The 232252-nt window shown below is 35.5% G+C and overlaps 4 protein-coding genes, 1 non-coding gene and 1 pseudogene across 11 annotated transcripts; 4 read left to right on the top strand and 2 right to left on the bottom strand.

The window, feature by feature from the left end:
* Positions 1–4524: 4524 nt before the first annotated feature.
* On the bottom strand, positions 4525–107651 carry Strn (striatin). 2 transcript variants are annotated; one of them, XM_074049506.1, is made up of 19 exons: positions 107310–107651; positions 67058–67161; positions 59292–59365; positions 53207–53285; positions 50629–50796; positions 48707–48842; positions 43808–43943; positions 35755–35865; positions 33601–33687; positions 32996–33139; positions 30162–30298; positions 25657–25832; positions 24163–24210; positions 23059–23180; positions 21957–22124; positions 20024–20164; positions 11183–11290; positions 10237–10323; positions 4525–10145 (listed from the first exon to the last, which is right to left on the bottom strand). In XM_074049506.1, exons 1-19 carry the CDS (start codon positions 107541–107543, stop codon positions 9976–9978), a joined length of 2430 nt encoding a protein of 809 aa, XP_073905607.1. In that variant the 5' UTR covers positions 107544–107651; the 3' UTR covers positions 4525–9975. The 2 variants fall into 2 exon arrangements, with proteins under 2 accessions (XP_073905607.1, XP_073905608.1); XM_074049507.1 differs by lacking the exon at positions 33601–33687 and having other exon boundaries at positions 107310–107650.
* Positions 69438–74106, top strand: LOC109690656 (peptidyl-prolyl cis-trans isomerase A pseudogene; annotated as a pseudogene).
* On the top strand, positions 96507–96612 carry LOC141415199 (U6 spliceosomal RNA). The gene has a single exon (XR_012440212.1). It is a non-coding gene; the product is annotated as a U6 spliceosomal RNA (small nuclear RNA).
* A 5035-nt stretch (positions 107652–112686) lies between the features above and the next one.
* LOC109690659 (uncharacterized protein C3orf38-like) lies at positions 112687–114575 on the top strand. Its single transcript, XM_074049511.1, has one exon. The coding sequence runs from the start codon at positions 112715–112717 to the stop codon at positions 113762–113764; it is 1050 nt and encodes a 349-aa protein (XP_073905612.1). The 5' UTR covers positions 112687–112714; the 3' UTR covers positions 113765–114575.
* A 3581-nt stretch (positions 114576–118156) lies between these two features.
* On the bottom strand, positions 118157–211617 carry Heatr5b (HEAT repeat containing 5B). 3 transcript variants are annotated; one of them, XM_074049509.1, is made up of 37 exons: positions 211529–211617; positions 210644–210791; positions 209436–209532; positions 206738–206798; positions 204090–204198; positions 202227–202376; positions 197940–198111; positions 196215–196372; positions 194732–194981; positions 191363–191518; positions 190140–190390; positions 188480–188591; positions 187223–187375; positions 185469–185568; positions 185017–185126; positions 183913–184076; positions 183068–183243; positions 178862–178967; positions 177249–177439; positions 168847–169006; positions 168043–168232; positions 166575–166744; positions 161983–162127; positions 161553–161792; positions 160835–161086; positions 155812–155993; positions 153686–153754; positions 146521–146700; positions 135326–135566; positions 134151–134405; positions 132852–132979; positions 129429–129573; positions 128700–128966; positions 127080–127304; positions 124480–124631; positions 123053–123266; positions 118157–121724 (listed from the first exon to the last, which is right to left on the bottom strand). In XM_074049509.1, the coding sequence occupies exons 2-37, from the start codon at positions 210767–210769 to the stop codon at positions 121420–121422; spliced, it is 6162 nt and encodes a 2053-aa protein (XP_073905610.1). In that variant the 5' UTR covers positions 210770–210791; positions 211529–211617; the 3' UTR covers positions 118157–121419. The 3 variants fall into 3 exon arrangements, with proteins under 3 accessions (XP_073905610.1, XP_073905609.1, XP_073905611.1); XM_074049508.1 differs by lacking the exon at positions 209436–209532 and having other exon boundaries at positions 206738–206949; XM_074049510.1 differs by lacking the exons at positions 209436–209532; positions 211529–211617 and having other exon boundaries at positions 210644–210773.
* Positions 211618–211698: 81 nt separating this feature from the next.
* Gpatch11 (G-patch domain containing 11) lies at positions 211699–231243 on the top strand. 4 transcript variants are annotated; one of them, XM_074049513.1, is made up of 12 exons: positions 211699–211907; positions 213116–213228; positions 213361–213526; positions 215831–215973; positions 216708–216779; positions 217288–217514; positions 218416–218457; positions 219142–219262; positions 219394–219484; positions 220601–220711; positions 221608–221689; positions 230464–231243. In XM_074049513.1, exons 5-12 carry the CDS (start codon positions 216721–216723, stop codon positions 230517–230519), a joined length of 789 nt encoding a protein of 262 aa, XP_073905614.1. In that variant the 5' UTR covers positions 211699–211907; positions 213116–213228; positions 213361–213526; positions 215831–215973; positions 216708–216720; the 3' UTR covers positions 230520–231243. The 4 variants fall into 4 exon arrangements, with proteins under 4 accessions (XP_073905614.1, XP_073905615.1, XP_020022722.1 ...); XM_074049514.1 differs by lacking the exon at positions 215831–215973; XM_020167133.2 differs by lacking the exon at positions 213361–213526.
* The last annotated feature ends 1009 nt before the right edge of the window (positions 231244–232252 follow it).

A 232252-nucleotide genomic window follows, 5' to 3' on the forward strand; every position in this document is an offset into this window, starting at 1 on the left:
TAAAGACAAAAGCAAATAATTATTAACTTTTATTTTGTTAGTGACAAATGAGCAGTATTTCATATACAAAATCTGCTTTAAGGATGGAGGAGAACCAATGCATTCAGCAAAAAACTCATCACTCCTGTTCCCTATGCTTGAAAAAAAAAACCAAAAGATTTTGAAAGATAACATATAAAACAAACATCATATATTCCTTTCCTTGTCAATATTTGTACTTCCAAATTGATTTCTAAAAGTGACACAAAATAAAATTTTAATATATTTATCAGCAGAGGCAACTGCAAGCTGTGTATCAACTGCATACACGGAGGGTACAAAACTGTCTTGGTCTATAATTAAGTTCAAAAGTAAAACTATTTCTGCTTCCAGAAAGAAATGATGCTTCTCAAGAGGAAGAAATCCACAAGTTTTTAACAAACAAAACAAAAACCCTGTGACAGAAGACATGCACTCCTAAGTAGTCTACAGAAAGAAATGGGCTTGCTGTCTTGCTTGTCAGAAGGCTGACCACGGGTGTACAGGTATCTCTTCAACGTATTTGACTTCATTTCCTTTAGGTATATTCCTACTAATGGAATTGCAGGATCATGAGGTAGTCCTATTTTTAGATTTCTGAGGATCCTCCACAATGTTTCCCATAATGACTGCACTAATTTTCAGTCCCAATGTGTACAGTAGGATACTATTCAACCACACAAAAAAAAAACCATGAAATTCTGTCACAACAGCAAGGATGGTCTGGAGGACAATAAATGAAATGTTAGGCACAGAAAAACACCAAATTGATCTCACCCATTTGAAAAAAGATCTCATAGTTGACTCACCAGACTGGAGAGGGGAGGGGATGGGAAAGTGCTGGTCAAAGGGTTAATGTAAGTAGACAGGAGGAGTAAGTTCTGGTGTGCTATGGCACGGCAGAGCGAATATAATTAACAGTAATGGCAGTATGTATCTCTAAACAGTTAGAAGAAAGGATTTGAAGTGTATTCCCTCTAAAGAAATGTTAGGTTTAAGATGATGGATATACTAATTACTAGGTTGACCATTATTCAATATTCACATGAATCAAAAATATCACATTGCACCTCATAAATATACACAAATATTATATGTCAATTTTAAAAGAGGCTGACCAAAAGTAATGAACGTCTGAATGTTTTAGAGCCAAAAGAAAGCCTGATTCCCTTTGACTTGAGATATAAAGGAAACTGGGCAGGTAACTACTTTATTGGAAAAGTTTCCACTTAAATGAATTTAGATTAAATTCTGTTTTTGCTGAACTTGTGTACTTTCAAAATCTGTAAACAGCAATCAGCAGAACCTAACCTTAACACTATTAGCTATGTGAGAGGACACTGCTATTACAGACTACTCATGTGGTATGCATGCTTAGAACTTCATGTTCCATTCATTTTAACATGCACCAAATGAACAAAGCTCATTTGCCTACAAGCTATGCAGTGAGCAGAAAACAGATATTCACTGCATAAGCATTCAGACATAGCAGTTGAAAACTGGGTAGGAGGTGAAATTATTCTATCAATAGGATACTCTGAAGTACATGGGAAAAGATTTAAGTACATAAACAATGTTTTAAAAGCATAGTTGAAACCACTCCAAACAGAGCTTATCCTGTAAAAAGTACTCTATTTTTTCATGAGATTATCAGTCAGCCACATTTCTTACATGTCTGGTCTTTATTCTGACATACGCAGAAGACACAACATACCTGGGATTATGTTAATACAGCTTCCCTAAAACATAATAAAAACTATGCTGTCTGATACTTTACCAGCCAGGGGAACCTACGATACTTTTGATGTCTTTCATAGCGATCTTTAATTTAGAGTAAATTTGATCAAAGCGCTTTATATATATGTATAGGCATATCACAATGAAAAATCCCTCTGTAGATAGGTAAGACACCTGAAAAACTAGCTAACATTTGTTGCCCTTAACGCAGAGAAACTAAAGCAGATACCTTAAAAGCAACTGAGGCCAATAGGAAAAGGGGACCAGGAACTAGAGAAAAGGTTAGATCAAAAAGAATTAACCTAGAAGGTAACACCCACGCACAGGAAATCAATGTGAGTCAATGCCCTGTATAGCTATCCTTATCTCAACCAGCAAAAACCCTTGTTCCTTCCTATTATTGCTTATACTCTCTCTACAACAAAATTAGAAATAAGGGCAAAATAGTTTCTGCTGGGTATTGAGGAGGTGGGGGGGAGTGGGAGGGGGTGGAGTGGGTGGTAAGGGAGGGGGGTGGGGGCAGGGGGGAGAAATGACCCAAGCCTTGTATGCACATATGAATAATAAAATTAAAAAAAAAAAGAAAAATCCCTCTGTAGAATTCATATAAATTACTATAAAAATCTTTAGATAACAAGGACCAATGACAAACAAGCAAAGATCTGAGCTGCTCACTTTCTGAGGTCAAATAGGATCATCTTTCCAGACCCCTTAAGGAGAAATGGAAGACAATGTGACCTAGCTGTTTTTCCTTGGTATGGTACTTGTTTCCCCCACATCCTTATCCAGTATTCAAAGTAAACTGCTTGTGATAAGACTGCCTTTAAGTTAATATTGTCTGTGTGGAAAATCACTACCTTCGTCCCACTTCCACAGAAAGGAGTACTCAGAAGTCAGTATGCATTTCAGCCCATTATATATAAAACACAAGCTGTTTATTTCTACAACTCATGATTGATGTCAAATTTTGCTTTCTATACACTTTTACCCCTAATTAAAGAAAACTTTCAATTTGAGAGTTATTTGTGGATGATGGGCTTCCCTACCATTATCCTGAATTTGTTAAGCTATCTATATCTATCTATCTATCTATCTATCTATCTATCTATCTATCTATCTATCTATCTATCATTTATCTAAAGCTTTGGTTTGAGGTTACAGATTGGGAAGCTGTGGGCATAAAAGACTATGGCACATGAGTTAACAATACTAACTGTAGTACTTCAAGTGCTATTCAAATGTCTTGCTGTGGGCTCTTCTTTACATCGCTGGGCTAATTAGGTCTCTAAAAATGCACACAGGAAAAGTCAATGTGGAGTTAGCATCTGGACCAGTCTTCATATGAGGTGAATGGCTATATCATCAAGAGCAAGATGATTTTCTGCAAAATAGGTCTTTCCTATTGGCAAGATATTGCAGAACCTCTTCACTCAAATAATCAGATCCTTTTTCAAGTTTGACTAAAGCCACCACCATTAACTGCAATCTAATGCCAATTAAGAATGAGGAAGAGTTTAGGGTTTTGTAGGATCTATGTGATACTTAAAGTGAATTGTTTTCTGTTTGGTGCATTTGGGATTCTGTTGGCTTTGCAAGTATACACAGTATACAAAATGAAAATTTCTGATCTGGAGGGCTGGAGGTGTAGCTTGAGTGTTTAACTAGTATGCACTAGGCCTTATGTTCAATCCCTAGCACTGCAAAAGACAAAACAAACAAAAAACAACAAAAGAAAAAGAGAGAAAAAAATTCCATTCCAGAAAAAAAGGATTCCAATTTTCAGAGTTGAAGAGCTGTGTGTAAGAGTTTCTTTATAGAAATGGAGTGCTCTGGTCATGGTAACTGAGAAGTTAAATAGAGGGATGTTTCATGGTTATGGTGTCAGTTATGCCAGGATTCCATGTGTTTCTGGGAATACTTTAAGTCCAGTACAATGCTGGGACCACTCAAAACCTCAGTGATCTTGGGAAACCCAAGCAGGTCAGACTACTATTCTGACCCTGGACAAATCCCAGAAGGTTCATTAATTCATGAATAACTGCGTTCTCTTGACCTTTTGAGCTATATTATTCAAAAATTAAACCAGCAAATCATGTCTCAGCTCCTATTAAAGAGGACAAAAGCTATCTTTCCAACAACTAGTGAAAAATGTGTACATATACACTAGATAATGAGTACATCACTGCACCAGCATAGAGAAGAACTTCAAACAAGAGTACATAGCTTCAAGAGGTAGAGGAGTACTTTTAGATTCCACACTGTATTGTGGCTCCAGATCGCAACAAAGGCATGAATTCTGGATAGGCAAAGCCCTTGAAAATTAGTGTTGACTTGAAGGAGCAGAGGGTGTGGAAGGCTTATGACTGTTAAGCCAAACAATGAAAAAATAAAAGCATATTAAATTTATTACATATGTGTTACAATTTTTAAAAATTATTTAATTGAACTATTGAAAAATAGGAAATTTGTTAAACATGCATATGTCCCTGAAAATAGCACTGATCCAGTCTTATGAGGTATTTTAATTTTACTGGCTTTCCAAAGGCCCAAATCCTTTGTTGTAATAAACTTTTCTACCTTCTTCACAATCAACATTGTTTCATTACTTTGGACTCATATCCACTTTGTCTAATATCCTTTAGCTTTTCACCCCTCTATTACCCCTCCAACGAAAACCCCAAATAAGTCTGTATTATTTTAGCTGACTTATACTGCAAAGTCACAGCTAGCTTCCAAATCTGACAAATACTGCAATTCATGAGACACCTATAGCACATTATCTATATTTGTATACTTTATTTAAAAACAAATAACACACTTAGAGCCACCAAAATTGGATATCTTAATTAGCTTATCCATACCCTGAATTTACAAAAGAAACTTCTTGCACCACAAAAATTAGCATTCGGATTTACATTAATTGATACAGCTAAAATTTAAATTACCTGAAGATCGAACAATCTGGCACAGGGCTCACCAGCTGGGGGGTGGGGCATGGAGAGAAAGGGTTATTTAGGAATCTGAACTGATGATACCCTGAGAACCGCTCTAGTAAACTGACCTTGAGAGGACATAAAATAACCAGTAAATTTTAGTATTATAAAGTGGTTCCTCCTAAAAACAGGTATAAGATCACATAGTTGGGGGGTGAGTGGATAGGGGATATCTTAATCTGGACTGAGAAAGTATGTGGAGATGGGGTTATATATCTTTTTTTCACAAGAGGCCACCTTCAGCCAAACAATGAAGAGAAAGTACGTGGTAGACCAAAGACTTTCTGATACTGATAATACTAAACTTAGCAGCTCTCTATAAGTCAATTAAAATACCATTCTCTGAGACATTTTCAGAGAGAGCTAATGCACAACAGGGGGGAAAAATCATTCTACATTAACAAGGCACTCACTGGTTCACAGCCTGTTAAAAACCCAGGCAGACATTAGAGTTAATCTAAATTAAAATGAATCTTCTAATTTGCATCAGAGGGATGACAAGTGTGGTCCCAGTTAAATAAAATCTAAAGCCTGACTAGCAAAGATCCAGAAAATTCTGATCCCTAAGTACCACTTCAGAAATACTGGTAGAATAAGTGAGAGTGACCTAAGGATCTCTTTTGGTCTAACATTTGCTTTTTTTCAAATTAAAAATAATAAAAATAAAACTGATATAAAGGACCTTTTAAGTACTTTGTCAGCCTGGAATCCCTTATACTGATAAGAGATCCAGCTGGGTGATGGCATTTAGTGGCAAAAGCAAAATTGAGTCAATTATTTACCATGACCTGGTAAACACAGATATGTTAATTTTCTGGACCTTCCCCTAAAATGGACTTTAAGAATTGGTACATTTCACAAAAATATACATATTTCAGTCAGCTACTACTTTTGTACAACTAGAATCCCAGTGTCAAACACTTAAGTACTACAATTATATAAATAAGTAACATAGTAAGGGAGGCAACTTCTGAACAAGTAAAATGAATGATTATTTACTTAATAGTGTGGAAATAGCTTTCAAAGAAAAAGTAAGCTGAATAAAATTATAATTAGAACTCTTTTTTTTCTGGTAAATTCAGTAACAATTTGTCTTTTGGTTGAAAGCATCACAGATACACATCAACCAGAGATTAACCATTTCCACTCATTAGCAACAATGATGGCTAATTATAAGCCATTCTTTCAAAAGAAAAGTAGAATTAATCCTAAACCTTTCAATCTGATTTGTGACAAAACAAGTTAAATGACAAAGCTTGAGAAAAGCACCAACACAGATTTTTAAATTGCATCCAACTATCACTTCAGATGTTACAAAGATTTGCTTTAGTTAAAATGGCAGCAATGACAACGAGGTAGATATGAGAGATGCCATTTAAATACTTAACTAGCTCAGGTATTTAACCTAGAAATAATTTTTCCTAATTAAATCTTCAGCATATAAGAACTACATGACATGCTCTTGTGTAAAGGGGAAAACATATGAAGTATTAAAATATTACGTTAATGACATCCCACAATTTTGGTGAACCAATAATTTCTCCTTTTATCTGAATTTGGCTATGATTAAAGAATAGGTATTTATTCCCTACTGAAATTTTTAGGAATTCACATTCAAAACTCTTGAAACGTACATGTGGTGCCCTGAAGAGCACAAAATAGAGCATGAAATGCCCCTGAAGTCCTAGAGGTTGAGCAGATACATTAAAAACACATTGATGGCCACAAATCAGGACCTTCACAGATTGGCAACACATACACACACACACATATACATACACACACACACACACACACAAACACACACATTCTCTCTCTCACTATTCTCCCTCCCTCCCCCTTCACAAATTCAATCTTCATCCTCACTGTAAGGCTGCATTTGTATTTTTTTTTTAAAAGGCACCTCTCATTTTCTAGCTATTGCCTTCTGGATGATATCTATTTTGTTACAAAGCCTGAATGTTCAATGGAAATAGTTCAGTACTGAGAATGGAATATTTTTCAATTCACATTTGAATAGCCAGGTTTTCTTACATTCAGATTTTAATAAACTAGAATAACAATCTTTAAAACAAGCATGCTAGCCTATAATGAATATAGTATATACAGTAATTTAAACATTTAGAACTATATATTATTATACTGCAAAAGCAAACAGCACAACATTCATACTCATCTGCTGTGTACACTACCTCCAAAAATGAAAATACAAAACAGTAAAATGCACCGATGGTTTAGATATATATAGTCTATATATTATATATATTCTTGTGATATATATAATATATATTTATAAAATATACATACATTTTAGATATTTTCAAATAAATCTTCATCATTATTTCCAAAACAAATTTATAGCAAGAATACTGAAGGAATGAAAGTTAGATAAACAAAAAATTTCTCACAAAGTTCATTATCAGTGATGCAGCTCAATTTCCCCCTTTTAGTCATAACTAAAATTATTATAAAAGCTAAATATTTTGCATAACTAATTATCTGTTTAATGGCAAAAAGTTGCTAAATTTGTTCAATAGAAAAATACTGAAGGTCATTATATCACTTATGTTAAATATTTGTCTATGGTTTAAGTAGCAAATGAGCTCCGTATGACAGCTGAGTTTTGAAAAGGGTACTGCAAGCTCCAAGAGATATATCCATAGTGCATGAAAATAAGATAGGGACCCTTACCACCTGCTGATTTTCATACTATTCCAATACATTTCATTCCAACTATTTACAAGTCAAGCATTATGAAAGCACTTCAATGACTGCTTGAACCTTCAACTTATTCATTTTGTGTATTTCCAATAGTTTGGGAGAACTTAGATACATGAATACGCTACCATCTTGTTGGAAGACAGCTCTGGCTCATTTCTAGGCTGAGCTCATACAGTGCTAATGTGGAGAGTCTCTCTTTCTATGTATAGTCTTCAATGGCATAGTGCTGGCTTCCTAAGGAACTTTCAACAGTTCCACCATTCTGATTAGAGTTTGCACATCTGAGGGTTATTTCCTATTCAGTGACGGAAAAACTTCAACCATGAGGCATGAAATGAAAGAGAGTGTCTTGGTTTTCAGAATTTCAGTGATATAAGTAAAGCAGGCACTGAAGACCTTGGAACAATAGATATGAGGTCACCTATCATAAATACATCAAGTAAGAGCACCTGACTATAATTTTCCGTATTCTATAAAAATTAAGTTAACAAGTCCCTTTGTTAATTTTGAGAAGAACTGAAAGGAATCTACAAACACAATTTGGAATTTTATATCTGCATAGAAATATAAGAATTCTCCTGGTAGCTTATGCCTAGGTCAATTCAGTCACTTGATTATGCAAAGAAGTCTCTTCAGCCTATTTGTTAACCAAAGCATGGAGATGAAAAAGTAGCTATGTTAAATACAACAGCATGTTTTTATAAAAATCAGGAAAATTTAGGACAGTCTTATAGCTTTAATGAAAATTTGCCTGTGTACTGCAGAATTCTAGAGGCAGATAAGCAGAAATTTTAAAGAAATATTGTCAATTATATCCACCATATCACCATGAGAATAACACTTAAAGGAACAGAAGTACATACCATCAAAAGTGTCATTCCTATGCCAAGGGAATATATTAGTGTAGAAATGTAGGAATTACTTTAATGGCTTAAAATATTTATGGATGCAATATTTAAAGACTGAAAGCCTATGGTACATTTTGTCAAAAAAGTTGGACATTAATTTTAGCTATTTTTAATATCTACATTGGTCTTTATCATTAAGGGCAAAGAAGAGAAAAACACGAAGAGGGGCATGACAGTTGTAGGAAGAGTTCTGCATGATAGGGCTCTAGTTCTGGAGAGTAAGGTTATGAGAATTCCAAATGTCAACTACATAGGGGTCACAGATAAAGTGAAACCTGGCCTTTTAAGACAAGGTTTTCCCCAGAAACAATACTGATTCACTGCCCACTAAAATGTGTATTCAAATTAAACAATGGGGCAGGGGGAGGGAGAAAGGACCTTTTAGCCAATATAAGGTGTTAAACTCTTCCATCCAGATTTCCAGGAGGTTTTTCTTAGAGATACTAATAGAGGACTTCTAAGGAACAAAAAATTTTCTTTATTTAGTACTGCTGCAAAAGCAGTTGCCTGAGGTTAAACATACTCTTTGGACTATTAAAATATAATAATTATTATTTTTGGTAGGTGTCAGATAATATGAATGTGAAAGACAAAGAAGAAAGAGCAGAGATAATCTAAATCATGGTTATGTGGATGTTGATAAACAAGTACCAACAAATACTTCTACCTTTTTTAGTCACTGGAAGGTAAGATTTCATCAATATGAAATAATCCCTCTGATATTATAAAATATCAGATGAATAAGATGAATCTGAAAATAAAAATTAGAGATATGCCGTTTGCCCTTTAAAAAAAAACAAACAGAATCTCAAACCTGAATAAGCTTAAATCTTTTAGAAAAAGTAGACTCTATCAAACTGTTCTTCAGTTTGAAGAGTGCCTGACAGCTAAACTTTAGAACTGTTCCAAATTCATTTTCAAAACAATAATACAATATAGAAATTTGCTTGCGAATTAAGTATGCTTAGCATTTCTGAATAATAATATATTTAACATATTATTGCATCTTTTCCTTCTAATAGGTAAAATGCTTTGCCACGTGCTTTATGCAAACAGCTGAAAGGAGAGTTAAATTAGAACTGATTTTTAACACTGACTGGTTATTATACATAACAGGGTTAGTACAGGAGATATAGTACAGATTACTGTTTGACTACCTAATGTGTTTAACAAGATTTCTCAAGGGAGAAGTAAATCTAAGTTTCTGCTCTTCCTATACTCATTCCCCAGCCATCCAGTTTTTAATTGTCCATTAGAGGATGCCCTGTTCACTCAAGAAGGACAAGACAAACTAAACCAGGGTTCACTCAGACCTGCCTAGGAAATTAGAACAACTTCAGAAATAAAAGCGCCTCTTTGGGGGAAGATTTTAAACAGTTTTTAGGCTCACAGATTCAGCTGAGCTTGCAGCAACCTGAACAAACCTTAATTTTAGAAAACAGTATATGAATTGCAAAACTATACTTTAACAAATGTTCTCTGTGCTCCTTCAGCAGAATAAAAGGGCAAGACGAGATGATTCTTGCCCTGGTCTTCTGAATCTCTTTTGTGCAGTTGGTTATTTATAAAGAGCTAGAAGGTGAAGATGAAGCATCATGTCATACAAAGACTTTAGCCAGAGCATCCGCTCCAGCACTAGCTATGTAGCATTTGGAGGGGTGGAAAGCTACATCATGAATTGATTCTTCAAATTTTTTCCGATGAGCTGTGAACTCCTGGATACATGTCTTACTTTCTAGATTCCACAAACGTATTGAACAGTCATGACCTATACCAAAAGAAAGGAAATTGAAAGAAACAATTACATTAACATTAAAATGATAAAGACAAATAAATAATCTACAGGTGGCGGTACTTACTGCCAGACATCAAGTACAGGCCATTAGGATCAACGGCTAAGCTCGTAACAGCTTCCAGATGGGCTACCATTGAGTGGATCAGCTTACCTTTGGAAAAAGAGATCAATGTTACTCTTTACTACTGATTCTGCTCATCTGGAGCACATGCTGGTTACCAAGTTACTGGTTTTTCCAATCACCCCTGTGTGTATACTCACTGTATCAATAACTTTTTCTATCAGCTAAAGCACACGTCCCCCTCCTACTTCCAGTCATGGCAATGATGAAGAACAAAAGAAGGTATTTTAAACTTCAATATAGAACTCAGTAGTTTTTACATGTGTGTTAATTAGGTTATTAGCCACCTATTTTTGCATCCTTAGCTACAGACAAATTATATGGATTTAAAGGAATGGAGTGTTCAAATTCACAGAGAAAAGAGATTGAGACAAAGGAATAGAAAGGAAACATGGTCACAATTTTGATGGAAACAATATATAGAAAATATTTAAAAATATTAAATTACTAGCAATTAAGCACAGCCAGCAAGCCACCATAATAACAAGGCCAACAGCAGACAGTCAGGGAAATATGGCTGCTAATAGAGTACCTTCCTCCCATGAATTTCCTCTGGACTGATGAAATGCAGTCCAATAAAAACTGGAAAAGCCCCATATTCCAATTCAAATCAAGCAGGACTCAGATTTTATTATGCCACAAAAAAGATACACCCATGGAAAAATGAATAAAACAAACCAAATGATCTGGGGGGGAGGTTCTATTTGCAACGCTGAATAGAGCTACTCAAAAATACATAAAAGTGAATATTAATAAGGCTATTTAATAATCAAACAATTTTAGCAAGGTGCAGTGGTGCAAGCCTGTAATGCTACCTGGAAGCATCCCAGCCTAATTTTAGTAGGGATTTTTTCACTTTAGCAAAAACCTATTCTTAATAAATCCTTACCTGTATTGTTATCATAGAATTTGATGTGCCTGTCTTCATGAGCAGTGATGCTGATAGGAAGGGTGGGATGACTGATGACTCTGTTTATTTGGCAGGAATTACTGGATGCTGAAAAGGTAAAATGGAAGAGCAACACACATTAGTCAAAGCTATTTTTTCACAGAAGGGAGAAGTGAATATTCACCTATGAGGTTGAAAGAGCAAGTTTGTTTATATTTTGTTTATATTTTGTTTATTCTCCAATTATTTCTGTAACTTCAATGTTAGGAAACAAGAAATGCCTGATCTACCTACAAATTAGAATTTCCTTTTCCACCACAGGCTGTCTATTGGCACCACCTACAACTTAGCCAAGAGCCAATGATTTCTCATTTTACAGTGTTCTGTGGTATTTTTGCTACTTTAATAAAGTTCCATCATCACTTGCATGAAGCTAATCCTTAAATTTTAAACTCAGTTTTTTTTTTACACAAAGTGCTCTTTATCATATGGTTGTGATCTAAAGATAAACATGACAAAGAGAGCTTCTTAACACTTAAATCTTTTCTTCTTCACTCTATCTCATTATAGTAGAAACAGTCATCATTTGACAGTTTACCAGGTTTGGAATTTTAAAACAGCATTTAGTATTTTTCACGCACTATTTAAGAAGAGATTTCATTTAAATGCACGAGACAGACAGATCAAATATCATTAAACCCATACCACAGTGAATATACAAGGTAAAGAAATAGTTGTGGCTTCTCCTATGTCAAGTGACAAAACCAGGGCCTATTTTAACTTCTAACTCTATTCCCACCCAACCAGGTGGGTCATATAGATCAAGTAATCACCAAAACTTGGTTCTCAAACTATTACAACTTCCTCTGAAAGCCTTTTTATTAAGAGGGACTCAATAATTAGGAAGAAGCTGGGCATGATGGTGCCCACCTATAATCACAGCACTCAGGAGAAGCTTAACTTTGAGGCCAGACTAAGCTACACAGATCTTGTCTAAATTAATTAATTAATGAAGAACTTAAGTTCAATTAGTGGTTTTTATTAACATATTTTTGTAAGAAAAGAAAAGCCTATATGAAGATAACACTAATTTAAGATAAGTCAAAGTTTTAAAAAAATCATTGTATCATTTTCCAGGGATAGGAAGGAATGTCCTTATAAAATACATTACTGGAGAGAAGGAGCACTGCCAGGAACCCACTGCACCACCAACATCTTTGTTTTGTTGGTGGGTGTTCTTTCTTTTTTCTTTTTTTTTCCCTGGACCACACAGTAGCCTCTAATCCACCAAAGTGCAAAATATTGGCACACAGGGCTGCAAACCTTGCAGAAGCCTCGAGAGTCACGAACTGTGTAGAAAGGGAACAATCACCCATGGCTGACCTAGGGATCCCACTCCATACCAGAGAGAGGAGCCTACAAACTATTCAGGTGAGCTAGCCACTTTCAGTCCTGAGGGCTACTGCACTGAGCAGCTCTGCTTGTGGGAATTGGATTGAACCCTTCCAGGAGAAATCTCTTGGTCTAATAAAGCCCTGTCTGGCAGGGGAGGGGCACTGAGGCTTGTGGCTCAGCCTCTGCATCTCTATACAAAGGAAGCCAGTGAGGTTGCAGGCTAGTCAAGGTTGAGCATAGTATATGGGAAATAATAACTTGTTCAACCAACACCAAGAAGCCTAGTAGCAAGCTGAATTTCCAAAGACTTTCTGGTCAAAAAGTCTGAGCTAAAGCTCCCAGACTGCCATTCCCTGTCCAGCCCTGCTTAAGCACCTCAGAGAAGTCTCCTAGCTAAGCGTGCTGGATCTGACTGCCTCTCTCCAAGAGGAACCTTTGGCTAAATAGCCTGAGTGAAGCCCCCCAAACCTGCCCAGTATATCTGTCCAAAGGAGGGGCAGGAACCGAGAGAAAGCCTCTGCCTATAGGGACCCAGCCTGGCCCAGTGGGGGAGGGGCACCACCCTGAGGGGACACATGAGAACTGCAGACAAAAACCTGAGGACTAGAAGTTAGAGAGGAGCATCCAGTGTGCTCACTGAGCACAGGAGAAACCCACTCTTCTCCACAACAAGGAAGAAATTCAGACTTTTAAAACTTTTTTTTCCCTTCTTGCTAAAGTTTCAATTTGTCTATTCACCTGCAGCAAAGTAGCAGGATACAAAAATCAATATACAAAATTCAATAGCTTTTCTATATACCAATAATGAACAGACTGAGAAAGAATTTAGGAAAAGAATTCCAGTAATAATAATGTCAAAAAATACAAAGGAAGTGAAAGACCTGTACAATGAAAACTATGTAAATCATAGAAGAAATCGAAGAAGGCACCAGAAGATGGAAAGACTTTCATGCTCATGGATTGGCAGAATTAGTATCATGAAAATGGCTATATGAATCTATATGTTCAATGAAATCGCATCAATATTCCAATGACATTTCCCACAGAGATTGAAAAGTCAACCCTAATGTTCATATGAAAGCACAAAAGGCTGTGAATAACCAAGGCAACACTGAGCAAAAAGAGCAATGCTGGAAATATCATGATACTTGACTTCAAAGTATATCACAGAGCCATAACAATAAAACAGCACGACACAGGCACAAAAACAGACCCAAAGACCAATGGAATAGAATGGAAGACCCAGACATAATTCCATGCAGCTAAGCACCTGATTTTTGACAAAGGCACCCAAAACATATGATGGAAAAAACCCAGATTCTTCAACAAATGTGGCTGGGGAAAATTGTCTATCTGCATGTAGAAGACTGAAACTAGATACATGTCTTTCATCCTGTACAAATATCAATTCAAAGTGGATCAAAGACCTTAAAACATGGCCTGGAACTTTAAAACTACTGCAGGAGAGAGCAGGAAATACACTGGAACAGATAGGCATAGGCAATGACTTCCTAAACAGAACTCTAATGGCTCAGTGACTAAGAGAAAGTATTGATAAATGGGACTACATGAAACTGAAAAGTTTCTGTACAGCAAAAGAAATGGCCACCAGACAGAAGAGACGGCCTACAGAATGGGAGAAAAATCTTTGCCAACTGTGTATCTGACAAGGGATTAACAACCAGAATTTAGAGGGAGCTCAAAAAACAAAACTCCTAAAGAATCAGTGATACAATTAAGAAATGGGCATATGACTGAACAGAAAATTTTCAAAGAAATACAAAAGGCCAAAAACAAAATCCACATGAAGAAATGCTCAACATTCCTGGATGTAAAGGAAATGCAAATTAAAATCACAAGATTCCACCTTTTTAGAATGACTATTATCAAGAACACAAATAAGCCAGGTGCTAGTGGCTCACGCCTGTAATCCTAGCTACTCAGGAGGCAGAGATCAGGAGGATCGCTATTTGAAGCCAGCCCTGGGGCAAATAGTTCCAGGAAACCCTATCTCAAAAAAAAAAAAAAAAAAAAAAGACAAAGGACTGATAACCAGAATAAGGGAACTTAAGAAACTAAACTCTCCCAAAATCAATGAACCAATTAAGAAATGGGCAACTGAACTAAACAGAACTTTCTCAAAAGAAGAAATTCAAATGGCTAAAAGACACATGAAAAAATGCTCACCATCTCTGGCCATAAAGGAAATGCAAATCAAAACCACACTAAGATTCCACCTCACCCCTGTTAGAATAGTTATCATCAAAAATACCACCAGCAACATGTGTTTGCGGGGATGTGGGGAAAAAGGAACCTTCTTACACTGCTGGTGGGAATGCAAGCTGGTGCAACCACTCTGGAAAAAAAAATTGGAGACTTCTTAAAAATCTAAACATAGATCTGCCATAAGATCCAGCAATCCCACTCTTGGGGATATATCCAAGGAATGTGACACAGGTTACTCCAGAGGCACCTGCACACCCATGTTTATTGCAGCACTATTCATAATAGCCAAGTTTAGGAAACAATCAACTTGCCCTACTACTGACAAATGGATCAAGAAAATGTGGTATTAATACACAATGGAATTTTACTCAGCCATGAAGAAGAATGAAATCTTATCATTTGCAGGTAAATGGATGGAACTAGAGAACATCATTCTGAGCAAGGTTAGCCAGACACAGAAGACCAAAAATTGTATGTTCTCCCTCCTATGCGGACTTTAGATCTAGGGCAAATGCAGCAATGTGGTTGGACTTGGGTCACATGACAAGGGGAGAGCACATATGGGAGGTACGGGGATAAGCAGAAAACCCAAAACATGAAAGCATTTAATGTCCCCACTCCAGAGGAACTAATACAGAAACCTTAAAGCGACAGAGGTCAACATGAGAAGGGGATCAGGAACCAGTGTAAAGATCAATTAGAGATGAATCAACCTGGGTTGAAACACATTTGTATACGAAAGCAATGCTAGGAATCTCTCTGTATAGCTGTCCTTATCTCAATTAGCAAAAACGCTATGTCTTTCTTATTATTGCTTATTTCTACTCTTCAACAGAACTGGAGAAAAGCACAGAACCGGAGAAAAGCACAGAACCTGTCTGGAAGTGAGGGGGGAGAGAGTGAAGGAGAGGGTGGGGGTGGGGGTAGGGATCAGGGGGGAGAAATGACCCAAACAATGTATGCACATGTGAATAAATGAATAATAATAATAAAAAAAGCCCATCACAAAAAAAGGGCTGGCAGAGTGGCTCAATTAGTAAGAGTGCCTGCCCGGCAAGCATGAGGCCCTGAGTTGAAACCACAGTTCCAAAAAAATAAAAAAAGATACAAACAACAGCAAATGTTGGCAAGGATGCAGGGAAAAAAGGAACCCTCATACACTGTTGGTGAGAATGTAAATTAGTAAATAAACTGCTGTGGTGGCTCCTCAAAGAACTAAAAACAGAACTAAATGATCAGCAATACCACTCTTTGGCATATACCTGAAAGAATGTAAGTCAGGTTACAAAAAAAATACACCTCCACATCCATGTTAATTGCAGTATTATTCATAATAGCCAAACTATGGAAATAGCCTCAATGCCCAGTTGATGAATGCATTAAAACAATGTGTTATATATGCAAGGGAATATTATTCAGCCATAAATAATGAAGTTTTGTCATTTGCAGGTAAATGGATGGAATTGAAGATTATCATCCTAAGTGAGGTAAGTCAGGTTGAGAAAGACAAAGGTCACATTTTTCTTTCATATGTGGAAGACCGATCCAAATACGAATACAAGCATTATCATATATACATATAAATATGCACATGTTCCCAAAAGTGGAGCTATTAGAGGAAACTAAAGGAGGAGGAAAAGACGAAAACATCAATAAAGAGTGGATAATACTGAAATGCATCACCTCTGTGTAGGAACAAGATACAGTGAAATGCACTGAAAATTGCTGAACAATACAGGGTAGGAGAAAAAGGGTTTTTACTCTTTCTTAAGAGTAATAAAGGGGGTTAGACTGATTAAAGTCTATTTACAGTTAAAATACCAAGGCAAAACCCCAATGAACAATGGACAGACAAATAATGAAGTATAGGAGTGTAGAACAGGCCATGTAAAGGGGAGGATACCAGTGTGTGTGGGGGTAAATGAAGAGAGTAAAGGAGGGTAAATATGGTTGATATATTTTCCACACATGTAGAAATATGGAACACTGAAACATGTCAAAGACATTTTAAGAAGGGGGAGGGGAAGAGGAAGAATAATGGAGGGGATGAATCCAACCTGAGTATGTTGCATGCATATATGGAAATGTCACAACAAAACTCTCATACAACTATTATGTATTAATAACATTTAAAAACTAAAATAAAATACATTGTTGGGACAAACTGAATATGAGCAGTAACTCAGACAACAGTATTGTGTGAATATTAAATTTCCTGATTTTGACCACTGATGTGCTATGTCAGAAAATGTACTTGTTCTTGGGAATCACATGCTGAAGGATTCAGGGCAATAGGGGCACAATGTCTCTGAGGTGGCTTAGAATTGAGAATTATACATACAAACAAGAATGGGAAAGCAAAGGTGACAAAACGTTGAAAATTAGTACATGAGTGAAGTGTAGCCAGAAGTCCTTTTACTACTTTTGCAATTTTTCTGCAATTTAAAATTATTTAAAAATTAAGATCCTAGAACAGGTATTATTTTACATTCACACAACAGAAAAGCTAACTAAAAATAATCTTACTAGACTTTCATGTGGTTCTTAGGAATACGACATCTTAAAAATTGAAGATAGTCTAATGGTAGGTGATAACTCAGTCTGCTATTTAAATATAGAGCAAAGGTCACTTGGCCATGAAGAATAGGTTTTTGTTTCTGGCAGTATGGGAGTGGGGGGGGTTTGAACTTAGGGCCTCATGCTTGTTAGGCAGGCACTTGAACTACTCTATCAGCCCTTTATTGTGTTGGGTATTTTTGAGATAGAGTCTCGCTTTTTTGCCCAGGCTGGCCTCCAACAGAGATCCTCCTGACCTCTGCCTTGAGTGGCTAGGATTATAGGCATGAACACTTGGCACTAGGCTAAAAGTAGGTTTTAGTTTTATTATTGTTGTTTTGTTTTGAGACAGGATCTCACTATGTTCCCCAGGCTGGCCTTGAACTTGTGATTCTCCTGTCCAAACCTTCCAAGTAGCTAGGATTATAGATCTGGAGTAAGTTCTTTGTTAGTTATACTTGATTTAAATAATCCTAAACAAAGAGATGCTTAGTTTCAAAATTCAGACTATGAGGTAACAGACCATTGAGCAATATATTTTGTAAGGTTTAGTAGCAGAAAAATAATGAAAAATAGAGAAATAAAATATGTCATGTATTATGAGAGTGAAGTTTGAGAAGAGCTTCAGTTATTTTGAGACCTAGAAAATGAATATGATGGAAATCAAATCATGGAAGCAAGCAAAAGAAAATACTTTTAAGGAAGTATTTATGGTAAATCAGAGAAGTTGGCAAAATACAAAGAACATTAGAAATAAGAAGAAGGCCTAGATTCCATTCTAACAGTGAAACCAAAAGAATTCTCCAAGTATTCAGGTTTAGCTTGTGACTCAGAAATGTTTATCTTCTCACTGGGCTCACAAGTACCCAATTACCTGCTTCAAGGACCTTTGACATTACAGTCCAATCACCCTTGGCACCAATGGGAAGAACAGTGGTTGATTCTTATTCTAGCAGCAAACACCCTCATCACTTGAAACTCTATATGAAATTCACTTTCACTTTGAAAAATGTTTGGAATTTGTGAGACACTTTTTTTTTTTGTCAGTATTGGGGCTAGGCAGGTGCTTAAGCACTTGAGCCATTCCACCAGCACTTCAAAGACATTTGGGTTGCACTTTAATTTAAAAAACAAGCGGTTGAGGGTGTAGCTCAGTAGAGAGCACTTGCTTAGCATGCTCAAGAGTATGCTTAATCCCCAGCATCACACACATATTCAAAATCTGTTAAATTTCAGAGTAGAATGACATAATCAAACATAAATAGCAAAGAGATAGTGCACAGTAGAAAGGAATACAAGATTAAGTTTGCTTTATACATCTCTAAAAATAATAAAACTGATAGTCTATAAAATGTCAAGACATGTTTTTGTAAGTGAAAATAATTGTCACTTTTCTTATAATGTGATCTTTGTTAAAAACATTCTTGGTAGTCTTCTAAAAATGTTTCTGGTCACAGACAAAATGTCTATTACTTTATGGCCACACTTGGGAAAAGAAAATGGGATCACCTAGTTCAGTTTATCTACCTTACCCACCAGATTTTACCAACTTGGAGCAGTCATGAAAAATCAACATTTGTCACTCAGGAAATTCAAAGAACTGGCTACAATCTCTGAAGGTAATTCCAGAAATGCTCATGGTCTCCCTGATTTCACATTGGTTTTTAAAATTTTTACCACTGTGTTTCAAATCATTATTTAAATGTGATTTTAAATTTACTGAGAATCTAAAATCTGTATTTTTTTTGGCAAAATAATTGTCTTTTCTAAATCTATAATCTCACCTTTTATTTTCCTGTTTTTATCTTTTATATTTAAATAACTCAAAGTTCTAGTCATGGCTACTTCTCCAAATAACTGTCACAGCATATGAAAAGAAAACAAAGAATAACCAATTAAGAAGTAAAAATGAAGAAAACCCAAACAGAAAGAATGAAAATTTTCAGAGGGAAAGAGAAGTAGGGAAAGAGACAAGTAAACGAATGCACATGTACATTTTTACATGCATGTAATCACTTTTAAAGCTAGTTTTTAGATTAAAACAAAAGTATATGTGTATGCAGTTTTTTAAATCAACTGCAACCTAAACTGTGTTTGTCTGCATTATGACTAAAGATAGAAAGCGATCATTAACAAAAGCCAACAGCCAAAAGAGTCCCTAATATTTTCTTCAAACCCTAAGAACGCATTTATTTCCTGACTTCCATATCCAATGAGAAGTTTCAGATTTGAGATTCTGAGAGCTATAATGCAATCTACAGTCTAATCAGTATTGAGGTGTATAAGTTTATATTACTAATATAAAATTGGTTAAAAATGAAATTACGAAAAATAAAAAAACAGATTTTATGTTCTATTCAGAATTCTTTTTTTCTTTGAATAGAACTGAAATTAATCATCTGGTATAAAATTTAATTTAACTCACCTGTGGAATAACTCAAATGCCATTTCAAATAGTATAGTTATAAATACACAAAAATGTAACTAACTCATAGAAACCAATTGTAAATCATTATATTCATGTAAGCAAATATGTTCTGAAGTTTAAGAGGCAGGACACTTTATAATGACAAGTATTTTTCACAGTTGAGTCTAGCAGTTACAATTTTGATTATGTAAAAAGCTGATCCAAACATAGACTATTTAAAATTGGTATATACATACTTGAATCTATATTGGATTCTAAAGTGAGAATGCGTTGTTGTGTTTCCATGTTAAAAATGCTTGTGTATCCTTTGCTGAATGATGCTACCATATGGCTCGGGTCACTGCTCACTAGATCCACAGAGGCAGGGATTCCCAATTCTAAGAGTCAAAAGAGAACAGCAATTAGAGGGGTCTACTTGACAATGTGCTTAAAAATACAGCAAAACAAATAATGGCATGATTTCCTTAAGAAGTACATAAAGTCTACCATTAGAATAAGAATTATCTCAACTCATAAGCATTCAATGAAGATTGTAAGTTTCATAACTTTCTGCTGCTGCCTTCTTTTTTTTTTCTTGTGCATGCTAGGAGGGTTCTACCATTTAAGCCATACTTCAAGCCCTTTTATTTGTATTTTATTTTCAAGACAGAGTCCTGCTAAACTTTGTGCAGACTGGAATTTAACTGGTGATCCTCCAGCCTTTGCCTCCTGAGTACCTGGGATTATAGGTGTGCTCTACCATGCTGATGAGAACAAATGTGTGATGATAGTTTGTTGTTGTTGTTTGTTTTTTGTGGTACTGGGGATTAAACCTAGGGCCTTGTACATGCTAGACAAACACTCTACCACTTGAACCACTCCTCTAGCCTCTTAGTTTATTATCCTTTACCTGTTCAGCATATCTGCTACCCAGTATTCTGCTAATACACTCATTTAGAAAGTAAATGGAAAACATGTATGGACTACAAGTTTTGCTGCATTCACTTCAATCTGGGGCTGTAGAGTGACATAGTGGGAAGTTTTCATTAAAAAAAAAAATCCAGCTCAGGCTGGGCACAGGGCTCAGTGGTAGAGTGCTTACCTAGCATTTGTTAGATTTCATTGAAGTCTAAAAATAAGTAACAACAGCTCAAGAATAGAAAAGGTATTTTGTTATACAGGAACTAAACATGGAACTCATTTATATCATAATAGATTGACAACACCAAAGGTGTTGGTAAAGATGTAGAGTACTTGGAACACTTATACATTGTGGTTAGTGGTATAAAATGTTCCAAACACTTTGAAAAAAATGGTGAATTTACATAAAGTTAAAAAAAAAAACCCACGCTGAAACTCAGCAATTCTACTTCTGGATCTCTACCCACTCACAATGAAAATATATGAATGTTCATCATAGCTTACTTTTTAGCAGTCCCAAAGTATCTATCAAGACATAAAGAAAGTATAATCAAAGCATGTTGCATGTACATATGAAAAGGTCAAAATGAAATCCATACAAAAATTTGTAAGAAAGTTTAAAAGAGAAGTTTGAGGGAAGGAGGGGATAGGAAAGAATAATAGAAGGGATGAACATGATCAAAGTACATTATATTCTGTATGGGAAAGTTACAATGAAACCCCTCACTTTGTACAATTAATATATGATAATAAAAGCAGTAAACAGGCAAATTATAGTTTAATAAAATACTCTCAAAAGAATAAAGAGAAATAAAATGACACTGAATTTCAGAAACATAGTGAGTAAAAAGAAAGACACAAAAGAACACATACTGTATTATTACATTTTATGAAGATTTGGGATGGACAAAACTAATCTGTGATGAAAGAAATCACAACAGTGGTACCTCTGATAGGAATGGGGAGAGGGGATTGACTAAGAAGGCTGCAAAGGAGTTCTGGAAAGGTGAAAGTAATGTTCTAAGTCTTGATCTGTGCAAGTTATAACACTGTACTTATTTATCAGGCACTGAAATATACCCTTAAGATCTGCATTTTTCACTGTATTTAAAATGTTTTCACACCAAATACTATGTTTTTAAAACTTACACATAAGTTGAAACTTCAAACAAGTACATTTTTGTTGCTTCAAGAAACCCTCTACATTTAAATAGCAAGGGTTCATGGAATCATTTATTTATTTGCCTGCTGAATTATTTATGTATGTACCTTGATTATCATTAAATATACTTAGTGCTGGAGCAACCTCTGTTGTGTTCCATAAACGAAGAGTGCCATCTGCTGAACAGGACAACAAACGCTGATGTGCTGCACTGTAAGCCAAACCCCAGACTGCATCTGTGTGGCCTAATAGAGGGCCTCTTAAAACTGAAGGATCTATGCAAAACGGAAAAAGTGCAAAATCAGGAGGAAAAAGTCATAAAGGTCTTTAGGTCCCAGAGAAAGCAAACATATTAGTTTAAAAGTATTTGATAACTATGAAATACTTTTCCTTGTTTCTATTATTCTTTTGAAATGCTGCAGAAATCAAAAACAGGCTTGGAAATTTTTTAAATTAAAATTAAAAACCTTGTACTGTCTTTTTTAAAGAAAATGATCCACTTTTGGTGCTTATTAAATGAATACTGGGAAAAATTTTTGTTTACTGAATTTATGTTTACTTAGATTTGATGGTAAAATTAATCTTAAGTGATAGTAAAATTAAAATTTGCTTTTATGACAAATATGACATTTTAATCCATTCTACAACTTAAGAGAAAACCAAAATTGCCAATTCCTGAACAGTTTTTGGAAGCGAATTTATGGTAATATGTAGTGAAGATATAATACGGATTTATGCCTGATGATATTTTTACCAAGCCTAAAGGGCACTTCTTAACTTTTGAGGGAAATATTTCAGTAGCATGGACTTTAAATCTTATTAGTTTCTATATCCCTCTAATAACTGACCAGGGGAATAATGCCAATATTCATTTTCCTTCAAAGCTGTTTGTTAAGAATAGTGAAAAGACATGATCACAGATTAGTAATAAGGTATCAATTACCATACAGATGCCTAAAAGGAAACAATTGTTAAGCAAATCAGTATTTCTAATCAATAAGACTTTGGGGAAGTGGGAATTGTTTTGTTCTTTTAGTATCACATATAAAATTCATTCCTAAATATAGGAATCTTTATTTTTCTTAAAAAAAGAGGCATTCTTATCTTTTACTTATTTTCAAAAATGCCTAATTTTTACCCTTATAGGTGCCACAAACATATATAAAAAGAAAACATCTTATTCTGTCAGGACCTGAGGTAATCACATACCATAGGAGTCATAGGGATCAATGTTAGGATTAGTGGTATTCCAGCCCTGGATCAGTCCGTCAGTACCACCACTATAACACTGCTCACCATTGCTGCTCATCACCACACAAAGTACTGGACCTCTGGAACATTAAATAAATAAATTAGGTAAGTAGATAAACTGCTGTTCTCAAAAATTAATCTTATAATGACTTGTCAAAAATAAGAATGCCTAATTACTAAATGATCGTCTATTTTTCTGCCTTTTGCAATGAATAAAAATACTGTTAAAACATTGTTCATTTTTCACCCTCTCCTAAACCAGAGGTTGGTAAGCTATGTCGTCTCAATCAAATTCAAGCACTAGTCTGTTTCTATACAGTCCTGAAGCTAAGAATGTTTTTTTTATTTTTAAAGGGCTGTAAGACAAAATAAAACACAACAAAACAAAAAAACAATATGCTGTTCCAAGGCCCTGAGTTGGATTCCCAGTAATGCAAAAACAAAAACATTCAAACAAATTAAAAAAAAAAATGCAACAAAGTATATGGCCTGCCAAACTTGGAAAAGTTATTCTCTGACCCTATATATAAAAAGTATACTAATTTCTATGCTAAATTAAACTGACATGTTCCTTACTCTTAAATGAGAACAGGAAAATGTGTCATCACAATTTTAAAAATTCTAAGGAAAAAAAAAGTGTCTGTGTGTGTGTGTGTGTGTGTGTGTGTGTGTGTGTGTTGCTAGGGATCAAACCCAGGGCAAACACTTTACCAAATGAGCTACATCCTCAGCCCTCAAATATTTTTATATAGATTACCTTTAAGAGAAACAAATGCCAGGATTTCTAATATTTAAAGCTAATTGCCTCAACTTCAAGATACACATGCACATACTATTTAAATATCATGCAAACAAAAACTTTCAGCAAGGATTCCTATTTGTTAGTGATAAACTTGATTTTAGCATAATATTAGCTGCCAATTTCTTTTACACTTACAAAAAAACCCGCGACTAAATACAAAAATTACTGAACAAAAATATGTAAGTGAAAGAAAATAAAATACCCAATCAGGCTGCTTTACAATGATATTGGTTTAAAACAAAGGAAAAGCACATACTTACTTATGAGCCCTGAAGGTATAGATAGGCTCTACATCAAGAGAAGTACTCCTAAATCAGAGAAAGAAGACAAGTTTAACCATTCTAAATTTCAATAGTAAACAGTATGACTGAATATATGTTATAACATTGCCTTTAGGAATACAGACATCCTGGTAATAAAACTATTCTCAACTACAGGATACATCAGAAAGCTTACCTAAGTCCACTCACATTGTCATGGTGTCAAGAAACAAGCTCCTTGTTAGTAAAATACCTGTTACAATGCTTTTAGCATTATCATCACCTACTTGACTAAAGGGAGAGACAACTTCACTCAGGAAAAATTGTAGGGGTTTGAAGGAATAAATTTCTGAATTTGATTTTCAGTGCTGTCATTAACTGGGTAGTTAACTTTAGGCAAGTTACTTAGTCTTTCAGAACTTCAGAGTCCTCTATATTAAAAATAAAACAGAAAAATGGGGATAACACCAAATACTCATGTAATTAAATGAGATTTGACAACTTTTATAGGTCATTTCCAAGTTTTAATTTCAAAGGTAGACAAGTTACTGTTATTTGCATGTGAAGGTATTTTTACTAAGCTATCACCAACAACAAACTTATTTCAATTTTTTTCTAAATGAGACATTTGTATCTCTAGCTGCATGTGACTGTGCTGGAATAAGAGCTAGTGCATTGTGACCAAAGAACTAGAAAGGAAAAAGGCATAATGTATAAACAGGAAATAATTTTTCTCTGCTGAAAATATAAGATCAAAATTAGGGTTCATTTAGTTTTCTCAAGATCTGGTGGTGCTATCTGTTACAGACTGATAAATCAAGCATTTTATGTGTCCTGTGTATGGCTTACAGCATGCATGCCACTGAGCAAAAGGGCTCTTGCTGGCAGATGCTAGTTATGGACAATGTAAGGATCCTATCAAGTGGAATCAAGTCTAGCTTCGGGGACTTATAAAAGAGTTTATACTAAATCATGTCTTTTGCTACTTAGAAACCAAGGGGCCCATGGCAAGAACAAACAATTAAGTAAAGGCAATATCAGAGTCTCAGTTTAGACATAACTGGTTGGAATGGAAAGTACCTAAAGACCCAAGGCTAAAAGATAAGACCAAAGACAGGTCCCTCACTGCTCTCCCAACTAGCCCTTCCCCTCCTCTATACTGTCTGCCCAAAATTAATAAATAATGGAACAGGGTCAAGTTAGAGTTTTGATCATTTTAAACATGCCTATTTATATTAACAGTAGGAATCTTCAGTAGAGACAAGGGGCTCCCCAAAGAAGATAGCCATTTAAAACATTGTATGCTTGAAGACTGTACTCAGCATTTGTAAATTCTGGGAAAACCATCAGATAAAGACATTTGTTCTTAAATGCCAGTTTTCCAACCTAACATTAGACTGTATGAAAGGAAAAGCAATCTAATTAAATATATTTTTTTCCTGCTGAGAAGTTTAACTAAAATATTCAAATAAAGTTTAAGCACAATATTCTCACTTTTTGGCTGGGGCTGTTTTCTGCAAATTCCACATTTTCAGTGTATGATCTTCTGACGCTGTTATCAAAACAGGTTCAATGGGGTGGAAAGCAAGTGCTCGGATGCCATCAAAGTGACTTCTTAATGTAAACTTAGGGTTCCAAGTCTTCCTCAATGCATCTTTATTGTTTGCTATCTATTAAAGAAACAAAGCAAAGATATCTATACATTTAGTTCAGGATAGGAAAAAAAAAAACCGTAGTTTTCTCTGAAGAAATATGAAAGCTGTAATTTAAAAAAAGTTAACATGATTCAATATAAAAAGTGAGTCAAATAATAACTCAAGCCAGATCTTTGCTAGTGCTGGTTTGGATCCTGAATGCCTCCCAAAGACCCAAGTGTTGAAGGCTTGGTCACCATACTGTAGTATTATTGGGAGGTGGTGGAACGTTGAAGAGATGGGACCTAGTGGAAGGGGCCACTGGAGGTTTCTCCTTGAAAAAGATATGGGGACCTCAAATCCTCTCTTTTTTTCTCTTTGGTTCCAGCCATGAAGTATGTATGCAGCTTTGTCTGACACTTGCCCCCATGATATATCTCACCACAGGCCTAAAAGCAATAGACCAACTGACAACAAACTGAAACTCTGAAACTGTGAATCAAAATAAACCTTCCTTCCTTATAAGTTGGCTATCTCTAATATTTTGTTACAGTGATATAAAGCTAACTAATACAATGATGATGCTTTTTAAACCAAGTAATTCAATCTAAATTATGGTATAGAAAGTATCATTTTGGGTAAGAGTTGAAAAACTAAATTATTTTTAAACCTGTCAACATTTTAAAATATAATCATACTTTTGAGACTTTTCAATACTTTCTAATAAAGTTTTCTTCATGAAGTTGGAAATAAGGTTTGTAAACAGAAAATATTAAAAATGAAAGAGACAATCAGACATTACAAAAACTACATTGCTGGCAAAAGAAACACATCATTATGTCCTTTATGTCCCTCTCAAAAACACACTATTTTTTCATTCTAACTAACAGGAAAACTGAAGTATAGACATTCGACTTTACATAAGGACTATTAACATCTTCATACACAAAAGTAAACAATCACAGTAGGTTTAAAAAAGAGGCAAGTATTGGTAACACAGTGGAAAAATATTACCACGCAATAATGAGGAAAACAGCAATAATAGTTGCTATTTTGAGTATTATTCATTATTTTGAACACTATTCAAAACTCGATCTTTATAATAACTATGCAGTAAGAATAAACATCATGCCCACTTTTTACCTGCATTAATTCACTAATCCTCATACTTACTCTATAAATCAGGAATTAGCATTATTCTCACTTTAAAGACTTGACTCATCAGGAAAAGAGAAGTTAAGTGACTTGCCCAGGGAACCTCTTAGCAAGTACAGGGGACTGCAATAAAACCTAAGCAGTCTGGTGTCAGAGGTCACAATCAATATAAACTATAATGTAGTACCCAGAAGTTAAAAGATATGCAGAAAAAACTGAATAGGACATGTCATACTTAGCATGGTAAGAACATGAAACACATTATACTGAAACAATTGAGGCTGGTTATCCTGGGGAGGAAAAAACTGAGTTGAGTAATAACTGCTTTTGTTAAACAGCTAAAAGGTTTTCATGCGTAGAAATGACATTCCTTCTGAATGTTTTAATATGACAGGCAGCCATCAAAATGGTTACCAATCAACCCTACCTCCTTATATTTACACCATGCCTCCAAACATCATAAAGGTTGGTTTGTGTGACCAATAGCATATAAAAGAAGTGATAACAAGTTAGTTCCAAACTTAGGTTACAAAACTATTCATCCTAAATACTCTGGAGTTAGTAGGTATAGGTAAGAACTTTCTCAACGAAACCCCAGCAGCACAGCAACTAAGAGATAGCATAGATAAATGGGACCTCATAAAGCTAAAAAGCTTCTGTTCATCAAAAGAAATGGTCTCTAAACTGAAGAGAATACCCACAGAGTGGGAGAAAATATTTGCCAGCTATACATCAGACAAAGGACTGATAACCAGAATATATAGGGAACTTAAAAAACTAAATTCTCCCAAAGCTAATGAACCAATAAAGAAATGGGCAAGTGAACTAAACAGAATTTTCTCAAAAGAAGAAATTCAAATGGCCAAAAAACACACGAAAAAATGCTCACCATCTCTAGCAATAAAGGAAATGCAAATTAAAACCATGCTAAGATTCCATCTCACCCCTGTTAGAATAGCCATCATCAGCAACACCACCAACAACAGGTGTTGGCAAGGATGCGGGGAAAAAGGAACCCTCTTACACTGTTGGTGGGAATGTAGACTAGTACAACCACTCTGGAAAAAAATTTGGAGGCTACTTAAAAAGCTAGACATCGATCTACCATTTGATCCAGCAATACCACTCTTGGGGATATACCCAAAAGACTGTGACACAGGTTACTCCAGAGGCACCTGCACACCCATGTTTATTGTAGCACTATTCACAATAGCCAAGTTATGGAAACAGCCAAGATGCCCCACCACTGACGAATGGATTAAGAAAATGTGGTATCTATACACAATAGAATTTTATGCAGCCATGAAGAAGAACGAAATGTCATCATTCGCTGGTAAATGGATGGAATTGGAGAACATCATTCTGAGTGAGGTTAGCCTGGCCCAAAAGACCAAAAATCGTATGTTCTCCCTCATATGTGGACATTAGATCAAGGGCAAACACAACAAGGGGATTAGACTATGAGCACATGATAAAAGCGAGAGCATACAAGGGAGGGGTGAGGATAGGTAAAAAATTAGCTAGCATTTGTTGCCCTTAATGCAGAGAAACTAAAGCAGATACCTTAAATGCAACTGAGGCCAATAGGAAAAGGGGAACAGGTACTAGAGAAAAGGTTAGATCAAAAAGAATTAACCTAGAAGGTAACACCCACGCACAGGAAATCAATGTGAGTCAATACCCTGTAGAGCTATCCTTATCTCAACCAGAAAAACCCTTGTCCCTTCCTGTTATTGCTTATACTCTCTCTACAACAAAATTAGAAATAAGGGCAAAATAGTTTCTGCTGGGTATTGAGGGGGTGGGGGGGAGAGGGATGGGGTAAGGGAGGGGGTGGGGGCAGGGGGGAGAAATGAACCAAGCCTTGTATGCACATGTGAATAAAAAAAAAAAAAAAAACTATTCATCCTAGGTGTTCTTGCACTCACTTGCCTTCTCTTATTCTCTAGTATTGGGGATCAATACTAGAATACTAGCTTTATGCTTGCTACCACTCTACTACTGAGCTATATCCCCTGACTACTCTTTTTTCCACATGTTCTCATACTGGGAAAGCTAGCTGCTGTGTTGAGAAGACCATGGAGAGGCCCATGTGATGAGAAACTAAAACCTCCAATCAACACTCAGTGAAGACCCAGGGTCTTCCAACAACCACATATAGAGTTTGCGAGTCAAGGCTTCAGGTGAGACTAACAACCACTGCCAACATCCGACTGCAACTACATGAGAAACTTTTAGCCAGAGCTACCCAAATATGCTGCTCCCAGATTCCTGACCCACAGAAATGATGAGATAATATTTTTTGTTTTAATCTGTTATATATTGTCATAATTTGTATACAGCAGCAGATTATTAGCATGTTAAATAAAATTAGGAACATTTTTGGGAACTGGGTGCTGACTTAACACCAAATTTTCTAAGAATTAGAAAGGATGAAAATAACTGGGCACAGTGGTTCATGCCTGTAATCCTAAAGTACTCAGAGGCAAAGATTGGGAGATTGTGTGTCAAGGCAGGCCAGGCAAAAAGTTTGGGAGACTCCATCTTGACCAATAAAAAACCTGGGCATGATGGTGCATACCTGTCACCCTAGCTGTGTGAGAAACATAGGAAGATTACAGTCCAGGCCAGCCATAGAGCTAGACCATATCTCAAAAAAATAATCAAAACAAAAAGGGCTTGGGGCATGACTGAGGTGGTAGAGTACCTGCCTAGCAAGTGCAAGGTCCTGCATTAAAACTCCACTACCTTCTCAAGAGAGGAAGGATGAAAACAGAATACGCTCTCTCTAGAGAGAAGACTAAGTTCCACTGGATACTGGATAAAGTCTTTGTGGGTTAAAAGAGAAAGAACAACAGTATCTAATGGGAAATTCTGCTTCTAGCCATGATAAACTGGGTAATTTGGATTGTCTTTGTTGTAAATACAATTAGAAAAAGCAGAAGTGAACATAAAAAATGGAGAACAAACAAAATAGTGTAGAAAAACCAGGATATTCAGGGAAGGACACAAGAGTAAGGAGATGAGCCCAGTATGTAAGGAGAGTGGAGTTCGACAAGAGTTAAAAGTATTCTAATGCCTTTGCTTATAAAATTAATAAGAATTTTATGATAATCACCAGGGTAGCTGTTAAAAGAGTACCAAATGGTATATAAACTCTAAATAATAAAGGGGTAGAGTAAAAACATGAAAAATAAAGCTACCACTTACATCATAAGCTAGTGAGTCTGCTTCATTGGCCACTGTAAGGCCTGCTAATTCTCCAAGTCCCAGTTCACTTTCAAGGGCTTCATCAGCTCCCATGATGAATGACTTCCCGGAAGAAGGAGGAAATGTCAGTGCTTCCACTGAAGGGGGAAGACAAATCAAACATTAAAAACCTTTTAAAGAGTCAATGGTTGGTATCATTTGCTTGTACTAAATGTTTTTTAAGGAATGTACCCATGTAATTATTTTAAAATGCTTTAAACACAATAAAATTCAGTGAGTAGAAAAACTTGAAAAATTGATTGCCTTCTTCCATATTTTATCCACAGCTAAAGACATCACCTAATTAGCAAAGTAAAACATGAAGCAAATCTAATACCCTACTATCCTTTTCTTTCATTACAGAGAAAAATAGTACTACTAAGGAAAGTAAGCCTTCCCCATTTGATATTTCATGCTAATTATTCAAATAATTTCTATCAATTACTAGGCACACATAACAAGTGATTCTGAATACCAATGGTCATATTCAAAATAAAATTAATTAATTCTGTAATCTGGAAGACTAAATTTTCAAACACAAGTGATTAAAATTGTAAAAATGTGCCTATTTGAGGAAAAAATTAACATGTGGTATTAAAAAACTCAAGACTGGGAAGCAGGGAAGAGAAGTGTATGCTGGACTTTTGAGGGCTTTGGTAATGTTCTACTTCTTGAATTGGTGCAGTGAAACAGATGGATGACAATTCTGACTTGGTGATAATTACTGAGCTGTTTCCTTATTACTTTAGCATTTTTGTAGGAATATTTTATTTCATCTAAAAATGCATATTTCAAAGAGTTTATTGTGGTACTGGGTATTGAACGCAAGGCCTCCCGCATGCTAGGCAGCTAGGCAACCACTCTACCACTTGATCTACACCCATATAGTCACACCTACAGTCCTCAAAGAGATTTTCAAAAGACCATTTGAACACTTCCATTAGCTTCCAACTTGTGCTTCAAGATGCAGCTTCACTTTGTAAGCTCAAATATTCTTACTGAACCCAATAGTGCAATCCTTTCAACAAATATCATGAAGATATTTAAGACAGATTTTATTTGGTCATCAAAATGTCAACACTTTGTGAATGAAAATTATTCTGACAAACTGTCAGAGTAGGTCTTTGAATAGTTTTCTAGAGGTGGTTACTTTACTGATAAATTTTTATGAGTCAATTAGACGAATTTAAAAGTTCAAATTCTATTTGCTGAAGAGGTAAGTTGACTTTTTCTAAAAAAAAAGCCAATCAATTGTATTAATTAGTACATGCAGAAAAACAGATCTACAAGATGTTCTTGATACTAATAGTCAATTATGTCTAATAATAAATACTTGTTGAATAAATGAAATGATTGTTTTTAAAAGTACTAGTGGCAAAAACTCTACTTAAAATCTTTGTCAAAATAAAACTGAATACAGATTATTAAGCCACCATATAATATAGCAGCAATAATAAAATCTTATCTAAAATTCCATAAGTCATTTGAGGGGTTCAAACAATTCTATATACTTAAATATTTACTAATGTGGAGCAGAAATTGTTTAAGTCAGAACAGAAATTTTCAAGCCAAAATTTCAAACGAATGACTCATGTGAGACTATGAGGCTAGGTCTCATTTTGATTTCATTTCTAACATGTCCCAATAACTCTGTTAAAATGTGAAATAAGGACAACTTCAAAACAATACCAAGACACATATAGTATGGCTAATTTTAACTAATGTTTACCAATGGCTCAGTAAAACCTGAAAACAAGTAAGGCAACAACTATCTCCTCACACACAGTGGATAGTCAGAAGACTTCAAGGCTGAAGAGAGAGCAACAGTAGGCATCAAATCAAATCTCTAAGTGGGAATCTTGCTCTCTGAGGTTTTAGAGCTCATGGCTACAGGTCTATTTGGTAACTGAATGTTACTAGCCTTAATCAGCTTTATAAAATCATTTAATTGTGCCTCTTAAATATTGCATTACCTTCTAAATAAAAATAATAAATAAATAGAATTATGGATTACACACACGTTATGGAAGCTCTTTCTGAAAGTGGACCGGACCCAAGAAGTATCAGTCAATGCAATTAAATACACACTCTTTCTTTTCCTTTCCTTTTCCCCTTCCTCATTCTCCCCCTCCTCCTTCTCCTCTCCCTTCATCTCTTTCTCTCTCTCTCTTTCTCTCTCCCTCCCTTCCTCCCTCCCCCAAAATTTGGAGCAACAAAATATTCAAATGGTGAATGGTTTCATTTAAAGTCTAAGTAGTGTGAAGTATTAAAGTTATAAATTTGAAGATTATTTGTATAAATTAAGTATAAAGTAAAATTGAATTATTCTACATGACATCTGTCAAGAAAGCATAGGCATGAACACAAGGACTGAAAGGAAACAAGGAAACCTAAGAAGCAGAAAATGTGACTGCCAAGTGAATTTACTATCTTTTTATTTAAATCAATGATAGGCTGCTTAAATAAATCTCAAAGTAAGCATTTACCACCTGTTTTTAGACTCAATTTTTTCAATGCTGGATGATGTATTTATAGGGCCTACTACTAATCCATAAAGTGTATGCTAAACCAGAATTTAGAGTTGGTTATTAAGTTTATGCATTCTTTGCCAAGTCTTAAAGACTAAAGTTAGAATCGACTCCCACTTAATGTAAGGGAGCCTGTGTTTAGAGAATACTGTGTAGATTAAATATTTGCAGAGCAAAATTCTAAGACAGAAGAGTCTTTTCTAAGGACCGAATTTATAGCTCTATGTCCAAGTGCTTTTTGTGCTCCAGAGTATCTTAAATACTTACCTTCATCTGCCCTATTAATTTCGTGTTCAGGAAGCCTGGAGCTACTGGGTCTGGAAGGTGAACCCACAGATGGCTGCAATGAAGGAAGCTCATCAACATCTCTCAAATTAGCAAGCATATCCTGCAGTTTTGACCTATTGGGCCCTAGCCAAAAAAAAAGGAGGGGGGGGGGAGGAAAAAGAGAAAATAGAATTATCCACTGCATCAAAATTGTGCCATAAACCTTATTTTTACATCATCCAACATTTACCTTTAAAAATATCCTCCTAGATTGATCAATAAGAAGTAATTATCTTCAAAGTTTTCAAGTTATTATAAAAGTTTATTTCTTGAAAAGAATTATGTCTTACTTGCATTTCATTAAGCTAATTAAATCATTCCTGGCATGAAAAAGAATGTTCATGTCCAAGTTGGACCATTAAAAGACATATTGATAATTGAATCAATGAACAGTGCTCTAAATGAAGACAGACACTTTAGATTGTGAACTGTGTACTGAATTAAGCAATAAAACCCCTGCTTGTTTAAATTAAATTGCATTTGCTGCCTTACATCCTAAAGCTATGATACCCAAGGTGAAGTTTTACGCCCTGCCAATGACTTACCTGAGCTTTGATTCTTCATTCTCCCACATCCCTGTTTTGACTGTTTTATATAGGATAGAGGCTGAAACAGATCGTCGGTAGTTTTTCCTGTTATAAGTTTAATTAAGAATGGGAAAATCTTACCCATAGTCCATTATGGTTTTTTCCTATACCAGCAAAGAATACAACTATTCCTAATCAATTTTAACTAATACCTAGAAATATATTTCAAGATAATATGACTGGAGTACACAATTTGACTGGAAATATTTATACTACATCAATTTAAAGACTCCAACTTTTTTTTCCATTTAAAAATATATTTATGGTGGTTTATATATGAATGCTTCATATACCAATTGAAAGTTTTGCTTCATTTTTCTTTTTATCGTAAATCTTAACTTGTTCCCACACTGCTATTTATCAAGATAACAAACTAAAAATGATAAAGAAAATGTGCTGAACTGCAATCCAAATTCCCTCTATCTTCAGTGAAAGACATTAAGATTTCTCTCCCAGGGACTAATTTTTCTTTACCATACTAAAAATATGTAACATGTGCTATATAACACCTGAACATGGATCCTAATCCTCAGATTTAGGAAATCCAATTGCTACTATTGGTTGGAATGCTGTTCCAGTCAAATGGTGTGGTTTTAGCTCTTAAGTGCTAAATTCCAACTACAGTGAAGCCCGGATATTTGACAAGAACTAATAATCTATGTGAGAGTAAATGACCTCTATGTAAGTCCTGGCTATCTTTCAAATCAAAAGATCTTTTACATTTCAAGATATTCATTTTTATGGCACAAATTAAAAGAAATGCATCAAAGTTAAGTTAATTTGAAAATTATTCCTCATGTATGATATATAGATTTTTCTCAAAATTTCATTTTAACTGGCTTGACCATGGCTCCAGAAGCTATTAGAATTCATATCTCAATATATTTGTTAAAATTACATTTTTATCAGTATATTTAAATAAAATATAGGAAATGCTACGTTTTAATATTAATCTTTCTAACTCTGATTTAATCTGTATTGAGATAACACTAAATGATATCTTCCAATAGGTAATGGTTGAAACTATGCTAACAACGACTTTTTATCAAATCAAGCTAAATATTTATATTTAAATAAAGATTTAAATGTTTTTAAGTAACTATTAGTTTGTAAGAGATGTCCTAGCAGGACCAGTCTTGATATGCTTCAGCATCATTTTAAAAAAAGGGGAGTAGGGGAACATATCCTCTAGTCTTTTGCAACTTATAAATACATTTCTCATTAAGTCAAGGTTTTAGTCTTGCCCTACAATATTTTCGTATCTGAAAGGGTGAAATTCCTATTACCATAAAAGGGAGGTTCATGTTTATACTGTCAAAGAGGGTGGAAACACAAGAAAGTAGTTTAACTTTGCTCCCCTAAAAAGATGTTGAAGGTTGTTTTTAGGGATGTTTTCAAAGTTTTTGTACCATTTTACATACTTAATTAGACCTACTGCTAAACTTTTTATTTGTATAATAAGTTATATGATTCACAGGGCTAGAAATTACATTCTGGCTTTTATTTTTTTGATGTGGCACACATTTTATTGAAAATAAAGAACATAATTTATAATATTGCTATAAATTAAATTAGTCAAAACTTATCAATTAGAAAACAAACACTTTAAAGTTACATTTTTGACTCCATGCTCTGAATAGCATATACTGGTTGTGAGTAAATAAACTGTGTATTGAGAACATGTAGCATATTCAGGGGTAGAAATTAACTTCCTTATGTTTCCAAGATCTTAAATGCTAAGCAATAACTTGGTGGATTGTCAGAGGGTCAAGCTAGATGAGATTTATAAATTGCCATTGGAAATAAATATCATTGAAACTAAGCATATGTACTTTCAAAACATTAACTTATCACTATGTTTAAATACACAGTCCAACATTCTCATGAGGTTCTAAATTTGTCATGATTTTATATTTGTATGTGGTTTTTGTTTAAGTTCACAATCAAATGGCTAGCCATTTAATTTCAACCCCTGAGAGCAAGTGAAAAGGAATGAGGTCAGGAGTAGAAATGAAAAAGAGTAAGTAATTTTAGGAAAACATTGAAAAAAAAACTTGGGAGATGTAAAAGAGGAAAGATTTATGATTTACAGATACAATGTTTTCCACTTACTCTTCACCCCTTTTTTCCCCTTTCTCTCCTTTTTGTATTGTTCCTTGAGTTTGGTAATTACTCCCTGGTCCACATTCCAGGCTTCAGGCATGAGACACTGTTCTTCCTTTTCTAAACAGAGTGAAACAAATGAAACAGCCTTTTTCAATAAGATATTGAACACCTTCTAAGTCAATATGTCTGAAAGACACAACAATGATTTTCTACACAGCATCACTAACTAAAAATAAGCATTATTTATTTATCAGGTATGTAAGTCACACAAAATATAATAGATAAGAAACAATCATCAATTCAACTTCCTAATTAACAATAGACAGAAAAAATAAACCTAGAAATGTAAGTGACTTTTAATAAATTAAGTCCAAACACTTTACAGTCAAGAACCTCTCATTTTCATTCCATTGTATGAGTTCTACCAGGAATAGAATCACACAAAAACTATTTACATTTATTTATGTGATAAGAGATTTACAAAATCATCTTCAACAATCTTGCCATTTCAAGAGTTTTATGCTTTTGGCTTGTGTTCAACAACACATAATTTTTATTTTACTGGCTTGCTAAATAGCATTTTGTAAAACTTATTAATCAAGTTCAAAATCTAAAATAATTTAAGTGATGTGTTAGTTGATAAATTCTCAAAATAGGAAATAGCTTCTAGTAGAAAATAACATTTAATAATCACAATTTCAGAAGACATTTTGAAGAATAAATGTTAAGTTGTATAGTTTACATTTATTATAAAACAATTTACATGCTACATGCTGCTATGGAAGTGTTAGCTTAGAACTCTACTTTGAGTTCAAGACCTATCTATCCAACTGCTCACTCTACATGTCCATTGGGAAGTCTAAGATGTCACAAATTAAACATGCAAAAACAAACTCTCAGTTTCCTTCCCCATTCTGTTCCATTCACACAGTCTCTATCTCATTTGATAGCAATTCTATACTACTAATTGTTCAGACCAAAAACTTTTCTCTCCCACTTCACATAAAATATTTCAGGAAATACTGTTTTCTCCATGTTCAAAACACATCCAGAATCTGACTTCTTAGCACATCTACTACTTCTCTGACTACTGTTAGCTCTTGCTAGAAATGCTGCAATAATTAATCCCACTCCTTTCACAAGTCCACCATCAATAGTTGTCTGGGTAATCTATTCTGAGCATAGCAGCCAGAGCAATGCTTTAAAAGCTAGATCATGTCACCCTTCTGATCAAATCCATTCAATGGTTCCCCATCTCACCAATGATAGATATGGCCCTACATAATTTGACCAATTCTCATTACAATTCCCCTGTAGTCACTCTGCCCAAACTACTCTGGCCTCCTTGAATTCCTTAAGCACATCAGGAATGCTGCTATCTCAGGGCACTTGCTCTGGCTTTCTTTTTCCTGTACATCTTTTTTTTTTTTTTCAGATATCATATTGCTAACTCCCTCATCAACTTCAAGTCATTTTTCAAATGTCATCCTATCCACACTATCAATGGATTTTACCATGGCCACCATATTTTAACCTGCCCTTTCTATCCCACCCAACCCCCAGATCTCCTTATTTCCCTTACCCTATTCCTTTTCTATTTTCTATAGCATTTATCACATTCTGACACCCTGTATCATTTATTATGTTTATTACTCATCATCTAGATCTTTTAAGTAGACTGTGAACACCACAGGAGTAGGAATTTTCACCCAGAAGACCTGGCTCATAGAAAGTACAATATCAATCAATCAATATTTGTTGAACAAAGATTAGAATTATCTGAAATGAATCAGAATAAAAAGAAATCTATTTTTAACAATTATGTTGTAACTCAACTTGGAAAACTGTTTATTGAATTCTGAATACAACACTATTAAAAACAATTTTTAAGCTAGGTATAGTGGTGCATGCCTGTAGACCAGTACTAAGTAGGTTGAGACAGGAGGATTATGTGTTCAAGGCCAGCCTGGGCTACTGAGAAAGACCCTATGTCAAACTAAACCAAACCAAAACAAAATATCCAACTTTTAAAACTTATCATTTTTATGTACTTACCAACTACTACTAATAAAAACAGTCTGTTTTTCCAGAAGGATCTTACAATTTAAAATGTTAATTTTCACTAATCGAATCTTAATAATAAATTAAACCTGGGGGGAGGATTTTGAATCCTGGAATATCTTCAAGTTGTTTGAAGCAAAAATTTAGCTTTACAGTAATCTTAAGAGACTCTTGAATAACAGCAATGGCATGTCAAAGAAGGTACCTACTTCCTTGCCAAAAACTAACCAGATTCTTAACCTCAGCATCATTCCTTTTTGAGAGATAGAAGGAACACTTAAAATGGTTTAAATGCCCAATCAACTAGACAAGTTTGCAATTTAGTTATGCTACTTTGTTCAAAGTTCAGTGCTTTGAATTTGAATTTCAAAATTCTTAAAACACACAAGGCCAAACTACTGGTAAAGAAGTCTCCAGTCCATGAGCTTCTATTCATTCATACCTATAAATATATCTAGCCTTCTACTAAAGAGTGTGACAATTCAGATATAAGAACAACCACTCGTATTTTCACCAGTTACTTCATAGCATGCTAAGTTAAAATGTACACACATGTACTATGTACACTGGACCATGACTCACACATTGAAGTGAAGGACATTAAACAAGGAAAAGTAGTCTTTGCAGAAAAACCAGTCCCAAGTACTCCTGCAATAAGACCGTCAATGACAGTCTATGCAGATGTGTGACTTCTCAGTCAAAGACTTCAGTTTGTGCCTAATTTTATCACATAAGTAATGTGATAAATAAGTTCAGTAGAGAATAAGACAAAAGAGAGATGTATTTGACTTTAACTTCTCCTTGGATTCCACACTTTGCTTGAAGGAAAAGTTAGTCACTAGATAGCTGTCATATTCTTCAGACTCCTTGAAGGTAAGATCTTTTATTTATTTATTTATTTATTTTCATTTTTCTTTTATTATTCATATGTGCATACAAGGCTTGGTTCATTTCTCCCCCCTGCCCCCACCCCCTCCCTTACCACCCACTCCACCCCCTCCCGCTACCCCCCTCAATACCCAGCAGAAACTATTTTGCCCTTATCTCTAATTTTGTTGTAGAGAGAGTATAAGCAATAATAGGAAGGAACAAGGGGTTTTGCTGGTTGAGATAAGGATAGCTATACAGGGCATTGACTCACATTGATTTCCTGTGCGTGGGTGTTACCTTCTAGGTTAATTCTTTTTGATCTAACCTTTTCTCTAGTTCCTGGTCCCCTTTTCCTATTGGCCTCAGTTGCTTTAAGGTGTCTGCTTTAGTTTCTCTGCATTAAGGGCAACAAATGCTAGCTAGTTTTTTAGGTGTCTTACCTATCCTCACCCCTCCCTTGTGTGCTCTCGCTTTTATCATGTGCTTATAGTCCAATCCCATTGTTGTGTTTGCCCTTGATCTAATGTCCACATATGAGGGAGAACATACGATTTTTGGTCTTTTGGGCCAGGCTAACCTCACTCAGAATGATGTTCTCCAATTCCATCCATTTACCAGCGAATGATAACATTTCGTTCTTCTTCATGGCTGCATAAAATTCCATTGTGTATAGATACCACATTTTCTTAATCCATTCGTCAGTGGTGGGGCATCTTGGCTGTTTCCATAACTTGGCTATTGTGAATAGTGCCGCAATAAACATGGATGTGCAGGTGCCTCTGGAGTAACAGTCTTTTGGGTATATCCCCAAGAGTGGTATTGCTGGATCAAATGGTAGATCGATGTCTAGCTTTTTAAGTAGCCTCCAAATTTTTTTCCAGAGTGGTTGTACTAGTCTACATTCCCACCAACAGTGTAAGAGGGTTCCTTTTTCCCTGCATCCTCGCCAACATCTGTTGTTGGTGGTGTTGCTGATGATGGCTATTCTAACAGGGGTGAGGTGGAATCTTAGTGTGGTTTTAATTTGCATTTCCTTTATTGCTAGAGATGGTGAGCATTTTTTCATGTGTTTTCTGGCCATTTGAATTTCTTCTTTTGAGAAAGTTCTGTTTAGTTCACATGCCCATTTCTTTATTGGTTCATTAGTTTTGGGAGAATTTAGTTTTTTAAGTTCCCTGTATATTCTGGTTATCAGTCCTTTGTCTGATGTATAATTGGCAAATATTTTCTCCCACTCTGTGGGTGTTCTCTTCAGTTTAGAGACCATTTCTTTTGATGAACAGAAGCTTTTTAGTTTTATGAGGTCCCATTTATCTATGCTATCTCTTAGTTGCTGTGCTGCTGGGGTTTCATTGAGAAAGTTCTTACCTATACCTACTAACTCCAGAGTATTTCCTACTCTTTCTTGTATCAACTTAAGAGTTTGGGGTCTGATATTAAGATCCTTGATCCATTTTGAGTTAATCTTGGTATAGGGTGATATACATGGATCTAGTTTCAGTTTTTTGCAGACTGCTAACCAGTTTTCCCAGCAGTTTTTGTTGAAGAGGCTGCTATTTCTCCATCGTATATTTTTAGCTCCTTTATCAAAGATAAGTTGCTCATAGTTGTGTGGCTTCATATCTGGATCCTCTATTCTGTTCCACTGGTCTTCATGTCTGTTTTTGTGCCAGTACCATGCTGTTTTTATTGTTATTGCTTTGTAATATAGTTTGAAGTCAGGTATTGTGATACCTCCTGCATTGTTCTTTTGACTGAGTATTGCCTTGGCTATTCGTGGCCTCTTGTGTTTCCATATAAATTTCACAGTAGATTTTTCGATCTCTTTAATGAATGTCATTGGAATTTTGATGGGAATTGCATTAAACATGTAGATTACTTTGGGGAGTATCGACATTTTTACTATGTTGATTCTACCAATCCATGAGCATGGGAGATCTCTCCACTTTCTATAGTCTTCCTCAATCTCTTTCTTCAGAAGTGTATAGTTTTCCTTGTAGAGGTCTTTCACCTCTTTTGTTAGGTTTACACCTAGGTATTTGATTTTTTTTGAGGCTATTGTAAATGGAATTGTTTTCATACATTCTTTTTCCGTTTGCTCATTGTTAGTGTATAGAAATGCTAATGATTTTTCTATGTTGATTTTATATCCTGCTACTTTGCTATAGCTATTGATGATGTCTAGAAGCTTCTGAGTACAGTTTTTTGGGTCTTTAAGGTATAGGATCATGTCGTCTGCAAATAGGGATATTTTGACAGTTTCTTTACCTATTTGTATTCCTTTTATTCCTTCTTCTTGCCTAATTGCTCTGGCTAGGAATTCCAGTACTATGTTGAATAGGAGTGGAGATAGTGGGCATCCTTGTCTGGTTCCTGATTTTAGAGGGAACGGTTTTAATTTTTCTCCGTTAAGTATAATGCTGGCTGTAGGTTTGTCATATATAGCTTTTATAATGTTGAGGAACTTTCCTTCTATTCCTAGTTTTCTTAGAGCTTTTATCATGAAATGATGTTGGATCTTATCAAAGGCTTTTTCTGCATCTATTGAGATGATCAAGTGGTTTTTGTCTTTGCTTCTGTTAATGTGGTTTATTACGTTTATTGATTTTCGTATGTTGAACCACCCCTGCATCCCTGGGATGAAGCCTACCTGGTCGTGGTGAATAATCTTTTTGATGTGTTGCTGAATTCGATTTGCCATTATTTTGTTGAGGATTTTTGCATCAATGTTCATTAAGGAGATTGGCCTATAGTTCTCCTTTTTGGAGGTGTCTTTGCCTGGTTTGGGGATAAGTGTAATACTGGCTTCATAAAATGTGTTTGGCAGTTTTCCTTCCCTTTCTATTTCATGGAACAGTTTAAGGAGGGTTGGTATCAGTTCTTCTTTAAAGGTCTGATAGAATTCAGCAGAGAATCCATCAGGTCCTGGACTTTTCTTTTGGGGGAGACTCTTGATTGCTGCTTCAATTTCATTTTGTGTTATAGGTCTATTCAGGTGATTAATTTCCTCTTGGTTCAGTTTTGGATGATCATATGTATCTAGAAATCTGTCCATTTCTTTTAGATTTTCAAATTTATTTGAATATAGGTTCTCAAAGTAGTCTCTGATGATTTCCTGGACTTCCATGGTGTTTGTTGTTATCTCCCCTTTTGCATTCCTGATTCTACTAATTTGGGTTTTTTCTCTCCTCATTTTAGTCAGGTTTGCCAGGGGTCTATCGATCTTGTTTATTTTTTCAAAGAACCAACTTTTTGTTTCATTAATTCTTTGTATGGTTTTTTTGGTTTCTATTTCGTTGATTTCAGCTCTTATTTTTAATATTTCTCTCTGAAGGTAAGATCTTAAAGGGTCAAGTATACTGATGGAAAATTTACATAATTTAAGGAAAAATAAAGGCAGATGAAAAAAATCTACTGTGTGCCATAGTTATAAGTTACTACTGTCAATATTATCACTGTACCAGAATATTAGTTTTTAATGATTCTGGGGCAAATGAACCTTTCAAACAGCCAAGAAAGCATTTTCAAATGAGTTCAGGGGATAGTAAAAACCTGGATTTAGTATAATTACTTCCATCCTCTCATGAGAAGTTCCAATAAAGCAAAAAATAGTAACTTGTACCAGCAGCATGCTTAACACTTCCATAGGAAAAGTCACTGTAAGATTCAACAAATACCTCTAACATCATAATGGATTCTGGTAAAGAAGAGGAGTTGAAATCTACCTTGAATACAGAAAAGAAAAAGCAGTCTTATGTACCTCTTCCAGATATTTCATTCCTTGAGATGATCACAAATAAGTTTCATTGTAGAGTGTTTCAGATAAAAAATAAAGATAAAAAACCATATTTTTTGTTTACTAAAATTATTAGGCAACCTTCTTCCTGAATTTACCGAAGAGTGACTTTCTTATCAACCACTATATGATGATCAAACAAGTGTGAAGGAGGGAAAATTTAAATACAAGTGAGAGAAGGAAAACATATCTTATTTTTTTACTTTTAGCCTTAGAATTCTTTTGTATTTCCTACAGAGAATACATATCTTAAAAATAAGGGTTTAAATTAGTATTTCTAATGCTTTTAGCTAAAAATGTAAAAATGTTTTTCATGATTACTAAGTGATACCTGTGTTTTAGTAACACAACCTGTGTTCTAGTTCTTGAAGGTATACTGAAATCAATACTTCAAGTAACTGCTTGAATAAGAACAAATGAAATGTTCATAATATGACACATGCACATCTAGATAACAATAATTCTATAAAAATAATCTCAAATCGTGTTTATAGCTACTTTTATCTTTATGGACAAAATGTTAACTTAAAGGAACATCTAATTTCAAATAAGAAGACATTGGGTCATCTTTTAAGAACATTGTAGTGGAGGTTTTTATAAAGATAAACTTAAAATAATACTAAAATTATTAGTAACACTACATTTTTCTCAATAAATACTTGTCCAAATACTAAGCACTCCTTCTATCTCTCTCTTCTTCACTCACATACTTATATACACACACAGCTATAGAATTTTTCACTATTGAGGAATTTATAACAATCCTTTCTTATTGATAGCAAAAATGCACTTTCAACTATTAGAATGATCTATGCTATGGAAGTTTCCCCAAAATATTTGTTTCACTCTTGTTAGAAGTTAAAAATATTAGATCCATTTAGAGTAATCTGGGCAAAAACAAAAAAACCAAACCTATGCCTTCAAAAACTGTCAAAATCTAAATAAGAATGAGTAACTGTAATTCTTAACATCGTCTTTTTTGCACAGAAGATGCCAGAGATACATCTCCAAAATCCTCTATTACATTCTTTCATTCAAGTTTACATAAAATCTAGACTTGCAGGTTCTACTGTCTAAGCCAAAAACAGAATACAACAGACTTTAAACCAAATTCTTTTCCTCCTGTACTGTGTGTATACACAATATGTGTATGAGATAGACAGTTAGATAAGCTTCCTTAAACATAAATACACCCTGTGGATAAAAAGAGACAGGAGTAAAAATTTCATTGGTTTTCAACATTTCAACATCATAGTTCTTCAAGACATTGCCCTCCTGATAAATGTTAACTTCAGTTCTAAATCTTTGGTCAGCTTCAGTATGGTTGCTTACCCCAGTCTGTTCCATCACCTGTGCTTCTAGATTCACTGTCTCCTTCTTCTGATGTGACCAAGAAATCAAACTCCTTTAGAGCTTCTTTTGTATCTCGATCTTCACTGGTATCAGGCAATACTTTTTTCCTAACAATCTAATGAAAAACATGCTAAATTAAAATATTAGGATATATATTTAATGATGAATAAGAAACACGATTTGCTTTCTTCAGAAAATATATCTTTGCTGTATTAAAAAACTCTATTAACTGGCATCGGTGGCTCATGCCTGTAATCCTAGCTACTCAGGAGGCAGAGATCAGGAGGATCATGATTTGAAGACAGCCCAGGCAAATAGTTCGTGAGACCCTATCATCTCAAAAAAAAACCCATCACAAGAAAGGACTGGCAGAATAGCTCAAACTTCAAGAGCATCTGACTGGCAAACATGAGGCCCTAAGTTCAAACCTCTGTGCTATAAAAAACAAAAACAAAAAACCTGCACTATTTAACTCAGTGAAAACCATACATACCATTTTTTAAAAAACATATGTTATACATTTTAAAGCGGCAATTTAAACTTTAATGCTTTGATGGCTTGTTTGTTTTAAATAAACTAAAAAACTATATAATGAAATCACTGGAATGTAAGACATGCACTTAAATTATACATAGATGAAAAATGTCCCTGACACCCCACATATTATGAGAACAAGAATCAAATCTTACATTTTTTGGATGCAATCTATGTAGTTTGCAGATATTCAAATCTAACCCAAAGATAATATACTTCATAAAACAATACAAGAATATTTCAGAATATACCATAATAACATTTTAATACTCCATTACTCCTTCACAAAATCACAAATCACAAAAACTACCAACTCAGAAATGCATGCCTTAAGATCGCAAGGTCCTGTTAGGTTACCACTATTATTTCTACTGTCCTAACCTTGCATCAGTTTCTCCAATGGCAGTTTACTTTATTTTACCTTTTGAGACAGGATCTAGCTTTATAATCCCAGGTCTTGAACCTGGGATTATAAGCATGAGCCCAACAGTTCTTTAGGTATTCAATTTCACCCTAAAATGTTGATCTTTCAGAGTGTAATGTAGCTTAAATTTAATAGAAAATATAAAGGTTGTTACATCTCATTTTAACATATTTAGAATTATTTCTAGAACCACAAATCCAGTCAGAAAGTTAAAACTTAAGCTTTATTATAAGTTTTGAGATCAATGTGTCTATGCTCTTTATGAATTACCTCCTTTTTTGGCCACCTGAAACAACATCGGACCAAAGAAACTGGGATGATTGGTTTGCAATTTTTTTCAAAATCTCAACTTCTCTAGACTTTGACTTCCTCAGTTGGTATAAAACAAAAATAGCATGATCAGATCAGACTTTATCTCTGAACTTTGCTGAGCAATTTAAAATTATAAAGGCTTAAGCCTAAATAAATGGGCCCTAAGAAATAACACCTGACTTGATGACCCTGTTCTCAAGCTCATTATCAAGTATCACTTATCAATTATAGGACTTTTCATCAAAATGAGATAGATACAGTCTCACAAATCTTTCTCAACACAGCATTCCAAGTGCTACTACTAATGGAATGAAATTGGCAATATAGATGAAATCTGCTTACCTGTCCTCATATACATAAACACTGAACAAGAAAAATCAAGGATTATTTAAGAATTCTAGAGCACTTGGTTTAACAATTTGGAGCATTTCCTTAAAATCAGGAAATACTTCTATCCTCATAGCACTCTCTAGTCTAACATCTAGCAAAACCTATTAAACAAAACAAACAACAGTAACAACAAAAACCAAGCTTAGTGTAGCAGGTTGTAAATAGAGAACCCATACTGATTGTACATTCTTTTGTAAGTACTCACAAACCATACACTAATCATCTCTTATAGTTTTCCCTAAGCAGCCAGACTAAGGTAGAAAATTGTAACTGATGAGTTATACCAATAAGCCACCCTAATCCTCACAGTTCAACATATAAACATATTGCCTTCTTCTATCCTAGAGACTTGATCCACTGCCCCAACCCTGATGAAATGCCAGCTTTAATTTAGAGGGGCCATCACTATCATCTTGTAGGAGAGTCCTTATTCTGAATGCCTGACAAAAAGGGCAGGGAAAATCCAGAAGTATCTGGAACCTCAAACTTAACTCAATTTATTTTCAATATTCTTTATTACTATGTAAGGTATTAAGTCACAAAGACAATATCTTGTTTCTTGGTAACCTTATACAAAATGAAATAAACGGCAAATTTATCACTCTCATTGCAGATCACTACCTATCAATTATCCTATTTTAAATAAACCATAAGTCCTGTGAGTTTAGCGTTTAGGTATAGAAGAAAAATGAACTGTAGCTGTGCAAACGAATATAGGATCAGTAAATGGGAAGGGATATGTAATACTAAGCAGGCATTAGTTTTCTTCCTTACATAAGTGGTACAGTTCATTCCCACCTTCAGTAAGATCATGCATCAATTTAAAAAATTAAGACAAAAACAAATATAAGTTATAGGACAAGAACAAATGTAGGTTACAGGCTGCATAGAGTGTCAAACAGATTAAGAAAAAGACAGACTATTACTTTGAAAATCATTAGAAGAAGCATAGCACAAAGGGGATTAGGATACTTTTTACTGTTACTAAAATAGTAATAATTCTTAATTCCACTACTTTTTTCCTTCTGATGTTTCTAAATGTAGAAACTAAAGATTGTTGCAGAAGTTATCCTTTATACAGTTTGAAACTGATCACTTTTTATATGCATTTATAATTTCAAGATTCTTATTATACTGACTCAATGATGATGAGAATGATGATAATAGTAAAGAAAAGTATGGTAAAGAGGTTGATCATAAGGAAAGTGAAGGTGCAAAGGAAGAAAATCATCCACACTAACATAAGGAACAACCAAACTCCAAAGAAAGCTAAGAGAAAGAAGGGAGAGAACATGTGGCTTTGAAGACACCAAATCATATAGTAGCCTAAATATAACCGGCATTTTCCAAGAGCCTTGTTTCTCTATTTCCTTAGTTAAATCTACGGAACTTTTTAACTAAAGAAATAAAACAATGTTTCTGAAAAACGTTTAATAAGATAGATTTTAGCCATTTTTTCTGTCTATATGAAATGCATTGAATTTTCCAAGCCATGCTCAATCCACTGAGGTTAGATTTTTAAAATTCTTTTAGCAAGTATCTATTAAACTGTAGCTGTGAAAATTAAAAATTAGCAAAACTATTAAAACACAACTAATTATTTTAGAAATACTTTGTTTTTCCTGGGTTGGGGTTATGTAGTTCAGTGATAAAGCACTTTTCGATCAGATGTGAGGCCCTGGATTACACGTCCAGCACTACAAAAGAAAATCAAAACAAAAACCTAAGAAGTATTTTTTTTCTCAAAAAATAAGATGTTTGGGGGCAGGGGCTGTAGGTCAGTGGTAGAGTGCTGCTTAGCTTGTGTGAGACTCTGGGTTCAATCCTTAGCACCACAAAAAAAAAAAATTGAGTCCAGTATTTGAATGGGGGTAAGTCTGTTTACATTAGAGGTGTCTTCATTGCTTGTTCTGAACTAATTGGAAGACAGACTTTTTATGAATTCAGTTACTTAAAAAGACACCAGCCGGTTGTGGTGGCGCACACCAGTAATCAGTAAGGTGAAGAGGATGAGGCAGGAGGATCAAGAGTTTGAGGCCAGTCTGGGCTACACTTTTGGAGGGAGAAATGACCCAAACATTGTATGCACATATGAATAAAAGAAAAAAAAATAAAATTAAAAAAAAAAAAGACACCAAATGGTTAGAAATTAAGACATCAAATGGTTAGGGCTGTTATGAGCAGAGTATTACTGGCTTAGGGAAACAATAATCTGGCAGTAATAATTTAAAATTCTTTAATGGAGTCCAGGAAATAGAAGGCATAAAAAGACAGAAATTACACCTATAAAGTATCTATAGTTAAATGTATTATTTTCATACATAGTGTCTCTTTTGATCATCACAAAATTCTCTGGGTATTTATCATAACCCTCATTTTACAAACTAAAAAAAATGAGCCTGAAGCACTAAGAAGCACAAACAGTTGCAGATGTGGACCTTAAACTCAAAACTTTTAATCTTAGGTTCAGTCTGCTTTATATTATATTACTTTCCTCCTTCCTATTCTTAAACAAATACGAAGAGGAAATGCAAACATTTTGCTAAACAAAGCAAAGTATGTTCTCATCTCTTACTTAAAAAAAGAGAAGAGCAAAGGGGGGAAAATGAAAACACTAAGAGGATAGAGAAAAAGGTAAAAGAGAAAAAAAACAAGGGAGAAAAATGAAGAGGTATAGAGAAGGAAGAAACAGCAACTTAGACATCTCTTATGCCAGGAAAATGCCATGGGAAAGTCAATAAACTTATAAAAATCTGAACAAATATACAGAATAATCCTAAATAATTTTGAAAATCTAAGGGAAGAGTTCTGAAAGTCTATAGAATGTGTCCACCAAAGCAACTCTCCTCACAAGAAAGACAAAAACTGCATGGACCACAACTGATGCTAGTTGTCATAGGAACCACCATGTCTCTGTTGGTTCTATTGTCCCACAACAGCCAACAACACTGCATTGTTAAAACACACAATGCTTATCATATTCACCACCTCTACCAACATGCCATCATGGTTAATGAATTAATAAAAAGCCAGACTAAAGACTTTCATGAGAAAGGTGCTATAGTAAAAACATTCTTGAATTTGCAATCAATACTAAAAACTTTTCAATTTCCCAAATTCATGGGGAAAAAAAGCTACAGAATGAGATTTAAGGACACTTTAAAGATACATATTAAAGTTCCTAAAAGTGTTTATATTGTCTGAGATATTAAACTCACCGTTGAAGTATCGATGACACTTTTCTCTCTTCCCTCAATATCATCTTCTTCATCTTCATCACTGAAATCAGCAGCTGCATTTTCAAGGAATTTGAAATTATCCAGCACCGAGGCAGAATCTGTTAACTCGGATTTTCTAGTTTAAAACACGTACAACCTACTCAGTTAATCTTTTTAAGCTTGACATAAAAATTAACTCATAATATGTTTCACTAACTTCTGTTATACTATAAGATCCTCAAATTATATTATGACTGGCATTGATTGTCATTGATTAAAATTCTGTGGATTCACTGAAAAAGTAAGATAGGAATACTACTCTTTTAACAGTGCCTTACAATCATATCTATTTACATTAGTGGTAATCAAAGAACTCCCCTCCTCCAGATTCAGTATTGTTTTGATTCCTAATGTTTTCTTTTTAAAGTAAAAATTTTTCTTATTAACTCTATTTTCACAATTCTCTGTTCTTTCCCTCTCAACTTTTTCTTTGACCTCTTATACAAGTTTCGACAATGAAAAAAAAAAAAGTTGTAAATATGTCATTTTTTTATGAGGTAATGTTATATTTCTGCTAAACCAAGCTAACAAGGTAAAAAGAGCAAACTACAAGTAAAGTTATCAAAAACAACATACTAGACAAATTACATTACTAAGAGACTTGGTTGTGTTGAATAAACACTCACCTTTTAGAAATGATTGTATTTTCAAATAAGACAAATACATTTGGCTCAAAATAAATGCAGTAAACAGTTTCTTAATGACCAGAAAGATTTCTCTCCAGTTCATTAGGAATGTCTTAGATAAAGACATTTTCCTAAAAAAACATCATCACACCCATAGACAAATGTTCAAAACAGATAATCTTAAATTTCAAATCTACTAAAAGGTATTTTTTGTTTTGTATTTTGTCTGTAGTACCCCAATTCTCCATTCCTACAGAAATCTGACAGATTTAGAGTAATATCCTTGTCAGTTTTGAAAGATAGGTCAATGTCACACACAATGGAGTGGTCTTTGCTGAAAACCATAACTGAAAGTTTTTCAAAAAGCATGTTATTACAGTCCCTCCAAATATTTATATTATGTAAGTTAGCTTAAGTCATAAGGTAAAAATGCAACCAGGTATAATGCTCACATGGTCTATGTCTATAAAGAGAAAGATCAACAATTTGTATTTGTAAATACAAATTAATACATTCTTAATTATTAATGAATACTTTTAAGAAGATTCTAGTGACATATTTATAAAATTCCTGCCTTGAACCTTTACCTCATCCTATAGTTTTTAATTTATGTTCCAAATAACAGGAACTATGTTCTTACTAGGAAATTTATAGAATTCAATTGAAATCACTCTTTCAGCCTAAATATGGGTTAAAACAAAGTAACATTGTATTTAGACTTCAGAGAATCTTTGGCTTTTTATTCAATTTGTTGAACTGTTCATGCTCATTTAAGAAGAATTATATATAATTGCATGATATATGGTCCAAAAAGGAAAATAACATATTTTGAACTATTGAATTTTTCACATTTAGTCTATATATTAAAATATATAGACTTAAAATAGACATTTTAATCAAAGAAAAGATGAGTTACAGAATTATGACATAAAAGTGATACAGAAAAGGTTTACGTCTAAAGAATTTTGAGGTGCTTTTTTGATTTGATTCACTAATAATGAAATTTCATTCTTACAAATTTGTACTGAATTTCAATATAATCTTTTATGAGATTCTAATAGTAGTTGACTGAGCTTCAAGATATTAAAATTTGTATTAAATAAGAAATTATATTCTTTAATTAAAATAATCATAAGAACTGCATTCCATGCGATGTATTCCAACCCAATGACACTTGAAAATTATATTTAATTAACTATAATTATTTCTAAATCACCATCTACACCAAATACTTACCCAATCATTGCCGTCTCTTTAACTTCAGCCTCCGTGCCATTTATAACTGAGTCCTGATTTTTGTCATCTTCTCTGTCAGTGACATCACTTGAAAAGCCCAACAAAGCTCGCACTCGTTTAGATTTCACATCTAGAATAGTATCTGTGTAACCCACCTCCTGGAGATACCTGTGTAAAGAAGATCATTACCGATCAGTCATATGGCAATCAATATTCTAAAATTTAATATGTAATTAAAAATATTTCTTCAAATTCACTGCCTACATGATTTAACAGTACATTACTATACTAGTAAGACTTGTTAATAATCTTCCAGCTGCAGATGGAGCTGTCTCTTGCAGTGCCAGCCTCTATAGTCACTGAGAAAAGTCAAAGAACTATACAATACACCATTCATTACATTTATTCTAAGAAGATACTGTTCCTTGATATATTTCATAGCACATTCTTTTCTTTAGGCAGGACTAGAGCAAACGCTACCAAATTACTACTTTTCAATAGTGATTCCAGTAGCTGTTTTACATTTCTAATGCAGAGTCATGGATAAACTGTTTGAGATCTAGAGAGAATGCTTCTAGTATATATGGTTTCCCCATGACGTATAAGAAGACAATATTTTCCCCAAGAGTCATCTCTCAGAAGAAAAGCTTCTATCCTAAGACAATTCTGAAATAAAAACCCAAAAGAAGAAAAAATAAAGTAAAAATACATTTCAATTAAACTGTGGGAGGTGGGTGTGCATGTACACATGTGTTTGAGTTTGCCAGGGAGGTAGCAGCACAAAAAGGAGAGCATAGGCTTCATATTGAGAGTTACATCTGGTTCTTAAGCCTATCTCTGCCATTTACTAGCAGTGTAACTTTAATTATCCTACACTTCAGTTTTCTTTCCCTGACAACAGATATGCCTAATACTGTACTAGGTACCCAATGCCTATTAACATGAAAAAATAAAAAAGCAAAAACTAAAAACAAATGTGGCAGTGATAGGACCATAGAAAAGGCAAATAAACATGATAGCACTTTAACTTAAATGTAGGCATAGATCTAGAGTTCTTGGGAGCTGGGGATGGAATTCAAGGCCTTGCACATGCTAGGAAGCACCCTAAAACTAACATATATCCATAGCCCAATAATTAGTTTAAATTCAGTTTATTTTAAGATTTGGCTTTAATAGCTATTTAGAGCTGAAAGATATCTTGCAAAGATCTATGATCAAACAGAATAAGTGTCTTATCAAATCAAGATGCTCATTTTTTCCAATCCCATCAAATATCTATAGATCAGCTTTAAAACTTGAAATAATAAATTTCCAACTTTCCTCAGTTTATTCAGTTGTTCTTGCAAACTTCTGTTTTTCTATTTTTAACAATTTAACATTTGATATGCACCTCACTTTGGAAACATAACATATTACAAATATTTGTTTCAAAACTGCCTTTACCACTGATAAGTTGATTTTACTAAATAGTTACTTCATCATGCACTAATAAAATGTAACCTTTTCTTGGATAATTATGAGTCTTCTGAAGATTTTGAAAATATCTCTTGAATAGTTCATTATGCAATTACTTTTCTTTTATAAACCAGCATTTTAAGAATACTTACCTATTTAAAAAAGTAAAATGCACTAGGCATGGTAATACAGGCCTGCAATCCCAGTTACAGGAGGCTAAGACAGGAGGATTACAAGTTTGAGGTCAGCATGGGCAACTTAATGAGACCCTGTCTCAAAGTAAAAAAATAAATGAAAAGGAGTATGGCTGTAACTCAGTGGTAGAGCACTTGCCTGGCATATGCAAGCTCCTGGGGCTCAATCCTCAGTACCACTAAAAAAAAATTCTTAAGTCACATTTAAGATCACAATAAGAAACATTAGTGAAAATCCACTCAATTGTTAGTACTATTTCCCCCTTAACTTTGTCTAGATAAAAAAATGGATATGAAGAAATATTATAATATTCCATTGTTATGGTCATAAGAAATGGATTTGACCTACTTTGAAAACCTTAGGTCTAAACTACTTATAAGTAATCCCAAAAGTCCAAAAGAGCAAGTTTCATCTTACTCTGGCATAAATTTGAATACCAGTTAGAGAGGTGGCGTGCAAGGACCAGGATCTGAGTTGGTAAGTCTAGTCTACTCTTCGACATCAGAACCTCAATCAAGCTTTTTATCCTTTGTATAGTGTCAAATGCACATTTTAGGCAGTATTTACAAAATTTGGGAATTCAAGTTCTTCAAGGTATTTAAAATTAAAAATGTTAAAAATTACATGCAAATAAAACATGTAATTTTACATTAATGTTTACATTAAAACATATGCATATGTTTACACAGGTGATGTATGAGAAGAACTTTAAAGATAAAGAATTCTTTTAACTACATAAATTCCACCACAGAGGGAAAAATGTTTAATATGAAAAAGGAATAGTAATTCAGTTAAGCTTTTTTACACAGCAGTAACATAATAAAAGAGAAACTCATTCTATTTATTTTAAAATTCAAACAAAAAATAATGTCATGAAAAAAATTTTTCTACCTTCAACTATTCATAAGTTTGACTGTGGTATACTTACTGTCTGAGAAGTTGTCGACCTTGTTTCCACATTAACTGGCTGTTTTGTTGTGGTTGCACCTCTGTTTCATTACCTTCATCTGGAAAACATGAAATCCTAATAAAACTGATTGTTTCACATATTTGAGGGATCTCAATCCATAAAAAATTTCCAATAAACATTTCTGAGATTAAGAATATGATGAACTGCAATTCTGTAAGAGATATGTTTTAGGACAATGTAAATGGTTTTTAGCTATAATTTCTGTAATTAAACTAATATAAAATAATTATTACTTATGGAATCCCCCTTGTAGTAGTAGAACTAAAATAAAGACATTTTTTTCTATTGTTTTTTAGCTAGCCTGAGAATTTTCCTCTAGGACAAAGACCTATCAAATCAAGTCACATAGTGAGAGCCAAATAAAAGTATTATGAAGTATAACTAAGAACAACAGCAACAAAAAGTCTAAAAGTGATAGTAAAGAACAAACAAATAAACAACAACAACAAAACCTAGTTGGGTAAAAAACAATATAAGAAATAATCTCAATGTAAGTCTGTTTCCATCACTAACTATTAAATGAAAGCTTCAAGTATTCTTTCAGTGACTTTTTTGGGAGGTGATGGTGCTAGGGATCAAACTCAGGACCTCACACATAGTAGGCAAGTGCTATATTACTGAACTACACCTCCAGCCTTCAGTGAAGTTCTCTGAATGAAAACTTTTTACAACTTTTCAAGTTAAACATCACTAGGTAAAAGCTGAACCCTTCCAAGAAGAATTACTGAACAGCTTTCTCTATGGTAAATCTGAAGAACTTCCAAACTATACTATGGCTGAACTTTAAAAAGGTCATATTTTGTATATGCCCTTGATCAAACTAAGAGAAATTGCTGGTCTTTATGGAAACTTTTTCCAAGTGGAGATAAAAAGGAACTGAGAAATTTTGTTTTGTGATATTGAAATTAAGCATTTACTGTGTGCTTACTGTGCTCCCGACACTGTGTTAAACATATATACATTATCTCTTCTGATCCTTCTATCACAAAATAGTTGCTTATCTCCATTTTAAAGATAAGAAGACTCAATTTTAGAGGATAATTTTCAATATTCTTAGGAACACTGTTATAACTGCTGAACTCCTGCCTGCTTCACTTTAAAGTCAGCATTTTTCTCCACACACTATCACTACAATAATAGGAAATTAGACAATTATGTGAATAAAAGTAAGAATTAGATCTTGCATTTTTTTTCTCCTAAAATTGGCAGGCTAAGTCCTTAATATACTAAAGAAATAATAGTACAGTAGAAGAGGGTGAAGGAAAGAAAATAAGGCAAATTAAATTAACTCCAAAAGGAAGATTACTTTGGAATAACTTCAAAGACAAAATTCTTAGAAAGAAAGAAAACAACAATGTTCAAATACTAAGGAAAAATGATACATCTGGTATGATGCTAATATTGTTTATCAGCCTGATTGGATTGAGAAGGACTTGAGAGACTAGTAAAGCACACCTCTGTGTATGTCTGTGAGGACATTGCCAGAGAGGGTTAACTAGGCTGAGAAAGACCCATGGGAAATGGGGGTAGCACTATCCCAAAGGCTGGAATAAAAGGGGAAAAGGAGAAAGTCTGCTAGTGTAGGCGTTCTGTCTCTGCTTCCTGGCTGCCACGAGGGGAGCAGCTCTGCATACTATACCCTCTCTACCATGAAGCTCTGTCTCACCACAGGCCCACAGCAATGGAGACGAGTGACCATGGACTGAAACCTCTGAAACCGTGAGCCAAAATAAGTCTTTCCTCCCTAAGTTGTTTTGCTCATATATTTTGTCACAGCAACAAAAAGTTAACATCTTGTTTTCACTAACCCAGAAGGTGTTTTTATAAGAAAAAATGTCCCAATATTGCCCCTTCAGTTAACTGAGTAAACATGTACTTGCCAAATAAGGACATTTATACTGATATTTCAAGACTTTAAAATTTTCAGACACAAAAAAGTTGTGAGATCATTAATCTCCCATAAGAATGGGCCTAAGTCCTTTCTATACTGTCTTCAGATACACTCAACTGCCTTTGCCTAGTGATGTTTCAAAACTGTGGCATACCAATTCACTAAACAAGAATAAGGAATGAACTAGACATCAACATAGATGGATCTCAAACATATTATGTGAGATAAACCAGATCAAAAGGCTACATTCTGTAACTGAAATGACTTTCTAGAAAAGTCAAAATTGTAAAAATGAAAAATAGACGTGGTTGTCAACAGATTAGCATGGGAAAGACGGGGTTGATTACCAAGGATAGTAATTACAACATTGCATGTGTTTGATACACTCAAACTCAAAATGGTAATATTTGCTGTACATAAGTAGCACCTTAATAAAGAATAAGTTAAGTTGGGTATTGTAGCACATTCGTGTAACACCAGCTACCCAGGAGGCATAGGTAGGAGGATCATGGTCTGAGGCTGGCCCTAGGCAGAAGGTCAAGATACTATATGAAAAAATAACTAAAGCAAAAAGGGGCTAAAGGTATGGCTCAAGTGGTAGAGCACCTGCCTATCAAGAGCAAGGGCCTGAGTTCAAGCCCTAGTACCAAATGAACAAAGAATAAATTAAAACAAGTAAGAATGTGTACCCATTCTCTTAATTTAAGTATAAGAGTCAAATTGAACTTATATTTTCATATCCAGGCTAAGTTAACAGTCTTTCCAAGGTTACTATGTGGTAATCAAGTATCAGCAATTCTTGTCTTATCAAGTTCAAAGAGGAGCATTACATAAAAGTGAGGATTTTAAAAGCAGATTTTTTCAGTTGTTGAAAATTTTTGACTGCCACATCTAGTCAAGTTGGATTTACCGTCCTGCCTGAAACACTGTACAACAAAATTGATGAAACTGCGGTGTTCAAGTCACTGAACACTAGGCAGCCAAAGACAGTGATCCCTGAGAGAAGGGAAGCACAAAGGTGAACCTTATGACTGTCCTAGCTACTGCCTTGATGGAGTTTTTACATCAAACACAGAAGTGGAAAGGAACAAAAACAGTATCTGAAGAAGAATATGGCTAAAAAGTTCCAAATGTCATAAAAACTACAGATTCAAGAAACTCCACAAACCCCAAACTTAAGAAACATAGTAGAAAGAGGTACATAAAATTGTTTAGAACCAAGAGAAAAATCTTAAAAGTAGATAGATTAAAAGGTCACACTATATATAGAAGAACAAAGATGAGGACAATAACAGGAACCTCATAGAAACAATGTCAGTAAGAATAATAGACTTTTCCAGATGTACAATAGCTGAAAGAATTCATCACCAGAGTCTTTACTCCCATTTCCTGTGGGGGGGGGGGCAGAAGATATTTCTCCCTTCCCCCCCCATTTCTCCCCACTTTTATTCTGCTATTCTAAATACCTTTCCTAGTAAACTTTACTATTATTTTTACTATAAAAAAATAATAATTTGTTGGCTTCCATACTATCTGGCATAGGCCCACTACTTCTCTGGCAGTGCTTCTCCCTGTCTTTCTTTCCTTTACTTTCAATAAAGTTTTACCAAAAAAAAAAGAGAGAGAGAGAGAGAGAGAAGAGGAAGAGGAAGAGGAAGAAGGAAGAAGAAAGAAGAAGGAGGAAGAGGAAGAGGAAGAGGAGGAGTAGTTATTCATTACCAGTGGCCTATATTACAAGATATGCTAAGAGAAATCTTTTAAGGCAGAAAGAAAAATGACACCAGATGGAACTATAAATCTACACAAAGAAATGATGAGCACTGGAAATTTTTTTATTATTTGAATCTTTTTTAAAAAGAGAAGTAATTATTGAAACAAATACTCAATTAAACACTTGGCTGTCAATCCTACAAATCTCTAGGGAGTTTGTCTTCCTGATCACCATCAGTATCATAGACCTCTGCTTTTTTTAAATGTCTCTCCCACTCTTAGCAGTTAATCCTGTCTCACACATAAAGCTAGATATATACATTTCCTTCAATAGCCACCACCAAGCTGAAACTCAGCCCTATAAATCTGGTACCTGACTTCCTATATTCTCTCCAGGTAACAATAAGACATCCAGCTGTCCAAAGCTATGTTTAAATCTAAACCCTATCACTCTTCAGATACCTTCATATTCTGAGTATCTCTACTCTCTCTCTCTTTTATTGGCTCCTCCTCTAAGACACATCATACACACACACACACACACACACACACACACACACACACTCCCTGACCCCAGGTATCCTTTTAGCAATTTCCCTCTAATTGCTCTCCTTTACTTTCACAACCTAAACTTCATGAACCTTTATTACACTCAGTCTTTCTTTTATGCTCATCTCTTTCTTTCTGCCCTTACTCTCCCCTAAAACTGATTGTAATTACATTCCCAGTGACCTGTGTGCTGGTAAATACTAGAGATACTCTTCAGCCCTCTAAAATTAGTAGTGCTGAACAGTCCTTCCCTTAGTGTTAAACTCTTTCTTCTCTTGGTTTCTACTCTCCTGGTTTTCCTTCTACCATTAAAGTAGTCCTTATCAGTTTCCTTTTCAGGTTTCTTTCTACCAGTCTTTTAAACGTTATCATTCTTCAGACAGCCACTTTAGTTCCCCTTCTCACTTTGTATAAGGTGCTCTACTCCTCTGGCTTCATGTGCCATCAGTACTACATGCTGATGCCTCTCAAATCTATGTATCTAATCCACAGTCTGGTTTGAGGACCTGACCATATACCAATGGACTATTAGTCATCTTCAATTGGTTGTCTAAGAAATAAATCCAAAAGAGAACCCATTGTTTTCTAAATCTATTTCTGGTCTACTTATTTAAGCTACAAATGTGGGAATCATCTCTGACTGAAATTTTAGGAATTACTCTTAGAATATTTCCCAAATTACAGATTAGGAATGGAGGAAACCTTAGGGAAATTAATGTTACAGGGATTTAAAGTGTTAGGGCAGAGTTAAACTTGTATCTACCTGATTTCAAAGCCCAAGCTTTTTCTACTGAGGCACAGTATTTAATTATAAACTTTAAAAAAGTACTGCAACTACATCTTTATACTCCTAAATAGCTATCTAAAAATTATGAGAGAAAATTAAATAAAAACAAATAATGAAAATTGTCTAATAAAAAATTTGAATATAGTATTGTAAATTTCACACATATAAAATAACTTTTTTTTGTGGTATTTGGGTTTGAACTCAGGGCCTCACACTTGCCAGGCAGGAAGTCTATTACTTGAGACACTCCACCAACCCCCAAGAATATTATATTTATTGAAAAAACATTTTAAGACTTACATAAAGGCTCTAGCATAGGTAGGCATTTCAATAAATAATATAAATGATTAATACCTTCAGCCACTTGAGTGAAGAATTTAATTGGAAATTATGCCAAAACTCACCCAACTGAAATACTGGGATAATTTTGAAACAATTGTTCTCACTTTTCCCTTTACACTGACTAATAAGTGAATTATGCCTATAATCCTTAGTAGTTTACAAATCCTATTTTATATTATTTGTGGTTGAAAATTTTGTATTATTTTGTCATTGAAGAGGAAGGTTCAGGAAAGAAGAAGTGACACAAAAAGATGAATGTCAATTGTTAAAACATGTTCTGTTTATTGAAATTCCTATGGCTCAGAAAGTCCAAAATAGTCTGAAACAGAGGATCAAGTTTAAGGGATTAGCCAATTTCCCTGTGCTTTAAGAAGAAATCGCCTCTCCCCATAGTTCTTTTACACTCTCTCAAGATTTTAAGGGCATCATGCACTTTGTACTGCCTATCTCAAAGTTCCCATTAATGCTAGGAAGACCCAGCAAAAAAACATTATGTTTGTGAAGGATAGCCCACTAAATATGAACCTTCTAGCAAGTGCAGAACCTAAGCAGAAAATGGTGAATTTTTAAAAAGGGGAAAAGAGAGAAAAAGAAGGTGGTGGAAAATGATGCACACAACACTAAGTGATTAGTGACAGAAAATAAGCAGGTCAGGAAAAAAATAACTAATATGCAAATAATCAGAAATTAAACTTATACCTATAAATATAAAAAATTCAATATTAACTTTTTAATCTCTTAAGCTTCCTTTAAAATTAGCTTACCAGAATCATAGCTTGGAGGCTTCGTATCTCCCTGATTCAACTCTGTCCCATATTTCAACTTGTGGTACTTGGCTCTAACAAAGAAATGAAAAAAATGCAAAGCATCTTAAAACATGTTTAGATGAACTTTAAGATACATAATAGCAGTTATAAGCACACACTGTCCTGGCTAAACACACATAAAACTTTCAAAGGCTCATATTCTTCCATGGTGCCAAAACCCTAACACAAAAGAACTTGCTCTTTTTGTTCCTGTACCATCCAGTATCATCTTGATAAAATAAAAAAAAAAATACTAGGAATCATAGATTTTCTTTCTATAATTACAAATGAACCATATAACATTCTAGTTTATATCTTATACAAATTATCTTGGTGATTAACTATCCTCAAAATTGAGGGTTGCTTTGTTTTGTTTTTGTACTATGAACTGAACCCAGGGCCTCAAGCATACTAGGTAAAGGTTCTCCCACTTGACTCCAGCCCCTTGGCACTTTTGTTTTTGAGACAGGGTCTTGTTAACTTTTGTTCAGGCTGGCCTCAAACTTGAGATTCCTGCCTTCACCCCCCGAGTAGCTGGGATTAAAGGCATGCACCACCACATTTGGGCTCAAAATTCAGCTTTTCTTAGAAAAGTCACCTATAGTATATGTACCTTGCTGGATAATGAATATTCACCAACTGTGAGCTATCCAAGAGAAACAAAAACTCACTCTAAATCATCAATGTTGAATAAGATATTCTAGTAATCATGAATAACTTTTTTCTTTTGCTAATACGGATATCTTTTGTCTTTTACTCAGCAAGAACTATGAATAGTAAGACTGCCTTTTTTTAAAAGTTAACAAAATGTTATTATTTCTGGTTAATTAGACTTATCCATCTCAGATCTAACTATAAGACTAGAAAAATAATCCAGATAAGAAGAATATTTTAAAACAGGTTAGTTAAAATTGTCAATACCCACTACTATATTTGCACATTTTGACTTATTTTCTCCCCCAAAGAATGAGGCCATTTATAAATAAATATTCAATGTGTTCAGAGATAATAATAAAAACAATTTAAAAAAATAGATAAAGTAGTAAGAAGGAAATAGCTAGTTCTGAAAGTTTCTTTCTCCTTTATAAAAAACTAATTGAGTATTTGCCACAAGGTTGTTTATATTCAGAAAAAGTATAAAGGAAATGAAAGTTATTTGTTCAGATATGTAAATTATTGGAATCCCTCATGACTAGTCTATAATAATAATCACTTTGTAGTTACAATAGAAAAATCAAAGTTTTTTTTAATTTATCAAAGTCTTATAAAGGGGATATCTTAAGAAAATCTATGAAAAATCACAGGAAGTTGATACCCTATGTCTTTTTTTTTTTCTTTTGTACTGGGGTTTGAACTCAAGACCTTTCCCTTGCTGGGCAGGCAATCTACCACTTTAGCCACACCACCAGCTGAATGTTCTGTTTTCTAAAGTAGATGAGAGGGGTACATGAGTATTTTTTTACACTGGTCGTTATACTTTGTGTATGTGTGTGCAGATAGATAGGCAGATAGACAGACACAGACAAGACGGATAGACAGATGAAAGGTAGATGAAATGTTTTGAAATAAATAAGTTGTACAGTTAAGAATGAAAAGTGGTTATGTGCTAATATGGATTGATCTTTAAGCTTAAGCAAAACATCAAGGTAAAAAAAGGTGCAAACCCCCCCATAAGTGTTTCTAGATATTCATTTCATATGCATAAATGTCTCAGGAGGGATACATAATGCATAAGACATTGGTTAATATTTCTTTGAGAAGGAAGTCAGTGAACTGAAGTGGAAGGGAGATAATTTTTGTTGTTGTTTGGTTAACTAACTATATGTATCTATTTCTTTTTTTAAATTCTAATGGTGTTGGGTCCAAGTTATCTAAAATATGTTTTTATGTATGCACAATGTGTCCCTTAATCACAAAGATTTCATCACCAGACTAAATTTTTTCTGTTTAAATATAGTTGTAATAATGTCAATTATCAGAAGATTTATAAATATTGAGTTAGAGTAACCAGAAAGAAAACAAAAGTCTAAATGCAATTGTCATTTTTTAGATTTTCTAGAAATATATTTCATCTACCTTAAGACAAAGAACAGTATCTCCTTAGAAGTCAACATAGCAACTGAATATAACTGGCCTAGACACAGATTATACTAAAGTTTGTAAAATAAAAATGGCAGGGAGAGGAGGAAGAGGGAGAATAATGGAGGGAATGAACCAAACCCAGGTACATCGCATGTATATGTGGAAATGACACAACAAAACCCCCTTGCAACTATTATATTCTAATAAAAACATTTAAAAAATAGAGAAAAAGTGGTAATAAAATTTTAAGAAATTTAGGTTTTTATATTTACATAAAAAAGAAAAACATTTTCAAATACTGCATTATAGTGCATTTTAGTGGTCTTAGTAAAAACTGCAATAATTTATCTTAAGGAATAAAAAGTATTGTATACAATATTCTATAAAATAGTAATATTTTATGAACTAATATTTCATTAAAAATTAGGCCAACACAAAATATGTAAAGAACTACTGTGCTAGTCTGGCTCCAGTGGCTCATGCCTATATTTCTAGCTACTTTGGACAGAGATCCGTACTATCACAGTTTGAAGCCAGCAGGGGCAAAATAGTTCAGGAGACCCTATCTCGAAAAAACCCATCACAAAAAAAGGGTTGGCAGAGTGGCTCAAGTAGTAGAACACCTGCCTAGCAAGTGTTGAGGTCCTGACTTCAAACCCCTGTATTTTCACAGCTCCTATGACATAATTTCTCATCTTAGACTATTATAATCTCTGGCCTGTATTAACAGATCTTTATAGTACAGCACCAGCACTGAGGTAGGATGACCTTTCCAAATTTATTTCAAACTATTTTAGGCATTGAACCGTTCAATATCATAATATTACCAGAACAGATCCTAGAATGAATTTTGGACCGGGGGAGGGGCAGGAATGCAATGAAGATCATTATTAGAACATCTAAACATAGATAGTAGAATTGTATCAATATTAAATGTATTTAATTTGATGAGGTTTTTTTTTGAATTTTCAAAAGACGTTTATACGAATGAAAAATGGAACATTTTGCCCAAAAAGCATGCTACAGAAATTCTTTTTTGTTAAACTTTATAAAATAATGTTTCTTATTTTCTGATTATTAGCCTATATCAATTGTACAAAACAATGGGTTTCATCAAGACATTTTCACACATGTATACAATGCACTTTGATCATATTCACTCCCATTACCCTCACTTGTTTTCCATCATCCCTTCTGCTCACTCTTTCCCTCTTCCCAAAAACTGTCCTTTCTACTTTCTTGTCTTAATATTTTGCTATACTTCATATACAAGAGAAAACGTGATATATATCTTCCCGAGTCTAGCTTATTTCACTTAATATCGTAATCTCCAGTTCCATCCATTTTCCTGCAAACATGTTTTCATCCATCTTGAAGGCCAAATAATATTCCATATTGTGTTAGTACATTTTCTTTATTTATTTATTCACTGATGGGCACTCAGACTGATTATATAACTTGGCCTTTGTGAATAGTGCTGCAACATGGATGTGCAGATAACTCTACTTGACTTCTTCGGGCATAAATATAGAGGTGGTGTAGCAGGATTATGTTGTAGTTCTTTTTTCAGTTTTTTGGAGTCCCTCCATATGGATTTCCATAATAGATGGAATAAGTTACATCCCATCAATAGTACATAAGAGTTGCTTTACCTCCACATCCTCATCAACATTTGTTGGTTTTTTTTGTTTTCTTGATGATAGCTTTTCTGACTGGAGTGGCGTGGAATTTCAATGTATTTTGATTTGCATATCCCTGATGGTTAAAGATGTTGAATATTTTTTGTACATTTATTGGCCCCTCTTTTGACAACTGTTCACTCATTTGTCCATTTGTTAACTGAATTATTTGTGTTTTTAGTGTTTATTGTTTTCAGCTGATATATTCTGGATATTAATCCCCTAGCAAATAGCTAACAAAGATTATGTCCCATTCTGTAGGTTGTTGCCTCACTCTGCTAACTGTTTTCTTCATGTGCAGAAACTTTTAAATTTTATTTATTCCATTTTTCATTCTTGTGATTATATCCTGAGCTATTGGTATCCTATTCAGAAATTCATTGCTTATACCTGTATCTTGAACTATTTTGCCTTAGTTTTCTTCTGGTAATTTCGTGATCAAAGAAGGGAAGGTCCTAGCTCTTAGAAAATATACAGTAAGGGAAAAAAAATATAGTCTGAGTTATTTAGGAGGGAGTTAAGCAAATAATTTAGCAGAGGAAAAAACCCAGTAATAGTACAGACAGCAACCATGATAAAGCAAATGTATAAACTGGTGAAGCTGAGTACAGGGTATAAAAGAGTTCTTGTAACTCTTCTCCTAATAGTTCAAGATCATTCTAGAATATATTTAAAAAAAAATTTCCATGTTCAATATCATGAGTAAGACAAAAATGTGAACTTCTTAGGTAGACGCTCCATGACCTGACTCTTACTCTTCTTTACAGTTTTCAGTCATCAAATCACAGCTAACATTCTGTTCTCCACACACAATGATTACAAATTTATGAAAACATAAATTGCTTTGTTCCAGGTCAAACATATTCTACTTCCTTCGCCTTTCTTGATTGGCAAGGTTATGCTGCTGTTCAAGATGTCAATATCCACTTCTTTCACTTTTGATTGTATACTCTGTATATACCTCCACCCTATCACTGCACTTCTGAGTTTTACAAGACTGGATACACACACACACACACACACACACACACACACACACACACACACACACACACACACACTATTCTTGGCTACTTTAGTTCTCCTGTCTTATAAGACAACATAATATTCTGGTAAACAGTACAGGCTTCAGAATCAGACATTCCTGAGGAATTTGACCCACGGCTCTACTACAGTTCTGCTCCTCTATGCAACTTACTTAGTTTTAAGTCTCAGGCCTTGTATACAACACTTATTCCATAAATAGCTGCCATTATTAACATATTGTTCTTTCTCTTTTGGTTAAGCCTACAACTGAGAAAGCTTAAGATATGAAGTATTCCCAAAAACATTTTAAAATGTTTTTCTTTCCAACTCCCCAATACAGCTTTCAATCAACTTTTTAAGGAATGAGAAGAAATACCTATTTGTCACCCAGAGGTGAAATCTCTTATGCCATTTAAAGACCTTATATGGAGGTGAATTCAAGTTCTAATAAAATTTTATCTATCTCTGACTATTCGTAAGTATAATATTTTATGGTAGTTTCACAAATAGCTTGTATGTCAACTTCCAAAAAAAACAAGAAAAATTCAGGAGGCTGAGGCAGGAGGATTGTGAGTTCAAGGCCAGCCTGGGCTCCATAACAAGACCCTATCTCCATAATCTCTAAAGAAGAAGAGAGAAGAAAGAAAGGCAGAAGAAGGAAGAAGGAAGAAGAAAGGAAGAAAGAAGAAGAAAAGACAGAAAGAAAGAAAGAAAGAAAGAAAGGGAGGAGGAGGAGGGGGAGGAAGAGGAGGAGAAGAAGAAAAGAAGGAAGAAGAAGAAAGAAGAAAAAGAGGAGGAGGAGGAGAAGAAAGAAGAAAGGAAGAAGAAGGAGAAGGAGGAAGAGGGAGGAAGAGGGAGGAGGAGGGGGGGAGGAGGAGGAGGAGGAAGAAGAAGAAGAATCAATTGTCAAAAACAAAGCAAAGGTAGCAAAACAGAGAACTCCAATATCAACTACCAAATGCTCAGATTTCTGAAAACAATGCTTTGCCTCAGGTTGCCAACCAAAAAATTTCAAAGACCATCCATTAAAGTAAATAAACTTAATGCATATGATAATTTCCAAAACTCTCATTCATAACCTATTTTCCTTTACTTGTGAGCCAAATGTAATAGCTGATAGCAAAGGAACAAAATACTCCCCCAAAAAATGTATAAAAAGATTCTCAATGGTCCCAGCTAATACATCAGATGTGGTTTCACTGCTTCCTTACATTCTTTGGATATGGTTATGATGTTTGTAGGCCTGGAGGTGAACTAGTGCTAGACTGAGGAGCCTTATTTTTATTATGGCAGCTTGCTATTGTTGTAGCATGGTGGTTGGGTTGAACACAATCAAAGTACAGTAGTAATTGCTCTCCCCTCCTTCATGAGTGAGCAGGTGATTAAATATTAACATCAGCATCCTTGAACATACCAAAATGAGCAGTGTTTTGCTACTGCTGCTGTCTGAAATGATGCTATATTTTGATTGTGGTCTGAAGCTTTGAAGCGCTTTTTAGCATCTTTCTTCCACAGAGCTCTCACCATTCAAACATGACAGATTTGGTAAAATTACTAGTTAGGTTGAGTCATGCTTGCCTTTATTGGTCATTTTTATATGAATCCAATAACTATGGCTTTTTGGGGGGAGGAATTCCTTGGTTTTTGTTTTTAAGGTTTTTTTAGGTGATGTTCATGAAGAGAGTAGTTAGAACTGTTCTGCTAATGAAAGACAACTGTACCTAAGAAAGTACATTTCTTTAAAGAGCTATGTCATGCCATCCTTCAGGCTCTCTGCTAGAAAAGTAGAATCATGTCTCATACAATGTCTTTTTAACTGCATCCTCTACTATTAAATAGATGTAGGCCAGTGCTGTATCATACCTCTGTAAGTATAAAATATCTTCTATCTGCTTTATGATATGTAGACAAGACTGTGCTTTATCAGAGCTGTTTTTAATCATGATCCTCTAGAATGTTTTTTTCCAGGTGAGGGTTGAGAAGTTAATAAAAAAAATGATACCATTTATAATAACAGAACTTTGCTATTTCCCAGGTTTTTTTTTTTACTTTTTCTTTCATTTTTTTTTTTAATGGACTGTGGTGAATGTCTCTATAAAATTTTGTTGAGATGACTATAGAACCTGGAAAAGCTGTTGCTGCTATTGGTGCATACATAACATACTGCTATTAGTGGTCTTTTTATATAAATATAAACATATATATAGTATAATTTGAAGATTTTGGAATCTTTAAGCTGTGCTTTCAAGTTTGGAGAAAAAAAGTATCCCAGTTTACTGTGTTGAGTTGGTATTATACAGAAATTAATAGCTATATTGGTCTAGAAAACTAATTCTTTAAACTTAATTTTTTTCCCATTTGTACAGGGGTAACACTGTATTAAATATGTAAGGTCTTATCTACTAATAAAGTATTCTCTACATAATGAAAACAAAGATTCTCAGCATAGTCTGCTAGAGTAATTTTTTCCTAAGATACTACATCAAACTGAATATTAGATGACAGAAAAAGAGAGAAGCATTATACACACTTCCTTTACAATTCAAAAACCACTTCTAGCCTTATAAAGAAATGTATATTGATAGTTTAGGAAGGACATAAGTTTCTTAAGAAAAGACTGAGTAAGAAAAAATGTGGCTAAAGGTGCTGGCAGAGTGGCTCAAGTGGTAGAGCGCCTGCCTAGCAAGTGTGAGGCCCTGAGTTCAAATCCCAGTACTACCAAAAAAAGTGGCTTAAGTGTTTTAAATCATATAACCAGTTTATTGAACAGTATAAACTACACATAGTAAAATTAACATATTACAACCATACATAAAATGGTTATTACTGATACTTTTCAATTCAAGAGCATACACTATTAAAATACAAATTTATTTTAGGAATGGTGGAAAAATTTAGATATTTAAGAGAATATGACCTTCCATTTTACTGAATTACCTTTCCTGTTTAAGAGCATATTCCAACATTTTGATCCTCCTCACAAGATCCTTCTTCAAATTTTCTTGACCTTTCCTTTCCCCCTGAAGGAAGGCAATCTGAGCCTGTGTAAGGGAGAGAAAGAAAAAACTCAGTTTAGATCAAATACATTTCTAAAAAATTGGTTGGGGAAAGAGCCTTTGGAATATAGGACAATTAGGCACAACATTTTCTTCTCCTATCTCTCATAAAGTATGTAGAAATACAGAAAAGTAGTAACTACAAGGGGTAGAGATCTAATTATAAGTGCAGTTTACTTCAGACTAGGGATGTTAACTCTATTTCTTCTTAGAGCCTATAAAACAACCAATATAACCACAAACATAGAAGATTATATACGGTAGTTTGCTCAAGTGTTTGTCTTGTCGGCCTTTGAAAAAAGTTTCTTTTTTATGAAGAGTGAAGAGGGTTGTATAAAATCAGGAGAATTCTTATGATCTTCTAAATTAAGAGTTTCAGAGTTTCAATATTTATATATACATATATAATTCCTTGTTTTGAGTGACTATATCCTAGACTTCCCCCACAAACAATAAATAGCTCCTCTTTAAGGAAATGTAATATGCAAGGGAAAATAAAGTGAAAGTTGGAAAAAGGAAAAATCAAAGGCAATGGATTTCTGCTCATTCTTGCCCCTACCCCAAGAATTACTAAAACTCTGCTTTTTAGTGAGGCAAACTATAAATAACTGATATTCAGTAAGAAAAAAAGGCTGAAAAAGAGCTGCTCTCTAGAATGATTAAAAGACATTCAGGATTGAAATAATACCTTCCATTTAAGGAAGTGAAACTATGTTGCAAATATTAATCCATCATACCTACAGAAGTCAGGTAGGAGCTCTATTGAAGGCCTGGGGGATAGCTTTCAATTTTACTTTCTTACATACTCCTCTACCCCTAATTTCTATATTAACCCACTAAGACAGATAATAATGTTATTTGTATATCCATAATGCTTTTCATTTTTAAGTAAGCAAGACTTTACTGCATCTCTAAGGAATGATGAGGATTATCCAAATAGGGGTTGGAGAGTAAACCATTAAACATAATTCTACTTAATTTGAGTAAGATTGAGGTGTACTTATTCAGTACTATTAACCTTTAAGATAAAGATACTGTACTGTATTTATTTTCATTTCAGTGACCTCTTAAAATATGACTTCCAATTAATGGGATATTTATCTTACTTAAATAATTAAAAGTAGATGGAAAACAACTTAATTACACATACAGAGAAGGTACCAAGTATCCAAATTATCTATTCATGCTGCAATGATCATAAAATGTTTTGAAATTATATATTCTGCAATGAGATTATTATTTTACTTAAGTAAAATAATGATACATGCATTTAATGCTGATAAAATGAAAGTCTTAGCAAAAGAAAATGACAGTCCAACTCATTTGGCAAAGCAATTCTTTGGCATAGAATTTATACATTCTTTAAAATGGCTTTAATAAAAGCAATAATCCAATCTGTGTTGTGGTGGTATAAATCAGTTTAACTTTATAGTGGACAATATTTATTAAGTCTTTAAATTTGTATACTCTTAAACAAGCAATTTTAGAATGTTTTCCTTCAAATATATTCCAAATTTGGCAATATATATTGTAGTCTGAATTAGATTATTTAATTGAAAAGGCAAGGTCAGAATTGGAAGCAGAAGGGAAGAAAAGACAGGAGTGGGAAAATATTAAAAGGAAGAAAATAGAAGAAAGTAGAAAACATCCATCTCAAGTAATACTATGCAGTTGTTACAAAGAAAATAGCTCTAAATATACTGACATAGAATTATATCCCAGATAGAGTAAATGGAAAAAAGCAACACAAAACAACGTGTGTAGTTTGCAGCCATTTGGTTTTCTAAAAAGAAAAAAATGTAAATATGTCAATATGACTCTATGTAGATCTTATCTCCAGAATAATTCACACACGTGTAGTAACTATAAATGTTTCCACAGGTAATGGGGTGACTAAGAAACTGGAGCTAATCCTACCCTTAATAGCACCTGTCCCCTCTACTTTTGAAGGTTGAACCACTGGCATGTTACTATGCTTGAGTATTTTAATTGAAAAGTTTGAGAAATGGATGACAAAAGTCATCCATCACATCCAGGCCCACAAGTCATCAAATTGTGAACAGACAGTTTTGATGTTCCAGTCTAAACTCATTATTTTTAGAGAGGAATAAAATGAAGCACCAAGAGATTAAGTCGTTTGTATTCTAAATAGAGACAGCATTCTCACAAATGAACTAAAGTAACAGTCAAGATCATGAATGCACTACTACTTGAGAAGCTCAAAGTGCACAGTTGAGGTAGGGGCTATCAGAAATGAGGATATGACAGAAAATGCAACAGCTGAAGAAGCCTTAAAATTCCTCCCTACACACCGCCACAACAGAATTTCTTCTGAAATGAGAGCTTTCCAGTTCGAGAGCAAATATATTCCTGCTCTCCAAACTTACCAGTTGTATGGAGATGAGGATTTTAACTATTTACTTTACTATTTTATAGGGATACTTCTCTGCATACCATTAACTTAAATTTTGACTACTTTTTGTTTGTTGGTTTTAGAAATCTTCCCTCTTCCTGCACTAATGTCACCTCAATACTCTTAACAGTAATTCTCCTGAACTTTACAGAGTCACAGAAATAAAAGTGAGATGGACATGCAATCGATATCTTAAGAAAAAAAAATCAGGAAAACTAGAGAAATTCAACCTCATCAAATAAATAAGGTGTAAAAATATCTCTTAAGTGTTACAAATGTTTTTAAAACCACAAGTCAGCATACTGCCATTCATCTGCACGAGTAAATCTAATGATAATGGCACCTATTTTTAAAAGAAAACTTTGGAATCATCTTTAAAGAACAAAATGTGAAATTTCCATGATGCTTTATAAATTTTTTACATAGCATATCTAAGAGTAGATCTTCCAATTCCTATTCACTTGAAACAAAAGAAGATAGAAACAGTATTAGGTGGGTATTTTAACATTTAGTCTCCAAGGTAAATTTATTTTTATATTGTATTTAATGTCAAAAGGATGTATTCAGGTTGAGCATCTCTAATCCAAAACTTTGAAATCCAAAACACTCTGAAATCTGAAACTTTTTGAGCACCATGGTGCACTCACAGATCTTAGATGTTCAGACAAGTGATGCTCAACCAGTGAAATACAATACACAAATACTCCAAAATCCTCCCCCCCAAACTCTGAACTTTTTAATACTTTTAGTACCAAGCATTTCAGATAAAGGATTCTCAGCTCGTATAAGAAATCTATATCTTCTATATCTAAGAAGTTTATCTGCCTGCATGGTATGTAATAAATATTAAAATACTTGGAAGGAGTCAATTAACTGAATCCATTTTAAACTACCTGTACTCTAAAATTAAAAAGGGTTAGATTTCAAAATTGAAACCACTGAAAGGAAAAATACACAAAATGTCAGTTGAATTAGATACTTTTCAATTGTTTCTGGTCATCTACTACAGAGGAAAAGGCCATTTACTTTTTTTTTTTTTTGGTGGTACTAGGGTTTGAACTCAGGGTTTCACACTTGTTAGACAAGCACTCTACCACTTGAGTCACCCCTCCAGCCCTTTTTTATGTTGGGTATTTTTGAGATAGGGTCTCACAAACTATTTGCTCAATCCTCCTGATCTCTGCCTCCTGAGTAACTAGGATTACAGGCGAGAGCCACTGGTGCCCAGCGGGCATTCACTTTTATAAAAGTTTGAAATAAAATATTAGAAATTTTGACTAATTTAACCCTATCATATTTCAATTGAAACAGAAATTCACAAAAAAATACTTGAAAAGTCAGTAATAAGGCTTAAGTTAATACTATACAATAAAGTTTCAATAATATGCCTTATATCTTAATGTCTTGTTATAAACTACACCTACTTCCTCTGTAAAGCTTTGGATTATTTATCATCTTCAGTCTAGGTTGTAGTTGGTTTTCTCTAGCACACAATCATGCCTGTAGCCCTCTCTTTTAAAATAGAGTCATGGCTTGTTGACATCTAGAGGACTTGTTAAAACAGATTACTTGGAATCGCTCCCACTTTCTAATTCAGAAAGTTTGGAGTGTGGCCTGAGAATCTACATTTCTAGCAAGAACCCAGATAATGCTGATACTGCTTGCTGATGAGACACATTTGGAAAACCAGACTTACATATCTGTGACACAGTTAGAAAGCCAAAAATAAAGCAAATAGGCCCCGAAGCAAATAACAGAACTGTCCCAGAATTCCAGTTCTTTACTACACACAAGTATGGAGTCTTATACAAGCCCACAACCTGACAGATTAGTACATACTAGCCTTTTGAATTTCTTCCAAATTCCTTACTTATGACTGTATTTTTAGCAGTCTCCTGATAAATAAATAAAATCCACCAACATGTTTTGGTTCAATCATGTGTTTGGGAATACCTACTACCTGCCACAGTTTAAATTGCTGGAAAGGACAGGAGAGGAAAGACAAATAATACCAAGTTCCTCCTGGGCATGGTGGCTCACACCTATAATCCCAGCACTTGGGAGGCTCAGGCAGGAGGATCACAAGTTCAAGTCACATTGGCCTACATGAGACTATGTTTCAAAAATACAAAAACACCAGAAAACCTCAACAACAAAAACTAAGTTCCTATTTACAATGCACTTCTAATCTAGTTAGGGTGTAAGACACATTCCTATCCACAAGAAAACTAAGACAAGGTAGTACAGCCTTATAAAAAATGAGGGTTCAAGCAAGACACACACATACATACTATGTTAGCTCAGCAGCTGCTGAGAAAGAAAGCAAAGTTCACAATCCAGTGAGTGATATATAAATTGCATAAAACATACAAATGCCAATAGCATAGGGTATATGCACCCCAGAAATAGAAACAGAGTTACAGGTAAAAGCAGTAAAATTATAAAAATAAACAAAATATGCTAGGATGTCTATTTAACGCTGGAGACACATATAGAATTGATGTTCGACTCAAAAATTGATTTTGTAATCTGGTATTTATTCTACAGCAAGTTTTTTTTCTTTTTTGGTGGTACCAAGGTTTGAACTCAGGGCCTCTCGCTTGCTAGGCAGGCACTCTACTACTTGAGCCATGCCTTCAACACTAGTTTACTTTTTTTTAAATGAGTTAAGTTTCTGAAATTTTTCTCATAAAAAATTCTGTACTTTATTCATTTATCTATCACTTCCTCTAAAAAAAATAAGGAAAATTTTTAGACAACACATTACCTCTGAAATGCCATTTAGAAAATACTGGTGCATGTTTTCACAAAGCAATCTCTGCATCTCTAGACTTTCCAATACAGGAAACCCTCAACTGCCCAACTCTAATTTAAAGCACTAAATCTCAGATCATCATCTTATGAAGCATATAAACAATCATACATCAGATTTCTTAGGATGTCACAAAGGTTCCCTCAGGCTCTCAACCAGTCAGTTCCCGCAGCACATCCTCTCTCAAATTGACAAATGTTCCTGTGTTTGTGCAAGGGGCTGGAAAGAAAGTTCAGTTACAAAATATGTGTATGCCAATAGCCAAGTTATGGAAACAGCCAAGATACCCCACCACTGACGAATGGATTAAGAAAATGTGGTATCTATACACAATGGAATTTTATGCAGCCATGAAGAAGAACGAAATGTTATCATTCGCTGGAAAATGGATAGAATTGGAGAACATCATTCTGAGTGAGGTTAGCCTGGCCCAAAAGACCAAAAATCCTATGTTCTCCCTCATATGTGGACATTAGATCAAGGGCAAACACAAGGGGATTGGACTTTGAGCACATGGTAAAAGCGAGAGCACACAAGGGAGGGGTGAGGATAGGTAAGACACCTAAAAAATTAGTTAGCATTTGTTGCCCTTAACGCAGAGAAACTAAAGCAGATACCTTAAAAGCAACTGAGGCCAATAGGAAAAGGGACCAGGAACTAGAGAAAAGGTTAGATCAAAAAGAATTAACCTAGAAGGTAACACACACGCACAGGAAATTAATGTGAGTCAACTCCCTGTATAGCTATCCTTATCTCAACCAGCAAAAACACTTGTTCCTTCCTATTATTGCTTATATTCTCTCTTCAACAAAATTAGAGATAAAGGCAAAATAGTTTCTGCTGGGTATTGAGGGAGTGTGGTGGAGAGGAAGGGCGTGGAGTGGGTGGTAAGGGAGGGGGTGGGGGCAGGGGGGAGAAATGAACCAAGCCTTGTATGCACATATGAATAATAAAACAATAAAAAAAATGTGTATGCAAACTGTGCAGATGCCACTGTACTCAGGAGCCACCTGCTGTCAACCATGGTCAACCCCACTATGTTCTTCTGACATAGCTGTTGATGGTGAATCCATGAGCCATCCCTCCTTCAGGCATGTTGAAACTAGCCACACAGCAGTCCTATTCTGACCAAGGCGGATTACCAATACTGTGTGCAGATGAAGTTCTAAAGACAGCCAGAAAACTTTCATCCTTCGAGCACTGGAGAGAAAGATTTGGTTATAAGGGCTCCTGTTTCACGGAATTATTCCAGGATAGGTGGTGACTTCACACATCATAATGGCACTGGTGGCAAGACTGTCTATGGGGAGAAATTTGATGATGAGAACCTCATACTGAAGCACACAACTCCTGGCATCTTGTCCATGGCAAATGCTGGACAAAACACAAAGGGGTCTCAATTTTTCATCTGTATATCCAGGACTGAGGGTTGTATGGTAAGCATGTGGTCTTTTGAAAAAAGAAAGATGGAATGAACATGGGGGAAGCCATGAAGGGGTCTGCATCCAAGAATGGCAAAATTAGCAGGATCACCATTGCTGCCTGTGGACAACTCTTAATACATTTGATCTATGTTTATCATAACCACTGGATCATTCCTGCTGTAGCTCAGGAAAGTACTCTTCTACACATCTGCTCACAGTATCCTATAATCTTTGTGCTCTCACAGTAGTTCTTTGGGTTCCATATTTTCTTTATTCCCCTTCAAGACTAGCCAGAATACAAAGTTTATAATTATGAGCAAAAATTTTAAAAATATAGATATATGTGTATACACAAACACATACACACACTTATGGAAGGATAAAAGAATAACACAGCAATTGAGGAAGTAATTCTTCAGAATATATACATTATAATAGACTACAACATTCAAAAGTTTGATATTTATAGTTATCACCGTTTGCTGTTGTTTGGCTGGATTTTTGAGATAGGATTTCTCTACGTAGTGCAAGATGGCCTTGAACTTGCAATTCTCTTGCCTTAGCTCCCAAAGTGCTGGGATTATAAGAGTAAACAACCATGCCCAATGTTAACACTATTTTGAAAGCCATGCAAACAAACTTTATTAACGCAATGGAGAGGCTAAGACCTAATCAAAAGACTAAAAATGCATGAATTAGGTAACACCATGCCTTTGTATCTCAAAGTTCAAAGACAATTTTTTCAACTAAAATTTTTATTTAAAAAAAAAAAACCTGAGTTTCCTTATGAAAACATTTCTCACCTCACCACCAAAGAAAGTCAAACTGCTGGCAATGGTATTGAAAGAAGGAAAAATGTAAGAACTAAGAAAATGACATCTTTTAACCGGGGGGGTGGGGGGGAAGGAACACAGAATGTCAAATTTGGTAGCAATGAATGTGAGTGCACATGTTCTGTGTACACCCCTCCCCCAAATCATTAAACCTGATTCCTGATTCAGAAAGTGCCCCAATCTAAACAAAAAGAATTATTCAACATTCACTAAAGTTGAAGAGTATCAACTTGTAGAAGAAGAGTATATATAAGAAATATATGGCTCTCCATGGAAATGTAATTCAAAAGAAGGATCCACTAACAAAGATCTCTGAATTTTAAAATTTAGGATTTGCAAAGGTCTCAGAAAATACCTCTTGCAAATGACAAGTCTTCTTTAGTGTACAATTTTTCTTATGGTTAGAAAACTCCAAAGAAGTTCCAAACATGTTTTTAAACAATGAAATTACCTTTTGATAGGTTAAAAAAAAATCTCTAAAGAAATATTCTCCACAGACTAACTTTTCATATTTAAAGCATTCATTCTCTATGCATAAAGTATGAACCTATAATCTAAGGTGATATACAGAGAGATCCCAAAACTCTTCCCAATGGAGTAGGTTTTATCACAACCTGTTCCCAGCACCTGTTTCTAGCTGTCTTCCACATTCAAGCTCCAACTGAAGCAATCAGTCTTCAGATGCAGCCTGAATTTTTACCAGTCCATGCCTGGGCCTTTGCTCTGCTCTTTTCCCACTTACCTCCCCAAACACCCTTTCATTTTCAGGTTGTACCAATCAATGTCCAAGTAGAGGCATACTCAGCTCACAGTAATCTCTTCTCTGAAACCCAAGAACACATTATTTTCTATCTGAAAACAAAACAAAAAATCTACTATACTTTATTGTTTTGCTACTTTATGGAACTTATATTAATTTCAGTCAAAAGACAAAAAAGTAAGTACTTTGGAGTACTTAATATGTATTAGGCACTCTGCTAAATGCTACATAATTAATCTCACGTAACTGGGACAACTCCATAGTTATTTTCTTTATGTAATTTAATTTTCCAAGCGTTATGGTTTATCTCATCTCCAAACAGATTGACTAAGTGCCTACTAAGTACTTCCTACCTGATTTGTATTAAGGATATGGAAACAGAATCTTTACTTGGGGCATGCCTCAAGTGGTAGAGTACTTGTCTAGGAAGCACAAAGCCCTGAGTTCAAACTCCAGTCCTGCCAAAACAAAAACAGAATCTTTGAATTGTATGTTCTAAATTATAAATCTGTTGAAGACAATAGCTATAAAACAGTCTAAACTATTCTATCCAAAAGTATAATCTTGCTATAATTAGCCAATAGTATTTTGTTTAGAAGTTAAAATATCAATTATATTAAAATTAAATTATACTAAAACTAAGACAAGAATATCCAAATCAAAAGTATAAAAAATAATTACCATAAGCTAGAAAGTTCTTTTTTTCCTTAGAGCTTTAAGAATTTTTGAAATTCTGTTATAAAGTAACTGCTATGTCAGATACATCAAAATTTTGCAATATATTGAATAGGACTTAATAGAAACTACGCATATGGGAGTGATTAATATAATAAAAGCTTTAATATGAAGTCAACAGAAAATTATATTTGAGAAAAAGGGAAGGTGCTGATACAGAGGAGCAAATGTTCTCCACTTCTAAATTATAGGAAAAATAACCAATTATCAAGTTATCTAACATTTGATTATTTTTGTTTGATGTTACCAGCCCTAGAAATTCAGATTATAGGCTTTCTTCTTGCTTTCTGTAATACACCAGCTATAACAAGCTACTTTTGATTTTATAAGCAAATTTTCAATGTGTTTTAAATTTTTCCTGAAATAATGTGTTCTTACATATTTAGGTTTAGAACATAGTTTACAATCGCAGGATTTTCCAGGTCAACATACCAAAATACTCTGATCAAGACAGCAGAACTCAGAACAAGTTGGGGAAGAGAAAAATAAGTTTGGTTAAGAAGGAAAAAAAGGGGGTGAGTTATGGCTCAAGTCACAGAACACCTGACTAAACAAGTGCAAGGACCTGAGTTCAAACTCCATTACTGGAGAGGAAAAAAAAATTTGCTGAATAGAAATGACAATATTCATTTGTAAATAAGTTTATATATATACCCTGAAAAGACAGTTCAGGAAAGAAACAGGCTACGACCAGACTGGTTACAAAATATTCACTCCTTTTTTTTTTTTTTTTTTTTGGCAGTCCTGGGGTTTGACTACTGGTAGCAGGCAAGCGGTCTACCACTTGAGTCACACCCCTAGTCCTTTTTGGTTTCCTTGTTTTTCAAATAGGGTCTTGCTTTTATGCCTGGCCTGCCTGGACCACAATCCTGCTATTTATGCTTTCTGCCTGGATGGAATAGCAGGCAACCACCACCATGCCCAGCTTTTTCAGTTGAGATGGAGTCTGGCTGGCCTTGAACACAATACTCCAATCTCCTCCTCCCAAGTAACTGGAATGTAGCCATTGCACCTGGTTAAAACATTCACTCTTGATAGCAGGAACAGGAATAAAGTCTTTTAAAGATTAGTCTTTTAAAAGATTAATTTCCAAAGGAAAGAAAACAACTGTTATCACTCAAAGGAACATATTTTGTATAATCAAATCTAAAAATTAAGGAAAGCAGATTGCAAGAAATCTTTTCAAAGGTAGCACAGATAGATACAGATAGGCCTAGTTTGAATTTCAACCTCTTCTGGTATTTCCAATTTGCATTTATTTTCATAAGTAAAAGTAGCCTCTAATCTTTCTTCCAGTGTTATCAAATTTCAAAGTTATTAAATTATTGTGTTTTAAATCTACTTTTAATGTTATAGAACATATAATTAGTGGGTATATTTTTTAATTGGGTATCAAAATTATTGTCTGGCCTTTATGGACTTTTATTGATAATTTTTATGATTTTTTCATACAATCATCCTTTATCCCTTGCTTATCAAGTACAGTGGACTTGATAAATGTTTGCTGTCTCAAATATCTTTGCACATCTATTAAACTATATTTGTTCTTACAATTAACATTTGAACAATGCTTTATTTTTCTAAAAGAAAACCAATAGCACAAATGCTCATTTATTTTCTAAGTGTGTCTTTTAAGTTTTTTTTTTTTTTAAATAATACAAAATAGCATAGGGGTACATAGTACTATAATTCTTTTTCCAAAGCCATTCGGGGATCTCCTTTTGTTTTTGCAGACCAAATACCTAATATTTCATGCCCCATATCTTATACCAGCTTTGCTAATTAGAAGCAATGATAATACCTAGCTTTTCCACTGTGACTTACAAAGCACTTTCATATATCATTCTTATTAGTATTATAAATCTTCTTAGTGCTTCACTGTAGTAATGAGGTAGGAATCAAATAGATTCCAAAAAAGGTATTCAACAAAGCTCAACAAGTAACAATTTAAAGCTTATTTTGCCACTTAATAATGACAAATTATTTAACCTTGCTGAACTTTTCTTATTAGTAAATACACAAAGATCCTCAAACTCACAATGTAACAAAGATCAAACTACACAGTGTATACAAAAGGGCGTAGCACATAATGCACTAAAAGCATCAGTTCATGTCCTAAAGACTTGGGACATAATCCTGAAAAGACACAAACTGGAATACTATAACCCCAAATGTTGAAATTCTGAAAGATAAAACCCCAAAAATATAATTCTAAAAAAAACAAAAACAAAACCAGCTTAAAATTCTTAGCAAAATATGTAAATGAGTATCACTATAATTGGTAATTCAGTTTATTCAGCTTTATAATGTCAGTCATCTGAAATGTCAAGATGGACAATCTAAATCTTTTGATTAAATCAATGAAAAACCACCAGAAGTCACTATGAGAGTTGAAATCATGATAAAATTTACCTTTCACAAATGCAGATGTACAAAAAGGACATCTTTTCATTTACTGAAGAAGTTTAAACTTTTCTGTCTGTTTTTTTAAAGACACAGCCCAGCCTGACAAAGCCCAGACCAGTCCAGCTTACAACACATGATCCTTCTGCCTTACCCTCCTGAGTTCTGGGATAACAGGTTTGTGACATCACATCCACCTGAGTTTCAACATTTTTATATATACACACAATGTTTACAAAGTCAACTTGTGATAACAAACTTGCTTGGAATCAAATCTGAAAAAAAAAGGCATAAAACAAATTAGAACTCTCTAAAAGTCATTATGTAATTTATATGTCTAGTATTAGAAATGATGAAAGATGAAATACATAGCACAGCAAGTTGTAAAAAGAAAAAACAACTAGAGCTGAGCACCAGCGGCTCATGTCTGTGATTACGGCTACTTGGGAGGTCTGGAAGATTGGGGTTTGAGGCCAGCCCAGGCAAACAGTTCTTGAGATCCCATTTCCAAAATAAGCAAGGCAAAATGGGCTGGAGGTGTGGCTCGAGCAGTACTGTGCCTGTTTTGTAAGCACCAAGTCCTGAGTTCAAACCCCAGTCCCACCAAAAAATAAGTAATAATGCTGACAAAAAAGAAAAAAAAAAAAAAAGAATGCATCTCAACTCAAATATGTCTTGACTTGGATCAGATCTAATATATCTGTTTCTGTGAAGGTAAGAACCATCCTCCCTGCCTCTGTTTGGTTTGAGGACATGCCCTTTGGCTCTGCTGCAAAAGTTTTTCTACTGTTTGGGATCTGACTGCTTTCTTTTTCTTACCCAGTGTTATCTTCAGGTGGTTTAGAGGTTTCTTCCAGGTGATGTTTCTGCCATTCCTACTGGGTTACTAAGTGCCAGCTTCTTCTTTTACCTACCAGATGCTCACTTAGATCTCTGGAGTGTTCTTTCTGACCTTGAAGTTTTATTTTCCCATTACACACCCCTTTCTTTCTCTCTCTGCTCCATTGCTCCAATCTTTGGATGGGACTGGGCTTCTCTCTTTTAGACCACAGCCTCAGAGAAAAGCTTATTCCAAGTGTGGTCTGCTCCTGTTTTTAAGGCATTTCCTTTGTGACTGGCCTACTGCCCAATCTTTTCAAAGGCTCCCCTTTGTGCTGTCTCAGACACAATTAAGATGGAAACCACCATGCATTAAGAGACTATTATAGATAAAGCAGGGTTGTTCCTTGAGACAAGGAAACACAGAAGCTGGAAGGAAAAGAGGTGCCAATGGGAAGAAATGAGAAAGTGTGCATGACACCAATTTCCTGGTTACTAGAAGAATGCATCGAAAGTGACCCCAAAGGTTTACCTAGCTCATAGATCAGAAGGATACTCCTCCCTCGACCTAGACTCAAGATTGTGACCTAGGCTCAAGGTTTTTATCACTTTGGGGACAGGAAGGGGCGGGGGAGGGAGAAGGGGGGCAGGCTGCCTGGATGACAACGGCTCTCTTCCTTTCTTCCAGTAGGAGGAACATGTCTTTTATTACTGCAGACTAACCCCTGGGTTAGTAATGTGGCATGGCTGACTTACAACAGACTATCAGATCAAAAAGTCTGGTTTCAACACAGCACTCTTACTTGATCTTCTACTGTAACTTCTCTAAATAGTCTGAGGTTCCTTATATCCAGGCCTTCAGATTCCTCTTACAGAAACGGGACCTGTGAGAAGGATGCCAGATGAGTCTGACTCTCCAAGACTTTATAGATGATCCCTAGCTCTCTTCTGTCCCACTCTGCTGCCCTATAGAGTGCCTTGGTCTTCCCCTTCTTCAAGTACTGTCCATATGGGGTGGTTTCTCCCATCTACCTTACAAAACTAGTTCATATGGAGCTAGTCAGAAAATGGCTCATCTGTTTCTATGGAGACCTTTTCCAGGTTTAAAATTTTGCAAACTTGTAATGAATCCCCTCCTATCTCTGATGTTTCCTAAGGAATGAAAGTTCTCTCCTTGTCTCCTGAACTTTGCTGCTCTGCCTTCTGCCCTGACAGAAAGCTTTTGACTTTCCTCAGACGTTTTTTTTCCTTTTTGTGATGCTGGTGAAAGTCCACATCAATTCACAGATCTTCCATTTGACTTATTTTGCTCCCTGGGCTATCCTTTAGTTTGGGAGAGCCTCTTAAATTGGTTCCACCCCCTTTAGCCTCTGGGGGCCCAAACAAAAGAAAAAAGGCAATTCCCTCTTCTGTTTGCTCTGTGTTTGGTGTTTGTCCTGTGCTTATATGTTGTATGTGACATGGCTTTATGTTCCTTCTGAAAATTCTTCGGAAAAACCTTGTAGTAGCAGGGAAATGCAATGTAACTCCTGTGGCAGCTCAGTTCCACAGAGGACATCTCTGTCATGAAGATACTGGAACAGCATACAGAAGGTCTATGTCATCTCAGTGTCCTCTAGGCAGGACTGTAATTAACCTGTGGCTAAAAGGTCTAAGAGTGTTCTAAATTAAGATAATTGTGTATATGTGTGTATTAGCCTATCAAGCACTGGGCAAAAATTTCTCTTGCCCCTGGAATTCTAGAAAATTCACACATTTTTTATGCCTGCTTCAGTCTTGGCATGTCTAATTTAAAACTTTGAAGCTCAGTGTCTGTGGCTCATGCCTATAATCCTAGCAAGTCAGGAGGCAGATTTCAGAAGGATCATGGTTTGAGGCCAATCTAGGCAAATAGTTCACAAGAACCTATACTGAAAATATCCAACATGAAAAAAGGCTGGCGGAGATTCTCAAATGGTAGAGTCCTTACTTAGCAAGAATGAGGACCTGAGTTCAGACCCCAGTACCATCAAAACAAATAAACAACAACAAAAAAATCCTTTGCATATGCATATGTGTGTATAAACATCTGTAGGTGATTCTTAAAACTCCTATGATAAAGCTAATATGTAAAAACAGTTATCACACTTAAAAAATTGGTTGTCATATCTCAATCAACTCTACCTAAAATGCAAACACATAGGAATTAACTCTCAGGTGCAGACTAAAGGAAGTGGTAGTTTTAAAACTCAAAGCAGCAAAAGGGATCCTGATATTTGGTTGTTTGGATAAATTTTCAATCTATTTCTTACAATATATGGGCCTATTAACAAATATATTTTGTAAACTGTTATTGTATAAAAAGTTTAAGATTGCTTTCTTCCTGTTTCTTCACTGAAATACAAGGGTACTAAGAGTTTTATTTAGTGAGAAAAGAAACAATTTTGTCTAATTTTATGATGAAAATTTAAAAAAGAGAAAAAGAAAGGAATCAGCAAATAATAAGATTAGAAGAAGGATGAGGATGTATTTTGAAAAAGAAAATTAAAAGAACAGAGAAATGCTTTTGGGTAAGAAAGGATTTTGTAAAGTAAACTTTGTACTAAAGGACTGTTCCAAAGTAGAAAAGTACGACAAAACAAACCAGAAGGCTCAAAAACAGTTGCAAAAGGTAGAATGGGTCTTAAGTACATAAAATATGGAACTTATAAAAAGTTTGTGTGTGTGTGATTAAGATGGCTATAATTTAAGGGCTATCTAAGGATTTTCTAAAAAATCAAGATTTAATATACTGATGTGGAACTAACATTGTCAATAAGAATGAGGCTATCTTAAAAATACTGTCCTGTTCTTGGCAATATCTGCAAGAAACTGGCTTATAGGAAAGATTTTTTTATTTTATACTCCAAAGGAAAACACTAAATTAATGTGTATATGATATCTATGTACCTGTGATGCTAATTGTTGCTAGATTCCTTGTATGTTGTATTGAATGAATTTCTGTTCCACAAGTATAAAAGCCTTCTAAAATATAAAGCTTAGGAGCACTTTATAAAGCTGATGTCCTCTAAATTAAGATTTAATAATGCTAGCCCCTTTAGCAAATGTTTCTAATTACAAAGAAAACTTACCATTCCAGGTATGCCCAGCCTAGGAGCCACTCCTTCTAAACTTAAACTTTGTTGCTTAAATTTGTCCAAAATTTTCTTATTGGCACTGACTCCTACCTGACCTATCAGGCCTTTCCTTCAGGCCTCCCTGAACACAAACTACTGCTCGTTACAATCTCCAAGGGATTCCAGCTATGTCCATCAGTAACAGCAAGGACAGGAGATTCCTGACCTAGGTCTAAGCCCTATACCAGCAGGAAGTAGTCAAAGACTGACTATAATGTCCCATTCCTTAACAGATTTCAGGATCTCTAGGCCTTGAATGGGGAATGTTAGGTAGCAGTTAGCCATGAGCAATGGGAATATGCAAAGAAAACCAAAAATAGAGGATTCTTCAAGGTCTCTGAGAGGAAAAAAACATTTAACAGCCCTTGCTAGGATCAAAATAGCTCACAAGGTCATGGGATGTAACAAGACTTATTTTTCCCCCCGGGACTGTGGTATGAACTTACAGCTTTGCACTTGCAAAGCAGAGGCTCTACCACTTAGGCCTCCAGTCCATTTTCCTCAGGTTAATTTGGAGATGGGATATTGAGAACTAATTGCCAGGGCTGGCCTTAAACTGTGATCCTCCCAAACAGCTAGGATTATAGGTGTGAGCCACCAGTGCCCAGCAAAATACTGTTACTGCTTAATTAATTCAAAAAAATTGGCAATACTGGCTTGAATTCAGTATTGACTCCATGATCTGGGGTCACACAGTAGTATACAGTATGGAAAAAATAGTTCATCAGGATTTTCCAAATGAACTTTTCAAGATGAACTCAATGCTTTGCTTCCTTTGCTTTTATCTAAGTTCACCAATCCAATTTGTGATTATTATTTTGATTTCTCAAGTTCTCTACAACAAGTATTTAGATAGAAGTTATAAATATTGCAGTCACTAGAATGGCAATACTCTCATAAATTTTTTAAATCATCACTTAACCTCTCATGGGCTTGGTTAATAAAGCTCATTTCTCCCTGAGAATATAAAATATTTAAGATGTTAAATATTGTTAACATATTTAACATTCTCCCTGAGAATATAAAATATTTAAGATGTTAAATATTGTTAATATTGTTAACCTTATGAAGCAGAGGAATGTTACTCTTCATCTCATCTATAATACTTCTTTCATGAAATACCATTTATTAGTAGTAGACAACTTAAAAGATTTTATTTATAATAGTGACAAATAACAAATGAACACATTGGTATTAATTTCATTAAGGACAGATGACATATACCTGAAGAAAATTGTAAATTTTATTTAACAAAGATAACACTACTAAGTTAAGTTAACATACAGATTTCAGATAAGATATAATAAAGTATTTTTAAAAATTCCTCAAGATAATAAATGTATGGCAAAATTGTTACAAGAATATGAAAACGGCTGGAGGCATGGCTCAAGTGGTAGGGCATCTGCCTAGCAAGTTCAAGGCCCAGAAGTTCAAACCTTGGTACTGACAAAAATTTTAAAAAAGAAGGAAGGAAATAAATCTTCAATGTAGTAAAAAAGATGATGTATACTAGATTTTAAAGCACAAGAATAGCTCCATTCCCCAAAACCCACAAAAATAACATTAAATCTGTAAAAGATATAAACCCACAAGATCAAAAAGAACATGAAGAAAGGGCAACTGGTGTCAAGAGATATTAAATTCTTAGAAGTAAAAAACACACTAAGAAGGAGCTACTAACTCACTAGCTTAGAAACCTAAGTTCCTATAGAGGGAGTTCCAAAAGAAGCTAGTAGAATTCCTCAAAACTGCCTTAAAAAGCTTAGAAATTATAGAGGTATGAGATGCATAGGACTGGTGTGTCACAGAGATTAAAACAAGAAGGCTTAACGCTTTTAGAAAAGGGCTGGAGATGAAGTTCAGTGGCAAGAGTTTTAGCCTAGCATGTGCAACTCCCTGAGTTCAATCCCTTGCACTGCAAACAGGTACTGTTGGCTCACACCTGAAATCCTAACTACTTGGGAGGCTGAGATCTGAAGGATTGATGTGAGGCCAGTCCTTGAAAATAGTTCTTGAGACCTCATCTCCAAAATAACCAGAACAAAATAGGTTGCAGGTATGGCTCAAGTAATCAAGTTCTTACTTTGCAAGCACAAAGACCTGAGTTCAAACCCTAGTTCCACCAAATAAAAACTAAAAATAAGAACAAAAAGCAAAACAAAAAATTCAAGCCTTTTTACATAAAAATATGTAGATTCCTCCAAGGAACCTACCTTTACTCTTTGTATTAAAAGGACTACTGCTCTACTTATACAAGACATTGCTGAAGAAATTAAAACAGACCCTGATGCCCTAAGAACATCAGGTATAGTAGAGGACAAGGATGAGGCACTGAACAACAGCAACAACAAAAGAATGACTAAATGAAAGGTTTTAAAGGTGGGACCTGTAACTCACTTCCCCAGATAGGTTCCAACAACACCTATCATGTAGGCTCCTTCTCCCAAGGAAAGTAATTGGAAAATCATTTTCTGGAAAACTGAATAAATCCAGGAGAAAAAAACCATTTAAATTAGACATCTGAGGCTCTTTCAACAGAACACCCAATTTACCTAAATCACATTGCCCAACAGCGAAGGCTTGAACATCCTTTAGGTAAGCCTCACATTAATATTTCTTGACCATAAATAGAGTAACTTCCATAACTTTCTTAATACCACACTTTTTTTTTTTTTTTACTTTTTTCTTGCAGTGTTCCAAGATTTTTTTTTCCTTTTTCTTTTATTATTCATATGTGCATACAAGGCTTGGTTCATTTCTCCCCCCTGCCCCCACCCCCTCCCTTACCACCCACTCCACCCCCTCCCTCTCCCCCCCACCCCCTCAATACCCAGCAGAAACTATTTTGCCCTTATTTCTAATTTTGTTGTAGAGAGAGTATAAGCAATAACAGGAAGGCACAAGGGTTTTTGCTGGTTGAGATAAGGATAGCTATACAGGGCATTGACTCACATTGAATTCCTGTGCGTGGGTGTTACCTTCTAGGTTAATTCTTTTTGATCTAACCTTTTCTCTAGTACCTGTTCCCCTTTTCCTATTGGCCTCAGTTGCTTTTAAGGTATCTGCTTTAGTTTCTCTGTGTTAAGGGCAACAAATGCTAGCTAATTTTTTAGGTGTCTTACCTATCCTCACCCCTCCCTTGTGTGCTCTTGCTTTTATCATGTGCTCATAGTCTAATCCCATTGTTGTGTTTGCCCTTGATCTAATGTCCACATATGAGGGAGAACATACGATTTTTGGTCTTTTGGGCCAGGCTAACCTCACTCAGAATGATGTTCTACAATTCCATCCATTTACCAGAATACCACACTCTTAAAAATGGTCCAATACTGATCCCTTAGACACTTGAGAAAAGGCTCTAGGCTGGTAAGAGAGAGAGATAAAAACAAAGAGAATACAAAGAACATAAAGGAAACAAATACAGACACAGAACAAAACTTCAAAAGATTTTTATATTTTCAGAGAAAAAAAAGTGACTTTCCTATATGCTAGGGACCTTTCTGAGTAACATACAGGTATTCATTACTATACACAGTTTTCATACAACTCTACAAAACAACTGCTCCTATTATCCCCAATGCTGAAATAAGATACCAAAAACATGAAACAGGATGTTGTGAAAATGTTTAGAAAATAAAACACTGACATTGAAATGACAAACTAGGGAGAAAAAATAAAGAGAAAATGGATTCTCCCCCCCCCCTAAAAAATAGGACAAAATATAAAGAACTGGAAAATAGGAGGCAAATATTTTTAAAAAGTAAGACAGTAAGTTCAAGGTTAATGAAAAGGCTCAACATCCAGTTATAATAATTCCAGAAAGGAAACCAGTGAAAGTAAAAAGGGAGAATGTCAAATAAATAATGTCAAAAATGTTCCCAGAATGGAAGGAACAGAATCAAATCCACCACTATGTAACAAAATAAGTGAAAGTTTAAAAAAAAAAAACCAAAAACTTACCATCGTGAAACTTTAGAACACCAAAGATAAAAACCTTCCAAGAGAGGAAAATATAGGACAAATATAAATACTCAGGAAACAAAAATAAGGAAAATTAAAAGAATACTGAAGCTACAATAAGATGAAGCAATGTATTCAGATTATATTCAACCTGGAAGGTCACCAATTAATCATTTTCAGACACATAAATTTGTCATATACCCTTTCTTAAGAGACTAGTAATATCATTAAAAATGAAAGGTCAAACTAACAAGAAAAATATGGGATTCAAGAAACAGGAGTTTGAGGAAGGGAGAGGCAAAAGAAAGTTCCAATATAACAGCCAGACCACAGGCCTAAATAATAAGTGGCCCATAACAGAGCATGGCAGGAAGCACTAGGAATAAGATATAGAATTTTAAGGGAAGGTGGGGACTGAGAAATTATTTGATAGGTTTCCCCACACAAATAATATGTGAGGGTGATAGGGTCATAGTAAAAAGAACTTGTAGGGAAGGAAGGTAAGACTGAGTTGCAAGCTTATCTGTTGCTGATTTGACCATCAGGGTGAACATGCAGAAATATCTTGTTGGAGTTTCAGAAGAGTTTTCAAGAGATCTTGTATCAGTTATCATACACACAAATATACAACATTTCCCAAAACAATGCAGCTACAACTGCACATATCCATACATATATATCTTTTATTAATATATGAGAATAACATCTAAATATATACCTTTAAAAAATTAAGTCCATTACATAAAACAATATCTGTTATTTTAAGTAATGTTTCTAATGTAAATACAACTCTAATGACTTCATCTTAACCTATTTGGCAAATAGTAGATTATCCAGTATAAATAAAAGTCATTTTGTTTTCTGTTGAAGCTGTAATCTAAAAAAAAATACCAAAAATGAATTATAGAATGAATAAAGAAAACTACCCTTACTTGTGAGAACAGATAAAAGATGAACTCAACAAGCAGACATTCCATGCTCTTAAATGGAACAAAAAAGGCTATGAACAATTAAGAGCAGAGGAAACCCAAAAGGCTAAGAAGTTTAGGAAGAAATGCTTAAACTCAGCGTTAATTGGGAAGTGCAAATTAATATAAGTAGGAGATGTGCCTTTACATTTAGAGTAGCAAGAAGTAGAATGATAGATCATATCAAGTATTGACAGCAATATGGGAATGCAGACCAGAGTAGCCATTCTAGAAAGCCATCTGCAGTACCTGAATGAAAAGTTTACATATAACCAACAAACCAGCAACTCTGCTACTTAGTGATATGTCAAATTTCCAAATAGTTAAATGTAATGGAGTTAAATGCACATAAAACATAACAAGTAGATCTTAAAGTAAAAGAGAAAATGACACAATTTTATTTTAGTAAATAAAAAAATACATATGCAGGAAACCCAGTAATGTTTATGAGATATTTTTATAAACAGAAACTGAATATAAGAGAAATGGAGGCCAGGCGCTGGTGGCTCACACCTATAATCCTAGCTACTCAGGAGGCAAAGATCAGGAGGATTGTGGTTCAAAATCAGCCTGGGTAAGTAGTTCACAAGACCCTATCTTGAAAAAAAACCCATCACAAAAAAGGGCTAGTGTAGTAGCTCAAGATGTAAGCCCTGAGTTCGAGCCCCAGTACTGCAAAAAAAAAAAAAAAAAAAGAAAGAAAGAAAAATGGAGATAAAAATGAATGAAGACAATAGAAAAGCTGTGTGTAGACCAATGATGATAATATGCCATAAACTGAACAATATGAAAACTCAATTCTCTGTGGCCTTGTTCAAAATAAGATTATCAACAATGCTTTTAATAATACAGCAACAAAAATCCTAAATAAAATATTAACAAATTAAATACAGCAGTACATCAAAAGAAGATCAAGTTTATTTTATTAGTAAGTTAAATGAGAAAACCAAAATATTTTAGATTAAAAAATTAACAAAATTCAATAACTATAACTATTAAAACGTTTTAGAAAACTAGAAAGAAATTTTCTCCATATGCTGCATAGTAATTCTTAGAGAACAACAATACTGTACTTAAGTTATAGTTTCTATATAATTTTAAAATTATTGTTTAAGGAGAAAAGGAAACCTATTAGAACAACCACTATAATAGAGCTTTTGAGGTTGATAGCCAGTAGTAAAAAACAAAAGAGGAATACTAGAAGTATTTGCAATTAAATTTTTTTACCTAAAATATATAAACATGATAAAGTATTTCTTTAAGATGACCAAATGTCTGTGCACACTTGTAAGCATAACTTTAACCAGGCATTGGAAATAAAGTCAGAAATGCAATGAAAACTAAATCTCACTCATACTAGAAATAAAATCTACAAATTCTTAAGTTTATTCCTAGGTATTTAAGTACAGATTGTCTCAATTTATAGAAATAACAGAAACCTTGGTTGCAAAGAATTGAAACATAAAAATCCCAGTTATCATGAAGGTAAATGTAACCTTAATAAAAATCCTGTGTATGTGTTTATGTGTGTATAAACATAAAACCCGGAAAGGTATACACTAGATTGGTGGTGGAATTTGTCTCTAAACAGCTTTATGAGAAGGTCTGAAGAGAGATAGGGGTGTTTTCTACTTTGTACATTTCTGTACATCTTGTTTTTGAATATGTACCCACTCTTATTTTACATGTTAAATCATTTATTCCAAATGTAAAATTTAGACCATTTCAAAAAATAAAACCTAAATGTACTCTTGAATTCTCAATAAAAGCTAAAACTGTTTCTTTTTTGTACAAAATTGATGGTTTCTAATCAATGACTCACGTTCCAGCTCTTTCTGTAATTAAGGTTATAGCAAAAGTACAAAAGCATTTTTTAAACATCAGTATAGATGCCTTAACTAGGGAAGGCAAATTTTATTAAACCAAACTTTTATTTATAAAATTACCTGACTTTCAATTACTATAATACTCATTTCCTGCTAAAACTTAACATACAAAATTAAATCAAAATGTCACAGCAATCACTTATGTTCAAATGGTCTGAAAAGACGATACTCGGATAACCTGGTTCAAGGCCAAGCAAAAAAGTCAGACAGACTGTCTCAAAAGCAAGCTGGAGCCTGCTTTGGTGGTTCACAACCATAATACCAGCTACTAGGGAGGCAAAGGTAGGAGGATCCTTGGTCCAAGGCCAGCCTGGGCAAAAAGGTGAGATCTGGGCTGGCAGAGTGGCTCAAGTGGTAGAGCACCTCCCTAGCAAGTATGAGGCCCTGGGTCTATCCCCTTTCCACCACCCCCCCCCCAAAAAAAAACACTAGAAGCAAAAAGACTGGAGATGTGGCTAAAATGATAGAGTATTTACATAGCATTTGTGAAGTGCCAGTAATGCCCTTCCTCAAAAAAAATGAAAGCACACAGTAGAGAAAACTTATTAGATATATATAAATATTTAAGATAAATAGAATCATTTAAACACTAAGTATATTAATCTTAAAAATCCAAATTCCTAGCTTCATTACAAAGTCAGTGAACATATTTTAATTTTCCTTGACAACTCCAGACTGTAACAACTATATATCAATTTTGAACTGTGTTAAACAAAAATTCAATGTTCTCTGGCAGAGAAAGAACCAAAGTAGGAGTTGGGAGAGTCCTACTCCTGGATCTCTAATCTGTGCAGTATTAGAGTTACTATACATTTCTAAGCAGCCTCACTTCCCTCAATATAAAATGAAAGCATTTATGCTGAGCACAGTGGCTCATGCCTATAATTTCAGTCACTTCAAAGGAAGGGATAGGAAGGTTGAGATTCAAGGCCAGCCAGGGCAAAAATGTTTAGCAACACTTTATCTCAAAGAACAAGCCAGGGGTGGTGGCACATGCCTATAATCTTAGTTACAGAGAAGGCATAGGTAGGAGGATGGCATCTGACACTGGTCCATCAAAAAGTGTAAAGCCCTAACTGAAAAACAGTAAAGAAAATAGGGCTTGGGTGTGGTTCAAGTGGTAGAACACTGGTACAGCCTGAATGCTGTCTAGCTTGTAAGGGCCTCAATTCAAACCCCAGTACTGCTACTCCCCCCGACCCCACCCAAAAAAAAAAAAAAAGGCAGGAGAGAGTTTCACATAACATTCTCTGATTACATGGAACTAAACAAGGAATATGGAAAACAGAGGTAAATAAGACTCCAAGACATTGAGGTTTGGCTTGGTTTGTTTATTTGTTTTTAAGATTTCTATTTATTTGTACTCTGCTTGTGTCCTTGTAAACGGAAACTAACGGTTTATGGTTGAACTAATACCCCACAAGAGAGTATTGGCTTAATTTTTTTTAATTTTTCGTTGAATCAAAGACAAAAACAAAGCCACCTTCCAAAAGATTTCCTCATTCTCCAAATGACCACCCTCTTCTCTACAGTTACAATGTGTTATGTCAGCAGCAAGGGGGTGCCTTTTTATTTGTTCCTCTCTGTTTTATTAACCAGGAGATGCTTCTTGCAAATTGGAGTCAATTTTAACATTATTTCTTAATATTACTTTTCATTATTTAACTCTACTTTCTAATTGATGCATAAAAACGCAGTAACTGTTATGTATTTGTGGGGCACCATGTGGTGTTTCAATATATGTGTACATAGCGTAGTAACATCATTAACACATTCTGTGATAGGCACTGGAGATAACTTTTTACAAGTGCGGAGGAAGCCGCTAAAGTTCCAAGAGGGCGAGAATTTTCTATGCTGTTGATTGCTACATGTCCAATGCCTAGAGCAGTCACTTGTATATGGCAGATACTCAACAAGTATTTGTAACTAACTGAACAGATTTATAAGTAAACAGTGCAAGGTAGTACACCCTACATACCAAATGACAAAACAAGTGCTTAAAAAATGAACAATTTTTAAAAGCTAAGAGTATCTAAAAAGTCTTACTATTGGAACAGATTTCAGTTAAATTTGAATAAGGAATATACATATTTAAAAGAGTAATACAAACTACAAGGTGTTAGAAGCACATTCCAGAAGGAGGAAACATTTCAGCAACAACAAAAAAAGTATGTGTGCTTTATGTATAAAGCAATATTATATATTTTGGATTGGAACTAGTACTCTAATGAGTGGAAAATAAAACAGTGCAACCACGGAGAAATCTGAAACCTCCACCAGGCCAAAAAAATATTAAAGAAGGCCTTGAACAAATCAGTATATTTTTTTTTTTGTGGACCTTGTGAATGGTAGAAGCACTCTACTACTTGAGTTATTCCCCCTGCTCTTTCATTTATATTTTGAGACAGAGCTCATTACCTTTGCCCAGGAAGGCCTTGAACTTAGGTTCCTCCTGCTTTCACCTCCTGAGTAGCTTGGATTATGGACATGTGCCATCATGCCTAGCAAAATCAGTATTTCTTCAGTCTGAGAGGCAGTACTATGTAGACTATGTTAGCCAAGAGAGAAACCAGAAATGAAAAATTAGAAAAGTCTCTACTTCAGTCATCCATATATGAAGCACTATGGGTTTGAACCTAAGTAACAGTAGTAGTAGGAATTAAATATTAAAAACGTTTTAAAAACTACAGAGTTTAAAAAACCAATGAATGGCTGAGAGAGTGAGGGTAAGAAGCTAAAGGGTGAGTGAAACCTAACTTGTGTTATAGAAAGAGTAAGTTAGGGGCTGGGTATGGGGAGGAAAGAGGGTTAACTTGATCTGGGAGAAGGATTTTAGAAAGTATGACTAAATGTCAAGGAATAGCAGGTTATCCAGGTGAAGCATTTGCAAGAATTGGACATGTCAGATTTTTAATTAAGGAAAAGTATCAGCACAGAGACTCAACTGTGTAAGTCATCTAAAGAAAAGGGATTAATTAGAGTGGAGAATCTACTGAAAAAAACAGTATAATCTGGTAGTCAACAATCTAAATGGAGAAATGGATACAAGATCACAAGAGACTGAAAAATGAGTATCTCCAAAAAGAGAAGGGAAAAGAGAATAAAGAAACAGAGAAAGGCGAAAAATCTGCAGGTAATAAATGTGGTCTATTCAGAGAAATTTAGACGGGAATAAAATAAAATGGGAGACAGGATGATTAATGGATAGGAAGAGCTGAGAAAGGGATTTCTTTTGTTGTTACAGGTTGGCTGGTTTTAAATGGGGAAAACTAAAATGGCTTGGCCAAAGTGGATATTACCTCAGCATTATGGACTATCTGCAGTTAAGAATTACTGCTTGATTATAAGCTCCATGTGAGTTGGGATGATATCTGACTCTTCTCTACTGTTTCCCCATTGCTAGAATTCAGTACATACTCAATGCCCAAACAAAAGCCTTGAAGCAGAAGTACAGAATTTTGTTTTGGGTTTTTTTTTGTTTGTATGTTTGTTTGTTTTGGTGGGACTGGGATTTGAACTCAAGAGCTTCACGCTTGCAGAGCAGGCACTCTATGGCTTAAGCCACACCTCTAGTCCAGAAGCATAGAATTTTGCATGAGGTCCTGAGTTCAAACACCAGTATTGCCAAAAAACAATGAAAAAAAAAAAGTACAGAATTAAAAAATTTTCATGATGATACATTTTTGTTTATGCAACAGCCGGTCTTAAACTCCTGGACTCAAGAGATCCTCCTGCCTCAGCTTCTTCATTAGACAGGACTACAGATGCCCACCACTGAGCCTGACTTGATAACATACTTTGTAGGAGGCTTTAGAAGCTTTGTTTTTTCCATATTTTAATCTTTTTGCATTTAGCCTTACTACTTGACTAAGTAGACAAATCTGGAACATTAACCCTTAAATTCTGATGAAAAGATGCAGGCTCAGAGATAAGAATTTCATCCTACATTCTGCATAATTGAAGCATTTCTATTACTTATTTAAAGAAGCAGAGTTCAAAAAAGCTTAAATATCAAAACATATTGGTAATGTAACATATAAACAAAATCAGAAAAGTGAATGCAAAATATTGACAAATTGGTATTTGTTTGACCCAGCATCTCGCTATGTAGCCTAGGATGGCCTTAAACTCGTAATACTGCTCCCTCAGCCACCTGAATCCTGGGATTACAGGATGTGCCACAATGTCAGTCTTAAGTATTTTTATTTAAAATATGATTTACATTCAAGGAATAAAAAATTCAATTAGTTATCTCTTTAGACGGAATAACAAACTTACATAAAATCTGAAGGCACAGGCTTTGGAAAAGAAAAAAAAAAAGTTACAAGACTATTGATGATGAAGATTTTTCAGAACAAAGGCATTTCCTGGTGGTCAGCATTCAACACACAAGAGGGAGATGTGGGAGACAATTTGCAAGTACCAAAATTCAAGTGCTATTTGCGACAGCGGGCATCCAACAGCAATTTTAATGCCAGTAGTATCCCTGAAATAAACTCTGTCAAAATGATCTGGCAGGGGCCCATGCTTGGTAAGATACAATATGCTTAAAAAGGCTCTTTCCAATGGAAGTCATAAGGTAGAACTAATTAGCAGCAAAGGGGACAGATATAATGTTGCCCTGATACCAACATTTGTTGTAGATTTACAACTTTGATATTCACATAAATATCAAATATATTTGAGACACAGATCTGTCTTTAAGAACACAATTTTGCTAGGAGATAGGAATGTATATTTTAATATATATTCAGTAATGCTGTATATGATTCATTTACTTAAGAGCCATTTATTAAGCAACTACTATGTGGTAGTCACTCTGCTGAACCTTAGAAAAATAAAAACGCCCTTCAGTGACTCAGAGTCTAGTGAGGAAACAAACATTAAAAGTATGAGACGGGTGTTAAAATAGATACACAGTAAATGTTCTCACTGCTAACCCCTGTTAACCAACACTATGGACTGGCCAGTATTCTCTAGTGCCTTTGTGAAACACTGCCCCAAAACCTAGAACACACTAGTCACAGGTAGTAGGCATTCTTTATGGCTCATTGATATACTTCAATAGTACACATCCATAAACTTTACTTAGTAGTACTGTGTAAGTTCACCAAGAGTCAACTGGTTCTCCTCCCCAAACTATTTATGCCAGTTGTATTCATTATCTTGTTTAAACAACTCAATTCAATATTACATAAACCAGTAAAATTTGATATGAAAAGAAAGAATGGAACTGGGTGGTGGTATAGCTTAGTGATTAAATGCCTGCCCAGAATACCCAAGGCTCTGAGTTCAATCTCCAGCACCACAGCCTTCCACTCACTCTCACAAAACAAGCAAGAAGAAAAGGGACAGGACTAGGGGAGTGGTTCAAGTGGTAAGAACACCTGCTTAGCAAGCATGAGGCCCTGAGTTCAAACGCTAGTGCTGCCAAAAAAACCCCAAAAGCCAAAAGAAAGGAAAAACAAAAAAATATTGTAGAGGGACAAGACAATAAAGATTCATTAAAAGCAAGTCAAACTAGGTATAGGGAAAACAACTATATGAGGCTGAGGGAAAAGTCCTAAAAACAACAACAACAACTAGAATTCTGCATTCAGTATGCGTTACTTAATGATAACCAAAGCCAGATCCCATCATCAAAAAATAATCAAAGCAAAACGGATTGGAGGTGGTGTGGCTCAAGAGGTAGAGCACCACCAGGTGCTGGTAGCTCACACCTATAATCCTAGCTACTCAGAAGCAGAGATCAGGAGAATCATGGTTCAAAGGAAGCCCCAGGCAAATAGTTCCTGAGACCCTACCTTGAAAAAAATCCACACAACAAAGGGATGGTGGAGTGACTCAAGATGTAGGCCCTGAGTTCAAGCCTGAGTACCACCAGAAAAAAAAAAAGAATGACCACACAGAGTTCTAATCAGTATTCTTAAAAAGTGACAGGTGGACTTGGTCTTACATTGGCAAATGACTATGCATTTATATATTTTAACTCATATTATTTAAGGTATCATTTTAACCATCTTTCCTGATTAAAAGATCATCTACCAGACTGTTAGGTATTGGGCTATAATGCTTCTGCATTATGTACATATTGAAGGAGCATGAACCTTCCTTGTATCTGGAAGTCAGACAGGCATTCCAGAAAAAGCAAACTTGATCTTCAAAGATGATTAGAAATTTAGTAGGCAGACAAAAGGAAGGAAAACATTCAGCCCTATATACATTGACCCAGAAGCATGAAAGAAAATGAAAATGCCAAAATATTTCCTTCTACTTACTATGCCCAGATCCATGATTCAACTTTCTGTAGCATATTATTTATCCTTTCTCCTCAAATTCTTTAATATGAATTAGGGAATGATTAATACCTACCACATAATAGCTTTACAAAAATTAAAAGATATTTTACATTGTAAAGTGCTTAGCATTAAGCTAAACTACTATTGTTTTTGGAGGAAGAAGAAAGAAAAGAAAATGCATAAAGTTAAATTACTGAGACCACGAATACCTCTTCCCTGACAAATTCTACTTTTTCAAGTTCACTGAGAGTGCCGACCCAGATCCCCAAGCTCCTCCCTGTTTCCTCTTTCAGCTTTATAGGAATCCACATTCCTCAAACAGGTTTGGGTTGTGCCTATAATTTAAACTCCTTTGCTCACTGCTTAACCTTCTTATTTAGGAAGCATAAACAAACAAAAATTGAGAGCAAGTCCCAAACGGCTGTAATTTTCCATCAGGTGAAACTGGTATCACTCTTGTGGAATTTGACATCGTGTTTATTTCTCCAAAGTAGATCAACTGGTATTGGATCCAATTTCTATTACATGTAAATGAGCGCTAATGGAAACTGTGATCAGTAATGAAACATTCCCTCAGGCCCTTTCCTTGGAAAGGATCTCTTCAGTACTTTATGCCAAGAACCTATTTGCCACACCCAAAATACCTATTCCATCCAACCTTATTCAATACTTCCCAAAGTTCACCTTGATTCCGGTGCTGCTATTCCCTTGCTTTTCTCCCCATCTCATTTCCAAAACAAAATATCTACTCCTTTTTTCTTCCTCCATGCTGCTTCCAGCTAACTTTACAATACAATTTCTTTATTACATACCAATATTTTCTAATATTCCATCAATCGATTCAAATAAAGTATTTTCATAACATGCACAGTTCAGCAGCACGTATACTAAAATTGGAACGATACACAGAGATTATTATGTCCCCTGTGCAAGAATGACACGCAAATTCGTGAGGCTTCCATATTTTATACAAGAATGAATACAGAATTTTTAAACCTGTTGAAACCACCATAAGGAGAGTAAGTTAGAAAGATGAAAAATAGAGGAGATGAACCAAGTCAGGTTATAATACATATACATGGAAATGTCAGAAGGAAACTCCTTGTGTGTCACTTTTTTTCTTTTATAAAATCGGAAAACAAGAAGGCAAAACAGGTCCTACCTGAGGAGGATGGTACCAGTGGGAGCAGGGAGGAGGTAAGGAAAGGGGTACAGGGTGAATATAGTGCAAATACTGTGTATAGATGTATGTAAATGGAAAAATGATGCCTGTTGAAACTGTTGCAGAGATGGGGGAAGGAGGGAAAAAGGAGAATGGTGGAGGGGTGAATTCAAGTATGATATATTTGATATATTGTAAGAACTTTTGTAAATGCCACAATGTGCCCCCACCCAGTACAACAAAATAATATTTTTATAACAAAAGTTAAACAGCATTAAGGGTGCCAAAGAAAGTGATTCTATTTCCTCAAATATCCTTCTAATAAAAGCAAACACACAGTTGGCATACTTATTATTTTGTCTTAGCATAACAGATAGATCGAGAAAAACCTAATAACCAAAGAAGTACACAAAATGTGATATGTGATTAATAAACACAAACTATATTAAAATATATATACTGAACTTAGGCTATTATCCTCAGAGCAAGCTGAAAAAGTTCCAAATTTGGAGATTTTTTTTCAAAGAAAGCGAATTTTATTTCAGTATTCCCTACATAAGAAATAAAACTACCAAAAGAAATTAGGGCCAGGCACTGGTGGCTCATGCTTGTAAACCTAGCTACCTGGGAGCCTGAGATCGGGAAGATCACAGTTTGAGGGAAAATAGTTCACAAATTCCTGTCTCCATAATAACCACAGCAAAAATGGACTGGAGGTGTGGCTCAAGTGGTAGAGTGCCTGCTTTACAAGTGCAAAATCCTGAGTTCAAACCTCAGTCCCACAAAAAAGAAAAAGAAAAAAAAAAAGAAACAAAGAAACTAGGATAGTGTATTGTTAAACACTTACGGGAAACACAAATTGTTACTTTCCTCAGCCCTTAGCTATACCATTGTTCTATTTGAAAAAAACTTGAAATAAGTGATAAGAAGAATTTAAATTATAACTCCACTCAAAGTATACTTAATCATCTAAATATTACAATTTACTTGGCTCTTACAGGTTGGAAGCAGCTACACAGAGTAATGAACCAATAAGAAAGGATGTAGTATAGAAAACAAGCCCTGGGATGAGTACTAAGATACCTCAGTTCTAAACTAAGTGTACACCAACTCACAGAGTGATCTGTGACAAGTCAGTTCATCTCTCTGGCTCTAACTGATAAAATAAAGATGAGATTACTTAAATTCTAAGATTTCTCCAGAAGCAAAATATTCTTACTCTCAAGAGGACAGAAAATTGAGAGTAGAGAAGGAGCAAGGGAAGGAGGATCTAGAACTCTACAATTATAAGTGCTGAAATAAAGAAACATGGAGTACTTTATTAACATCTTTTAAGAGTTAAAAATGTGTGCAATTTCTTCCTACTGCCTGTCTTGTCTCCCTCCATCTCTCTGTTCTCCTATACCTTGTCTAATTTCTCTCTCTTGTCTCAAGTTTCTTTCTGAACTCTAAATTTTCCTCTCTTATTATCTGGAACCTTCAATGCTTATAATAGTGGGTATTACACCCACTACTGCCATCTCTAGTCTGTCCTCTAATTTCAAAACAATTTATTGTCCTCAAACCACTACTTACAGGGCCAAGGAAATATGTCATATGCCAATGGATCACTTAAACTGTTTATGGCTTCTAAAGTACAATTTAAATAAATAATACAGTCAAATACATTCTGTCCACAGACATCTCAACCAACATAAGCAAACCACATACTGAGTAATCATTATGCACCTCAAATTTTACACCATGTTATTTAAGCCTTATATGTATTATCACCAACATTTTACAAATAAAAATGAGGCCTAGAAAAATTAAAAATTGGAAATGACAGAGCTGTCTGACTCTAATGTCCACATTTTCCAATGCTAAATTATGGTGGTCAAAAGATTTTGTCAAACTGGCCACCCAGGCAAGAAGCTCCAAAGATCCCAAGGGCAATTTTATTTCTAATGGCTCAGAATTGAAACCTGGATACTATTAACAACATTCATAAATCAAAAATGTATAGCTGACATCTAGAAGATAGTAGCCTGGCTAAGAGAAATCTATCCAGATTATATGGATTTTCAAACACTTATCAAAGGCTGCATAGTAAATGTCTTTGTTTTAAATTCTGCATAAATTATCAAGATTTTATAGAAAAACTGTAGGTATCCTAATTTTGAATTTTTAAAAAAAAAACTGCAGACATAGAAATAAATTTAGAGCCATTTGTGGTAGCACACTCCTATAATACCAGCACAGAGGAAGTAGAGGCAGGAGGATCATGAGTTTAAGGTCAGCTTGGGCTAAAGGCCAGCCTGGGCTATACAGTGAGTTCATGTCTCAAAACAGTCCCCTCAAAAAGAAAAAGAAACAAAGTTTAGGACTAAATATGCATCTGTCTATCTGTCTATCTACCACTCTCTCTGTTCATTTGAGGTACTAAGGATTGCATTCAGAGTCCCAAAGCACTCTTCCACTTGAGTCACATCCCTAGTCCTTTTGCTTTTAGTGTGTTTCCAGAGTGGATCTTGTGCTTTTGCCCAGGCTAGCCTTGGACTGCAATCTTTCTATCTGCACCTCCTCAGTAACTGGAATTACAGAAGCTCACTTCCATATCAGGCTTATTTTTTGAGATAGGGTCTCCCAAACTTTGCTGGGCTGTCCTCAAACTGCAATCTTCCTTCCAGTAGGCACATCTCTTGATAAGGAAGCACTACCAGCGTTATTGTTCTCAGATAATTACTAGGGACAGTCTTATTCATTAAGATTTTGAAAGCAACATCAGAGAATTGTTTCCAGTAATGGTGCCCTATAGTGGTTCTTCTACTGAAAAAGGCTAAAAATTCTGAACAAAATATTTTTACAACTTTTTTTAAAATTTTTATTTTATTCATATGTGCATACATTGTTTGGGACATTTCTCCCCCCTTACCCCCACTCCCTCCCTACCCCCCCCCCTTACCCCTCACTACCAGGCAGAAACTATTCTGCTCTTATCTCTAATTTTGTTGAAGAGAGAGTATAAGCAATAATAGGAAGGACCAAGGGTTTTTGCTAGTTGAGATAAGGATAGCTATACAGGGAGTTGACATGGCATTGATTTCCTGTGCATGTGTTTTTTACAACTTTCTTAAAAGCAACTCAAAGCTAACAAAACAGGAAGGAATTATCTGGTCAAAAGTATAGGAAAAGTGGGAAACCCATGAAGTAAGAGAACAAAAGCCCACTTCTTGCCCTTTGGGTATTTCTCAGTCAGAAAAATCTGAACTTTAGTTTGAACACCCTTGCAGAGCTGAACGGGCAAAAAAATCAAAGACCAAACCATCCAGAGTGGAGAATCTCATAGATGAAATACCTCACATTTAGCTAAGACACTAAGGACTTGTAACTTCAAGGCAAAGTATATTGGCCCTCAAATGTATTTACAGGCAAAATTTGCATCATCTGGGTAGTCCAAACACCTTAAGGGATGAATTTTCTTTAAAGTAATTTGGGACTGGTAATGTCTCCCAATGTTTACCAGAAGCAAATGCAAAACCTTAGTAAATTTAGATTACTCTTATATTTTTCCCAAGATAGTGAGCAGCACACAAAGATAAACCAAAAAAACAAAGGAACAAAGTTGGGTCCAGGGGCATGGCTCAAGTGGTATAGTGCCTGCTTATCAAATGCACAGCACCAGGTTCAAACTCCAGTCCTGCCAAAACAAAACAAAAAATAAAAACAAAGAAACAAAAAACCAAAGGAACAAATCATCATGAGCAAAAACCAACAGAAACAAACGACCACACACAAAGGCACCTAGGACCTCAAATATCCGAACTGCTGAGACATTAACTATAAAATAACTACTTAACTAAGTTTAAAGAACAAAAGATCATCCTGAAAATATCTGCAGAATAGCAGGACACAATTAAAAGGAAAAAAAGGTCCAGCAGATTTGAAAAGAACCAAAAAAAAAGTCAATAATAACCCAAACTACAATTCACTGCATAGCTATGACAACTGCAAAGAAAACTAATGGACTGCAAAATAAGTCAGAATAAATTGTCCACAATAAAGGAGAGAAAGTTAAAAAGATGCAAAGTATACAGAAGAAAAAGGAGAAGGTCTAAGACATTTGTATAAACCAAGACCCAAATGGAAAAGAAAAGGAAATGCAATAGAGAATATATCTAAAGAGATTATACTGAGAATTTCCAAGAACTAATGAGATGTCAACCCTCTGACTTAAGGTGCTTGTTTAGGAGTCCTAAATAAAATAAATCCATACTTTGACAAATCAATGAAACTACCGAACATTAAAGACAGAAAAAAATTTAAATGTAGCTAGAAATGTAGGCTAGAAAGCAGTAAAATCTCTGTCTGATATTTCAAATAAAAACAATAACCATCAATGTGGCTCTGATTACTTCAGAAGGTTATAGGGATAAAACAAGATGAGGTTGAGCAGTGAACTGAAATGACAAACAATGGGACATGTTCTAAACTGTAAAACCTCTACAACCTTTCAAAAATATAATTAAAAGCCTTAAGAAATAATGGGTTTGGGTTTAGCTTAGTGGTACAGGGTGAGCTTAGCATGTGCTAGGCCCTGGGTTCAATCCCTAGGACTAAAAAAGAAGAAAGTTGAAGGAAGGAGAGAAGAGGAAGAGAGGGAGGCGGGAGCAGAGAGGGGGAGGAAGAGAAGAATCAAGGAAGGAAGACAGGGAAAGAAGAGGAGGGGAGGGGGGAAAGAGGAAGAAGAAAGATAATGTTTCTCAAAAGTTTTTTTTAAAAGTAATGATGAGGCCAGGCACAGTGATTCCCACCTATAACTGTAGCTACACAGGACCCAGAGATCAGAATATTGTGGTTTCAGGTCAGCCTGGGCAAAAAGTTAGCTAGACTCCATCTCAATCAAGATGGGCATGGTGGAATGCACCTGTAATCCTAGCTATGCTTGGAGGAATAGGTAGGAGGATCATGGTTTGAGGCCAACTCTGGCAAAAACACAAGACCCTACCTGATAAGTAACTAAAGCAAAAAAAAAAAGGCTTGAGTTGTGGCTCCAGTGGTAGTTGCCTGTGTAGCAACTGTGAGGCCTTGAGTTCAAACCCCAATACCACCAAAAAATAGGTAGATAAAGTAATAACGAGCAAAACAAAACCAGACATGGTTGTGTGCGCCTGTAATCCTAGTGCTTGGGAAGTTGAAGCAGAAAGATGGCAAGTCTGAGGCCAGCCTGGGCTACATACTAAGACTGTGGACAGAGGAGAAGGAGGAAGGGAAGGGGGAGGAGAGAAGGAGGAAGAAGGAGGAGGAGGAGAAGGAGGAAGAGGAAAACTAGATATTCCCACAGCATGGCGTATTACCACTGGGGGTGTGACTCAGTGGTAAAGCACTATGCCTAATATGGAGGAGGCTCAGCATAACCAGAAAAAAAAAAATTACTCCACAGGTAACTCACTAGTAGGAAAGATTAACTTTATAACAGAATGATCTAGATTACAGGGAAGAAGTGTGGAAGACTTTGAAATGGACCAGTGATTCCATTCTTCACTGGAATTGAAGAGTGTCAAGGTTATCTAATTCTATTGGGTCTCTGGGCTCTCCATTGCCTTTCACTTACATTACAGCCCTTTAAGATGCAGAATAATGGCACTGATTCTTGCAAATAGAAATGGAAATTGGTACAGATACAGTTGACTATTGCTTTAGGCTATTGACCAAGTGCCTGCTATTTGGATATCCCTTTGAATCAGCTATAACATTTTAGTGATTCCCTCAGTAATTAATGAGTTAAACAAAATCTTGACACATGTTCACTTTGAAAAAAACAGGTAAAAAATAAGAAGTTTTTTTTTTTTTAATAAATAAATAAAAACACACATCTGGAGACCTAAGTGACAGAGCTTATATAAAACCTATTGCATTCTTGCTCATTTAACCTCTCTCTGGCTTCACTTATACAAAAGTTTGGCGTTGATTATTTCCAAAGTTTGTTCCAGCTTAAAGATTAACTGTCATTATGTATTTCAGTCAGTGGGAGGTAATTCAAATTATAATATTCTACTGCCTAAAAATAAAATGCTAGCTATCATTAGAAGGAACAATGGAAATATAACAGAGAATATATCCCATTGTCTATAAAAAGCCATCCATATATGAATACCAACATAAGTGTTAAAAATTGCCAAACTTTTTCATACACTCTGTATGTGTGCACACACATATAAAGCCAGAAAAAAAAAGTTAACCAAAGCATTGGTTCCCAATCTTTGTTGCATATTAGAGCCACAAAGGAGCTCAAAAAGTACTAACACCAGGCCCTAATTCCTATGATTGTGATTTAGCTGGTCTGGGGTACAGCCCAGAGAACTTTATCTTTAAATGTTCCCCCAGATTATTCTTACATTACAGCTAGGGTTGAAACACTGAACCAAAGTGATAAATAACAGACTATGCTTTAAGAGAGTAAAATCTCTATAGACTCTCAAAATATTAAGATCATGAAATTATCAAGGATATGAACAAAATGAAAAATAACCATACCACAGTTGGGGTCACTTGTTCCAATTATATTCAGAAAAGTTTATAAGAATCCCAAAATAGCCCAGGTACCTGAATTTACAGCCTAAATAGTCTGTTTCTTTTACCCTCCAAGTTTATTTTGAATCCTTATAGAGGGTTCCTCTTATCTGCTTATTTTTTGGCAATTGAACTCAGGGCCTTGGTGCTCTACCACTTGAGCCACACCTGCAACCCTTTCTGCTTTGGTTATTTTTGAGATAGGATCTCGCTTTTCTGAACAGGCCAGCCTGGACTGCTATACTTCTTATTTTGGCTTCCTGGGTAAGGTGCCCAGCTTATACTGGTTGAGATGGGTCTCATGAACTATTTGCCTGGGCTAGCCTCAAACCTTTATCTTCCCAATCTCTACCTCCAAGTAGCCAGGATTACAGATTTGAGCAATAGCTACTGCCAAAGAGGTTCTTTTAAAGATGCTCTCTGCTCAAAACATTCCAAAGGCTGACCACCCTGCTGTGGTAAAAATCCAAAGTCTTTACAATGGACAGTATCTCTGTCATCATTTCTCCCATTCTCTTCCTCTATTTTAGACACAACTGCCTTCTTGTTATTCCTCAGGTATTCCAAGCATTCTCCCTTCCCCTAGCTGTTATCCTACCTAGAATACTTTCCTCATGTCAGGTATTACCTTTTTCAGCTTTTAGCGCAAATAACACTTTATCAGCCAAGCCTCCCTCCTATCCTCCTTACCTTAGCAGGGCATTTATTACCTTCAAAAATAAGCTTCATGAGAACAAGATCTGCTTTTTGGTATTTTTTTTCAATATTCTCTCTTCTCTGAGGATCTGACATGAGGTATGTGTTTGAAAAAGATTTGCTTAATGAAAAATACAAATCATTAATGCCAAAATCCAGATTCATTAATACTCCAGAATACAGCCCCGAATTGGGGCTACATTACTCAAGCTTATGATCTTTTCCACATAATTCTAGCATTTCTAAGTAAGTATCAGAGTCTCCCCCCACTTCACAGAAATATGTCATCAAAATCTAGAGCCATTAATTTTTTTTTATTTACATGCTTACTTTCCCATAAATCAGTAACTTCCAAATACTAAACCTTAGCTCCTCATTACCTCATCAACCTCTTTTCTCCTGCTCTTTTCCCTGTTCACTGCTAACTCTTCTCTTATGCTATTCTAAGAAAATTAATTCCCCCAAATGATAAGCACTCCAAATCTTCTACATGTTGTTTATGGTCTATCATTCTTACTAGGCTGAATATTTTGGGGAGAGTCTCTAGAATAAGGTCTCACATACAGAAAATATTCTCAAGTATTATTAGTATTCTTTCTTTAATTTCTTTCACAAATGGGAATCTCAGTAATATCTCCCTCTCCCCCTTAAATTACCTATTCTCCTCTTGGGGGAGATGAGGCATTGCCAAAAGTAAAAAGAGAGTCTTTTATCTAAGATTGGGAAGTGGTAAAGACAGTCTAGGTAGATGAGAACTTGGATTGCCTTTCACAATTCTGCCCTGGCAACTTGAAAGAGCAGGACTGACAGGTTCCTGAAGGGACAAATGAGACTGAATCTTAAAGGCATTTTGTTGACTTTGGTGTTGCTGACTTGAAAAACGATTTAAAAATTAAAAGGAGGGTACCAACTGATGCATAGTTCATCATCACTCATTAACTCTTTTACATCCTATTTTTGGGGAAATTCCAATGGCAAATGAAAACTGAAGGGAAAGATTCAAATTTAATAGTGATCTAATATAAAGATATTTTTAAATTTTTTTAAATTATGCTAGCAAGTAGGACAAAGACCACAAATTATTGCAAACTCTCTCCCCAAAAAATACGTAGTATTATTACAATCAGAAAACATGACACAAGCTTTACGTTTCTCTATGGAAGCTTAACTTGATTTTAGTACAAACCAAAAGATGCTGCAAAAAAAATATAGTGTCCATCATATGATGAACACCAGTGGAAAACTTACTTGAAACTTAAGGGGTGCATGTTTATGTGTGTAAAAGTTAAAGACAGACTATATCTATGGATAAATTGATAAAGTTTAAACATGAGCAAGAGGGTGAACCTTACCATTAACACTTCCTTGAATCCTGAAATCCACAAGCTCATTTATAGAATGAACGCATTGCTGAAAAAAGGTGAATGTATAAGCATTTATATTTGTTGGGTACTACATAAACATGATGATATTCATTTTGAGAAAACTTACAAATATCAAATAGACTAGATATTAAAGCAACATTACAGCAAGGATGAAAAAGTCACCAATGAACATAAACTGTAGAAATACAGACTTAGAAGAAATCATAGCATCTATGTCACTCTTTCACTTCATTCAACTGGCTCACATGTCATCTCCCAGAGGCATTCTCTGACCACCCTATCTAAAATAGCTGCCCCTACCACACTCTATTCCTGTACCCTCATTTATCTTTTCCTCACAGCAATAGACACTATAGACCATTCTCTTATATATTAGCATTTACTGATTGCCTTCCGACTAAAACATAAACTCCATGAGGGCAGAAGCTTTCTCAGTTTTGTTAATCTCACAGCTTGGACACACATGGCTGGCACTTAATAAGCATGCACTGAATAAATGATAAAATTGAAGCCTAGAGAGGTTACAGGCTTTCCTCAAGGTCACAGAGCTAGCAGAAGCATGGGCCCTTACTATAGCCATATCTTCTATAACCTCATCTATTTGCACTTGCCATAGCCACTTCCACTCCACCAAAGTAGTCTGTTTCAGCATGTGATTCTAATTAGCAGATTTCGATTTTTCTCTCTCTCTCTCCCCCTCTCTCCCTCTTTCCTCTTGCTTTCTCTCTTTATCTCTCAGTGCCAAAAAAAAAAAAAAAAAGACATGTTACAAAAAAAAAAAAAAAGTGGCACACTGGGTAGCATTTTAACTTAAAAGTGCTTCACAAACCAAAACCTTACTCAAATTTCATAAGCATACAGGATTAACCCACAAAGCAGAAAGACACAACTACTGGGAGTTCTTATAAGTTCCTTTTGAAATTAGTCTATGCTTTAAAAGATTTAAGAACAACTGAAAACTTACTTATCAACTCAGAATGACCTGTAAAGTATCAAACTCCTGTAAAGTATCAACCTCGCTTTCACTCTTCTCAAATCCACAATAGCTCCTCTCTGAAAATGCTTTATCTTGCAGATTATGCAAGCAATGTAACTAACACTGAAGCCCTTTTAGTTACTTTTAAAGTACATGTCAATCTCACAAAGCACTGAACATCAAATTAGCTCTTGAGAAGTTTTAGATTCTGAGAAAAGGAACCATTCTCAGAACCATCCTCTGACTGTGATCATTTAGGTCCTTCATTCAAAATCCATGGATCTAAGAGAGACACTAGAGGGAGTGAAGGGGAAGGAAAAGGATGGAAAGGAAACATTTACATACATAATAAAAAGGGAGCTGATATTGCTAGTAACACTTTTGCCCGACGTCAGCTTCACACGGAAAGCCAGGGCCTCGCTGACACAACTTGTGTTGTCTTTGATCACCTTCCTTGCAGAAACAGAAGCTAACTGCCAATACCCTTCTGCGGGGAACGTCTCTAGACCTAGGACGGGACACGATAAGGCAGGATGACTTGCTCAGCGTCTCTCAAAACTCCTGTCAACCCAGTTCACAGCTGAAAGGGACGCCCTAGGATGTGGCATGGCAAGAGAGTTGAAATGAGTCTGGGAGTGAAGAGTGGGAAACAGCAGATGAAAAGGCGCGGGGAAGGTAAACAACGCATCAGGAGTGGGAGTGAGAAGCGGGGTCGCAGAAGTCGGGACAGCAAAAGCCAAAGATAAACAGAGGAAGGGGATGAGGTTCTAGATGGGATGGGCGCGCGCAAAGCGGGAGGGGACGTGAGCAGCCTGGAGGGGGGGGTAAGGGTCGGGGCGGGGCAGAAGGGGGCGAAGAGGCGGGATGAAGAGGGCCTGGCCGGGAGGGTCTTTACCTGCAGCTCCGCCCGTTCCACCTCCCACTGGGCTCTCTCCACCTCGAAGCGGGCCCACTCGTGCTGCAGGAAGTGCAGGATCCCGGGGAGGCTGTACTGAGCTCGGGCCGCCCCCGCCGCAGCCGCCCCGTCGCCGGCCGCGGCAGCCTCGGCCAGAGGCCCGAGCCCCTTAGCACCGCCGGTTCCCGGGTGGTTGTTGCTGAAGAAGACGCCGGGACCCGCCTGCTCATCCATGGCGGCCGCAGAAACCCGGGGAGCTGCCCAGGCGCCCAGCAGCAGAGGCAACGGCGGCAGCCAGCAGCTCCTCCTCCTCCCTCCGCCGCTCCCCGCCCACACCCCAGTCAGCAGGGTGCAGTCGCCTGGGCGCGGGGGCCGGGCGAGCCCGTGACGGGCCGGGAAGTGGGTCAACTGCGGCGCGCGGCGGCAGGGGCTTGCCGGGAAATGTAGTCGCGGGGCGGGCCGCGGCCTGTGTGGCTGCGCCTGGCTAGGGCGTGGCTGAGGCCACACCCTCTCGGTTCGCCCCTCCCCTCCCGCCGCGGTTGGGGCTCCCGGGCCGCAGAGCTCAGGTTTCCGCTTAGGGCTGGGCTGTACCCGGAGCTGGCGCGCAGCTGCAGGTTCCCTCGCACGCGGAAGTTCTCGGTCGTGCGCCTTGTTGCACACAGACTCGCGCACACACACGGAAGTTATCACGACGAAATGCCAGCTCGAACTGCAAATCTAACAGGGCTGCCTGGTCGTTTTGTTAAGAAACGCTCCAAACGAGCTATCTGGTCCGGCCACGGAATGGGAATTCTCCAGCTAGGGGCACGTGGTTCTCTCTCCCTTTCTTCCAACACCGGAGTTTGTCCTACCCAGGCTACTCCACTCTGACACCCGCGTATCGCGTTCGCGCCTGCTGTTCTCTTTTAATCAAGGGTTCAAACCTATTGCCTGATCAGTTTTCACTCACAAGGAATTCTGATCGCCCCTCTTCTATGGCTCGATGCAGCCTTCAGGTGCTTGCCAAATTCCGGTTTGTTGACATACTATGAAAATATCTCTCCAGTTGAAGTCCCTTTCTCTTCGTAGTAATCCTGCAGTAAATTCTGTAAAAGTTTCAGATATCTAATAGGAGATGCTCTGTTTTTTCGGTCTCATTTTTCCTATCCTTCCCACGCACTTTGTACCCAATTTGATCAGATATTTTGATTGATTACATCCCGCGCCTGGGACATGCACAGAGCCTGTCACCAAAGGGAGACTGGCATATATTCATACACATAGTATACATAATCTCAGTGCCCTCCTTACACCTTCTGAAAGGACAAAGTCCCTTTCTTCTGGAGAGCCCTCTTGGGTATCCAGCAACTTCTTTCTCAAGTGTCCAGGTCTGAGTTTCTTCCACAGTTTACCTGCATACTGGCAACATTAACCTAGTAAAGGTACAACAAAATCCTTTTAAGTGACTCTTCATAAATGATTTCCTTCTCTGAATTCCCTGATATGTCACTACAAAATTACGATATGACCATGGAAAAAGGAAGGCGCCTGAAAAACAAAATTTCACAAAATTTCATTTTGTGAAAATGAAATTAAATACTTTTTTGCTTAATTGTTCTCGCCCTAACAATTTATTTGTAATCCTTCCGTTTTGTGGGATAATTTCTGGATTATCAGTCCTAATGGCCTTGAAAAAAAAAAAGTAAAAATATAAGGCAATGAAGTATATGGAAGGGAAGGACATCCTGTCCCTGTCCCCGTCCCCCTCCCCCAACCATGGCTAGGGGAAAAGACAGGAAAAACATTGTATCTGCTCTGGTTGCAAGTAAAGATGGCAAGCTCTCTTCCCCCAGTTATTCAGTGCTTCTGCTTTGTGAATTCATTCTTTATTATCATAAAAAGTTGATCCAGGTCTGGCCAAATTCCCGGTGTCTTAAATTGTTGGGGCTGACAAGGCCAATCTTCTCATTTACAGTTGAAAAACTAAAGTCTGAAGAAATTGAGACTTGTCCACAATGAGGCATTGAGTAAGTGATAGAGTGAAAACTAGTACCCAAAGCTCCTGATTGCTGGTTCAGTTAGCTTTTCATAAACAGGTTGACACCTCTTACTAATGCACCAAAGTACCAAGGAGATAATAATGCAACAGTGGCATATTTTTTTCATCTGAGGGATTTAAGTAATATTACAAATTTGAATGTTAACAGCTATTTTTTCTAAAAGAAGACCTGTCAGATAACTCCTTTTAATCCATTCAGGTCAGATTATAAAACATATACATTAACTGGGAAATACCATACATATACAGAAGCATTGTTTTAATTCATAGTTCAACTTTATTACTTAATATTTTTTGCTTTTCAAGAACTTCTTTGAACCCAAAATAGTATAATTACCTATGTCGTATCATTCAATAAACTACAATATTAACAATGGTTATAGTAAGAAAAATTATGAAGAAATTTACTTGTCACTTTAAAAAAACCAAAACTTTTAAAATAGGTGTTCTCTTAGAGTTCTTTTGCCCTAAATTGCTCTAAAAGAACAAGGTCTATGAGTCCCATAATTCCCGCCTGTATGAACAAGTTCTGAAACTGTTAAGTTTTTGAGTAGTGATCTAACTGACTGATGATTTTCCCTTTGTGCTTGTCTGCTTCTCACACTTTATATATTTAACATGAATTTTTAATTTTATTGAATATAACATATATACAGAAAGACTTAATGAACTTTCACAATTTTCATGTAACTACCAAATTATGAAACAGACCATCACAAGTTTCCTGTCGATGTACATTCTCAATCACAATAGCAAAAGTGTCTTTTGAATTTGAAAATTTCTGTAAAAAATAACTAAAGAAGTCATGACATTTGTAATAAGTTAAACCTACACATTACTTCTCACTCTATAATTTTCCAAATTTGGAAATCTTGCACAAATACTTTAATTTTTTCACTTTCAGTTTTCTCATTTATAATTTGGGAATAACGTTTGCCTTATAAAGTGACTGAGATTTCATGAGAGAAAAATATAACCCCCCTGGTATGGTGTATAGTTCATGGTATGTACTGAATAATAGCTATTATCATAATACAGTTCATAAGACTAACTGAACGTATACAGATACACATACATACATATTTATATGTACATATATATGTGTCATATATATGCATAAATACTAGAGGCTCAATAATTGGATTTTTTTCATACCTCACCCCTATTCAGGACTTATTTAGTAGAATTAAATTAATCTTAAAACAACCAAAAAAATTAATGGCTAAGCTAAACTTTAAGCCTCAGACCTCAAGGTGGTATTGATTTGCTGATATTTTCATTATATAATTTATAAAACCAAAGTGACATAGAAATAGGGTGTCCCTTCTGAGCACACAGAGCAATTGTGGACGTGTTGCTTTATGTATCAATCAGTATAACCAGTTTAAAGTGAAAAATATAAAATGCTAAAAGATTATTTACATCAGAAGTGTTTGCTTTTTGTTTTATATATGTACGCTTTGAGGGAACAGAATTATATTTCTGTAAAATGAAAATTCATCTGCTTTTTTTGTACTTTTCATTAAAATGAGTGTTTTTCCTAAACTGTTCAAAATGCCCAATTATTTGGGTCTGAATCTTTACTCAAAGAAAAGTCTTCAAATTGAACTTCATGGCTCCTTCCGAATTCTGAACAGAAAATAAAAGAAAACTGCGTGAGTGGAGAGTGTCCTCCCAAACAGGAATATACAAGAACCCATTGTTTATCCACCTCTGCTCCCATATGCCCTCCCCCTCATCTCCCTCCACCTCCTCTGCCTACCTGCATCTACTTTTCCCTGGACTCCAGCAAAACTTATAATTGCAAGTCTGAAAATGGGTTGGGGAAATAGCCAATACTATGTTAAGAATGAAGGAATTGTATCATCTGAAATCTTCCTTGGAGTCCAAGAATCAACTCTATGTCATAGGCTTGTGATAAGATGAGAAAATAGCCTCCATTAGTGGTTGTTATTATTACTATTATTTTTCTTTTGGAAGCATATGGTTGAAGTTAGGGAGTTACCTAATTGTAATTTCAAATTTAAAGTTTAGGCCAGGCATGCTGTATACCTGTAATCCTAACACTCAAGAGGATGAGACCAGGAGAATCCAGAGTTTGATGCCAGCCTGTTCTACATAGTGAGACCCTGCCTCCCCCAAATAATAATTAAAATAATAATTTAATTAAAAAATCATTTTAGCTAATAAAATCTAACTTTATTTAAACAAAAATTCATTTTTAATTAAAATTAATTTTATCATGGCTGATAGAGAAAAATACTTCACAGATAAAATCAAGGTTGCTTTACTATATGTAAAACAGGATAGATTATTTCAATGTATATTACACTAAATGACTATTTTAGACTGTACAGCCTTGAAGCTGTAGGAAGACTTCTCCTGGAATATTAATGGTGATCAACTCCTGAGTCTATGTCTCTTAGAAAGCAGATTAGGTTTTGAACACATTCTTTTCCTTTCTTCCCATCAACTTCATTCCTTGCTTCTCTACCCCTTTTCTTTTTAAAAATTTTCAATGAATAAATGCTCTACTAAGGAAATTATTTTGTTTTAAAGTTGGTTTCCCCATTTGTAACCAGGAACTGAATTTCAAATAATTAGCATATAATCTTTGTTATATAAAAGTAACTCTGTGTGTGTGTGTGTGTGTGTGTGTGTGTAAGAGCATTTTTGTAAACTGGCTATTCCTGTCAACTATACACTGCTTCCAGGTATAGCCATTTCTCAGCAGAAGACACCTGGTCTGAATTACACAGAACAGTGTCATGTCCCCAAACTCCCACCTGGAATTCCTTAGACATACATTAAGCTGATTCTTAAAAGAATACAAATGTAGAACATTTTTCTTTTGCACAATATTTGTATCACAACTATGATTGAGAAAAAAAAATCTGTGCCAGAAAAACAAGAAAAATGAATGAAGTTGAAGGAGTCCAGTACATTTTGTTTTAATTTTTGAAGATTCATGTTTTTCTTATATGTCTTAAAACAGGATCAACCTATTTTACATGTACTATGTCTCTCTCCCTCTGCTTTGCAATCTCTCAGTATACTACTATTGTTCAATAAGTGTTAATTATAGTATTTGCAGTTATTCTCTATAATGGAAAATTCTACCATTATCGAGGTTATCCCTTTTCCCAGATCTTCCCTCAATAGCAGAACAAAAGTAGAAGAGGAGTAGGTTGAAACAGATCACATATACTTCCTATGAACATGACCAATGAGCTGATTGTATTCAAACTTAAGGAGTCAATAAATACAAATTCATTACAGGGAAAAGAGACAATTTAAATATGCTTCTCAGTATATGGCAAAAAGCAAACTGAGGGCGTCGTCCTCTCCCCCCTTCCCGGGGGTCGAGATGTCGGGGCTCAGTCCCTTAGAGAAGGAGGGCTGTCGTAACCTGCTCGGCCTACTGGACAACGACGAGATCATGGCCCTGTGTGACACCGTCACCAACTGCCTAGTGCAGCCTAAGGACCGCCAAAATGCTATTCATGCAATATTAGAGTATAGTCAAAGTGTAGAAGAACTTCTGAAGCGCAAAAAAGTCCGCAGAGAAGTCATATTTAAGTACTTAGCAACACAGGGAGTAATTATACCTCCAGCTACCGAAAAACATAGTATTATTCAGCATGCAAAAGTTTATTGGAAAAAGCAGTCTCAACTGAAACTGAAGGAAACAGCAGAGCCAGTTACAAAGACAGAAGACATCCAACTCTTTCAACAGCAGGCAAAAGAAGATAAAAAAGCTGAAAAAGTTGATTTTCGTCGTTTAGGAGAAGAATTATGCCACTGGTTCTTTGAACTTCTTAATTCTCAGAATCCATTTCTGGGACCGCCTCAAGATGAATGGGGGCCACAGCACTTCTGGCATGATGTCAAGCTTAGGTTTTTTTACAATACCTCAGAGCAAAATGTGATAGACTACCATGGAGCAGAAATTGTGAGCCTTCGTCTGCTGTCGCTAGTGAAAGAAGAATTTCTTTTTCTCAGCCCCAACCTGGATTCCCGAGGACTGAAATGTGCTTCATCTCCCCATGGGTTAGTTATGGTTGGAGTTGCAGGGACTGTCCACAGAGAAAACAGTTGTTTGGGAATTTTTGAACAAATTTTTGGACTTATTCGCTGTCCTTTTGTGGAGAATACTTGGAAAATCAAATTTATTAACCTAAGAATTGTTGGGGAAAGTTCCCTTGCTCCTGAAGCATCAATGAAACCAGCTGTTACATTTGAACAGAGTGATCTCGAGGCCTTTTATAATGTAATTACTTTGTGTGGCAACAGTGGAGTAAGACTTAATGTAATGCAGGCATTGGATAGTGGGACTGGAGACCAGGTTTTATGTAGTGGAAATGAGACATTGTTGAACAAAAGAGAACCGAGTTTGTCTAACACTGTAAAGCATTGAGCACTGTATATCAGCCTAAAATTTCTCTATAGAAACTTCCAAGCATGACAGCAGTAATTTCTAAGTGATTACAGATGTGACAATTGACATATTTTAGTTGAAATACCTTTCTGGACTACAAACGAATATATTATGTGAATACTTGCCTATTTCGACCTGAGTACAGCAAATGTTCTGAGAGCTTATTGCAGTGCATCAAATAAATCACACTTTACATGCTGTAGCTAATCGTGTGCCTTAGAAACCAGGTAATATTTTCATTTTACTTAGTGAATATTCCAGTAATATCTATACCTTCTATGTGGCAAACGATTGACAGTGTTCAGGCTTAATGAATATTTTACAAATGCATCTCACTGCCATACCTTTAAAAAAATTCAAATATTTTAGAGACATTAAATGTAGACTCAGAGTTTTCATTTTAGAAAATTCAAATGACATTGCTATCCAGAAAGGCCAATATTTTATCAAGGAGAGAAAAATTTGCTGCCCTTTTAACATATTTGAGGAACACTTTTTAAACTACTCTAGTTCAAACGAACATCTCTTACAATCTGTAACATTTAACTATCTTGGGCAATGATAAATACTGTCCTCAAAACAGATGTTATTCTTATCTAGGCTTCAGCTAGCAGTTTTATGGAACATTTATCTTAACACCATATAAATAATACATACTTTTGAAATTTTAAAGGTATGCCCAGTTCCTAACCTTTCAGTGAATTTCTATTCTTTCTCTTGATTGATGTGGCAGAACTGACTACCTCCAAACCCAAAGCAAAAAAAAAAAAACCCATACAAAACCCATATACATACACACACACATACACTTCATCATAACTTATTAGGAGTTTTCCTTATCCAATTTGAATTATTAGGTTTCAGTTACAAAGTCAAGTTCCCAAATTAATTAAATAGTTGTTTTAAAGTGCCTCACCACCCAGCAGCCATTTCTGATCCTAGATTTAATTAGGAATTTCTGTTTGTAAAAGTACTATTTGTACAAAAAAATTCAACTGGAAAATATGATGACATTGTACATGTTGATTTTTACATTTAACTGTGCTTATGACCATCTAAGGAGACTGATAAGGATCTTGGAAGTAGAAGACATAAACATTCATCTTTTTTTTTTTAATGACATGCCTCCTACTAAAAGTATAGATTATCAATTATCCTAAAAAACTTAATAAAAGAGGGATGTCAAAAAAAAAAAAGCAAACTGATATTGCAGTCTTTCTGTAAGAAGTGTAACCATATTAAAATGTGAAAGAAGCCCCAGTACTGCTAAAAATAATAAATAATAATAATAATAACAGCTAGAACAGAGTAGATGGACCTTAAATTTTTGCTTAAGGCAAAGTTCAAATACCTTAAAGAAGAAAAAGTATACAGTGTATTTTATATTTGGAAGAAGTCCAATATGGCTAATATAAAGCTTAGGATGAAAGTAATAATTATTTTATAGCTAATACTTATTGAGCATTTACTCAATAGAAACAGTGCATTTTACAAGCGTGAATTCAGTCCTTATAAAGTCCGTACGAGGTTAAAAGATCATGCTCACTTGACAGCTAAGAACACTCCCATATGGCCATAGACATCAGCATGAAATATAATAAAGTCAGAGGCCAGATTATTCAGAGCCTTGAGGATTACATTAAAGAAGTGGTCTTTATGCTAAGGTAACCAACTGAAGAGCTTTCAGCAGGGTATCAGAATTTGCCAAAGTTGTAATGTTTTCTTTTTGGAAAATGCTATATTGTTGGCATTGTTTTCTCAGGGCCAGACACTATTTTAAGGTCCGTTTCAAGTATTAATAATTTAGTCCAGTGCTACTCTATAAGATAGATGCTATTATTATTTTCATTTTACAGTTGCAGAAACTGAGCAAAAAGAGGACACGTGACTTGTCCAAGATTGTACAGATTGTAACCCAGGCAAACTGAGCCTACCATCCACTTACCTACACAGATAATCCTTGATTTACCATGGGAATACATCCTTAAAAACCTCTCTTAAGTTTAAAATATTGTAAGTTGAAGATGCGCTAATGCACCTAATTTACCAAACATTGTAGCTTATTAACACAGTGTACCACAGAGTACTGGTTGGTAGTCCTTGTGACAGAATGTCTGACTGGGAGCTGTGGTTTGCTCCCACTGCCTGACATGGGGAGAGAGCATTGTATGGCATGTTGCCAGCCTTGGAAAAGATTGGAATTTGAAGTATAGTTTCTACTGAATGTATATCACTTTACACCACAATAAAGTTTAAAACTTGTAAATTGAACCATCTATAAGGCAAATGAGCATGATGAGTTGGACTACAATAGTAACAATAGTAGCAAAGACACATGGAGGGATTTGATAAGATATTGGGGAGACTTGATAATGAACTAAATATAGTGAGGGAGAGAGTGGGAAGTATCAGTGATAATATGAATATCTATGCTTTAAAGCAACAGGATAGTTGAGCCGTTTACTAGAAGATCATAGGCTGGAATGCACGTTTTAGATAGGAGGTGAAGAGTTTAATTTTAAATTAACTGTGTTTGAGGAGTCTCTGAGCCAACCAGCAGGTATGTGGTTAGGTATGTAAATCTGAAGAGCAGAAGAGAGGTGAGGGCTTTTGACAACCCTAAGAATCCCTGCCTATTATCTCTTTCCTGCCATATACCATTCATTCCTAATCCTTACCACAATCAGTGATCATTTTATTATGTCCGTTCCCAGGCAGAATGTAAGCCTTTTATGGCAGATGAATAAAAGACAGCATTAGTGAATCATATCACAAAAATCTTTTGGAAATAGAAATTCAAGTTTGTTGTACATGTCCAGTATCAAGGAATACACTATCATAAGGCAAACTTTAAAAAAAAATAGCTTTCTTAGAAAAAAAAATTTTTGGTGGGACTGGGGTTTGAACTCTGGCTTCGCACTTATAAATCTTAGGAAATTCTTCTGTTCAATTGCAAACAACTAATTTTAAATAACAACATGTTGGTTTGGATAGGCTATTCCATTCTCCTAACTGAAAATTAATGTTCACGTTGCTCCTTTTTAACTTCAATTTCTTTACCTAACCTGGCTTAGATGTACACCAGCATCCAAAGCTGATCCTCCAACCCTTCTCCTACCCCATATTCACACACCCTGGAGGTCTCAGTGTGCAGAAGAGGATTATCAACAATTGTACTTTCACTAAGAACAGCCCAAACTCCACTAAGCTTTCCTACTAACTTCTTAATGATATACAGTCAACTAAAATGCCTTTAGCAAAATAATGTTTGAGTATATCAAAATATTCATGGCAATTTCAGGGATCTCTCAGCCCTTTTTTTTTGAATTTGGATAACAACGACCCATTTTCATGTCTGTTCATTCCAAAAAAATATTGTTTTCAACAATCTGGGGTTGGGGATATAGCTCAGTAGTAGAGACCTTGCCTAGCACACACAAGGCCCTGTGTTTGAGCTCCAGCACCACAAAAAACTACAATACAAAACAAGATTCAACAGTCTGTACCAAAATTCAAACCTGTCATATTTTTATAGAGTCTAGGAAATATATGTCAAGGAAATAATCTACAGATATTTTATTTTTAAAGTACCAAATGCAGTATTATTTATTAAAATGTAAAAAGTAGAAACAAAGTACCCAAGTAAAGGACAACAGTTGTCAATAATGGTACATCAAAATGATCATTATTAAATCCATACCATATTGTTTGAGTAACAATATGGGGAAATTCTTACAAAATAAATGCAGAAGATAGGCTTCAACATCAATATATAGGATGATTATAACTATGAAAAGAAATAGACTTACTATAAACATTAATTTGTTCTGGGTGGTGAGGTGTGGGAACTTTCCCAAAATTTTAATGCATTCATTAAAATTTTATGCTTAAAGCTCACTAGTTTAGAACAAGATATAAAATTGATTTTCTTTTTAACTCTGACTCTACTTTTATACTCATTGTATAAGAAAAACTGTACATTTTGTTTTACAAATGAAATAAAGGTATTTCCTTTGTAACTAGAAGTTAGAAAGAAGGAAGAGATTTAAAGAGAAGATCAATATTCAAAAGTTATAAAAGCCAAACTAGTCCAATTAAATTTCCATGGAGTCTTTGACCATGACTGAAAGTAAAGAGAGAAAGAGCAAAGACAAGCATACATGTATGAGGAAACAAAGCCTGAAGTGGAAACCTGTGAGTTCCAATGACAAAAAGAGACAGAATTGTGAATAGGATACAAAGGCTGTGAACAAATTCTCCCTTAGGAAAAGAAAAACAGTTGCACTGGTCACTTAAACATGCATGATTTTCAATAGTGCCAGCACCAAAAACTTAGCTTGATATTTTTGTAAATTATGATTAAGATATGCCTTTTTGGGTTTTCTTTTTTTTTTTTTTTGGCGGGACTGGGGTTTGAACTTGGAGTTTTGTGCTTGTAAGACAGACGCTCTGCCAGTTGAGCCACACCTCCAGCCCAAAACATGATATTCTTTTTTAAGTAAAATTCCGTAAGTAGTAACTCTATAAACTTTTTATTTTGGGGGGTCGGTACTAGGATTTGAACTTACAGCTTCATACTTGCAAGGCAGTTACTCTACTGCTTGAGCCACACCACCAGCCCCCATAAACTATTTAGATGTGAAAGAACTAGAAATGGGTTTGTAATGATTGAGTCAGGGTTTTTTTTTTTTTTTTGTGGTACTGGGGTTTGCATTCAGGGCCTCATGCTTGCTAAGTAGGTGCTCTATCACCTGAGTTACACCTCCAGCCCTTTTTGCCTTAAGCAATTTTTCAAATAGGGATCTCCTGGAATGGGATCCTCCTATTACACTTCCCAGGCATGATAGGTGCATGCCACCATGCCCAGCTTTTATTGGTCAAAATGGTGTCTTATCAACTTTTTACTCAGGCTGGCTGCAAACCACAATCTTTCCAATCTCCACGTCCAGAATAGCTGGAATTACACAAGCGTGAGCCACTGCACCTGGCTTCCAATATTTTAACCTCTGTGCCTGCACTGTAATATTTACTGTATTTTATACTGTCATACTGAGATAGCAATTTTATCTACAGTAAAGACTACTTACCATACTCAATAATATACTATGCTATAATACTACATTAAAGGATTGGCTAATGATTCACTCTTGATAAAAAATAAGTGGATAAATATACAGACAAATGTACTTTTAGATATGTAAAAGATCACAGAGAGAATATCTATTAAATTTTCCTTTTAGTTCACAGATGAGAAAACTGAAGACCCAAAGGGTTAGCTCATCCAAGGTTTTATCCCTAGTCCTTAGAACCTATGAAGAACAGGAACACCTGACTTCAGGGTTTATTTTTCTCAGTTAAATTGAGAACTCAAATGTATAGAATTGATTAATGAGAACTTAGAAAGCAAACAGAAGATACTTTGTTTCTTATCCTATTAGTACTGCTCAGATTATCCTTCAGAATCTACTGGCTATAATGAAGCTTCTCCTTTGAACTTCATGATACTGAAAGTTCATAAAAAGATAATTATACAAGTTGAAAATTTCTCATGGGCTAAGCAATGAAAGAAATTAATAAAAATAAATCTTCAGTGAGATTTTTCATAGAGAACTAGAAATGGTCAGTGGCTTAAAAGCGCTTACAGAAAGTATAAAGATGCAAGAGAGAAAAGGAGAGGGGAAGACAGGCAGAGGAACACTGCTGCTACATGAGGCAGTTTTCCCTAAAGAGGGAAATGATGGGAAAGCCAGGGAGGTACTAAGAACAGTAAAAAATAGCCAAGGCAGAAATAAATATACTTATAAATAGAACAGTGAAAAGAGGTTATGTGAATACATGCATGTGTGCAAAAATAAATAAATTAGAAGACAATCTGGCAGTTACTTAAAAAGTCAAACAGTTACTATTTGAGTCAGCAATTCCACTTCTAGGTATATACTGAAGAGCTATTACAACTTACGTAATGTTGCTCAAATATTATTCAGAGCATCATTTTCATAATAGGAAAAAGGTAGACACAACCTGAATGGCTTTCAATTGATGAATGGATAAATAAAATGTGGTGCACATTCAATGGAATATTATTTAGCCATAAAAAGGAATGATATGATTCATGCAAAAATATGGTTGAACATTGACAACATTACATTCAGTCAAGAATCTAGTTCAAAGGACCACATACAATATGATTTCATTAACATAATATCCACTGTAGAAAACCTACAGAGACAGAAATGAAATTAATGGCAGCCTCTGGCTGGAGGCAGATGAGGACACAGTGAGACAACTAGTAAAGGATATGGTTTTCTTTCTGGAGTGACGACAACGTTCAATGACTGTGGTGAAGGCAGCACTATCCTGAATTTTATATACTCTATAGGGAATGAGAATAGAATTCTACCAAAAATAAAAACAAAAACAAAAACCCAAGTCTGAAATGAAAATCAACCCTGTAGAAATAAAAGTCAGTTAGAAAATAGGGGTGAGAAAGTGCTTCTCAGAAGTATCTGAAAGACTGAGGAAGAAAGGCAAGGATGTGCGAGCTGCCAAGGGGCATGCGTATGAGGAGAGTAAGTAGCAGGTAACAAGTGATAAGTAATTATATATTTTGAAATGTTCAGAAAAGTTACTTGCTTTTGATGACACAGTCTATGTTACACTGTCTCGTAAAACCTGGTGTTTAAAACTTGCTAAATGCTATGTAGCAAACATTCACCCCCATCAGTTATCTGTGCTACATGGTAAAATTCCTATCGCATGAGAGAATGGCATACCTAACAATTATGACTAATTCATTTTTGTATGTCCTGAAGCATTCAGATTGATGCTTTACACACCCTAGGTATCAATAAATATTTGATGAATGAAACCAACCACAGTCAGAACCTGAGACTTTTTAATTACAAAATAACTTAGGCTAAATTTTAGCCATCAAAATATGTAGAACATTATACCACATTTGAAACATTTTAATGGGCCTTTAAATGAGAATTTTTGTTTGATTAACAACTGAAATATACACAAGCATAACTTAGTAATTTAATATGAAAGTTAAAAAAATCCATCAGAAAGATAAAGATATTTTGGAAAGTGCTTAGAAAATGTGACTTTATTCATAATATATACACCATGAAACAGAGACTTTCTATTATTTGGGTTACTTTTAAAATTTAAAGTCTTTGTTTTTAATTAATTTTTTCCATGACAAATGCTGAATTTTGACTTATTTTTCCCTGATAGTAACGTTAAGCTTCCAAACTACATGATACAATTATGTTTTTAGCATTTAAATTTAAAAGATCATGGCTCAATATTTAAAAAATTAATTAGGGCCTAGGGGTATAGCTCATTCACTTAGCAAGGCCCTTGGTTTAATCCCTATCACCAAAAAAAAATAAAAACAACAAAAAAGTAATTAATAAAAGAGAACCATTATTAGAGAAAAACGAAAATACAGTCACATGATTAAAAAAATCACTCCTTAAAAATCAGTAAGTGGTGCAAACATTATTTCACTTAACCTACCTGGAAGCATTGGGATACTGATATACGAATAAACAGAACCCACAACCTGGGATAATACACTGTCACTAATTAGGATGGAATATAAATAAAACATGTAAAGAAGAACACATTTAAAAAAAACTTGTTTTTAGCTTAATTGTTGGTGCAGAATGTATGGTAGGGGCTGGTTGCCTGGCAGCTGCTTTAGCTTTGCTCGCTTGGCTTGCTCGAACAGCAGTTTCTAGACGTACTTTCAACTCAGGAGCAGCCCCCATTACCGTCTTGAAAGCATGTGGATATAGAGGTCCAATATGCATTAAATTCTGGAGTGCAAACTCATGAAGGTCTTTGGAAGCTGAACTTGCTGAGACAAAAGAATTTTCATCCAGCAGGTAAGAGATCAAAGTGGGAACTAAAAGAGCAAGTAGCTGGACTCCTGTAAATAACAAAGACAACAACAAAAATTGGTCTGATTTGAGAGTATGTATTGTTTGATATTTTTAATAGTAAGAATCTGCTTACATATTATTTGTGTAATTGTAGTTTAATAGCAAGTAGGCTCCAGCAATATCCCCAAAATAAATGACTTCCTTTCAAATAAAAATTAACAGTACAAAATAATCAAAGCACTATAATTTCAACTCTCAAATCAGACCAATTTGTGGTATTATTAGTGAGATGTATCAATAATAAGCACTATCATTTTTAAAATTTTTTAATGGACTGTTTTATTCAGATTACAAATGTTATGTACTATGCCAAAACTTTTAAGAGATAGAATAAGCAGTTGGCTTTTTTTTTTTGTTAGTACTGAGAGTTGAATTCAGGGCCTCATGCTTCATAAGCAGGTACTCTACCACTTGAGGCACTCTGCCAGCCCTGTTTTGTGTTGGGTTTTTTTGAGATAGGGTCTCCTGAACTATTTCCTCAAGTTGTCTTCAAACCTTGATCCTTCTGATTTGTGCCTCCTGAGCAGCTAGGATTATAGGTGTGAGCCACCAAGGCCAAGCTAAGTAGTTGGCTTTTTTAAAAAAATTAAAACCTAAGGCTAAATGCTATAAAAAAAACAAAGGAAGGGCTGGAGTATAGCTCAGTAGTACAGTGCTTGCCAAATATGTGCAAGACGTTTGATCTTCAGCACAATGAACAAAAAAAGGTAAATGTGTCCTGTTAATGAACATGATGACATTCATTAGGAGGATACCAGCAAACAAATAAATAAATGAATGAGCATATGATATTAACTTGATGGCAACATTTTTTTATACTTACCTCTATATTCTATATAAGTTACATAATTCCTAAGAGTAAAATTTAAATGTTTGAATTTATCACACTTTTTTCAGCTTTTTGCAAATATTACAGGAAAATTTTCCAGGAAACTGGAAAGGTAGTAGAGAATTCTGAATAGCTATTGCAGGACAGGAGGTATAACTCAGTGGGTAGAATGTGTGTTTAGCATGAACAACAACATGGGTGGAAGGAAGGAAGGAAGGAAGGAGAGAGGGAGGGAGGGAGGGAGGGAGGGAGGGAGGAAGAAAGGGAGGAAGGGAGGGAGGAATTCATATGACTTCCTATTCATTAAAAAGAAATATAAATCAATTCAAGACATTATATTAGTAACATGAGGAAATATACTTTCAGACAGTAATTGCTCTTTAGTAAACTTACTGCAGCAAAAACCTGTGTCTAATATTAAATAAGATTTATATATGATAGAGATCTTCATTTTGGACTAATCACTTTTTATAAGAAAGTACTTACTGTTCTGTTCTTCACCAAGAGCAACCAATGTTTCAAGAACTTTAATTCCTTCTTGAACAGCTAAAAGTTCTGTGTTACTGGCTGGTTTGTTTCTTTCAACAGCTTTTAGCTTTTCAACCACAATTGGAGCTAATGAATGGATATAGGGAGTTGAAAGGGCACGGTTGGAATGTTGAAAAACTGATAGAAGAAGCTGGTAACATTTGGCTTGGACCTATATAAGAAAATCATTTTAACATTAAAATGTGTGACAGCTCTTATATGCTCTGCAATCACATTGCATCTTAATATTCACAGAAAAAAAGTGATACTGCAGGATGAAAACACAAATGCCATTTTTGACTTAGAAAAATGGAGGAGAATAACAGGACTTTAAATAAGCAACTAAATAAAGCTGAAAAGAAATTAATAAAAATTCCTTTTATGATAATCACCATGTTTATGTAACTCATATATTTCTATAGTATACAGTGGCAGAAATCAGGAATTCCAATTTGTTTTTAATTCTTCCTTTAACGTATAATTGTCTCTCCCACTTCAACCTAATACTCTAAGGCAGGCTAATACAGAAATGATTTGAAACAAAGCTATAAGTTCACATTGTTTTCTATATCTGAAATCCATTTGATTCTCTGGAAACAAATGGTTATACCAATTTAAGTTTCCTAGGCCTAGAATTTAAAGTCTCACTGGCTCTATTTTAGGTTAGAAAAACTTCATATTAATAATTTTTCTTTTAAAAGGGAAGAAAAATTCATCAATATATGTGACAAAAAGGGAGGAATAAAAATTTTTCAGTGCTGTAGTAGAACATGAATTGTTAAACTTCACTAGACATCAAAAATATCTAGAGAACATTTGAAAAATACAGATCCCTGGGCCACAATCTGCAGACTAGTTCAGAAGCTAGTGGTAAAGTCAAGAAATATTCCAAAACGGGTTTTCCCCCATGTGCGGCATGTTTGAGAATCATTAGTTTAGAATTTGATATTGTAAAACACTAAAACACATTTTCCTGTTTTTTTTTCTTTGTCAGTAATTAGGGTTTGAACTCAGGGCCTCGCCTAAAACACATTTTCTAGACAAACTAGAGCTTTCCATAGGTTCATTGAAACATCTAATGATGTAAATTTATCCTTTAACATCCTTGGTATCATTGAAATAAATACTGAAAAACACAATGAACTCATGTAGTCTCCACCTATATAGCCCAGAGCTAATCAAGTATTTCAGATACCAGAGAATTTCTGCATATGTGAATATATATATTCATGTGTGTCACTCCTAGCTCTTAAGCACAGTGGTCTTTCCAGTTTTTCCACTTAAAATTCATACTGCAAACACTTAGATTTTTATTATATGTACTATATTTTAATGAATCAATCTGAAAATTTCCTGATAAAGTAGAATGTTTAAGTGTAACTTACCCATGGGTCACATGAATTTAATGCATTTTTAAATCTGTTCACACAGCCATTCTGTAATGACTGGACTCCTATTATTTCACTACTAGCAGACCACAGGAAGAGTGCAATTGCTGTTAGCATGCTTACTTCATCAGGAGTAGGCACAGAATCTTCTGAAAATGAAAAATTAGAGCAATGTGCTATTTCTAAAACATTTCAAATTTCAATCTTGAACAGTAACATTCTTCCCCCAACATTTATAGCATTGTATGTGTCAATCAAAAAAATAAACATTAAAAAATTGTGATTTTTAAACTATGGTAATAATAAATGATTTGGGCATACTGGATGCTAAAACTGTGTAAAAGTTTGATGGGAAGCAGACAACTGAGATAATCTCAAAGTATCTCTCTACAGATCACTTGTTAATTATAAAGGGAAAAATGGCAACATTGAGGTAGAAAAACACGGCAGACATTATTTTAACAAAGATATTAAAGTTTTCTAATAATGGGGAAAAGCAATTTTAAATGTCTCCTTATATGACATTCTGCAAAAGATAACATTCCTTATGTAGTATTCTGGCCAAAAATGCATAAGCCAAATTTAAGCTAAACTGAGGAAAAATGAGACAATTCTAAATCAAGGAACATTCTAAAAAACAGATGACCTGTACTCTTCAAAAACATTAATGTCATAAAAGATAAAGGCTGAGAAACTATCCCAAATTAAAGAAGACTAAAGCAATATGACAGCTAGATTTTTTAAAAAGTTATATGAAGGTCATTATTAGGGCAACTTTTGAAATTTGCACAAGAATAATACAGTATCATTGTATTAATGTTAAACTTCCTAAATTTGATAATTCTTCTGACTGTGTAAGGGACCTTGCTGTTAAGATATCCATGAAGTGTTCAAGAGTAAAGTGTCATGATGACTTCAATGAAGTCACAAATGTTTTGGCAAAATTAATAATGGTATTAACAATGATGATGTATGTGTGGATTACACAGAGAAATAAACCATGGTGACAAAATATGAACTAGTGAATCTAAGACAAGGGAATACTGGATTTCACTATTCTATTCTTGTACCTTTTAATAAATTTTTAATTTGTTTCAAAAGCAAAGATTTTAAAAATAAAAAAGTGCTGCAGCAATCTTTAGATGATTCATTATATCCACAGAGATTTACATGTGTGTTTGTGTGCTCTCATGTAAATACACACATTTTTTCAGTGGAAGATCTCAGCTCTTATAATAAGAAAGAGGATTTCCAGAATGGAAATTCTCTATTGTAACACTTTTTTGTTAAGCAAGGGATCTGCATGCCTTACTACACAGATCCTATACAAATACTGCCACAGCCTAGATCCCTATACTTCACAACTGAGAGGTCTCCTGAGAACTCAATTCTAAACTGAGTATTAGATAATTTTATTACCAGACCTCTAAATTCAATTTATATGAATGAACTAGTTAGATAAAATACCAACACCTCACCTTAAAATTGAATATTGATTCTGGATCCCCCCAACAAAATTAAAGTAATATTTGTATTTTTAAACAATTTCTTTTTGTTATTCCTACTTAACAGCCCATCTATCAATCTCCATATATGTGTATAAGTATGGTACTTAATGTTTCTTTAGTTTGTTAAAATCTATATTAAGAAGCAAAATATTGCCAAGTGCTGGTGGCTCATGCCTGTAATCCTAGCTACTTCAGAGGCTGAGATCAGGAGGATCATGATATGAGGCCAGCCAGGGCAAGCAGTTCAAGAGTTTCCATCTTCAAAACAAACAGAGAAAAATGGACTGGAGGTATGGCTCAAGTGGTAAAGCAAGTGCAAAGCCCTGAGTTCAAACCCTGTCCCACCAAAAAGTAATAATAAAATAAAATATACCATCAATTCCATTTATTGGTGTATTCCCTAAAAAATTTCTCACAGCACACATGTATGAGGAATTTATAAGGATGTTCACTGAAGCAATGTTTTTAATTGGGAAAAATTAGATACAGCAAAAATATCCACTGACAGGAGAATGAATAATAATTAATAAAGATGTGATTAAAAGCTACGTAAGAGTTTAAAAGAGTGAATGTGTTTTACACACCCACATTAATAAACCTAAAATAACTGAGTGAGGGAACAAAGGTAGAATGAGATGTTATATTACTTACATAAATTGAAAAATAAAAATACTGTATGTCGCTCATGGTTAATTACCTCATGATAAATAACACTGTAATACATATACATATTAGTGGATACATATTATTAATATGACTGATGCATATTAATATAGGAAATAAACTGTCTATTTACATGGACAGTTCTAGAATAAAATATTTTAATATCAGGATTGTGGTTCCATTTGGAGGTATGGTGGGATAATGATAGGTATTTTAACTTCTTTCCTACTTTATTATTTTTATTGAACAAAACATATAACACACACACACACACACACACACACACACACACACACATATATATATATATATATATATATATATATATATATGTATCAGTTTTCTGACAAGGTTTATTCAAATAATCAATGTATTAGGGAACAGGTATCTTAATACATTAAAGCTTTTAAAAGTATAACAGGTTACCTGGTTGAGAATATTCAAGGATACATGCAAGAGTGCTACGGATTAGAGCTGTCCATTGTTTCTGAGTTTCCTCATTTTTGGCCATAGAAAGTGTCACAATACTTTTAATCCCCTGAAGAGCTGCACTGACTGGTGGAGGAACCTGATTATCTGCAGACTTTATTGCTGTGTCTTTTAATATTCTTGCAATTAAGAACAGAATTGTGGGCAGGACTGTCATACATCCTGAAATAAAAACAAATCAGATTACTGCACAGCTATTTTGGTTCCCATATAAATATCCATTGCTTACATTTTTTACAATTGATTGTGCCTGCCTCACACAGGTTCTTGTATGGTACCTAAATCAGCCCCAAATTCCTGGGCTCAAGCAATCCTCAGCCTGCAGAATAGCTAATACACAGACACATACAACCATACCTGGCAGACTGTGATTTAATATTACTTATTTTCCTTGTTTTTACACAAAATTCACTACTTTCTATCACTATAATTCAATATTGAAAAAGAACATAAATGTCACATTATTTTAAAGAAGACAGAATTGACATTTCTTTCTTTTCACAAGCTAGCCTTATTTTTATTACTTTTGGTAGTACTTTATCTATTTAATATTTTATGCCTCTCATAATGAAAATACGAAAAGACAAAAACAAAAACAAAAACAAAATGAAAACACTACCATAGACTTGAAAAGCATCTGAGTAACTTGGTGAATCTTACAGCAATTCTAAGACATGTAACCAAACTTCAGGGTAATACAGTCAGCCAATTAAGGCAGGAGAATGAAAAGACTAATTGGAGTAAGTAAATCAGAAATGAAAGGATGCTAAAATTTGTAGCTGAAAGAACTTTAAGGTCATCAATTCAACTATCCACTTAAGGAATGAATCCCTTCACTACCCTCACCTGCATCCATTGTAGCCTGTTTACGAAGCTCCAATTACAGATAAGTCATCACTTTCACACATGTAGGGTAACGCTAAGAGTTCGAAAGGTCTCCCTTATGTTGGACTGAAATTTATCTGTATACCTACTGATACATCTTTACCTACCAGATAAAACAGAGGGAAAGTCTACTTCCACACAACAGTTATTTGTTATGTGCAGACAGTGAGTCTGCAGGCTAACTCCTTAGAGGGCTGGTGGAGCGGCTCAGGTGGCAGAGTGCTTGCCCAGCAAGCATGAGGCCCTGAATTCAAACCCCATATGGCTAAAAAATAGTACACAAGGAAGAAAAAGTGTCAGATACTCCTTAGAGTTGGTTGTCACTCTCCTCTGACACTTTTTACTCAGTGTTGCTCATGAATGGTAACCAGATTAGAAAATAAAAAATTTATAATTCCAAATTATGTATACGTGCTGATATTCAGTGTCTTCCCCAAGTTTGCAATTCTATGTCTTGTTTGAAACATATCTGAAAGACCATTTTAGGTTTTTTCAATCTTTAATCTTTACAATCTTTAATCTTAATGGTAAACAAAATCTTGAAAAAGACCAACCTGTCATTTCACACTTAAGATTTAAAAGAAAAATAAATTAAAATTGTTTAAGTCCAAGACAAGTTCATCTTTGTCTACTGTATTATAATGCATTTCCAAATACTAATCAATACTGTACCGGCAGGTGAACAAAGGGACGGTAAATCAGAGAGAATAGAGACCGTGGCTGCCACCAAACGAGCACTTTCTTCTGACAGTCGAGTTTTAGTGGCTATGTGACTTGGAGAGTCTGACATCTTGGTACTCAGATGTGGCATATGCCGTACTAAAATGAACATCAATAGCTCCATGGTCGCAAACACAAGCGATTTTCCAGGGATGAGGCCACCACTATCACCTCCTTCTCCTAATACATGACAGGACTCTTTTTCCATGTCATCTTCATCTTAGGTAAAAGATAATTAGGAAAATTTCCAGTTAAAAAAAATATGGAAACAATACAATAAGCATATTTAGGAAGTACTTTCAAAAGGATTTCTAAGTAAATGTCTAAATGATACTACACGTCTTTCTCAGCATAATCCTCTGCCTTACTAGAATTCTGTGCATTGATTTCTTTTTCAAAGCAATGGACAATTCATTTTCTACTTGGCAAATGTTTATTAGGCATTTTATTAGGTATGTAGTTCATAAGAGAAATAACATATGCTAGGATGAACTAGGTGAAACTGATACCTTCAAAAGAGAAAAATACTTGACTCACCAATTTCCATTAGTCCTTTCTAATGAAAGCAAAATCAATTTCAAGGCTTCTAAATATATGATTATGTTTTTTACTAAAAACTTCCTGGCATTAATATTTTTTAAATTAGAGTAAAAATAAGATTTGCTTCACGTTAGTGCTTACTCAGAGTGTTTCTTTTTTCCTGCAAATAATCCTGAGCAGCTCTTACTATCTGTTGTACAACTCCAGTAACCAACAACTGAATGGATGATGGGTTCCAGGTCAGTAGGAGGCGGTGCAAGACACTCAGCAACTCAACACCAATCAGCTATTATAAATTAGTATAAACACACATAATTATTTTTAATTTTAAAAGGATAAAGATATATTATTAAAAAATGAGAAAATACACATGTGAAAATGTACATTTTATAATTAAAATTAACATATAGGAACATGTAACAAATGAAGAACATTATAACAAACTTGAGAAATGGTTATATTTTATCCTAACAGATTTTCAAGCAACAGATGACTTTGTAGCATTTATGAATTTAAATTAGCTTTATATTCAAAGATGATCATTTTCCCATTAGAAAGAAATAACTGAGCTAAATGATCTTGCTAGAGTTGAGCGGCACTAAAATTTGTAATTTCCAAATCTAAGCTCAGTAGCTGAGAGCTGTCTATCAAAGATGACAGGAATTTCTGGCAAGTCCTTCTCTCCTCCACAACCATTACAAACTCTTATTTTAAGACTCTCATACACAGTCTTCCACATCTGCTCTAACCAATGAGCTTATCTCAAATTTAAAAGAAGGTAATAAAACTTAACTGCAAATAAAGCCATCTTTACCTCTTCCTTTAAGGTCAAGTGTCCAGCCTCTTATCCAAGGCTGGTTTATCTTTTCTCAGGTTCTCCCTCTCCATCCCAGGGATTCTTCAAGGACCTCAATCATGCCCCATTTATCTTTAGCCCCTTTCTAGTTAGGCTACTCTTACAGTATAAGGAAAATGCTCAAAACTTTCGCATCTAACACCCCCACAATAGTTTCTTACTTCTTTTTTTCTACCACCATGTTACTCCTTCCTTTCCAAGCCTATGTGCTTCCACTTCTCTTCCTCATTCACTCTCTGATCTTCTAAAGTCTGTCTTCTACCCATCCAAGAAAATCCTCCAGAGGAAGTCACTAAAAACCTCCTTTGGATTCCTTTTGTCCTTATTTACCGCGTTGTTTCTTTTTTATTTTATTTTATTTTTTTTTGCCACACTGGAGTTTGAACTCAGGGCTTCATGCTTGCTAGGCAGGCACTCTACCACTTGAGCCGTGCCTCCAGCCCTGCACTGTCTTTCAATGCTCTTATCTACCTTTCTTGAAACATCTCCCTTGTCTTTGACAACACTGTTCTCTTTTGGTTCTCCTCCTACCTTTCTAATAGTCTCCATTGCTGATGTGGTTCCCTCTTCTCAATCCTTAAATGCTATTTGTCCTCAAAGCTCCAATCTTGGCACTCTCCTTTCTTTATTCAATTTTTCTAAGCTAGCATACTCATTATTTCCCTGGAATTAGGAAAAGAATCTCACAACTGGCCTCTACAAGGCTAATAGTGTGATCCTTGCGGATCTATTTTTATTTATTTTTCTAAATATTTGTTTGTTTATTGTGGTGCTAAGGATCAAACCTAGGGCCTTGAGCATGTTATAAAAGTACTCTACCACTGAGCTACATCCTCAACCCTGGTGTGATTTTTCTGAATCATGTGATTCTTCTATTTAAACATTTTAAAAATAATTTCTTATAAGTTTCAGGATAGAGTTCAAATTCCTTTACATGCTGAAAGAAATCTTTATGATATGGCCTTCGCCCAGTCATCTAGCCTCATCTAATAACCAATACCTGTTCCTTATCAGCAATAGTAAATGACTGCAGTGTCCATGAATTGCTGATGTTCTCTCATATATCCTAGTTTTTGTGTCTATTGTTCTTTCTAAGATTTTTTCTTTAAGATTGATTCAACTGTGTCCTCTCTGATAAATCATCCTTTACAATCATAATATTGGTGGCTCCCCATCTCTATTGTCAGTTTATGCTTATATATTAACATAGCATATATCACACTCTCTCCTAAGACAGAGAGTGGAAAGTAATTATATATATTATATTATATTATATTATATTATATTATATTATATTATATTATATTATGTGTCTAAAGCAGAAGACACATATTGTGTCTCAAAATGTCTGAAGCAAAGAAACAAAGAGTAAAAGTAAGTGGGTGAATGACTACATATGAGTCATGCACCCCAACAATGTTGAAATGATAGGATCCAACTCAGAAAAAAAGTACATCCATTTTTCCCATTATAAAACAATACTTGAATATTACTAAGTCCAAAATATAGCTAGCCTAGTAAGATACTATGTTAAAACCCAAATAATTGAGTTTATATGTAGTAGTCTCTTTTTATTCATATTAAATCTTATATATTTAACTACATGAAAACATTTCTGAAGATTCTTGTATCCATTTATAGTTTAGCTGAGGCACAGCTTCAGGCCATAAGGTTGGGTAAAAACAAGAGTTAATTAGTGAGTGAGTCTTATAATTATAGCATATGTTTTGTTTTATTTTGCTTCTGGGTAGTATCATATGCCATACTAATTTTATATAATAAAATTATATCCACCTAGTATTTTATCTGTTTGTGTTTTATGAAAATACCCCCAAGTGATACCATGTGGTAGTGGTGGTGTCAAAAGAGAGAAAAATAAAATTCCTAATTAAAAACAGTATCAAACCAGTGGTAGCTTGTTTCTGTAACATGAATAAACATTCTATACAGAAATTAGAAAAAGTAATTCATTAAACTTTATATGAGTAATTGATCTCATGAAAATTTTTCATTAAATGGTAAATAATATTTTATCAAATATTTGAAAATGGCATAATTTCTTTAATAGTCTTTCAAGTTACTTTAATACTTTATTAGTAGTACTATTGACTACTACTGAAGGTCTCTTAAATTTTTAGTTTTATTTGATTGCCGATAAACAAATCAAAGGTATAAAGACTATTTGTAATCTAGCTCTGCCTGGTCATCTATGAGTCAACAGAGAGGCCAAGTGGGCTTAGTGGCACAGGCATATCCCAGCTATGCAGGAGGCTGAGATGGAAGAATCATGGTTTCAGGCCAGCCTCATAAATTAGTTAGTGAGACCCCTATCCCAACAAAATAAGCCATGTGTGGTGGCACTCACCTGTGGTCCCAGCTACACGGGAAGCATAGATAGGACTGTAGGGTAAGGCTGGCCACAGGCAGAAGCATGAAACCCTACCTAAAAAATAAACTAAAAGCAAAAAGGGCTGGGGTTTGGAACATGGCTCAAGTGGAAGAGCACCTGCTTAGCAAGTATGAGGTCTTGAATTCAAACCCAAGTAATGCCCCCCCCCCCTAAAAAAAGGCAATAGAGACAAAATAATGGAATACATAATATTGTTAGAAATTATTATACAACATTTGTTTCCTATGTGAGGCAACCATCCTAAGGTAATATGACTAGGACAAAGCATACAATTATCTATTATAGAAATACACTGTACCTGATCTTCTGCAATATGGATTCGTGCATAAGGAGACTCTAACAAGGTATGCAAGGCCTGCAGGCATGCTGTAACATGCTCAACAGGTTCCTCAGGTCTAGGGGAGCAAAGAAACTGTATACTGACACCTGAAATGCATAAAATAAGACCATGGGTTTTCAACATAAGACAGTTTATGTTGTTTGATACCATATTTTTCTCTATTTTTTCAGATTCCTTTAACATGTATTTTTTAATTACTTAAAAGTTCAAAATTGTTTCTAAGCTAAACAGCCAAACTCAACATAAGGTTGTAACTTTGAAATTAAGTTAATATTCAAATTAAGTATGGGAGGGGCAGAAGGGAAAGATTTCCAATGCCATTAGGCTGATTATGAAGATATTAACTTTTCTATTTCTAGGACTTCAAAAAATTATAGTACATTAAGAATAAATTAGCCATGTGCCAGTGGCTCATGTCTGCAATCTTAGCTTCTTGGGAGGCTGAGATCAGGAGGATCTCAGTTTGAGGCCAGCATGGGGCCAATAGCTCACTAGACCCCATCTCCAAAAGAACCAGAGTAAAATGGACTGGAGATGTGGCAAAGCAGTAGGGCACATGCTTTGAAGTGGGAAACCCTAAGTTCAAACCCCAGTGCCAATAAAAAAAAAAGAATAAATTAATGAACACTATAATATTACTTTACATTAAATGGCTGCCAGTTTTCTACAAATACAAAGTTTTTGTAATGTCAAGCTATAGAAGTACAATGGATATCATGGGTAACAGCTGCTCTTAATATGTATAAGGCTAAGGTTTTAGAAGTTTTTTATATTTCACATTGTTATATTTATGATGACTGCAGATTAATTTTATAATTACACCTTACCAATTATGTTGCTTTTCACGCCCAGAAAATATGAAATCATTAAAAATTTCTTTAGACTATATTAATTCTTAAATGTTAGAAGAACATCAGCATTTAGAAAGCAAATAAATTAGGATTCAAGCTTCATTAAACTTGTTTTCTTCATGGGACAATTTGTAAAGTGCCAAGTAAAAAGTAAACCTAATGTTGAATAAAAAGCATAGATTTTTTCCTTGAAAACTATTCATCATTGCTCTGTAAATGAACATGACAGAGTAGTTTTAAATAATTTAACTTTTACATAAAAAATTCAGTTATAAGTAGAGCTGAAGAATCCTTTTATTATTCTTCCTCTGAATTGAGCTATACAAAATTTTTCCATAGCATTAAAATGAAGGATAAGAGCTCTCAGAAGTGATACATCTTGAAATACATTAGTATAACATCTTACCTAAAATAAGATGCATTCTGTCTTTGTTAATTTCTGGCAATGATTTAGCACTTCCCATTGCTCCTGATGCTTGGTTTAAACTGACAGCTGCAGAACGTTTCTGTAAACCAGATGCTGCAGCTGCTTCTGTGGACTCTGAGCAGGTAAATCCTGTACTGTTTAACCAAAGTGCCACTGCATGGAGAACTGGGGCCCACGAATTCCGATAGTGAAGTCTAGCTGTATCAATAGTCTCAGGAGTATAAAATGCTCCACCTATAAAACAATCAAATCAATAAAAACATTACGTTTCTGTTACAGGTGCTCACTCATTTATAAACAACTAACTTAAAACTACCTTTCTCATACAAAAGAGCAATCTGGCCAATAAGCTCCTTCCCAAACCAACCAGTTTCAGCAGCTGCGGTCTCTCTCTCACTGATGCTAACTTTGCACCTTTCCTCTTCAGTGCTGGTGTCACTAAGTATCGTTACCTTTTCCTACTCTGTAGTCACAGGATTTACCTCCTCATTGTTACCTCTCTTTTTATCACAACCAGGGAGTCTGTCTCTTCTTTCTGTTTTTCTCTTCTGCTATTCCTCCCCACCTCCTGTTTTCACTACCAACACTAGGATTTCCTCCTTTCTCCTTGCTGTCATGTTGGATTAATGAAGAATAAGAAAGAACTCCATTATTGTTATCATTATTATATGGGAAAAGAGTAAGTTAAGTACAAACTACAACACGTATTCCAAACAGGAACAATGTTCACGAAGATGTCTATATTGATTTCAATAGGAAAACTAAAGTACAAACAATTTGTAAAGGACTTTAGGAACACAATTCATTTGAAGACTAGGATTTCTATGAAAAGATATACAATGACCAGTATAGCAGTATAATTCATTATGGTTATGCATATTGACTTGTTATTCATACTTACTTAGAGTACCCTCACTCACAGAGCTATTACTATAATGATACTAACATTTTTGCTTCTGCTAACAAAAAGCTTTCTTCTGTAGTATCTTGAATCCACAAATTCAATATATAGTACAGGCTCTAAATGAAACAATGTCAAGTCTAACTCTAAAAAAATTTTAATGTCATTACTGTTATTGTGGGTGCCAAGCCCATTTTTGTTTCAATTACTACTATGAACTCCAAGAAAGAAAAGTTATGAGTGTAATACTTACCATCTGGAGGGAGCTGACTAGAAAACTCAGCTGGTAAAGTCAAAAGTGCATAGTCTTTCAATGCTGCCAACCATAGGCGGCTAAGTGTTGGCAGTTCAGGTTGTACCAGTGTTATTAGACTATCTGGCGGTAGCTCATCTGTAGTACCACCCTCGTCGTCGTCGTCCTCATCAGTATTTTTAACTGCTCTTTTTGGTTTTGACTCTGCTTCCTTTTTAATATTCATAGCAACTACATATACCTAGTAAGACATTCAGGAGGTGAAAATAACAAGGCATAAGATAAAAAACTGAGTTATTTTAAAATATACCAATTATACAGTTGAATTCTCAAAGGTATAGATATTAGAAAGTATAGAATTTCATGAATTCCTGAGAACCACATTTTTTTTTTTTTTTTTGCAATACTGTTTGAATTCAAGGCTTGCTAGGCAGGTACTCAACCACTTGACACTCCCCTCAACCCCAGTTCTTCTTGCTTTAGTTATTTTTTTAGGTGTGGTCTTGTGGGGTTTTTTGTTGTTGCTGTTGTTGTTTTTTTGGGTCAGGGCTGCCTGGACAGTAGTCTTTCTACCTATGTCTTCCATGTAGCTGAGATGACTTTACAAAACCTCCTGTTTTTCCTCCCATGGGGTATAACTTCCCATCCACTGCCTCCACCTTCCTAGATTTATTAGACACACACAGCATTCAAAGAAAAAGGCTGAGAAGAGGTAGGGAACTGAGAAAAAATTTCCATAAGTATCTTCCATAGTCCATAAGTGATATTTAGCAATCTAGCAATTACAACAGATAGCAGAGTTATGAATATAATTTACTAGTCACATATATTATCTATAAACTTTTCTCTTGTTTGTGAACCAAAAAGACATATAATAGCAACTTTCTTAAAACATAAGTTTTTTTTTGAGACAGGGTCTCACCATGTAGCCCAGTCTACCCTTGAACTGTCTATGTAGTCTAGGTTGGCCTCAAACTCACAATCCTCCTGCCTTAGCCACCTAAGTGCTATTATGTATCACTATACCTGGCCCTTTAAAATACAATTTTAAACATTCTTCTTTGTTGAGTTTGTTTTTGTACATATATTTAGGGTTTTAGTAACAGCACATACACAGCTGAATAACACATTAATGAAAAGGCAAAAACCAAAGGAAGAGCAAGAAAGAAAAAAATTGTACTATATAAAAATCTTGAAAAACTATTTTCCCACTACAATTTTATTCCCTCATTGTTCCTACTCAGGAAGGTACAATGTCTGTATCTTCCTGATACACTACATATCTGTATAGTGTAAGCTTCTTGATAGGAGAGACTATGCCTTATCTCTACTCTCCTCTAGCTAGTAGGTAGCTAGAGCACAGAAAAAACATAGTAATGGACTAAATTCTAAAGTGGGGAGTTTGGGTCTCAGGTTATAAATATGTCACATTCATATTTCACACTGGTTTTAAGATTTTTCCCACCCTAAATTTGATATAATACTGACATTTTAAGAAAATGTCTCAATAGGTACTACGAGTATATTCAGACACTCATTTGAATCTTACCAGGTACCCTTTGCCTTGCATTTGGTATTGTGTAGGACCTGCGACAACAAAGGCAAATGATACAGTTTTTGTTGTCCATAAGCTTACAGACTAATACAATAATAGGGGAGTAAGAAAAGAATTATTTAAATTTGTTTTCAAGCTGGGCATGGTGGTGCATGCCTGTAACACTAGCACTCAGGAGGATCATGAGTTCAAAGCAAGCCTGGGCTATATGGCCAGACTCTGTCTTAAAACAACAATAACAACAACAAAAAACAAAACGAACTTTGCTTTTAATGATCTTCCCTACACTTTCCACCCAGTGACTGGCACCCAATGAACACATGATGGTTTCTGTTTTGAATGAATGAATCTCAGGGAGCAGCAAGAACGAATGGATTTTACCCTTGGGAGTATGAGAAAGGCATGGCAGAGTTTTCAAGGGTAGAAGTTCACTTGTTCACAGGCAAAGATGGAAAGGGAATTACAGGCAAAGGGAATGGCAAGAACAAGAGCATAGGGCTGGTGGAGTAGCTCAAGTGGTGGAGTGCCTGCCTAGCAAGTGTGAAGCCCCAGTACTACCTAAAAAAAAATAAATAAATAAACCCAATAGCATAGAATAGGATAAGCCGCAAGTTTTCACTATGGCCTGAGCCAGGATGTGAGGTAGAAATTATTAAAGATTTTACTTGGTGATAATGGGGGAAAGAGAGTATCATTAAAGGATTTTAAAGTCATGTAAATATTTTTCCTCAATTTTTATTTTTAATAATTGTTATTAAAAATTTAGAAAATAAGACTCAAAAATGACTCACAATCTAAATTTCCATGTTCATACCTGTTTATATTGTAATTTTGTTGTACAGGAAATTTTATATTTAATTTTATCAGTTAACATGAGGTTTTCCTTACGTAAATTCTAAACTTTATAACTATTATTCTTATTACTGTAGTGTATGACCCATAAACTATCTATTAATTTCCCTACAGTTGAAATTTTATATTTACCTCATATTCTTTTTTTTAGTAGATTTTCTGTTTGTTGAGCTGCTGTGGTTTGCAAATAATTCCTCTCCTAACAAAAGCTCCCTATCCTTTTTTAAAAACAAATTATTAGGATATATATTCATTGTACAGGGGGTATTCTTGTGACAATTCCAAATAGGTTTATATTGTACATTGGTTAGATCACCCCCACTGTCTCACCCCCTTGATCCCCTCCCCACCCCACTTCAGCAATTGTAAGAGGTCTCATTGTTATTTAGCCTTGGAAATCTTTGAAGATTAAGACATAGAACATTCCAAGTAAGGATTTTATAAATTTATTTCTTCCATATACATGGCCCAGAAATGGAATTACTGGGTCAGTGATTATAATATTTTATGGCTCTGAATAGATACTGCCAAATGCTTTCCTATAATTTTTGTTATTATTATTGTTTTACTGGGCTGGGGAATCAAACCCAGGGCCTTGCACATGCTAGGCAAGTACTCTGTCACTGAGCTATTTCCCCAGCCTTTGACAAATGCATTCTAAAACGATTCCATATTTTACATTGTTACTTGAGATACATGAGAATATATTTCAGACTTGTTTTTAAACAAATTTTAGACTTATTTTTCTTATTAGATATGAGGTAAGAAAATCTGAAGTAGCAGCAAAATGATGAAAAAAAGCTATACACAATCTTACCCCTGATGTATTATACTATTAACATTCTAGGCATGTTGTATATATACACTCACAAACACATAAACTTGTGTCTGTTCACAACAGCCAAGTTATGGAAACAACCCAAATCCCTACAACTGATAAATGGATTAATACACACATACACACACATACAAAATGGTGTTTTATTTAGCCATAAGGAAGAATGAAATTATCGTTTGCAGGTAAATAGATGGAATCGGAGACATCATGTTAAGTGAGGCAAGCAAGGTTCAGAAAGACAAAGGTCACATGTTTTCTCTCATATGTGGAACATAGAGCCAAAAGGTAAATGTATACACAAAAATATACATGATCATATACATACTTATATGCAGAACATGCTTGTAATAGTGGAAATACTCTGTGGAACTTGGGAGAAGGAGAGAAAGGAAAAAAGGATAGAGAATCAACAATCCATATACATTACATCTGTGCAGGTAGAGGACATGGCCATATGTACTGAAAGCTGTTGAATAAAAGGGAGTAGGAGGGAAAGGGTAAGGGAAAGTAACACGGGGCTGAACTGACCAAAGTAAAGTATATTCACAGATGGGATACACTGAGAAACCCCTTTGAACACTGACTTTGGAATTAAAGATGAAAGGCAGGACTGTAAAATAGGTATAGCGGGGGAGTACTTGTGGGAGGGGGAGGGGGAATGGAGGAGATGAAGGTGAGGGGATATGCTTTAACTGGGGTGGGGAGGGGGTTGAGGGGGGAGATGATGGGGGGGTCTATAGGTTATTCTGAATTGTCACAATGAATATATGCTAATGAAAATGTGTGTGTATAATTTCTAACCCAATTTTATGTTCACTTAATGCCATCAAGGTTCATGAACAAAAAGTGCATTTAGGTTATCTCAACACGTTTTTTGAGAATAATAAACAAATGCTACAATAAAATCCTTATGGCAAAATTTTTACCCATATCTTTAAGGATAAAATATTCCTTATATCAGTCAACTAATGTGCAGTTTTTAAAAGTATTTTGAAATATACCACTCCTTAAAAAAGTTTTACTACCATTCAAAAAGTCATGTTAATTTAGTTGGGAAATATTTTATATTTCTTCTTCCCTTATGTTTATTTATAGCTTTTGTTTCCTCAGAGTTGTGAGTTCATACACTTTGCCAAAAATTTCATTTTAGAATGACTATTCTGAGAGTCTATACAGGAATGACTGGGGGTAAAAAGACTAATAGTAGAAAAAAATGAGAATCAATAGCACAGACTGGGTGTCAGATAATGAGGACTGAAACTAAAGCAGTGTGAAAGAGGGGAGCATTTACTGAGAGACATGAAAAGGTATACATGATCTATTTCTAAGTTTTAAAAAATTACTATTACAGAAAAAAAAGTGCTATGTTAAACAGGATTCCACTTTTATTTTAAAAATAAAAACAGTGAGACATATACAGATACATACATATATACATTATATAGATCTATAAACAGATTTGCATATATACATATGCATAGTTAATATGCATAAAAATATTAACAATAGTTATCTTTGGGTGATATTATAGATGAGCATTTTTATACTCTTTCTCTATATTTTGAATTTGTGTGGTAAGCATGGATTTTTTTGTTTTTTAAGGACACAAGGTCTCCCCATGTTGCCTAGGCTGGCCTTGAACTCCTGGGTTCCAGTGATCTTCTGTGTCACATCCTCCCAAGTAGCTGGGACTAAAGTTGATGCCATGATGCCCAGCTCAAGCACAGAACTGTTTTGGGTTGTTTGTTTCTGGAGTTTGAACTCAAGGCCATGTGCTGTACCACTTGAGTCATGTCCAAGCCCTGTTGCTTTAGCTATTTTTTAAAATAGGGTCTCATAGTTATCTCTGGGCCAACCTGAGCTGCAATCCTCCTATTTACACTTATTTTGTATCCAGAATGACAGGTGTGTACCACCATGCCCAGCTTTTATTGATTAAGATGGGGTCTTAGGAACTTTTTTGACCTGGACTGGCTTCTAACCACAGTCCTCCTGATCTTTGCCTCCACAGTATCTAGGATTAAAGTTGTGAGCCACCATGCCTGGCCAAGCACAGATATTTTTATCATCAGAACATTACTGTATTCTTTCAAAGATAATGATGAAGTAAAATACATAACATTTCCTTACTTAATTTGAGAGTGTTTAGGGAAGAAGAACTAGTTAAGAATGATACTGAACGCAGGCTCTGAAGACAGGAGTAGGACCATTCATTAGGGAAAGGGGGAACAGTCATATTTAGACGAATAGTACCTATAGATTACCAAGTGGTGATGTCTAATAAACAACTAAAAATACAACATTGGAATTTGGGGGAGATATCTGGATGGAAAAGTAGATTTGGAATCTGTAATAAATAAGTAAAAGCTATAGGCCTAAGTGTGGATGAGGCTGCCCACAGAGTATGAAGAGTAGGAAAAAAGAGTAACATGTAAAGAGCAAGAAGGAGAGAAAAAGACAGCAAGTGGTACTGAGAATGAGTGATAAAAAGGGAAGAGTACCCAACATTATAAAAGCTATGTATGACAAACCTACCGCCAGCATTATACTTAACGGAGAAAAACTGAAACCATTCCCTCTAAAATCAGGAACCAGACAAGGATGCCCACTATCTCCACTCCTATTCAACATTCTACTGGAATTCCTAGCCAGAGCAATTAGGCAAGAAGAAGGAATAAAAGGAATACAAATAGGTAAAGAAACTGTCAAACTATCCCTATTTGCAGATGACATGATCCTATACCTTAAAGACCCAAAAAACTCTACTCAAAAGCTCCTAGACACCATCAATAGCTACAGCAAGGTAGCAGGATATAAGATCAAGATAGAAAAATCATTAGCATTTCTATACACTAACAATGAGCAAACTGAAAAAGAATGTATGAAAACAATTCCATTTACAATAGCCTCAAAAGAATCAAATACCTAGGTGTAAACCTAAAAAGAGATGTGAACGACCTCTACAAGGAAAACTATAAACTTCTGAAGAAAGAGATTGAGGAAGAGTATAGAAAGTGGAGAGATCTCCCATGCTCATGGATTGGTAGAATCAACATAGTAAAAATGTCGATACTCCCAAAAGTAATCTACATGTTTAATGCAATTCCCATCAAAATTCCAATGACATTCATTAAAGAGATTGAAAAATCTACTGTTAAATTTATATGGAAACACAAGAGGCCACGAATAGCCAAAGCAATACTCAGTCAAAAGAACAATGCTGGAGGTATCATGATACCCGACTTCAAACTATATTACAAAGCAATAACAATAAAAACAGAATGGTACTGGCACAAAAACAGGCATGAAGACCAGTGGAGCAGAATATAGGACCCAGATATGAAGCCACACAACTACATCCAACTTGTCTTTGACAGGCGCTAAAAATATATGATGGAGAAAAAGCAGCCTCTTCAACAAAAACTGCTGGGAAAACTGGTTAGCAGTCTGCAAAAATCTGAAACTAGATCCATGTATATCACCCTATACCAACATTAACTCAAAATGGATCAAGGATCTTAATATCAGACCACAAACTCTAAAGTTGATACAGGAAAGAGTAGGAAGTACTCTGGAGTTAATAGGTATAGGTAAGAACTTTCTAAATAGAACCCCAGCAGCACATCAACTAAGAGATAGCATGATAAATGGGACCTCATGAAGCAAAAAGCTTCTGTTCATCAAAAGAAATGGTCTCTAAACTGAAGAGAACACCCACAGAGTGGGAGAAAATATTTACCAGCTACACATCAGACAAAGGACTGATAACCAGAATATATAGGGAACTTAAAAAACTAAATTCTCCCAAAACTAATGAACCAATAAAGAAATGGGCAAGTGAACTAAACAGAACTTTCTCAAAAGAACAAATTCAAATGGCCAAAAAACATGAAAAATGCTCACCATCTCTAGCAATAAAGGAAATACAAATTAAAACCACACTAAGATTCCACCTCACCCCTGTTAGAATAGCCATCATTAGCAACACCACCAACAACAGGTGTTGGTGAGGATGCGGGGAAAAAGGAACCCTCTTACACTGTTGGTAGGAATGTAAACTAGTAAAACCTCTCTGGAAAAAAATTTGGAGGCTACTTAAAAAGCTAAACATTGATCTACCATTTGATCCAGCAATACCACTCTTGGGGATATACCCAAAAGACTGTGACACAGGTTACTCCAGAGGCACCTGCACACCCATGTTTATTGTGGCACTATTCACAATAGCCAGGTTATGGAAACAGCCAAGGTGCCCCACTACTGACAAATGGATCAAGAAAACGTGGTATCTATACACAATGGAATTTTATGCAGCCATGAAAAAGAACGAAATGTTATCATTCGCTGGTAAATGGATGGAACTGGAAAACATCATTCTGAGTGAGGTTAGCCTGGCCCAAAAGACCAAAAATCGTATGTTCTCTCTCATATGTGGACATTAGATCAAGGACAAACACAACAAGGGGATTGGACATTGAGGACATGATAAAAGCGAGAGCACACAAGGAAGATAAGAAGATAGGTAAGACACCTAAAAAATTAGCTAGCATTTGTTGCCCTCAATGCAGAGAAACTAAAGCAGATACCCTAAAAGCAACTGAGGCCAATAGGAGAAGGGGACCAGGAACTAGAGAAAAGGTTAGATCAAAAAGAATTAACCTAGAAGGTAACACACATACACAGGAAATCAATGTGAGTCAACTCCCTGTAGAGCTATCCTTATCTCAACCAGCAAAAACCCTTGTTCCTTTCTATTATGGCTTATACTCTCTCTACAACAAAGTTAGAAATAAGGGCAAAATAGTTTCTGCTGGGTATTGAGGGGTATTGGGAGAGGGAGGGGGCAGAGTGGGTGGTAAAGGAGGTGGTGGGGGCAGGGGGGAGAAGTGACCCAAGCATTGTATGCACATATGAATAATAAAACAATAAAAATCATGAAAAAAAAGGGAAGAGTACCAAAAGTAGAGTTACAGAAGTTAAAGCAAGCAAAGCGGTTCTAGAGGAGACAGAATCAAATGCTGAGTAGGGTCAGGTAAGACAGGCATTGAAAGGTGTTCAGTGATTTGGAAAACTATGTTATTAGTGACTTTAGTGAAAGTAATCTCAGTGGAATGGTGAGAGTAAACCCAGACTCCAGGAGACTGAGAAGTGAGTAATTGATTGAATAACGGGAACTAAAGATAATGAAATTCCTTCAATAAATTGAGATGTGAAAAGAAGAGAGAGAGAAAGCAGTAAGCAGAAGGAGATGTTGACTCAGGGAAGAGTACAGGAAAAGACAGAGCATGCTGCCAGGTGCCAGTGGCTCACCCCCATAATCCTAGCTAATCAGGAGGTAGAGATCAGGAAGAACACAGTTCAAAGCCAGCCCAGGCAAATAGTTTGCAAGACCCTATCACGAAAAGACTCATCAGAAAAGGGCTGGTAGAGTGGCTCAAGGTATAGACCCTGAGTTCAAGTTCCAGTATTGACAAAAAAAAAAAAGAGCACATAGAAGAAGATGCTGAAGATCCAGCAGGGAAGACAACTGATAGCAATGAGTTTGAACAGTCTCCTCTTAACACTCATGCCTCACTAATATCTACTCTTGTCTTCGATACTTCAACTAAAATGTCATTTTCTCCAAGAAGCCCACGCTGAGCCCCCAACCTAGTTTAATGTGCCTCTGCACTGTTTTAAAACACTTTGTATTTCTTTTATGATCACTCTCTTTACACTTTGTTGCATCTACGTGTTTTGAGTTTGTCCTGTTCAGTATATCAGCCTTGTTCATCACTGTACCCTCAACTGCTAACCTGGCACTGAGTTGATGCTCAGTGTTATTATACTTTGCCAAATGAATCAGAGTGGGAGGTGAGGGAAAGAAAAGCATTAGCCTTAGACTACAGAAAAATATTAAATTAATAATAATTACATAATAATAGTTATAATATTGATAATAATATATAGTATATACTATATAATAGTATATAATTGATAAAAGTGACATTTTGTGGTATTACACAAAATCTTTTACATTGATTATCTCATTGAATTCATACCATAATCCTATGTGTACAATTATCCATACTTTCAGGTTGAGAAAAAGACTTTTAAATAACATACCCAATGTTATACCAGTAAAAGAACAGTTATAAATTCACATAAATCAAAAGATTTGAAGGAAACAATCTAAGGAATTGGAAAATTAGTACTTTCTACTCTTCTAACTGAAAAAGCAGAACTCTAGATAGGTCTTAAGTAGTCAGAGCTACAATATGCTAGGCATTGTAGAAAAATGATGAAGGAAAGGAAGATAAGCAGGAAAAGAATTCCTAGGCAACATTAAAGGCTAAGTGATTTGTACAAATCACTAAATTATAGTTCCAAGTCACCCCCTAATAAAAGAATTTCAAATAAAAATGCATATTATTAATTTAGTCACATGACATTCTCAACTAATTTTTTAAGCAACTGTTATTTTCTGTTCAGTGCCAGGCACAATGCTTGGCACTTGTATGTAATGCTTCAGAAGAAGATAAAAGTTCCACTTTGTAATGGAAAATGGAGGCACTGAGAGATCAAATCACTTGACCGTGTCATACGGATGATAAACTCTAGTGACACACTTGTTCTAAGACTTCTTACTCAAAATTTAATGCCTTTTACACTTAATTATTCCAAGCCTCCCAGTAGGTAAATCAATTACATTATAGAAGTGACCAAAGAAACAGCTAACTGAAAAATGATTTCATAACATATCATGGTCTCTACATTTCGAAAAACTAATAAGGAGGTTGAAGAATTAAGTACAATTTTAAAGTATTTTTAAAGTAAAACCTGGTAAATCAGTTGGAACATAACTGCCACAAAGAAAAGTAGGAATTTTTTCAGTTAAAAGTGTAGGTATGTGGATCTGAACAAAGAATTTTAGTTAATTTCAAAGTGAGATAACACAAAATAGTCATATTATAGTACTTTTTTCTACTTTCCAGCTAAAATTAGAGATTTGCATTAATTTGAAAAAGACTAAAATTTTATAAATAAGAACAATCATTTTATCAACCTGAGCAAAAAATACTTATCCATTTGTCTAAGCCCAAAATGGCAGCAAGGTAAAATAAAGGAAACCTTTGAAAGACAGCTTGATCAAAAAATCAGGGAAAATGAATTTCCATGATATCTTATTAGGAGCTCTATATTTCATTCTTTTCCTGCTGTGAAAGAAAGAAAGAAAAAAAAAAGACCTGCCCCTTTAAACTACAGCAGTCTTTATCTAAATTATGTCACCTGACTGCTGCATGTTTGAGCCAGAAATTGCTATTCAGTGGTCACAGGCTGCTGATATTAGGGAAACAGGGAAGTGAGAATGGGCTGGGCTGGTAAAGGAATGAATCAGTTTACTTGAAATACAGGAGAACAGATGATAAGAATTCAAAGCAACTGGCAGAAGGAATTTATAAGAGTGAGTTTAAAACAATATAATTATATACATATAACTGTGAGAATGAAAGAGATAAAATCAACTATTAAAAAAAAAACAAAAAACGTTGGCACCTGCCTTTAATTCTACCACTTGGGAGGTAGAGGCCAGCCTGGGCTAGGGAGACCCTGAGATAGGGAGACCCTATTTCAAAAAACAGAGCAAAAACAACAACAGAAAAACTAAACTAAACTAAACCCCTGCAACCTAGATATCAAGGTGGCAAGTCTCCTGAAATTTAATCAAGTGAAAGATTATTGGTATAACATATTTTCTATGATTCATTTTTTGGGGTTTTCTCTGCCTTATTTCTCCATTGAGGAGAGCTCTTCCTCAATACAGAAGTTTCCCAAAAACTGGTCAACATATTTTCAAAAAGCATTCTATAACAAAGGTAGGCTTTCAAAAAACAGAAATGTTTTTACCAATGGGAGTAGGGAGAACTTTCTCATCGGAGGAGAAACTGTTCGACAATAGACCATGTTTACCTCTGCCCATGCTTTAAGAACAGCCAGCTTTTCCATGGTTGTGGCACTTTCTCGGTACAGTTGGCTGGAAGATCCTTTTCCGGCCTGAACTTTATCCAGAGAAGAAACAAGCAGATTGTGTACTCGACGGAGATCATTGAGATCACTGACAACTCCACTTCCAATCCATGTGCTACATACCTAGCCAAGGAAAAAAAATTTTTAATTTATATACAAAATAAAATTAACATTGTATATAAGCAAAAGGAGTAAATCTGATTTTCTTTCTTAAGGGAAAATCACAAAACAGAACAAATCAAAAACAACAAAAAAACTATCCAATGCTAGGCCTTATTTTATTTATTGTAATAAATCAAGGGCAAGTATAGATTTTTACAATACACCTACATAGAAAATAAGACAATATTTACTTATGGTGTTTCTATCGTCTAATAAAAATTTTAGGAGAATTCCAAGATGGCAGCTAGAGGGAGGAAGCAGAAAGCATGCCTCCTAAAGTAAAATCTTGGAGAGACGCTGGAGATACACCTTACAGATAAAACCACCAAGAAGAGGCAAAACTTTGACTTCTCCACACCTCCAGCCTGCGCAGAGCATCTACACTTCACCTTAAAGGGAGAAAACAAGAGGGCTCCTGTGCTGCCGCCAGAGCCAGTGCCCAGAGAGCTTGGGAAGACACAACCACAAGGTGAGCTAAGTGGTACACGGTACCCCCACAGACAACCCTGGGCCAGACCAGCTTAGCCCCCTGGACAGACTGACCCCCACGCAGGGAAAAAAGAAAAACTGAATAATAAGCAATAACAAAAAAAAAAAGACACATAGAAAAGAGGGTGGGGCACCCTGAGCACCAAAGGGGGGGGAGGGGAATCCCTCACGGAACTGTAAGTAAACAATCTGGGCCGGAGAGGGCAGGAGCGGTGGCACACGCCCAGCAACCAGGAGCAGGAAAGCTTGTAAAAGTGGAGGTGGGAGGAAAACTCCACAGGAGAGGGGAGAAGGCCCACTTCCCATGTGAGCTATAAATAAACACGCAGGTCTGAGAAAGAGGGTGCAGTGTCACCTCCCCCAGTGTGCTTGGAAAGGGGAAAGCTTGTAGCAGCGGCTCACACACCGGAGAACTCTGAGTAAAAAAAGCCTGCAGGGCCAGGTGAGTGCTAAGCTCACCCTGAGATCTGCATAAACAAAGCCTCCAGCAACAGCAAGCTGACAGCAGCAGAAAGGCAGCCACAGATAGACATTCACAGACCTGTCTCCAGACTCTTTTTTTTTTTTTCCTTTATTCTCTTCCTACCTTTGATGAGACAACAACCGAACTATGCCTGCATGCTGAAAAACTTACTGAAATTGTATTGCATTTGAACTTGGGACACTTTGTGGGGTTTTTTTTTGTTGTTGTTTTGTGCAGTTTTGTTTTATTTTGATTTTTCCAGTCTTTTTCCCCTTTGATGAGACAACCACAGAACTACTTCTGAGGCACCATCTCCAGGATTGGAGGCTGAGGGACGAACACCAAAATTATTAAGACTGAAACTTTATTGCATTTGAACTTGGAGATTTTAAATATATATATATTTTTTTTTATTTTTTAATTTATTTTATTTTTTATTTTCAATCCTCTTTGTCTCTCTAATGCCTGTTCAGCTTACGGTTGATTAGTATACTCTCTCTCCCTGTTTATATCTTTGAAACTTTTTTTGTTTCTTTCTTTGTTTTGTTTTTTTCTACTTGTTTGTTTTTCCCTTTTCCTTTAACTTCTTTGCTTTCCATCTCCTCTCACCCTTCCACTCTAAATATCACCAGTGCTATTATTACAAGCTAGAAAATACTTAATTGCACACAGTACAGGGACAGTAACACCACCAAGGATAATGACGGGAAGACAGAAAAAACAGGGAAATCAGTTTCCCCACAGCAAAAAATTAGTACAGGAACCAGAGGGAAATGAAGAAAACAGATACTCAGACCCAGACTCCAACAAAATGAAGATAAACTATGCCAAAGAACCCAATGAAGCACACAAGAATAATCTAAAAGAAGAAATACTACAGGTACTCAATGAGAATTTCATGGAGATGATACTGAATATGGTCAACCAAAATGTACAGGAGACACTCAAGAAATTCCAAGACAACAAAAACAGAGAATTTGAAAAAGCAAAAGAAGAAATAAAGGAAACCATAGAAGCACTGTATAAACACCAAGTGAAACAAACATACCCTGAAGGACCTAAAAGCATATATTAACTCCATCAGTGGTTGTGGGAGACTTTAACATCCCATTATCATCAATAGATAGGTCATCCAAACAAAAAATCCATAAAGAAATCCAAGATCTAAAATATACAATAGATCAAATGGACCTACTTGATGTCTACAGAACATTTCATTCAACTTCTACACACTATACATTCTTCTCAGCAGCCCACAGAACCTTCTCCAAAATAGATCATATCCTAGGGCACAGAGCGAGCCTCAGCAAATATACGAAAACAGAAATTATACCATGCATACTATCTGATCACAATGCAATAAAACTAGAACTCAACAACAAAAATAAAGACAAAAAACATGCAAACAGCTGGAAACTGAATAACTCATTACTTAACGAACAATGGGTCACTGATTAAATAAAAGAGGAAATTAAAAAGTTCCTGGAAGTCAATGAAAATGAAAACACAACCTACCGGAACCTATGGGACACAGCAAAGGCAGTCCTGAGAGGAAGGTTATAGACATGAGTGTATATATTAAAAATTTTAACAGAAGTGACTTTTTCATCCAAAGTAGTTCACTCTTGAATAATTTTTCAACAAAATTTCTGCCTTACCATAGGAAAGAGTTACGCTAGCTGCTGTGAAAGATTTAAAAAGAAGAATGAAGAGAACGAGAAGGAATGGAAGAAGAAAGGAAAAATACTGACTCCCTGCCCTCAAGTAAGAAAGCACAGATTTAATGAATACATAAGAACATTCTATGACTGTGATACTACTACACTTAAAAAGACAAGGAAGCCAGGCACCAGTGGCTCATGCCTGTAAACCCTAGCTACTTTGGAGGATTGCAGTATGTGGCCAGTCTGGACAAATAGTTCATGATACCCCATCTCAAAAATAACCACAGCAAAATGGACAGAAGAGTGGCTTCAGTACTTATGTATAGGAAAGAACATATGTGAACAATAAATTACATATCCAGTTAATAGACATATCCATATCTATTATAATACGATACAACATAAATGATATAGATTGAACTGGAAACAGAATAAAAAAGGAGTCATCCAAGAGAAAGTTGGAGGCAGAAATCACAGGATCTGGAAATCAACTGGATATATTTAGGGGGTGGGGCAATGTGATGCGAAAAGAGTGAGGAATCAAAGATTGCCAAATTTTTATTGTTACAGCTTCTAATTTGGATGAATGGAAAGAATGCGACACCACTGTTTAAGAGGGCTAACAAAGGGAAATTGGAAAGTTTGCTGGAGACGAGAAGTTGGCATGATTTTGGTTCCAAACATGTTTACATGCTGAGCTCTCAATGCCACTAAAAAACCTGTGGGAAGATATACAGTGGCTCCCACTGCTAATCCTAGCTACTCAGGAGGCAGAAATCAGAGGACCACTGTTTGAAGCCAGCCCGGGGAAACAGTTTGCAAGACGCTTACCTCAAAAAAACCAATCACATGATAACTAAAGTAGTATTTACTAGGCAAGTTTAATTTTTTTTGTTTGTGTTTTTTTAAAGCCTTAAGGCCAGATCACAGAGAAAATAAGTGAAAAACCACCAAGGGGGAGGGTGTGTGTGGAAAGGAAACCTGTAGTCCTAGCTACTTGGGAGGCTGAGATGAGGGGGATCATGGTTCCAGCCCAATGAGACCCATCTCAATGGAAAAAAGCTGGGCATGGTGACATGCGCCTCTCATTTCAGCTACCACATAAGTATAAAATAAGAGGATTGCAGTCAAGGCCTGCCTGTGCAAAAAAGCAAGACCCTATCTCCAAAATAAGTGGAGTAAAAATGGCTGAAGGCATGGCTCAAGCTGTAGAGCATCTGCGAAACTCACAGTTTAAACCCCAATACTGCCAAAAAGAACAAAACAGGAAAACCAGCCAAGAATGGTGATACTGGAACTTAGGGGAAAATTTCAAGGAGGAAGAGGTAGTACTAGATCAACAGTGATTACAAGTCCTCACTTTCTCATCTGAAATCCTTCAGCCAAGATGTGACTCAAAATTCACCACTTGGCTATAAGGTAACAAGGCAGATGAACCACAATAGGGAATTCACTGAGAAAGGCATGTGGCAGCACTCCACAGTTAACACATAAGATATTTTTGCAATGAAACATATTAGGAATCATTCTCACAGACATTAATTGAAAGAAAAACATTATTCAGCTTCAGGCCAAATAAATACAAGTTGGCTCCCATCTTGCTGCCAAATCAAGTATAAAAAAAGCTTTTGTTTTCAGAGCATTTGGGTTTCAAATCATTGCTATTGGACTTGTGTTTCAGTATTTAAAACTTTTTAAAAGTTGAGAATAAGTATTCATGCCAATAATCTTATTATCTTAAAATCTTATTCTCAAAGAATTCAAAACAAAATTTAAGAAAGGTATTTAAGGGCTAGAGGTGTGGCTCAAGTGATAGAGCACCTACCTACCAAATGTGAAGCCCTGAGTTCAAACTCCAGTACCTCCAAAAAAAAAAAAAAGTGTCAACAATAAAGGCATTTTAAAACTGTTTTTAATTAAGGACATGCTGATACTGATGGCAAAATAAAATGTAAGGTAAAATAGGCTGAAGATATAATGAATTCAAGGGGAAATGAGATCAAATAGTATGGAAAGAGTTGTAATTCCTTAGGAAACTGAACATACTGGATATATTTGATAAACTTTTGTGAAATTTGTTAGAAGTATAACTAAAAGTTGGGGAAACTTGTAAAGATTGAGAACTTGGCACTGCACTTTCCTTAAAAAAACCTAAGTACTTTTTCTACTCTCAAAAACCTATTAACTAGAAATACAGAGAAAGCATTATGTGGTGTGTGAGTATAGACAATGCAGCCTAAATCAGCAAAATCATATTCAGAGTAAAAACTGTTGCCTCAAATCAGATGATTGGTGAGTAAAGAATGTGAATATGGTTGATGTACTTTCTATACAAGAATGAATACAGAAGTTTTAAACCTGGTGAACTCACTATGAGATGAAAATAAAAAGAAAAAAGGAGGGAATGAATCAATTTGGGATATAATACATACACACATGGAAATGTAATGATGAAACACTCTATATAGATATCTTAAACAAAATGTGTTTTTTCAAAAACGGGAAACAGGGAGGTAAAAACAGGTCCTGTCTGGAGGCGGGTGCCACTGAGAGGGGGGAGGATATAAGGAAAGGGTGTACAAGGGTGAATATGGTAGAAATATTATGTGCTCATGTATGAACATGGAAAAATGAGACCTGCTGAAACTATCCTAAGAATAGGGAGGAGGGGGGGTAAAGGAGAATAATGGAGGGGGTAAATTTAACTAAGATATATTGGAAGCACTTTTGTAAATGTCACAATGTACCCCAGTACAACAATAATATGATAATAAAAAATAAGTTAATTAATTTAAATGAAAAAAAGATTGGTGAATGCACATTTATAAATTTTAACTTGAAATGCAATATTTAAGGATGCATTATTTGGATTCTGATCCTGTTTTAAATGACTTTTTACTACCCCATCAATTAATGTCCCAAATTGCCTTACAATTGAAGGTCTCTCCTCTAATATTTAAGTATTATCCTGATTTTGTTTCTTAAAATGGTGTTATTCCAGCCAACAAGCTGAAACAACTTGTAAATCAAATCCTTCCTTTCCTTAAAGGAAAGGAAATTGTAACCACAGCCCCAGCTGTTTCAAAACTAGGCTCCCTGGTGCAACAGGAAAGGAGGTCATAAATTTTAACCTACCACTAGGAAACAAGAAATTTCTTGTAGAAAAGGCAGCTGATGCCAGTGCCACAAAATAAGAAGTGTAAAGCAAATTTAATAACAGGAAAATTTCATACTACCCATTTACAAGGTGAAATTCTAGTAGCCTTTGATTTTCTAATGATCAGGAGCTTTGTAGGAGATTCTGTCTGCTTAAATACAATGTTCTGAAACATCACCATGATGTACTTATTTATAAAGGGCTGTGATTTCTGATGATTTATGTGTACATATTTATAAAGGGCTGTGATTTCTGATGATTTATGTGTACATATCCCCCTAATACTTGTACCCATTCCTTATGACAACAGTCCCTCTTCTATGGCCTGCTGTCTGTGTAAGGAGTTAATTCCTCTGAAAGCCACCATTGACGCAGCAGGTTTCAGAAAAGCACATCTTTAGAAAGAAGAGACAAACCCAGTCAGGCAGAGAGAGAACAAAGTCAGGACTTCAAACCTATCATTACAGAGAGCAGTCTTTTCTGCATAGAAGTCACATGAATTCTTAGCAAAAGTGATGGAGCACAGCTCTGTACTCCAGAAAACTGAGGAGACAGTTGCTCCTCTCTTGTCTATAGGTAAGCCAGTAAAGAATCTGGTTTTCTGAAAGGTTAGAATTTAATCATGAATACATTTTCAGGATGAGGCATACGAAAAAGAACTTAGTAAAGGTATAGGAATCTATGTGTTTTGGGTGGTTCTATAAATCTCTGAAGATACAACAATATGAGAATGGTGCCTGGGAATTAATTTTGCAATGCAACTTACATACTGTGAGACTCTTTTTAGGATAATTCAACTCACAGAAATTTCTACATTTTCATGACCTATGGTCAAAAATGTTAATAATTATACAATTGTCATTACTATACATCCTTTAACTATTATAGATTTTGATATCTTACTTATTATTTTAGTCCCTCTTACAATTTTCATGTCTGTTTACTTCTGGATAATATAAGAACTATGTATCATAGTTATGTGCTGAATTATGACAAAAAAGGATCTGATTAACATTTACTACTTCAGCATTTCATAAAGAATAAAAAATTGCCACCACTGTATTTCCAAGACAAAAATAATTTGGTTTTTCTCTCTTCTTCCTTAAAGTGAGATTCTAAGATATTTAAGAACTTACAGAAAACAACTACAGTAAGACTTATTTTTCTTCTTACCTGGCAAGCTTTTGCAATTATGTCTGATGGTGTATCTTGTGAAAAAGCTGGCCTAAGAGCAGCTCCCACCTGGAAAAAATGAATAAAGTATTTTCTTTGCAGAGATTAAGTAGTAAACATAAAGGCTCTAGTGTCATTGGGGATCAAAACACACAAAACACATCTTTGTCCTTTTCCATTATATCGCCTGTCTCTTATCTTTTTTCAGTTGTAATAAACTGAACCATACCATTTTTCTTTGCTTTCCAGGAAGCTATCATTATCAAAGCTATATGAATCCTACACCAAAGAGGCAACCATGTGTCTTTTTCCTTTGTTTTTGTTTAATAATAAACAGTATTGTCTGAAAGTTGCATGTGCTAAGCTGTTGGGGGTTTCCCACATCTACATTTTTCTAAAAACATTTCTTTTTGTTTGTTTTTGATGAGTACTGTGATATTTCCATACATATACACATTCTACCTTGATCAAATTCACCCCCTCTATTACTCTTCCTTATGCTCTTTCCCCTTTTATTTTATAATTTTTAATGGGTTTCATTATTCTATTTGCATACTTACATATAAAGTACTGTATCAAAAATATTTTGAACACCATTTATATGCCTCATGGGTAAATCACATATAGCTACATGAATTTCTTTAAATAACTATATATTACTAAAAATTCACAGTCACTAATTGACCTCAGAGATCATTTCACCTCAAAAACAGATGCTTTAAAAAGCTGCTTCAAAATATTATCTTACGTATTATTAGGTAAAGGATACAAACTTTAGTTTTAAATAACCCAATGTCAGTCATAGATTCTTAGCTATATTAGTAACTTCAATATGTATGAGCTGAATAATGGAATTAGATGTAACCAGCTTGTAAACTGAGATTTCTTTTCTTACAACAGAGATCCTGTCACTAAGGCATATCAACAGTAGTTTGGGAATGGTTCAAGAGTCCTTGTCTGTGAATAAAGACACATGACCACTAATCACAACAGCTGAGCTTATACTGAAGGATAAGGAATATTATTAAAGAGATTATTGGGTCCACTGACAAAACTGGAATATGACAGATTTAATAAGAGTGGTAGATCAATGTTGAGTTTTCTGAGGTTAGTAATAGTTCTGTGCTTACATCAGACAATGTTCCAGTGTTCTTGTCCTTTGGAAATACAGAACAAAGTGTTCAACAAGGGTAAAAATACATGATTTAAATAACTTACTTTTAAATGGTTTAGGAAAAATTGTATGTATGTATGTGTGTGGAAAGAGAGATGGAGTAAGGAGAGAAAAACGGAGTCAAAATTAGCAATTGGCAAATATGAGTAAAGGGTATAAAACACTTTTTTGGACTGCTCTTATAACTTTTCTGTAAATTTCTAATTATTTCTAAATAAAAGGATGTTTTTAAGACCCTGATTTTGTGTGGGAATAAATTATATACAGATTATCTAAAGCTCATCGGGTAGAAGTTATAACTTCCTCACCTGTACTTATAAAGGGAAAACAATGAATTACACATTACTAACATACAACCTTCACCCCACCCCACCCCTGCACTAACTGTGAGAACTAGTTTATTGTGCCTCATTTGAAAAACATAAAGGTATAAATCTCAGGAAAAAATAAGTTTAGCTTCATTTAGAATGCAGTAAAAATCTTTGGAAGTATCTAATTCTTTCAGTAATACTTTTAGCTGCTGTTATTTTAAGAGTCAGCTTATCCTTCAGTACATAGGTGGAAACTGCTTTTTATTTCTAAAACCTCTTATCAAGTCTTGGCATATAAAAGTAATGGCAGAAAATCTACAACATGCCTTTGAATGCTCCTTTTATCTTTTAAATGGCATAACTAAGTATCTAAACATGAGACTGGGAAGCTAGGCTGGAATTTCTATTCTAGTTTTATCACTAATATGCTATCACAACTTAAAAATAGTGTCAGCAGTTTTACACTATTACTTCTTCAATTGTAGATTAACAAATTACAAAACAAACCATGGAAGGAAAGGTATGAATTCCACATGAAAAATAGATTGCAGTTCCAAATACAATTTTCCAGGGAGTCTTCACTCCTTCAATGGTCCCTCAAAATAACAATTTCAGGTTTCTAAATAAATAGAAAAGCTCACATTAGCTTGATACTGCTCCAGAATCACATGACCTGGAAATTCTGGCTCAGGCACAGATGCAAATTTCTTGATAATGTCTTCAAGGGCCTGCAGTCCAGCCATTCGCAGCTGGTTGCTATGATCAGTCGCAGCCATGAATGCCATGCGAATCAGGTCAGAGAGATGGAGTACTAAGAGATCATCTAAAAATAAAAGTAGAAGGCAAAAAGGAAGACTTCCAAAAATCATTGTAGTAACATAAAAATATGAAATGAATGAATTTCTGAAAAAGCACTTACGGCCCACATATTTCATAATGTTAAAAAAAAAGAGATTATTTCAAGAAAACTTCCATATCAATATTCCCAGAACAGGTGGTAAAGCTTTACACCATATTTTAGCATAGATGACCCTAGGATGTACAACCACAGTTGAAGCCAAATACTTGATTAACATAACTTTCCCAAATGAGTTTGTAATTCTTTAAGAACAGGGGTTGGCAGAATTTTTCTATAAAGGAACACATAGTAAATATTTTTGGCTTTGTATGCCATATCATTTCTAATGCAACTACTCATCTCTGCTATTATAATACAAAAGCAGCCACAGATGACATATAAAGAAGTGAATGGGCTGAGCTCCAATAAACTTTATTTACAAAAACAGACTATGAGCTGAATTTGGACTGCAGGCCAATCTCAACTTCAGAAAAGCTCAGATTTGTACTCAGGAAACTTAAATTCACAAAATGAGAAGGAAAAGACTTCAAGAAAATTGATGTGGAAAAGGGAAAGATTTTTCTTTTAGCCCTAGAGTCAGGCTACACTGGAGCTTGCTTAAAAGCAAGAATTAGGATGATACAAAGTATAATAATTTAGTTATAACACAGAACAAAGTTCACCGATAAAGAACACAGCAAGAGCCATCACTAACCAGTCCTAAAATTTGCAATGTCTTGCATCTAAAAAAAAGTTACTAACTTTGCAAAAATGTCTCCTAATATACAGGAAAAAAAATCAATTTCAAAAACAGGTTAAAAATGTAAGAGTTAATAGAACTAGCATACAAGAACTTTAAAACATCTGTTATAAATATGCTCCCTATATTCAAAATGGAAAAGGAAAGCATGAACATGATATGGAAATGAAAGAAACAAGCCACAAAGGGTATGTATGCAGACATAAAGTGACTGAAATGAAAAATATACTGGATAACATTAATAGAGATTAGATACTAAAGATCAACAAACTTAAAATACATAGCAACAGAAATTGTCTAAAGAATTTATGAGTTAAGTACAGCTCTTCAGTAAGCTACAAGACTCTCAACGTCTTTTTTGAAGCAGTGGCGATTCTGCGACTCAACCCGATGCCCAAATATCTACTTAAATATGTTTGCGTTGTTATTAATGTTGTATCTTCAGATTTTTTTCAGGTGCTTTTGTAAAATATCAATTTTGGAATATGAAATTTAAAATCTCTCAGTTTGGGGGTACAAAAAAGGTTAGAGGAAAACATCTGGCTAAAGGCCCCAATGCTTCCTCAACTAAGAGAAGCAAAAAAATACAACCAATAAAAATGAGGTATGATATACCATTGCCAGAATTTGGAAGAAAATTTCTGAGGTAGAAGGAACTGTATTTAAATTGGCCTACGCATATTATGCCAATCTAAAAGTATATAAAAAGACTTATTATTCCTCCTGCTCTCTCAGTCACTAATTGACAAAGCCTAGAACTATATTAATGTTCCAACTGCCAAAAACTAGGCAACTGTCTCTGGAATGAGAGCTGCTTTCCCCAACAATCTCTCTATATATCTCTTCCTCCAACCTTTCTCAAGTTGATACTTCTTTTTTTGTAAAATCCACCATGAACTCCCGAAGGGTGGGAATGGGGACAGAACAGAAACTTCAAAATGGAGAGAGAATTTTAGGCTGTTAAGGCCTAAGAAGATGGGTAGGTGAGGATGCTACCAGAGGATAGCATATACAATGGGTCTTCACTTTTTCATAGATTCTGCTGTGACTGCAGAATTAGAATGGATCCTGTTTCAGTCCACTGTAAGAAATCAGGCCAGATATCAGAATCTAGTGGGGCAATCATTAGATCCGATTACCATCAGCTACAGCTGTGAAGTACCCAGTACGCAAATACAGAAAACATGGGCAATCCACCCCACACAGTACCACACTGTGAGCAAATTCCAATTATGGAGAGTACTCTCTTCTTTCAAAAAACACATTAACAAGGAAGCCTATGAAGAAAACAACCAGAGAAAAGAAAGATTCTGAAGATTCAGAGAAAGAGCTAAACTCTGAAAACAATTTTCTATAAAAGCAGAATAAAATTTTAAAAAATATTTAGCATCCTAAATAAGAACAAACTTTTTTTTTTTTTTTTGTGGTACTGGGGCTTGAACTTAGGGCCTATACCTTGAGCCAGTCCAACAGCCCTTTTATTGTTAAGGGTCTTTTTTCAAGATAGGGTCTTGTGAACTATTTGCCTCACATTGGCTTCCAACTGTGATCCTCCTGAGTAGCTAGGATTACAGGTGTGAGTCATGAACTCAGGACTTCACGCTTACAAAGCAGATGCTTTACTTCTTAAGCTGTACTTCTAGTCCATTTTGCTTTGGATATTTGGGAGATGGGGTCTCACAAACTATTTGCCTGGGCTGGCCTTTAACCTTGATTTTCCCAATCTCAGCCTCCCAAGTTGCTAGGATTATTTATGGGTATGAGTCACAGGCACCTGGCCTGGATGATATAACGAAGATGGGGGAAATGCAGGAAAACTAAAAGCATAAAATCAGACTTAAGATCTACTATGGAAGTAGAAGAGAATAAAATATTATCAAAGTCTAAAGGTAAAACCTGTGAAAATCATTAAGAATGCAGGTAAAGAGATAAGACACCAACAATGAGAAAGGAAAGCAGTTAAGAACTATAAAGAAAAGAAAACCATGCTAAGGATTTTCTCTAGTCCTTAAAAGTATGTATACTTATGAATTCACACCTGTACAAATATTCTCTATTCCCTCTGCTTATAATGAACCAGTTCATTAAGCAGAATAATGGTTCCCAAAGAGGTCCATGCCCTAATCCCTAGAACCTGTGAATATATTACCTTTATGTGGTAAAAGGGACTTTGCAAATGCGATCAAGGATAGAGACCCCAAAACAGGGAGATTTTCCTAAATTATACAGTTTGTTCCAATCTAATCACATGCATACTTAAAAGCAGAGAATCTGGATTGGAGACATAGTTCAGTGGTACTTGCCTAGAATGCAGCAAGGCCCCAGGTTCAATTAAAAAAGAACAAAACAAAACCAACCACAAAATAAAAAACAGGGCATGCCTCTTGCCTATGGTCAGAGAAAGAATTGTGACAACTGAAGAAGCAGCCCAGAGAGACTCAACACAGCTAGCTGTGAGGATAAAGGAGGCCACAAAATAAACAAAAGGAATATTTATGTTTTATGAACATAAAAGCTGGGAAAGAAAAGGGAATGGATTCCCTTAAAGCCTCCAGAAAGGAATACAACCATGCTGCTGACTTTTTTTTTTCCCCCCCACTTGGGATACTATGGATTAAGCCTGAGGCTTTGAGGAGTAGCTAGGGTTATAGGCATGCATTACCATACCTAGCTAAATATGAAGGAACTTTTTGGGGTTTTTTGCAGTATGGGGATTAAACCCAGGGCCTTGCACATGCCAGGCAAGCACTCTACAACTGAGCCACATCCCCAGTCTATGTTGATGCCTTGATTTTAACCCAGTGAGACTTATGATGGGCTTCTTACCTAGAGAGCTGTAAGGCAATGAACTTAAATCATTTTAAAGTTAAATTTATACTCATTTGTTACAGAAGCAATAGAAAACCAATACAACCAGCTGTTCTACCTGTAAAACTTTTCTCTGCCCTTAAAGTCCAGCTTCAAAATAATCTCTTCTGAGAGATCTTCCCTGGGTCTTTTGGGAAGTGAATGTCACCTTTTTTTTAATGGTCCCAAAGCACTCTTGTACCACTATGGGGGCATACCATAATTATTGGACTCATAAGTCTGTCTGTCTTCTAGACTAGAAGTTGTTGCAGAGTATAGACTATGATTTTTCCTCCTTTTATCTCCAATGTATAGGAAAGAACAGAACTCAGTAAATATGTGTTAAATAATGGCACGGATTGTGCTTTGCTGGTATCCTATGTTCGGATTCACATTTTATACACTGTGTACTACTATTTACTTTTTTGTATTTTTTAAATTTATTCATGAGTTCTGAGGCTTCTTATACATAATAAAATAACATGAAAGGGATTTTTAATTTACAGACTTCAATATTATCAATACCTACAATTTGTCTTCAGATATTTAAAATATGACAGGTTGATGGAGAGACAAACAAGTATAGGATAGGAAGTCTCTTACTAGACCACTTCTTTCAGCTTCTCTGGGTCTCCTCAACTGTAAAATGATGATATTTATTGGGTCTGATGATTTCTTTGTAATTCCCAATAATATCTGATCCAGGAGGATATGTGGTATAGAAAGTGTACAAAAGATAAAAAGCAATGAGGCATTTTTAGTAATAAATAACAAAAATACCTAAAAGCATTTCTGGAATCTGAGAACTTGAAATGTGCCATTGTACTCATGAATTCTGACAGTTTTCATGGTTAGGGACTGCCATGGCATCATTTTATTGATATATCTTAAAAGTTTTATTTTCACTTTTATAATGAATGCTAAAACAAGGACAATATTCTGAGGAAACCTAAGTTACTACCATTGTTATTCTTAGGACAAATGCTTAAAATATATATAGACAAGTTATCTGTCTGTCTGTCTGTCTGTCTTTGAACTACCTTCTTCAACTTATCTTCCAAACAGGAATGGATGGTATGACAGGGTACAGAAAATTAAGGCAAAAGGCAAGGCAACTTACAATAAATGAAAGGCTAGCCTAAAGCATACATACATAGAGGTAAAATGTCTCAAACCTACAAAATACTTTGGGGAAAAGAAGTACTGATTTTAAGTTTACTTTTAGGGTTCCGTAGTTTAGCAGAGCGTGCCAGGGCAAGATCAAAGTGAGCCTGGTCTGCATTCTCACACAAATTGATGATCCGACACAGGCAATCAGCAGCAAATACCCGAGTGGCCCAGCGAGGTGCCACAAAAGGTTTTGATTTGTCTTCTTCACCTAGTGTGGTAAACATGGTATCATCATCCATCTCATCTTTCTTTTCAGATTCTTCATCTTTTCCACTACTTAACAGAGTTGCAGTACTCATATCTATAACAAAAATAAAGATCATAATACTTCACATACAGCAAAACTGATGTTTTAGAATAGCATTAATTCTTACTCTCTGGAAAACAGAACTGGCAAGCAATTTTTTTTAAAACAATCAAAAACCAAGGAAAGATTATGAATTACTTTTAGGTAAGTTACGTTTGCATATTTGAATAGTTTTATACACTATGTTGTACTACAGGATAACGTGGAATTTTTAGATATGAAAATTTAGCTTGAACTTTCAAAGAATTTACAATGCATTTTCACAAAGCTATAGAAAACTCATTCATTTATAATATAATTTAACCTTCAACATTTTTACAGGGATTTATAGATGAAAAATTATCAGTAGTTTTAAATGTAAGTTCAAACTTATATAGATGTGTTTGTGTATATCTGTATATCTACAGACCAGAAGTAAAACAGTTTTCGTTATTTTAAGAACATGTATTTAAATACATACCACTAGAAGCTGCCAGGACATCTTTACAAAGCATCAACCAATGGGAAAGTTTATCAACTGCCAGCGATGAAAGCATATGTCCCAGTGTATCATGAATATCAGAACATAATTTTCGATCTGTCTCCCGATCTAGCATTCCAAACAGAAGTCCCTCAAGACCAGTTTCTGTTATATTAACACCTTGGTGCCGGCAATGCATATCACTTCGAGAACTAACCCCAGGTGCAAAAGGATTGACATCTGAAAAGTAAGTTTTACAAATGAGTTTATATGATTTTTGTTGTGTGTGATAACTAACAATGTTAAAGGCCAAGTCTTACATGTAAATTCACAACAGCAACAAAACCATAGTTACATAGTTTAAGATTGAGCTATTCAAAATGTGAAAGTATTTAAACAAAAAAGAATGTTAACCAATAAGAGAACTTACTGGCACCACTGGTCTCTTTGTCCCCCACATTTTTTGCTAGGCTCATGGCGTATTCACACACTTCGGCTGCTTCTCTTTGGGCAAGTTGCCGGAGACATGCCACAGCTGCTCGTCGAAGTAACAAATGGGAACTACATAAGTGAACCTGTAAACCAGAACAATTTCAGGTGATTTTTTTAAACTGTAATGCTTTAAACTTATTTACTTAATGAATACATGTAAGAACACCCTATCTGTGAAAAGGCACCTTATTTAATAAGCTTTGTTGTTTAAAACGCAGTCAAATAATGGTATTTTGGCACAATAACAATGCCAATGAGATATACAAAAATATGTTAGTATTCAAAATAATTACGCCAAGATCTATGTATAAAGCTCATACAATATACTTAGATGAAAATTCAGAAAGCTCTTTCACACATCTTATTTTATACATGGTCTCACTTGGTTGTCATCTAAACTTTTTCAATATATAGAAATAAAATGTAGGAAGCAGAGAATATAGTAAGAACTGAAGGCAAAGGAGTATCTTTATTAAAATGAAAAACAAAATCAAGCAAACATAAACAAACCTGAAAAGAATTGCAAATGGGGCCTTTGGTACAGACTATATGAAACAGCATAACACAATGGTTAAGAACTCAGACTCAGATGCCAGGCTGGGTTTGAATCCTGCTTGTGTCACTCATTTCTGTATGGCCTTAGATTTTTCCCTATGTAAAATGGGAGTAGTAATTCTTCACAGCAATGTAGTGAAAATAAAAATGAATTAATAAAAGTAAAATGCTTACAACAGTGGTTGACACATGGTAATTGCAAAATGAGTGCTAAGTATCATTGCTATCCTATAAGTCTAACTCATCAAGAAAACATTAAATTATTTTTCATGTTTTGCTTTTTTTAACAACAACATGGGTAATTCACTTTAGTAAGAATCCAAGCCATAAATGATGGAGGTGAAGAGGAATATTATCTGCAATACACATATTCCCTTCACAATGCTAGATAGTGTATTTTATGCTCTTAATATAGCATTTGTGACTCAAAATACACTTGCATAAAAATCATAGTCCATGTTGGCTATGGTAGTGCTCACCTGTAATCCCAGCTACTCAGGAAGTGAAGGCAAGAGGATGATGAGTTCAAAGCCAGTTTGGAAAAAAGTAGTGAAACCCTATTTCAAAAACAACAACAAAAAAAAAACCCAAAAGGGCTAGGCACATGGTTCAAGTAATAGAGTGCTTGCCTGTCATGTATGAGGCCATGGATTTACTCCCCCAGTACAATGAAGACAAACAAACAAACAAACAAAAAACATAGTCCATGAAATCTATACCAAAAACCACAATCCATGAAAACAAATAAAACACAACTGGGGAGAAAACCTGACAGATTTTTATTGACAAAATATGTCATCCACTTCCACTTCGCTTCCTAAAAAGAAAACCATTTTCAAACTTCCAAATAGCTACAATTAGAAAGCTGGAGCATGGTCACTTCAAGTGGGAAGAACACATCCCTGTGTCTCTGTTTCTGCTTTATTATCTGCACAATAGGGACAATGTCCACCCTGTGTATCTTACACAATTGTTTTAAGAATCAAAAGACAAAACATATATGAAGCAAAACACCATAAATTTAATTACATAATAATTAGAGAATTCTAAGAAACATACTCAACAAATGTTAATTAGCAAACCCAAAGCAAAAGGATACAACATTTTACAGTTTACAATGTGTTTCAAAACTCCCTTTCATTGATTCTGAAGTGTACTTTTCTTTTTCATTTTAACATCTGTAATACTGAGATGCAAAGTACAATTAATGGCATCTTAAAGTCCCTGCTTTTAAATTTCACAACGAATTGTAATGGTACCACAGTCATAAATTAGAAGACCTGTAAGACTGTCTATATGTATGAATTCAATTTGGATGGTCAGTTGAATTTCAATTGTCTACTTCTCTGTACAGTAGGTCCCTTGCTTACGTTGGTTTGACTTACAATTTTTTTACTTGACGATGGTGTGAAGATGATATATTCTGCAGAAACCACACTTTGAATTTTGATCTTTCCCTAAGCTAGCAATAGCTGATGTGATATGCTCTCACAATGCTGAGCAACAGCAAGCTTTACCTCCCATGAGGTGATCTCCCATGAGATCACCAGGATAAGCAACTGGTACTAAACAGTGTGTTGTGTGGCTAAGCTCTGATGTTCAGTAGTTTAGGTGTTATAAACTTCTGATATTTTCAACTTTAATGGATTTATCTGGACATAGCCCCTTCAGAAGTTAAGGAGCATCTGCACTTACAATACTACACTGTCTTTCTTACTGTAGCTTATGGTAAATCTTGGTAGTAAGTATAATAATTCCATATTATTAGGTCAGCCTCCATAGTATAATATTTAAGGAATTAAAAATGGAGAGAGGAACCAGATAGCTCACAAGTGTATGTCTGTGTCTTCATCACCTTGGTCAGTTGCCTGTCTGAGTGATATCAAAACAAGTCCATCTTGCTCAAGAGATACCAGGTATGCCCTCACAGATTTTATCAACAATGACTTTCGGCAGGATCTTAGTGTCTTGTTACAAGTACAAACCAATGCATACTAGTAGCAGATCATTTTCCTTGTAAATGTCTTTTGTAAACATGTCACATGCATTTGGTATTGCTCTAGGTTATTCAAACTCGATGTTCTGGGACTGATTGAATCCCCCCTAGTCTAAAGTAAAACAGGAGCAAAGCTTGTTGAGTAAAGCTAAATAAACCACAACTGACCTGGTATATAATGTCTTGAGCTTTCTATTATCCTGAACAGTCTTTTTCCTTCTCACTTCAACAATATCCTTCCACTGTTACATCTACAGTGCCTTTCTCTCTCCCATATCAGTCTTCTCCTATCTTTATACTCCTCCCTTTCCAAATGAAATATCACAGTCCATCATTTCACCACTGTCTTCTTAGCATCTTTCCTTCCCTCATCCTACTGTCATTTAAACTATTCAGATTGGCCAAAGTCCAACTATGAATATATATCAAAGTTTCTGGTTTCTTTTTCTTTTCCCTTTTTGTTTTGGTGGAACTGTCTAAAACTGAATTAATGATATCTTCCCAACCTACTCTTCCAATATTGCCAAAAATCTCAGGAAATTCCATTACTATGGTCAAGTCAGAAACCTAAACCATATCCTCCTTCCTTTTCCATGAGAGCCAATTAATCAACAAATTCTGTCAATTCTACCTCCTAAATACCATTCAAATCCAGCTATTTTTCCCCATTTTTATTACTATCAACTTAAGAGCAAGTAACTATCATCTTCCTACTAGAACACCATAATAATTCTTACCCTGTAGAATCCATTCTCCATCATGTAGAAAAAATAAAATGGAAAAAGTGCAAATCTTATGATGTTACTCCCCTGTAAAAAACCTTGTAATGGTTTCCCATTGCTTGCAGAATAAGACCCAAAGTTATAATATACATCAAAAGTCTGCATGACCTACCATCTGCTAATTGTCCAGCTTTATCTCACATTCTGCTGCCCCACATCCCCCTCCTCTCTCAGGTTTAACTACATTGGCTAATTGGTTCTTTAAATGTATCACACTCCTTCTCACTTGGGAGCCTTTCATTATTTTTCCCTCTGACTAAAAATAAATGCTGTGTACTCTAATATTGTGCCCTTCTGCAAACTAACTCCTATTTATCCTATAAATTAGTCTGTAAGTATTGTTTTTCAGGAAAATATTTATTTGCCTGGATTAGAATTGGACCTGTAGTATATGCCTTCTTTGGCTCTCCAATAGCTCCTTCTAGCTTTTATCTTGATTGTAAATAGCTATTGCTCTCCAATTTTCCATGTAAACTAAAAACTTCATTATGACAGGGGCTTAATCTTATCTCACCCACAAATGTACTTTCAGTACTTTGCCTAGTATCTGACATATAACATGCTATAATATTTGTTGAATGAATAAATTGATGATGGCAATGACAGCAACAGATCCTCAGAAATTATCAATCAAGTTTTAAGAAATAAAACTATAAGAGGGAAAGACTACATGTGGCACATTCTTAGCCAAGAAAAAAAAATCATCAAATATTTCTTTTGTTTTGCTCATTTGCTTGGTGGTATTGGGATTTGGGTTTGAACACAGGGCTTTACGTTTACTAGGCCAGGATGCTATAGCTTGAACCATGCTTCCATTCCTTTTTTCTCTGGTTATATATGGTCTCCATTTTTGCCCAGGTCAGCCTACACTGCAATTCTCCTATTTTAAGCTCCCACCATAACTGGGATGATAATAGGTGTGCCCCACTATGCCTAGCTTTTTTCTGTTGAGATAGGGTATCACGAACTTTTTGTCCAGACTGGCCTTGAACCATAATCCTCCCAAGTAACAAAATATTTCTTACAAGGCAAAAAAGAAAACTTATGGATAACGTGATTAGTCATAAAATAGTTATTGACACTGAAACCCTAGAACTCCCAGCCCAGGAAACTCACATCTTTTGTTTTGATACACTTTTTGAAAGAAATTTAGAGGCTCCAAAAATAAATCAGTGAATGAAACAGCCTTATACTTACACAAAGGCTGGGAACAAGACTAGATAGGTTGACATGACGTGGTGCAAACATGTGAAGCTGCTGAAGGCAGGAGATGGCAGCTGCCTGAACCAGAGAGTCTGAATGGTCCTGAGTGATTGCACAGCCCACTAAGCAAGAGGAGCGAATTGTGGAAATTGTTGCTCCATTTCCTAGGAGCAAAATAAAAGTAAAGTAAAATACAATCATTGTTTAATATCACAAAAATATTCCTAGAAATTTAGATTTAGATCTTTAGAAGATAATAATCTAGTAACATGATTATCATTAATTATTCGGATTGTTCAAAAAAAAATGGTCTACAAAGTCAAGAGAAATTATTGCAAAACACAACTGTGTTGGATAGCAATAATACACCTGTCTGAGATTTAGATAGATATATATTTATTCCCTGATAAATTATACTCTCTTCTACAACCACTGTTGTTTTACTTGAAAGAGCCAAAGCATTCTCATTCTCTGGTTCTCTGTTCAATACTATCATTTTCAATATATACTAACTTCAAATACTGTTTTCCTAATAAGATGGGCAGAAATTTTTATAGAGATAATTAGGGAAAATAAATTACAATATTACACACTACATATGTATATATATATATATACACATATATATATATATAATTTAAGTGCCAAATACTAGTATAATTGACAACTGTTTTATAATGCAAAATAAAATAATATTAAATAAAGACCAGACAAGGAAATCAAAGAATCATATACATATAACTTTGGAAAAGTCTTTAACCTCTCTCAGCCTTTGAGTTTCATTTGTAAAATAGAGATAATATGCATCTCTGAATTAATTAACTGTCAGAATTAAATGATGTAACTGGAGATAAAAAGTTTGACCCATTGAAAGCATGTAGTAAATGGTAGAGGAGGAAAGTGAAAATTCTGAATGCAGCTTATATATTTAGGATACATTCACAAAAAATTACTGACTTCAGTGTTTAGACATTAATAGAATTAGTTCTGAGTAGTAAGAACACAAGCTTTAAGATTATAAATATGCCCTCATAAGTTGAGGAACTCTAGATGAATTATCTTCTCTGAGCTTACTTCCTCATAGAAAAATATGGTAATATTATCTACTTCATAAAACACTGATTTTTTTTAAACTATGTTCCTGACTTGAGAGTTTAAAAAAAGTGAAGCAAACTCCATAAAGACACATAGAAACTTGTTTTACCTTTATTTTCATGGGGCCCCAAACTAAATTTGATTTTAAAATATTTTCTCTGCTCAAAACTTTAAAAAAGACTGTCATGTCATAGGATTTTAAAAAATAGCAGATGCAAAATGTTGAGTGCCAAGCCTTTGGAAAACACAAATGTTCAGTGATAAAAAAAATTATTATTATAAAATTTCTTCAAGCAATGTGATGATGACATTCAGGATACTGAAAGGTAGTAAAATTAACTAGTTTCTTTAAGATGAACTTACTTACCTTGCAGTTCAGGACCAACAGTTGTTATAATAGCACCCAAACATCTACCCAAACATTGATGAACTTCTGTATGTGAAGGTGGAACTGTCAACAGCAAGGTAAGAACTAGAGATAATGTTGGCTCCACATATCCACGATACATTGGGCCGCTAGAATCCACTATCAAAGCAAGTGAATGAAGAGACCAAGTCTAAAACAAAATTTAACTACTTCAGTTATAAGGAATGAAAGAGTATAATGAATCAACTATACTGAATTTTTACATGCATATACTCTTAATATTTTCAGACACACCAATGTGAACTGGCAAATCAAGTCTACTTTTATACATGCTTTGGCCCTCACTACAGTTATATTTATTTTATGTATAAAATGCTTGGGGAGAAACAACAAAGACGAAAAACATTCAAAGAGTAAACATGAAGATCCAACTATTCACTCAGAACATGGGCTTGGGTAATACAGAAAGAAAGAGAAAAAAGGAAACAAAACTTGACCAATCTTACCATGTAAGGAAATTCAAAAAAGAAACAAATTCAAGAGATAATAAATAATAACAATAAAATATGCTTGAAAGAGAATATATGAGTGTGCTTAATTCCCAGAATAAGGCAGATTTTAAGATTAGGTTGAAAAGAAATCTTATTAATGCAAACAAAATAACAAAATAAAAAAAAAACTAAAACAAGTAACAAGATCATTTTCCCTAACAACTTAGCAGTCAGTATTGTTTTACAGAGCAAATAATTTTCCTAAAAACATTATTTAAAATTTTGATAATAAAAAAAATCACTACTACTGTACCTGAACTTCAGAAGATGTCCCATCTTGTGCTAGAGCTAGTAAAATGCTAACGCTGGTCTTTAGGTGTTGTCCTGAGCCTATTCCACCAACATAACGATGCAAACAACCAAGGGCCAATGAATGACCAGTCCTAGAAACAACATCTCGAGCTGATTTCAACCTAAGAAAAAGATTACGTTTCAGAGACTGATTTCTCTATGTTCCTCTAGTAATAAACAGCTCACAAATCATATAAAAAAGGGGAAAATATTCTGGAAATCAACAAAGATTACAATCTTTTTCTATTCCCACCACACAATCTCAATATAGAACAGAGATGTCCAATAGGAATATAATGTAAGTCACATACATAATTTTAAATATTCTGGTCACCTCATTAGAGAAGAGAAAAAAGAAATAGGTAAAATTAATACAATTTACTTAATACAATATATATGTAATCTTAAGTAACATGATCCAATCAAAATGAAATATTGAGATATTTTACATTCTTTTTTCCAGAATGCCTTCAAAATCCAATGTGTATTATATACTTACAGTACTCATCAATTTGTGGAACACACATTCTGTTGCCCAATAGCCATATGAGACTAGTAGCTACCACACTGATAACACAAATGTAGCATATCTTCATCACCCCAAAAAGTTTTCTCATATCCAATGACAGTCATATTATCTCCAAACACTGCTCTATCTTCTATTACTATAGCTTCAGCTTTACATATTTAGCATCTTTTTATATGTATTCCATAAGAAATGAAGCAGGGGCTAGGGTATAGCTCTGTGGTAGAAGGTTTTCCTAGTATACATTAAGTCCTTAAAGTTTGATCTCTAGCAGCATGGGGGAAAAACAGTCAGACATTAATAGTTCATGCCTGTGCCTGTAGTCCCAGCTACTCTGGAGATTGAGAGTTTGAACTCAGTGGGGGCAAAGTTAGCAAGACTCTACCTCAAAAATGAAATAAAACAAAAACAAAAGGGTTAGGAGCGTGGCTCAAGTGGGGAGTGCTTGCCTAGTAAGCATGAGTTCAATCCCCAGTATCAAAATAAACAAACAAAACAAAAAGCAGAAAGAAAGAAAAGGAAGGAAGGAAGGAAGGAAGGAAGGGAGGGAGGGAGGAAGGGAGGGAAAGAGGAAGGGAGGGAAGGTGAAAGCATATCATTGGGTATTCTGGAGACAATATAATGACAAGGAAATATTGGCAACAACTTTTTGTCAACATATTTGACAACTTGGATGATATGGACTAATCCCTTGAAAGCAGCAAACCAACAAAGCTCACTCAAGAAACAGATCTAAATAGGTTATATGTCAAAATATAGATTTATACTAATTTTTTATATGCCAGTACTGGGGTTTGAATTCAGGGCTTTGTATTTACAAGGGAAGAACTGTACTGCGTGAGCCATACCTCTAGCCCTTTTTGCTCTAGTTATTTTGGAAACAGGGTCTTGCTTTTTGCCCAGGCTGCCTTGTACCGCAATCCTTTTACTTTATACTCTATACCACAGTTGGGATGACAGGTACATACCACTATGCCCAGCTATTGTTTGAGATGGGAAATCTCGTGAACTTTTTTTTTTTTTGCAGTGCTGGGGTTTGAACTCAGGGCCTACATCTTGAGCCATTCCACCAGCCCTGTTTTGTGGTGGGTTTTTTTCAAGATAGGGTTTGTGAACTATTTGCCTGGGCTGGCTTCGAACCACGACCCTCCAGATCTCTGCCTCCTGAGTAGCTAGGATTACAGACATGAGACACTGGTCCCTGGCTCTCATGAAGTTTTTGTTTGGGCTGACCTCTCCTCCCAATTTCAGCCTCCCAAATAGCTATGATTACAGGTGTGAGCCAGTTAGTTCTGGCTGATTCATACTAATTTTAGACTATTTGTTCTATAAATTATTTAGAGAGAAATGTTGATGTTTCCTTTGGGTTGTTTTTGTGAATTCTATTTCTCTTTTCATCATGCTTGAGTCTTCCTGTACTTCCTTAAAAATATAATGCATAATTATAATAGTTCTTTTAATGTTCTTATGTTTTCATTTCTAGGCCTATTTTTATTGATTGATATATTCTCTTAGTCAAAGGTCATATCTGTCTGCCTCTTTGCATGTCTCACAATTCTTTGACTACTTTTTTATTACTATATATTAACTGAACAAAATAATGGGTTTCATTGTTACATCTTCATAATGAACATAATGTACTTTGACTATATTCATGCATCCTAATACCATCTCTTATTCCCTCTCCCACTTTCCCCCATCCCCTACTCATTCCCAATAGTCCCTCTTCTGCTTTCATGTCTTTTCCTTTTTAATCTAGATTCTGCATATGAGAGAAAACACATATTTGTCTTTCTGAGTCTGTTTTATTTTGGTTGACATGATGCTCCTCAGTTCCATCCATTTTCCTGCAAGTGACTTAATCCTTTCTTTTTTTATAGCTAAAAAAAATTCCATTGCATATGTATATTTCATTTATTCAATAATCTGTTGAAGGGCACCTAGGCTGATTCCATAACTTGGCTACTGTGAGTGGTGCCATTATAAACATGGGTATACAGGTACTTCTATTGTATGCTGACTTTGATTTCTTCAGGTATATACAAAGGAGCAGTATAGCTAGATCATTTGGCAGTTCTATTTTTAGTTTTTTGAAAAACATTGATACTGATTTCCATATTGATTGCATTAATTTTATATTATGACCACCACCTACAACCATTCCTTTTTCCCCACATCCTCATCAGAATTTGTTTTGTTGATAACCACTCAGTTGAGTGATAGTTGACTCAGTTAAGATGGTATCTCAATGTGGTTTTCATTTGCATTTCCCCAATAGCTAAGGATGTTGAACATTTTTACATATATTTACTGGCTATTTGTATTTCTTTTGAGAACTGCCTGTCTATTTCAGTTGTCCATGTATTGATTATTTATTATTTTGGTGTCTATGATTTTTTTGAGTTCTTTATATACTCTGGGTATGAGTCCCTATCAGATGACTTTCTGACAGATTTTCTGTCATTTTGTAGGGTGTCTCTTCACTGGGGTAATTGTTTCCTTTGCTGTGCAGAAGCTTTTGAATTTCATACAATGACATTTTTAAATTCTTGCAACTATTTCCTGAGGAGTTGGAGTCCTATTCAGAAGGTCACTGTCTATGTCTATGTCTTCACAAGTGGTTCCCCCATGTTTTCCTCTAGCACTTTCAATGTTTCAAGTCTTACATTAAAGTCTTTGGTCCATTTTTAAATTGATTTTTGAGGAGGCTGAGAGGTGGGGAATATAGGTGCAGTCTTCTACATGTACATGTCCTGTTTTCCCAGCACCATTTGTTAAAGAATGATGCTGTTTTTTCCCCCTAATGTATGTTTTTCGTGCCTTTGTCAAGATTAAGATGGCTGTAGCTGTGTGGGTTTATTTCTCTGGATAAGTAATCTTTATTTCTTAGCCTCAGTTTCTCTCTATATAAAATAGACATTAACATTACTCCTACAAAGCAGTCATTTTGAGAAATAAAAGAAAAATGAATGCACTCTGTGAATTCTAAAACATCATACAGATCAAAAACTGCCTGCATATTGTTATTCCTCAAAAAGGGCCAGTTTAGGAGCTGGAAACGCAAGGTTCATTTTTCTCAGCTATGATTATATATTTAGCAAGTAACTTAAGATACAACAATCTAAATTTCCCAGTGGTTTCAAAGTGATTTTTAAATTGAATGGAAACAAATTTGATCAGCAAAGATGCTTATTATTTTTTTTCTGAACTAGGTCAAGGTTCAGTTACTCCTTGTTAACCTAGAATGGCTTATAGGAATGATACCTGTCCTAATTTCTATGAAACTCATTCTTAATGCTAGTTTGGAACAGTATTTCAATGTACAAATATAGCTGATTGATCTCTGAGTATAGGTGATTTTGGCTTTTCATGGTCAGTTATATCAGCAAGAGACATTGGTGATGAAGGCCATCTGATACAATAAGGCCGTAAGAGACTGAAATTTTTCAAAAATAAAACCATGTTTTGTCAAATCTAAGCTACTATACATTTTTAATGTACTATTATTATGTATAGCAGTATAAAAGAAAAAGATACTGCCAAATGAGAGTGAACAGAGAAAAATCCCAATTTCAGATAAATTAACATGGGAAAGAAATGTATAAGTTAAAATCTACATACTAATTAATTTCAGATCATAATTATTTGAAAAAGCTAATGAAAATAAGCACTGATAATAAACCATTAACCAGACAGGTATAAATGAATGAACTGTCTTGTGTTTCACCAGAGTAAGTACAAAAAAAATACAATTTCTATAGCTATTGAGGACATTTATAAACTGAAACCCTGTGTAATTAAAAAAATTACATTCAAGAGCTTTCCAGAGAAACACACTCATATTTTAACTTGTTACAAACAGTGCAAACCATTAAATGGATAGCTAAGATTGTTTGTATCTTTTCAAAAGTCTTTAACAAAAGGTGATTTCAGAATCCATCACAATATTTGAAATGAGCAAAACTAATATATGGCTAGAAAATAGCAGATGGCATCCTTCAGAAGATTAAGTGTCTAGGGATGTTTTACTTTTTGTCTGCTGATATTGCCATCAGTAATTCAAACGATACTGAATACTGGGACATTATCCTATAACCAGCCAGACTGACATTTGTGTATAAAGATAAGGAAAGCAATTCTCAAATATGTAGGAGTTCAAAAACTCCTTTGGCTCAAAATACTACTGCTTCACAATTGTTGCTTCCCATTCTTCTCTCATCAATGATTATGATGTTGTTTGGTAATGTTACTACTCAAAATAAATGATAATTCACATAACTCAAATGTTAGTTCAAGATTACCCTGATTTTTAACGTTTTCTACATAAGTATGGATTAACAACTACACAAACACTAATAACTACATTTTATTGGATTTTGAGTGGCTTTTTAATTTTGTTTTGTTTCTTGTGTGATATTGGGATTTGAACTCAAAGCCTCATGCTTGCCAGGCAAGCACTATACCTCTTGACCCATGCCTGCAGTCCTTATTGGGTTTTTTGTTTGTTTGATTGTTTGCATTACTGGGGTTTCAACTCAGGGCTTAGAGTGCTTGCTACACAGGCACTCTACCACTAGAACTATACCTCCAGGCTTTTTTGCTTTAATTATTTTTAGGCAGAATCTTGCATTTTTGCCTGAGGCAGGCCTCAGAGGGTGATGCACCTACTCACTGCCTCCCCTGTACCTGTGATCACTGGATACACCAATGTCTTGCTAACTTTTTATCCAGGTTGGTCTCTGTGAACCTCCCTATTTCTGCCTCCCAAGTAGCTGGGATTACACATGTGTACTGCTGCACCCAGCCCATTTTATCATCTTAATCATACTTACTTGAATTTCTGAGATCATTCTTTATGATTAACATGCAAAGAAATCCTTAAAGCATAATGCTTAATTTTATCTACCATTTCAAAGCTAATATAAGAGATGATAGCGTTGGGACATAGCTTAAGTGGTAGAGTGCCTGTTTAACAAGCACAAGGCCCTGAGGTCAAACCCCACTATTGAGAGAGAGAGAGAGAGAGAGAGAGAGAGAGAGAGAGAGAGAGAGAGGGAGGGAGAGAGACAGAGAGGGAAGAAAGAGAAAGAAGAGAAGAAAGAAAGAAAAGAGGGAAGGAAGGGAGGGAGGGAGGGAGCAAGCTTGGTAGCAGTTAAAAAAGAATGACTTATTCCAAAAAGTGAAGAAGTGAATACTTAACAGGAAGAGTTAAGTATTTATAAGTCCTTTGTAAGTGGTAAAGGAAGGCAGAAAATGAGTGCTGAGTCTCTTTTAAGTGAGTGCATATAACTGAGAGACCTAACGTTCTCCTTGATTCCAAGAGCTGGATAAGAACTCCTCTCCAGTATAAAACAAATACAAATAGGTAAAGAAACTGTCAAAATATCCCTATTTGCAGACGACATGATCCTATACCTTAAAGACCCAAAAAACTCTACCCAGAGGCTCCTAGACACCATCAATAGCTATAGCAAGGTAGCAGGATATAAAATCAACATAGAAAAATCATTAGAATTTCTATACACTAATAATGAACAAACTGAGAAAGAATATATAAAAACAATTCCATTTACAATAGCCTCAAAAAAAATCAAATATCTAGGTGTAAACCTAACAAAGGATGAGAATGACCTCTACAAGGAAAACTATAAACTTCTGAAGAAAGAGTGATTGAGAGAGACTGTAGAAAGTGGAGAGATCTCCCATGCTCGTGGATTGGTAGAATCAACATAGTAAAAATGGCTATACTCCCAAAAGTAATCTACATGTCTAATGCAATTCCCATCAAAATTCCAATGACATTCATTAAAGAGATCGAAAAATCTACCGTGAAATTTATATGGAAACACAAGAGGCCACAAATAGCCAAGGCAATACTCAGTCAAAAGAACAATGCTGGAGGTGTCACGATACCTGACTTCAAACTATATTGCAAAGCAATAACAATAAAAACAGCATAGTACTGGCACAAAAACAGACATGAAGACCAGAGAAACAGAATCGAGGACCCAGATATGAAGCCACACAGCTATAACCAACTTGTCTTTGACAAAGGTGCTAAATATACGATGGAGAAAAGACAGCCTCTTCAACAAAAACTGCTAGGAAAACTGGTTAGCAGTCTGCAAAAAACTGAAACTAGATCCATGTATATCACCCTACACCAATATTAACTCAAAATGGATCAAGGATCTTAATATCAGACCACAAACTCTAAAGTTGATACAGGAAAGTAGGAAATACTCTGGAGTTAGTAGGTATAGGTAAGAACTTTCTCAATGGAACCCCAGCAGCACAGCAACTAAGAGATAGCATAGATAAATGGGACTTCATAAAACTAAAAAGTTTCTGCTCAACAAAAGAAATGGTCTCTAAACTGAAGAGAACACCCACAGAGTGGGAGAAAATATTTGCCAGCTACACAACAGACAAAGGACTGATAACCAGAATATATAGGGAACTTAAAAAACTAAATTCTCCCAAAACTAATGAACCAATAAAGAAATGGGCATGTGAACTAAACAGAACTTTCTCAAAAGAAGAAATTCAAATGGCCAAAAAACACATGAAAAATGCTCACCATCTCTAGCAATAAAGGAAATGCAAATTAAAACCACACTAAGATTCCACCTCACCCCTGTTAGAATAGCCATCATTAGCAACACCACCAACAACAGGTGTTGGTGAGGATGTGGGTGAAAAAAGGAACCCTCTTACACTGTTGGTGGGAATGTAAACTAGTACAACCTCTCTGGAAAAAAATTTGCAGGCTACTTAAAAAGCTAAACATTGATCTACCATTTGATCTAGCAATACCACTCTTGGGGACATACCGAAAAGACTGTGACACAGGTTAATCCAGAGGCACCTGCACACCCATGTTTATTGCGGCACTATTCACAATAGCCAAATTATGGAAACAGCCAAGATGCCCCACTACTGACGAATGGATCAAGAAAATGTGGTATCTATAAACAATGGAATTTTATGCAGCCATGAAGAAGAACGAAATGTTAGCATTTGCTGGTAAATGGATAGAATTGGAGAACATCATTCTGAATGAGGTTAGCCTGGCCCAAAAGACCAAAAATAGTATGTTCTCCCTCATATGCGGACATTAGATCAAGGACAAAAACAACAAGGGGATTGGACTTTGAGCACATGATAAAAGCGAGAGCACACAAGGGAGGGGTGAGGATAGGTAAGACACCTAAAAAATTAGCTAGCATTTGTTGCCCTCAATGCAGAGAAACTAAAGCAGATACCCTAAAAGCAACTGAGGCCAATAGAAGAATGGGACCAGGAACTAGAGAAAAGGTTAGATCAAAAAGAATTAACCTAGAAGGTAACACACATGCACAGGAAATTAATGTGAGTCAACTCCCTGTATAGCTATCTTTATCTCAACTAGCAAAAACCCTTGTTCCTTCCTATTACTGTTTATACTCTCTCTTTAACAAAATTAGAGATAAGGGTAAAATAGTTTCTGCCGGGTATCGAGGGGGTGGGGGAGAGAGGGAGGGGGCGGGGTGGGTGGTAAGGGAGGGGGTGGGGGGAGGGATGGAGAAATCACCCAAGCATTGTATGCACATATGAATAATTAAAAAAAAAAAAACAGAACTCCTCTCCAAACCAAAGAACCAGTACGTGACACCATTCACCGATTCTAGAGTTTAATCAATCACTGAGTTAAACATTGAGATCATTGTGAAAAAACACACAATACTGTCACAAGCTACACCATATGGAAAACACATTGTCCAGTTAACAATTATTGATTACTTAAAAGAGAATTTTGCCTAGTTGAGAAACTTACTTGTTATTAAAGACTCACTTACTTGTCAAAGCTATATTGAGCCATTCTAGCAATAAAAGTTGCTTCTCCCACAACCTGAGCCATTCTTCCAAGAGCTTCCCCTGCTGCACACCGTAATATGGGGTTTGGGTTGTCAAGAGCACCCATAACCAGTGTCAGAGCAGATTTACGAACTTCTTCAGGTCCTAAAGTACTTTTGTTTTCAGCTAAGCCCTGCATTGATTTAAAAAATAATAATTATGACAGTTCATAATTCACTTCAAAGGAAAAATGTGTTGCACTCTTTGTAAATATATATATATGTCTTCATACATTATTTTCTTCATTCAATTCTCACATGTCACAATTTAACAGTACCTGTTAAACTGACGGTAATCACTTTCCTGAATATGATTTCAGAACACAATAAGTAACATAGTCAATAGAATCTGGCAGAGTTTCTTCCAAAGACTAATACTTAAAGATTGCTTTTGTATATGAAGGATTCTGTATTATTAAATTGATCATTATTTATCTGAAATTTATCACTATAAGGGAAGAAGAGCCCTGATGAATATGAAACTTATTCATCTGTACAAAAATTTGACAAAAGAATTATGTATTGAGTATAATCAATATACAAAGAGAAAATTCAGAAAAAAACAACCAGTAACTGAATGTTGATAGCTTGTTCATCATACCAAATGGTAATATCTCTGCTCTAGGTACACTTACAGTTGTGAAATTTAATTCACTTACTTGACATTAAAAATCCAAGTCGTGGTATCAGAGGGAAAGTTAACTACAGCACAGTCATTAGTATATCTATGAAGAAAAGTAAAATCTGCACAGCAATATTATAGTTCACTATTCTCCCAACCAGTAGGGCAGACCATGACCACCTCATTTCTTTTCTTAAAAGCTCAGCTGGTGTCTAAAGAGGGCAAATACTAATGGTTACATAAGTAGTACAAATCTTTATTTCTGTAACCAATGCATAATTTCCTTTTCCCTGATGCTTGCAAAAAAATAACTTAAAATATGCTTATTTAAACACTTGTATTTGCTACCACTTTGTTTTAGAGCAATATCTGATAATAATTTTACTTCTGAATAATATAATAAGCTTTCGAATACTTTATGAAAGGATGCATAGTATGATACATGAACTCTGTGAGCCAGGCAAAAAGCCTGCTATTCTACTCCACAGTATTAAAAACTGCAGTTCAAAAAAAGTTAAAGGAATAAACAATAAACATAAGCCTACTGAGTAGCTAAACTAGAAAACAATCTCTATAAGCAATAGTCTTTCAATCATAGAACCAAGTCTCAAACTTAAGCTTTGTTTAGTTAACCTTTATTAGAAAATCAGATTAATTAATCAGATACCTTTGAAAATTCCAAAAGAAGTTACTGGTACTTGTAAAATTTGAGGATCAAGTGGAAATATGAACTTTAGCTTTAAGAAAATATAAAATACTTATTTAATTACAATGAGTCTTATTAAAGTTTCTAGTAATCTTATTAAGCTAATATAAAAGCAATGTTATCGAGTGCATATACATATAAATGTAAACATAGTAATTTTAAGATACGTTGTATATTAAAATGCATTAACATCTTATTTCAGCATTTTTATATTTTAAAAGCAAATACCTTTAGTGCACTAAGAACAGCAGTAAATATATTAAGCTGCACAGCCTGCTGGCGGACACCTTTGGCTTGTTTAACACATTCAGCAAAGTGATCCAACATCTGTAATCTACAATAAAAGGATAAAGATCACACTGGTGATATTTTTATTCAACTATGACTCAAAAAACAAAGGTAAGACTATAAACCAATTGTTTAGCAAATAATGCCCCATGCTATCTCTGGTTCATTCCTATTGATCCAAACCATGTTTCCTCCTCCTGAATATATAATCATGTAGCTAATTAAGTGGAACAATTAGCAAAGGTAGGTTATAACTACAGTGGTGTTTAATATTAAAACCAGTGTCCAACAAAATGCCTGGCATATAGAAGGTGTGCTATAGTTTGCATATTGAATGTCTCCAAAAGGCCTATGTGTTAAAGGCTTAATCCCCAGGGTGGTAGTATTGGTACATAGTAGAACTTTAACAGGCAGGGCCACATGAGAGTTTTTCCAGTCATTAGAGGCATGCCCTCAAAAGGGACAGAGGGACCCTAGCCCTCTCCTCTCCCTCTTTGCTTCCCAGCCACAAGGAAAGCATTTTTTACTCTGCCATGCACTTTTACCAGGTGGTGTTACCTCACCAATGAACAAAAACAATGGTGCCAATAAATCATGCACTGGAATCTCTAAAACTGTAAACCAAAATAAGTTGGCTCTTTTTAAGTTAATTATACCAGGTATTTTGTTATAGTAATAGAAAGGTGACTAAAACAAGATGCTCAAAATTGCTTTTCTCGGGTTTTTTTTTTATTGTTAATACATTTATTCATATGTGTATACATTGTTTGGGTCACCTCTCTGGGGGGGGTCTATTTTTTAAGACAGATTATCTCTATGTTGCTCAGACTGGCCTCAAACTTGCAATCCTCCTGCCCTGGCCTCTTGAGTAGCTGGAATTACAGCCATGCACCACCACATCCAGTTTCTTCAAGACTTCTTAAATGGAATAATAACCATTAATTTTGTATCTCTATGAATGATTTCTTTGGTGGTACTGAGATTTGAACTCAGGCCTCAACTGTGCTTGGCAAGCACTCTACCACTTAAGCCTATATCCCTTTTTGCTTTAGTTACCCATCGAGTAGGGTCTCATACTTTTTTGCTAGGGCCAGCGTGGACCTCAATTCTCCACATTTACATAGGGTCTTGCTAACTTTCTTTTTGCCTAAGCTGGCCTTGAACCACAATCCTACCAATCTCTACCTCCTGATTACAGGAGTGAGTCACAGTCCCTGGAACTGTGGGTGATTTCTAGGTTAGAAACAAAAATGTTGCATAACTTTTTTTTAATACTCTTACCTAGAAACTATTTAATACTCTTACCTCAGAAACTATTAGATTTCAAATAAAGATTTAGCTTTGGTCAGTGTTTTAAATATAAAAACCTAGAAGTGAGGTTTTTTGTTTGTTTTTGCTGGGACTGGAGCTCAAACCTAGAGCCTTGCACATGCTAGGCAAGCACTTTACCACTGAGCTATAGCCTAGACCTTTTTAAATCTTGAGACAAAGTTTCACAAAATCGTTCAGACTGGCCTCAAACTTCTGATCCTCCTGCCTCAGACTCCCTAATGCTGAGATTACAAGTGTGTGCCACTACTTTTGAAGAACTTAGTTCTGTATTTCTTTAAAGAGAGTTGAGAGAGACAGAAGAAAGAAAGAAAGAGAGGGAGAGAGAGAGAGGGAGGGAGGGAGCAAGAGAGGAAGGAAGGAAGGAAGGAAAGAAGAAGGAAGGAAAGAAGGAAAGAAAGAAAAAGATAGCATGGCAATTTTAGACCATTCAGCTAAAAAAGTGAATGAAACCATTATTCTAAAAACAAATGAGTAGAGCAAAGGAATCCAGAAAAGCTGGACTTAGTACTGTTCTAAAATAACTATGACCTAAAGTAGGAAATCAAAACCTCTCAAGAGTCACTATTAAGACTTAAGCTCCATTTATAATAGGCCACAGGTCTCAAGACAAATCATTTTTTTTAGAACCTCACAAAAAGACATAACCTAGCCTTTACTGAGAACTCCAGTTATTTGGGTGGTTAAAGGACTACATTTGTCTCATGTAGACCCATATATGCTATGCCTGAGAAAGCAGGCGTTACATACATGTACATACATAGAGTATCCATAAAGTCTGCAATATGACCAGTGACTATCATTTGCCAGCATCTAACCTTAAATATGTAACTTTTTTTAAAAAAGCTTATTTAAAAACAAGACTCCTGGCCAGGCACCAGTGGCTCACATCTGTAGTCCTAGCTACTCAGGAGGCAGAGATCAAGAGGATCATGGTTTGAAGCCAGCCTGGGCAAACAGTTCACAAGACCCAATCTCAAATAAACCCACCACAAAACAGGGCTGGTAGAGTAGCAAAGAACAAAGAAAAACCACTTTTCCTTATTAAAACTATTTATTCCATTTAATTTTCAAAACATTAACAAGAAGTTACTACTGAGGGAGTAAGTCACTACCTTGAAAAAAAACCCATTTCCCTCTGGTACACTTCCTTTTAAGGGCTTAATCTTATCTATATACATATACATATGTATTTGTGTATAGCTGTACATTCTTCTAAGTACTTTAGTCAATTTATTTTACTTTTTAATATTGTATCATGAACATTCTCGGCTTCTGCCAAGAAGCGATCATGAACATTTCTGATATTAAAACATCGTATCTATTTAAAAAAAAGTATCCTAGCCTATCAACTTTGTGTATTTATTCACTCATTCCTTCAATGTTGGAATTTATGTCAATTTTAATAGTTTATTTATTTATGCTTCACCTTGTTCCACAAAAATGATCACAGAGAGTTAAGACAATACTGGATTTCCGTTATAGCTCTCACAACTAGCTGTATGACTTTGGGAAAACCACAAACTCTTAGATTTACATTTCCTTAGATTTTAAACAAGGATATTAAATAGATGCTTTATAAGTTCTTTTTACCTTTAATGTTCTTTAACATTTATGTGGTAATCAAATGTTAAACATATCTATTAAGGTAAAATTTCATATTTAAATCTAAATATCAAAAGCAAACTAAAAGCAATTAATAAACTAACCTACGTATTTAAAGACATTATCTTTTACATACTAACACAGTATTTTTATTTATTTATTTAGGTGGCACTGGAGTTTGAACTTAGAGCCTCACACTTCTTAGAGGCCACACTTCCAGCCCCCTTTTTATTGCTTTAGTTATTTCTCAGGTATGGTCTGGTTTTTGCCTGGGCTAGCTTTGACCAAGATCATCCTACTTAATACCTCCCACATAGCTGAGACCACAGGCATGTGCCAATAACCCCTGGCTTACTGACTGAAATGAGGGTCTCACTAACTTTTGCCCATGCTGGCTGTAAACCACTGTCCTCTCTAGAGCTTCCTTCTGAGTAACTAGGATTACAGATCTGAGCACTACGCCCAGTCTAAAACTTCTAAGTTATCTGCAAAGGTCTTGCATGAATTCATTTTTCCTTTCCCTTTTAGAAGATTACAAATATGCAGAATGATGTTAATGGTAACTGTGGATATAAAATATAACCAAAATACTTCTGTTACAAAAAGGAACCTGGTATCTTGGTTTCCCAAGTTCCAGATTTGAACCATCTCACAGACAATAACCTTCTCATCCATACCATTGCCCAATAACAGAATTAGTAAACTGATATACCTAATTGAAGACATAGCTTGCAAACTATCAAACAAACCATTATAATAAAAATTTTGTGGTGCAAGACATAGGCCATGGAGGGAGACAGGATTAAGAAGAATGATGGATGGGGTGAATTTAAGTATGATATACTGTAAGCACTTTTATAAATGTCACAATGTACCCCCAGTACAACAATAAGAGTAAAGGCTTACAAAATAAATAAAACAATAATATAATAAAAATAAAATTTTTTAAAATTAAATTACAAAAGAAAGAGAAAAAATGGTCACAAAACAAAGGCTACCAGATGCTAAGTAAAAAAGGTCAAATCTTAAATAAAACTCTGTGAAATTTGCATGCAATTTTTTTATCATGTAGATATCAATTATGCTAATAAATATTTGATAGTGTTGTTTAAATAGTAGCTCATTTTTTTGTGGCATTAACTAGGATGGGAAAATCTACCGTAGAATGAAATTTGTATTTGACTAAAATTACTCCATTGACTTCATACTAACCGGTGTTTATAAGAAACATGGGGAAACACTACACCAAAAAGAGCCACTGAGGCATCGATGACTGAAACTCCAAGAGGGAGAGGACCAGGCACAGCTTCTCCAGCAGGTATTCGTAAATAAATGGAGGAAGGGTCATGCTCCAGAGCCCCACTACCAGAGGCGCTGTTTGGCTGGAGCTGCAAGTATGAAACAAAAATTATTAAAAATCAACTTTAGAAAATTCACTTACTTAGATATAAAGAATAGAGCAGGGCAGAAGTAAAGGCAATTTTAAAAAGAATGATTGTATCTAAATTTTAGACAGACAGACAAAAATCTGGCCAATTAAAAAAAAGTCACCATCAGTAACATCTAATAGGATTTTAAGAAAAGACTTCTTCTAAAACATTTTATATAATATACCTTAATGTGTAAGCAAGACATTATTAGCAATAACTAAGCCCACAAAAATTATTCAAAAGGGATTTTAATCTCTCTTTTTAAAAAGTACATAGAAAAAAAATGTAATCAGTGGGCAAAGAGGTATTAAATCCTCAACCCCTAACTCTCATTCCTTTCCAACCTATTACAAAACACCAGAAACCTAAACAGCTGATTTTTGCTACAGCCTCTACAGAATATCTAAATGTAAAGAATACTGAATAAAGAAAATTTGCCAAATTCTAACTACTGCTGTTTACCTTGTTTCATCATTTATCTACAGCCTAGATGCAATTTTTAAGTGGCTAAAAAAGCTTAATGACAATTAAATCTTAGACACAATATTGTTTTTTAAAATGACAATATATAATAGGGTCATTGCTTTAGATTAAGCTAGCATTACTTTCCCTTGGATGGTTTACTACCTGGTCTTCAATTGATTTATGGTCAGTTTCTTGAAGCCATGAACCAAGAAGAACACTATCATCATAGTGACAGAGAGATCGGAGGAGGGAAGTAGTTGTGTTGGCTGAGTTGTCAGTCAAAGTAAATTCTGCTACCAGTTCTCTAAGAAGTGCATTGAAAGATCCTAAAACACAGAACTTCAGATCAGATTAAAAAAAATAATTTTTATGAAAGTTACAATCCTTGCTCACAAAGAGCAGCAACATGGTCAACAGGAATAAAATAAGTCCCTATTCCCTTTTCTTAAAAATCTGTGTTAATTAAAAAAGAAAAAATGGGGTCTCACTAAGTTGCTCAAGCTGGCCCCAAACTCTTGGGGCTCAAGGATCCTTTTGCCTCAGCTTCACGAGTAACTGGGACTTCATGTACATACCACCACCCCCATTAAAAAATTACATTAAATATTTAATGCTGGTTTTATATACAATATTGGTACTTTCTTTTTTATTATTGTACCATGCCTTCAGCTGAAACTGAAGTAACCAAAACATTCAGAAGACAGCTCTTATATGTATTGTTACATGATATTTATTGTTCATTGCCCAATAAAGTGAAACACTAAACCAGAAACATACGCAAATTCTTGGGTGTAGTTGTATTAGAGAGAAATTAATGGTTTAATACTTTAGACAATATTTGATTTCTGCAAAGTACATTACTATTCTCCCTTCAAATCCCTAAATTTTTGGCTATATTATTATATGTGTGAAGCAGTTTAGTATGGTAATTAAAAGTATAGACACTGAACATAAACCAAGCTCTAACACTCAGGCAAATTACTTTTTTTTTTCATATCTGAGATTCTTCATCTATAAAATGGGGATAACTACTTCATAAGTTGAATTAGGGTCACAGAAACTCATATACATTAAAGGCTTAGCATGGGAACTGGAACACAGTAAATCCTTAACAAATGTGAGCTTCTACTACATGAAGGAAAGGATATGGTGGCTTTCTTTTGCAAAGTGAGTCAATGGGAGAGCCTGATCAGAACTCCTTAAGTACTGTGAGAAACCAGAAAGGCATATTGAAGAATTTTTATCACATACTGAAATTTTATTTACCTTCATAAGTTTTTGGAGGTAATAAAGCCAATATATCATAAAGTCTTAAACGGACCATTGCTGCACTAGCTTTCAGATGTGCTCCGTGGGCTTTGATTACAGATGGAATGCTAAAATATCAAAAACACAGATGCGAATCAGCTTACTTAATGAGCATTATTTATAAACATTTAGCAATATATCTTTTGGTGACATATTGATGTATTGTCAAAGTACAATGGTCAGTATCACACATTTTCAGTTTATTTTGTGATCTTTAATGTTAGTAGCAGAAATACTTTACAATTGTATTTTAATTCCCATAATTAGCACAATTTTTAAAGTCCTCTGCAAAAATAAAGTTTCATACATTTCCGATACAACTCTAGAAGGAAGCATAAAATATTCTAAATAAAATTTTTATTTATTAATATATAAAATAGGATGTTAACTTATAAAAATTGTTTACTTACTGTGACATCATAGTCATGGCACATTCAATAGGGGTCATTAATTTTCTAATCACATCTTCAGTTAGGAGCTCAGGACAGTGTGCAACAAAACTCCTCATAGCTGCACATGATAAAAGCGAGAGCACACAAGGGAGGGGTGAGGATAGGTAAGACACCTAAAAAACTAGCTAGCATTTGTTGCCCTTAACGCAGAGAAACTAAAGCAGATACCTTAAAGCAACTGAGGCCAATAGGAAAAGGGGACCAGGAACTAGAGAAAAGGTGAGATCAAAAAGAATTAACCTAGAAGGTAACACACAACGCACAGGAAATCAATGTGAGTCAATGCCCTGTATAGCTATCCTTATCTCAACCAGCAAAAACCCTTGTTCCTTCCTATTATTGCTTATACTCTCTCTACAACAAAATTAGAAATAAGGGCAAAATAGTTTCTGCTGGGTATTGAGGGGGGAGGAGAGGGAGGGGGCGGAGTGGGTGGTAAGGGAGGGGGTGGGGGCAGGGGGGAGAAATGAACCAAGCCTTGTATGCACATATGAATAATAAAAGAAAAATGAAAAAAAAAAAAATCAGTGTGAGACATCTTACCAGGCTGGGCAATGACTGAATACTAAAGCCCAAACTGGTGCTCAAAAAAAAAAAAAAAAAAAAAAAAACTCCTCATAGCTAAACAAAAATTTTTTTTAGAAAAAAAGTCAGATTTAGAGCAGATTTTATGAGACTGAATAGACATAAAATTACAAAAGGCACCTACAATTTTTGACCATTATAAAATGGTTTGGAACCATGTCAAAACAAAAGAAAAACCAGCAACAACTCCAGAGAAAAATCATTCCAAAAGGCCAGAAAGATAGACAATAGAAATGGAAGGAGTGAAGATATGTGTGAGGGAGATTTTTGTGAATGTGTATTCAGAAGACTATAATCCCACAGAAATTCAGATGACTACAAGGAGTGCAGGTTTCAGAGAGAACCAGAAGTGAACAGAATGGTCTGGTGGAAGGAAATATCTTTACTGGACCATTAACAATAGAGCTAAGACCAAAACACCTTTCATATGTGTTCAAGTTTAACTGCCACCCTGCCCTGCCACCCTGATTATACATAAACCAAGCTCTGCCACTTGGTTAGCGGCATCTACCAATTTGGGGGAAGCATTTTTACCCTGAGATAACATGGACACAGTGAAATTCTAGCTCCCAGATGAAATAAGACTTGAGCTTCTTCTGTAATTTGCTACCTCCCAGGCAAAAACAACTGTATCCAACATTATAATGTTGATGACAGCAATGCATCAACCTTTGCAGATTTGATAACAATGGAGGAAAAAGAGGTGTTTTTTCATTCCGAAAAGACTACCTGCAAACTCAGTAACCTTGGCAATCCTGAGCTTCTTTTTCCCGAAAATACTCATGGGATTTTTTTTTACATGGTGACTTGGTGTTTTCTTGACCGATGAAGACTGCAACTACTGGGAATAAAAAGGCCTACCCTAACTCCTGTCTAACCACCACACTAACTATTTTCTCAGAGTCTCAGTTTCATTTTTATTACAAAATAGCAATCCTGAGCTATCGCTGTGGTGGTAGCTTACTACTACTAGGAAATCGGAGTTAATTTATAAGGTTTCTTTCTAAATCTAAGTCTATAAATTTATCATTAGGTATTAAAATAAAAAGTTGAAATAGCAATTTTCTCTCACTTGCAAATATTTTAGTAATATAATATTCTGAAAATGCAATTCTTTCAAATCTTACCACATAAAGCTCCAGCACGACCTTCCAAAGTTACCTGCCAGGTAAAAGAATCACCCCGGGCTTTCTCGGCCTCCAACTCCTTTAAAGAACGAGGGAAAACATTTCGCCATAATAACAACATCTTTGGCAGATGATACCGAACAACAGATGGTCCTAAACAAGAAAATACACAAAACCATATGTATATAACATACATTACAAACAAAAGAAAGTGAGCTCCACACAGCTTTACAATATTGCTGACATTTCACTCTATTTTTTCATCTCTAAAATTAATGTTTCAAAATGCTTTTATCCAGTAAGTATTTAGTAAAGCATAATAAAAACACCTTATTTTTTAACAATATATCAAAAATATTATACTTGAAAAAAATCACATTAAAAGTACCAAAATTTTTAGTACCAAATATAAACAAACAAAGAAGCAATTAAAATTATCCAAAATATATTTAGAACAGCTGACTGCATATTGTCAATAATAAACTCTACATAGGATACATTCTGTTAGGTCTTTTTCATAGATATATTTGTACATAAACATACACCTATTTAAGTATATTCTCCTCCATTTTGGGGACATTGTATGTGGTTAATTGACTATACAAACAATATATTCAGCACTAAGAACCTGTGTTTACATTGCCAAATAATTCATTTGATGTACCACTTACATGCTTGACATGAACTTTTCGAAGAGTTACTTTTCTTTAGAGAACCAGGCCAAAATATAATTCACCATAGATAGATGCTTATTAACAGTGAATAATTTTGTAGCACATGCACACTTTGTAGTAGAAACTAAACATGTAAAGTAAATAGTGGACATGTCTCATCACAATGACACAATGTGTTTCTAAACTTTACCCATATCTAACATTTATCACAGCACTTAGGAAAGTGAAGCACACAAAGGTAACCCCCTAGAAGCAACACCAGCAATACTGCTTAAACATTGACTTTCTCACTCTTAAAATGGGGACTTCATTAGAGAATGGGATTTGCCCCATACTCTCAATATTTTTTGATTAGCCCTAAGCTCATCAAGGAGGCAATGGCTATTTAGATAAAGATGAAACTTTGGTACAAACTTGGTCATTAAAAGTACTTATGTAGAAATTACTGTAAGAGATCTGCCACCAAATGAGGGGGAAACATCTTTATCATTTCATAACCCCTTTTAAAGTCTAGAATGTGAGATTTAATATTTTTAAATTATATTTCCTTTATAGTCCACTGATAGTTATAGAGTAATTGTACCTAAAGTCATGAGTGCTCCAAGTAAAAGCCATCCAGCTTGAGTGCGCTGTAGAGACAGCCTGCTATTTTGGGCAGCAGTTCGTAAGAGATCTTCAGCAATACTAACTACCATCTGCAAAAGAAGTTTAGATTTTAAGCTAAACAAGTTGAAAAAAATCAAATAAGAAAACGGATAATTAGCAGTTTTATTTCAAAAAAGTTGTCTTTTTCTGTTGTTACTATTAAACTGTTTTCAAAGAGATAACACTGAAATATCCAGAATGGTACAGGCTAAAGTAAACTCTACAGCCAGGATGCCTGGGTTCTGAAACTGACTAGCTTTCTGACCCAGGGAAACCTAACCTCCTTGCCTTAGTTGTGTCTGTAATAGGAACAATAAGAGTATCTACTTCACTCTTGTTAGGATTAATTAGCACACTTGTCTTTTAGCTAATTTTATGAAAATTACAGTTTAGACAGAGAAAACACAGGAAGGCAACATATGATTAAATGACAAAACAGTAGTACAGATGTATTAATGGTCAACAAAGGAAAGGCTAATAAAGAGAAAGTTTTTATTGCTGTTTTTGTTTTTGTTGATACCAGGACTATGTAGCTCAGGTTGGCTTTGAACTTGCAATCTTCCTGCCTCACCTCCTGAGTGCTGGGATTACAGGCATGTACCACCATTCCATGCAAGTAAGTAGTTTTGAAGGAAGGAGACTGAACTTGAATTGGGTCTCTAAACAAAGAGATTTAAGTTTGGTACAGGTAAACAATAAATTCTCATGTAAGAAAGGCCTAGGAGCTGAAAAAGTATGGGAAAAAGCAAGAGGACTAATTTGAGTAAAGAATTGGAAAATCAGAGCAAATGTGAAATATAAAAATAGTGTGAAGACGACAGGAGAAAAATGACTTCAAAAAAGATAATCAATAAGGAAGCAACCATAATGAAAAAGGACATGAAATCCTAGATTCCTCAAGTAGTAACTATGGAACTCATAAAAATTAATGGACCGGGGGCTCAAAAAAAAGAAAGATTTTGAAAATCTAGTCCCAGTCTGATGACAGAAAGTTTTAGGTGTATTTATATAAATACTTATCCTAAAAAGAAAACCATGATTGTAGTATAAAGTATAGCTGAAACAAAGGGAAAAAAACTAATTCAAACCATTTAATTTTTAAATATTGTCAAAATGCTAAGTATGGCAATAGAATATTCTACCATCTTTGAACATAGCAGTGGGAATTTTTATTTCTGAAAACTAAAAGAACACCAGGCAAAGTAGTGTCTACCTGAAGACCCAGCTACTCAGGAGGTTAATACAGGAGGATTGCTTGAATGTAGGAGTTCAGACCAGACTAGACAAACCAGTCACAAAAATGGAAAAAAAAAAAAAACTGAAAGAAAAGTTCTGAGATTTAAATAACTGCTATAAGGTTATTTTCCCTCTAAAATAAATTATAACACAATACTATACCCAGACAAAACCTACTACTCCTATAACAGAATTAAATATCCAATTTTAATTAGGACCTACTAACATTATATTCTACATTACCGTAATAAAATTATTGTCATTTGATCACCCAGTTGAACATTAAACACAGCAGTGCTCCAATAAAGAATACTCACTAAGAGCATTCACAAAACTAGGATAGGACCTCTACTCTGCCTTACCTTTCCTTTGGCATGGGGAATGCCCAAAGGACACTGATGAACTCCACCTAACAAAGCAGCCATGGCAAAACTGTATCCACTAACAGCTTCTGGGGAAGTCTTCAAGTTGTTGAGCCGTTCTGCACACCTATCTAGAAATGGTGTCAACTGGAAAGGTAAAGCCACAGCCACACAGCGCAAACACCACGCAGCAGCAAGTCGAGCAGCCATGCTTGGATGAAGAAGCACTGAGGTCACAATCTCCAAAAGTCCTAAAAAAGAAATTCTCAAAAAATTACTCTTTACTGAAATAAAATGGTTTCAGAAATCAAAAGACTATGTATAGGTACCACTTTTGGCTCAAGTGGTAGAGTTCCTGCCTAGCAAGGGTGAGGCTTTAAGTTCAAACTCCAGTACCTCAGAGAAAAAAACAAAACAAAACAAAACTATGTGTAACATAGTAATTAAAATAATAATCACCAGGATTTCACACAGATGGTTTCACAGCTTTGTCAAGAAAAACCACATACATGATTTATAAACAGTAGAGGAATTTAAAGGAATATATTCTACAAAGAACATAGTACAATTATATCCAATAAAATATAAGAATTGATGTAAAATTAAATGAAAATCTTCCAACAAATTTTCCCTTTTTTGTGGTACTGAGTTTGAACTTAGGGCCTTTTGCTTGTTAGGCAGATACTTTACCAATTGAGGTGCATGTCCAGTCCAAAAATCTAATACATTATTTTAGTGGTTATCTTTTTTCTTCTTCTCCTTCACTCTTTCTCTCTTTCTTCTTTCCTTTCTTTCTTGTGGTACTGGGATGAAACCCAGGACCTTAAATGTGCAAGGCAGGTGTTGTACTACTAAGCTATACCCCAGCTCTTTCTTCAACAAATTTTAATCAATTATTACAAACAATTCCCCTAACAGTTTTTGGTTTATCTCCCAAAACTTTATTTCACTATTTAATTCAATATTCCCTATTGCAATGAAAATTAACTTAAATAAAACCCAGTGAATCTAAACTACTAATTACAGGCTGGCAGAGTAGTGCAAATAGTAGAGTGCCTGCCTAGCAAGCTCAAGGCCCTGAGTTCAAACTCCAGTAACACCAAATAAAAAAATAAAATAATATACTACTAATTACAAAAAAAAATCAGGAGTTAAGTATCAATCATACCTATTACTTTAAAAAACAGTGAAAAAATATTTCAGCAAGTAACTGAATGTCTTACCTATAGATGCTTCCTGAATAAGAGGAGAAGCAGTGGCATTTAGGCTCTGTACCAGACTCCCAAGCTCCTGCAGAGCACAGACCATCACATGCTGGCTTGCTGCAATATCTGCTGCCCCTGACTTGTTTTCACTACTAGTATCATTCACTACTGCTTCTGGAAACACAAAATGAGGATATGGACAAATTGAATTGTGAATTTTTTTAGTCTGTACAATTTGTACTTTTATTTGTAACACTTGATATCTAAATGATAAAAACTATGCAAATTATTACTTATTAGAAAACTTATATAACTAAGTACTGAACTGACATTACAACACTGTTTAATAACTTCATGACAATACCAAAATATATACATTTGACTGTTTCTAGGAATATGACTTTAAACAACAACAATCCACAGTATTACAAATTATAGAGCTGGGGATGTAGTTCAGTGATAAAAGTGCTTGCCTGCTGTGCATGAGGTCCTGGGTTTGATCCATTGTTTGTTTGACCACAAACAAAGCACCACCACCAACAAAAAAAACTGAAGAGCAAAAAGACTTGAATTTAAATACCAATTCCACCAGTCACTATGTAGCACTGGCAAGAAAGACACTCAACTTTTCTGTCTCAAGTTCATCATCTGTGAAAGGGCTATGTGCCTATCTTAAAAGGAATTATGATATCTTAAAAGTCAACATATATAAAGAATCAAACATATCTTGCCTCTAGTACACATTCAACAAATGTAAGCAGCTATCATTGTTGCTTTATTATTTTGTTGTTATTATTGCTATTTCAATTCTTCGAATATTCCAATATCTTGAGGCATCATTATCAAATTAATGACCAAAAAGTGGATCAATAAGGAAAGTAGCTTTAGAACTTCTTATCAAATATTCCTTCAAGTTCCTATTTGCCTTGCTGTCACCTCCCACAAGTTTTTAACATCCACAAGAATTGACATGTATTAAATACATAATTAAAATGTATTTAATATACTTAATATGAACTAAAGATTTCACTTTTTTTTTGGTGGTGGTACTGGGGTTTGAACTCAGGGCCTCATGCTTGCTGGGCAGGCGCTCTATCACTTCGGCCATTCCACCAGCCCTGAACTATAGATCTCTTATCAAATTACTAATCGAGAATATATTCTGGCCTATAAATCACTGACTTAATCATTGTACTTAATTCTGCTTTTAGGATTTTTTTTAAGCCAAACAGCTAATCTATAACTGTAAGATTAAATCATATTATTATGTTTTCTTTCTTATTTTTTGCATTCACTGTAAATCAACGGATAATAAAAATAAATAATACAGAATGATAGAATATAACATAATAATAAATTATGGACTATAATTAAATACCTCTTTTCTTCTTAGGCATTTCTGGACTTGAAAATGCATGAACTCTGCATTTTGATTACTAAACTGTAAGTGCCCTATTACAGAGCACTTGGCTTGTTATTTTACACATTAACAATATGCTTCTAATATTCGAAAGATTTTGTACAAATTCTTTCCAAGTTGTAAACATAGGGCAGATTACTACATAAACATATCTAAAGATCAACATCTTATTAAAAACACCCTCTAATTCATACTTCATAATTTTCAGTTTACCCTATATATTTCAAAACTAGTTGCTAAGTATTACAAAAATAACAACCACAAGTTTATTTTGGTTAATGTTATTAAATACTTAATTTGTATATTATCTAAATATAAATTACTGATTATATCTATTTATTAAATCCTTTTTTTTTTTTTTTTTTTTGGTGGTGGTACTGGGGTTTGAACTCAGGGCTTCACACCAGGCAGGAGCTCTACTGCTTGAGCCATGCCTCTAGCCCTTTGTGCTCTGGTTATTTTGGAATAAGACTCTCACTTTTGCCCAGGTCATGACCCTCATATTTTATGAATCCCACCATAGCTAGGATGTCAGACACACACTACCATACCCAGCTTTTTTCCTGTTGAGATTGGTGGTCTCTTGACCTTTTTATCCCCAGGCTGGCCTGGAACAATGATCTTCCCATCTCAGACTCCCAAGTACTTAGGATTATTACAGGTGGGAGCCACCAGTACCTGGCTCTAAATCCTTACTTTTAAAGACGTCTTTTAAGGGATATAATTTGCCTTATTAAAACTAATGTTTATTTCCAACAGTGATAAAACTAAATTGTCTTATAAATTTTTTATTTGTCTTGCTTTAGTCCACAAGTTGTATTATAGAGTCCATGACAGCAGACACTTAATCTCACTCATTTAAACCTTGAACTATTGCTCTGAAAATGTCAGATATGCAATCACTATTGAATTTACAATATTGACATCTGACCTCGTCAAACAGTTTTTTTTTTCTTTTTTACAATACTGGGGTTTGAACTGATGCTTACTAGGCAGATACTCTACCACTTGAGCCATACCTCCAGCCCTGAAAAAGATTTCTTTACAGGGGTGCAGTCAGATAAAAGGAATAACTCCTAATGTCCTATAGCACAGTAGCCTAACAATGGTTGAAAGCAATTAAATGTATACTTCAAAATAGCTAGTAGAGAGGATGTTCAATGTTCCCAATACTATGAAATGATCAATACTTGGATTAGTAAATATGCCAATTGCCCTGATCTGAGCTTTATACATTGTGTAATATGTTTTAAAATGTCATGTTGTACCTCAATTTTTATGTCTATTGAAAATTTAAAATGTCCTTAAAAAAAAAAAAAAGGAGTTTTTGTAACTATAAATTACTGAGATTTCACAGTATGTCCTATGGGGGCTGATACTCATCTATAATTGTTCCTCTCTAAATCTTCATATTAAGCCTACTAGGTGAGGAAAAAATATGTGTTTATAAAATAACAGGCTCCAAGCAGAAAAATCACAATACATTATTTCCTGAAGACAGAAACCAACGTGCTGCTGCATTTTAGGAGAATTATAAAATCAATATAGGTACTAGAAATAAAACAGAAAACTTATTTTACATACATACCACCCAAATCTTTAAAACTCCAATATAATTATATGTTGTTTTAATATTAAATAAAGTCCTCAACAAAATTACTATGAAAACAGCCAAGAGTTGGTGGCTCACACCTGCCTAGCAAGCACAAAGCTATGAGTTCAAATCCCAGTATCATCAAAAAAAAAAAATTACTATGAAAACAGTCCAGAGAGATATAAACTTAACAGGTCTACTTGTATTTATTAAGAAGAATAATAGCAATCCCAATACTCTGGAGGCTGATAAAAGAAGATCATGAGTTCAAGGCCAAATTGAATTACATATCAAGCCCCTATGTCCAAAAAAAAAAAAAAAACACCTAAAGGACTGAGGTCATCAACAACATACACTGTGAGTCAGTTCTTACCCACTGCTTTCATTTGTTTTCCAATAGCTTGACAGATCTCCTTAGCAGCTGCTATCTGGGCTTTCTCACCCAACAAACTGCCCACAGTGGCTCTCAGGATGAAGGAGACACATCGTCGTGAGTACACAGCTTCCACATGTGTTTGTGTTGCCCGAGGATGAGAAACCAGATCAAGTACATGGGACAAGAATGTAGCAAAGCTACGCTCCAGCCACTGACCACCCAACGTTGTAACAAAAACAACATATGCCTAAAAACACATTAAGATACAACTTCAGATACCTGTATATAAATGAAATCACACAAAGCAACTACAAAAATAAGTGAGTACAGCACACAAAATTAATTATATTGAAGATTAAAGCAGAGAAAATTGAGTTGGGTATGGTGGCTCACATTTGTAATCCCAGCTACTCAGGAGTCAGAGGTAGGATCAAAAGTTTGAGGCCAGCTAGGTTAAAGTTAGCAAGACCCTATGTCAAAAACAAAAAATACAAATAAAAGACCTAGGGTATGGATCAAGTGGTAGAGTGCTTGCCTAGCATGCCTGAGACCTAAGGTTCAACCCCTAGTATGCAAAAAGAGAGAGAGAAACAGAAAAACAGAGAGAGAGGGAGAAAGGGAGGGAGGGAATTTAACTGTCACATCTTTTTAGTACTTCTAACATAGGAATTACTGGCAGAGCCTTTAACTAAAAAAGTTCTTAAGACAATAGCTTCATGAAGAATACAGAGCAGTGAAGGAAAGAAGGAAAGCTGAATTCACCCGAGATCAGCAAGGTAACAAGATATAGGAATAAGAAAATCTTAACATCCTAAATAAACACTGGCACAGAGATATAGTACAATTGCTTAGCCTTTCTCTGAAGATAAAAATGGTTTACTTCCATTTTATGCTTGTTTCAGGGACAAGATACAGACACAGTTGTGGTAGATACAGTTGTAGTGACTTTGACTAAGATCAACAAGAACCATTTCATCTTGTTATGTGCTAATTAATATTATATCATAAACCATAAAATTCTATTTGACATTAATTAGTTTAAAACTATAATTCCAAGTCAGACTTAATCTTATAATTTCATTAGAGATTAATCATTGATACCAAATCAAAGCATAGACATTAGTTTTAGCTATAGCATCATTAAAGAATATTAAAAATATAAATGCCTCAAGCTACCAACATCTGAATACAGTTTCAATTACTTTATATCTCATTTGTTGCCAAGTAAAGTTGGGAAACATTTTTTAGATATTTACATAAATATAGTAGACATAGACTTATTTACACATCATTAAGAATCTTCCTTTCCATATAAATATACAATTTGGAATTTGAATGTAATTCACTTATTCATTCAGTAAAAGAAACTTTTGGAGAGAAACGAGATTTTAAAAATTATGTGGTGTTATTTAGCAAGAGTCCTCCATGAAATTTCACAAATGATACAAACAGAATTCTTTTATACGTGTATACCACAAACCTGTGTAACTCCAACTCTCACTTCACGATTAACAGACCCTCCAACTTTTAACATTTCTCCACCGCTCTTTAAGAAACCTGAGCCTCCACGTAGAAATCCTGTGGCCATGAGTTCTAAGACTTCATCAAATGTTGCTCGTTTCACATTTTGACGCATTACTTTAAGGAAGAAATGTAAATTTATAAGCAAATGTATCTGAAGCAGATTTTTTTTTGCTATTAATTAAATCATATTTCAGTACTCTAGCTTAAAAATTCAAGCAATTATTTTCAAGAATACTATAATGAGCTTATGGTCACTACATTTTCTTATAATCTTAAAATTCACAATGTGCTAAGAAAAAATGGAAGGAGTTAGAAAAGAAAGAATTTCAATAAATCTATGTCAAACAGTCTGATACTAATGATAAATTTAATATTTGTAATACAGAACAAAGCATACCCAAAGAAGACACTACTAATTTAGCAGTTACCGATGGATTAAAATGCAACTGAGAGTGCAAATGATTTGCCATCTCTGGTATCCACTTTCACATTTTATGAAGTTCTTTCCCATAAAGTAGCAAACACAAGACTCACAAAAATTCTGTAGAGGGGGTATAAAGATAACTGTTAAGTGGATAGGCTTTGAAATTTGACTGCCTGGGTTTCAGTTTCAGTGCTGATACTTAATAGATTACTTTTTACAACAAAAGTTACACAATCTCCCTAAGCCTCAATTTCCTCATCTATAAAATGGAAATGACAGCTGGGTGCCAATGGCTCACACCTATAATCCTAGCAACTTTGGAAGCTAAAATCAGGAAGATTAAGGTTCAAGGCCAGTCTGGGCAAATAGTTCAAGAGACCCCCATCTCTAAAATAACCACAACAAAATGGACTGGAGGTGTGGCTCAAGCACAAAGCCCTGAGTTCAAACCCCAGCCACACCAAAAAAAAAGAAATAACAATAATTCTTATGGTACTTAAACTTCATACAGCTGTTGTAAGAATTAAACAAAGCAATCCCATAATATGCTTAATTCAGCATCTGTCATATAGCACTTAAAATGTTACATTATCATCACCATCTAATGAAATAATTATCAATAAAGGTGAAGAAGCCAAAGCTCAAAGAAGTTAAATAGGGTCTCACAGCTAATAAATATAAGGGCCAGCACTAAACCTATGACATCTGATTCTTTTTCCACCATGCATAGGTGGGATAAGGGTGGGTACAATAGCAGAGCTGGAGTCACCCTTCATCTGCTATGGGTGTTTTGTTCTTGTTGTGTTATACATATTACTCACAACCAGCCTGAGACATCTTTGTGGAACTGTGAGGCAAAGAAAGTCACTTGAATAATCAATTCTGCCTCTGATGCTGCTTACAATGGCCCATGAAAAACAGAAAACTAAAACTGTAGTAAAAATGGGGATCTAACCAGCAGAGATTAAAAGTGCCAGAATTTAACTCCTGAAACATTATATGAAATCACTTCATAAATTTTACTTGCTCTATATCCAACAAAATTGCTAAATACTATCTCATACATTATCATCACAAAAACTTTCTTGACTACATCAAGGAAAATTCCATTTCAGTTCTTTCATTTGATGGTAAACTATATAATAAGTTAAATACATGAAAGTGACCTGCCTAAATATAACAACTAATTTAGAAGGAAGAACTCTATAAACTTTCAAATATCTGCTATAGTACAAATCAGGGGTTGGCACACAATACCTGTTGCTTGTTTTGGCATCAATGCTGTAGCCATAACTGTTCCTAAGAGTTTAGACACTGCTACCCGTACCCCATAATTTGAGTTTTCCAAAGCCTTAAAGCAGAGAGTGGCTACATTTTCCAATTCAGCAGTCCACATGAAAACAGCTTCATTTTGTAGTTCCAGTAGACACTGGAATTAAAAACAAAATGTAAATAGAACTTTTACAGAATTTAACAGAAGCAGAGTCACACTCTCCTGAAATAACTAAAACAATGAATAAAATTATGATACAATAGTTTTCAAGACAACGGACATAAGGCAGTGAAGGACAGTTATACTTAAAAGAGCTAATTCATTGCCAGGCTTGGTGACACATGCCTGTAATTCCTCGCACATGAGAGGCACAGGCAGGAAAATCAAGAGTTCAAGACTAACTGGGCTACATAGTGAGGCCATATCTCAAGGGTAAAAGGAGAAAATTCAACACGAAGTAAGCAGAAAAAGAAAATAATAAAGGCAAGGAAGAAAAGCAATGCATTAGAAAACCGAAAAATACTAGAAAAGAAATCAAAGCTGCTTCTTTGGAAAGAATAATCAACTTGGTAATTCTCTATTCACATTGATCTGGGATGAAAAAAATATATAAATTACCAAAACTAAGAATGAGAAAAGTCAAATCACTACAGACTCAGCATATATTAAAATCTGAAAGAGCAGGCAGAGTGGCTCAAGTGGTAGAGTGCTTGCCTAGCAAGTGCAAAGCCCTGATTCAAAACCCAGTACCACCAAAAACAAACAAAAAACATATAAAAAAAGAAAAAATTAAAGAGAATTCATGAACATCTTTCTGCCAATAAATTTTACAACTTAAATGAAATAGAAGGCAATTCACTCAAGAAGAAATAGAGTGACTAGCCTAATACCTATTTTAAAAATTGATCTTTTTAGTTCAAAATCTGCACTGAAGAATTCCACCAAATGTTTAAATTAAAAAAATACTAATTCTGTATAAATTCTTCCAGGAAAATTAAAGAGGACTTTCTCATTTATCCTATGGGGCAAATACTGAAATCTGACAAAGATACTACAAGAGAAGGAAACTACACACCAATATCCTCATGAACAGAGATATACAAATGCTAAACAAACTTTTACTAACTCTAATATAACAATACACAAAAAGGATAACACATTATCACCAAGTGGAGTTTTTCATAGGAATTAAAAATTGGTTAAAATTCTAAAACAAATCAATGTAATTAACCACATTAGCAAGCAGAAAACAAAACTCTTATAATCATTTCTATAGATGCTAAAAAAGTATTTGAGAGGGTAGAGGCATGGCTCAAGTGGTAGAGCACTTGCCTACTAAGTGCAAAGCCTTGAGTTCAAACCCTAGTACCACCAAAAAGAAAAAAAAAATATTTGAGAGAATATAAGTAAAACTGGGGAAATTTAAACAAGATTGGTGGATTATGTCAATGTCAATGTCCTGGTTGTTACACTGTACTTCAAAAAATTACAATTGCGGGAATCTGGTAAAGATTCAGTATTATTTCTTATAAATGTGGCATGGATCTATAATTATCTCAAAGAAAAAAGTTTAAATAGCCGGGCATCAGTGGCTCATGCCTGTAATCCTAGCTATTTACAAGGTAGAAATCAGGAGGATCATGGTTTGAGTTTAGCCTGGCAAATAGTTCAAGAGACCCTATGTGGAAAATATCCCAACAGAAAAAAGGGCTGGTGGAGTGGTGCAAGTGGTAGAGCACCTGCCTAACAAACATAAGGCCCTGAGTTCAAATCCCACTACAAAAAAAAAATAACAAAACAAAAACAACACAAGAAACCAAATTTAAAACAAAATCTAATATTTATTCCCAATAACACCTCTTGGTAAACTAGGAATAGAAGGGTACTTCATCAACCCAATAAAGGGCATCTATAAAAACCTACTATTAATATTACATGTAATGGTGAAGGACTGCATGTTTTTCACCATGGTGAAGGAAAGCATAAAAACTTTTGATGGAAGACTTAATATTATCCAAATATCAATTTGATCTCTAAATTCAATGTACCCTGAATCAAAACCCAGACTGCTATTTTTGTAGACATCAACAAACTAATTCTAAAGTTCATATGAAAATGCAAGTTACCTAAAATAAGTAAAACAATTTTGAAAAAGAACAAAGTTGGAAGATCAACACTACCCTTTTTCAAGACTTATTATAAAGACACATTAATCTAAGCTGTGTGTGGCCACACATGCCCATAATTCTAATACTCAAGAAAGGTGAGGCAGGAGGATCCTGAGTTTAAGGCCAGTGCCTAGGCTACAAAGTGAGACTTTAATCTCAAAAAAAATGTATTAATCTAGAAAAATGCTGTTGGCATCAAGACAGACAAATAGATCAAACAGGATAGAGTATAAAAATAAACATACACATATGTGGACAACCAGTTTTTAACACAGGTACAAAGGCAACTTAGTGAAGAAAAGGTATACTTTTCAACATGGTGCCAGAAGAAGTGGATGTCTACATGGGAAACAAAAAAGAACTTTGATTCATTCCTTGTACCATGTACAAAAAATTAACTCAAAATGTATCATATGTCTAAATGTAACACTATCAAATTTACAGAAGGAAATAAAAGAAAAACCTTAAGTTAGGGAATTTTCTCTTACATACAACACTGAAAGCATAATCCATATAAGAAAAATTAGTAAACTGAACTTTAACAAAATTCAAAATTTCTATTCCTTTTTTCTTCTTCTTTTGGTGGCACTGGAGTTTGAACTCGGGGCTTTGTACTTGCTAGGCAGGTGCTCTTCCACTTGAGCTATACCTCCATCCCATCCAAATTTCTATTCTTAAAAAGGAAGTATTTTTAAAAAGGAAAAAAAAACGTCACTATTTCTATGATGGGGAAGAGACAGAAAGATGTCAAATCAGAGGCCAGCCTGGGCAAAGTTAGAATCTATATCAAAAACAAAATACAAACAAAAGGCTAGGGCTGGGAGTCATGTGGTAGAGCACTGGCTTAGCAAGCTCCAGACAATGGATTCAATCCCAAGTACTACAAACAATAGCAACAAACAAACAAACACCAAAACTCACAAAACAAAAGACACTATTTAGAGAATGAAAAGATAGCATATAGACTGGGAGAAAATATTTTAAGTCATATAATTGGTAAAGAATATATAAAGAACCTATAAAAGACTCTCCAAACTCAAAAATAAAAACATAAAGCAATGGGCAAAAGATCTGAACAGGTCTTCAAAGTAGATATGATATGGCAATGAACAATGATATGGAAAACATCCATACCATTGGTCATTAGGAAATGCAAATTAAAACCACAATGAGATACCTGTATGTATTTACTAGAATGATTTAAATTAAAGACTCTCAGAAATGAATGATGGTACAGATGTAGAGGAAATAGAATTGTCTTACACTGATGAAATGTAAAAGGGTGGAAAAGTAAAATGGCACAAATACTGTGGAAAAAAGGTACACAGTTTTTTGTAAAAAATAAATATAAATCTTAACATGTGATTTAACTATTCCAACCCCAAATATTTACCCAAATGAAATGAAAACACATGTCCATGCAAAAACTTGCATATGGATGTTCATGGAAGTTTTGGTTTGGTTTGTTTTTGGTTTTTTGTTTTGTGTGTGTGAGTGGGTATGTGTGTGTGTGTGTGTGAGAGAGAGAGAGAGGGAGAGAGAGACAGCCCAAACTAGAAGTAGCCAGAACATTTATAAAAGGTAAAGGAACAAATTAGCTGGGCACCAGTGGCTCACACCTATAATTCTAGCTACTCAGGAAGCAGAGATCAGGAGGACCACAGTTCAAAGCCAGCCCGAACAAATAGTTCACGAGACCATATCTCGAAAATACCCATCATGAAAAGCACTGACAGAGTGGCTCCAGGTGAAGGCCCTGAGTTCAAGCCCCAGTTCCACAGGAAAAAAAAAAAAAAAGAAGAAATTAATGTGGTACATCCATGCAATGAAGCAGTACTGAACAACAAAAATATATGAACAACTGATACATACAACAGCACAGATGAAGCTCAAAACAATTGTGCTGTGTGAAAGAATTCAAAACACATATGCACACAAAAGTACATACCACATGACTCCATTTATAAATAATTCTAGAAAATAAAACTAATGCATGAAAACAAAAATACATACTCACAATTTAAAATGAAAAATATAAAAGCCATTAATTATTTAAAAGCAAGTAGGATAAGGAGCAACATTAAAAACTAGTCAAGCACTAACCTTGGCCACTGTACATCTAACAGCCATGGATCTGTCAGTCAAGAGAGACCTAGCATTCTTGTAAATATCACGATGAGAGGAAGCTGCTGCACCACCCAATCCATTCAGAACTTTCTGCAGGCTCATTAAGATTTCACTTCGCCCTTGAGACTACACATGTACATAAAGTAAATCATTAAAACTACATAGTAAAACACATTTCTCTTAGCCTAATAATCTTATCTTCAAATTGTAACAATAAGTAATGAAAAGTAATATTAAGTATTCTATAGAAGGTACCTAAAAGGTAAGAATAATTATTAGCTTCAATGAAATATTATCTAAGAAATTAGGTGAAAAGTAAACATATTCCAATATTCGATGACATTGACATACAATATAACTGTGAATGGGAAAGATAGATTGAAAAGTTTCAATATCGTATCTCAAGGGCCTAAACTTTCAGAATGTAAAATATTAAGTAAAAAATAATTAAGAAATAATATAAGTCATCCAAAAGAGGAAGAAAACATCCAACATATTTTTTAAAATTTGTCACAAGCTAGGCACTGGTGACTCACACCTGTAATCCTAGCTATTTGGGAAGCTGAGATGAGGAGGATCAAGGTTCAAGGCCAGCCTGAGGAAATAGTTTACAAGACCCCATCTCCAAAATAACTAGAGCAAAATGGACTGGAAGACTGGAAGTGTGGTTCAAGCAGTAGAGCACCTGCTTTGCAAGCACTTGCTTTGCAAGTGTAGAGCCCTGAGTTCAAAAAAAAAAAGAAAGGAAAAAAAAAACCTTGTCACAAAAATATAGCAAAGCCTCACTTTCTTATAACTAACTCAACCTCTTGATTCTATACTCTCATAGTGCTTATTCTTATTTCTAAACTATAATTAATATGATACAGCATACTGTTCACACATAAACCTCTTCCACTAGACTGTAAGATTTCTAGAGTCAGGGACCATGTTTTATTCATATGTGTATGCCTAATGCCTGAAAAGTAATATATCCTCAATTCTTCCTCAATAAATAAATAGATAAATGGTTCCTAAAAGAGATATCATCTGAAAAATCTTACTTTTCCTGAACAAAAGAATTAGACTGAAGAGAGTCTCTAGCTTAGTCCATTTGTGGGTAGCATAAAATTGACAAGGAATTTATAGAAGTAACACCAAATTGACAGAAAAAAACAGAACTATTTTTACTTGATATTATCTGCTAGGGGTTAAACTGTGATCCCCTCAAAGATAAGTTCAAGTCCTAAACCCTGCTATGCCATATGAATATGACTTTATTTGGAAACAGTGTTTGTAGATGAAATCAAATAAACATGAGGTCATACTGGATTAGAATTGGCCTTAATCCAATTACTGATATACTTGTAAAAAGAGAAGAATTTATATATGACAAAGGAGACAGAGATTATAGAGGTATCTACAAACGAAGAAGGCCAGGGATTTCTAGCAACCATTAGAAGGTAGGAAAGAAAGGATTCTTTCCATAACCTTCAGAGGAAAGCATGGCCCTGCTAACACTTGATTTCAGGAAATAAATTTCTGTTATTTTAAACCATTCTGTCTGTGGTAATTTATTATGTCAATCAGATGAAACTGATACATTAGGAATGGCACAAAAAATAAAATGCCAATCGAAAAATAAGCCAAATAAAAAATAATGGGCAAAACTACACTTTGTCAAGGAAAAGCATTCTTTTCCTTCTCCCTTAAGAAGAGAGGGGACATGAAAGTCTAAAATTACTTTCTCGGATAACCACTACGAATGCCACAAAGACACAAAGAAAGCAAACATGTTTAACTGACATCTAACTATTGTCACAAGCAAAGCATTCAAATAGTATTTGTTATAAAACTTACCTCTGCACTTTTCAGAGATTTCAAAAGATTATTTACTGTTTCTGGAAATGCACTGCCTAATATTCTCCCCATTTTTTCATAAAATGCTCCAACACAAGCCACTGCAGCCCTGTAACAATAATTTCACTGGTCATTGTTCAGGTTAGTAACAGAATTTGATTACACTTTGCTCATTTCCAGAAATCAGTGTATATTTGTCTAGGATATTTTGCCTGTAATCCTTAATTTTCAACTCTCAAAAGCACCTCATTTATCCTTTTTAATTGCAACAAATGCTATAGTTAACCAAATTACATTCTTGTTAGGAATACAAAATAGTATACAAAATAAAACATACTCACCCTTTGGAAAAAAAACCTAAGCTTCCTTTTAAGAAGACTTTCCAAATTATATCGACCCACAATGATCCCTTTCTTTTCTCATTATATCTAATAGTCAATGTCAAGCACTGATTTGACGGAATTATATTGCTTACTGTGTCATGACTTGGCCATTTGATTGTCTCTGTCTTATCCTGTCAGTGGAAATGTAAACTCTAGAAACAGACTATATCTTACACATACCTATCAACTTATGAATAATAATATACTATTATTTCTAAATCTGTAAAATTTAATCTATATTGCCTTAATGGAACACTCAGCTGTATATAGGAGGAAATGTAGTAACACATCTCTTCAGGAGAAGTGACCCCACCATCACTCATGTCAAGTAAGTGAATAGCTGGGAGTTTAGCTTAGAGGCAGGAGTAAAACAATGCCTAAAAACATATTCTTTGAAGTCTGGCAGACCTATGTCTAAATCCTAAAACCTGCCACCTAATAGCTATGTGACCTGAGCAAGTTAATTTACATCTGAAAAAGGTTAAATAAGTTTAAATCACATTTGTATACGTAATAGTAGAATTAAGAAATCAATCTTCACTTTTTTAATTCCAAATGCCATGGTTTTTTTTTTTGCAATATTCTACAAGCTGATAATAAAGTTAAAAATGACTAAAGTCACCTGTCAGAATAAATTGGGGAATTCCTAATTCACTAAAAGATACATAAAATTTATTTAGTGGGAACTATAAAATTAGGTGTTTATTTGCTAAGTGGAGAGAATTAAATCATCAAACTATTAACATAGCTTTTTAAAATTGTTTTTACATTTACTTATATGTGTATACATTGTTTGGGCCACCTATCCCCCCCGCCCATTAATATAGCTTTAAACTTCAAAATAACTTAAAAAGCAGAACCCTCTAACCTCCTCAAAAAGTTTTGAGAGCTACCTCTATTCCAAAAAACATAAAACCTAACCACAGTGTATCCCAGCAGTTCAAAATGGACACAAAAATCAGCATCCAGAATGGAATAATTTCTGCATTTCCTCTGCAAGCTATTATACTTACAGGCCCTGGGCCCTTGAATGTTGGTGATCTAGAGCTTATCTTTGGCCACGCTCTCTTTTCAAAGAATATACTCTTCTGAAGTAGCTTTATTCATATTAAAGGGTTCAGTGTACTCCTAAATCTCCATTCTCTACTCACCAAAGCTAGACTCTCAAGTCAGATCTCTGATATCCAGACCAGGATTTCCAACTGCATACTAAAAACACTGTCACTTAGATATTCCCGTTTGAACTTCAAAATTAGCATGCCCAAAATCAAACTCATAATTCTCCCCTCATTACCTGTTCCTTCCTTCTCTATTTTGTATCTGTCTAAAAAGCACCATAAATAAGCCATTTTTGTTTCCAATTAGTTTACTTTATCTAGAAAACAGGTTGTCAAATTATAGCAAGTAGCCAAATTTGACCTACCACCTGTTTTTGTAAATAAAATTTTATTGCATAGCAGCCATTCTCATTCATTTATGTACTGTCTATGCCAGAGATAAATAGCTGCTACAGAAATGTTTAGTCTACAAAGCCAAATATACTTACTATTGGACCCTTTCCAAAAAGCATACTGACTCCAGATCAATCACATTCACCCTACCTCCTCCCAACTTAGCCCCTCACCTAACTAATTTCCACACATCCTTCTTTGAAAGTTGATCTTCCTTGAGAAGGCTTTCTTGACAGTGCTCTCCCCTCTTACCTCCTACAGGACTCTTCATCATAATATAACTGTGATTTCCTGATTGGACTCATTCATAGGCTTCCCTTTGTCAGTCTTTGACCCAAACCACAACTATGTGCTAGGACTTGGGTTAACTTAATGTAGGGGTCAACAAATTTATAGGCGAAATAGTCTGTCTCAGCTATTGAAATCTGCCATTCTACTGTGAAAGCAGATACCACACAGATGAGCAGGCAGGTCTGTATTCCAATAAAACTCTATTTGTAAAACTGGCTAGATTTGGCCAGTGGACTATGCTTTGCCTATTTTTTCCTTGATTCTGTCACCTAGAAATTCTTTTCTTTAACCTCAGACAAGAATATTATCTCCATCAAAATTTACCAGAAGACCCATGACACCATACCAATTCTCTCTAGTGTGTTCAAGGACCCAATGGTGATAGATAAGTGGAAGCAGAGCTTCCCCTACCCTTTGGTCTATTTAGAACTTTCACTGTCAGCAACATGCCTCAGGTTCCACTCTAAGTTACCCTGAAAAAATAAGTAAAACCCCAAGGGTCTCTTTCAAAATAAGTACTTACAATTTTGTTGGTAAGTAGGCTGCAGTGTCATCTTTATTTCTGATAATGTCATTACATTTATCTAGTGTTTGAAAAACAGTAAAAGAATCACCAATGCTATAAAGGGCTGCAAGATTTTTAGCTAATAATTTTCGTGTAGGTGGTCCAGGTGAACTACTTATTAATCCAGTTAATTGTTCAACAAGTTTTTTCTGTTTTTCCTTTACATCAGTCTGTTATAAAAGAAAAAAAGCACATCACCATGTTTACTACTCATTAATCCAGTTAATTGTTCAACAAGTTTTTTCTGTTTGTCCTTCATATTGGTCTGTTATTAAAAAAAAAAAAAGAACATCACCATTTGTATACCTTTTATTACCTTTTAGCCAAAATAAATACTTAACTTTTAAAGTACTCTAATAATTAAAAATCTGTATCATATCAAGCATAAACCATAAATGAAAACTTTTAAGTTAAGAAAGTTCAGTAAGAATAGTCTACTCCTAGCCAGGCATGGTGGCTCACACCTGTACTCCTAGCTACTTAGGAGGTTGAGATCAGTAGGCTCACAGATTGAGGCCCGCCTGAACCAAAAATTCACAAGACTTCCCCCATCCCCCAAAAAAAAGCTGGGTTTGGTGGCATGTGCCTGTCATCCCAGCTACAGCAGAAACAGTAAAAAGGAAGATTGTGGTCCAGAATGGCCCATCAAAAAGTGAAACCCTATCTCAAAAATAAACAAACCAATAAGAGATGGAAGCATAGCTCAAGTGGTAGAGCCTCTGCCTAGCAAGCACAAGGCCCTGAGTTCAAACCCCAGAACACCTCCAAAAAAAGTCAGCTTTTTTTTTTGAAAACACTAGGCTTGAACTCAGGATCTCCCATTTGCCAGACAGGCACGCTACCACTTGAGCCATGCCCCCAATCTAAAAGTCTACTCTTTGCTAGTTAGCCTCATAAAAAAGTGACTACTCTGATCCAAAAATTTCTAGACAAACTGATTAATAAACCAGTAGTTCAAGGATGTGAGATGGTGAATGTACAGACAACTGATATCTTAGAATGCTGATGGGTTTCCCCTATAAAAGAAGAGTCAGTACTTTATAAAGTTACAGGGCAGTAAAGGAACCAAAAGAAACTCTGAAGAGATCTAGGCAACAGAACATAATACCTAGATCTACCCTTAATTCAATACCTAAAATTAATTCATTCATTGAAGAAACACTTACTGTATATATGTAAATATCAAAGGAACCCCTCTGTACAATTAATTTACACTATTTAAAAAAAGAAAAAGAAGCACTGTGCACTCATTGCATGCCATGCATTTATTCTTGGCCTTCGGGTGTAACAATGAACAAAACAGATTCTGTGCCCTTGTGACATTTACATTCTAGCAAGGAGGTTCAGAGCTTAACAAATAAACAGATAAATACTATGCGTGCTTACTGTTTTACATAGATTGGTTAGAAACGGCTTCTCTGAAAAGTGAAGGGGTGAGTTATAGAGATACCTGGGGGAAGAACATTCCAAGCAAAAGGAACAAGAAGTGCCAAAGCTTTGAGATTAGAGCATGCTTAGCATACCTGAGGACCACAAGAAGGCCAGTTTAGCTGGAGTGGTGTAGGAGAGAGAAAGTAGCAGGAGACAAAGTCAGAAAGAACCAGAATGTAGTGTCATATACACCAAAGAACTTTGCATTTTATTCTGAGTAAGAGTTTTAAGCAAAGGAGGGCCATAATCTAAATGTTTTAACAAACTCACTCTGACTGGTAAACTGAAAATACCCTAGATAGAAGCATGATAAGTAAACAGGAAGCTGTGGCAATAATCTGGAGATGGTGATGAGAAGTAAATGAATTCTGAATATATTTGTGAGTAATACCATAAGATTTGCTGGTAGATATGATACTAAGTTTGAAAAATCACAGAAGTAAAGAATGACTCTAAGGTTTTTGACCTGAGCAACTATAAGAATTAAGTGGTCATTTTCTAAAATACAGAACACTTGGGAAAGGGCAGGCATGGTAGGGAAATCAAGAATTTGGTTTAGTCATGTACTGGTGGCTCATGCCTCCAATCCCAGCTACTTAAAAGGCAGAGATCAGGAGGATCAAGGCTTGAAGCCAGCCTGGGAAAATAGTTTGAGAGATCCAATCTCGAAAATACCCAACACAAAAAAAGGCTGGTGGAGTGGCTCAAGCAGAAGAGCCCCTGCTGAGCAAGTGTGAGGCTCTGAGTTCAAACACCAGCACAACCACAACAACAACAAAAAAGAATTTGGTTTAGATATGTTAACTTTGAGATGCCATTTAGATAAGAAAGAGGTAATTTGTATATCTGTTATCTTTATTATTGAGGTGGTAATAGAAATCATAAGATAAGATGCTATATTGCAAGATTAAATATAGATAAGAAACAAAAAAGAATGCCCAGTAGGAAGGAAGAGCCAGCAAAAGTAAATGAGAAGTGGTAGCTAGTGAAGTAGGAGGAACTAAAAGCAGATGTTATCTTGGAAGCCACTAATAGGAAGCAATTTATACAAAGTGTGCCAAGTAACAATAACCTATTTTTCGTTTGAGCAGAAGGTATAATTTAGCTATGTCCTATAAACTCTTGCATTTATCAGTATCACAATAAAAAATGTGTTAGGTATTTCAAGGCAGAGGATCAGCTATATCAAAAGATAGAGATGAATCAAATAAGACAGAATACTGACCATTGTTTTGGGGAATGTAAGATCCACGGTGGCTGCACAAAAGCTTTTTCAGTGGAAGGGAGGCAACAAATATCCAGTTGCAGAGACTGAAGAGGAACTATAAATTCCTAGTTAAAGATTTCAAGTGAATCCATGCATCAATCCTCTCTAAAACCTCTATTAAAGCCATATGGGGGAAACACACACAAATCCACAAGAGCAGAGAAAACAGGAAAAGAATGATCATAAAATTTGAAAGCCAAGTACTCCCAACAGGAAAAGTTGAGGAGAGACCTAATTTAAGACACAGAGTACACTAACACCTCACTTTTTATTTTGAAGTCTTGTATACCTCTGTAGGTGGGAGTAAGTTTACATCTAGAAATGGAGGGACTAGTTGAGAGTTATTTAAGAAGCTGTAAGATTTCTAGATCTCTCTCCTACATTCTGGAAGATGATTAGAGATTTATTTTCTGAAAACACTAACACACTGTATGTCTGGACTAGGGGAGCCCAGAAACAGCTGTGGGCTGGGACAACTGCACTGAAAACAGGAGAGTTGAGTGAAAATTTACATACTGAATGCTGGCATCCTCAAGCTTGTCACCCAATTTCTCCAGCCTGGACAACTATATTCTTCAGGCACTAGAGTAGAAAAGTCCCTTTGGTGAACAACTGACCTAGAGGAACCTAAGATACTAAAGTCAGGAACAGGACTAGCCTATAGTAAAGTTCAATTAACAAAATTCACCCTGTTCAGAAGACCTTTTAGGAAGTACTCCTAACTTTGAGCAAACATTCAAGATCATCAGTCATTTGAAGAAAGTACCTAATTTTAAGGAAAGAAAATAAAACATGCAAGATAAACTTGAATCAGAGACTGCATAGGAAGAGAAAGAATGAGGGGGGAGCCTATTAATTCCTCAGAGAAAAGAGAAGATACTGGGATTGCTAGATAGCATTGAGGCCTTGCATTTATTGATGACAACTTTAAAATGACACCAGTCATAGGTCATGTTTTTCTCCAGTCATGCTGAGCTGCCTAGCTGAAGACATGAAGTGGGAAATAAGTGGAATTTAACCAAGGCTTGAGTCTTGCCACAGAATAGAAAAAGGACTAGAAATTCCCAACTAATATTCTCAACTTCCATATGTGACTCACAACATTTCCAAAACATAATTTTTAAAATCCATGTTAATCCAGTTAAGAAAAAAAAGCAATACCATACCTTGTTGGCAGCAACCAAGACTTTATCAAGAAATCGCAACCACTCAAAGATAAAAACAGGTCTCTTTGCTTCAGTGATTTGAGCCAAAGCTTCTTCATTTAGTAATAAACTGTGAGCTAACTCCATCGCTGCAGTTTTAAATTCACACCTTAAATTAACAGATTTAAAAATGTGTGTAAGGATTTTTAATATTAAAAGTCAAATTTAATGAATGTAACCACTAAGAAAAAAAAAAGTATCTCTTTACTTCTCGTTTCATTTGCGGAAACCTAACTTTCTTGAGGCACACCGAGAAGCAAGTTGGGAAAGAGGAAGGTACAAACAAAAAATAAAACTCTGCTTGCTGAGGAAGAATGCATAACGGGATGAAAGGAAAATTAAATAAATATTGCAAAAAACAAATATGCCTAGCAAACATAGGTCATGATCCCACCCTGTAAATGAGAACAGGCACTAAGATCAAGCATCGCGGTGCGCCGACCACCCGGTTCTCCCTTTCTCCCGGTCCCCCGCCCCCGCTGCACCCGACCCAGCACAGAGACCCACAGGGACCGGGCGGCACGGCGGGGTGTCCGCGGCCGCAGCATCCCTGACGACATCGTGGTCCAGGAACGCGCCGGCGACGCCCGGTGCGCTCAGGGTCTGGGTTCACCCGGCTGCTCCGAGGACCACAGCGCCGGGCCCGGGAAAAATGCAAAACACTGTCGCAGGCCATCTCGGGCTGTCAACCCCGCGAGGCAGCTCGGAACCGAGGCCGGGCCCAGAAAAGAAAATATTCATTGCGAACTCGCCTTTTCCTCCCCACCCCTCGGAAAACGTCCAGGGGACACAGTAGTATTGTGCGTGTTAACGTGCATGCTTTGACAGCACGGGGGACGGCCTCACCTCCTAGTCTGGCAGGGGCCGATCAGCTGAGCTCCAGAGGCTGAGGCAGCCGCCAAGACACCCGGATGCCCCTCCTCCCGAACGCCTGCCCGCAGGAAACGAGAGGAGTACGCGTGCGCAGAACACTGGTCCTACGCATGCGCACTCGCCATGTCCTCCTCGCCCCGCCTGCCGCAAGTTTCAGATCAAGCCTGCACTGGAAAACAGGTAGTGCACCGCCTGCGCTAACTGATGGGCGCATGCGCGGCGCGCGCTCTCCGGAGCTGGGCCCGGGCTGGTAGAGCTGCCAGGTCAGGGGGTTTCCGGCGCCGGGAGAGTGACCAAAGGCGGTGCGTGTTGGCTGTGACTTCCCACCCCACCATCAGCCGTGTTTCCATCCGTAAGTGCTCTCGTCCGTGGGACACTGTAGCCAAGAGGAGCGCGGGAGGGACCTTCGATTCCCGAAGGACCTTTGTGCGAATGAGGAGTTTCGGGATGTATAGTGGGACTCTCAGAATGTAGGAAAACAGGACTCTTGTTGCCACTCCTCCGCCCCGTCTCTGCAAAAAGGAAAAAAGAACAAAAACAAACCTGCTCTAACAGTCTTCCTACTTAAAAAAAAAAAAAAGGGTTACTCTATTCTGTTAGGTGTTCAGGCCAAAAAAGCTTGACATAATCTTGACATTGTTCTGTCACATACCACCTCCAACCCTTGAACAAATTCTGTACTGTCTGCTTTCCAATATACCCTCAATCCCACCAGGTCCACTGCTGTCACTCCAAATGGTTCAGGTCCAGCCACTAGCATCTCTGCCAGGATTATTGGCTCATGATGAGCTTTGTGCTTATGTTTAAAGGAAGTGGATAGTGCTAGAGTATATTATCCCAACAGAAAGGGAACTTTAAAAAGAACCTGGAAAGCGGGTATGATGGTACACACCTGTAATCCTAACAGCGCTGGAGAGGCTGAGGCAGGAGAATCAGAGTTTGAGGCCAGCCTGTGCTACATAGGAAGACTGTCTGTATAAATAAATAAACAGAGTAGCCCTCATTCAGCTCTGCCTTGAACTTTAAAGCTAAATGGGCCTCTTAAAGGTAATATAATTCTAACCCAGGAGCACCAGTGGCTCATGCCTGTAATCCTAGCTATTTGGAAGGCTGAGATCAGGAGGATCCCTGTTGGAGGCCAGCCCTTATCTCCAAAAATAACTAGATCCAAATGGACTCAAGGTGGAGCACAAGCAGTAGAGCACCTATGTGAAGCCCTGAATTTAAACCTCAGTCCTGGTAAGAGGGGGGTAACAGAATGATGGAGGAGGTGAGTTTAATGGATATATTGTAAGCATTTGTAAATGTCACAATATACCCCAGTACAGCTATAATATAATAAAAAAAATTTTTTAAAGCCCAGTCCCACCAAAATAATAATACTAATGATCTCTTTTAAAAAAAAAAAGTCTAATTCTGGGCTGGGGAAGTAGCTCAGTGATAGAGCATTTACCTAGCATGTGTGAAGCTGAGTTCAATCCTCAGCACAGCAACAACAAAAAAAAAAGCATAGTAATAATGACGATAATAATAATAACAATAATCTACTTCTCTTTTCAGTAGCAAGACCAGAGATCTGTATTCCTTGAGATTGTGAACAAATCCTTTAGCCATATTGAGCCTTAATTTTTCTAACTGGAAAGTTCTACATTATTGAGTTACTCATAAACTGGGTAAGTACTGACCATTATATGTAAAAATACTATTATTACAAATGAAGAATACAAAGTTTAGAGACAGTAGATGAATTACTGCAAGTTCTATGTATAATCATACATCTTTTAAACTTATAATTTAAAAAATAGGCAACTGAACTGTTGTTTAAGGATGTACATGTGGAAAATGAAATTATAAAGGAAGAAAGTGATTGCCATAAGACACAATAGTGACTGCTGCTCAAACCAAAAGAGGAATATAATTAGGTTTGTGACAAAGAAGGCTCGAAGGTGGCTGCTAAGGTTATCTCCTGATGTGGGTAATAATTTATATTACCTTTTGCTGTAGAACAAATTATTCCAATATAGCAGCTTCAAATCACTGTAGTCATTTATTGTCTCAGAGTTTCTGTGGGTCAAGAATTTGTTACCCCAAAGTACATTCCTCTCCCATCCCAGATGGCTTATGATGCGGAAAGAGCTTGATTAAACCATTTTATAACCAAAATAAAAGAATTTGTTAGCAAGCCAGGTACAGTGACTTATGTCTATAATTTCAGCTACTTGGAAGGTAGAGACAGGAAGAACTTGGTTTGAGGCCACCCTGGGTAAAAAGTTAGACCTTCTCTCAAAAAAAAGCTGGTTGTGGTGGAACACATCTGTAGTCCCAGGTACACAGGAGGCATAGGTAGGAGGATAACCTCCTGAGGCCGGCACTGTGCAAAAAAGCACCATACTCTATCTGAAAAATAGCCTGAAGCAAAAAGGGCAGGAGGGATATGGCTCAAGCGGTAAAGTACTTATCCAGCAAGGGCAAGGTCCTCAGTTCAAACCCCGTAACACCAAAACAAAGCACAGTTTGTTAGCAGCTTAGCTTAGCATGGACGTTCTTAAGAAGTTGTACTGCAGATGCCAGCCCAGTGTGATCCATCTCGGGACTTGTCTGGGACTTGAGGATCCATTTCCAAAGCAGCTCACTCATGTGGCTTACAAGTTTGTGCTGGCTGTTAATCAAAGGCCTCAGTTCCTCCTATGTGGGCTTTTCCTTAGAACTTCTTAAGTGCCCTTATGTGACAGCTGACTTCCTTCAAAAAAATCATGTAACCAGATCGCAGAATGATCTTCCCCAAGAGCTGCAATGTCTGTTGTCACCAAAAAGTCAGATTACATCATTCCCACAAAGTCCTCTTGACTACACAAGTCCATCCTGTTCACTGTGGGAGGAGACTACACAAAGATGTCAAAAACCTAAGAGACATGAATCGCTAGGGGCAGCCCATCTGGGAGCATACCACATGGTTATAAGAGAATTTGCCTCATACTATATTTTTTGTGGCTTTCTTTACTTATGATATACTTATAAATGGTTTTTAAAAGATGTTGACAGAGCTGGAGGCATGGCTCAAGCAATAGAGTGCCTGCCTAGCAACACAAAGCCCTGAGTTCAAACCCTAGTGCCACCAAAAATAATAATAAAAAGATGTTGACATCAGAATAAATTAAGGACCTTTTGTATCCTCATTGTAGCTAAAACTTATTAAGAAATGGGACATAGCAGTAGGTAGGAAGGATATAAGGGACTTGTCTGTATTTTCCAGCCTAGTTGGGAAGATTTACATTAAAAATACCAAAAACCTGTACAGTAATAATTTTTGAACCTATGGTAATTGTCCTGACTCTTAGTTACAATTGATGGAACCCCTACTCTAACAAGCTTAAGTAATGCAGAAATTTATTAGGCCATGTAGCTGGAAGAATGCAAAGTCACAGCATCTAAGAAGTGATGGCCTTGGAAGCTAAGATTGGAGGCTCGTTGCTTGTAGGCCTTTGTCTAGTTTCTCTGTCAGGCTTTATTCTGCAGACAGATTCTCTTTGTATGGCTGAAGAGATGGTCATTCACAGTCCAGCTTCACATATTCCAGTTCAGGAAACCCAATGAAAAGAATATCACTCCCCACAGCCCATATATTCATATGAAGGGGAGAGATACTTATTTGCCCTTGTTGGGTTATTCCTTCTCTCTGCCTCCTGCCTCCATTGCTGGCACATTGGCCATCTTTGCACACAAGGGATTATAGGATATTGACAATGCTCCCCCTCCACTGGAACCACATAGAAGGCAAGGAGTGGGTTCCCACAAGAAAGAATGATACTCAGGGAAATACAGCATATATGCACTGCAACAAGCATCTACAGTTTTATATCCAGCAACTGGACCATAGCACTGACATTGCCTGGAAACCGAAATGCAGAGCTTTCTATTCCCTGCACAGAATAAAATTCTGCATTTGAAGAAGAACTGGGGGCAATTCATATACACAAAAAGTTTAAGAATTACTTTTCTACTTTGAATGGGAATTGTCTCCCAAATTTTTTCCATATAAATGAGGTGTTAATATATCAAGTTCCAGATAAGCAACTTTAACATAGAGGCCTAAAACAGTCAAAACAGGTTTTTGAGGAGGATAGCCTTGGCATAAAAGTAAAGAAATTTTTGTGGGATGTTAAGAAGATAATGAGAAGCCCATATGAATTGAGTAATAAGTCATAAAATGGGAGTTGGATTAGAACATGGAAGTGATGTCTCCTTTGCTAATGTCTGGTCATCCACTGCCTACAGGGTCATGTTTACTGAAGGATTTGAAACAGAAGTAACCTTATCTGATGTATTTAAAAGGCCAAAACCAAAAAACATTCTGGAGGAGGTATAGAAGAGAGACCAAAGACAATAAGGCCAGTTGAGAAGCTGAAGTAATAGTTCAGGTGAGAAAAAGGGACCTAAACTAAAGTAGTAGTTACGATTGTAGGAAAAAAAATGTCTGTGAAGAATATCTATCTTCCTATCTATATATCTATATCCACTTATATCTATATCTGTCTGTCTGTATATATTGGTGAGGGCAGTGGTAGAGTTTGAACTCAAGACCTTGTACTTGCTAGGTGAGTACTTTACCACTTAAACCACACCTCCAGCCCTTTTTGCTTTAGGTTATTTTGCAGATAGGGATTTTTTTTTTCTGCCTGAACTGGCCTTAGACCACAGTCTTCCTACCTATATCTCTGTGTAGCTGGGATTAATAGATATGCACCCAGCTTGTTTGTTGAGATGGGATCTTACCAACTTTTTGTCCAGATTGGCACTGAACCTCCTGATCTCAGCCTCCCAAGTAGACGGTAGCTGGGGTTACAGTCATGTGCCTCTTTAGCTGGCCTTGTGAAGAATAGTATGGAGGAAGAACTGGCAGAGATTTTTTTTTTTTTAAGAGATCAGGAAGGAGGAAGATAGCGATGACATTAGTGAGGAAGTATAGAGGGTGTAAGAAATTTGGGGAGAAAAATGAGTTGACTGTTGAGTTTGAGCGATCACAAAGATGTCCAAAGGACACTTGAGTGTGTAGTAGAACTCTAGAGAAAGCTCATGGCTGTGGATATCTACAGGTTTATTTCCATTTTGGTAAATAAAAAAATGCTTTTCCTTTATCCTATTTGGCTTGTAGATAGTGTTGTCATATGAAGTTGAAAATGGCAGAAGAAGAGGATTATATGTCTGATTCTTTCATCAATGTCCAGTAAGTAAATGCACACTAATGTAATGATGCATATAAGACATGTATAGTTGAAGAAACAAAGTCTTTGTTTTTTAGATGTGAAATTGGAAACACTTCTCTGTGTCCTGCAAAGGTATTAGGAACCCTTTCCTTTCTTTTAGTGCTAATCATTTTTCTTCTGCTCTTGATCTTCTTTGTGCTCTTCCAAGGAAATATACTCCTCCTTTATTTCATCTTACTATTTTCTAGCTTCTATTCAATGTTGATCTTTATTGCCGACCTGCTAGAAAAATTAGTCTAAACTTACTATTTCTAATTTCAGTTCTAGGCAATCTATAAGCAGCCTTCATCATTTCTACTAAAACAGTCATTCCTGGAGATCACTGATTATGCCTAATGCCAGTGGTAACAAACATCATACAGCCAGTGCTGAGAAACTGAAATATTAACTCGTGTCAGCTGAGTAAGCTGCAGAATTATGAGAAACTTGATGTACTCATCTAAAATAATCATTTCCTTTCTTGTTCAGAGAAGATGTCAGACCAGGATTGCCAATGCTGAGGCAAATCAGAGAAGCCCGTCGAAAAGAGGAAAAGAAACAGGAAGCTAATATGAAAAATAGGCAGAAGAGTTTAAAAGAACAAGAACAAGAAAGACGTGAAATTGGATTAAAGAATGCACTAGGCTGTGAAAACAAAGGGTTTGCTTTGCTCCAAAAGATGGGATATAAAAGTGGTCAGGCTCTTGGCAAGAGTGGTAAGTCACACTTGGAAATATTGAATTTGCTTTTGTTTTTGGTGGTTCTGGGGTTTGAACTCAGGGCCTCATGCTTGCTAGGCAGGCATTCGACCACTTGAGCCACTCCACCAGCACACATTTGGAAATAGGCAGGAATTCCTCACCATTCCATTGTGATGTCTTGGTGAGAACCAAAGATGATGCTTTAATCTTTATCCATCTACAAAAAATTAAAACAACTGAAGCTTAATCTCCTTTGGGCTAACAAGCCAGATTGAGAACTCTCTTCGTCCACATCCATTTTAAATACCACATATGCCATCAAGAGCAGCCCAGCCTTGAAGGCACTAATAACTGGAATGAACTTGGTTTACGATGGAGGCAGAAAAGAGTGGTCACAGTGATGGGTCGAGAAGCCAAAGGGCAGTGAAACAGCAATGAGAATAATGACAGGGCTCTTGCTCTTGCCCTCTTTCTCTGTGCCATGACAGCTGAGTGACTCCCTAGTTGGAGAAGCTCCATTCTTCCTCCTTTTAGGAAGTGAAACTGCTTATTTAGATGCAGAGGCTATATGTATTTATGGTAGCTTCTGTATGCTATTTTTCTTTTCTTCTTGCCTTTATTGTAAATGCTTTGGTTTTCACATAGGAAGACTTTGCTTTCTCTTAAGGTTGTCATCCTCTTGGACCTGTTACGTCATCAGTATTGTCACTTCTTAAAGTGGCATAAGAGGCTGTGAGTCAGCCTTATCAAGGACTATTTATTTGAAGGCAAGGGATTATATAGAGATTATTGATTCTTATATTTCAGTTTAGAATATTAACGAAACCGAGGAAATAGAGCATTATAAAGTTGCATTCTGTATTTACCTGAAGTTTGAGGTAGAATTTCTAATTTGTTTTGTTCTCTTCTTTTTTAGGAGATGGTATTGTTGAACCAATTCCTCTCAATGTCAAGACAGGTATGTAAATTTTTTAGCATATTTATCTATAATAATAACTTATGCTTAGATCAACCACAAATATTTCCTTAATAGTTTCTTATGATAGTACTTTTATAATCCTTATCATAAGAAGCCTTTAGTAAAATTTGAAACCTTTAGAAGGTTTTATTTTGTAGAAACTTTATAGAAGTTTTAGTGAGTATAAAGTAATATTTAAATCATAAAAATATGGGGGAGTCAGTCATAATCCCTGCACTCAGGAAGCTGAGGCAGGAAGATCAAGTTTGAGGCCAGACTGGGCTACATAATGAGTCCCTGTCTCAGAAAAACCAAGAGCTGGGGATGTAGCTCAGTGGTAGAGTGCTTGCCTAATATGTACAAAGCCCTCGGCTGATCCCCAGCATGACAAAAAAAAAAGTAGGTGGTAATCATTATACCCATCATTATAACTACAGTGTTATTTTTGTCCTTTGAAATGTCCTAAAAACATTCTAAGACAGATTTATCCATGCATTTTTTGTAAAACTTAGATCATGCATTTAAGCTTTTAAAAAAATCCTTTGTGTTTCCATCTTGTCATTCTAGAAAAATGAGTTTGCATGATTATTCTCAAGTAAGAGTTACATTTAATTTGTATTTAAATTGTTATGTTTTAAAGTAAACAATCAGTAAGTTCCTTATCAGGATTTTGTCTTTGATCAGGGAAAAGTGGCATAGGTCATGAGGCATTATTAAAACGGAAAGCAGAGGAAAAATTAGAAAACTACAGAAGAAAGATTCATATGAAAAACCAAGTTGAAGAAAAAGCTGCAGAACAGTTTCGGTAAAACTTTGTATTTGAACTGGTTTTGGTTCCAAATCCTCATTAGTGTGGTATGTTTTCTGGTACTTGTGTATATAAAATAGTTAAAGAGAATATAGACTTCACTGTACAATTTTTTTTCTTTCAAATAGGATGCGACTTAAAAATAAACAAGAAGAAATGAAGCTAGAAGGAGATCTTAAAAGAAGCCAGAGAGCCTGTCAACAATTGGATACCCAGAAGGTAGGCCACTACTTGCTTTCAGTTTCATAGTGTTTTGATAGCCAGTACGATTTACCATATATTTTTACTTAAGAAAGAAGAACTTCAACCCTGGGTTATTTAGCTTTTTCTCCATTGAAGCTTTCATTTAACAGACACTATTGAGCTTTGATAATTGATGCAATAATTACTTGCTCACTATAAGAACTTGAGTATCCAGTAAGAGTTGAATAACTTCTCTGCTGATTTTAAGTTTACCTTATTTTATTTTATTTTTTCAGTACTGGGGATTGAACCTAGGATCTCATGCATGCCAGGCAAACACTCTAGCACTGAGCTACATCCCTAGCCTCTTGTGATTTTAATTACTCAGGATGAGAATGTGTAGAAATGCTGTTCTTCATAATATTCGATGAACAAGAATAACCTATTTTCAATCATATTTAGAACTGTATATGACTCTAGTGAAATTAAAGTAGAATATGGTCTATTTCAGATGTGAATGGTTTTAAAAATTCTATCTTTGCTTTTATCTGTGTGGTTCAAGTGCCATCAAAATAAAAAGACTTCAACCGGGTGCTGGTGGCTTATGCCTGGAACCCTAGCTACTTGTGAGGCTAAGATCTGGAGGATCACAGTTTGAGGCCAGCCCATGCAAAAAGTTCTTGAGACTTCCTCTAAAATAACCAGAGCAACATGGACTGGAGGCATGGCTTCAGCAGAAGAGCACCTGCTTTACAAGCACAAAGTCCTGAGTTCAAACCCCAGTCCTACCAAAAAAATAAATGAATAAAAAAATAATTAAAATGACTTTATGTAAAATCTCAATCATATTGGTAAAATGCCTCTCATATATGAATAGTGTGCAGTCTCTCACTCTGCTGTGTTGCTATAGGACTTTATTTTGAATGTATTTCCTGACACTTATAATTTCCTAGTTATCTTCAAGATCATCACCAGCACCTGGGAGACAGAATTCTAATTGGACTCTGTATCCCCACAGTTCAGAGTACAGTGCTTTCCTCTTACAAAGCACTCAGTATGTATTTATTGGAAAAATGAACTTATATTGATGTGAACATTCTTGTGATAGTCTATGCTTAGCTATGTTTCATAAGAATAATTCTACACTTTCAGAATATTCAAGTTCCCAGGGAAGCATGGTACTGGTTGAGGACTGAAGAGGAAACCAAAGAAGACGAAGAAGAAGAGCAGGATGAAGATGAATATAAGAGTGAAGGTTTAAGTGTATGTTTTGGCACCATTTCTTTCCTTCATAGCAGAGTCTCAGCCTTACCACTATTAGCACTTTAAGCTGGGTAATGCTTTCTTGCAGGCAGCTACCAAGTGCATTGTAAGATATGTAGCAGCATCCCTGGCCTCTGCCCTCCAGCAGCCAGCTGCACCTCCCTGTTGACAACCAAAAACATGTCTAGGCATTGCAGAATACCCCTGAGGAGAAAGATTACCCATAGTGGGAAACTGCTTTACTAAATTGTTTTATTAACCCCAAATCAAAAATTGTGTAATATTTCTATTTAGCTTCAGTTTGCCCCCTCACCTTAGCTTCAGTTGGATGCTAAATTAGCAAATTTACACCTTGTTTTCTGTTGAACTTCTGGAAGTAATTCTAATGTGTACCTCCCCACCCATATTCAAAATAAGACAGAAAAATCCATCAAAAGGAAGGAAGATTATTCGGGAAAGGAAGATACACTCCTGTGGTTAATTTGTATATAAGAATTTTGTAGAAAATATTCACAGTTTGAAAAACCTATGTACCATGGATGAGAACTTTTATGGCAAAAGGAAGCAGTACCCACTTTCAGCCCATAGGGGTGAGGGGTAGGCATACTGAGTGTAAATGGGGCCTTTAAGAATGCTGATTATCATAAAACTAACCAAAACTGTTTGCTAAGTATTAACCAGTGGTCTCTATTGTGTCTGGCAGACTTGTGAAAAATCTCAGGGTGGCTAATCAGCCAGAACACTTTCAAATACATTATTTCAGTCCTTAACATCTCTAATAACTGGAAATACAGCAGGAGATTTACATTGTGAGGCTAGTTTACCATGATCTATGAGCCAAAACAATAAGTTTCTGTTCAGTGTGAACTACTAATGTGTTTATGTCCTGTATCTAGGTGCTGGAAAAATTACAAACACTGACTAGTTATTTAAGAGAAGAACATCTGTATTGTATTTGGTGTGGAACAGCCTATGAAGGTAATAGTGAATATGAATGTTCTTTGATTTTTAATAAAATTCACATTTCCCATAGGCAGTAGAAATGTCTTACTCCATTTAAATGGCAGTGTGGGACTAATTTCCTACAGAAATAATGACTAGAAGTCACTGAAGTCTTATGAGAATTCTTTCTAACTTTTTAGTAACTGAATGTGCACAAGGGAATTTTTCAGTGTTTCATTTAAAAAAAAAGAGAATAACTTGAGAATGATGAATTGTTTATGCTTTATTTTTTTTTCTTTTATTATTCATATGTGCATACAAGGCTTGGGTCATTTCTTCCCCCTGTCCCCATCCCATCCCTTACGACCCACTCTACCCCCTCCCTCTCCCCCCCACCCCCACAATACCCAGCAGAAACTATTTTGCCCTTATTTCTAATTTTGTTGTAGAGAGAGTATAAGCAATAATAGGAAGGAACAAGGGTTTTTGCTGGTTGAGAAAAGGATAGCTATACAGGGCATTGACTCACATTGATTTCCTGTGCATGTGTGTTACCTTCTAGGTTAATTCTTTTTGATCTAACCTTTTCTCTAGTTCCTGGTCCCCTTTTCCTATTGGCCTCAGTTGCTTTTAAGGTATCTGCTTTAGTTTCTCTGCGTTGAGGGCAACAAATGCTAGCTAATTTTTTAGGTGTCTTACCTATCCTCACCCCTCCGTTGTGTGCTCTCGCTTTTATCATGTGCTCAAAGTCCAATCTCCTTGTTGTGTTTGCCCTTGATCTAATGTCCACATACGAGGGAGAACATACGATTTTTGGTCTTTTGGGCCAGGCTAACCTCACTCAGAATGATGTTCTCCAATTCTATCCATTTTCCAGCGAATGATAACATTTCGTTCTTCTTCATGGCTGCATAAAATTCCATTGTGTATAGATACCACATTTTCTTAATCCATTCGTCAGTGGTGGGGCATCTTGGCTGTTTCCATAACTTGGCTATTGTGAATGGTGCCACAATAAACATGGGTGTGCAGGTGCCTCTGGAGTAACCTGTGTCACAGTCTTTTGGGTATATCTCCAAGAGTGGTATTGCTGGATCAAATGGTAGATCAATGTTTAGCTTTTTAAGTAGCCTCCAAATTTTTTTCCAGAGTGGTTGTACTAGAATACATTCTCACCAACAGTGTATGAGGGTTCCTTTTTCCCCGCATCCTCGCCAACACCTGTTGGTGGTGGTGTTGCTGATGATGGCTATTCTAAGAGGGGTGAGGTGGAATCTTAGTGTGGTTTTAATTTCCATTTCCTTTATAGCTAGAGATGGTGAGCATTTTTTCATGTGTTTTTTGGCCATTTGAATTTCTTCTTTTGAGAAAGTTCTGTTTCGTTCACTTGCCCATTTCTTTATTGGTTCATTAGTTTTGGGAGAATTTAGTTTTTTTTTTTGTTTGTTTTTTTGTTTTTTTCCAATTCCAATTCCATCATTTATTAGTGAAACCAATTTAAGTAAATTATTATTTAACAAATACCAGGTACTTTTTAAGTATTTTACAATATTATCTGATTTAATCTTCTTATCATTTTGATGAAGTACATACCTGCACTATTCCTTTTTTTTTTTTTTTTTCATTTTTCTTTTATTATTCATATGTGCATACAAGGCTTGGTTTATTTCTCCCCCCTGCCCCCACCCCCTCCCTTACCACCCACTCCACCCCCTCCCGCTCCCCCCTCAATACCCAGCAGAAACTATTTTGCCCTTGTCTCTCATTTTGTTGTAGAGAGAGTATAAGCAATAATAGGAAGGAACAAGGGGTTTTGCTGGTTGAGATAAGGATAGCTATACAGGGCATTTTTAAGTTCCCTATATATTCTGGTTATCAGTCCTTTGTCTGATGTATAGTTGGCAAATATTTTCTCCCACTCTGTGAGTGTTCTCTTCAGTTTAGAGACCATTTCTTTTGATGAACAGAAGCTTTTTAGCTTTATGAGGTCCCATTTATCTATGCTATCTCTTAGTTGCTGTGCTGCTGGGGTTTCGTTAAGAAAGTTCTTACCAATACCTACTAACTCCAGAGTATTTCCTACTCTTTCCTGTATCAACTTTAGAGTTTGTGGTCTGATATTAAGATCCTTGATCCATTTTGAGTTAATCTTGGTATAGGGTGATATACATGGATCTAGTTTCAGTTTTTTGCAGACTGCTAACCAGTTTTCCCAGCAGTTTTTGTTGAAGAGGCTGCTTTTTCTCCATCGTATATTTTTAGCTCCTTTGTCAAAGACAAGTTGGTTATAGTTGTGTGGCTTCATATCTGGGTCCTCTGTTCTGTTCCACTGGTTTTCATGCCCGTTTTTGTGCCAGTACCATTCTGTTTTTATTGTTATTGCTTTGTAATATAGTTTGAAGTCAGGTATCGTGATACCTCCAGCATTGTTCTTTTGACTGAGTATTGCTTTGGCTATTCGTGGCCTCTTATGTTTCCATATAAATTTCACGGTAGATTTTTCAATCTCTTTAATGAATGTCATTGGAATTTTGATGGGAATTGCATTAAACATGTAGATTACTTTTGGGAGTATAGCCATTTTTACTGTTGATTCTACCAATCCATGAGCATGGGAGATCTCTCCACTTTCTATAGTCTTCCTCAGTCTCTTTCTTCAGAAGTTTATAGTTTTCCTTGTAGAGGTCGTTCACATCTTTTGTTAGGTTTACACCTAGGTATTTGATTTTTTTTAGGCTATTGTAAATGGAATTGTTTTCATATATTCTTTTTCAGTTTGTTCATTATTGGTGTATAGAAATGCTAATGATTTTTCTATGTTGATCTTATATCCTGTTACCTTGCTGTAGCTATTGATGATGTCTAGAAGCTTCTGAATAGAGTTTTTTGGGACTTTAAGGTATAGGATCATGTCATCTGCAAATAGGGATATTTTGACAGTTTCTTTACCTTTTTGTATTCCTTTTATTCCTTCTTCTTGCCTAATTGGTCTGGCTAGGAATTCCAGTACTATGTTGAATAGGAGTGGAGATAATGGGCATCCTTGTCTGGTTCCTGATTTTAGAGGGAATGGTTTCATTTTTTCTCCATTAAGTATAATGCTGGCTGTAGGTTTGTCATATATAGCTTTTATAATGTTGAGATACTTTCCTTCTATTCCTAGTTTTCTTAGAGCTTTTATCATGGATCTTATCAAAGGCTTTTTCTGCATCTATTGAGATGATCAAGTGGTTTTTGTCTTTGCTACTGTTAATGTGGTTTATTACATTTACTGATTTTTGTATGTTGAACCACCCCTGTATCCCTGGGATGAAGCCTGCTTGGTCATGGTGAATAATCTTTTTGATGTGTTGTTGAATTCGGTTTGCCATTATTTTGTTGAGGATTTTTGCGTCAGTGTTCATTAAGGAGATTGGCCTATAGTTCTCCTTTTTGGAGGTGTCTTTGCCTGGTTTTGGGATAAGTGTAATACTGGCTTCATAAAATGAGTTTGGCAGTTTTCCTTCCCTTTCTACTTCGTGGAACAATTTAAGGAGGGTTGGTATCAGTTCTTCTTTAAAGGTCTGATAGAATTCAGCAGAGAATCCATCAGGTCCTGGACATTTCTTTTTAGGGAGACTCTTGATTGCTGCTTCAATTTCATTTTGTGTTATAGGTCTATTCAGGTGATTAATTTCCTCTTGGTTCAGTTTTGGATGATCATATGTATCTAGAAATCTGTCCATTTCTTTTAAGATTTTCAAATTTATTTGAATATAGGTTCTCAAAGTAGTCTCTGATGATTTCCTGGACTTCCATGGTGTTTGTTGTTATCTCCCCTTTTGCATTCCTGATTCTACCAATTTGGGTTTTTTCTCTCCTCATTTTAGTCAGGTTTGCCAGGGGACTATCGATCTTGTTTATTTTTTCACAGAACCAACCTTTTGTTTCATTAATTCTTTGTATGGTTTTTTTGGTTTGTATTTCGTTGATTTCAGCTCTTATTTTTATTATTTCTCTCCTTCTATTTGTTTTGGGATTTGCTTGTTCTTGTTTTTCTAGGAGTGTGAGATGTATCATTAGGTCATTGATTTGGGATCTTTCAATCTTTTTAATATATGCACTCATGGCTATAAACTTTCCTCTCAGGACTGCCTTTGCTGTGTCCCATAGGTTCCGGTAGGTTGTGTTTTCATTTTCATTGACTTCCAGGAACTTTTTAATTTCCTCTTTTATTTCATCGATGATCCATTCTTCATTAAGTAATGAGTTATTTAGTTTCCAGTTGTTTGCATGTTTTTTGTCTTTACTTTTCTTGTTGAGTTCTACTTTTACTGCATTGTGATCAGATAGTATGCACGGTATTATTTCTATTTTCTTATATTTGCTGAGACTTGCTTTGTGCCCTAGGATATGATCTATTTTGGAGAAGGTTCCATGGGCTGCTGAGAAGAATGTATATTGTGTAGAGGTTGGATGAAATGTTCTGTAGACATCTACTAGGTCCATTTGATCTATTGCATATTTTAGATCTTGGATTTCTTTATTGATTTTTTTGTTTGGATGACCTATCTATTGATGATAATGGGGTGTTAAAGTCTCCCACAACCACTGTGTTGGCATTTATATATGCTTTTTAGTCTTTCAGGGTATGTTTGATGAAATTGAGTGCGTTGACATTGGGTGCATACAGATTGATGATTATTATTTCCTTTTGGTCTATTTCCCCTTTTATTAGTATGGAATGTCCTTCTTTATCTCGTTTGATCAATGTAGGTTTGAAGTCTACTTTGTCAGAGATAAGTATTGCTACTCCTTCCTGTTTTTGGGGGCCATTGGCTTGGTAAATCTTCCAGCCTTTCATCCTTAGCCTATGCATATTTCTGTCAGTGAGGTGGGTCTCCTGTAAGCAACAAATTGTTGGATCTTCCTTTTTAATCCATTTCTTCAAGCGGTGCCTTTTGATGGGTGAATTAAGTCCGTTAACATTAAGCGTTAGTACTGATAGGTATGGGTGATTCCTGTCATTTAGTTGTCTTAGTTGTTTGAAGGTTTGATTGTGTGTACCTAAGTTGAGGTTACTCTGTACTGTCTTGTTTTTTCTTTTCCTGTGGTTTGGTGCTGCCTGTCTTTTCATGGTTAAGTTGGGTTTCACTTTCTGTGTGCAGAATCCCTTGCAGAATCTTTTGTAGTGGTGGCTTTGTGGTTACATATTGTTTTAGTTTCTGCATATCATGGAAGACTTTTATAGCTCCATCTATTTTGAGTGATAGTTTTGCTGGGTAGAGTATCCTGGGGTTGAAGTTATTTTCATTCAGTGCCCGGAAGATCTCACCCCACACTCTTCTTGCTTTTAATGTTTCTGTTGAGAAGTCTGCTGTGATTTTGATGGGTTTACCTTTGTATGTTACTTGTTTTTTCTCTCTTACAGCCTTCAATATTCTTTCCTTAGTTTCTGAACTTGTTATTTTAATGATGATATGTCGTGGGGTAGTTCTATTTTGATCTGGTCTGTTTAGTGTCCTGGAGGCCTCTTGCATCTGTATGGGAATATCTTTCTCTAGATTTGGGAAATTTTCCGTTATTATTTTGTTGAATAGTTTATGCATTTCCTTCGCTTGCACCTCTTCTCCTTCTTCGATGCCCATGATTCTCAAGTTTGGTCTTTTGATGGAGTCGGTGAGCTCTTGCATTTTCTTTTCACAGGTCTTGAGTTGTTTAATTAATAGTTCTTCAGTTTTTCCTTTAATTACCATTTCATCTTCAAGTTCTGAGATTCTGTCTTCTGTTTGTTCTATTCTGCTGGATTGGCCTTCCATTTTGTTTTGCAGTTCTGTTTTGTTCTTTTTTCTGAGGTTTTCCATATCCTGGGTGGTTTCCTCTTTAATGTTGTCTGTTTTTGTTCTGAATTCATTTATCCATTTATTCATCGTGTTCTCTCTTTCACTTTGGTGTTTATACAGTGCTTCTATGGTTTCCTTTATTTCTTCTTTTGCTTTTTCAAATTCTCTATTTTTGTTGTCTTGGAATTTCTTGTGTGTCTAGTGTACATTTTGGTTGACCCTATCCAGTATCATCTCTATAAAATTCTCATTGAGTACTTGTAGTATGTCTTCTTTTAAATTATTCTTGTGGGCTTCATTGAGTTCTTTGGCATAGTTTATCTTCATTTTGTTGGAGTCTGGATCTGAGTTTCTGTTTTCTTTTTTTTTTTTTTTTTCATTTTTCTTTTATTATTCATATGTGCATACAAGGCTTGGTTCATTTCTCCCCCCTCCCCCCACCCCCTCCCTTACCACCCACTCCCTCCCCTCCCTCTCTCCCCCCCCCTCAATACCCAGCAGAAACTATTTTGCCCTTATTTCATTCCCCTCTGGTTCCTGTACTAATTTTTTGCTGTGGGGAAACTGGTTTCCCTGTTTTTTCTGTCTTCCTGTCATTGTCTTTGGTGTTGTTACTGTCCTGTACTGTGTGCAGTTAAGTATTTTCTAGCTTGTAATAATATCAATGGTAATATTTAGAATGGAAGGGTGAGCTGAGATGGAAAGCAAGAAGTTAAAGAAAAGGGGAAAAGAAATACACAGACAAGAGGGAGAAAGCAGAACAAGGTTTCAGACAAGAAAGTTTCAAAGGTATAAACAGGGAGTGTTAGTGTACTAATCAACAGTAAGCTGAACAGACATTAGAGAGACAGAGGATTGAAAATCAAAAATAAAAAAAAAACCATAAGATAAAAATAAAAAATAAGTAAATGAAAGAAATATCTATATATAAAATGAATTAAAATAAAATGGAAAATAGAAAATTAAAAAGAAAAAAACCAAAAAACCTCCAAGTTCAAATGCAATGAAGTTTCAGTCTTAATAATTTGGGTGTCCATCTCAGTCTCCAATCCTGGAGATGGTGCCTCAGATGTTGTTCTCTAGTTGTCTCATCAAAGGGGACGCATAAAGTAGAACAAAAGTACACACACAAAAAAAAAAAAAAAAAAAAAAACACCAAGTGTCCCAAGTTCAAATGCAATACAGTTTCAGTAAGTTTTTCAGCTTGCAGGTGTAATTCGGTTGTTCTCTTATCAAAGGTAGGGAGAAAAAGAAAAAAAAGAGTCTGGAGACAGTTCTGAGAATGGCTCTCTGCAGCTATGGCTTGCCTGCCTGCTGCTGTCAGCCTGCTGTAGCTGGCGGCGTTATTTATGCAGATCTCTGGGGTGAGCTTAGCACTCACCTGGCCCCATAGGCTTTGTTTGTTCAGAGTTCTCCTGTGCGGGAGCCTCTGCTACAGGCTTTCCCCTTTCCAAGGGGATACTGCACCTGCATTGTCAGGCCTGAGTGTTTATTTATAGTTCACGTGGGAAGTGGGTCTTCCCTCCTCTCCTGTGGAGTTTTCCTCCCTCTGCCACTCTCACAAGCTTTCCCCTGCTCCTGGTTGCTGGGCACGCGCCCCCGCACCTGCCAGAGCCTCTCCAGCCTGCCCAGCTTGTTTATTTACAGTCCCGGGAAGGGTTCCCTTCCCCCAATCTTCAGTGCTCAGTGCGCCCCACCCTATTTCCTGCATGTCTTTATTGCTCTTATTGCTTATTACTCAGTTTCTCTTTTTTCCCTGGGTGGAGGTCAGTCTGTCCAGGGGGCTATGCTGCTCTGGCCCAGGCTTGTCTGTGGGAGTACCGCGGTACCACGAAGCTCACCTGGTCTGCATCTTCCCAAGCCGTCTGGGCGCTGGCAACTGGCCCCTTGTTTCTCCGTTTAACGTGAAGTGGAGATTCTCTGTGCCGGCTGGAGGTGTGGAGATGTCAAAGTTATGCCTCTTCTCAGTGATTATGCCTGCAAAGTGTGTCTCCAGCGTCTCTCCAAGATTTCACTATAGGAGGCTCACTTTCTGCTTCCTCCCTCTAGCTGCCATCTTGGAATCCACTTACGCTTTATTTTTAAAGGTTCTTTCTTTGGCTACTGATATTTGAAAGATACCTATATTAGTTTTAGAACTAGGTTTGGTTGGGTTTTTTTGGTGGTACTGGGGCTTGAACTCAGGGTCTACACTTGAGTCACGCCACCAGCCCTTTTTTGTGAAGGGTTTCTTTGAGATTGGTCTTGTGAACTATTTGCCCAGGCTGGCTTCAAACCGCAATCCTCCTGATCTCTGCCTCCGGAGTAGCTGGGATTACAGGCGTGAGCCACTGGTGCCCAGCTTGAACTAGTTCTTACATGAACAGAATATTGGCCCTGAGCCATCCAAAAAAATATGTTAAAATCTACTCAAGTGTTTTTTTTTTTCATTGCAAAGAAAAAATTGTTTTATAACTCACCAAATGGTAGTTGGTTCTTATAATCCCAGCTACTGGGGAGGCAGAGATTAGGAGGTCACAGTTTGGGGCCAGCCCAGGGGAAAAATTAGCAATATCTCATCTCAACAAACAAGCTGGGCTTGATGGTATACAGCTGTAATCCCAGCTACCCAAGAGGCATAGGCAGGAGGATCAAAGCCTGAGTCCAGAGCAAAATATGAGATCCTGTTTGAAAAATAACCTGACAGAAAAAGGGATGGAGGTGTGGTTCAAGTGATAAAGTTCTTGCTTCACTGAGTTCAAAACCTCAGTACCATAAAAAAAGACTTGCCAAATGTCTTATGGAGTCAGCTGCCTGACTGTGTTAAAGGATTTTGTGCTTGAAAGTGAAGAATTTTTGGTTATTGTTGGGTTTATCCTTCCTAGTTGTTTAATTAGAGTAAATAGCAAACACAGCTTATCAAAAATAACTTGTTACAGTGAAATTATTTTCTAGGAATTTGCTATAAAAATTGCATCAGCCTTTTATTTTCTCTGATATAAATTATAGATAAGGAAGACCTTTCTGCAAACTGCCCGGGGCCAACATCTGCAGATCATGACTAAGCTCACCTGCAGTCAAGTGGACATTGTTTCTGCTGGCAAAGAATGACAGCCTTTATTCTTTGTGTACTGTCAGAGTATGTTGTACTTTAGAATATTAAAAAAACACAATGTTCCTTCAGAGCACAGGTATCATAAATCTGACAATTACAGTTTGTGGCTGCAATGTGATGCTGTGGGATCTAAAGACACCAACAGATTGCTCTGGTATTCTTCTCTTCAGTTTGGAACAAACTGAGAAATAAGCCTTGAGAGTCACAGGGAGAGCAGAATGTTAACTGTACTAGTGATGAAGCAGAAATAGAAGCAAGGGTGACTTTCTGTCACTGGGTTCCCTAGTATTTCTCCTGGTTGGAGAGGACTGCGGGCCTCTGCCTTGTAGAGGAGGAACCCACGTCTGTTCTGAGACAAGTTAGCTCTCAAGGTTAGGCTGCCCACCACTCCTGGACCACATCTCATCAGGAAAGATGCTTCTGTGTTGGGAGGAAACGAATGAGGTTTCAGAAAGGCATTTCCATACTTCTCTCCCCTAACTCACGGGGAAGGGGGAAGTATTCACTCAGGTAAGACTGGTGTCACAAGCAGTGTTTCATTAACACTACTAAATTCTAATCAGTTTTAGAGGGGCTGGGGATGTAGTACAGTGATAAAGCACTTGCCTAGCACGCCCAAGACCCTAAATTTGATTCCTAGCACCTCAAAATAAATAAAATGGTTCTACAATTAATCTGTTTTTAGAGACAATGTAATTTTTGGTAAAATGAGTTTCATGGCAATGTGTGTATATCCATTGAATGTGATCTGTTGTTAAATTTTGGCTTCAGAATTGTGTCCCTTTCTCTGTTGACTGACTGGGGACAACCCACCAGCTTAAATTCCATGGGTTCCCAGCACATGGACTTTGGGAACCCTCAGTGATGTAAGTCAACCTCTGCCTTTATTCTCCCAGCCCCTGAATACTCACTGCTCACTACCTGAAAAGTACTTCATTGCTAGGTAGGCTCTAAATTACTTTTCAAGTTTTCTCTCTTAAACTGGAATCTGCTACCATATAAATTAGCTGAATACAGATAAGGACATTGTGTAGCAAATACTAAGAGCTCCAGCCAGAGTCTTTTTTTCTAAGTGGTAGTGGGGTTTGAACTCAGGGTCTTAGGCTTGCTAGGAAGGCACTCTACCACGAGCCACTCTGCCAGCCCTTTTTTGTGTTGGGTATTTTGGAAATAGGGTCTCGTGAACTATTCCCTGGCTGGCTTTGAATATGATCCTCCTGATCTCTGCCTTCCAAGTAGCTAGGATTACAAGCGTGAGCCACTGGTGCCCAGCAATATCATGAACCTTTTTAAAGTCCATGTGCTTAGGTATCTCCTCTACTAACTTTAATTCAACGAATTAAAATTAAACGAGTGTAGAATAGCTCCAGAATGTCAGATAAGCACCTAGGATAGGAGCTAGTGCTGTAGGCGAAATGGAGAGCATACTGCTCTTCCAATAGAGTTGTGATTACAGCCCTGAGATTTTACGGCTTACTTTTCAGTCACACTTAGCAAGAGATCAACTTTCTTCCATTAGAAACAGCATACCAAGAAAATAGCAGAAGTAGAATAAACCTACACTTGCATAGGTTAAGATTATCACTAGTACAACTTGGGTTAATCTTTGGCCTCATATGACTTAATTTGCTTGTTCTCAAATTCAACTTGGAGAGCTTTAAAAATACTAACAGAAGTCCTACC

Source organism: Castor canadensis, chromosome 12 (genome assembly GCF_047511655.1).
Source record: "Castor canadensis chromosome 12, mCasCan1.hap1v2, whole genome shotgun sequence".
NCBI lineage: Eukaryota > Metazoa > Chordata > Mammalia > Rodentia > Castoridae > Castor > Castor canadensis.

Bases quoted from the DNA above. Each gene is read 5' to 3' on its own strand.
- Heatr5b (XM_074049508.1), bottom strand. From the start codon at position 210,769: ATGGAGTTAGCTCACAGTTTATTACTAAATGAAGAAGCTTTGGCTCAA. The intron at 162,128-166,574 runs GTAAGTATAAGG...TCTGGTTTACAG, and splicing joins GTCTTGTTCCCAGCCTTTGT to GTTCACTTATGTAGTTCCCA. The intron at 121,725-123,052 runs GTAAGTACTTTC...TGTTATTTACAG, and splicing joins TCTTGGTGAAGAACAGAACA to GAGTCCAGCTACTTGCTCTT.
- Gpatch11 (XM_074049513.1), top strand. From the start codon at position 216,721: ATGAAGTTGAAAATGGCAGAAGAAGAGGATTATATGTCTGATTCTTTC. The intron at 216,780-217,287 runs GTAAGTAAATGC...TTTCTTGTTCAG, and splicing joins GATTCTTTCATCAATGTCCA to AGAAGATGTCAGACCAGGAT. The intron at 217,515-218,415 runs GTAAGTCACACT...CTTCTTTTTTAG, and splicing joins TCAGGCTCTTGGCAAGAGTG to GAGATGGTATTGTTGAACCA.
- LOC109690659 (XM_074049511.1), top strand. From the start codon at position 112,715: ATGTCGGGGCTCAGTCCCTTAGAGAAGGAGGGCTGTCGTAACCTGCTC.
- Strn (XM_074049506.1), bottom strand. From the start codon at position 107,543: ATGGATGAGCAGGCGGGTCCCGGCGTCTTCTTCAGCAACAACCACCCG. The intron at 43,944-48,706 runs GTGAGTTTAATA...GTTTTTCATTAG, and splicing joins GTGTCATCGATACTTCAACG to ATTGTTAGGAAAAAAGTATT. The intron at 25,833-30,161 runs GTAAGTGGTAGC...TTTCTTTAATAG, and splicing joins CAGACTCACTAGCTTATGAT to ATAGCAAACAATAAAGATGC.